This window comes from Chionomys nivalis, chromosome 18 (assembly GCF_950005125.1).
Source record: "Chionomys nivalis chromosome 18, mChiNiv1.1, whole genome shotgun sequence".
NCBI classification, from domain to species: Eukaryota; Metazoa; Chordata; class Mammalia; order Rodentia; family Cricetidae; genus Chionomys; species Chionomys nivalis.
Genome location: NC_080103.1, coordinates 42,690,613 through 42,928,861, shown reverse-complemented (window position 1 = coordinate 42,928,861; position 238,249 = coordinate 42,690,613). Strand labels below are relative to the sequence as shown.

General features: G+C 38.8%; 3 protein-coding genes and 1 pseudogene across 6 annotated transcripts; 2 read left to right on the top strand and 2 right to left on the bottom strand.

Moving 5' to 3' along the window:
- The first annotated feature begins 36,711 nt into the window (after positions 1 to 36,711).
- On the top strand, positions 36,712 to 126,896 carry Arhgef38 (Rho guanine nucleotide exchange factor 38). The gene is made up of 14 exons (XM_057793989.1): positions 36,712 to 36,977; positions 59,580 to 59,767; positions 82,990 to 83,113; positions 94,479 to 94,626; positions 100,702 to 100,719; positions 104,804 to 105,003; positions 107,077 to 107,210; positions 110,932 to 111,036; positions 112,397 to 112,513; positions 115,146 to 115,457; positions 116,786 to 116,929; positions 117,888 to 118,086; positions 118,206 to 118,465; positions 126,508 to 126,896. The coding sequence occupies exons 1-14, from the start codon at positions 36,782 to 36,784 to the stop codon at positions 126,691 to 126,693; spliced, it is 2,331 nt and encodes a 776-aa protein (XP_057649972.1). The 5' UTR covers positions 36,712 to 36,781; the 3' UTR covers positions 126,694 to 126,896.
- Positions 126,897 to 131,628: 4,732 nt separating this feature from the next.
- On the bottom strand, positions 131,629 to 149,156 carry Ints12 (integrator complex subunit 12). Its single transcript, XM_057793759.1, has 7 exons — positions 149,046 to 149,156; positions 143,278 to 143,442; positions 141,616 to 141,768; positions 140,012 to 140,196; positions 138,164 to 138,323; positions 135,242 to 135,388; positions 131,629 to 133,593 (listed from the first exon to the last, which is right to left on the bottom strand). The coding sequence occupies exons 2-7, from the start codon at positions 143,431 to 143,433 to the stop codon at positions 133,009 to 133,011; spliced, it is 1,386 nt and encodes a 461-aa protein (XP_057649742.1). The 5' UTR covers positions 143,434 to 143,442; positions 149,046 to 149,156; the 3' UTR covers positions 131,629 to 133,008.
- Positions 149,157 to 149,193: 37 nt separating this feature from the next.
- Gstcd (glutathione S-transferase C-terminal domain containing) lies at positions 149,194 to 235,074 on the top strand. Of its 4 annotated transcripts, none has more exons than XM_057793753.1 (13): positions 149,194 to 149,434; positions 150,949 to 151,006; positions 156,029 to 156,469; positions 159,950 to 160,414; positions 174,431 to 174,682; positions 180,449 to 180,542; positions 224,465 to 224,580; positions 224,732 to 224,776; positions 226,317 to 226,445; positions 227,913 to 228,046; positions 229,933 to 229,963; positions 230,903 to 230,972; positions 234,352 to 235,074. In XM_057793753.1, exons 3-13 carry the CDS (start codon positions 156,050 to 156,052, stop codon positions 234,486 to 234,488), a joined length of 1,893 nt encoding a protein of 630 aa, XP_057649736.1. In that variant the 5' UTR covers positions 149,194 to 149,434; positions 150,949 to 151,006; positions 156,029 to 156,049; the 3' UTR covers positions 234,489 to 235,074. The 4 variants fall into 4 exon arrangements, with proteins under 4 accessions (XP_057649736.1, XP_057649734.1, XP_057649737.1 ...); XM_057793751.1 differs by having other exon boundaries at positions 150,949 to 151,105; XM_057793752.1 differs by lacking the exon at positions 150,949 to 151,006 and adding an exon at positions 151,007 to 151,105 and having other exon boundaries at positions 149,423 to 149,434.
- LOC130889857 (TIP41-like protein) lies at positions 188,441 to 206,298 on the bottom strand (annotated as a pseudogene).
- Positions 235,075 to 238,249: the final 3,175 nt, after the last annotated feature.

The following is a 238,249-nucleotide window of genomic DNA, read 5'->3' as shown; positions in this document are numbered from 1 at the left end:
CTATGCAATACAAAATCAGCAGATACATTATATTAATTATGATCAACCTTGGTGAGCATATATTTTGCCTGTAAGACTTACTCCTTATTATGTATTATGGTAAAACAGTCCTCTTTTCATGGCTACATCTTCCTGTTTTCCCAATCAATGAATTAAACCCTTATTTTGAAGCAGTAGCTTGTATAGTACAGAAAATCCAGAAGGAATCTAGGCGATGTTTTGGTAGACAACTTAATGTGATTAATGTTCCTTACACTAAGCAAAAGTTGATTGACTATTCCAAAGTAATGATTCTTGGGCAATTCTGTTTGCTTAAATTTTAGGTTAAATTGATAATCATTGTCCAAATGATCAACTGTTGCAATTTGCACAAGTACAGTCCTTTATTCTTCCTAAAATTGTAATTTAAAAAATCCCTTAAAGGATGCTATGTTAATTTTTACAGATGATTTTTCTAATGGAAGAGCAGCATACGTTGTTGATGGTGAAGGATATGTTGTGCAAACAGGTCAGCCTCAGCTCCAATAGTTGAGCTGTGAACTGTTGCTGTGGCAGTCCAGCTTTTTGCGAATAATGGATTTAATTTATATACTGACAGTCGTTACATTTTTAGAGCTCTTCGGGTCTTAGAAACTGCCCCCTGCATTGGAATTAGTAATAGTCAAGTTAGAAAACTGCTCCAGAAATTCAAAATATCATTCATCAAAGAAAATTGCCATGCTTTGTGGGTCATATTATGGCACATTCGAATCTTCCTGGTCCTTTGGCTGAAGGTAGTGATTTAACTGATAAATTTAGTCAATTGATTGCTTTATCTCAGGTTGAGCTTGCTCAGTGATCACATGCTTTACATCATCAAAATAGTAAAAGTTTAAGAAGACAATTGAATTCAACAAGAGAAACTGATCATCAGATCAGTTAAACAATGTGATAAATGCACACAGAATTTGCCTGTAAATCTGGGAGTAAATCACTGAGTCCTGTTTCCTAATCATTTATGGCAAATGTATGTTAATCACATTGCAGAATCTGGTAAATTAAGATATGTGCATGTGGCAATCAATACATATTCAGGTTTCTTAATGGCCATTGCACAAACTGGAGAAGCCAATAAGCATGTGGTGACTCGTTGTTTAAACTGCTTTTCATATATGGGAATCAATAAAATTATAAAAATGGATAATGGATCCAGACATATCAGTAGAATATTGAACATAAAACAGGCATTTCTTATAATCCTCAAGGACAAGAAATTGTGGTTCAGATGAAAAGGAAAATTCCAGTGGGTTTGAGGCTTCTAACTTTCTAACTACCTGAAAGACAAAAGAATAAACAATGTGATGATATTCCATTTATAATGCCGACAAAAATCACAGGAATCACTGATACTGCAATAGACTTGGTTGCCTCCTTTTGTAAATGCTACATTTTCATAAAAACTAATGAAAATAATTTTTCATATAATGAAAATATGGATTCTTTTTCAAATCTAAGTTCAATGTCCAGCCCCCTAGAATTGAAAACACCAGTAACTGGAATGGGGCATTGACTCCTCCTCCACATCCAAAGTACTTTGGTAAGAGTGGTCAAGAACTCAGTAGAGAATAATCAAAAAATAAAAGCAAACCTATTGATATTTTGATTTCTTTAAAAATGTCATGATGTAATATCAAATGCTATTTGCTTTGGTTATCTTTTATAAATGTCTTCCCTTTTGCTAAGTAGGATTTTGATCTAACTTTCCTGAGAAAATTGATCCAAGAAGCAGACTGATTCAGCAAATAGAAACAGGTTGAAGGATGAGAGATTAGTTTTAATTTCATTCTTTCTGTCTAAGGAAAGAAAAGGAATTGTTAGCATGTTGAAATTCTTGCTAGAATGATTTCAGCAGGATAAAAACAAGTCTATATCCTGAGGCTCTTAAAATCTGAGGAGAACAGATAGGTTACTTTTACACACATCTCAGTGATTTGCAGAATGTACTTGGTATTAAACACTCAGCCTTTCTGACTCCTCAATAAATTGGACATAATAACATTTATTCATCACACAAGAGTCACATATGAGCAAAGTACATACTATTAAATGGCATGAGGAAAACAGAACGTTTTCCTTGATTAAGTATTATGACTGCTTTTAGACTAAATAAGCTTGAGAAATTTCAGCCCCTATGACACATTATAAATTCCTTATAATATTATAAATACAGAAACCATAAGGATACTCTAATCCAATTCAAGGGTTGAGCCAGTAGATTGATAATAGTAGGTCCTGAACAAAATTTAATGAGACAACCCATCTTCTCTGCTCACTTGGGAATTTTTCTTTTTTTGGCCTTGAGCAATGGGAATTAACTTTGTTTTTTAAGTGAATTAACTATAGAACTATTTTTTCCTTATACATATTCTCATTACATGGGTTTCAAATTGGTGCACACCTTTAATCTTAGCAATAGTGGGCAGATCTCAGTGAGTTCAAGACCATGCTGGTCTGCAGAGTGATTTCCAGGATAGCCAGGGCTCTGCTCCAAAATCTACACAGACATATAAGTGTGTGTGTGTGTATACACATATATATGTATGTATATGTATGTATTATAAGACACAAATAAAAGTTGCATATATTTTGTATAACATAAAACTACATATGTTTGTATATAGTATATAAAATTTCCAAATAATAAATGCAAATATTATTAAAAGAGAAAATCTTAAAAAAATTCATAAATGCTTACAATTTCAAGTTTTCCAAGAAACTTAAAGCTTCTCAACTCCTTTATCCTTCTCATTTCCCAAGAAGCAAATTACTTTTTGATTGAAGGCACCCTGAAGGTACAGACGAATCGGCTTCAGCTGTTGTCGGCCGCCACACTGAGTACCAGTAACTGCCCCACACATGACTGCTCAGTATCGAATCCTAATGCACCTGACGGCAGTCACCCTTCATTCCAGGGTGAGCTGCTGAGTTTTGGGACTTTGTTGTCATTTATTTAGCTTCCTAAAAGCACTGGGCTCATCCCTTGTTTCCCTTTCTTCTCTCTTCTTAGATGACCTTGGCTTTGGAGAGACGTTCTTAAGGTCATAACTCTTCCACACTTTAACAACCATTTTTCAAACTAAAGACTAATGGCCAAGCATTTTATCCCCAGATACCTAAGGAATGCACACACACACACACACACACACCCCTAAGGAATGCACACACACATGCACGTGCATACACACATACCTAAATACATATGCATATATGCATTATTTTTCTGGTAAGTGAGAAGAAAATGAATAGTTAATACTCTCTCTGGAGCCCAAGTCTTTTCCGGGACAAACTGAGCAAGGATAAAGCAACTCTAAAAGGTTTCTGCCTCTGTCAAATTTAGGTTCTGAGTTCTATTAAGGGTGGATATCAAGTAACACAGGAAAATGTTCCCAAGCAATGGGAAATGACTTAAAGGTTAATTTGTGTTCAGGCTGTCTCATGAATTCTTCCCAGCCTACTGTCAAGATTCAGTTTAATTAAATATTCCTTCAATCAATTTATTGAAAAAGGAAAAGGATGCATTGTAAAAAACATCAATACTTCCTTCCCATATATTTCCATTCCTTGTCCAAATTTAGAAGATATCTGTCATATTTCTCCAAGATGTTTGGTATCAGTGAGTCTAAGAACATCTTACCATCTGACTCTGGGCATTAACATATGCTGTATTTGTTTGCTGGTTTTGCTTTTGAAGAGCAAGATAAGGTCTCTATAGCAAGCCATTTTGTAGAGGAAAATCCCTTAGAAACCCACAATACTGCCTTTCTCCTTCCTTTACTTTTTTCAATTACAGCTAATAGCCTCAATCAGCACTTTCAAACCCCTGTCTAGAGTTACGCTTGATAGTGCTGCTTCCTGGTGATTTCAAAAACCATACAAAGTTACAGGAACATAAGCTCAGGGCTAAAAGTTCATGCTATTAACTAGACACTGTCGTTTCACAAATGAAAACAGAGCAACTCTGAGAGACATAGAAATTAGTATCACATTACCAAGCCCTCCATAATTCACACAAGGTGTTTTACACTTAATCGTTTTTATGCCAAGCTCTCTCACTACTCAGTAGAGAAGGTAAAAGAATGCTTTTCAACTTACTGATAGTTTACTAAACTGGTGGTGTAGCACGATTAATAAAAACTCAGAGACAAATACTGGGGTTCAACCTGAAGACAGAAAACCAAAGCAGCCAACATCCTACATCATGGTGGTGGTAGTTTCTCTTCTGTGATCCATAATTTCACTAGTCCCGGGTAGTTGGCTAGAGTTTCAGTACCAGGCATGATTTTCATCTCATTGAACAGATCTCAAATCCAATTAGAGAAGAGTTGGTTACTGCCAAGGTATGTATGCCACTATTGCTTACATAGGATTATCGTGACATCCTGGTCACTGTTGTGGTTCTTAGGCATCATAGCTAGGCAGGCAGTTGGTTGCTTCCCTCCTGCGGAAGCTTATGTGGCATCTTCTGATACCACGAAAGCTGGGCCTCAATGAAGAGGCATTCAGGTTTCTTCCAGCTCTTCTCATGCTTGGCGTTGGGGTTTTTGTTAGACAGTCATTGCCTCTTTGAGGGAGTATCATCAGCATAGATGAGAAAATTTATTTAAGCCATATATGCACATTTATTCTCAGACTTACATGCATTTTAATTTTTTAAAAACATAGACAGTTAAAAGTACGATTCCTTATAACTTTTTCAGACATCCTTAATGTTATCTTACCCTCTAATGTTTTCTAAAACTATTCCTTGTTCTTAAAATTGTATAGTATTTTGGTTAGGGTATTATTGCTATGAAGAGACACCATGACCATGGAAACTCTTATAAAGGAAAGCATTTAATTGAGGGTGGCTTCCTTATGGTTTCAGAAGTTTAGTCCATTATCATCATGGTGGGGAACACAACACATACAAGCAAATGTGGTGCTGGAGCTGAGAATCCTACATTTTGCAGACAACAGAAAGTCAACTAGGCCTAGGAAACCTTAAATCCTGCCCTCACAGCAACACACTTCCTGCAATAAGGCCATACCCACTCCAACAAAGCCACACCTTCTCACAGTGCCACTCCCTGTGATTATGGTGGGCAATTATTCAAACTGCCACACATATATTAAAAGTTAGACCATAACTGAAGTGCATGAAGAATCATACTATAAAACTGTGACCACAAAGAGCTAAATCTTATTAGTTTAAATAAATACACACTATTAATGTATAGACATTTGTCTGTTCAAAATGTAAAGCTATAACAGAAAAACTGGTCCCCATACAAAGTGAGACATATCCATGGCTAATTGGTTTTCAACAGAGTTACAGAGGGGTCCAGTGGGGTGAACTATTGTTTTTTTTTCTTTTAAATGGCACCCATAGCCAACAGACACACAGAAAAAATAAGACCAAATTAGAGACTTCTTTCAAAAAGTAGAAACTAAGCATCAACCCAAACTTGTGAGACATGATTGAAGGATACCACAAACATGAACCATTAAAGGAAGTGATTCTCACGTGTGTATCCAGTAAAACATGAAAGTGAACAGGTAGGACAGAGACTGGAGACTATATGCACATTGCATGGGTTTGCCAAAGAATTGAATTTTAGTAGAGAAGTTTGCAAGTTATGTGTCAAGAGTGACTACTACCTCTGGAAATATTATTTAAGTGTAATGTTATTAAAACTTTAGTAAATATCAAATTAAGATGAGCAAAACAACAATAGGATAAATATTGAATGCATAAAGCAAATCTCTATTATTCATATTAAAGAACAGTAGTATCTACAGTAAGTATTATGGAATTTTTTTCTCTGGTATATTTTAACAGCTATTAAAAATGTTTAGTAACATTGTAAAATTGCAATTATTTACTTATTATTAATTTATTCACTTACTCATTTATTTACTTCGAAACAGAGACTATGTAATCCAGTCTGGCCTTGACTTAAAGAATCCATATTTCTCCTGTTTTTGCCTCCCAAGTACTGGGATTAAAGACATGAGTCACCATGCCCACCCTACTGGAATTGCCTTTATCTTTTAAAATATATTTATTTATCTATGCTTACTCCTGGTTTAAATGCATGAGTTTAGAAAGTTCAGTACATGGGTGTAAGATGATAAAATAAATCAAGATACTTTCCATTGTTTTAATTGTAGAGATACAAAGAAAGGCACTTCATATTAAAAGGCATTCTATTAACTGCAAACATGGAAGCTTAATTCATCATACGCTCAAGGCTGAATACCTAGCTTCTGGTACAGAGCAATAGGAAGTTAATAAACACTTCTCAAATGGTTGTTGCAAGGTCAGCTGTGGTAAGGAAAATGAACACAGTGTGAGGTCTACAAAGGATGACATGATTTACAAAAGTATAATTTTGAATGGCAACACAGACCCATGATGTAAAGGAAGCAAACTGAGAATGTTCATTATATATATATATGAATGTTCATTATGTATATGCACAACTAAAGCACAAAGTGGCTAGACTATATAGGACCAGCCACAAGTTAGTGCTAATAATAGTTGGTAATCTCTAATTTAGAGATAGAGAGCTGGAGAGATGGCTCAGTGGTTAAGAGCACTGGCTATTTTCCCAGAGGGCCCTGGTTCAGTTCTCAGAACTTACATGGCAGCTCACAATTGTCTGTAACTCAAAGATCTGACACCCTCACACTGGCACACATGTGAGCAAAACACCAATACACATAAAATAAAAACTAATAAGCTAGTTAAAAATATTTAGCGATGATTATTTTTCCATGGGAAACTAGATGTACGAATCCTCACACCAAATCCAACACTTGATAAGCTAAATAGAACGTGAATTTTTTTAATTGGAAAACAAAAGAGTCACCAGGATTGCTTGAAAATATATTATCTTTGAGAACACCAACAGGCTACATTTTTCCACACAGTTGTAAATTTGTTTTCTATTTTGGGCACCAGGAATAACAATGAATGAAAGTGTATTTTAAGCTGAAGATTATTTTCTTTACATGATGATAACCCGAGCACTGCATGTAGTTTTGACTTTGGAAAGTATGCAATTTTCTGAGATAGTTTTGTGGTTCAAGAAATAAAAACTGTCATAAGAAATATAGTATTTTTGCATTTTGGACAATAACACCTTGATAAATGTGTATTCACCGAAATATCAGTTACTAAGTTTAATTTTTCCCAAAAGCTTATTTCTTGAATCCAGGCCTTGAACATGGGAAGTCGTTAATGTTTATTAGTAGGGCTGAACTTTGCCTCCTTGCGAGCTGGCAAGCTCTGCTGACAGGGATGGGAGCGATAACCACAATCCAACAGTTAAGCATGCCAGATTTGTGTGTGTGCTTACTTGGGTCAATAAAAAAAACTCATTTCCGTCATTTAGTATGGCTCCAGAATTAGGTAATGTTCCTAAAGTTGCTGGAACTTCAGGTTTTGATATTTTTGTATCTTTGGCCTTTTCTCTCTTGACTTACTTAAGTGAATTTCTCTTTACCGTGGTTATTTATTTCATTTCATTTTTTTTTAGAGTTCCTCAACAGGTACTTTTAAAGAAAGATTTATACTTAAATAAGCAAATGTTTCATTAAATACAAATAGAGTTAATGAGGATAGGTTTCAGTGCAGAGGCTGCAGAGGAGGCAGCTCTGCCTGGCAGACCCAGCCTTGCCCGTCTCTCACTTTTCCCCCTCTCATATTCCCAGGCTCGTTTATTGATTCCATTTTTCTGATGATTTTATGCATTATTATTATTATTATTGTTTCTGTTTTTCAGACAGGGTCGATCTATGTCGCCCTGGCTGTCCTGGAACTCACTATGTAGAACAGGTTAACCTTGAACTCAAAGAGGTCCAACTGCCTCTGCCTCCCAAGTGCAGGGATTATGTCTGTGCCCCACCATGCCCAGTTTATTTCATTAGTTTCAGTTGTGTATGTGCGTGCAGTGAGTGTAGGTACCAGCGACATTATCCTTGCTGCTGCTTTCAGAGGACATATTGGTCGGTGTGTCAGTAGCTATCTTAGAGGCTGGTTCTAATCAGTTCAGCCAAAAATCCTGACTGGAAGACTTTTCCCCATGACACACATAATTATGGTTCCAGTCTTAAGGTCACTGACATTAATAAAGAGACACTTTTAAAAGGTGGGCACAAGGCTACAGCAAATAAACAAGAGAGAGGGAAGGATGGCACTCACAGCAAGGTGGTCAGTTCATCTCAAGACTCAAGGAAGACAATAGTTCCGTTTGCTGCCTGAAGCACTCTTGGGAGTCATGAGCTTCCAGGAGGCCATCCTGGAAAAAAAAAAATCAGTTTTCAGTAGCAGTAACTCTCCTCTTTCGTACCTGCTTTCATCCCTCCTTCTGTATCCTTTATGTGATTATAAACTGAAGAGGAAGCTGGTTTACACAATACATAAAGTCACCCTCCAGGGGCATGAGTAGTGGACAGGAGAGAGAGAGAGAGAAAGAGAGAGAGAGCAGTAGTCAATGAAAATGTCTAGTGTAAAGGGCTTTATTACCTTCTTGATTTTCATGTATACATGCATGCATGCATGCATGTGTGTATGTGTGTATGTATCTCTGTATATTTGTGTCTGAATGTGTGTGTGTATTTGTGTGTGCATCTGTGTATGTGCATGGTGAGTGCCACACGTGTGGATATGGTGAGAAGGCCAGAGGTCAGCATAGGTTGCCTTTGATCACTCTTTAGCCCATTTTCTGAGAGTAAGAGTGACTCACCGACTGTGGAACTTTCTGATTGGCAAGGCTGCCCCAGGTATCTTCCTATCTCTGACCTCTCTATTCATTTTTCCTCCCCAGTGAAAACCTCACTCACACCAAAAGGCATGGCTAAAAACCCATCTACTCCAAGGAAGCTTTCTTGTACCCCAAGACAATTTAGTCCCCCCATCTCTAAACATGTGTACTGTGTTTCCTCCCCTGAAAGGGACAGGCCATTACCAATCCCTTCAGTTCCTTCCAACCTGACATTTCGCAGTAAATGGTCACTCCATTCTGCTAACTACCCAGACCACTACTTGGGAGTCATCTTTGGTACTTTTTACTTTCCCAGATACTGCTGCTCCCTGTCCTACATCCCCGAAGGGCTTTGCATGAAATTCAGAGCCAAAGTTAAGGTCCGCATGATATCCCACCCCACCTCAAGACTTCTTATATCATTCTGTGTTGATAGAGGTTTCTGATCCACCCAGACCCACAACTGTTCAGTTCCAAAGAAACAGAGGCTTACATTAATTATAAACTGGTTGGCCTATTAGCTCAGGCTTATTATTAACTCTTACATCTTACATTAACCCATAATTCTTGTCTCTGTTAGCCATGTGGCTTCTGCATCTGTCAGACCCAAGGACTTATCACACATGCTTTGCTCTCCTCATTATTGCTATATTTGGTCTAATTATTGTACTATATACTATGTTATTTGTTTTCACTCCTCCATGAAAAGTCTCAAACTTCAGTTTCAAAGTATTTTCATTCTCATTTATATAACTTGGGCAATTATACTTAGGTATCTTGTCATAGAATGAAAATCTATCAAAAAGTGACATATAATCTCTACTATTAAATATAGAAAAAACACTAGCTTTATATTTAAGAACTGTGATCACACAGGATTGTATTTAAATTCTGACCTCATTCACATCTTATTTAAATGCATCATAATCTATTTTGTTTATTTATTTATTTGGCTTCTCAAGTTCCTTGAAGGCATGTCCCCTAATATTTATCACTAGGTTTCTAGACTTTTGAGTTCATTTAAAATGGGAAATAGAAGATTTTGGGGGTCCAACTGCTTTAGATTATCTCTTAAACCTACCATTAAACTGAAGTTTTCATTTTATACAGAAATATGGACACTGTTAGTGATTACAGGGAGTTGTAAACTCTGATTGATTCTCTCCTCTTGTACATGTTAAGCATTATCAGTCATCATCTTTGTGCCTATAAACTAACATGTGCTGTTTGAGTATAGCAAGGCTACCTAACCGTCACATACTCCAGTCATTTAGCTTCCCTAGCATATTAGTTTGTTTTCTATTGCTGCGAAACACCACGACCAAACACAACTTGGACAGGGAAGGGATTCCATGTCCACGTCCGTGTTACTGTCCATAGTCAGGCAAGTCAAGGCAGGAACTTAAGGCAGCAGAAATCTGGCGGCAGAAACGGAAACAGAGGCAAGGAAGGAATGCTGTTTTCTGGTTTGCTTTCCATGACTTGGTCATCCTGCTTTCTTATACAACCTAAGCCCTTCTGCCAAGGGTGCTACTCACTGCGAGCTGGGCCTTCCCAAATCAATCATTAGTCAAGAAAATTGCCCCACAGGCTTCCCCAAAAGGTCAATGTGATGAGGGTGATTTCTCAACCAAGGGTCCCTCTTCTCAGATGACTTGAGTTTGTGTCAACTTGATGAAAAAATACCTCCCTAAAAATCCAAAAGCGTGATACCTAATAATGACGAATCTTCCAAATGCTGCATTCGTTGCCTATTCCTTCTGTAGAAGATTCTCTAGCTGTTTAGGAATTACTAATACTCGTCGTTACTAATTATACAAAGTGAACTTTTAAATAGTTTGGGGTTACTCTGTTATCAGTCAATATAACCTCATAAGTCTTAAAGAAACACAGTGATGAGAATTATTCACTCACATTAATGAACTATGTTTGAATATGCAAAGTGATATATTTTCGGGAAATGAAAATATTCCATACTTTCTGCAAAATCTGGAGAATGAAAACAACACAGAATGTTAAGAGTAAAACATGGCACTCTTTAACATCCACACCTATAAGAGATAATCAAATCTTAACGAACAATGAATGCTCAACCCCAGAATACCTACTTTAGAGAAGCACAAAGAGTTTCTTCATCATTATTCCTGGTCAGTATGTACAGAACTACGTCACTGTTTAAATAATCACACAATACACTCCACACATAAAAAGCTCTATGCCTTTAACTAGCTCTCAGCCGATGGACAATGAAGCGGTTTCCAAATTTGTTTTTACTAGAAAAAATAAACTTGCAATAAATCCTTCTTTTTATCTCTTTCTACCTTTTGCAACTATTACTTTAGGGAAGTTCTTTAAAATGGGATTTCTGACTCTTCAAGTGCTCCAGCGTTGTATTTCCAATGTGTCATCATTTTAAACAGATATTTCAAAATTATTTTAATAAGGTGTTACCTACCTGAATAGACATCTCTTAAGTGGCCTGTTTTATTACTACACTAATCACTTATTTCAATTGTTTCCAGGGAAGCCATTTCATGGTTGGATGTCACGTGATCCTCATTGGTAGCCAGCTGTAGTATCTTTCCACACGTTGCTTGGTAACCTGAACATTCCCTGTGAAGTTGCTCTTTATAACGTCTGTCCATTTTAATTCCAAAATAACTCTTGTAATAATTCCTAGAACAGCATCAATGAATTTGTTGATCACAGGAATATCATTAAGTACAACTGTATTGTTTCTATTTCTGTCTTTATATATTTTCATGTAGTTTATTTTAATTTCTGGATCTTTGTCCTTTTCTTGAAAGTTTGTGGGGTTTTTGTCATGTATAAACAGAATTTTACCAACTAAGGTGCAAATTATTACCCTATATTTTCCCCTGTATCTTATTCTTTTATTTTGCACTTATTGTACATTTATTTTCAATTAAATATGTAATATGTCATTTTGTATGTCAGAATAGAGAAATATTTAAAAGCTATTAAAACTAATCCCGGACAATACTACTAAATTAAAAAAACAAGGTACAAATTTTAGAGCTGAATTAGTAAGTGTTTTCTGTTTTCTAGTACGCATGAAAATAAAGCTATTTTGCTCCTACCAACACTGAGCTCTTTGTATTCTGCTAAGAACACTGACTCGGGTCAGCTAAAGGTCCCCATATTGACTGCTTCTGGGAATGTTAACAGTGAAAAAGCCTTGTGAAAGGCAAGTTTTAGCGAGGCTTTTGAAGAAAGAAGTGTCCTTTTTTTACTGCCAAGAATCTTTCTCATGCCCCCTTTCTGATCCTAATAGCGAAAACACTTGAGAAATTTGTTAACCGTCTCAACACAAGGGGGCGCCAACAACAGATGGAAATTGAGCTGACCCCTCAGGGATGGCTGAACCAAGAAAGAGGATTTTGCTTTGGTTTGGGGTTTGGGGTTTTTTGTTTGTTTTTGTTTTCTTTTTGAGAGGGGAAACTTGAATGAGACACATTCTGATCTATCTACAGTTATAACAATTATTTGGATGAATAAATCTTTGAATTTGTTTTAGCAACACTAAAACACATGAGCCTACACAATGAACTTAGAGAACCGTGAGGATGGCATACTTCTTTCTATTGGATTCTTTCTCGTATATTTGAATCATTTCACTTGCCTGTGTCTTCCTTTGATGCTAGAAGAAGTTGTATCTATCTTACGTGCCAGCCTGTCTCCACCCAGTACAATGCCCTCTGGAAACCAGACATCAGAGCAATTTGCTGAATGTGTAAAAAGAAATATGATCATTGATCCTTATATTATTTGAGTTAACTTTTATTTATTGCCCATCATTCTTTATAAAACATATTCTCTTTTTATAATAAAAACATAGGAAAATATCACAATGAAGAAATGTTTACAGCACACAGCCAGTTGAAAACTCCAATTATAATGGCTTCTTTAAAAAAAAAAATCCCATCATGAATACCATTGACCTAGTAGCAGGCCAGAGTTTTATAGGAGTACTGTTTTGAGTGGATTCCAAACTGCAGCCAAAACATATTATAACACATTTTACATTTGGTAATCTACTTTATACACTCAAAAGTATTCATGACATTTATTAATTTTACCTCATATAAAATAGCAGACATTTCGCTCTCTTACAATAGTAGGATATACTAGTCCATTTTCTCTTGCTATATTAAGAGATATGAAATTGAGCATTTCATAAAGAAAAGAAGGTAACCTAGGTCAGTTTTTCAGTGTGGAAACAGCATCAGGTGACCTGTGTTTAGCCTTGGGAGAGGGGCCTCTGGCTGCATCATGATGTTGAAGATAGCATCATGGAAGGAGTGGATGTAAAATGGAGACACCACAACCAGACATCCACCGAGTGAAAGGGGGGACTCTCCCTCTAGAGAACTGCCTTACTCTGGGAGCCCCACACTAATCCCTCCTAAGCATAGCAACCCAAACACTTCTCTTAGCTCCAGTTAGGATGTTTCTTAAAGGCTCTATTACCTTTTGATGCAGTCACACTAGGAACCAAGATTTCAACAAAGGAGCTCATTAGGAGAACAGACTCGGGCCTTAGTGTAGGACTGAACAAAAGATTCACTGCCAGTTAGGATATTGCCAAGTTCCCTTCTTCCAAAAAGGGATGCAAATTTAATATTTATGTATTATGAAATTCTTTCCAGAGTTATACCAACTTTTAATTCTACCAGCAGCCCAAGGACCACTCGTTCATCTCACCTGCTTTGTGCTTCATATTAGCATTTCACACTAGCCTGCTAATTGTGAATATTGCTCATTAGTTTTAAAAGTGTCCCATGTTTGCTGGGACACTGCTATCTGTATTTGTAGTCCTTAAGCTTTCTGGATTGCCTGTTTATGTCCATTGTCATGATTATTGTAGTTGCAAGGAAGTTTTAAAAAAATTAAAACAATTTTATTACACTTTTGCTTACATGTACGTATGTATATGTGCGTGCTGTGAAGGTCAGAGGACAACTTGAGTTGGTTCTCTCCTTTAATACTAATGTGCTTGCATGTCAAGTTGGTAAATGAGTAATTGTGCTGGTTAGTTTTGTCGACTTGGCATAAACTAGAGTCACGTGAGAGGCAGGAACTCAACTGAGGAATTGCCTGTAACATATTGGCCTATGGGCTTGTCTGTGGGCTATTTTCTTAATTGCTAGTCAATATAGGCATGCATGTTCAATTGTGGGCAGAGCCATCCCTGTTCAGGTGGGTTGGGCTGTCAAGAAATGTAGTTGAACACAAGCCTGGGAATAAGCCAGGAAGCAGCATTTCTCCATGGTTTCTACCTCAATTCCTGCCTCCAGGTTAGTGCTTGAGTTCCTGCCTTGGCTTCCCTCAGTCTTAGTTAGGGTTTCTATTGCATTGAAGAAAAATCATGATCACAGCAAAGATCTTATTTCCTTACAAAGGAAATCATTTAATTGGGGTAACTTGCTTCCAGTTCAGAAATTCAGTCCATTATCCTCATGGTGGGACATAGAAGCCTGCAGGCAGACATGGTGCAAGAGAGATAACTGAGAGTTCTACATCTCCTAGGCAACAGGAAATGTCTCAGTGGACATGTACAAGACCACACTTACTTTAACAAGCCCCACTTCCTAAGAGGGCCAATTCCTTTTGGGGCCCTTTTCTTTCAAACTATCACAGATGGACTATATATTACCTACAAACTGAATTAAATCCATTCTTGTACAAGTTGATTTTGGTCAGTGTTTTATCACAATAGAAAGAAAACTGGGAAACCCTGGCTAACATGGAACTTGCTTCGTAAACCAGCTGACCCGAAACTCGAGAAATCCTCTGGCTTCTATCTTGAACTCAAACCTGGATCTGAACCACATTTTCACTATCCAGCCATCTGTTGATGGATATCTAGCCTGGTTCCAGTTTTTTTTTTATTTTAACTATTGACTTAGTCATTGGGGTACACGTCCAGGAGCAGTATAGCTAGGCTATGTATTAGTTGTACGTTTAGGTTTTGAAGGCCTTCCACACTGACTTTTTTATAATGGCTCTGCCAGTTCACATTCCAACCAGCAATGGATAAGGGTTCTTTCCTCCAAGATCCTTGCTAGCATTTGTTGCCATTTTTTCCTTGATTATCCCAACAGTTTCTCTCTTCTGTAGGCTGTTTATCACTGTGGTGATTTCCTTTGCTTTACAGAATATTTTGTTTATGTAACTCTATCAGTTCTTGAGATAATTTCCTGTGCTACTGGAGCCTTTTTCAGAAAGACCCTGCCTGTACCTCTATATTGAAGTGTTTTATCTGTTTTTGCCCCATGAAGTATTTCAGAAGTTCATGCCTTATTTCAAGGTCTCTGATCCATATTGAATTGATTTTTGTGCACCATGAGAGATATGAATCCAGTTTCATTCTACCTCAAGTGGACATCCTTTTGCAATTACAATATTGATTCAACAAATGTGAGTCTTTCCATCTCAAAGAGTCTTCTTTAATTTTTTCAGTGTTTTAATGCTTCCTTTATGGAGAGCTCTTTTTACTTCTTTTGTTAGTTTTAGTTCTTGGTAATTTAGTTAGTTTTGAAGCTTTAGAAAGTTGAAATTTTTAAAGTGATTTCCATGCAGGCCACTTCACTATTGGTAGACAGAAAGGCTATTGACTTTTTTTTCATACTGCATGAGATTGTAGATTTAACAAGAGCTGCAGTTTTGTCTAGTGAATATTATAAAGGTAGACAGTCCAGAGAGTCAATGGCACAACCAATTGTAATAGCTGACAGTGGGATTTGAGGATTGAGGTTTCTCCTGGGCATGCAGGATGTTGAGATGGTAAAAGGCTTCTGTCAGTGCTGTGAGCCTTGTACGGCTAAAGCACTGTTGGAGTCAAGTTACAAAAGGGAGTTGAGCTGGAACCTGCAGACAGACTCAGTTCATCTTAAACAGGACATTGTTTATGGCAGGTCTGGGGCATGAGTCCTGGAGATATGGAATCCCACCAAGTATTTCATTCCCTTCTGTTTCATGAGTTTTGCTCTGCTCTATCCATCCCCAGTGTTATTTCCCAAATGGGAATCAATTCTAAGCCAAAATCAGCATGGAGGCAGAAAAAGCTTCACTTTCTCAAGGTGGTGCTTTTAAAAAATATCTAATAAAGAATACAAACATCATGTACTTTAATCTGTCATCACGTTAGTTTGCTTTCCTAAGAATTAAGGACTGTTTCAGCACTACTGCAATAATAATACAACAAAAACAAAACAATTAGCAATAATTTGTAAAGATCAACAAATATTTAGTGTTCAAATTTCTCATATATGTTATAATTTTCAAAGTTAAGTGTGTGTGTGTGCCCTTGAACTTGTTCGTGTGGATGTACAAACACACATACATGCTTGTTGTTTGGGGTGTTGATCCTGACCTTTCCACCTTGTTTGAGACAGTGTCTCTTCACTACCGAGGATGGCTTGGGAGTAGTGAGCGATTTTGCCACTGAGCCATCTTCCCATCCCTTCATAGTTATTCTGGAGCAGGATGTAATAACGCTACACCACTGCCTCAGTTCATACAGCTCAGAATCTCTTTGAGTCCTAATGAGTTTCCCAGTTTTTCCCCAAACTGTGCTTTCTTCTTCTAAATAAATCAAGTACTTGAATTATTTCATGACTGGTGGTATGATGTTATATGTTTCTGTCATCTATAATTGCGCTAGAATTTTTTTCAAATATTTTGTATCTAAGAACATTTGTAACTGGTATCTCCTAGGAGAGGGAATGTAAATTCTCTCCAGTGGAGTGACACTGGGCATATCAACCACAATACAGAAAAGACGTTGTGCTGGAGTAGCTGGCCATGGTGGGGTAGCTGGTTATGGTAGAGTAGCTGGCCAAGACAAACTGGACACAAAAGGCAGACTCCATGTTTTGTTTTCTTTTTCTTTTTTTGCTTCTTTTTCTTGGTTTGGTAGTTCTTGCTTTTTATGGCTATTGGTAATGGTGGTGGTCATTTTGTGGCTATTGGTGAGGGTGGTGGCCATTTTTATTCATTTGGTTTTTAGAAAGAGAAAGAACATGAGGTTGAATGGGTAGCCTTAGAAGATCTAGGAGGAGTTACAGGAGGGGAAGACTATAATAAAAATGTGTTTACATAATTTTTAATTAAATTTTTTAAATAGTTATTTTTCTATTAAGAAGGTATAATCTTATATTTTAATATCACTAGCAGTCACCGATACTCTGTCTAAATCGATCATAGAATCTTATCATTTTTACTATATTTTATTTATTTATTTGTGTGTGATGGGCAAGATGGAGGTCAAGGGTCAACCTGCTGGCGTCAGTTCTCTCTACCATGTGGGTCCCAGGGTTGAACTCGGGTAGTCAGGTTTCATCACCGACACCTTTGCCCACTCAGCTGTCTTGCCTGACCTTAAAAAGCTTTTCTATTCGCAAGTTTGACATATATAAAGAACACATACAGACGCGAGTTACTTTACCATATTTCACCCAGGAATTCATCTCTTTTATTATCCATTACCAAAGAAAAGTTGCTGCTGTGGAATGTGTTTTAGTCCCCTGCTTCTCACAGGAAGGGCACAAAAACACCTGAGCTGTCACAGACCGCATCTTTGAGGTTTGGCAGAAAGCACCCCTGATGTCGTAATGCTTGCTGCAGTGGACCTATTAGCGCTCTGAGATCTATGCAAAATTAATAAGATAAGCACAGAAGAGCTGGGGAAATGCTGGCTGTGGAAGCATGAAGACCCAATTCTCTTCACCCAGGACTCTCATAAGAAAACCAAGCATGTCATCACACTCACACACTGGCACACTCATACACAGTGGCACACTTGCACACTGGCACACTCACACACACTGGCACACTTGCACACTGGCACACTTGCACACTGGCACACTCACACACAGTGACACATACACACTGGCACTCTCACACACTGGCATACTCACACACTGGCACACTCATACAATGGCACACTCACACACAATGGCACATACACACTGGTACACTCACACACAATGGCACATACACACTAGCACACTCACACGCTGGCACACTCACACACCAGCACACTCACACACTGGCACACTCACACACAGTCACACCCACACATGGGTACACTCACACTGGCACACTCACACACTGGCATATATACACACTGGTAAACACATACAGTGGCACACTCACTCACATGTTGGCACATTCACACACTGGCATGCACACATAATCCCAGCACCAGAACAAGATGGGCAGGAAAGCCCAGGGTCTTATCAGAAAGTCCAAGTGAATCATTGAGCTGCAGATTTAGTGAGAGACCACGTCTCAAAAACATAAGGTGGAGATCAATTGAGAAAGGCACCCAACATCAGCCTCTGGCTTACACATGTGCACATGTACCTGTACATAGATGTGCACACACAGGAACACACACAAACGTATACAACTGAAGACATATACAGAGCACTAAAAGCTTGCGGCATCTGTGAAAAAGGACCAATTTGTTTTGATTAAAGCCTGAAAAATTACATTTCAACGGAGTTTTTTATTAGCGTATGCCACAGCATTCTGAGGGTGAGCCACTTTATTTTTAAAAAAAGTTTAATTAAAGCACAATTCTTTAAAAAGAAAAATATGTAAATAGAAGAAAATGGAGGAATGAAGACATGACTCAGCAGTTAAAAGTACTTCCTTCTCTGCTAGAGGACATGAGTTGGGTTTCTAGCACCCACAATGGGACATACACAACTTCTTGCAACTCCAGATCCAAGGGATCAAGTGTCCTCTCTGGCCACCTGCATACGTGCAGCATACACACACACATGCACACACACGCACACACACACACACATACATGCACATACAGACACATGCACACAAACACATAAATTAAAAATCATTTGAATAGATAATGCATATTCTACTTTGGAGGAAATAGGGAAGGTCAAAGGAAGATACTGGCTTCCTAATGCTATGCATATATTGGAACCAAGAAACTAGTGATGGAATGTTTAATTAGAAATAAGGACCTCACAGCAGGAAGACTGACGAAAAGCTGAAAGTAGGAAGATTATGAGAGGAATGAGATAAGTAATAAGCCTAAAGTAAGAAAGATAGCAAGGTGAAAAATGATCCAACCTCCCCGAGAGCAGCTTTGTAATATTTATCAAGTAATTAAAATATTAATATCCTTTGACCCAGTTATTTTACATCTCAGAAGATAACCTAAGGGGGAAATGCTGAAATCTTAAAAATAACCATGCTTGACTCACTTGGTATGTCGTTTATAAGTAAAAAAAAAATCAGAAATGGATACCTCAGTGTATAATCTTGGGAATGATAAAATAGCAGCTTACAGGATGAAAGCTATTTGCAAAAAGCTTTTTTTAAAAAAAGATATTTTTAAAAAATATTTCTTGTAAAATATATGATGGCATGAAAATCTGGTTATGCTGTAGGGCTAGCTATCCATATATTCATGGAGAAAAATGTGTGTGATGTGGGATCAGTGGATATTCATAATGATATGCTGTGATGGGAAAATACAAAGCTAAAATTAAGAATATGCTTATGAGCAAACCTCACTCAGTTTTTACTCAGTAGAGTATGTTCTGGGGATCAAGCTGAGGGTGACTGCAAAGACAGAAGAAGACACTAGGGATATGGTCCCTTAACTAGCTTTCCTCGAACATCCTCATTAGAACCTTAGGGATAAAAGGTGGTTTTGTTTTGTTTTAAATCTGCGTATGGGTTTTGTCTAATGAGCAAGCTCCAATAAAATTCATATATGACAAAAATGAGAATTCTATTGTAGAACTATTAAAAGTTTGGGCTAAAAATGATAGAAATAGCATAAAATTTGTATAGATAAATATAACATCCAATCATATAAAAATGTGGCCCATAAGCGGTACAGGCAGAGAATTCTCTAGATCTTAGAGTGATAGATACTGCTCTTCCCCCCATTTTCCGTACACCTACCTGTAGAGTAAGATTTTTCCGTGAACCTGGAGATCATTATGTTAAATGAGATAAACGAGACACAAAAAGACAAATCTTACATGTCACAGATGTGGCCTCTTAAAGTTGATAGAGATTAAAGGTGGAATGGTAGTTACTACAGGTCAGGAGAAAATGAGGGAAATGAGCGCACGCCTTTAATCCCAGCGCTTGGAAAACAGAAGCAGGTGGATCTCTGTGAGTTCAAGGCCAGCTTGGTCTACATTGTGAGTTTCAGAATGGCCAGGTCTCTTTACCCCATCTTAAAAAGCAAAACAACAACAAAAAGCAAGCAAACAGAAAAAGAAAGGGAAGAGAAAGGTGATGGGCACAAAGTTACTGCCAGGAACAAAAAATTCCACTGTGCTGTTCCTCAGTGGGATGACTGTGTTTCTCTGATGAAAGCAGTTTGGACCGTTTGTTCGTAAGCTTTCGTACATGTAGAGACTACATGTTGAACATATTTTCCCTGACCCCTGCCACTCTTGCTTTCCTCATCCCTCCCTGCTCCTGTCAGCCTCCTTTATGATAGGTGAACTGACTAGAAAAGCCACACTCACCCTTACTTCTTAAACATTATACCAAACACATGGACCCAAGCATCACAAAACACCCCGTTAATATGCACATTTTTTCTGTCCAGAGAAATGCGTTGGTTCTTATCTTTACATTTTAAAATGTCCACAAATGTTAATTACATTGATGATCTCTCTCAAAAAAAAAAAAAATCAGGAAAATAAGAAATCAAAACGAATCTGTCCCTGGTTTGTTAGGCACATTTCCCCTTCTAGCTACTGGGAGGGCTCGCTCTCTGAACCTTCTTGACTGAACACTGCGATGTAAACATTGGTGATTTCCCAAAATGGTCTCTTATTTCCACACATCTTCAGAAAAAGCTGTTCTGTTGTCATCAATGTAGACTATGCAGTTCTGAGCCCAGCTTCCTTCTTAAATGCACAGGAACAGAGAATGACCAGAGAAGCAACACCAGGGTTCTACTTTTCTAAAATGCCTAACTATAGCAGGAAAACCACTTCCATTTTCTTTTTTATAAAATAGCTGTTCATGACTTTTGCCATGTTTTGTATTGAGCTATTCATGTTGTTCTTTTCAGCTTCCTTGTCGTTTTTCTACCAAGGCAATACCATAATTACAACTTTTCACAGCTGTGATGAACTTTCTCCGTGTACTGCTTATCGGTTTTTGTTTTCCTATCTTCCTGTCTTTTTGTTTACATTTTCTTTATGCATATTGCTCATAGAAATCTCAAAATCAGCACAGACATTCATAAAGTACAAAAATCTGATTTTAGAAGATGGGTGATTTGATTTCTAAAAAACCACTCCAAAATATAGTAATAAAATACCTCATGGTGTTAATATATGTTTTGATCTCATAAAAGTTCAGAGTAGAATGATGTCTGTCAGAAGCTGCCAGTAAAATTTGGAAGAAGGCGAGGAGCAATTGAATAGTGGGTGTAAGCTACCATTGCAAGAACCTCTGGTGTGCGATTGCCCAGTAAGCTCAGTACAGCCCAGGGTTATATATTGCACTGCCTGTGAACTGAAAGACTGAACGTTTTCTCCGTGAAGAAATAATGAATTTCAATCAGACAGATAACTCAACCTAATTTGAACATCTCTCAACCATGTGTGTATATACATATATATGGGACTTTATTAATATGTATGACTTTTTTGGTTTTTCAAGACAGGTTTCTCTGTGTAATGGCCCTGGCTGTCCTGAAACCAGTGCTTGTAGACCAGGCTGGCCTTGAACCCACAGAGATCCCCTTGCCTCTGCCTCCTGAGTGTTGGGATTAAAGGGGAGTGCCACCACCAGCCAGCTAATATGTGTGAATTCTATGTTTCTATAAAATTGCATTATTATTGATCAGAGAAGTGAAACTGGAATGCATATGTGACCATTTTTGCTTTCACTCAAAATTTCAAGTACTTTATGCCCTCAACTGTGAGTAAACATTTTTTTTTTAAGTAACACATACTGCAAATTTAAAATGTTCACTTTTGGATGAACTTTAAGAGATTGCTGTGATGGATAATTTAGATGAATTACTATTGGTTTAAGGATTACTTTTGAACTGCAGCTTAGCAGCTAGGCACAGTTAAGCATTAATCAATAAAGAAAACTTTTGCCCTGTCAATCATACTGCTTTGATACAAGTTCTTAAAATCTTTCTTTGTTAGTATTGGTGCCTCTTCTGAGTTTTGATGTTATGTTTGGGCATTTAATAATTGCTCTTTTCTTTAAGTGCCAGAAACACTCAGTGAGAACGTGACTTACTTGTCTCTGAAAAGTCACAGTAACCATACGGTATTTACTCAATGTTTACTACAGATGGCTTCACATAGTGAGAAAGATGGCACAATTATGAAGAGTTAATTAAGCCAATACAAGGAGGAAGAAAACATGTTTAGGAATGATGAAACATATATCTGGCATCACAATTTAAAATTGCACTGATGCTTAAATTCTAACTTTACTATCAAGACTTCATGATGTTTGGCAACTTTTTAAAACCTGGAACTGAAGACTAAAAATATTTTAAATAATCTCTTTCTTTCTTCTTCTTCTTCTTCTTCTTCTTCTTCTTCTTCTTCTTCTTCTTCTTCTTCTTCTTCTTTTCTTCTTTCTCTGTGTATGTGTGTGTGTATGTGTCTACACATGAGTGCAGTGCCCACAGAGGCCAGAAGAGGTCGTCTGATCCCCTGGGACTAGAGCTAAAGAAACTTGTGAACTACCCTATGTAGGTCCTGTAGACTGCATGCAGTAAGTGCCTCCGAAGGAACATATGACAAAGGAGTGGAGGCCAGTGGACAGCTTTGAGAAGATGCTTTTCTCCTTCCACCATTGTGGGGGTCCGGAGATTCAAACTCAAATCACCAAGCTTGCATTGCAAGTGCCTTTATCTATGGACCCATCGTTACAGCCCCCCCCCCTCTGTGTGTGTGTGTGTGTGTGTGTGTGTATTCCTTTGGAGGAAAAAGAAGTCTCATAAAATATGGAGTTAGAATCTAAAACATGTGTGCTGTATAAAAGGTATTTGGGGAAATAAGCCACTAAGCTAAGAATTTCTGTCTACTTTTTAAATAAGGACTTGCAAAATACAGATAATAGAAAACTTGAAATGAGATAACAATAAGTAAACTTAAAATCATTAAAACTACTTAAGAGGACTCAGAACACAGGAAAGAGACACAGTGTGTCTGCTGCTGAGATAAACACCACGACCAAAAGCTACTTGGGGAAGAAAGGGCTGTTTCAACTTAAAGCTTACATACAGTACATCACTGAAGAAATCCGAAGCACGAACTCAAGGCAAGAATGCAGAGGCAGAAGCTAAGACAGAGACCACTGCAGACTGGCTGGTTTAACCACATTTTAAATACAGCCCAGACTCACCTGCCCAGGGCTAGAACCATCTTCAATAGACTGAGCTCTCTTACATACACCAGAAATTAAGAAACTACGCCACAGGTATGCCCTCAGGCAAACCTAATGTAGGCAATTCTTCAACTGAAGGTCCCTTTTCCCAGGTCAAGTGTTCAGTGGACAAGCTCAGCCATCACACTATGTTAATTAAAGGACCGGCATATTTGAAAAGTGTCAAAATTATCTTTTTAGGAATAAAACTAGCCACTGAAAGCTCAAGGGATATACTTAATACCAAATTAGATATGTCTGAAGAACTCACGAACTGGAAACCAGGGTGGGAGAAATTAGCTGTACGACCACTCCATTAGAAATGGTGAGGAGATACTGTAGTTAGAGAAGGAGAAAGGAGAGGATGAAGCACATTCCAAGAGATGATGTTGGAGACGTTTGTACAATAGATGAAAACGGTGGCTCTTCACACTCAGGAAGCACAGGAGGGATCAAAGTTTGCCCCACTCAGGAGCTTCAGACTTAGTCTATCTGGGAAAAGGGTCCCATGCGGTTCCCTAGAGGTGTCAACAGGAGCCAGGTACCACAAAGCTGGGCTCTATCCAGGGTTTGATGCCTTTTTGGTTGCTGCTGTTGTTAATTTGAGCTTTGAGCAGGGTCTCCAGGTAGCCCTGACTTTCCTGGACTCTCTATGTAGATAAGGCTGGCAAACTGCCTAGGCCCATTTGATAGGCCAACCCTTAGGTGGGTGGAGTAAACAGAACAGAATGCTGGGAGAAAGAAACTGAGTCAGGAGTCGCCATGATTCTCCCACTCCAGACAGATGCAGGTTAAGATCTTTCCTGGTAAGCCAGCTCGTGGTACTACACAGAATATTAGAAATGGGTTAGATCAATATGTAAGAGCTAGCCAACAAGAGGCTGGAACTAATGGGCCAGGCAGTGATTAAAAAAATACAGTTTCCGTGTAATTATTTTGGGACATAAGTCATGCGGGTGGCCAGGTGCCAGGGATGCAGCCCCACTGCTCATATTACAACAGGCCTTGAACTCACAGAGATTCATTTGCCTCGTGAGTGCAGGAATTAGAACCATACTTTCCATAATTTACATTTTGGTACAGTTTTCCCTCAAATCTGGGAAAAGTGAATTGAAAAGAAACTTTTTCCTTTATGACCAATTATCTCAGGCGTTCTGTTATAGCGATGTAAAGACACCTAGTATGTTGTCTGAAGTAAATGTGAGAAATCAGTATGAAATGGATATAAAAGTAAGATTTTTTTCATTTAACAGTCAATAAGTGGGTTGGTTGCTATTGAGAAACACTAAAAAAACTGTAATCAAAATATATACCATAGCATAAGGTAGTAGACAAATGTAAGATAATATTATTAAAATTATTTACAGAAAATTTTATAGAGCAAATAGCATTTTTAGAAAACCTTGGAATTTTCCCGGGAGTAGACCAAAGGGACCCAGAATGAGAAAATTTAGTGTGGGTGCACCTTGGACTGTTCCTGAAAAACTTGGGGCTCTTTAAATGATAATGTGAAAGTCAACACCTCTTCATCAGCTCTGCTGCATTTTCATGGGAATTAATGCTAGTCAGGGGAGGAAGCACCCAATCTCCAGGAGAGCCTCTTGGTTGTCTGCCCCCTGATGCATGAAGGACAGAAAGAGATGAGAGAGGATGTTATAGTAGTAAATTGCACATTTTCAATGCACATTGTTCAGGAACGATGCTGGAATCCTCACGCGAGGCTTAATTTATGGAAAATGATGAAAAGCCCAGCCTTGTTATGGTCTGGATCCAATTTGCTTTTGACAGATTATACATTCTGCCTTGAAAAACAATGTGAACAATGCCAGTAAGGTCACAGCACTCACCGCATGTCACCAAGGTCAGCATAAATCCAGATTATTCTGCCACGTCGTCTGCTGAAGTCATTCTGCCAGCTCCTGATGAGGTCAGAATTCTGAGAAGCGATTGTTTATTCCATTCCTGGGAGAGAGCACAACTGTTCACAGAAAGCATCGGGCAGTGGATAAATATTTTAACTGATTGGTGCCGGCTCTTGTCACCTTGGTATGCCTTCTGGATGAATTACTTAAGTGACATAAGCCCCCTCCCCCCGCCACATACACACTTTGGTTTTTCAAGCTCAGAGCTCCAACTGCTTCTGCTTGAGAACTGGGATTATAAGCATGCAACTCGACTGCCCAGCAAATCTTCTCTTAAGGCTCAGGTTCAAAGGACTTTCTAGAAAAGTGATAATTCAAGTCCATAGACACATGCTGGCTAATTCACCTTGCCAGAAGTTGCATCCCATCAAGCCTCTTGGGCTGAAACTTTTGTCAGTTATAAAAACAGGGTTCTCAAACTCAAGGGGAATAAAAAAGAGTTCATGCTGGGGACAGAACATATGAGTGACCATGACCCAGGAACATATAGATTTGTTACCTTAACTCCATGTTTTCCAATGTGGAAGTAATTTCATAGAGTTTAATAATAACAGAAAAAAAGAGAATTGCAAGTCAAGTTATTTTTAAATACACTGGAAGAAACAATAAGAAGGTCAAGTTATTTTTAAATACATTGGTGGAAACAGAAGGTGGTTACAGCAAAGTGGAGGAATCTCAACTAAAGGCCCCAGAGGCTGCCTGAGAGCATTATCAGCCCTTTGATTGGTGGAGACAGTGCTCATTAGATGAGGGCCAGTCTCAATGCTTAATACTGTTGTCTGACTTGTTGACTTAAAGGGATAGTAGCATTGTCACAGGGTGACTTGAAGAGTTCAGTACTATAAAGAACGCCAAGAGTCTGGGGACACGACTTATAGATAAGATACTTAGCCACACTCATCAGAGCCTGAGGTCAGATCCTGAGCAACCACACAAAAAAATCTGGGCGTGGCCATATGCACACCTGTTACCCCAGTGCTGAGGGAGTGGAGACAGGAGGATTGTTGGGGCTCGATGGCCACTCTTTCGAAGAGAGTGTGAGTGGAAGATCCTGCCTCAAGAGAATTAAGTAGAGAGTGATGGATCAGGACCCCTGGCATTCCTCCTGGGGCCTGCACGCATGGAGAAATACTGGGGACCCCTCAGCCTTATAGCTGGCAGGAAAGCGATTGACATGGGTGAAGAATGGAACTCAGGTCAGCACTGCTTCAACAGGTGCTGCGTCAAAACTTCCAGAGTCTGATTTTGGGGCCTATTTTTCTTACACACTTAAACACAGCAAAACTTTGGGGAAAGGTTTCCATGTGACAATCATCACAACAAAGCTCTAGGCAGGGCTACGTAGCAAAGTCTGTAGCTCCCTAGCAAAGTAGCAAAGCACCTGTGATCTTTGCAGTAAGAATCAGTTCTACCGACTAACAAACGGAGCTCAGAGCTAGGGCCCAAGGAGGAAGGACAAGTTATACTCACTGAGAGACTAAGCTCAGAATAAGGACCTAAAATATGCTCAGGATACTGGGGGGATCCGGGAAGGCTGGATCCATAGAATAGCAAAAAGATCACCAGGTTATCAGACAACATCCACTCCAGCATTCTAGAGTTCAGGTGTCAGTCATTTTCCTTTCTTTGAAGAAACTAAGCCCACATGTTTAACAAGTCTGGTTCTTCCATGCAGGAGGAGGGCCCGCTTGTTTGTCCCAGCCGCCCGGCTAGCTTAGACCTAAAATAACCACAGAGAAACTGTATTAATTAAATCACTACTTGGCCCATTAGCTCTAGTTTCTTACTGGCTAACTCTTAGATCTTAATTTAACCCATTTCTATTAATCTGTATATCACCACGAGGTTGTGGCTTCCCAGCAAAGTTCCAGCATATCTAAATCTGGCAGCGGCTCCATAGCATTCCCCCCAACTCTGCCTTCTTCCTGCCAGAATTCCATTTAATTTTCCCCCACCTACCTAAGTTCTGCCCTATCAACAGGCCCAAAGCAGTTTCTTTATTCATTAATGGTAATCACAGCATACAGAAGTAAATCCCACATCGCATCCAATGCTTTCTGTATGCTATGCCTCCTACAGATAACACACACACACACATACACACACACATGCACACTCATGCATGCTCACACACAGCCATATACTCCACTTGTATACCACATGCATACACCACACACACATTCATTCACAAACACATACACACACATAAAAGAACTTAGTACTGCTTAGTTATTTATGTTATATATATAAAACACATGTTATGTATAACTTGAAATGTATATGTGAGTTATATATAAGCTATTTATAAATAACATAGAAATGATGGAATTTAAAGAGCAAATTTCCCACATCTTTTCTGTTGTTCTGCTGTTCATATTTGCTCTATGATAGTTTGATATTTGTGGGTACCGGGGTTGAGATAGGTCTCACTAAGCAGTCTTAGCAAACCTGGAACTGGCTATGTAGACCAGCATACTCTCAAATTCGTAGAAATCTGCCTGCCTCTGCCTCCCAAGTACTGGAATTAAAGGCGTACATACCACCACACCCACAATCTATGACAGTTTGTGATAACCTATGTATGTGAAGTTATATGTACATGAATATAACTGATTTTATTTAAAAAGAGGTTATGAAGCATACTCTATTAGATAAAGATATTCAGGAGAAAAGAACATGAAGAGTGTTTGGTTTTACAAGACAATGGTATCTCTGCTACGGGAAAAAGTGACTGCCACCGAAGCGGAAGGATGTCTCATCAAAACTGCTGGGTTTTTTTTTTTTTAATAGAACTCCTTGGGTTTTAATTTTATTGAGGACTAATCATAATATTTTAAAAGAAATAAACTGCACCTTCACTATTAAAAACTGTTTCTCAAATTCACCATTGGAAGTAAAACCACATATGCATTATCTAATTTGCATGAAGGTTTATGAGTGTGTGGAGCAAATGAATAAGAATACCAGTCCTCTGGCTGCTGCTGGGCCCCTTTCTTGCAAAGCCACTTTCTGCACCATAACAAGGTTTGCAGGCACAGAGGACGATTGAAAAAAAAAAAAAAAAAGGCTACAGAATCTTCAGTGTTGCTCCTCTAAGTACAAACTGACCTAGTTATGGTTGCCATGGAGACGGTAATTTTGAATTTAATAGTATTCTCTAAAGGAGTAGCAATACAGCTGCACAAAACACTGAGATCACTCTGAAGCTCAGCTTTGAAGGGTGAAGAAACTGAGTCAGAGGGGCTTCTTGTGTTTTCATCCTGCACCGACAGGGATGCTGGAAGAGTCCTAGGGAAATCTCAGAAGTAATGAAGCCTAGGTCGGTGTGTTTTTCAAAGTCACTCAAGCTGTTAAAAAAAGAAAAAAAAAAGCTTCTTAGTGTAAGTGACTTACATGGGTTCTTGCTATACTTATTAAAAGCACCCCCTTTCTCCCTGTTTTCCCTAACTATGACTTTTCACCTCCCAGCTAAAGACACACAGACATCTACTTGAAGTCACTCTACTGAGTTCCCACAATGAGCAGTTTTCTGAACTGAAGAAAGATAAAAAAAAAAAAAAAAAAAAAAAAGCAAGCCTGGGAAGTAGGAGAATGACCACTTGTTTTATTTTGAGTTCCTAGGCCATTTGGTGACTACGTTTTCAGGTCTACAGCATCCAATCTTGCATATAAGGGCTGTGCTGTGATTTGCACAGTTAACACTCAATTGTAATATTAAGATTTTCCTCTATAATAAATACTTCTGGTTTACTTATACTTGCAATAAAAAGAAGTTGGCTGTTTACAGACAGAATAAAAGTGCCTGTGTTTTTATCTCCTACCTAGAAGCCAGATACTCTAACAACTGGGCACAGAATTTAGACGAATTTAGCGGGAAAATAACAACATCTTAAATGCTCCCTGGAAATGAGACTACATCTCCCATTTCATTTCTTTTTGCTCAAGTCACTGTTCTGCTGAGCAACTTTTATTAATGAATGGATTCTGGAAATTCATCTACAACAGGAAATTGAATCCAATGATCTGTCTAAGATCCTGGCAATTCCTAACTAGTTTTCAAGATCCCTGTGGCATATTTTCTTGCTCATGTGACTGACTTGGCTCAAAGGCCATTCCTCGCTTTTGCAAAGACATTTTCCTATCCACAATAAATCTCACCCATGTCTCCTCAGCACAACCTTGAAAATCTGGAAATGGATGATTCATAACATCTGAGACAAAGGCCCGGCTCTGCTCATATGTCATTGCTGAAATGACTTCGGTCAAGAGGATCAAAACGTTAGAAGGCTTCCCTCCAACCTGTCCGCTGTTCCATCCATTGCTGCTGACAGGGTGATTATGCCGCTGCCTGGCCAGTGCATTAACAGAAGTGGTGGCTCTCAGGAAGTGTACGGGAAGATATAAAAACACAGCTAAAAGACAGTAGGGCCACTGTGAACAACTGAAAGTTGAGCAGGGAGCTCTCAGAGCTGGCTTTATGACCACCCCCACAGAGGCATTAATGACCTCATCTTTGAAGAAATAATATTCTCCAATTTTTGCTTTTGTTTCAGATCTACCCTTTTCTTTCTGGGAACGACAGAACCAACATAGAGGACAAGCAGCAAAAGCCCTTCTCCATATGTTGGTAGATGGCATGTGATCTTAAGCTATAAGACCTGATCTCCAACAATATCTATTGATCTCGTGTTGCTAAGCAGGAGGGGAGCAAAGGCAACTTGCTTTGAAAGCTCGAACCCCAACTGGAGATGGAGGGTATTAAGATAAGAGCAGCAGCCACTGAGAAGGCGGTGCTCAGGAGTGAGTTCAGAGAAAGAAGGACGTGATCATTTTCAGAGGACAGGAGGGACCATTACAGTGCAAAGCAGTTTGCAGCTGGGTTTCGAAGGATGTGTAAGACTTCATCAGAATGGGGAAGGGGATTCCTGGCCTTCTAAGAAGAGACTTGAATATAATCAATCCCCAAAGTGAGGAGAATGCGGGACACATCAGGGTATGTGGACCAGATTGTTTCTCAAAGATAGTCAAAGAAACATCTCTCCTAGACCAGGTAGGATTTGCATTAGAGGCCTTGTTGAAAGTGACGCTAGGTGACCTCCCTTGGGGATCCCAGAGCCTCTGGGTTAGTACACAGTACAGGATGCCCAGCAAACTTCAGCGTCAGAGATAAGCCCTCCTGAGGTTCCAGGCAAGGTCAAAAGAAGGGGTCTCGGCTCAACAGAGAAGGAAGCTCTAGTTGAGCCGAGGCTGCGTTGCCTACAACCATAGCCTTCTCTACAGGGTAGGAATGGATTTGAGTCTCTACCTCCGTTATTTATCAGCAGTGCGATCATTTTTCACGTTTTCTATATCTGTCCCCGTGTCTTGAAAAACATGAATATTGGGTTGTCAATCCCACAGAGAAGCCCAACAGCCTAGTGTGATCCCAGAGACCACGTGGTAAAAGAGAATGTAACTAAAAAACTAAGAGAGAATAGGTATGATTCTTTCACTTAGTCATAATCCTTACATATAATATATACTCAACAATAGGAAATCATTGAGAACTGTTTTCAGCCCACCCACGTAACCCATTGCCATGAGTAGTACATGAGCTTATATTTGCTTATTTTTTTCAAAAGTGTCATTGTCACCTTTTTCTTTCTTTTTTGTTTTTAGTTATTTATTTATTGTATTTTTGAAATAGTACCATAGAGCTCTAGCTGGCTTTGAGCTTGCTGTGTAGCCAAGGGTGGCATTGAATTTCTAACTCTTCTGACCCCACCTCTTTAGTTCTGGAGTTACAGCTCTGAGCCGTCACCCCAGCTGCAGCTCTTACATGTTGGGTTGTGAGCTTAGCAGCTGGACCATCTCCCCAGCCCTACTCCGACCTTTCTAAACGGGATCTGTTTCTGGCCTCCACATTTGCCACTTGATTCAGTTCTATCTGGAAATCTTACAGGTGCTTAAAACGATGTGAAATTAGAGGAATTGGGTGATTTCCATTTCATTTTGTCGTTGGAGGACTAAGTATTCTTGAGTTTGGAGAAAATTTGTTCCTGCACTATTCCAAAGTGACATTTTATTGCTTTTCTCTGACTTTAAGTATCTTTTCTTCCATTTGTTGGGTTTCCTTTGAAACCTCCCTCTAGACTTAGAGATACTAAGGATTTGTTTTGATCTCTATTCTGAATAGATTTTCTTTCTAACCGGTCTCCTCAATCCATGCCTTTAAATAATATGTGCATTATATTGACTCCTAATTTTTAAAATCTAAATACTGACCCCAAACTTGTCAATCCACAGCTTGTCTGTCACAGCCGTCATTTCTTCACGCAGTCTAGCCCGTGGCTGCCTTAAACAGAATTCTTGGAACACCACCAAACTTCCTTTGTTCCTCTCTCCACCAAATTATGTGGTCTTCACATGTGAACTCACCCTTCTCATGGTTTCCTCATCCATGGTAGTCGAAGAAGCTGAAAATTCTGTTATTTGAGCTTTCATAATGTACTTGACTTCCTCAGCTCTCCTCCGTGCTACCCCCACTACGCCAGCCCAAGCACGTCTTGCCTTGCTTCCTGTAATAAAGTTTCCTTTCCCCCCCCCTCTTCCCAATTATTTATAACAGTACCCAAGAGATGCTATTTTCATTTTAGAATTGGGATGCGCCACCTAATTGTACCATGGGCTAGAATCCTGAAATCCCATAGCACTTGACCTAAAAAAAAAAAAATTAAGTATCATTTGACCAATACTCTGCATTCCTAAGTATAGTCTAGGTTATGCTACAGTGATTAGAATTTTTGTTAAAGGCCCTGAAGGTGTGGTGGTGCATATCTCTAATCTAAGCATGTGGGAAACTGAGGCAGGAGAATCACAAGTTCAAGGTCTGTATGGGCTACATAATGAGTTGCAGTCCAACTTGAGATAAATAGTGAGAGTTCATCTCAAAACAGCAACACAAACCCTAAATTTTAGCAGCGCAGGCAACCGGAATTATCTCATGCTCAAATACATTACTTAGGGCTTTCTTCCCGAGTTACCTATGTTCTGGAGTCAACAGAGAGGGAGAAACCATTATCCCAAAGCAAAGCAGAATGCTTTTAACATTTACCCAGGTGTGAGACACATCTCTTTCAATCTGTTTGTTGTTGTTGTTGTTAACCAAAAACCAGATACTTTTGCAATGATAAATTCAAAGGAGACAGGGCAGTGCAATACTCCCAATGTGCCTCATGGAAGAACCAAAGCTGCTTGGTAAATAGCACTAATGACTAACTCATTTTTCCATTTTTCAAATGAAGGATTTGGGACCCATAGCAACCAGGAGAACACTGGATTCTGATGCCATGGATAGAGACTGTCTTGGGTCTACTCCCCAACGCTGCTTCTAACAGTGAACCTGGATCCATCCTGTATTAAATGAAATTACAATTAGTCGTCTCAGAGTTATCATTTTATCCAAGTGATATAAACTCCTTGTATTGAAATACCTTTGTATGTAGATAGATTAGAGAGAGGCCTTACTCTCGCCTGGTTGATGAGCCAATAAAAAGTCCACTCAAAGATTTTTCTGACCCAGTCATTTTCATTTCTGGAAAAACTAAAGCATGTTGTAGGCTGGAGATTCTAAATACACTGGCTTAGTAAATGTCCAGGAGATAAGCAAGAGAAATTCACTTTGCTTGTGTGTTATCTGCTAAAAACACTTCAAATATGCTCACAAGCACCCCAACAGTGGTCTGAAGAAAATAAGCCCATATTTTACCCGAATAGCAAAGTCTAAGGCAAGTGGATGCTAGTGCTGGTTCAATAGTGTAACAGTATAAGAATTCATCAATCTTAGGCTCTCAGATACAGGGTGGCTGTGACTGCTCACACATACAATTGAGTCTGGAGGAAGAAATTGGAGCCAGCTGCGCATGCTCCTTTTGTTAGGCGATGGAAAAGCTTCTTTAGAATCAATACCTTGCCCTTTATTCTGGATTAACCCTGAGATGCTCAGGGTTAATTAACTCAGGCTCTAAGACCGGAGCAGCGTGATCACTTTTTGTAAAAAGAAAGAAAGAAAGAAATTACAATTGATTGGTCTAGCCTGGTCCGCGTGCTACCTTGAATAAAACGATGGTTCTGGGTCTTCTAAGAATGGCAACGGGAGTGGGTATGAGAATAAAACAGTAAACCACCGGCAATGTCTGCCCCAGTCGCTGAGGGCATAAACTACGGTTAGTAGGTTTGTAACACTGTTACACAATCCTGAGAAAAGCTGACCTACGGGAGGGGTTGTTTATTTTATCTTGCCTCACAGGGGTGTCAGTCCAGGCTGGCTGCCTACAATATTCCTGGACCTGTGTGAGGCGGAGTGTCTTGGGGAAAGGAGGCGATGGAGAGGAAGTCAGCAATCAGAGAAAGAGAAGAGAGGGGAAGAAAAGACAATCCTCTCAGCGTATGCCACAGTGGCTGCTTCCTCCCACCAAGGTCCAGTTCCTTTTTCCCACCACCCCCTGGTAATACCATCGTGTTATGCATCTATCCCTGAAGGGGTCATCCATGGCCTAGTCAGAACCCACGGCATCCATTCACTTGGTAGCTAGCATTGCCCTAACCCAATATGTGGTCTGGAGAGCATCTCAGATTTAAACCACAGCAGCAGCTTTGACTGTTTCTATGCTTAATTGGAAAATGTTTAAGGGGCCAGGGAGATGGCTCAGTAGGGGAAGGTGCCTGCCACCGATCCCTAAGGCCTGACTTCATCCTTTGGTCCCATAGAGAGGAAAGAGAGAACTGAATCCCGCAAACTGTCTTCTGGCCTCCACTTGTGAGCCAACACAAAGGCAATTAATGAAATATAATTTTTAAAATTTAAGATAAAACACCATGAACAAATGAATCATACATTTGCCACAGAATCTACAGAACCTATAATATGAGTGTGTCCATCATTAAAAGTAAAATCAATAAATCTACCAGATTACTAATGCTAATGTTTGTTTTAGAAATAGAAATTTGTTCCAGAAATATTGGCAGATCAAGGAACTGTTTGAACATATTCCACATTGGCCTGTGTGAGTGGATGGGTCCATTTGAAACACTTAGGTTAATGCAAAAAAAAAAAAATCCTATTGAGATAAAATGATGACTTAGGAACCCACAAAAGTCAGCTGTATACCCTTTAAACATTACCAGCAACCTCATCCCTGACCGTGTCATGGGCCACATCTATCATCGATGTTATATATGTCTTTTGATTTCGAATGCTTCTGCCATTTTCAAATTCACGTACAGCGGTCTTTCTGAAATGCACAGCCACAAGCAAAGGGCAGAACTTTCCCGAGATAAAGGGCTATATCTACTGCAGAGATCACACATTTCTTAGATGTTTAACCTGGGTGGCACAGTGGCCCACCCTGAATCCCAGGATCCAGGAAGGTGAGACAGGAAGAGAACAAATACAGCATAGAGAGTTCTAGGTCGGTTTATATAAAAAAGCAATGCTCTTGTATCAAAAACCAAAGCTATGCCAGCTATGGTGACATGTGCCTTTAATTCCAGCACTCAAGAGGGAGAGACAGGCAGATCTCTGTGCGTTCAAGGCCTCTGTCCTCCACGTAGTGAGTGCCAGGCCCAGCAAGGCTACATAGTGAGATTATCTGAGCAAGCAAGCAAGCAAACAAATAAACCCTGAAGCAATATGGGATCTGGGGGTGACTCAATGGGCAAAGAACTTGCTGGCCAAGCAAAGGGAGCAGAGTTCTGGTCCCCAGAACTCCTGAAAATGCCAGCAAGGCATGACTGGCTAGCAGAACTAGCCACAGAAGCCTGCCCTGGGTTTGACTAAGAGGCTTGCCTCCGTGAGGAGGGGTGAGGTGAGCCAGAGTGATTTCTGACAACAGACCATCTTGTTCTTCACATGTACACAAGTGCACACACACAAATGCAAACATGCATGCACACACATATGCATATCACACACTCACAAAAATAAAAAATAAAGCAAGCATATAAAAAATCTATCCTGCAGAAACATAAAATGTTTTATCCGTTTTTACTCATTTTCTGTTCTTTTATGGACCACTGACAGGATTTCTGAGTGTTTGGTCTCTAGACCTCTTATTCTCCAAAATTCTTGCAGTTTTAATGGCATAATTTTTCAATTATCACATTGTACTGAAGAGTATAGCTCTGATAGTCACTAAGTGAACAAGTGAAATATTTTAATAAATAATAAACTTCATTTTACAGCTTTAAAAGTCACCTTAAAGGTATTTATCCAATATACTTAAGAGAGCTCGTTAAAAAAAAAAAACAAGTCTCAATTATCTTAAATAAAAGTCATTCAGTATGCCAATCTATATATGGATGTCACTATAGTGAGGATTTATCATTTCTCTTTTGAGGTAATTATGCAAATTACATTCAGCCTACATATCCTGAGTTGGGAAGATGGTTTTTGTCTTCCTCCTCATTTGCAATCATGTCAAGATGGAGTGGAGCAAGATTCAGACTGGGCAGGTGGAAGCCGGTGGTCCCTTTACAGGAGAGAAGGTAGCTGTCTCCTTAGGGTCTCTCTTTTCCTTAACAAGGCTGTGCACAATACAGTCAGCACATTCCCAGAGCTTCTGCCATCTCTCCCTTGGGAGAGCTCAACAAATACGAGGAAAAACAACTTCAAACAATGGAAAGCCTGTGCCGCTTTGTTCTAGTTCTTCTTCTTCATGCTTCCTCATTGTCAAACCTGTCTTCTCCTCCCGTGTTTCCAAAGGACACTGCCCTATCCTAGCACTTCATTGGTGACGTTACACAAGACAGATCCTGAAGACATTAATCTTGAACCCATTTATTATTTTCCTAAGGGCAAGGCTGGGGCCAGGAAAGAATGCACCCCTTTATGCAAAGGCGGCATATGGAGAAAAATACGATAGAGAAGATTCTGGGCTGGGGGCAGGGGTGGCGGATTTCATTCTTCTCCAGTTGCTGACCCTTTTGGGGGTGGGGGTAATCACTTTCAAATATCAATCTTTACTTCTTAGGAGATCTGATGAGGGTTTAGCCAGTCGGATTGTAGCAGATAATCGCTGGATGCCAGCACTTGAGGGCACATACTCCAAATAAAAAATAGCCCTGTCTCCTTTGTCGCGCAAATGCAAACTGTCATTGCAGCAGGTTGACTTCAGAGCCACAGGTGGAAGACTGGAGGAAAGCGGCCCAGGGCTCCCAGCAGCCGGTCACAACACAGTTCTCAGAGTGCACCTGCACACACCCATGGGCACGCATTCAAGCCACAAGCTATGGGTTCTGCTAGTGTCCTTCCTTGCCCTCCTCCCTGCCCCACCTCGCTCGCTTTCCCTTTCCCCACCCCCAGCCCTGGCCCCACACAATGAGATTTTTGTTTGCTTCGGTAGCATGTGACAGTAGAGTACCTGCTTTGCCTAACTCAGCGCTGCAGGTCTCTCGGGTAACAGGTGGCAACTTCCCCTGTTGGATGGTAGGTATAAAAAAAAAAAAAAAAGAATGACCTCATAGGGGTGGAGCTCGGGGACTCCAGGTAGCACTCACAGACTGGTAACCCTGAAGTGAGGCTGTGTCCTTAGAAGAGGTTCAGTTCATGCCGAGGTTCACCCTGAGGGGCTTAAGCAACCAGCCATTGCCTGCAAACCTCAGATGGAGCCCAGGGAAGCCGCTGGGAAGGAAACCATGGGAAGCAAGAGAAAGAACCTGACCTTCTTGAGACCCAGGCTGTACATGCTGGAGAGGAGGAAGACAGACACTGTGGTGGACAGCAGTGTTCCTGGGGACCACTCTGGCACCTTGAGGAGGAGCCAGTCTGACAGGACCGAATACAACCAGAAACTGCAAGGTAACCAGAGGAAAGGAAGCTGCTGCAGGTGGCTCCCCTCCAGGTCTAGGTTGGCCCGTTCCCATTTGCAGGGACACTTGAGGCAGAGTAGAAAATCAGATCCAACTTTCCCTTCTTACAAAACAAGAAAATGAAATTTAAAAAGGGACTCATGAGACATAGAGACAATTTCTATGATGAGAATCAATAGTTAAAGAGCCGCCACTGAATTTTTCTTAATACCATTCAATTTTCTCTGGTGAGAGTAATATTTTTTCTCTCTACCTTCCTTGTTCCTCCTCCTTCCCCCATCCAATGTAAAAAGGGGGAAGGACTGGTACACATGTGCTTTTAAAACCTCCAAGAGGCAGTTTATCCCGGTAGGTGGCTCTAAGATGTCACACTGTGAGCTCTAGCAAGGAAACTGTACTAAGCCATGATTGAAGTTACCTTAAACCGGGATGTGGAATTATAATGATGTCTGTGAAAACTAAGTATGTTATAGTCAGTGGGATGCTCTGAAAGAATTCCTGAAAAATCACTTCAACGAGCATGCCCTCAGAGTGGACTGAATAGCCTCCGAACGGGGCAGAGCTCTTCCGCACACTTAACGCTGAGTGGCCACGTAGGAAATAACCACTTTACTTCTGTGATGGTGGTAAGATAATTTGGCACCATTATTGTAACACGTCTTCCGTATCTGGCCCTGGAGTCCTCTCTCCTCTCGACTCCCCTCTAAAGGTCGGTAAGACTTCATTTGGTGTGACAGCAGGCCGGGATTTGTCTCAGCGGCTGCACCTGCCATGTGAGCCTCCAGATCCTGTCTCTCCTGTTCTGTGCACAAAGCGGGCATGAACTCCCCCCCCCCCCAGTCCACTGCGACTTGTCATTTTAGACCTCAAAACGGCAACAGCACTAAAGGACCATTGGGACACACTTGTTAGCGGAGCGCTTTTCTCGGAAACAAGCCTAGACTTGGTTATGCAAATTAATCAACTCAAATGCATTTAAATTAAATGTTTAAAAACTCTAACTGGGGCATAATGCTTTTTGAAAATTCTGCATGGCTCAACACTAAATTGCGGTGTCAGTCTTTATCCTTAAAGAAGCTATGTTTAATGAGGAATAGTATTTGATCCTTCCAGGCAATGTTGGGAAGAATGAAAATTTTAGTCACGCACACTTGGTTTTGCAATTATGACTTTTCAATTTACTACATACAAGATTTTGAAGAAAAATGTCTTAAAATTTCTGAGCTCCAGCTTTCTTATTTTTGAATGTGAGATTAATGATATCTGTCACATAGTGCTGAAGATTGAATTAGATAATTACACAAACCTCTAGTACCTTGACTGACAGATATTATATGCTCTGTAAATAAGAACAATAGTTATTTTCAATTTCAAGAACATTGGGTACCATGTTAAAGGCCAAGCAGGATATTTATCCAAACGTTACTATCTTATGTTTTCTAACTTCTTTTTGCTCCTTGATAAAGCTAGGCCACACAGGAATTCAGAAGTCCCCCCACATTGTTCTCAGCAATGCTTCTTCCATCACTTTCACTAATCCAGCATCTTTCTGCCTCAGACTTTCCATCAGAAAAATAAGTTAGGAATAATTTTGGAACTTACTGAGTTTTGCTATTCTCTTCCTAACTGTATTCAACAAAATAGGCTGATGGCCACAAAACCCAGTGGGTATTTGTTAGTCGCTCTGTCAAAGTCCACAGGCTGCTTACACATTTCTTTTGGTTTGTGAGTTTTGTCTGTTCTGCTCAATGTTGTCTTTGAAAACAGAAAGAAGACTCAGAGTTCACCCATGTTCCTAGAAGTACTTGTTGGGGGGGAGGGGGATCACCAGGGAGTGTAGAGGTCACATCAGAGCCATAACTTAGCTGGACTTCTGAGAAGAAACATGTTTATCTGCAATCCAGTGAAACCTAAATTCTGATGCCTAAGGGGATGTTCAGGATTCATTTACAGCAGATGCTTCGGCAGCGGTGGGAGGCATTTTCTCCGCTATGTTCAAGGCAGGCAGCTCTGTGGGTTTTCTGTCTGGTTTGTTCAATGTGGTCAGGTGACTCCTACATCTCTCCGTTATTGAAATGGCAAAGGTTTGGCCTCCATCTTTGCTGGAACTGGTAGTCCCCAGGAGGAGTTTAAAAAAGGCAACTTGGGCTGGATAGAGCCCTAGAAAGATGGTCCAAAAACGATTTTGAGGTCAGGATGCTTTCGAAGACTGGAATTTCCAGTACTTGTACAGACCTCAATTCATTCAGGCAGTTGTTTAGAGTGGTGTGTTGTTATTTGAGTAATTCTCTGTTCCAGTTCTCTGTGGAAGCCAGCTCGTTGGTTCTGAAAAAAACGGAACTTTCTCCAGTGTCTGTGAGCTCACCTTTTAATTCACATGAGCCAGTCTTCCTGTTGTTGTTGTTGTTATTAATTTTTATAATGTTTTAGCTGATTAAATTTTAAGTTGCAATAATAATTTTTAAAATGAAGCTTTTCATAAAAACTACAGGATCAGAGCCACAGAAAGCATCTCTAAAGGTGATGTTCTAATGACCGTGTAGAAGGTCGTCTTCCAAGCCATTACTTACTCCTGGTACACTTTTGGCTGTACAGGAGTAGCTGGATGCTAAACCCAGCACTGGGTTTCTTTACTCCTACACCAGACCATTCAGTGAATCAGTTGGTCATATATGTTATATGTCGGGTCTTGACTTAATGTTGAGCCAAAGCACAAGGATAATGTCATTTTTAAAAAAAAAAAAAGGACATATTTTACTCCTCAAAGCCTTGTAGTCTGCATGAGAAAGATAAGAAAGGCAAACAAACAGATGCAAAACGGCAGCTTGGTGGAAGTAGGGGCTGGATCAAAGGTTCCGAACAACCAGTGGGTGGAGGAAGTTATTAGGTCTCTAAGACGTGATAAGCTGGAGATAGGGAGAAAGTACAGATGGGAAGCAGGGGCATTTTAACTTGACTATACTTCATCTGAAATCCACTGTTCTTCCTTATTGCTTATATTGACTCTCCTTTCCCCTCCAACCTCTCCCCCTATCCATACTCCATGAGACTTGCTTTGTTAATTGTCCCATTTCTGTATATAGAGTCAGGCCTAGCACAAATAGCTCCTCGATAGTATTGACCTATTCAGACAGAACAAATGATCTGAACGCTCTGACCCATGCAGGCAAAGGACATGAGCAGACACCAAAGCCTGAATAACGCTTAGGCGTCGGTGCGCGCCTTCATTCGGGAGGGTTCATACCTCCAGCAATCAATATGATTGTTCATTCAAACAAAACACATGAATGTACAGAATTGCACACACAATGACTACATTTTGGTGGCGGTCTATCTCATGTCTCACTCTGCATCGTAGAGTGCAGTGACTATACTTTGTTCACCCTTCTCCCATTCCTTACAGTCATCCATCCCGCCTTTCAGATTAGCTAGCTTCCTTATTCCCATCCTACTGAGGGCCTTAGTAGACAAAACATCAGGGGGAGCTTAGAGGTCGAGCTGTAAAAATGTAGGATTTCATATATCATTACCCGTATTAACCCTATTTGAATTAAGCATGACTTGGTTATATACATCTGCGTATGTAGCTGTCTATATAACTAATACACTGACATGTGTGTGCACTCAAGATATTTCTGCACCGTTTAAGCTTTTTATTAAAATGTTAGTAATTGAGGTTCTGCGGTCTTGTCTGAAACTGTAACCATGGATGTTAATGATGCAGTTTCTGCCCCTCAGACCATATGTTTTTACACATAAATCCAAACTTTCTTGGTAATACTTAGTCCAAAAAATGATATTTAGAAATGAGACCTTTGGAAAGTAATCAGATGCTGGACAAGAACCCTAATAAATGGAACTGATGTCTTTGAAAGACACTCAAGAACGTTTCTTTTCTCTTTGCTGCCATTGGTATAGACAGAAAGCAGGACCTCATCAGAAATCAGGTCTGTTAGGAACTTGACCTTGGATTTCACAGCCAGTAGAATGGCGAGGAACAAAAGCTTGTCTCTTATGCCACACGGTCTATAATGCATGCTTAGAAAAGCTAGAACTGACCAACAGTGTTTTCACCCTCTGGGTAGTATTTTTGGTTGGTAAATATTTTTGCTAGTGAAGCAGTCTCTGAGAATGGGAGTGAATAGAAAAACATGCCATTATATCTGATAGGTGTCAAAACTTATTCTCTTAGCAGGGCCAATGGCATTTTATTCCCATCCTTTTTTTTATTATTATTATATTTCATTCTTTCCTCAGAAAAGAAAGATCTCTTACCACTGAGAAAGAACTGGGAGGTTTTCCTATAAAATCCTAAAATTCTGGTACTCTGATGCTAAAAAAACAAATTTCCCTAAGGCACACACTTCAGACAGATTGCATAATACAAGGACACACAGCTCAATTGAAAAGTTGAACTTGGCTAAATTGTGAGGCCACTCAATGTATCGTGTTTCTAAAGAATAATCTGGAAGTGAGTGGGAGCTACTTGCAAGGAAAGACTTGAGACTGTTTTGCTCCGGGCCTCATGGAGGAGGCCCTGAAAGGAAAGGCTGAACTACCTATGTGTTTCTAAGCCGGAGTCATCCCTGTTCCTGTCAGATTCTTCTGCTGCCTCCAAACACCATTTGCTAAAGACAATGCCTCAGAACTAGGAACCTGACACCTGCCAAAAGAGGTGTGTGATTGTTTGGAGAACAAGCCCTGAAAAGAAAGTCTAACTGCTTCTAGTAGTTTCTGTCTCATATATGCGGAGCAACCAAATGGATGTGTGTTCCAGTGCCTCCTTTTTCACTAGAGAGTCAAGGTGTCCTACAGGTGTTAGAAAATTTCTTTGGGAAATCGTGAGCCACAGAAAGCCCTAGTTTGTAGCAAAGGTGGAGAAGACACCACCATTATGAAAGTATGCAGTTAGCAGGATATGGTGGCACATCTTTAATCCCAGCCCTAGGAAGGCAGAAGCAGGCGGATCTCTGAGTTCAACACCAAACTGTTCTGCATCACTGACTAGGACATCCACGGCTTCACAGAAGTCCTGTCTCATGAAACAAAACAAAATAAAGCAAACAAACAAAACTATGGAGCTATCATTCAGAAACTAGCAGTTCTGTGTACGGGCGGGTGAGACTGTAATAGAATTCTACAAAGTCAGCCTGAATCCTGAGCTGTAAACGTGAATGCAGCAGGAAAATAGAGCCTTGTGTTTAAAAGCCTTTGTACGAGGGTATCTGGAGCAATTCCTCCCTTGATCAGTGAATCAGAAAAGAGTAATTCTGGGAAAGCTGCACTGAGGCCACGGCAAAGAATGCCTGGAACTCTCTGGCTATCTCAGGGAGCTGTGACTTCAGGAGGCTGAAAGACCATATCATCTCGCTGCCTGTCTAGGTGTCTGAGTAAGCCATTCCCTGAATGCTTCTTGATGTTAGGTCTCTAATGTCAGTACAAAAGAGAGAGAGAGCTGTCACAGATTTCTGCTTCTGTGTTGGTTATGAAATGGCTGATTGAAGGCATTGTTTACCTTCATTGCAGTCCTGATTTTACTCGGGGAAAAACAGCGAGTCCCTTGAAGAATTAGAAGGTGTCTCCTCCCACACAAGTGCCAGCAATTTTCTATGATCAGCAATCAGAAATGTAGAGTTAAACACGCACCTGCTTCCTGGCTGGGGATGAGGCCTTTGCTCATGCTGAAAGGTTCTTTCCTTAAATCCCTGGAGGTCTGGATCCTCCTCACTGAGGTCTCTGCACCCTCCACAATCCTTCCCCCTAGGTCCCTGCCTACAGTGGCATGGAAAGGAAATACCATTCCTCTACCCTCTTAGAGTCTGTGTGTGGGGATGGTGAGGTGAACTGACAAAAGGCAGATTAACTGGGAGAAAAGCGATAAATTTTAGTTGAAATCTGTTTGTTTTATTTGGCTCAAAGTACTATATAGAGAAAAGCACCAATCCCAAAGACACAGATGAACCTGGAGTTCTGTACTGTAGAAAAGCAGGATTGGAGGCTCAGCCGCCAGAAATTGAGGAAGGTTGTAGGTTTTTCAAGAAGGGGTGTTGTGCAGATTCATCAGGGTGCCCAGCTGTCTGCCTCCAGTGATAGGAGCACTACTCTTCCTGATCCAGCCAGCCCCTCTCCGCGTGGAAATTTGTGCTTTACTTTTAGAGTTAAAAAAAAAAAATGGGGAGAGACAGAGTCCTTCCCGCAGCTGCCCTTCCCAGACACCTTCAGCTCAGAATAATTTCCTGTATGGACAGGAAATCACATGTGGAGGGGTGTGTTCTGCTCCTTCAGCTGCCTTCATCTCTGAATTCACATAAGTATGCCAACCCCTCTCTTTTTCCTATTTAGATATAATTCCTTTTGGGAGAAGAAACTTAGGCCTACTTCAGTATTTAAGGGATGCCTGATATTTGGTGAGCACCCCACTGAGTTGTTGTCCATTTAATGATTTAAAAGTATTTAATGGTTAACTGCAGCTGTATTGATTCGTATGGCTGGTGTATTTCTATAATTCCAATTTTCCCAGTCTTTAATGGTAGCCAACTTTTGCAACTACGTTATTTTGTTTTCCTGTAGCAGAGGAAAGATAACAGAAATCAACAGGTTGAAGAAGAAAATACAATTTACTGCTATCATAACCTTTGCCTCAACTAAATCTCTATGACATCAGAAGCACACGAAAAGCAATGCAGAAGCTGTGATAAGAAAAAGTTTAATTGCACCTCTAAAATGTAGGTGGGATGGGTGCAGAACAAAACGGTGAAATAAGAAGCCTTTTAGGATTTTCAGAGGTGGGTCACTCAGAGTGATTAAACATGTTCTATGATTTGAAGCAAAGGATAAATACATACTGACTGTTGAAAATGGAAGGTACCCAGACACCAGCTGGACATTTGTGTTTGTCACTTAGCTGGTCACACAACTAGTAAGTGGTGAAATCAGTTCTTCTGAGTATCCTGTGTTCCAAGGTCACTGTGTGTGTGTGTGTGTGTGTGTGTGTGTGTGTGTGTAACAGACAAACTGCCTTCTTTATTGTTCTCTCCTTAGTCTTCAGTAGCCATGCCTGTTTTCTGTTTTTTTCTTAAGGGATTGACCAATCTTGACAATGTTTTGAAAAATGTCCCAAAGCCCTTAGATCTCCTGATTTACAAGGACATTCACTACCACCTTTAAGAAAACCATAAGCACGTATTTTCTAGGACTGTATCATATTACACTTGCAAGAAAACATTTTACATACATGTAAATAAGGAAGATCTGCACGCACAGGGAATAAAGTCAGTACTTCCTAGAATAACTGGAATAGCCTACTTTAAAAACCTAACATGAATTATTGGAGCTGGTCTTAGCTGCTGGTCAGCACTAACCCCACAGAACACAGCTCAATAAGAATGCTTGCTGGAAGACAGCCAGGATGTCTACTCATGGTGCTTCTATCCAAAGAGTCCATGTTGTTTTTGTTAATTAGCCCCAAAGAGGGGCAACTGCCAGGCACTGGGTTCAGTCCTCAACTCAAAAAAAATATTAAAATTAAAAAATAAACTATTCAAAACTAAGTATTTCTAAAAGTATAAGTTGACATTATGCTTTAACCTTTCGATTTATAATATTTTTTATACACATGTCAAATAAGAAGATAAATTTAGATTCTTTTTGATGAAGGAATATTTGGAGAAAAATCGATATTCTCTGAGAAAAATAAAGTTTTACTACATTACAGTTACAAGAAATAACTTTTACACACTTTACTTTTTCTGGTCTGGGGACCAAACTTAGGGCTTATGTATACTAGGCTAATGCTCTACTCTGAGCTGTATCCACATTTGCTTTTTAGTATGCAAAATATAACTTACACATCATTACATACATTTGCATTAAAATTGTATTAATGCAATTTTTGAATGAGAAAAAACTAATCACAAAATTTCAAGTCCTTACATTTTTGCCGTATGTTCTAAATTGTTTAAATTAAAAAACTAAAAATTTATTTTAAGATATTCAAACTGTAGTTTGACTTTTTTGTATTTTTGGATTGTATTAAAATCTGTATGCTAGCCAAGGACCTCATATTAGATCATGATAGGGAATATAACTCACAGTATGTACACAATTATGTATATGTGCACTATACTCACATATACTGATGTGTGGATCATTGTTTGTAGATGATGCTTAGAATCTACAATAAGTGATTAAATAGAACTTTAAAAAAAATCAATTTCAGTTAGTTGAAAGGAAAACAAATTCTGGTTTGTATTTCTCTGAAATCTATTAAAATGATAATTAAATAGATAATGAAAGGCTAGGGATGTAGCTCAGTGATAAAATGTTTGTCTAACATATGTGTAGCCCTAAGTTCAGTCCCCGGGACAACACAAAGAACAGGGAGGAGAGAGAGGGAATGGAAAGAGTGGAAAATAAATGACCTACCTCTATGTCTGATGCTTTGACAATGAGAAAGAGCAGGGCTGTGAAATGCTGGTTCTTTGGCATTACAACCACGAAAACACAGCAGCTATGGTTGCCTGCACTGGGCCAGTACAGGAAAGGATGGGTCATCAGTCAGACATGGGCTGGGGAAGGACTCACAGAGCACTGCCTCTCTGAACTGAACTTTACTCCTGGTTCTTAGGGAGGAGCAGTCATTGTCTTCAGTTGTGTAGGTCAGGTGAGCCCAGCAGGCTCCACTGGGCAGTTCCAAGCACATTGTAAGACAGATGGTCCTGGTTAAACTCGGTGGCTCACAAAATGAAACCAAAGGACATGAATACAAAAGTAGGCCTTGTGTGGAATTAAGAGTAAACAGAGGTGGGAAAGAGACATGAGAGGAAGGGGTTGAGAATAACCAGAATGCTTTGTGCACATGTATGAAGCAGCCAAAAACAAATTTAACAAAAATTAGAAGTTAAAAAACGGGGAATAAGCAATGATCCTCAAATGATTTTCTCACAGTTTATTCAAATTATTTTTGCAGTGAATTTATTCAGGTATTATAGGCAAAAGCAGAGGAAGGAGGGAAGGGAGGAGAGAAAGGAAGGAAGAAAAGGAAAAAAGGAAGGAAGGAAAGAAAAGAATAGTTGATATCAATCCTGTGACTGTTACAGAAACCCTGACTTCTCTGGAAGTCTCTACTTGAAACTGCTTCTAAGTGGCCCTCCGGTGACCTCTCTCTCTCCAGTGGGAGCTGTGACCGTGACCAGTTCCTGATCACTTTCCGTCACACCGTTCCACCTCTCACTATCTGGCATGCTGTATTTCTCACCAGTAATTGTCTCACTGTTCCTCAGTCCTAACTAGATGTTTCTAAAGACCTAGGCTTGGCTTTGTGTTTCACTGCTGTTGCCACAATCAGAACCAAGTTCTCAGCAGTGCTACAGCTAACATTTGGGGACAGAATATTCTCAGTCGTCCTGTGAGGCCCCGTGCACTGTGGGACATAAACAGCATCCTCATCTTCTGTGGACTAGCTGCTAGAAGCTCTTCTTCACACCTATCTGTTATGACAACAAAAAACAGACAGTAATTGTTCACAAATGTTTCCTAAGAGGACATGTAAAATTGTCAAGCTAAGAGCCACTCACAGGCACCGTGGGTAGTCAATAAATATTTGTCAAATAAATGAGTATTGCATAAAAATCAGTGTCCCATGCAGCCAAAACTCTATACACTCAACAATAAGACACAGACAATGGGAAAAACTGAGCATGGCAAGATTTAGCTACCTGCATTCTCACTCTGTCCAGAACTTAGAGCCCCAAATAAAGACGTTTCCAGAAAGTGCCCACCCATTTTTAGCTTCTAATTATCCTGACTGTGCTATGCTGTTCACTCGTAGGGCCTCTAAATTCAAACAATACGACTTCGGTATTTTTCAAGCCTGTAAGTGTTACTGAATTCCTTTTAGAAAGCCACATTGCTACCTTCTGCAGCAATTAGCAGTTAGAGGAAATAAATCAGAAGCCTTGTGAGTGAGGATAAAGTATTTTCCTCCCCCCAGTAGTTGAGCTTTCAAATTTCAAGCAGTGGAGGTTCATCTCCCCCATATTTTCTCTGAATACCTCCCTGGCTTCCCTCCAAAACCTGCCTGACACGCAATTATTTTCAACCTATTTCACAGAAGGCTCACTCCATTCATCTTCCTGTGGGTCAGATTTCCATTAGCTGATAAAAGAGTTTTACCGTGTGAAAATTATGTCCATAGGGTTCAACAGCATCCTGCCGAGTGCTTTTTGTTTATTTTGCTTTTGTATTTTGTGGGGTGTGGCAAGCATGGGGAAAGGTTTGAAATAAGACCTGGGTTAAAGAGCATTTATAATCATATCTGGGGAGGTGGCAAGGATCCAGTGAGAGTAAAACTCTAGATTCAATAATGAGGGGAAGTTTGCTCTGTACGGACATCGAGAATTAAACTGATGCAGATGCTGATGATGCAGTGATGCAGATGATGCTGATGCCGATGGAGAAGACGATGGTCTGACCTCTGTTTCTGCCTTTGTTGCTTACGTGGCTTACTTTGCTTTCTTTCTAAAAAAAATGTATTTATTTTTGTTTTATATGTATAAGTGAGTGTCTGCATATATGTACACCACTCGTGTTTCTGGTGTCCAAGGTGGCCAGAAGACAGCACTGGAGTCCCTGGAACTGGAACGAAACTCTGGTCCTGTATTACAACAGCAAATACCGTTAACCACTGAGCTGTCTCTCCAGCCTAGACTTAGATTTTCTAGAAATTAGTTTTTTTCTCTAAGTAAAGCATAGAATTAGGTAAAACTATCATCTTGTCTCCTCCTCATTATTTTTCTATTTTTCCTTATTTGGTTTTATGGACACACTACCTTGTCAACCAACTCAGAAATCTAAGCTTAGGCTTCACCCCTCTGTCAGCCTGCATTGATTGATAGGCCATGCTAATTTCTTTCCAAGTTTCTCTTGATTTGTTCACTTCTTATCATTGTCATGGGAATAGACTAAGCAGACTATTTAGCTGTGCAGTTAAATGTCTGCCTTTGCTTCCTTGCCTTAAGGCTTGATTGGAAACCTCTCCTCCCAAATATGGTCTTACACAGACCAAAGTGACCTTACAAAAAAAAAAAAACTTAATTGCATCACTGCTTTTTCCAATGATTTCCTATTGTCATGGTTTGGGTATAAAGTGCCTATCCCAGCTAGTAGAACCAGTCACTAAGAGGCTACTGGATCCCGGGTGCTCTGACTTCCCTGAGGAATCAGTCCATTGATTGATTCCTAATCTGATGCTATTATTAATAGGAGGTGAGGTGAGCCTGGTGGCTGGTAGGTGGGTCACAGGGCATCTTGGTCCTTGGCTTTCTCTAGTCCCTCTCTCTGCTTCCTGGCTGTCCTGGGATGAGCTTCCCTGCCCTACTATGTTCTTCTACCATTGTGCTTCATCTACAGGCCCAGAGAGGTTGGAGTCATCTAATTATGAACTGAGATAGACACATAGTCATGATAAATATTTCCACTTTAAGTTGTTTTCCTTAGGTGTTTTGGCACAGAAACCAAACACTAGTTAGCACTTGCTGTATTTAAAAGTCTGAGATTTTTTAAAGGATGCCTTTACGATCTGTACCATAACAGTCTCTGTAAACGTAGTATCTTCTCGTGCTCCTAACAACTATACTTCCCTCACGTGAAGGTGTTTTCCATCTTGATTTTTAGTCAAGCTCTGTATATCCTGCTCCTTTAGCTAATGCCATCTCTTCTCTCCTAGTTACCTCTCAAGAGCCTGATTTGGAACTGCGTTAGGCTTTTTAGCCCAGGCTATATCGAATGATAATTATTAATCTGTACGCTGTCTTTTCCCCCCAATATTGACTAATGTTTCTAAATTGCAAAGTGATTGGTTTGCAGGCTCATTCTAGAATTGTTTTCTTCTTAATCTTTTTCATTTGTCTCATCCAAACTCTAATATAGCAGTAAGAGCTTGGCAACTTGACTTCGTAAAATTGTTTCAAAGCATTAAATCAGTTTTTATAGAAACACGCATGGTCTATCACTTGCATATTTTGCCAGTTTATGTGTGTTTAGTTAAGCTAATGTAATTACAATAAAAATGCAGCCATGCAGTCAGGTTTGCTGCTGTACACAACTAATTTTTGGGAAATGCAAAAAATTGACTATTAAGGGAAGTGCATAGACATCCCCATATGTTTTAGGGAGCGGAGGGAAAATGCTGACTTACCCAGTGACTTTAATAACCCATCATTACCTCTAGTTACCCAGTCTCCTGACAGCAAGGGCTGTTGCATTATTCATTACTACATTTATAACAGAACCTACTCAAATCCAATAGATAGTTTTAAATTGATATTGAATGAGATGCAAAATTTCTTTAACTCTCCAAGTAAGTAATTTATAAAATTATTAACTTCAAATTCTGATACTTACTGATTTCATTTAACTCTGAATACATTTGTGGTTATGATAAAATTATAAATTAATTTGAGGCTAGATACTTTTGATATATTACACTTCTGTTCCGCAATCAAGTGACTGGAGAAGTTGTCTGATAAATAACTGTGAGAGGCATGCATGTACCTGCCATCTCTGGGATCAGGGTCCAGAGGCTAAGAGCTGCTGTTATTACATAGGCATCGAACAAAACCTCAAGGTCAGAATGCAAAGTTTTACTTACAGTTCTCCTTTACTAAGAGACAAGTAACACAATTATGAACATTAAAATCTATGATGGTTTGTTAGCAACCATTAACAATTTATACCAGCAAGAGTATTAATTAATCAAAATGAATTACCACCTAGATGTCCCAGAGGGTACCTTCTTCCTCCTCGTACTGTTAAGCTTTCTTGAGAAGCAGGGCATTCTCGATGAAACCTCAGAAACTTCTTAGCACTGTGACTGGGCCTTGAGATAAATGGGAGAGAACTGGGCTTTAAGAAGTCGGTCATTATTATACTATAGCAAATGGCAAGGCAAGGCAAATTCCCGCCTCATTTAGATTCCATCTGAATGATGGCACACACATTAGGCCTGCCGTGGAACTGGCTTTGTAGTAGTCCTTGATAATTCTGCTTTTCCCAGCTGACAGGGAAATGTCCTTATAGATGTACCATCTGTGCCCCTGTCCTTGGGTTATTTCCCAGGTGGAGGTAGGCAGAAGGACTCTAGGGGCCATTCAGAACCAATGGCAGGTAATTCTTGATAAGATAAAGAACAAGCGGCTCTTTATGGAGGGCCATCTCTGTGTCAGACACGGGCAATGTGACTGCCATGCTTGCTCTCACCTCCCACAAGTCCCAGGCAGTGAGTAGTGGCTAAAATGAAGGTTTTGAAGCCAGATGAAAAAATGGAGGTTCAAACACGGCCCTGCCACTGAAAGCAGTGAGATGCTTGACAAGTGATTTAACTTCCATGTGCTTCCACTTCTGTCTGTTAAAAGGTAAGGAGCAAGCACGTCCATCCTGTGCGGCAGAGCTGGTACTTAAAAATGACATCTTGTTATTATTGCCGTTGCCAGCTTTTCTTAGTTCTCTTCTAGAGATGAAACAATTTAGTGGCACCACATGGTTTGGCTGGTGTCGCTAGCAGTGAGTGGCACTGCCAGCACTGACCTATACATACCTCTGTCCAGCAAGATCCTATTGCATACGCACAGAGTACCATGATAGCAGCATTGCCAGACGGGGGTTCGAGCGAGAGAGCTCCAGCTGCAGAGCCCAGAGCATCTGGTTAGAACCCCAGCTCTTCAGTATCATCTGTGAATCATTGGAGAAATTCTACTCATATTCATATGCTGTTTCTTCACCACTAAAATTAGCATATTATTCCACTTTTAGGTTGTAAGGAAGTTTATAGATAATGAATATTGGTCCTTAACAAATACTTGAAAATTGTTGTGTGCATTACAGGCATGCACAGTATATTATGGAAATTATAAGGGAATAACAATGTACAATGATTTAATATAACAAAAGCAATTTTAGCTTGCTTTCATAAATAAAATATAGTGTGTACATGCAATGAAATATTACTAAAACTTAAAAATTAAGGCTTTTGATAAACACTATGGCATAGTTGAGCCTTCAGGGCATTAAGCTTGGTGAAATAAGCCAGGTACCAAAAAATGAATACTCTATAATTCTATTAAATTGACGTACCCAGAACATCTCAACATGTAGAGACAAAAGGCAGTATGGCAGAAAAGAGAGAAAGAGGAATTGTGAGTTTCACCTTGGGAAGATGGACATGCTCTGGACACATGCAGCAGTAATGATTGCACACAATGGAATGCATTTGCTGCTGCCAAACTGCACACTTCAAAGCAGCACAGTGCCTTTTATATTATCCACATGTTGCTGCAATGAAAGAGATGGGAGAAAGACATGTAACATTGGGAGGAGGAGAAACTGTAGGAAGTATTAAAATTACCATCACTCTCGGGCCCAAGTTATCCTCCTTTAGCAACTTATTGATGCTTTGTATTGAATCTCACCAAGAAACCACACTCATCTTAACATTTTGTGAGAACAAAATGGTCCTCTTGCCCAGGAAGCGTGTCTCTGAGTTAGCTGGTGAGTATTAATCAATGTGGCTCTCATTCTGACAGTACAGTCACAAGTCATGCTGCTGGACACCAAGAGAATGGCTTTATTATACACATTACCTTGGAATAACAGTTTTTCTAGGGAATTTGATGCAGCACACACCGCACATGATAGAAGGCAGCCAGGCTCAAGGATGTCAGTCAAGTGTGCGGCACATGTGGTACCGTGGAACAGCTGAGATACAAGAATGTAATTAACTATGAAGGTCGTTCTTCACCAAGGTGCCGTCTGGAACAAAGCTACATTCGGTTATAAGGCTTACTCTATTTATACCTCACGTCTCCACTTTTATAAGCCACGCTCTCCGTGTGGTGTTTAGAAATCCTTTAAGATGTTATTTTTAAAGATACAGTCTATTTTGTTTAAATTGCTGTGCTCCAAACTCAACCCAGCATCGTTTTGCATTTTGAAACAGTTTCTGACATTGAAACCTCTTCCTTTTCAATTACTAAAATAAATGTTTAATTGTGAGGAAATTTTAATATATCCAGAAAGCCTTGGATGCCTGTGTTTTCCTTCTGTTTTATGATCTCATTATGTAGTATTTCCCTCAATTAAAAAAATCCTAGCAATGTTTATAAAGATTAGCATCATAACCATTTTAAATATATAGTTCAATGATGTTAAATATATCCATAATATTATAATGTCACCACCACCCAGGTCCAAAACCATTTTCATCTTGTAACCCTCTGGGTAGAGTGACAGGATGACTCAGGGGTTAAGAGTACTTGCTGCCCCTTCAGAGGACCTGACTTTGGTTTCCAGTGCTCATAGCCTTAGCACAGAACCATATGTAGAGCTCCAGGGGACCCAGTGCCGTCTTCTGTCATCCACAGGCATCTGCAGATGTACCGTCACACACTTACACGAAAGATAAAAATACTTTTTTAAAAATTCAAAGAGAATGTTTCACTGATCCTGCCAACTATTCTCTTTCTAGCTCTGTGATTTCTGTTTGGTTTTGTGAGACAGAGTCTCACTGGATAGCTTGGGGTGCTCTCAAAATTCCTCCTCTGCCTCCTGAGTGGTGCCACCACACCAGCTGTCTTTGGGGTCTTTGACTGTTTTGAGAACCTCAATTAGGTGACATCATATGCATTCAACCTTTTCTCCTGGTTTGTTCCTCTCCACACAGTGTTCCTAATAGTCATGCATGTTGTAATGAATGGCAGCATTTCCTTCTATCTGAAGGCTTAATAATGTTCTGTGTAATGTGTTTGCTACAGTCTGCTTATCCATTATCCATGGCTGACCACTGACAAGGCCAGTGCTGCTATAAACACATGTACACAGACCTCTTGCACGTCGTGCTTTCCGTTAATGTAGAAACACACTCGCAAGTGCAATTGCTGCACTACATAGTAACCCATTGTTGATTGCTGGAGGAATCATCACACTGTTCACAGTGTCGGGATCATTTTTGCATTCCCACCAGTTGTGTGGAAGAGTTCTAGATTCTCCGCATCATGGCAGGAATTTCTTGTGGTTTGTCTTTATTAGCAATCCAGGACCCCATTGAGTGGTGTCTTACTGTGTTTGATTTGCATTCCCTTCTTGATTAATAATATTGGGAGTCTTTTCAGACACACACTGGCTGTGTATATTTAGGGAAATGTTTGTTCAAGTGCTTTGCCCATTTTGGATGATTATTTTTTTTTATTTTTGTTGTTCAATTTCAGAAGTTCTTCACATGGTCTAGATGTTAATTTTTAAGCTTTGTCTCCCACCTTATGGGTAAGATTTTTAGTACACTGATGTTATTCTTCACAAATTTTAAAACTTTTCCTGAAGTTCAGTTACTTAAGTTTTCTAGTTGTTGTAGTTTTACCCTTTGGTGTCAATATCCAAGTAATCACTGCCAAATGTATCATGAAAACTTTACACTATATTTTCTTCTCAGAGTTTTACAGCTAGAGGTTCAACTTAGAGGACTAAAGACTAAAATTTTATATAAATACTATCAAGTAAAGGTTTGATGTCATTTCTGCTTCTTCTAGCACCATTTCCTGAAAAATAATTCTCTACTCTTGAATAATCTTGGCTTCTATGTAGATGGAAAGTCAGTAACCACAAAGGAGATGGTGTATTTCTATCTTTATAATCTATTTTATTATCTATATGTCTGTCATTCTGGCATGGTTCCAATTAGTTTTGAAGTGCAAGAACTCCAGTTTTATTCTGATATTTTGTGAATGGCTATGTCTCCATCCCTTTCAGTCATTTATTTGGCATATTTTGAGAAAGGTTATGTTAGGCCTTTAGAAGAACCTGCATCTCTGAGTGTCTGTTGGAAATATTTTTTTTCCTGGCAGGCCCATCAGGTATTATGCTGTGTTTTCAACGCTACAGATCATGGCTGGGGTGGTTTATCTATTCCTGCACACAATTTTCCAGTGTTTTGCTTCTCGTCTTTTGATGTCATGTCGTATTTTGATTTTCTCATGGAGCTTAGATTTTTTTGTCTTCCCGATGAACAGAACACTTTAATGTTATGTAGTGACCATTCTCCTCAGACACATTGACTGTCTTCCAACCACTGTTTACATGACACTGGCAAAATAAGTTCACTCCTACTTTTCCCATGTGCTTGGTTCACATATGGACTTCTAAGCACTTGGTTGCTGGCTATTGATTTCTCATGATTCGGGTGACTGCCGTACACTTGCTCCTGTCTGTCTCTTTCATCTCTTCCTTTGAACTGTTTCCCCTCATTCCATTTTGTCTCTAAGTGTTTAGAAATGTCACATATTTAAGTGGTCCGCCATAGTGTTCTAAAGTATATGCTTCACTTCAAAACATTTGAAATGCATTAAGGCCTTTGTGTTATAGTATGAAGATGTGTACAAGCCAGCTCAGTCTCCCCCATGCTATTCTTTCCTGCAGTTCTCTTATCGCCTTTCCTGGCCACTGACCTTCCTCAACCTAAATGAAGCTTACGCCCTTGGGCCCCAGCTTTCCACTAACCGGTTTCTCCACTTACCTGTGTTTCCAGTCCTTCAGATTCTTGCTCAATATTAAACCCTTCTTGGTCTCTCATTTAAAACCATTATGCCGCCTGAGCTCTTGCTAGTCATGCTCCTTGCTTCATTTCCCCATCACTCATCACCTTGGAGGATCTTAAACAGGATATTGCAACTGTGTGTGTTCCTCCCCCACTAGAGTGAAGAGACGTGAGAAATGAGACTTGTTACTTGATGTTTTGAAGTAGATGTGTCCCCGTTCCAAGGACAGTTTTAGGGTTTAAGAATTAATTGTTAAACATTCAATAAATTCAAATCCAAAACTCATAAAAGTCAGAGTTTTATCAGAGGAAACTTCTTTTCTGCCTTCATCCAGAGCAAAGGCTGGGATAGTGAGAGTAATGTGCTTTTTTGGAAGCATTTTTGATGGTTTCGTTTCTACTTGTGCTCCCGAGTGTGTTTCCTCTTGCTGGTTTTGATTTAGAATGTGTCCTAGATGTAAGTATTTTCTTCTGGTTAGACTTTGGCGCGCGCTCTCTCTCTCTTTCTTTCTCTCTCTCTCTCTCTCTCTCTCTCTCTCTCTCTCTCTCTCTCTCTCACACACACACACACACAATAGCAATAAATATAAGTTAAAACTATTTTTAAGGAAAATTGTTTAAAAATAAAGTTCACTTTGAAAGTGCAAAACGTGGTTGCAGAAGATGCGTGTGAGCCCACTAGCGTTGAAAATAAAACAAATGAACTACTATAATCATATGTCCGTCCATGCATGAAAACAGTTTATATAGGTCATACACTAAACTATGAAACAGCTATTAATGCAGTGAAGACCAGATTACAGCCACAAAAGAGAACACAACTAACTGTAACAACCATTTACCTGACAAGTGCTGTAATATGTTATACTTTGCAAATGTTTAATAAACATCTATTCTTTTTCATTCCCAAACCTGCTTTCTAATGTTTGCTATCATTACCCTAATTTATAGATGAGGAATTTTACAAATAAATTGTTAAATGTTTGCTGAAGATAACAGCTCTAATACATGGTAGAGGCAAAGTTTGAGCCCACATTTCCTGACTCTGAAGTCTATGTACTTATCTTTGATAATAGTTATTATTTCAACTAGTTTGAAAAATCATTTCTTAATCCACTCCCAAATAGCAGTAGCAGCAGTAATAGCAGCAGCAAGCACATTGTTAGTTCTGTGTAGAACCTGACTACCAGTGAAGGAAGCCTTCTGTTCCCCACCCCACAGCCTCACCATTGAACATCTTTTCATATCCTTTGTATCCATAAAGAAACAGGGTCTTCCTTGTGCAAGTCCTACCCCAGCAAGTTCTCAGGATTCTAAAGCCCAGCTCGGTCCTCACACAGACTTCCATATTTAGTTTCCTCCTTCTCTCCCATCTGATCTGTCCACATTAGAAATAAGTAGTTCTCTTGACTGGTTGTCAATCATAAAACAATGGGACAACTATTTACCTTGGGTGGTGAAAGGCTGAACCATGTGTGTCTGGATATAGGATGGATGATGTCCCAATAAAGCCTATCACAAATTGATGATCTGTAAAAGGAGAAGTCAAGTAATTAGCAGAATGTTGCAGCTTAACCTAGGCTATTTATTAGGCATACAAAACTATTGTGTTATCTTATATTTGAGGAAAAAAACCCACTAACCAAAACTAACATGTGGCTATTTCATTCCATGTGCTGAATACGACACGGGAAATGAAACACAGGACAGACCATGTTTATGCTTTCACGTGTTCCAACACCAGTGATTTAAACGACAACCAGAACCAGTCTGAACACTGTAGAATAAAGAATCTCATGGCTTCCTTGCCTAGGGGATGTTCGTCACCTGTATTTCTTTAAGATCTCGGATCTCTGCGGCTGCCCTGCCTACAAGGAAGTTTAACATTTGTGTTCTTTAAAGGGTCCCAAGGAGCTTCCACACAAGCTGCTCACTGATTTCCCTCTTCTGTATAGCTCTCTGGCAGCTGTCATTCATTTCTGACTGGGAACGCTCACAAAATTTAACAATTAAATTTGATTAATAAAATAGTTCAAACCCATCACAAGAGCTGCAAGAAGAATGTCTGCAGGTTACAGAGGTGAAGGAAGGAAGAGAGAGTCGCAGCAATCACTCCTTTAACAGTCAGGGATATATTTTTTGGTTATAAGAATTTAAATGTTCTTTTAATCTCAGCTGCATGCTGATTGTATAACTGCCTGCTGACTGTGATGGTAGCTGCTGGTGTTGCTGTGCTACAAATACATTTCTATGTAAAACTCGCTGTAAGTCAAGTATACAAAACATTTTCAAAGGCGTGAAGGGGCTTGTTAAAACAAAGCTTGGTGTCCCCAACGCATCGTGCAGAGGTTGTTAGTTTAAGAATGCAAGCAAATGTCAAAATGTTTGGAGGTCTGACCATAAAAGGATGTGAGTTGAGTCTTTGTTCCTGTAATAAACTTGAGTCAGAAGAACAAACAAAGACATCTAGAAGGTTGCTCAACTCCGAGTTCTATGAGAAGTTTTTGCTCCTGAAAAACACCTTTGAAATTGAATATCTTGACCAACATCTTATAGCAACCGAATGGCACCCGTGGTCCACAGTTGTGGCCAAGATGATAGTAGAACTACAAAAAAAAAAAACTATGTCATTTTTAATTAAAAAAAATGGTTGTATTATGTTTTGAAGAACAGCAACGGGAACACGTGGGGAAGACGTTGACGTGGAATTGAGGACTGGAATTTAGAACTGGAAGAAATCTAGGGACATGTGGTAGGGGCATTTCCTTGACAAAGATAGATAAAGGTCCTTGTTACATTCTTAGATTAATTTTGTAAAGTATGTTTGTTTAGTTTTCAAGACAATATTAAGTAATTGGACTCAGGGTTAGGGTTAGAGTTGGTTGTGAGCTCTCTGGTATAGGCATGAATTTCTGTGCTCAACTTCATGTATCCCTGAAGTAAAGACTCCTTACACATTGTCAGTCTCTCTCTGTGCTATCTCACAGCCCCCACCAAGTCATTTCCCTATATATGTGTATACTTATGCTGTATACTTTAAATATATATACAATATTTTAAAAAACTTAAAATCTATTTCCCTGTCTTTGTTGTCATTGTTACTCCAACTGTCATTAGAATGCTTGTACAACCTCTGGGTTTGATCCCTACTGCTGCACAAATTTGAAAATTGGGCATATAATTGTAATCCCAGCACATGGGAAACAGAAGCCAGAGGATCAAAAAATCTAAAGTTGTCCTCAGCTGCCTAGAGAATTCAAGGCCAACCTAACCTCAAAGCAATACAAACCCTTGAAGGTTCTCCATAGCTGGGTGCATGGCTACTCACTGCTGTGTCTCCCCTCACAAAGGGAGCTTCATCATTTCATTTCACCCAGAAATAATAGTAATGGCGTGGTATATCACTTGTACTTTTATTTGGGGCTCTGAAATACAGGATTATGCCACTGTCTATTAAGAACCGTATACCCCAAATTCCTAAAACAGATAAAATATGAAGCCTCCAGAACTCTCACACCCAACATTCATTTTCATTATATAGATTCTATCTTCTGATACAGCCCCCGGAGATTGATTGATTGATTGATTGATTGATTGATTGATTGATTTTTAGCATGGAATGGCCTAAGCTTGTAAAATCGCATGGTTTTATGTCACTTTTCCAAGTCATGGTCTTCCCTAATGGCAGAAAAATTGATGCTCGCTCTAGTACGATCTGATGTTGGAGTTTCCTTTACAGCGTTCTCCACAAATGTTTGGTTGTGTGCTTTTCTAAATTTCTGGAGTTACTCGGGCAGGAAGAGAAGGCTCTTTGCTTTTTAAAGGCTCTTTGCTTCACCTTCTCCGGCAAGCCTCTTCAGAACAGACTATTGGTTCCTCTCCCGAGCCCTCCTCCGAGTCCATTACTTACCTTCGAGCAGCCAGGTGTAGAATTCTCTTTACCTCTTGCATATATTGTGGCTCGTACCTTTTATTTTCCATACAGAGGATTCAAGATCTTTTTGCAAAGCTTGTTTGAATCAACATTGAAGATTTCTAATGTGTCAGTTACAAGAATATTAACCTTAAATGAAATAAAATTATGTCTTCAACTGTAGAGACTAACATGAAAGTTAAGCTTTAATCTCTCTCTCTCTCTCTCTCTCTCTCTCTCTCTCTCTCTCTCTCTCGGCAGGGAGAGTGAGCCCTGATGTCTATGACTTTCCTGATTTTAGGTCCCCCGTCTGAACTTATGGTGAACAATGAGTTTGTAGCTTCCAGGGTTTTGCATTGCTATGAGAAGGTTTTCCTGATGATCTTTACTTTCTTACCTTAACATCCCATACAGATACTTGGCCGCACATGAGACCTACGATTTATTTCAACCTCTCAATACCGTGACTTAAAAACAAAGCAAAGTCAACAAAGAAAAGACAGTAAGGATGGTTCAATAATTAAGAAGTAACAAGATTTACACAATAGCAAAGATAATCCTTGAGAATTCTTAGTTGAATTTTTTTTAAATCACCGGCTGTCTCACCATTCATGGGTTCTGATGATGAACGAAATGGAAAAGCCCAATCACATTCGGTTGGTTTTCATTCCACTGATTATTACCTGCTAGGTGATTGTTTTTAGTAATAGGGACAAACAGAACTGGAAGGCAGTTTGCTTCCTAATTAAAATGTTCCTTGTTTTCAAAAGCAGGCGTGTCCGGAAGTTCCGAATTGAGATTTTATACATGCAAAGTTAACTGAGGGTCAACTTTGTAGACTGAGATTCCATCAACAGGATGTGTCAGAAGCCATGGCTTTTGAATGCCATTTCATGACACTGTAGTAGCAGTTCTCACTCGGCTTCATCTTGTTTATAGAATCCTTATCTAGTGAGGAGCTAACATAGGACTTCCCGGGACCCACCGTGAAGATCCCTACGCCTTTCACCTGGCTAACAACAACCCTGCATTGTATGTTTTGGAGGAAAAACAGACCACAGCAGAGCATCTCACCTGAACATGTTGTTGTTTCACAGAAAAGATGACTCCGCAGACTGAGCGCTCCTCCACTGAGACCTCAACCCCTGAGGAAGAGCAACAGATGAGAAAGATGATGGCAAAGCGGACCAAAATCATCAGGGAGCTGATACAGACGGAGAGGGATTACGTCACAGATCTGGAGCTGTGTGTCAGAGAAGTGGTCCAGCCACTGAGAAACAAACAGGTGAACACGAGTTTGAGATTGCTCTTCTTTTCCTAGCATTTTCTCTCAGATTTTAAATAGGTACAGCAGCACTATGAAGTCCAAGGACCCAGTATCAGTGGGGTGGCATATGTATCTTTCTCAGAGTTTCTAGTCCTGAATTCAGAGAAGAACTCATTGGGTTCTAATTGTGGTATCAAGAGGAGGGGTGCTGCCTCCCTGTTTACCAGAGGAAACAATAGTCACAAGCTCGATGAGACGGTAATTCACAGTTATTATTTCCACCATGAAACTTCTGTGTTCTTCCTTGGGTTTTCCCTGAAATAGATAACAAACTTTGGAAATAGGCCTTCAGCAGTCTTGATTACAAGTCATTTAATTCAGTGCTAATTATAGGTTCAAAAGAGAAAGTGTATGTAAGTCCCACCTCTGCCACTCTAAAGCTGAACTGAACTTATAACTACATGGCTAAGTAAAATTCAGCATAGACATTATCCTGAATGTTAGCAAAAATTTTCTCTTTGGTAGGGGTGGACCTATACAAAACTCCTGGTGTTTATAAATGAATAATTCTTCCCCCTTAAAGGAATTCTCTGGGAATTGTTTTGCAGGGTGTGCAGTTTAGAATGGCAGTTACTTCGTTTACTAATTTATCACTTGCTTATTAAATGTATGATCATTGGCATGGTTCTCAGCATGGGGTCCTTGCAAGGTTTCCTCTTTAGTGCAGGTGAGGAAGTTTTACAATAAACAAACAAATAAAATGGAAATATGATAGATGGCGTTAAGCACACCGACTAACGCAGGACTGAGGTTGGGATACGGAAAGCGAGTGGTGGTGCTTCCATTTCAAGCAGAGTGATAAGCAAAGCCCTTTCTCCTGTGTGCATCAGAGCAGGGAATAGAAGTAATGGGCTCAAGGTAGGGCAGAGACAAGAACAAGATTCTCAGCAGAGTTGTAAGTGGTCCTTATATACAATCCGAATTGCTCAACAATAAGAAGAAAGCAAATGTATAAATACATTCCTCCAGTTAAAGAAAATCACTGACTAGGTTGGGGCCTTTCAGATATTTGTAGACTTATACACACACACACACACACATACACACAAACATGCACGCATGCACGCACATGTTTTCATACAAAGGTATGCAGCCTTATAAGTATATTTTCATTCAACAATCTATTGCAAGTCTTTTCATGACTTCTAATATTTCTAAATGTTTTTCTGCTATTGCTGATCCCTAGATTGTTGTGAGGAGCTGTGGGCCACGTTCCTGCCAACCGGCTCCTGGCTGCCAGCTAGCTTATGCCCCAAAATAATTACACGGAAACTGTATTTTTTTAAACACTGCTTGGCCCATTAGCTCTAGCCTTTTACTGGCTACCTCTCACATCTAGATTAACCCATTTCTAATAATCTGTGTACCACCACAGGTGGTAGCTTCCCAGCAAGATCCTAACCTGCATCTGTGTTGGGTGGGAGAATCATGGCGACTGCCTGACTCGGCTTCTTTCTCCCAGCATTCTGTTCTGTTTACTCCGCCTACCTAATTTTCTGTCCTGTCAAAGGGCCAAGGCAGTTTCTTTATTTAACCAATGAAATCAACACAAAACAGAAGACTCTCCCCCATCATTCCCCTTTTTCTGTTTAAATAAAAAAGAAAGGCTTTCACTTTAACATAGTAAGATTACATATAACAAAACAGTTATCAAGCAAGAATTACAGTTACAATATTTGTATCTATTTTATCTTTTATCATAACTAAGGAAAACTATAGTTATCTATCCATTCTTCAACTCCATCAAAGACTCCAGAAGGATATAATATTACCTAAGCCAACAAGAAATAAGTAACTTCCAAACTCTAGAAATGACAGAGACATCTCACTGCCTGGACAGTCACCCAAAGTTCCTCTGTACCGTTGGGGCATCCATCTTTAGCCTTCAGGCCGATAGTATCCAGCAGACATTTCCATGAAGCAGGAAATTTCAAAGGCAGTTCAGTCACTTTCTGCTATGTCCTGCAGAATGTCTCACAGACTCTTTCATGAATCAGGAACCCCGAAAGACCATCTCACCTTTAGGCAAGTTTAGCAGTCCTCTCTCTGCAGGTTCTTTGTGTCCAGTTTATGCAACAGTCCAGGCAAGAGCAGTTTCTTGCCCAAATGTCTATCAAACTACATAAGGAACCTCTTCGATGCCCATCTTCCTCTTGAAGTAGATTGATGCTGTCAGGAGCAGATGTGTCTCATTGTCATAAAAAGCCTTAAATTATTAAAATATTTTAAATGTCATATAGACTTTCCCCCATCACTAGATAAATATCTTTTTTATTTGTCTGCTTACTTTCTTAGAATAGATTCTCATAAATGAAATTGTTAGAAAGCATATTATGTACAAGCATGGTGACACACACTTGTAACCCCAGCCTTCAGGAGGCAGAAGCAGCTTCACATTCTTAACTTTTTAAAATTACTTCCTCAGTATTTGTAACACCTTTTTGAATATTCTTTTTCCTCCCTACATGTTGTGAATAACTTTCACAGTTTGTCCTTTGCCTTATAACTTTGGTTAAGAATTGGAGTTTTATTGTTGTTGTTGTTGTTATTGTTTTGGTTTGGTTTCCTGTCTCTGCCCACCAAAGGTTAGCATTATCAGCCAGCTGCTACACGGACTGGCATTTTTATAAATATATGGGTGCTGATCCATCTTTCTAATCTCCTATTTCTTAATAAGGAATTCTTTACAAAAATACCAGAAAAACAACCACTTAAAAATGGAGGGGAAGATAGAGTAGGTAAAGAAATCTTGAAGCAGAAATTACCTCATGTAGTCCCATCTTTCTCTGTCCAGAAAACCATCACCAGTTTCCCCCAAGAGCCTTCTGTGTATCAAGTCCTGCACCCAGCTCTCCTCTGTGTTCTCATTTGATTCCTTAATCGTTCCCGAATAAGACGGTAACTGGAAGTCCTGATCAATTCTATAAGTAGAAATAATATTCATGGTCACAAAAATTTTCTCTATCACTCCGAAGTATATGAAAGCATTTTTGGAGGGTTTTCCTGATGTATCATATAAATTAGTGATATCTGACATTACTCCTATTCTGTGCAACTCATATATAGTAGTAGAATTTTCATTTATATGCTTATTAAAATATTGATTTTTTTTATGTGCATCCAGAGCCTACCACTTCTGGCCATGCACACAATCATGATCCAAAGCCAGCCTAATTTACTGTCTGTGTGGTGAGCTGATGTTTACTATTAAAAAGACAAAATATAAGAAGATGTCTCTTCTGGAATTCAGAGTCCGTGTTTGTAGCCAATAGAATAAGCTCACTCAGCACAAAGATGTTGGCAGTTTGAAACAACCTGCTATTGGGCTGAGATGATGCTGCAAACCGGATGCCATGACGGGGCTGAACTCGTGTGTGGTCTCTGTGTTTCATTTGTTTTACATTATTCTCCTGGTTTTCCAATTTCATTTCTGTTGCGGCAAAAAATGGCCCAACAAAAAGCAACTTACAGGAGCAAAGGTTCATTTTAGCTTACAGTTCTAGGTCACATCATTGTGAGAGAAGTATACAGACAGGAACTTGAAGAGGGTGTTCCCATCACATAGTTGGGAAAGGGCACACCTACTTTTCTGTGCTTAGCCACCTCCCTATAGTTTCACAGTCCACGACCCAAGCCCAGGGAATGGTGCTGCCCACAGTAGGCATTTCAATTAATATAATGAAGACAGTCCCTCCCAGGGATGCCCACAGGCTAAGCTGATCCACACAAACTCTCCCTGAGTTTTCCTTCCCAGGTGATTCTAGAGTGTGTGCAGTTGACAGAACTGTCCACCTCACAGTGTACTTCTGAGAGACATCTCGGGGCAGCTGGGTAAGGCATAGCATTTATGGTGCTTCTTTATGTGTGTTTAACTTCAGCTCACAACGTGTGAATTACGTCTCAGTTCTGCTCACATTTGCTACATTACTCTAATGAAGCTGATTAGCGTTTGATGGGTTTTTAAATACAATTCTCTCCTCTTAGGAGTGACAAAATTATTCACCCTCCTCACTGTGAAGTTCAGTTTTGTCCTCTAATTGAAATTCTTTTTACCCCATCCTCCACTTCCTAACATTTTAATTTTTGATTGAGTACTAAGCCCCCGAGAAGGTACATAACTCATAAAATGTCCATGAATGTAGAAGTAGCCCATAGATGCTGCCAGTTGCTTAACTGATCAACTCTTCAATTCCATTAACTCCTTCACAACTCAACTGCTGGGCTGTGAACACCATCCACCCACCGTGGATTACTGTCAAAGTATGTAAAGTAATGGTTGACTCTCGGGTCACCACGAGAGAACTGTAGTTAAGTCTGAGGCAAACCTGACACAATGCGTGTGTTAGACTGGGGTGATGTTAAAAAGTCACCTAACTTTAATCCATCCCCTTTTCTCTGTGTAAATCCAGGCCACTTCCAGGAAAAACAAAGCCTTTTGTGTAAGTGAAGATTAAAAGAAGATGGGAAGCACCAGCGTTAGCAAGTTTAACTCAGTGAGTAGTGTACAATGAATGAGGAGATCTACCTCTTGACTGACAGGTCTTCTCTGACAGGTGACAAATTTGAGACTTAACGTTAGGGTTTTCTGTCACAGGTCTTCATCGACCTGAAACCAGGCAACATTTCCCTAAGGAGCATTGGCATAGGTTGTCAAGAAGGAAAAAGTACCCATAACATTCGCTGAAGAAATGGGAAAACAGACCTGTTTATTATCTCAACAAGTGGAGAGTCTCTATGGTTCTTGGCAGCAAATCAAACTAAATCAAACCAGAGCAAGCCAAGCTAACAATGGGCTTGTGGTCTGTGTATAAGAAAAGGACAAAAGCTGGGCAAAAATTGGAGAATTTGAGTGCACATCTTTATTTTCATTTCTATTTACTTTTCAATTTCTAATACTCACATATTACAAAAATATCACAGACTTCAAGGGGCCCAATGTCAGCCTTCAGCTATTCAACGTCCTTTCCTGGAATGGCAGTTCTCCACCTGTGGGTCACAACCCCTTTGGGGTCAAATGACCCATTCGCAGGACATGCATAAGACCATCTAAAAACACAGATGTTTACATTATGATTCATAACTATCAAATTACAGTTATGAGGCAGCAATAAAAATAACTTCATGGTTAGGTGACCCTAACCATGACATAAGAAACTGTATTAAAGGGTTACAGCATCAGAAAGGTTGAGAACCACTGCTCTAGAGGAAAACCAGGTCCAGTTTATTTCTACCCTTCCAAGGCTATATGTGTTTTCCTTGTCTTTGCTTACAGATGGTCTAATTATGAAATAGCATCTTCCCTGGAAAGTGGCAAGAGAAATATCTGTAATTTCATGTTGACCCAAACTCTTCAGAGTCTTTTGTTCAGTTCTGCATACTATGTGGCAACAAGGTTGTCAATAAAATTCATTTGAAAAATATTAGGAGAGGGGGCTAAGGAGATGAATCAGTTGGTAAAGCGCTTGGCACACAAACATGAAGACTGTAGTCAAACGGACCTCCCCTCTCACCCCAGCTGTGGTGCAAGCGGCAAGGAAGGTACTTGGAGAGGTAAGTGGCCAGCCATTGTAGCCACTCTGTGGGTTCCGATGCAGTGGGAAAACCCATTTCAAAAATCACATGGCAACCAATAAAGATACCCATCAACCTCTGACCTCCACACCTGCTCACCCAGGTGACTACATGTGTACACACTCATACACATGCCCACATGAACACATACACGTGCATACACACACACAAAGTATAAAAGAAAAGAAAATGAAGAGTTTACAATAAATCATTCATATTTTTGTTGCTCAGAGAGAAATATGATGAATATTTTAATTTATTATCTAAGCACAAACATTTTCAAATGTTTTTTGAAGTTTGAATTTGTAGTGTGGATACCAGTTAGAACCTTTTCCCTGTGCAGAATATATTCATATTAGCCCTATCTTAAACAACAAATATTGAGTGGGAAAAAAATGGTTCTTTATAATTAGCAAGCAATTTTAATTTTGAAGAAATCATGTTCGTGTTTTCTAAACTCAGATCCCAATTTACGATGGTGTTGAAATGCTTAAGTTGGCGGTCGTTTTAAAAGATCCCAATGGCAGAGTCTAGGTGGGGTAGTTATTCTATGTGACATGTTGCACAATATATCAATGTCCTACCCTGCGTGTCCCCCAAGGTCCAAACTGAATGACAGCAGCCTGTGACAGGGGAACATGGAAGAGGAAGTAATATAGGCATATGGTCCTCTCGCTAAGCGCAATGGAGGGAAAGACCTATAGGACCCAGAAAAGTCGGGTTCCTGCCTCTGGCGAGTGAAGTTGTTGTTCCCTGACAGGGATGATTACATGTGAGAAGAACTCATCAACTCTGTGAAAGCCAGGTGTAGATCAAGTTATCTCTGAAAGGAGAAAAGCAGGAGGGAAATACAAATGCATGTAGTAATGAAAACGCATCTAAATACAGGAAAATGGAAGTTTGCGTATTAAAAGGATGGACACGGTCCAGCTGATTTCCTGTGAATTCTAACCTACACTTGTTATGTTTTAGCTCAGTGAAGGCTTTTATGGCCCTTTGAGATGGCTGTGGCTTTTAATGGCTTTGTCCTCACCACAGTAAACAGTTGTGGCTCCTATGAAGGATACTAAGAGCTTCAATATAGAAAATCTCCAAGCATTCCGCTCTTGCTGCCTCTTCCAAGCCTTGCCACTGGCCTGGGCATCTCTGATGCCTGTCATAATCCCTCAATCCTCGGTTGTAACTGTGTGCTTGGCTCCTGGATGTCTTTCCACATGAGTGGCCAAAGCGCTACCATGCACTGCATTCACATGGCAGAGCTGGTGAACTGCTTGCTTAGCCTGTGGTTTCAGAGTGCCTGCTTAGATGCGTATCTAAATCACCCTTAGTTCTTCCTGGTCCCTCCCCCACCTCTCTCCCTAGCCCAGCTGCTCAGCTCACTACTCATAACAAAAATCCAGAGTTTGGAACATAACTCAGTCTCGCTGCTGTTGTGGGACCAAAGACAAAATTACTATTATGACAGCTTGCTAAAACATAGGATTAAAGAACAAGCAGAAATATTTTATCTAGTAGTGACCAAACCTATTCCTCTTTCCCAATTAGCTGGGTGACACAGAAGGAAGACAGATAGTTAGGCTTCACAAAGCTGTTGGCTAAAATTTAGTCTCTGTAATCAAAAGAGAAACTATATGTGAGCAAATGTTTGGAAAAAAATTCTTGTCCAAATTGTCTTTCTTACTTGTTGCCTCTGTCAAAAGACTCTTCATTTTGTTTAAAAAGGCATCCATGAGATTTTTTTTCTCTTTTCTGATGCCCAACTACAATACATGTCACTGTTCCAAAAATTTTCAAGTTGTATTCTAGATCTTAAAGAGTCAATTTTGGCCGAATGATTAGAACTTCAGTCTTAAAGCAAGTTTTTTTCTAAAGTCCCATTTCTTCCGTGACATCACTCTGGACTAAGCGGAACGATTTGGTTGAGTATTTTAGACATGTCTTAATTGTTCAGTCATTACATTTCACTCATGACTTATCCTATCCCATCTCATAAAAATCCTTTGCTCTATAACTGTAGTTTTGCTAAGCAGTGCCATTAAGGGAAACCAAGAAAAGGCTTATGAGATCCTGCAATTATTTCTGAATGAAAAGCTTCATTAAAATCTAATGCTCTTATTTTCACTGTCTCCCTCGCTTTCATTCATCCTAAGTCATCCCTTTAAATGTGTGTATTCTTTTATATGAAAGGATAAGATTTTTTATCTTTTACCTTGTTCATTATTTCAAATTTTCTGATTATTTTTATTGTGATTTTGGTGATATTGAAATGAGTTATTAGGCATACAGATACACATTAGAAGATTATAGTGTATAATAATCTCTCATTGTATCTCTCTCAATACCCGAGAAATCCTTCTGCATCAGGAAAAGGTCAACCTCCTGTCACTTCCACCTCCTCTTCAATCTTCTTCCTTTTAAAGTTCAGTCATTCCTTAGGCCAATCTCCTCCGTCACAAAACCTCATAGACTTTAGTGAACACAGAGATCAAAGCCAGAATGGTTACACAAAAATAAATTATGCCCAGGAAGCAAGAGACCAGAAAAGATATGAATCTGGAGCGTTACATTAAATAGAAATCTGAGGAAAATAAAAATAATGTCAACTCTCTGTAACTAAGTTAATGGAGTGAGGGTTCTAAAGAAATACACTTGAGTTTCTGATTCTGTTTTATATCATATCTTTTGAGCAATTATGCTGACTTTAAATGTCATATTCTTGCTGGAAATTTCCTTTAAATATTGGTACAAATATTCCTTAATTTTTTAGAAATACTGATTTTCATGGTTAGTAATATGACATCACAATGATGAACTCTGTGATTTATATGGCCACGTTAGAGCTTCCTTTTTGTTTGGGCCATTGTTTTTTAAAGCTAAGACTTAGCCAACTCTTCTGTGTGAAATCCAATACTTATCACATAATCTAGGCAAGAACCCTCTATGATAAAGCCATATTCTTGAAGTCCTATTGTGAAAGTCAAACAATGAGGAAACCAAAACACCAGTGGGAAACCGGGTGTGGTGGCACACACCTGTTACCTTAGCACTCAAAATATAGGAACAGGTGGATCTGAAGTTTAAGGTCATCCTTGGCTACATCAGCAGACAGTTCAAAGTCAGCCTGGGATACCCAGACCCTGTCAGAAAGACACACACACACACACACACACAGAGAGAGAGAGAGAGAGAGAGAGAGAGAGAGAGAGAGAGAGAGAGAAGGAGAGAGAGAGAGAGAGAGAGAGAGAGAGAGAGAGAGAGAGAGAGATGAAGCAAACAGAGAGACAGAGAGAGAGAGAAATAGAAAGGAAGTAGAAAGACTTCATGGATTCAGGAAAGTCTTCCTTACTTTTCTAAAGCTTTATTTTATTTTTAAATTATATTATTATTTATTTTATGTGTGTGGGTTTTTTTCCTGCCTGTATGTCATGTACTATGGCAGGCCTGGTGCCCTTGGAGGCTAGAAGAAGGCACCAGATCCCTTGGGACTAGCATTACAGATAATTGTTAGTCACCACATGGATGCTGGGAATGGAACCTGAGCCCTCTGAAAGAGCAACCAGGCCTCTTAACTGCCGTGCAATCGTTTTATTCCTAAAACCTTATGGATAAGTGAAGTTCCTGTTTGTTGAAGACGAGCTATGGACTGGAAAGAAAACTGTAAGCAAAAATCACTTGTCGTGCAAGTGAGGACCTGCATTTGGAGTCACAGAACCGTGTAAAGCTGTACATAGTAGCACACCTCTGAAATCCCAGTGGCACTAAGAGAGACAGGAGGCAAGACAGGTGACTCCCTAGAAGCTCAAGCAACAGCTTTATGTATGCAACCTGCTGTATGCAACTCAAAACCCGGTGAATGGTGAGGATGAACACTCAAAGTTGTCCTCTGACCTCCACACAAGCTGAATGCACACACACACACACACATACACACACACACACACACACACACACTGACATGCTTACATACAAGTTTAAAATAAATACAAAGAGTTTTTTTTTAAAAAAAAAAAGTCACAGTTGTGTAATACAAAAATTAAAACTCCAGAATGGGAATCCACTAGTGCTTATGTCCAACCTGCCTCCCTCAAGCGATGACACTTAGCCATAGGCTTCCCGTCTTTTCCTGTTTCCCCGGGAGGGACACTTCAGTCTTGCCATCCTGGAAGACACATAGCTCGCTGTTGTATTGGATTCAGAATTTGTTGAGGATGAAAGTGATGCACCCAGTTCCAGTGGATGAAACTTCTTTTCCTGGAGGGGCCTCCCTTATCTTTGCTTCTTCAGGAACCCTCCTCGCACAAAGGAAAGGATTTTTTTTTTTAATCCCAGCATTGCTGGGTTTTGACGGAGACCTTTCTCCTGCTGTTATGTTTATAAACTTCCTCAAAGCTATGTTGAGGGTGACTATAGTTTTCTCTAATTTTTCTAATCTATAGTTCGGTCAGAAGCCGCTGGGTCAATAAAAGATAACTAAACAAATTTCCTGATTCCATGTGGATACTGGAGTGCTCAGAACTGGATATCAGAGGTGTGATATACAGATCTGCTTTGAAACCCAGGGCTATCCCATTCAGCCTGAGAAGGTGGCTGATCCTGTACTTAGTACATCACCTCCTAGGACTGAGATGCACACACACAACCATATTAATTGCTTTTATTTGTGAAGAGCAAGCAGTAAAATTCCTCCGGCCACGATTATGATAATGAGCACGTAAACATCATGAATGCAAAAGCTTGTGAACTTGTGGCCAGTTTTTCTTGGATGTAGATCAATGTAGACATGTGTATCAGTACAAGAACTGTAAATCTTAAACCCCAAAGAGTAACACTGGACTAGGAACAAGGTAACGTCTAATGTTCAGTTAAGGGTAAGAATTGTAACCTCGGCAGGGTGGCACACCTCTGTAACCTGCTAAGTCAGGAGTATTGCAAGGCTAAAACTTGCCTGGCTACATAATGAGTTCAAGTCAAACATTGGCAAAATAGTGAGATCCTGTCTCAAATTAATAATAATAATAATAGTAGTGGATGTACCTCAATGGTAGCGTATTTGCTAGGCATAAAGTCCGGAGTTGAATTTCGAGTACAAAAAAACAAGACAAACAGAAATAGCAGGGGGTCAGTAAGGAAAAAAAAGACTGGAAAAATAAGTTTTTGTGAGTAATGACTTCAGTCTGCACTTGAGGTACAAATGAGGTTGATGACTCCACAAACCAATGAGTCAGTGAATTTCAGGTCATGGAAGTATACAAAGTCATATGAAATTCAGTTCCTATTATTAAAGAGTTCCCTTAGAACCAGTCATTAGAGGTGATAGGTTTCATGCAGTTAGGAGAAGTTATAATGCAAGACAGTGATTGATAGGTGCAGCTGGAGTTCAGAGAAGGGACACATCCCTTCCAGATGGATTGACTGAGCTCTAGTTCGTGGAGAATGTGATACATACAAACAAGATGGCTAATGTTTGTCAGGACCCTAGTTCGCCCAACGCCTGCTGCTGCACTCTGCCTGGGTACCATGTGAATGCGTGCCATGATCCTGCCCTAGAAGAATGTTCAAGAGGTCAAGAAAATGCCTCCTAAGCAGATAGATGTGCAAAGAGCAATTATCAGCCTATTTCAAGATGACATTAGCAATGATGGTGACAGAAGGCAGTTCATGGTTAGCTATGCTAATTAGTTATGCAGCAAACAATGGCTTTAGACATTAGCGGAGGAAGTGCTTGCTTCCCTGACCTATCTGCTGCATTCAGCAGAAACCCCGGACTGCTGCTGCCCCCACCTCTGTGGTTTGATCTCATCTCCCAGCGCTAGTGTAGTTCAGGGCTCAGATTTGGTTTTCTTAGTCTCCCGCTGTGGAGCATCTGATCTGCATCCATGGCTATAAATCCCAGCTATGTTCTGATGGTAGGTAAACCTCAGCCCTAACGTTGACCTGCCGTCCTGTTCTATGTATCTGACCCCTACTTGGGGTAGCATAAATCCCTACTTGGTGACTAGAAAGCGTCTCAGTTTCAAAGTGCTCAGTAGTATTTTCCTTTGAACACGTCTCCCGTCTCCAGTTACATGCATCCCCTGAAGTCCATGTATCGGACTTAATTCTCAACGCAACACGTTGGGAGAAGGAATTCGTTACCAGGGGTTCTACTCTCCCGGTGGGATTAATGCTGTTATGGAAGTGGGGTTTACTTAAAAAATAATAAAAACTCCTCTTTCATGCATTTTCTTCTTCTCTTCCACTTTTTCTGCATGGAATGACAGAGCAGTGATACCATCACTAGTTTTGAGCTTCTTGAGTATGGATTTTCCACACTCTAGAACTATAGTACACATTTATCTGTTCTTTATGAATTGCCCAGTTTCCACTGGTCACTTACAGAAGCACACACTGGCCTTGCAGGCTATTTCATCTCAGCAAAATGGCAGCTCCATTCTTCCAGCCACTCAGGCAACCCCCACCCCAAGAAGATCACTGCAAGCACTTTAATTTTCCGTTATTAATCAACAATAGAGTGGGCTTCTTCACTCAGGACTCCTCAAGCCTGACAAGTCCCTGATCTGGTCTTTCGTTGCTTCTTTGGCTCCATCCTTCCTCCTTCACTGAGATCCCCCTGCCCAGAACTTCCTCTTTTCTGTGCTATGTCGGTGTGTCCAATTGTGAGCATCTGTCCCAGAGTACATCCAGTGGTCATTGGGTAATTTGGTGGCTTAGCTACAAGACCTGTTTAAAGGCTTGCTGTCTTGCTGTGATATTGACTCAGCTGATAGGATGACTTAATTAGCTGCTTAGAATCTAGTTTCTCTGCAAGAAATTTCACACATACAAATCGGCGGTTTTGAGAAACCTGATGAAATAATGACCGGTTTACCCCGAAAGGCTTTGTAATCTAGTAGCCAACTGTCTAAGTAAATGCCAGAGTAATTAGAGAATCATCCAAGCACAGCGCTTGCCAGGGCTTCATGCCAATATCCTCTTTTCCTCTCACTGTGATATCTGTTCTGTGAGCATCCCCTCCTCCATTTCTTCCTCCCAAGAGCTAGTTCTGTCAACTAGGAATGTCCCCCTGGGGCTATCCTTCGCACCTCTGTATTTCATGTATCTCCTGTTCTGTTCCTCTCCCAGTACCCTTATTTCTACTGAAACATCATGGGAATTTAAGAGTTTCTGAGGTAATCTCAGAATGTGCTAGTGCATGCGTGCATCCAGGACTCACCGTAAGTCAATACCTGGAACTTCTTTAGGAAGGGCATGGAACCAAAGATCTGTTAGGCCAAGTTAAATGGCACCCCAGTTGAATCGTAATAGTAATGGCTAGGATAAGTGGAAAAAATCCAAGTTGGACTCTACAAATTTTTTTTGCCAAACTGCTCCAAATAGAAGCACTAAAGCTCTTCTAGGATTAGATTCCAGAAGCATTCGGTTGGCGACAACTATCATGTTTTTCAAAAGCAACATGATTTCCTTTTTTTGTGTTGTACAGGTATTGTGTATACATCATGTGTATGTATCTGGGACTCTGAAGAGGCACAATTGTGGTAATAAAATTAGAAGCCTAAAGTAAAAATTGAGATCAGGGTTGTAATAATTGAACATTAAGAAACTCAATATTTATTACTCATTAAAACTTGTTTTTAAAAAGATTAATTAGTTAATGAATTTGGGTCTGCGTGTGTAAACATATGCATATGTGTGTGTGGTTATTGCACCCATATGCACGTGCTGACTGCAGAAGGGTGTTTAGTGTCTGCCTTTATCACTCTTTGCCTGTCCCTTTGAGTAAGGGTTTTTCCCCAAGCCTAGACTCACATATTTTCTGTTGTGGTTGTTCAGATAGTCCGGAAGCTAGCAAGGCCAAAACATCTTCCTGTCTCTGCCCTCATTGAAACTGAAGTTACAGGCCTTTGAGGGGCTCTCAGATTATCAAGTGTGTGCTGGGATCTGAACTCTCATTCTCATGCTTGTATAGCAAGTGCCCTTAACTGCTGAGCCATCTCTCCACTCCTCCCCCAGAACTCATCAGAATCCCTGCAAGTAACCTAAACTCAGTCATTATCATTATGAACTGTAGCAGGAGGAAACAATCACGGGAATGAACACGGACTGATCCAGGAGATCTACTTAAATAGGAAAAACGGCAAATTGACAGAGAAAACTGTAGATGGAATTTTCTTTGGTTTGCCAACCAGCTCCCAAATAAAGAAATGGAGACATTATTAACTATGAACGTTCAGCCTTAACTTAGGCTTGTCCCATTTACTCTCTTAACTTAACCTGTTTCTATTCATCTGTGTTTTGTCTCAGGGCTTTCTACCTTTCTTTCATTCTGTATGTCCAACTTTTCTGCTTCTTCCAAGTCTATCTGGCTGGCCCCTGGCATCTCCTTGGCATTTCTTTTTCTTTCTTCCCCAGCCTAAATTCCTCCTGCTTACTGTTCTTGCCTCGAAATTCTACCTATACCTTCTCCCTTACTATTGGTTGTTTAGCTTTCTATTAGACCCATCTTAGGCAGGCAAGGTAAAACAGCAACGCATCTTTACATAGTTAAGCAGCTGCAACGCATCTTTACATAATTAAACAAATTTTCTTTGCCAGAAGACCACAATGTTTCCACATAATCTTCCTATTCAACAGTGTGAATGAGGTAATTGATGGCAGGAAACAATGTTTATGTGAAGTTTGAAGGTTTTAAAAATGCTTAATTGAGCTATATACTTCTTTTGAATATACACCTGCAGCCACCCTGCCTGACACTCCCACACACAGAGTTCTGAAGAAAATACATAAAATATCAGCAGTTACTTTTGGGTGAATAATGAGATATTATATTTGCTTTCTTTTGTCTGCACATTCTCAGTTTTCTGTAAGGCATATGAACAATTTCTAGGCAAATAACAGTTTCAAGAGTCTATTTCCAGATTTTTTTTTCCTAGTCTTAAGGGAAAAAAATGCTAGTGGTTGGAGTGTATATGAAACCTGAGAATGTTTAACTGCCCTTCCTTGTGACTTGTTTGATTTTAACTGGGTCGCCCATTTTAAGTGTTTGTTATTAAACAGATACTTGCCAAGTGTAAACTAAGGAGGAGACTTGGTTCTGTCAGTAGACTGCCCACATAATACAAGCAGCCAAACTAAGCAACACAGTTTGCCCTTGTAGCCAGATCTAAGTAGGACATTATAAAATATCCACTTAATATGATATTTTGAAGAATCAAATTAAATTTTCAGTTTTTCTTGAGTTACTTTTGACATTTGCTTATTTTATTCCTCAGAGCCAAGGGAATGATAAAAATAAAATCTACAGACTTCCACAAAAGTAACTCTTAATTGTAAAAACTCAATTTAAATGATCAAATATTGATTGAACAATTGTGTGCACCCACAGCGCCGTATTAAACATAGTTGGACATTAGAATAACCCAGGACTACAAATATATTGAGAAAACTCAGTTTGGACAGCAAGACAGAAAGCTAATAATTATACCCTCTAACATTTATAATGTATGTGATGAGCTTCAATATAAATATATTATGTATATGCCTCATATGTAAGTATAAAATATATGTATCTATGCATGGACATCAATATAAACAGAGAATAATACATTCAAGAGTCATGGACAAGCAAAGGAAACGAACAAGGGAGTTAAGACAAGCCTATAAAATAAGGAAAATCACTGTAACTTACCAATCTGACAAAACATTGAGATGCAGAGTATGTAAGGAACTTTACAAATTCAATAATAAAAATATAATTTAATTCAAATTGGCCAAAGGATGGATAACTATTTTTCAAGGAAGAAATTCAGTTAGTCAACAAACTTATTCAGAAATGCCCAACTTCATTAATGAGGATAGACATGTAAGTCAAAAATACAGTTTGACAACACCTCACCTCAGTTAGAATGGTATTATCAAAAAGAAGATAAACGTCAAGTCAGCAAAGGGGTGTGTCTCATACACTGTTGGTGGCAGTGTGAATTAGGGTGGTACCAGAAGAGTGACAATGAGATTCCTCAAGAAATTAAACCGGAGCTACCATATGATGTATAATTTCTCTTCTGGGCACATGTTCAAGGGAAAGGGCACTAGTGACATTTGCGTGTCTACTTCTGTCGCTGTGTTTGCACAATAGCTAAGATTTATAATCAACCCCGATGTCCATAAATGGAGCAGCAGTGTACACGCTAACTTTTCTCAGTGCTGCAGCCAAATATTTGTCAAGAAGCAATGTAAGTGGGTTTGTTCTGGCTTATAGTTTAGGAAGGGATGGCCGTTGTGTCTGGGAAGGCATGGTGGAAAGGGTGTGGATCTGCAGTAGAGAAGCAGGTGTCCTTAAGTGGCGCCAGGCTATGGAACTTCAAAACCTGCCCCACACTAATCCATTTCCTCCAGCAAGACTCTGTTTTCTAAACAGTCCTAGCAGCTGGGGACCAAGTATGAAAGCTTAGGCACCTATGAGGGGCATTCACATTTAAACCACAGCAATAGGTCAAGAAAATGTTGTTTATACATATCCAGCCATTAAAAAATAATGCCGTCCTCTTATTTGCAAGAAAGTAGATTAGGATTGGGGACAGAATGTTGGGAGAAATCAATCAGTCACAGTGTGACCAATTCTCCATGCCCCCCCTTTTAGGTGGACATTGCACGTTCCCTCTCATAGAGGGCATTGTGTGTAGAAAAATGCTTACTAGAAGCTGGAAGATTGGGAGCAAGGCTCATAGGAGGATAGATAGTGCGCAATTAAGATTAGTAAATTCTAGTTTCAAAGGAACAGCAGTTCCTGAGCTGAGTTCACAGGAATGTATTGTATATTGTGTGCGTAACTAGAAGAGTCTAGGCTGAAGTCTCCCAATGCAAAGTTATAAAGAGATGGCAATGTTATGGTCCAATTTAATTCATATATATTCCATGCATATAATGCAGTATCATATTGTGCCCCAAAGGGTGAGGAAGTATAATCATTACCTGTTAACCCAATTTTTTAAAGTTTTAAGGATATGGAAGTGTTAACTAGTTTAATTTGACCTATACACACTGCATATGTGTATTAAATTATTGCATTATTCTATAAGGTTATGCAATTAAAATAATTTTTGAAAGACTGATAAAGTTATGAAAGAAAAAAGATTAACCCTAACAAATAAGGATGAAATCTTCCTTTGAAGATATAATTTTTGGCTGAGAATTAAAGTTATATTAGACATATTGGGTTATGTGAGAAAATAAAACCCAAACTAGATTAAGTAAACAGAGCCAGTGGGTTTGAGGGGAAGGATTTCCTACTTGGCAAGGATAGAATCAGGGGATAACACAATGTTATTAGGTATAACTTTCCTCACTACACCGCCTTCTCTACATCAATGTTCTACCAAAGTTAACTGCAGAAACAGGCGGTTACATTTTATCCCTTTATGATAGCAAAATGCCATAAACAGTGATTTAAATAAGAGAAGTTTGTTTCTCACAGTCCACAAATTTGTAAGTCCAGAATTAAGGTACCAGTAGATTCAATGCCTGGTGATGGAGCCCTTCCTAGACATTATAATGCTACATAATAAGAAAATAGGAGTTTTTATAAACTTACTATTTCATTCATGGGGTTACCACCCCAATGACAGAGCAATCTCACAAGGACCTTCTACCACTTTTTTTTTTATTGCTATGACAAAAGACCACAACCACAGGGTTGGGTGGGTATGGAAGTGGGGGAAGCTCTGGGAGGAATTGGGGGAGGGGAAAGAATGTGATCAAAATACATTGTATGAAATTCTCTAAATAAAAATAAAACATAAAAAAGAATACACTTGGGCTATAGTTTATTATGTTGAAATTTTAAAAACAAGAGCACATAATTAAAACCCCATGGCCAAAAGAAGGAAGAATTTATTTTGGCTTATGATTCCAAAAGATGACAGGGAAGACATGCCAGTGTAGGAAGCTAGGATGCTGCATCTTCCACCCACAAACAGAGAGCAGAGAGAGAACTGGAGATGAGGTGAGGCTTTAGGCACTCAAAGCTTGCTGCTCCTAGTGATGTTCTTATCAGCAAAACTTTGCTTCCTAAGGGTCCAATAGCCTCTTCTGCCAGCACCAACTGGGGACCAAATGTTCAAATACCTAAGCCTATGGGGATATTTCTTTTTTTTTTTTTTTAGCTCTAATTTTTTTTTTATTGAAAAAAAAATTTTCTGCCTCCTCCCCGCCTCCCATTTCCCTCCCCCTCCTCCTGCCCCTCTCCCCCTCCCCCCACACCTCTTCTCCTCCCTCTCCAGTCCCAGGAGCAGTCAGGGTTCCCTGCCCTGTGGAAAGTCCAAGGTCCTCCCCCCTCCATCCAGGTCTAGGAAGGTGAACATCCAAACTGTCTCGGCTCCCACAAAGCCAGAACATGAAGTAGGATCAAAACCCAGTGCCATTGTCCTTGGCCTCTCATCAGTTCTCATTGTCTGCCATGTTCAGAGAGTCCAGTTTTATCCTATGGGGATATTTCTCAGTCAAACCACCACAGAGCCCTATCTCCCAATACAATTATTTTGAATGTAAGATTTGAAGATATGAACTGGGAAGGAGGGAAATTGGAAGCATTCAGCCTGTAGCACATACACTTAGAGATACCAAATTGACTGGTCAGCTAGCTAACATGCCTATCACAGCAAAAAGAGGGACATGATTGGAGAATTCCAGAGGATCAGATAATACCAAAGACCTATGGGTCTTGCCACTCCTCTCAAATGCCAAAGAAAGGACAGAGAATTGGAGAAAATACCTAGACAAATATAATCCTTACCAAATTTGATTTAACTGGATAGCGTGTTATGTGAGGACAAGGTATTTCTGAGTACATGAAAGAGCTTGAACCATGATGAAAAAGCAGGGAAATCAAGGAATAGATTGCCAGGTTCCTGTGGGGTACAAAGTAATTATGCATTAGTTATTAAAATCTTTGAATTATTGTACTTTCATAAATCTATTTTTCTTTACTGAGAACTTTATATTTGAACATATTTACATATATATCATACACATTTGGTGCAAATTCAACATCTTGACATTTTACTTTACAATTGAAAAAAAATATCACATATATTTAGGTTTAGAAACATGATATCTTTATATACACTTACATTATGAAATGGCTACATCACCTCAGCAATATATCTTTGTGTGTGTGAGATAAAAACACCGAAAATGTACTCTCAACCATGTATCATAATATATATGATAAATAATAATCCCTTGAACTTGCTTCTTCTAAGGAAAACTTTGTGATTTTGACAAGCAACTCCCAACCCCTCCTAGCCTCTGGGATAATTTTTCTCTCTATTCTGTAAGTTTGACATTGTTATACTTTCTAAGTAAATCAAGTAGTATTCATGCTGAAAATAATTTATTTTAGTCACTATTTTATTTTATTTATTTATTAATTTGTTTTAACTAATTTATTTTAGCCCAAGTTCATCTGTATTGTCACAAAAAATTTCATTATTTTTTTTAAAGACCAATGGCATACCATTGGGTAAATGCAAAATTTATCTAATTATCCATGTAGATAGTTTGTATTTCTTAGTTATTGTGAATGATACAAGGAGCATGACATTGCAGTGCTCTGTTTGGCGTTCTGATTTCAGTTCCCTTGGATATATCTTAGAAGTGAGGTCTGGATCACATGACACCTCCACAGAGTTCTCCATGGTGAATAAATCAATTTGCATTCTCACCAAGAGTACATGGGGTTTCCCTTCCTCCACGTCTTTGCCAATGCTTCTTATTGTTTATGGTTTCAATAATAACTACCCTAACAGATGTGAACTGATAAGTCATTGGGATTTTACTCTGCATTTTTGTAGTAATTTATTATGTTGAGCATTTTGGCAAATACTTTCTGGTTACTAGTGTTTTGTCTGGAGAACTGCTTACTCTCTTGTCCATTTTAACTCTGATGGTTTTGCTTTTGAACCTTTAGTCTATTTTGAGTTGATTTTTGCAAAGTGGTTAGTCAGTTTTCCTAGCACATTACTGAGAAGGTCCTTTCTTCATTGTTTGTTAAAATCAATTGACCATAAATGTGTAGTCTGTTTCTTAGCTCCCTGCTTTGCTTAGTGGAATATGTGTCTAGATTTATGTTGGTACTATACCGCTTTGCTAACTAAAATATTATGGCATATTTAAACAATCACTGAAATTGCTAAAAATGTTAGTAAGAATTTGAAGATGACATAGATAAATGGAAAGATAGAAATATATTTCTGGACAGAAAAATATTGTTCTTAAAATGTCCCTACAACACAAAGAAATATTTATCAAAACTCCAAAGATATTTTCTCAGAAATAGAAAAAAGAATGATAAAAGTTTTATGAAACTATAAAATATCATGGATAGCCAAAGTACCTTTGAACCATAAAGAGCTAACAGAATTACTACATTACCTTGTTTTAAATCCTTGTAATGGCTTGAATGTGATGTAAACTTTCTATTTGAAATATATCCCATGATAAACACTTCTGCAAAATAACACATTAAATTTTCAGCATCAACACTCAGTTTTAATTTCTGTTACATAGATCTGAATAACTATTGATTTGTCTTAGGATAGTACTTTCTTAAACTTTTTTCAAAAGTAAATTTTAGTTCACTTAAAGTAGAATTTGATTTTAAGCTCTTAGAACATTGCCTGTTTTGAGTAAATGATTAATAAATATATGTGTATGTTTCCATGAATTTATAACAGTAATCGTAAAACCATCTATCACTTTTAAAAGCCGATTTGGACCAGATGTTTGTTTGTTCCTTGGCACAGCCGTGCCTGGATGTGAATTCATTTTATGATTCACAGAGTCCCCAAGGGCCCGTGGTGATAGGATTGAAACCAGGCCAATTGATGTTTTAATCCTTTCTGTCCTTCAGGAAGAAATGGAATTAAAAACTAAGTTTCTGTTGTTCAGAGTTTGTTGCACTGAGCTAAGATTATAGATAGAAAGTAGTATTAGATTCTTGCTAAATGGATTTAGAATCTAAATTAGATATACAGGATAGTGACCTTGGCAAATAAAAGGTAGAAGTGGCAACTTGGTGAAAAGCCAGCAGAAACTGAAGAAGTTAAGAGATGACGGCTAGCTTGTGAGTGGTGCTTGCTCATCTTTACGTGGGTGTAGGCCTGCAAGGTCACGGTGCTGGATCTGTCTTAATCTCTGTGCATAACTCCACACATGGCACCTTGCTTTACTCTGTATTTCTTCAAGATGACTCATATTTCACAGTGCACTTCAAACTGATAAATAATAAAAAGATTGCATGGTACAATAGGTCTATATGGTTTTGACCAGTTGATAGAAAATTATTAAATGATAATTTCATACATGTTAGCTAACATGAGTCAGTAATCGTTATGTGTGTCTACACATTTTGTATGATATTGAGCATGCCTTATAAGAGAGAAAACACCCGGGCAGTGGTGGCACACGCCTTTAATCCCAGCACTTGGGAGGCAGAGGCAGGCAGATCTCTGTGAGTTCGAGACCAGCCTGGTCTACAAGAGCTAGTTCCAGGACAGGCTCCAAAACCACAGAGAAACCCTGTCTCGAAAAACCAAAAAAGAAAAAAAAAAGAGAGAGAGAGAAAACAGAAGCCCCCCCAAAGTCCTAGATTCCTTATAAAAGAGCCACACATCTCCTTCCCTCCTCAGTGAATCCTTAATGAAGGGGTATTCTTGGGGACCCTGGATTAGAGACCTAAAAGCCAGTCTTGATTGTAATCACAATGTAGCAGTTAGTTGTGTAGAGATGTAGATCATTTATTTAAGCAATATATTTTTCAGTGCTAGGAGCCAGATTCAGGGCTTCATGCACTTTATGTAAGCACTTCACCGCTGAAGTACACCTACACTCGGTCCTAATAAACTCAGAATACATAAAAGTAGTTGTAAAAGCTGAACACCGTGCCACACACCTTTAAGCCCAGCACCAGGACACAGAGGCAGGAGGATCTCTGTGAGTTCAAGGCCAGTTTGGACCACACAGTGAATTCCAGGATAGCCAGGGCTATGTATAGAAAAAAGTCTGTCTCAAAGCAAAACAACAACAAAAAAGTACTTGGGAAAGGCTGCCTAAGGTTAGACTGAAATATGTAATAGAATGGATTTCATGACAAGTGAGTTTGGGGGTTATCTCAAGGACAGTGGTGATGAGATGGGAACAAGAAATTTCTCAGGGATGAATGAGATAAATGTCTGAAGTATAGCAGTGTGGCATAAGAAATAACCCATGCAGTCATGGTGTTTGACAAAGGTTCAATGTGAAGTCATCCTTTCAACTTCAGTGACAGAATGTGCTTACCAAAATAACAGGCATGTACGAGACGGAGAACACACTGACTCATGTCCCGAAGAAGACCAATATACTGCTCACTTCTCTCTGCTCTAACAGACTTTGAGGACAAAATCTTCAGCCTTCATCAGAAGAACCCCAGCAACTCCTCTCTTGCTGCTCATCCATGACCTTAGTCACAATAAACCATGGGAAATGGCACTAATTCCTGTTTTTCTGTTGTATACTAACCTCAGCTGATCCTACACCAATGCAACTGTATCCTGAATCAGCATGATTTAATTATGACAGACGAAATACTTTTTAAAATTAAGACCAAATCAGAGTGTTTGCCACCACACTAAGATTACTGAACACAGTCAACTAAGCCCTCTCTCTAGTCATCACTCCCTGTGATCAGATCTCTCGTCCACTACATGTCCTTGGCATCGTCTTAAATAGTGAAATGTGGTAATATATGCTTGCAATTTCTCCTACATGTCCTAGTACATGGAAGGTACCTAGGACATATCTGGTGAAAAACGAATAAGTAAGATTTCCTGATAAACGTATATGAGTATAAGAATGATCACACTGAGTTTTGAGAATATGCTTGAGATTATAACATATGACAAACCCTTAATTAGTATATTTATCTCAAAGGAAAATTTATTTGGCAACAGTTCTGTGGTTTAAAACCGCTTTGAAAATAGTTACTTGAAAAAAGATATAGTTTGAGTTCTGCTGTGAAAACAGTAAAATTTCCTATTTTTATTTGTGTGTGTGTGTGTGTGTTTGTGGGTTATGACATATGTATCAAGGAGACCAGAAGAAGGTATCAATCAGATCCCCTGGAACTGGAGTTACAGGAAGTTATGGGTAGTCAGGTGTGGTGCTTGGATTTGAACTTGGGTCTTCTAAAAGAGCAGCAAGTGCTCTTAACCACAAAGCCATTGTTCCATCTTGACAGTAAAATATTCTAAGTTTACTGGTTCATGCTTGCATAGAGGACAGCTAATAAAAATGCCATTCCGTCTAAATCTTCCCAATCCTATTTATATTGAGAAACAGTGCTGTACACTCAAGTCAAATATTTTTGTTGGTGGTTTTTAAGACAGAGGTATTATACATCATCATAATTTCCTTGATGAAAATCTATACATTTACATTTAGAAGTCCTAAGTGAGCATGTTCACAGAGAAAGATGAGGGCTGGTGGATAAATCCTTGCTGTTTAGCAGGAGGAAGTGTGGTGCACACAATGGCTCTCTTCCGATTGGCTAATGCTCAGAGCTTCTGCTTCTTCAGGTTGACAGGCTGGACGTGGAGGGCTTGTTTAGCAACATCGAATCCGTCCACCAGATCTCTGCCAAGCTACTGTCCTTGTTGGAAGAGGCCACAACAGACGTGGAACCGGCCATGCAAGTAATCGGTATGTTTGTTCTTTCTTGATTTCTACAGTACAACAGGAAACAGTATTTTAATAACCCCCTGGTACTTTGGTTTTATGTTTCTGACACACAAAGCTTCCCAGGAGATATATAAATGCTGAGTTTGCCTTCGGGTTCATTGTAATTACACAAACTCCACGTTTATCTCCAAATGGGTTTATAGCCATTTGCCGAGGTCCCTCAGTAGCACTGAGCAGAGAATTTGCTTTTTAGTTTTCACCCTTTCAATCTCTCTGCTTTCAAGATGGTCTTTCAATTTGTTTTATGGCTGGAACTTCCTTGGTCCTTAAAAAATTAAATATTTTAATAGCTATTCTGATTTCAATCTCAATAAATTTTTTAATCTTAAATTTTTAAATTTACTGATTTTAAAACTATAAATACTTTACATGAAAAGTATGTGATCTCCAAAGAACTTAGACACCATCTATATTTTCAATTATCCACTTTACTCTTTTTTCTCTTATTTTTAACTTTTTTCATTGATTCTTTACGGATTTCACATCATGCATCCTGATACAACTCATCTCCCTGTCCGCTCGCTTCTGTTAGCTGCCCTTACAACCTCTCCCCAAAATAAAGTTTAAAAATATAAACAAAAAAATGCCCAAATGGTCTCAGCTTGGAAGCTGTAACGTGACAGAGAGAGTCATGGTGTACCCATTTAGTCCATACATCTTTACTTGTAAGTGTTCCTTGTAAGCCATTGGTCTGGCTCCAGGCCTCTGGTTTCTTCTACATTTGGATACTGAAATTCCTCTTGGTTATCTTATTGTTGCTTTTGTCATGGAAATCCTAGAACTTTGGATCTGCAGATCTGGCCCCTTCATATGCTCCATGTGTGTATACACATAAATGTGTATATCTATACATTTATAGTTTTTATTCTGACAATGTTTTTAAAGAGGACTACAGAGAATATTAGATGACAAATATTCAGCTTAGAGTCTATTCTCTTAATGTCTTCAGCATTGCAAATAACTACTTGAAGGAGTTTTATGTATCAATACACAGTGCTGTGTAGCTTATGAATTCCTTTTTTAAATGATCATTTTGTAATTTCACATTTATTGCATGTTACAAAAGTATTAGAACAATTAAGGATCTATAGGGTAAAGATGAAGGATTGCTTGTGTGCTGTTCCAAATCCATTGTCACTCCTGCAAGTGATCATTGCTGTCAATCTTTGCAGAATGTCCCTTTAACACAGACACACACACACACACACACACACACACACTATCTTTATTGAATCCTCTTTTCTGTAGATATTAAAGTTATAGTTATAAAGGAACAAAATTATTCTCATTTAGTATCTATATGGGTCCAAAATTTAGGGAGCAAGCTGATCTTATGAAAAGGCGAATGAAAGGATTCAGGCAGGTTTAAATTCTATCCTGCCTTGTGGTTCAACATCCCCAACAAACCGTGATAATGTTTTCTTTCTCCGAGACTGTACACATCTTCCCATTAGCAGAGATTCCCTAGCCATTCATCAGTTCATCCTCTGAATAGGTCTGGGCAGCAGCATGCTTACAGAGGACGATGCTGTGTTGTACTGTTGGGCAGAGTGAAGTGGAAAAGATATCCTCTGACCCTGCTAAGCTCACAGGGAACTCTCTTCTTGAAGTGAAGGTGTGTGTCTGATCCGCATCAGAGTGCTTATGTGCTGCTACAACCTTTTAATGCTAACATTTTGAATAGGAACAAAGGAAGGACTACAAGATACTGTGTACGTGCAAAGTTATTCATTATGTTCTGAGAAGTATGGTCCACGTTGGGCAAAGATGTTCTTTGGTACTTTCTTTCCATTTAGCACTAATAGAAAGTAGCACCACATTTAGAAAATGGTAAGTGATTAAGCTAATGTAAAGGGTTATTTAGAGGAGGAGTAGGGAATACATATGGGGAGGGTACTAAAGACAAATTTGAAATTCAGGTAACTCAACTTCGGATGTCATCTCTTCCACGACCTTGACTGAGTGAAATAGTGCACTGTGGTAAACTGGAATGCAGCCTAGTTCCTTTCCTGGCACTTTGGAGTGCCACATGCAGGGCGCCGGCTAATACAGTGAGGACACATGGACCTGAGGAGCTAGAAATGGCCCCGAATTGTTCTGGTGGCCCTTAGAGGTGTATTTGAGGCTGCAAACCCTTCCATCCTCACTGGGTGCAGCAGCTAGTTGTGCCACGGCCTATGCTGAGTGGCATGCACTATGGCCCCTGAGAAGCATGAGGTTATCAGGATGGAAATCGCTAGAGTTGGTGGGACATGCAGGGATTTCCAGTTAGATGTGAATGAAATGTGTGCGGGCAACAGAGGCTGGAAGCTTTGCATGGGAGCTTCTGCCGTTCCTGCTGCAGGAGTCAGGACACTTGTTGTATGTTATGTGTCCTGTAGCAGGATTCTAATTGGTATTAATAATAAAAACTTGGAGTCAGCCATCAGAGGTTGAAAACTGAAGGATCAGAGAAGTGGACTGCCAATCCCTAGAATTCTTACCTCTGTCAATGCTCAGACCAAAGGGGGGGATCCTGTCCTAGACTGACTGCATCAAACTGAGTGCCTCATGTTGAACTGCTCCTCAGACTTCACTGAGCTCCTGTCTCCTCCCACCTTATATTCCTCTCTCAATCCATCCATATTACTCCTGTCTCCATCTCACTAGTCCTGGGATTAAAGGCGTGGGATCCTAAGTGCTGGGATGGATTCCCTTTGTGTGAACTCTGTTTCTCTTTTAGAATGGATCAAATTTGTGTAGCCCAGGGTGGCCTTGAGTTAACAGAGATCATCTGTTCCCCCAAGTCCTGGGATTAAAGATGTGTGTTACTACTGCCTGGCCTCTGGTGGTTTCACTTTGCACTCTGATCTTCAGGCAAGTTTTATTTGTTAAAACACAAACAAAATATCACTACAATATCCAACCCTCTTGTTATTATTTGGTTATGCTTATTATAATTGTGCAATAAACCCTTCAAATATAAAGACTTATTGTAGTCACATAATGTAGGTATTGCTTTTTCTGCTTCTCTAGAAAGTTGATGATGAACATATGAAAATCAGAATGCTTATCCTGTATACCATACAGACCTTAACATAGTTGTCACTAAACACAAACTAACCAGGAGACAGATATCTGCTGAAGAAACGGCAACATCACGTGAGAAAACATTAGTCATTGTTTTAAAGAGATTGATCAAGAAAGGTGATAGTATATGCAGAGCTGCTCAAAGAGAGTTTACGAACCACTCCAAAGATTGTTCACATACATCAGATAACATGTGCTCTCCATTGATTTCATGCAAACTTATTTCCAAGGTTTGATCCTATAACGCATATAAAAACAATGGCTACTAGTGAGGTGACACCATCAATAAAGGTTTTGCAGTTAAATGATGGGTATATCAGTTAATAGAGAAAGCAAATATGGAATGTCAGTTCATTCTAGTAATAAATAAATTTTTAAATAAAAATTGCAGAACCAGAAACAAATTTGGGAAAATTTATTATTTAAAAATTGATTGATCTCATTGTAAGTATTACTGTAGCCATGTCTTAAAAATCAATATTACAGGAGTTAAAGGGATGAATTAGCAGTTAAGGGCACATATTGCTTTTGCAGATGAATTACATTTCACTCATGTCATTTCACTTCACAACACTGGTAACTCCAACTTCACCATCACTACAATGGCTGTGGCTGGTTTTTGAAGAGGCCTATGGAGTAGCATTGCAGTGTTTTAATTAAGCTATTCAGCAAACAGAAAAATTGGCTTCAGATTTTTGATGTTTACATCTTGCAATTACAAAACTATATTATAAACAGAAAGGCAGTGGAATTTGTCCTTACCAAAACAAAGAATGAGCTTGAAAATTAAACAATAAGAGCGCATGTTGTATAAAATATTTTTGAAATTCTGTAAATGAACTTTCAAACACTTGACTCATGAAAAGAAGCTTTGGAAGGAACAATTCTAGTTTATTTCATTTCACTTTTTAGGTTGGGTTTTATTCCATAGCCCATGCTGGCCTAGAAATCATTATGATCCCCCTGCCTCATCCCCTGAGTGTTGAGATCACATTCATGAGCTACCATGGTTGGCTTGATGTTCTTCTTTAACATGCTAAAATTATATTTTGCACTAGATTTTACAATATCACATTTTGAAAAATCATAGATAGAAATAATTTAGTAAGTTTTTTTCACTTATAAAAAGAAAGAAAAGAATCCAAACAAAGATAAAAGACAGAAATTTCAAAAGTATTTCAGCTCAAATAAATACACCTTTAAATAAGAATATATACAATTGGAATTTTTATATCTTCCATTTATCAGAATATTCTGAGCTTATTGGATGTTTCTGTATTTACAAAATAGTTTCCAATTTAAAGTTCAGTTCACGAATTTGGCAAGTGTAGTTTGAATCAACTCCATGGGTGAGCACTTGGTGTACAGTCACAAGAATGAGGAGTAGAGTTGGAAATCCTTAATGCCTGTGAAAAAGTCAGTGCAAACCAGTGCTGTGTGGTGAACAGGAGAGCCACAAGGGCTGCTGGGACTTGCTGGCTGCCAGTCTACCTGGGAAATGGGCAGCACCAGGATCAGCGAAAGACCCTACTGCAAAAAAATAAGGAAGAGAGCAAAAGAAGGCACCTAGTGTCCTCTTCATCAGATCTCCATGCACACATGGACATGCTCACACACCTTCATGCACACTTGCAAACATGCATACACCACACACACACAGACACACATACCACAAAATAAATGCATGCAAACATAAAGTCAGTATTAAATTATAATCAATACAACTCAATGAATATCAACAAACAACAAAAATATTGATATAAATAAATGGGAATAAAAACCAGCTCTCCAGTAGATTTCAATATATAAAGACAAAAGTAAAGGAAAATACAAAAAATCCACTAGCAGGCAACCATCATCATTATAACTGTTTCATATAAAATCCACTAGTAAATATGACATATACTGGATGCAAGTTAGAAAACTGTGACATGGGAGTTTCTGTCCTGCCTGGTCCAGCAGCCATTTAGTCCCAAAGAAACACAGAGGCTTGTGTTAATGATAAATTTATAAATTGTTTGGCCCGTTAGCTCAGGCTTATTATTAACTAGCTCTTACAACTTAAATTAACCCATAATTCTTATCTATATTTAGCCATGTTGCTTGCTACCTTTTCTCAGCACAACATTTTCATCTTGCTTCCTCTGCTTCTGGGTTATGACTACAGACTGAATTCTTCTTCCCAGAATTCTCTTAGTCTGGTTGCCCCCATACTTCCTGCCTAGCTCCTGGCCAATCAGTGTTTTATTAAACCAATACAAGTGACAAATCCTTAAGTGTACAAGAGCATTATCCTACAGCAGAGAACACAGATTTCAAAGTCTCAAGGTTTTTCTACCAGTAATTTCTGACATCAGAAAGAAGCATGGTAACCTTCTAGCAAGAAATGTACTTTAACCAATTGATCAAGGCCAAGAACAGTGGGAATATCAGCCTTATATCACAAACCTTTCGTATTGTGCAGAAGAAAGCATTCAACATATCCAAAAAATATCTTGCTGATAGAAACAGATCGGTTTCCTTTTACTGATAGTTACATTGTAGTTATTTGCTACATTAACATAGGAAAACTGTGTACAGAATGTTTGGAAACTGTATTGCCTCTGCATTTACTTTATTAGTATGAAATATCAATTCAAATTTTAAAATAAAAGACAACACAGTTTACAGAGATCATTTGATTAAAGATGCTTATAGTTCCAAATTTTCTACTCATGACTGGAAAGATTGCAGAAATATTTCAGAAAATTAAAACAATAAAAGTATAATTTTAAAAGTGTCAATTGGAGCTTTGCTCTCAGGGCCCCTCACCTTTGGTGTCTGAGCTGGCCTTGTGATGCTAATAAAAGAAGCCAAAGTGATATTTCATAACTGCATGGTGAGTTCTACTCCATGATCATAAAGAGAGAAGCTCAAACTACCCAGTCATTCTGAGAAACATAGGAATGACCTTAGACAGGTGAGCACAGTCCTCCTCTGCCACTGCCGCTCAGCTGGCTGTAAAGGTGTAAGTAAGTCTGTCAGCACCACAGAGAGATGAGCCGTCTAGTGAAACTGTCCAGCCCTCATCTCAAGGATGAGAGCAATGAGTTGTTTCAACTGTTTATGTTTGGGGATGATGTTTTTGCATAACAGTAGTTCATTCCTACAGAACCCCAGAGAAAAACTATTTCAGCTCAAATGCTGAGGAAGTTTGATTTAGAATGTAGTGTTTGGACTTAGACTTGACTAATTCAGAAAGGTAGCAATTACATGAAAAAGGCCATTTTTCTTTCCTTCTTTTTTTTTTTCTTTCTTTCTTTTGATTTTTTGAGACAGGGTTTCTCTTTAGCTTTGGTGTCGGTCCTGGAACTAACTCTTGCAGACCAGGCTGGCCTCAAACTCTCAGAGATCTGCCCGCCTCTGCCTCCTGATTACTGGGATTAAAGGCCACCATGGCCCAGCTGCAAACGGCAGTCTTGATGAGAAGAGAGTAAAGGCCCTGTGTCAGGCGGGTATGGGAAGGTCTTGGGAAGTCCATCAGCATTCCAGTGTGCCTTAGATGCCGTGCCAGCGGCCTCTGTGATCCTCTATTAGGATACATATGTCAGTGCAGAGTTCAACGGCAATTCCTATCACTAACTCTTTTATTGCTTAGATTTCGTAATTTAAACTGATTGGCTGAGATGTTTCCAAAATCGTGCTACCGCAAAATGAAAAGCACAGGTGTTTCAACCCTGTGCCCTCAGACAGCAAGAATAAGAGTTTGTGACTCACAGCTGCCGTGCCAGATCCACTAGATACCGCGATAAACGAGGAGGAGAAAGTTACTCAAGAAACCTTGGTGTCTGGATGAGGCTCAAGTTCATAAATAGATACAGAAGCTTGCAGGTCTGAGAGAGCTGAGAGAACTGTTTGGATTCCAACCACAAAGTGGGCTGTAAAATCCACACTGGATCTGGATAGGAAAGTTGTTTTAAACTTTCTAGAGATGAGCTTTGGTCCTTGTTTATACTGAAATTGAAAGTATTCTATGACAATTTATGAAAATAGGAAACAAGGATGAGTAAAATAAAAGATGGTACAGAATTTAAGGGCATAATATTATATCTTTTAATATCAGGTTGAATTAGATTCCATCTCTTTCTACTGTTAGGTCTTAGGTAAGTTATGAAACCTCATTGAAGTTCAGCTTCTTATCTGGAAATTGAAGGCAGTTGTGTTTACCTCATATGAGTTTCATGAGGATTCAATAAAATCAAGTATAGAATATACCCACTGCTTATTCTTAATACTTAATACATAATGTGACTAAATTACTATATTACCCTAGTCATTCTAAATGTACACATCTATTTATAAAATTTGGTTTCTTTTATATAACAATTGAGTATAATGCAAATTCTTTTTGGAAGTTTTAGTCATGCTTTACAAAAAATTAGGATTCGGATTATGTAGTTTCTTTATGCCTCTTGGTATCTATACATCTTCATAATTCAAATACATAAGGATATATTTGACTTTAAGAAGGGAGGTTTAGCCTATATGTCACTTCTGTGTTTGGCAGAGTAAATGATAATTTCTGAAGCTGGTTTCCTAGAGTCTGAATATGCTCGCTTCTGTGATACCCAGCCCTAGTATTGCATTTTCATATGGCACGGTGAATGGGAACTGACTCTTCTCTCGTGCCCTTGCAGGCTTATATAAGTTATTTGAATGAACTGTTGGTTCTTTGTGTTTGCAAGTGATGGTTTACTTGCCTATAAAGCAAGTATTGTCTTTGATTTTTAACCTTCTGATTTGATCATATGTAATTGTCAGGCTACCACATGCTCTTTCCTTTTTTCTTAAATCTCTATTATTACCTCGTTTGTAATCAACATACATATTTGGAACTTCATCTCGTAAGGAGATGCATAGGCTCAGATGCCAGAGAGTCTCTATCCAAGCCCACCACAGTGCAAAACAGTCATCCAATAAACCGTAGTTAAATAGAGATGAGCTAAAAAGAATAATCACATTTATTTCTGTTTGAACCACAATCTTATACAAAGCCTAGGATACGTAGCTTTCTTGAATAGCACAGCTTTACCTTAAGTATTCATACTGACAGAGGAAATTCAGAATGATACAGACTCTACATCACGGGCATGGAGTTCTAAAAGAAAAGAAGAGCTTAATCAGCAGGAACATAAAAGTAGAAGAACCCAATGTACTGGCATCAATGAGGGGCAACTGGGCCACCGTTCTGACAGGGACATTGACCCTGTTGGGCAAGTTGCCTTTAACAACAATGACTAAAGAAATTTCAAACAGAATTCTTGTTTTTGTTTTTGCTTTTGTTTTCTCCTTTGCAAGATAACAGCTTTAGGGGAATATCACTGAAAAAAATTATTTTGGTCGTAGAATTTTTAAAAAGAAGATGGTGGTTTTGTTTTCTAGGATTCTGGCACCTTTGTGTCAGGCAGTTAGAGTGCAATTACCTTCCCTGCTCTCGGTTCACTCCTTTCTCCGCCCCCAATCATCCTTCCAGCACACACATTAGACTGAGCAGTTGTCCTTCACCACTGAAGAAATGCAGCCAAGGCTTACGTTACCGTGGAAACAGAATCACTTTTGGCCGGGAGATACCTCGCTTCATCAGCACTATTATGAGGCAGAATGGGTTGGGAGGGAAATCAAATATTCTGCCCACCAGTGTTATAGCTGGCCTCTGGGTGAATAAACGACTTTCAATTAGAGTACTTAAATATCTTTTAACTTCAATAATTATTATTAGAGCCCCAACAGAATTTTACTCGGGAATTATAAAAAAGATGAAGAAGCTTTCACTGTCAAGGGGAGACCTAGAAATTCCAGGACACTGGCAAGTGATGGTTTACTTGCATATAAAGCAAGTATTGTCTGATTTTTAACTTTCTGATTTGATCATATGTATTTGTCAGGCTATCCCTTGCTCTTTCCCATTTCCTTTTATCTCTATTATTACCTCATTTGTAGTTAACATTCATATTTGTAACTCCATTTCATATGGAGATGTTTAGGCTCAGATGCCAGGGAGACTCTATCCATGCCCCCTCAGATCCTGCTTCTAGAACTTAGGTCTGGCCCAAACTTCCCATTTGCTCCCTGGTTGTACTACTTGAGGTCTCTCTTTGTTTTATAGCCAACCTTAAATTCACTTGCTTTCCTGTCTTATTTTCTGTTGTTAATGGTTTCCTTTTGCATGTATTAAAGGGCAGATCTTCAAGACTTGCACTGGGAGAAAGATCTACCCAGCTAACTCCCAGAAACAGCAACAGCAAGAACGCCTCAGCCCTTCATATGAAAAGATGCTGAATTTATAGGATTAATTCCAAGCCAAATCTCTCTCTCTCTCTCTCTCTTTCTCTCTCTCTCTCTCTCTCTCTCTCTCTCTGTTTCTCTCTCTCTTTTTCTCTCTGTGTGTGTCTCTCTCTGTCTCTGTCTCTCTTTCCATACACACATGCACATGCTTGCACACACACAGCTTCATGTTACTTAAAAATCTAGCTATAAGCAAAGAAAAAAATCCATATGATAAAGAGGAAACAAAAGCCTTATCGACTGGATATAAGTTATAAATGAGTGGGACACTTCAGAAGTATCGCAAGTAATATGAGGGAACATAGTCACAAAAAAATTAGAACAAAATCATTCCCCAAATCACCATATAAGCCCTGGTGTCTGATTCTGACTTAGTGGTCTTCCCGCCTCAGCCAGTGTCCAGCAGAGCACTGGAGTGTGAGGACCAAAACTCATATCTACCCTGTTAGCCTGACTTTGTCACCTCCCAGAAGGACTTGAGACAATTATTTATCTGCTTCCAATTTAGGTTTATTCATTCCTAATGCATATAGACAAATAACCTCTTATCTTTTCATGCATGTAGAGAAGGAAGCATTTACATAACATGATTTGGCAGTTACATAAAACCTGTTTCATGTGGCAGGACTTTCTGCTTACTATATATATAGCAGGTCCACGTCAATGTTAAAAAAGCCAGCTACCACAGTCAGTTCAGCTTCCGAATTATTTCCCATCTCAACTTTACAATGCTTTTTGATAATAGATCTCGTCACATGTTTCTTGTGCATTGCCCTCAACATCTAATGCTGGAAGTGAAAGCTTATGCTCAGTTTGAGGTGCTGGGGGCAAGTAATTAAATCAGATTATCATCTGGTATCTACTAGGCCCACTAGTTATATTTCTAATTTGATCACATTATCAAAGAGGATTCATTAAATGTCTGGATACAATTGGTCCAAGCTGTTTCATATACTCCCCTAACCTTCCTTATATAGAGAGAAATGTTCTACTAGTTTAAATTCATTTTCAAAATTTATTTCTATTTATGTGTTTGTTGGTGCCAGTTCCTGGAAGGTCAGAAGAAGGCACTGGACCCCCTGACCTAGAGTGTGAAATGGTTGATAGTCACCTGACGTGGGTGTTGAGAACCAAACCCAGGTCCTCAGGAAGAGCAGCAAGCACTCTTAACTCTTGAATCTTTTCCCCACCCACTCTTTTACTTTGGTAAAGAGCAGCAAGCACTCTCAACTCTTGAATCTTTTCGCCATCCACTCTTTTACTTTGGTTATTGTTGTATCTTGTTTTTTGTTTTTGTTTTTTCTCTAAATCCTACTGTTTACCTTCCCAGGAACCTTGGGAAATATTGCTAGTAGACTAAATATCAATACAACCGCATACCTTATATCTTGTTTCATCTCCTATAATTTTAATAAGTCAACAATACCTTTTTTCCATTTGGAACATCTATTATGTGTGCACTCTACTTTGAGTTTTGTACACACTACCTCTCTTAGTTGTAATGATATCTCTATGAAATTGAATCTGTTGTAGCTAGTAATTTATACACAAGGCAACAGAGTCAGAGAATTAAAACCCTTTTCTTAAATCTCAAAGCCAATCAGTGGGATAACTTGATTTAAACACGGGCAGATCTCTCTAATCTAGTCTGTTCTCACTGTGATCCTGTGCACCAACCTGTCAAGCTCTTTATTTGTTCTATAAAAGGAAGAAAAGAAGAAAGGAGAGGGAGGAAGTCATGGAAGGAAGGAGGAGAAAGGGGGAGAAAGAAAAGGAAAGGAGAACTATCCACTCCGTGTCTTGCGTCCCTTCCAAACCATCTGGGGATCCAGCGGGATAGACCTAACTTTCCAGTAGTCAGCACTGAGTACTAGCCAATGAAATGTCACGTTGGGCTGATGAGATCATTTTGTCTTTGTTTTGCTCTGCTCAGGAGAGGTTTTCTTGCAGCTCAAAGGACCACTGGAAGATGTCTATAAAATCTACTGCTACCATCACGATGAGGCCCACAGTGTACTGGAGTCCTACGAAAAGGAAGAAGAGCTGAAGCAACATTTGAACCACTGTATCCAGTCCTTAAAGTAAGGCCTTTTCAAACGGAGATTCCCATCTACTCTGGTTGCTTAGCATGAGCCATTTACAGTGGACAGAGACTGAAGGTCACCTACAGCCAGCATTTCACAGGGCTTGCTTTGACAGCTGCTTTATAAAAAGTCAATGTGCTACAAGCCCGGAATGACTTTTGCTGCTCCCCAAGAAGATGACTAAAATCAACAAGTGAGACAAAGATTCAAGGCTTTGTAGATATAGGGGAAATGCAATATTGTCAAATAGTAATAATAAAATCAATAAGAAATGAAAGGTAGGCTCTATTTATGTGTTCTCAAAGGCCAGTGGGCAGTGAGTTGATTACATTATTCCTGAATAGTCCTTCTTGTTGCCCCAGTTCACTGGGGGGAGTGTGAGGATGATTAAGGCCGGGTGAAAGTTAGCTTCAGGACAATTAAACATTCTGCCTTCCTCACTCATAACACATGAGGGGGCGGTAGTGCTGCTACGGAAGTTTGAATAAGAGTTTTTCTTTAAAGCCCTTTCTATTCTCCAAACAATTAGTAAGCACAGATTTTACCTTATCTTTGTAAGTAGGGGGCTGTGGGGCTGTGTTTGCTCTGACCTTTCAGATGAAACTGGAGTCATATTTAAAGCTAAGCTCATTCCCCTTTTCCTCATCCTGCCAAGTTCTCCTGACTCTTCATTCTTGAGGGTGGTCTACTGCTGAATGAGCGGCACCCAGTCAGGGGTTAGCCAGCTTAAGGGAGCAGAAGTGTGAAGCCAAGATGTGTTCTATCCGGAGGGGGAGTCCTCCTTTTACAGGAGAAGTTTGTGAAGCACTGGGGTGCAGTGGGGAGACTAAATGAGGCCACACTGGAGGACGACACTCCAGGCTCCAGTTAGAACTGAAATGGGTTTAATTTGGTTTCTGTGGCTTCAAATTAAAAAAAAAAAAAAAACCTTTGATTAAATTTGATTAAATTCCACTCTATTGCCCCCTACTGGCCAAAAATTGCAGGCCTTTAACATTTTTCCATAACTAGAGAGGAAAAAAAGTGAACCATTCTGGAAGGCTTGTGCTGCCGTGTGCACACATCTTGGTGCTGACAAAGCAAAAATAAAGCTTGATACTCTCCAAGGAGACTGACCTGCTCAGATGACTCACGTGTGGGGGGTAAGCAGTTCTGCTATTTTAGTGTAGGCCAGCATCAGCAGGTCAGGAGGGAGAAAAATTAAAGTGTAAAATAATTGTATTTGCTTAAATAAGTTCATAGATGAAGAGCATGCTCTCTGCATGGACAAGCATTTTATCCTCATGTCGGATAGTAACGTCCTGCATACAAAACACCTCTCACAATCCCTGTGACTCTTCAGTCCCTTTCCTTCAGAATCTAGAAATAATGTTAATCACATGACACATGAAGAACTGGCTCCTTCTATTGCCCTGCGCATCTAACCCCAGGGCCCAAGGGACCTGGACAGGAAGCTAGTCAGTTTGGGCCCCTGGTCCTCCTGCCTGCTTCTCTAAGCTCCTTGGGTGAGGATAAACTTTAGTGTGCCCTGCAATAAATTCTGATTCCTAAGAGAACAGAGTCCCCACTACAGTAGTCTCTATGCAGCCCAGCTCAATACCATTTCCTTTCAAAGCAGCTAAAGAGTAGGGGTAATTGTGGAATCTCAAATTTACTTTCAGACCTAAATGACTTCTTTTGTTTTTTAAGCTTCAAAAATACTGTCCCATGTTGTGCCCAATTCTGTGTGTTCAGACTATTCTGACTTTTTGAAATAATCTCGCCCACCGAAAGGCACAAAATCCAAATGAAACATTATTGGCAGAACTATTTCTTTAGGGGAAGAAAATCAAAATAAAGCAGCTTAAGCCGTAGCTATTTTCCCCGAAGTTGCCTTTTCATGGAAATAAAGTTAATGATGAATTGCGAGGGCCTGCCTGGAGGCTGAGTACAGTGGCGTTATTGACATCACTGTAACACCGACCTCAGCTGAGCCAAGCTTTAAATTCTGAGAAACAGGTTTCCAAACAGGTTTATAGGCCAGAGAGAGTCCTGAATACCCTCGGGGCTTGGTTTCCCTTGCCAAGTAATCAGTCAAAGCTATTACTGTCGCCCTGCCTTTTCCTACTGGCTAAATAAAGGAGCGGCTGCCTTTCCTGATGAACGTTAGCCTGGGCCTCCATTTTCAACAGCGCAAGGGACACTGGAATGAATTGGTTTGAAGCAAAATATCCACATGAGAGGTGGCTTCATGCCTTGGAAGCTAAAGTGGATTTTAAAACGACTTAGGTTACATTTTAGCCGAAATTAAAATATGTTTATTGAGGGCCTCATAAATATTTATTGAGAGTACTAGATAATGTTGAAAATACTTTTCATATATAAGCATGGTTCTTGCCCTCCAGGAACATAAACTCTAGTCGTAGATAAAACTGTCTGGAAAGCTTGCCAGCAATACAAAGTTCATTTAACACACCAGAAGGTATCTCTGTAGGTTTAATTCAAGACTAACCTCCAACAGGAAGGCAGAGATAGTACCTCATCCTGTATGATAATCCAAGCTTAGGGACCTTGGTTATTCTTTGAAGCCCATTGTCATTCAAAAGAGAAAATTATATTTGCATCCAGACAATTCGTTTTGAAGTGTTAGGACAGTATTTCCTAGTGGGTCAGTTGTCCAGTGCCTGATATACCAGGAATGTGTGTTCAAAGTGAGGAACTTTTAACAGAGGGTGGGGAAAGATGGTTCCGTGTTTACCAATGCTGGCTGCTCTTACAGAGGACCTACTGGTGTTGCCTAGCCTTTATGTGGTGACTCCCAACCATCTGTAACTCCAGTGCCAAGGACTCCGACGCCCTCTTCTGACTTCTTTGGGCACCTGACATTCATAGTCACGTGCTACACATACATACAGGAGGCAAAATGTTCATATACATAGAATAAGTATTTTTTCAAAACTGAAACTTTCCAGAAATGCAGTGTGCACCCGTACCTGCAGCCTAGAAACTGGACATTTACAAAACTCTCTTTACTCAGCCAGGAATGTTTAGCTGAGTGGGGCAAGTGACCTCTAGGATTGCCTGCAATGTTGCCTGACAACATCTGTGTTTACTGAGGAGCTCGATGCTTAGCCTATTTGGAGTTACTTATGAGTTCCGATCTATGTGGAGAAGTAAGGGGTAGACAGGCATTCAACAAGCATAGGTCTAGTTAGAACAGCCTGTCTGCGGCCTCCTGTCTCAGTTTTTCTGGTTTAAAATATTACTAGCATCTCTTACAGGTCAGTGGCCTCAAAAGATTGGTTTATTTTGTAATAAAATAAGAACAAAAGGGCTTTTCTGAGGTTTTTGTTTGTTTGCTTGCTTGCTTTGGTGACTGGAGTCGCACTCCGAGCCCCATGCCTCATGTCTTAACGTTATAAATTAGCCTGTATTTATCTTTTTGCTAACAAAGGTCCCATCCTCAGGAGAAGGAGCATTTGCCTTTCACTCATCCAGGCAGCCTGGTCACGTGACTCCTGTGGCTTTCTCACTTGGAGAAGCAGCAAAAGGCTCATGCCGTGCACTGTCTAAGGGGCTGTTTCCTAGCACCTTGTGTTTTTGATTCTAAACAGAGAGTCCCGGATAAAAATCAAAACCACCTCTGGAAATTCCTTCAGGTCCTTGCAATTTGACATTGTTTGGAAACAGACTATAATATTTAAGGAATAGCCACATAAAGCCTTTAATTTGTGAGTCAAATTATAATGAGCCCAGCAGGAGAGGAATGTAATTATTTTATTTCATAAAAGGCTAAATGAACACTGCTTAACTTCTTCCCAGATCGTCCTCAGCTAGAATCACCTTCTGGAAAGTTTCAAAATCTATTGTGGAAAGGAGTGTTTCTTCTTTAGTGGTGAGAAAATCAGGGGATATTATAATGCAGCCCCCACCCACTTTACAGAGTATGGCTTCCTCTATTAGAAAAAAGTCAGGTTCCTTTATAGAGAGTGGTACATGACTTTAAACACATGCTTAGTTTTATTATAATTTTAGGTTCTGTTGTTGAAGTAAATAAAATAGAAAGAAAAAAAAGCTCTATTTCTTTTCCAGGGATTCAAAACAAAATTGTTTCCTTCAATCTCGTTTAGGAAGTAATGTTTCAATGGGAAATTACGGTTTTATTTTTTATATTTTACTAATGTTATAATATATGATCTTCAAAAAACACACACACCAAATCCTAGAACAAATGAGATTTCCACTAGAGAAATATATAAATGATTGGAAGAATATGAGTATAAAAGAAATGGATAGAATCCCAGGACCACAGAGAGACAATTTCTTTCACTACAGAACTTTTAAATGTCAATCCGTAATTTCCTAGACTTATAACAGGTATTGATTTTAAAGGCAGTGTAATTTTGCCTTTGATTCCCATTTGGATGTTTTGGACTCAGCAGAATCCAGTTATTCCAAGATGTCTAGAGATCCATTTACACATACAGGTCTGGGGACTGAGAAGGTAGTTGCTTTACATACATGTACCTGACTTGCACATGTATGGAAAACCAGAACATTTTTTGACTTATTCAATCCAGCTTAGCATGATCCTTTATCATTAAATTTTTTTCTCAATCACTGAATATAAAAAGTCAGGCCTGGCATACCTTTAATTCCAGAGCTCAGGAGCCAGAGGAAGGAGACTCTGTGAGTTCAAGCCCAACATGGACTAAATAGCGAGTTCCAGAAAAAACCACAATACATTGTCTCAAACTAACAAAAACATAGCCATGTGATTTTTATATTAGAAATATTTATGTCATAAATATTCATTGAATTAAAAAAGATTGAAAAGCAAAGGGAGGCAATGAGTCATATAATAAACAAAAACTATTGCGTTATTTTGTAATTGATATAAGTCACATTTAGGAGGAAACTTCCATCTCTTTTGTGTCTTAAATTTGTCCTGACTAATTTTCATTGTTTTTCATGACTAATTAGTTTGATACATGCTTTGAGCCCCTAATACTTACCAGTCCCTTTTTAGATTGGTGTCATAGAAATGAACAAATCATGTAACCTACCCTTGCCTGAGTTGGAGAGACCAGCAACACACAAAAGAAGTGAGGTATATAGTATGGAACATTAGCAACTCTTAGGAAGAGAAGGAAAAGCAGGGACTAGGAAGAACCAGGATGCTGTGAAGCAAATGGTGACATTTGCAAAGGGTGATGGGGAAGGCTTCTCAAGGAAGAAACACCTGAGCAAAGGCCTGAAAGGGAGGACGGAGTGAGATATATAGGGATCTAGAAGGAGAGCACTCTGCACAGAAAAAAAAATGGTAGGCTCAAAATCTTGGAGGCTGCTGCATGCCTGCCTGACTTTACTAGGAGCAAGAAGTCTGTGGTTGCCATAGCACCCTGGGAGAAATGAGCACTAGGAAATTGGGTAGAGAGCTATAAAAGGAGACGCAGACCATGCACTTTTCCATGAAAGCACTTGCTTTACAGAAGCAAACAGCAGCCACCAAAGCTAGCAAGGCCTGCCTGAAGGCTGTCTTTGAGAATTCTTGTTGACCTGTCAATACTATGCATAAACCAACCGCAGTGGGGGACGCTTTAATCCCAGCTCTAGCGAGGCTGATGCAGGAAGATTGTCAGTTTGAGGTCAGCCGTGTCTGTGTAGGTTTAAGGTTAGCTGAGGATACCAGGTGAGACCCTTTCTAAAAAATTATCTTCATGCAACTACATAGAGAGATTATAGAATATTTAATAACATTATTATATGAGTTAGTTTAAACATTGATTGCATTTGAAGTATTTCTTTCAAAATGTAAACTTAAATGAATTTAAGTATATTTTTAAATTGTTAAAATATATTAACTAAAGAAATCACTAGTGTGAACTTTTTATGTGGTATTAAGAACAGGAGCTATATTAAAGTGTCATTTTAGAATATATTTCTAATTAGAGACACTTGATTCCATGGGGCAATCATGAAACTCACCTACCACTTTATTTGATATAGTAAAATTTGAAAATATTTGAAATGTTACATATTATCCCATGTGTGTGAATTAGTATTGATTTACTTTTTCTCATTCTTTCACAGGAATATATATATGCAAGAGTAAGTACTTCATTTTTAAAGATTTAATTTTTAATTTTTAGTTTAATTCGTTCTTTGAAAATTTTATGCAATACATGCTGATCATATTTACCCCCTCCCCCAAATCCTCCCAATTCCACTTCCCCTCTCCACTCAACTTCCTGTCTTCTTTTTCCACCCACCAAGTACAATTTGTGCTGCCCCTGTCCTCCTGGGTGTGTGACTTTCCGGAGGCAACATTTTTAAAAGAATACCAACTCTTCCTCTCCAGTACCTATCGCTTGTCAATCTCTCCTTGGCTAAGGGTGGGACTTCCTGTCTAGTCTGTCGCGCTTGCACAGGGCTTGTACACGCTGTCGCGGTGACCACGAGCTTCATACAGACAGCTGCCCTGCTAGGTTTGTACCGCTTAACATTCATTTTATTTTCTAAACTTATTTATTTTAATGATGAAAGTAAAATATACCTAAAAGCAAAGCTTTTGTAAAAACCGTTTGTTCTTCCCTGCCTTGTATGGATTTGTTCTTCCCTATCGTGTATTGTTCCTCACACTTGACATTGGCTTTGCGCCTGGCCTTGTGTGTCCGAGCTGGGCCTCTAAAACATCCTGTTAACAACAGTTTTCTCTACGGAGATGTCCACCGAGGGCTTTGTGGTGACTGTACTTTTAATCTTTCACAATGGACTTGATCTTTGACCTCTTGGCGATTTTCTTCTTGCCTGTGGCAGCTGTTACTTTTCGGGGATAATGGTCAATTCCAGCCACCAGGGCATGGCTGTGAGGATGGTCTGAGTTGCCATTATCAATATTCTTCATGATGATGGCTTTGTGCCCAGAGTAGGTCTAGCCAAGAGCAGCGCCACTTTCTCGGGTTTCATGAACTTACCCCTATTGGCGGCAAGCAAACGGTACCCCAGCTCTTACATTTTTTATCCCCACTCCCTTAGTTGCTAAGAAGCTGTTAATGGTAAATTTTCCTGAATAATTAAGTATGGTCTTTCCATAGGTACTGCTTCTTTATTCATCTACATGAGTTATAATTCATTTTCCTCCTTTATTCTTCTAAAACTTAATAGTTGTGCATTTATTTTGAGTTCTATATTTTATAGCAAATGCTATTTGTTATGTAATAAAGACATTAGTCTTTATGTAATAAAGACATTAGTCTTTATTATTGACTTAAAACTTCCATGAAGAGATTAAATTTTTAAAAGACTACTTTATGGATACTATAAAATAAATATAAAATTTAGTATACTTATGGCCATAAAATAGAGGAAATTCAAAAAATTATAGCCAGTCATCAATTGTATTTTTCCTTCTATTCTCCCTCTGATTAGAACATGCAGGTATATTTCATATGGAATATTTTTCCTGTTTTCTACTCTAGTTTTTACATTGTCTAAATATTATTTTTCCTCCATTTTATTGAAGAAGCTTTGCAGCAAAACTAGATAGCACTAAAGCAAAGCTAACTGTGTTTCCTTAACCTGGTAAAGCCCCAGTAATAGTGTGTGATGAGATTAATGTAGCTGTGTCTGGCACTAAACACTTGCCAAAAAATTTGTGATTCAAGAGGAAGCCGAAATAGTGCTATAGGTTAGTGATGGCGTCCAGTTTCAGTACAATATTGTGGAGCACTGTTACACACTGGGTTCCTTACTATGGGCAGCAGGTGACAACTGGCTGGCATGGGGCTATCACACACAGGACTCTTCTGCCTTTGCCATTATCAAAACGTAATCTCCCTGGCAGAGATTAGACACGGCAGCGAACTTTGTGACGTCGAGTGCCTGGAGTGCTGTTATCTTACAACACATCCTCTATCTTTTCTCCCAAGGTGGAGTCTGTCTGATGCAGATACCAGGACACTATTGATCGTTGCCTGGGCAACTGAGAATAACTATATCTGAAGACAAGAGTACCTGGGAAATCTCTCCTTTTGTCAGTCATTTCTCAGATTTGCATTTATGATGGTTTTCTAAAAAACAATAATCATTTCTAATTATCACTTGAATCGTAAAACAGAGGCGCTAGAAGATTGGCGCTAAAGACTGATAGAAAAAAGAAGTAGTGATAACACCTGAACTTAATCACGGACCTGATTGGCATGTGACATATCTAGATACAGGAGGAAGAAGGGCAGCTCACAGAAACAGCTGTACCATTTAACACGTCTGTGCTTTTTGCTCTTTGTTTTTTGAGGGTTTGTTGTTGTTGTTGTTCTGGTTTTAAAAACTTGCATATATACATATACACAGAGATGACTCAAAATAAATGATCTACTAGCTTTTTTTTAAGTATTTGGCTACTTACTTCAGAAGGTATTTTCAGTAGCTTTTGAATGATTAAGTGAATTAATGTTTGGTGGTAATCAAAGAATAAACTCACTAGAAATTGTGACTATAGTCACTTAGATGTCGTTCCTGACTTCTTGCTTGTCCCATTGGGTTGTCTCCATAGGAGTATAAACTATTGTTAAGGCATAGTCCCTGCTTTGATACATTAAAAACTGCTGCCAGCTGCTGGCATCCCATCAATCAAAATGCTTTTAGTTGGGTTTTCAATATAATTGATCATTTCTCATCTGCTCCATTCAGTTCTCCTGGAACCCGACAATGTTTCCTTCCTCCCATTCCTGAGCTCTCTTTCTGTCTCTTGATCCTTCTCTCTATCACCTTCTCTCTCTTTGCCTTTATCTTTCTATTTCTTTATTGCAAACATGTAGCATTCGCTCTAGTTTTCCTTTAAGAAATGTTTCCGTTTGTTTCATTTTTGTATCTGTCAGGTTAGTGTAATGCTTTTCAAGATATAAGTAAACTCTGCCCATAGTCATTTATTTATTTATCCATTTTGAAGTTTGGGGAAAGGGAATTTTCAATAGAAAATAAAAGAACATGACAAAAAGCCTGATTTTTCAGCCTAAGTATGTGCATTGATAAAATGTAATCAGGGTAGGAGATGCAGTGGTGACAGAGAAATTGGTCACAAACTGGAAAATTGGGAAATGAATGAACACAAAATAGGGGAGATGATGAACACAAAATAGGGAGATAGATGGAATAAAGATTGGTGTGTGTGTGTGTGTGTGTGTGCACACGCGCACATGTGCACGCACATATTGTGTATGGGTGTATGTGCATGTACACATGACAATTGGTTTCTCATTTGTCAAATGAAGAATTGAAATAGATGGTTTCTAAGATGCCACTAGACCATTTTTTTTAACATTTTTACTTCTCTTTTTCAAATTATGTTAAAGTATGAGTATAAAAAAATCCATCTGTTGGGATTTAAACAATGTCATCACTTTCTGTCTATAATTAACCATTTCCTGGATTAATTTTTAGAAGCCACTGCTGGTCAGTGACAGTAGTTTGGATGGCGACTTGACAGAACTTGGGGCTTCTTTCTCCTACACAACCCAGGCCAGTGGGAAGGCTCACACTCTGTCTCAGAAGCACATATGGAAGTGCCACGCATGTGTGCTGATTGGTACAAAGAGCTGTTGGTGACGTCTCACCTGTGAGAAAGGGAAAAGGGCTGAGGAAGCCATCACGTGTGTGGCAATTAGGGAAGTTTGGGTCATTTCCTTTGTTACAAATTTCTTCTGTAGTCTGTGGCAGGACCCCAGCGTGAGCAGCTTTTCAGCCTGTTAGAAAAGAGAGGACAGTGTTGAGTTTTGACAATGTTCTTCCAGTCACACATTTGAATGTTTCAGTAATGAATTTATATTGCTCACTAGTAATAACAAAAATACCATGGGGAAATTCCATTTTATTTGGTTGTCATGAGAAGACACATTCTGAAACTGGGATTAAAGCCTTGTGCATATGCTGACCTGAAAGTAAAGCCAAACTTGGGTGCTGTTTGGTAGGTGTGTATACCTGTATGTTTTCTTTTAGGTTTTGTTTAGTTAGTGGGGTCTTTCAGTCTTGCTTCTTTTTGTCTTTTTTTTTTTCAGCTCTTGTTTCCATTTGGAAAATTTTATATAGTTCAAGGGAGCAAAACTGTTTTAGGAGCAATTATTTTTCTTTAAATCAAAACGTGAGAAACAAAGTTAGTAAATGAATGTAAAATGGGTATCAATGCTGTCTGTCGTAGAGGCAAACCAAACCTGCTGGACATGGGCTCTTTGATGATCAAACCTATTCAGCGCGTGATGAAATACCCCCTGCTACTTTGTGAACTTCGGAACTCAACACCTCCCTCCCACCCTGACTACAGAGCCCTGGAGGAAGCCTTCGCCGCTGTGAAGGACATTAACGTTAACATTAATGAGCTGAAAAGAAGGAAAGACTTAGGTAGGTAAACGCTTGACAGACTGATTTGGTCCCCAGGGATTAGAATGTTCCATCTGTGTGTGACAGTCACAATGTCCCAATTACACAGCAGTCACAGTGAACATGATGGTTTGAAATCTAGAGTCAGAGGACAGGAGGAGCGTGCGAGTTTACCTGAATAGCTAGGAGGAAAAAAACACCATAAAATATATACAAAACTAGTCATTAAAAAAAAAATAAAACAAATCCAACGGGTGCGCTCAAGTGTTCACTCGCCCCTGCCCACTGTTTTTTCGGTGGTACAGTATGGACAGACCGTCCTCTTGCCCCTCAGTGCTACTCTACTGTCTGTAGAGTAAGGAGGAAATAAAGCCTGGGATCTGCAGCGCTGGGAGGCTAGCCCAGCAATGGGCTGGTTGGGGTACAGGTCCATGTGAAGTGTTCTATCTGGGACTTTAGACTCATTTGATCCTGATACAGAGGAATGAAGACTGGGGGTCGCAGGGGCACAGAGTTATTTGTTTCTACAATTAACAAATGATTCTTAACTGTTTTAAGCTAAGATATTGCAATTAATGCCTAATGTCAAGTGTAGGTTAGACCCCATGTCCCGGGAATAACAGGCCTTCATCCTCTCACGGGATTAGAGTCACAAAGAGCTCTTATCTAAGTTTGTGTTTCTAATATGACTTGAACTCAATGCTTAAATAATGGCAGGCATTTAAAAATAAATGGTGCAAAGAGTTCGTTTTCTTTGATTGGTTTTGTTTTCCAATAAGTAAAAAGCAAAATATTTGTTTTAGCAAATTAAAACCATAAAGAACAGAATACCAAAGCAATAGAGTAAAAGATAACAAAAGCAAAATGAAAAGACCGCACACATAGCATGGCTGCCTAGAATGTATTATTGTTATAATTATTTCAGTAATAAGAATATTCTAGTAAAAAGTCAATAAAAAGAACAATTCCCAGGAAGCTTTGCTAGTAACTGGGGGAATGAAAATTAAAATCACAATGATGTGATGTGCTCAATTCGTGAGCCAGAGAACGTGTGTCACTAGCCAGTACTAGTCAAAACATTACTATACATGATCTTAGACAAAAGTAGGAAACTGATCAAAAATTGCTTTAAAGATTTACATAATGATCCAGTAATGAATAATAAACTATGTTATACTCTGTGATATGATGAGAAGATTAAAAAGCAATGACATAAAACACTGTATCAACTGGTTTAATAACAAAAATGTTTTGAAAGATGTTTTTGTTTTATTTTATGAAGCATGATTTCATGTCGCCCAGGCCAGCTTCAAACTCATTACATAGATGAGGCTGGCCTGAAATAATCCTCCTGTCTCCACATTCCAAGTGTGCTGGATTACAGGTGTGTGCCGCTACACTTGGCTCAGTCTTGAGTTTTCTATGTTTGGTATAGTACCATTCCTGACAAGCTTGAAACAGTAAATACTGCATCTTGTCTAACTCAACATGCACCGTTGTCTGAACCCTCATCAACAGTGCCTATGACTGAACTACGCCCTTCCCAACAGTGACTGTATCAAACATTTGGAATAAAACCTGGGCTAACAGTTATTTCAAAGAGAGGTAAAACTCAGAGTGATTCTCAAATGGCCCCAAATCACAGAGTGCTTGAAAAGCCTACCTAGGATTTGAGGCTTATGTGTGATGGGTTCAGCTGTCTTTTCAGTGGTTTGGACCTGAGTCCCTTTTCCAGAGACTCCCTGATAATACCCACCATCAGAGAGTGGATGCTTTCTTTTCTTCCCTCTCTTGTACAGAGGGTAAAATCCAACCTCTTTACCCATCCAGGTATTTCTTTAATGTGAGAAGTAAATTAACCTGACCTTGAATAGCCTTGAGTAGTCATGTCCTTGAATAGTTGAGTTTCTGAAAGTCATTGGGTGAGATACTTTGGACAGACTAGACAATGGGGTAATAGGGTAATGGGGTAATGGCCCCTGCAGAAAAGGGTTAAGTCCTGCCCTCAATATAAATATTGGCCTTAAAAACTCTAGGGGAGTGTGGAATCTGGCTGCACCCACTCAGATGTATCCCTGCGTTCTTCCCTTTCAGTTCTGAAATATAAGAAGAACGATGAGGAAGAATCACTCAAAGACAAACTATCTAAACTGAATATTCATTCAATCAGCAAGAAGTCAAAAAGAGTCACAAATCATCTCAGGATCCTGACCAGAGGAGAGTCACAGGTAATTTTTCTTCTTGGACCACCTATGTTTCCTCGGGGATCATTAACACTGCCACTCGTGGGGGCCTTGGCTTTGCTCTTTTTGTGACTATGTCCAGAACACAGAATCAAGGTAGTGCCCCAAGCTCTTCCTTTGGGGGAGGGGGTCTGGTGGTTTCAGCACTACCTCAGTTTCCACGGGGAAGGCAGAAAGAGATGAGAACTCAGGACAGGCGATGACAAAGCCGCAGGAGACCTGATCTCAGCTGCTCACAATCTCTCTCTCTTCAAGGCCACCTCTTCCCCCATCTCAGTTTTATTTCTGCTTTAAAGTTTTTCTGTGCCTCTGGGATTCTCTTTATTTCATCTAAAAACAAAGTGGTGTTTATATGCATAATTCATTGTGATGCTTTTGGTGTTCTTACCCTGCCCCCTTCTCCTCCTGGACACGCCTTAGATGCACATTATAATACTGGAAGACTAGTCCTTAGTGATCCTTTCTCAGCTGTGTAACAGAGCTTGCACTTAAATCCCTTAGGCAGAGACTGCTCTTTCATTTCCGGGCTACTCAGACCCAAATAATCACACAAAAACTGTATTAATTACAACACTGTTTGGTCAATGACTCAGGCATATTTCTAGCTAGCTTTTACATCTTGATTAGCCCATTTCTATTAATCTGTGTGTAGCCACGAGGCTGGGGCTTAATGGAAAGGTTCTGGTGGGGCGTCTTTCTCCTTCAGCAGCTACATGGCATCTCCTTGACCCCGCCAACTCAATACATATATATATATATATATATATATATATATATATATATGTATATGTTCAGATTTCCCTCCTATCTTTACTCTGCTAAGCCATTGGCCAAAACAGTTTTATTCATCAACCACCAATAACAACAACACATAAACAGAAGGGCACCCCACATCAAATCCCAACCTCTTATAAATAGCTGGATTTTCAAAGACTTCTAAATTTTAATCTGCTTAAGGAGAATCACATGAGATAATTTCAAAAGACAGGTCCTAGAGTTCCACCTATCTCAATGGTACAACCTAGAACCCTGTATTTATATAGACAACCCAGGAGTTTTGGGGCTAATGAATCTGAAGTAAGTGATCAGTAGAACATACATTAAGAATGAAAGAAAATTCAAGATCTGGTGAAAGGAGAAAGTTCATCCTCACTGGAAGGAGGATGGTGTAATATTGTCATCTTTTTATTCTCATTTTCTTTGTGGCTTCAGTGACTTTGCCACTTGTGGGGTACATAGTTGTTGCCATCATTGTATTTATTTCTTTATAATTTTTCAGGGATTCACCAGGTCCATCACAAAAAAAGGCTTCATATGCAGCTATATTGTGAGAAGTTTGGAGAATTAATAGCGCATGGTGACTGATCAGGAAATAGATAATTGGGTCATTTCAACTAAAGACAACAGTAATAAAATCAAATTGAAAATGAGCTTAAGGAGACAGTAGCCCCTGTAGGCATTTATAAATGTGTGCAGAAATTCTCTTCCATGCTTTGCGATTTTGCTTCTTACTCAAAACAGTTCTGTTGAATAGAGCGGGCAGCTTCTAATGTAGGGCAGACTTTTGTGGGGACCATTATATTCTTTCGCATATTTATCAGAAGCTTTTTTTTTAAACTGTGAACTAAAAGTGAATTGTAGCTAAAATAGCACGAAGGGATATTAATTAGATTTTTCCTCTTAATCTTCATAGAGGATGTCCTGTCAGCAATGAAGCATTTCACTGTTAATCAGAAAATCAGCTGCATAGGCTGAACTCGAGAAGAGATAAATCTCAAATCAATCAATTTTGTACTTGTCAGCAGCTCAGGTGAAATATTGGCCGAGTTAGGGTGTAAAGCTATTACCCAGGAGGAAGATTTTATTCAATCCATCATATATGTATTGAACTTCCGTGTACTGGGCACTGTGTGAGAGATTGGGAATACAAAGATGAACAGGTATAGGCTGCCTGGGTTTTAATCCCGATCATATCTATAAATATGTTTCTCTAGCTTACTACTTTAGGGCAAAGACAATGTATCTGTCAAAAAGAGATCCTCAAGCACAGCACAGCATAACACGGGACTGCACACATAACATAGCAAAAAAAAAAAAAAAAACAAAAAAACATACCATCGCAAATAGAACATAGGATACTAGTCATGTAGCTACTTATTCTGTCTCTGATAATAATCCTGAGATGTGGGCAAATGGGCTCTGCTTCATAAAATCTTCCAGGAAGCCAGCTTGTCAAAGTTCATATGGCGTTTTCCTTAACCATATTGTCTTCAGTTAACTGAAGCTAGATCATCACTGTGTTTCCCTCCAAGTCCCACAGACAGTGCCACAAGGCCAAGACTTAGAAATGAAACACAACACTTCCTTCACACTCTATTTGTTCAAATCCAGTTACATGGGCAGAGCTAGCTGCAAAGGAGTCTGGGAAATGGGGCACTTGGCAGGGCAGCCATATCTCCAACTTAATGGAGTATTTCTAGCTCTGCCATTGGAAGGACATAGGGAAACATTAACATTTCCAATATCTCTAAAATGGAATTAATCATAATGCTTGCCCCATAGAGTTGTGTAAGAATTAAAACAATGAAGTAAATGAAAGGTTTGGGCACAGTACCTGAATATAATTTATGCTTAATAAATGTTAGCTATTATTAAGACAAACTTCTTAATATTAAATATTTAGACTGTATCAATGGAGAGAATTGCTTTGATAATTAACTAAGGTTGTAAGAGCATGTATGAGGAAGAAATTAATTTTTTCAATGTGAAAAATAGTTTTGAAAGTAGGATTCACAGAAAGAGCAACTCTTGAGTCTCATCCCTAAAAACAAACAGAATTCTAAGGCAGAGAAAGAGAAGCAGCATATTTCATTAAAATAGCATGAGAAAGGTTTAGTATGGGGAGCAGGCTTGGGTAACACTTCTCACAGTGGAATCCTTAGTGCCTGCTTCAGAATCATCGAGGTCCTAGCTATGTACACAGAATAAAATACCAGGAGGTGGTATCTTTGGGAACTCCATTTACAACATTCTGTCCAAGTACATTGGTATATGTACATGTAGAGTTGGACCAAAGATATAAGGATACTGGGTGATGAATTCTGCCTATTTAACTGAGGTTTCCCCACACAAGTAAAACTACCTATCAGCTCCAGGTTCAGTGAGAGATTCTGTCTCAAAGAACAAAGGCGGAGAATGAGAGAGTAGGGACACCTGATGTCCTCTTCTGAAGGGATGGATATGTAACCCACCCCTAGCACATGAGTACATACAGAGAGGAGAGAGAGAGAGAGAGAGAGAGAGAGAGAGAGAGAGAGAGGAATAAGGAGGGAGGGCGGGAGGGAGGGGGAGGGAGAGGAAGAAGAAGAAGGAGGAGGAGGAAGAGGAGAAAGGAGGAAGGGGGGAGTTTGCAGTACCATGACTGCTGTGACATGGGTGAGAAGTTACAAAATAAACAACAAATCAAACTTCATGATATGACTTACAACACTGGTTGGACATTAGTTTATGCTACATGTGGATCTAGAAAGTTTTGTTATGGAAGTCAGCATATCACAGAATATTTTCATACAGCAAAGGATTTTTTTCACCATGCCTTGGATCAATGTGGTCTGTGCCATCTTTAATTTTGTATTTATTTTGTACCAGTTTAAAAATAATAAATGCATTTGAGTCATGAAACTAAGTAATCTCTCGTGTGTTTTAGGTGAAAGACAACACATTTAACAGGGAAGAAAAGCTTTTTAGGTCACTAGAGAAGACTCTGAGGCTTTGCGTGAAGCACATCTCATCCTGCCTTCAGCACATAGAGGTGGGTGAGTCGCGAATGCTGCTTCAGGAGGACACCAGTCCCATGGGTGGTGTGAGGAAATGTGACTCTTCATTTGTATGGTGAACTAAATTGTATCAAACTTGGGAGGCTGCAAAGTTCTAATATGGCAAGCCATATAAAGGCTTGGACTGTGCCCACTTCCTGCTCCAGCCTGCCCCAGTCAAAATCACTGTATTGCTGGACTTTTGTTCAGATGCATACAATATAACCCCCCATCGTTTCTTCTTTATAATAAAGATGAGTTTGTGAGCACTAGATTGTATGTGAGGCAGGCATTGTGTTGTCTGATTTTACCAATATAATTCTTTGTAGTTGATAAAATCAGAATAAAATCCCATACAAAGGAAAACAAATTGAACAAGAGAACAACACAAACCATGGTAAGTAAATGTCGTTGTGCAATTGAAGTAGGGCACAAAAACACCTTCCATGTTTCTAGCCTCTCGGGAGGTTGTCCCGACCTATTTGAGCATCTCTGCTTTTAAAAGCCCCTAAGGTGGAAAACTGAACAATTACACTTGTTGGAAAAGCTGGCCAAGGGTTTCTTGTAATGGATCTTCCAGAGGACACGGTGTCCTTGAAAACAACTTGACAGCAGCTCTGACTTGAAGGATAGGAAGTTAGCAGTTACATGGAAATCAGTTAATGAGCCCAGAAGTTCTCCTCTTGAGTATCTGGCTTTGGAGCCAAGAGCTTGCACAGTTAGATAAAACATCCTGCCGGCAGAGCATTGACGTGAACAGCACACTGCTTTGGAGACAGGGTTCCATATTCTGGAGGGATGAGGACCATCCATCCCTACAGTCACACCCAGAGTCCACTGCACAATGGGGTTAGCAAATCTCTGTGAAGTCAGCCCCCAGACACGGCTGCAGTGGACACAGCAGTGGGACATGGCAGCCCTGCAGGTATTGCTCAAGGAATGAGCACTGCTGAGGCACATGCACAGATGTTTTCACTGATTGAACCCACAAAAATGTGAGTGCCTTTTTTTCCCCTCAAAGATAAGATTAAATTTACCAATAAAAGCTGCTGATTAAATCAAAAGGGAGTTCTTTTTAAAATACAGAGTCTGAAGAATTGAAGGCTGAGGAATGGTTGAGGGAATTTAAGATGGGCTCCTCCTACTCCAAGAGAGCAGGAACCTTTCAGAAATGATGGGGGGAGGAGAAGGGAATCAAGAGCTGCAAGTAGCCTGACTGGATGGCATCCATGGTAATTATATAGAATGTTTTCTATCTCCCAGGGAAATTTAGCATCGCGATGATGAAGCTCACACCGGGGAGACGTTAATGTGCTGACTTCATTCAAAACTCACCCTTTCCATCATCTGTTTCAGCAGGCCATGCCCTTCCCTCTGCAGAGTGTGGCAGAACTTCGTGAGATCTCATACAAGGATAGAGAGATGAACTGCAGGGAACCCCAAAACCACGATTCCAATCCCTGCCAAGACTTTGTAAGTTACACACACAGACAAATACAAACTAAATGCCAGTTGTTTAAAAGCTGGGTTCTCTCTCTCTCTCTCTCTCTCTCTCTCTCTCTCTCTCTCTCTCTCTCACTCTCTCTCTCACACACACACACACACACATACACACATTGCAGTTAGGTACAAAATATTCACTAAATCAAAGCTAGTCTCAAAATTGGACCTTTTGAGACAGGAGTTTTTAAATAATTACCTATGTTTAGAATGGTACAATTAGTAAGGATTGTACTATAATGGAAATTTAACACAATCTCATACTCTGTTTCTGGGGTAGTCAGTGTCTGAAGAAACAGATATTGAACAATGTTCAGTTTGAGTTTGTGTATGAGATATTAATAATATATTAGTTTGTAAAGCTGTGGATTTTTGGTTTTTGTTTGTTTGTTTAATGTTGATTTGTTTTTGAGGCAGAGTTTCTCTGTGTAATAGCCCTGGATGTCCTGGAATTCACTCTGCTGACTAGGATAGCTTCGAACTCACAGAAACCTTCCTGCCTCTGCATTTGAGTGCTGGGAGTAAAGGTTTGCACCACCAATGCCTCATGAACATACCCAGAAGTTGGTCCCCTGGGCAATTCTAAATCCTGTCAAGTTAACAATCAAAATTTACTATTATCATGTATAAAAAAATAAAAGAAAATTAATGTACTATTTTAAAAGGCCTGGGGGGTGCTTCAATGGATAAAGGTGCTTACTAACAAGCCCAAAGCCTGGTTTGATCCTAAGGATCCACGTGGCAGAAAGAACCAACTTCTACAAGTTGTCTTCGGACCTTTAATTGCGCTCTCTAACAATAAATAATGTTCTCTAGCAGGAACACAAAATAAGTAAAAAAAAAAGTAAGAAGACTAAATATCATACTATCCAAAATAAAGTGATAGAGCATAAGTTACTCAGAAATGGACAGATGGATGTATAGGTAGATTAATAGACAAAGGTTTTTATACCCATGGGTTTATCGGGAAAACATGACTAGGTCTTGGGGTGTTTTTTTCAGGGTTCAGTTATAGGAAGGACATTCTAGAAAACACATTTAGAGTTTGCTCAATTTCAATTCACTAAGTTGATAAGCATTTATCAAAACCGTCTGAGCACATGCTCCGTAGCTTCTCCCTTAGCAAGCATGCTCCACGGTTTGACAGGAAGAAGGAAGAAATTGTTCTGTCTGCCCTGATAAAATAATATTACATCTGCTAAGTTAGAAGACTCACCAGAAAGTGTGGTGGAAAAGTGGCATTTTATTGGGTAGCATTCTGAACTCTTTGAAACAGAAATATTAACTCAAAAGTTTACCCAAAGGCAGAGAAGTTATTCCTATCCAGCCATAAATGATCCTTTTCTACAAATACTGTGTAGCACAAAATTCTAAAATACAACCTGCTTATCTGTTGCAACTACTGTCCCTCTGGCAAATAAAGTTCATATCTATGGGCATTGGACATACATTACAATCAGAATCATCAAATTAGCAAACTGTGGCTCCCAGGCAAGTAATAAACACAGTGACTTATTCCAGATACAGTAAATGCATCTGTTGCCTAGTCAGGGGCTCATTAAGTGGTGGGCTAGTATCTATTGATTACTTCATAAACTAAAAATCAAATCTAATTTGTGTTGGTTATCGCTGGTGCCACTAACAGATGAGGTTTCCTCTTTCAGATTTCCCGTGAGTTCAGAGTTAGTAGAAACATCTACATTAATTAATACAGGCTGTTGCTTCGATTTCCTGGAATATCTTTGAGGTCACAAATGATAAAACTACTTCCAGATTCCTATAACATGTGTGATAAGGTGTAAGGCAGGGTGGTCATCAGACATGGGATAAAATTGCAATTCAGAACACAGGGGAAAACATAAGAAGAGAAGAAATAAATCTAGGATTCTTGAGTGCTGACATGCGGTTGGGCACTAATGCAATAAGGTTTTTCTTTAATGTCTCAGAGCTGAAAATACAGCCATTTCAGAAACCAAGTCAGCTGCCCTCAAGCCTTAGGTGTATTTAAGTGTTTAGCTCTGGTCATTTCTGTCACAGGCATAAGATATACATTTAAAGAACCAATGCTTGCTTGGGGAATGCAATTCCATCCAAAAACAAACCTAGAGATAAAAAAAAAAAACTCAGAACTGGTGCGAAGGGGTGTAAGAGTCTCTCCTCAGAATGCTTGTGCCCATTTTGCTGACAGCAAGAGGTGAAGTGGTGAGTTGGTCAATCGTAGCCATACACTGATGTCAGCTCCTCCCAACCTTGACGCAGCTTGATAACCCTCAGCTTGGCTCTGGAGTTAGAAGGGAGCAAGAGGGAGGGTCCAGAAGGAGGCATCCGAGGCACAGCTGTAGGCAGAAGAGTTGCGATCCGTATGAGCAGACTTTCTCTTCTTGCTCATCTTCAGGTTCAATGTTGCTACTTTAAGCATGAATAAAAAAGCTTAGGCAGAGCCCCCCCCCCATGAGATTCTCTTTGCAAATGACTGGGTGTTGTCCTGTCCCTTTGAGCTTCAGAAGAGAGAAGGAGATAGGCCTACTGAGAGCATCATTGGTTATAGAGTGAGCCATTCTTCTCTTGGTAATGTGCCTGTATTTTACGTATTTTTCTTTTGCAGGTAGCTCGCTCTCAGAGACTCATCTTGAGCCCCCTGTCAGCCTTGCTGTCCTTATTCCCAGGGCCTCAGAAGCTCATCCAAAAGCGCTATGACAAGCTACTAGACTGCAATAGCTCCCTGCCGCGGTCAGCAGCGGACGAATCAGACTTGGCCAAAAGAGAGTATGAGGCCCTCAATGCCCAGCTTGTAGAAGAGCTCTATGCGTTCAACCAGGCCGCCAGGAAGATCCTGTTGAACTGCCTGTGTAGCTTCATCACCCTCCTCCGGGACTTGATGCTGGTGGCTCTGCAGGCTTATTCCACAGTCAAGCCGGTGAGCAGAGCGCTACCCCTTGGCCACCTCAATTTCACTCCTCCTTCAGAGTGTATACGTGTGGCCCTTGTGTGTTGTTGTTTAAGTATAAATTCATTTAGATGTCCTTCTGCATTTTGAATCGTATAGTTTTAAAGAGTATGTCTGTCGGCGTGTCGTCATGTCCCACCATGATGATAGCAGACTAAGCGTCTGAACTGTAAGCCAGCCCAAAACTGGTTTCCTTTCTAAGAGTTGCCATTATCACAGTGTCTCTTCACAGCAATAGAAATCCTAACTAAGACAAAAGCTAGCCATCAAGAAGAGTTTCCTTGTCAGTTCAAGATTTATGTCTTTGTGTCCTGCAACCAAAGTGCATGATACCTTGAGTAATACAGCCTTGCCATCTCCCTGTGGAGGAACACAGAAGAGTGGCAACAGCCTGTATTGTCCTGGGTGCCTCTGGGGTCTCTCTGCCCAAGAACTCAAAGGGAGGAGTCCACACCTGGCTCTGAGATTTTTATTTTGTGACTCATGTCTTCTGGGAGCAGCATCATTCACTGATATGAGAGATACTATGGTTTAAACTCATTTAAAAGAAACTGTATTTTCAATTCACTTACAAACTAGTGGGCTTAATAAGGTTTCTTCATATACCCTTAGTTTTAGTTAACACACCCTCATCCCCTACACACCTACCATCCTATTCCTGCTAAAACCTTTAGATCCCAATATTCTCCCCTGTGCCCAAATCACATATGTTCTATGTCCTATTATATTTTTATGTAGTTTGAAAGAGCATAGGCGCCAAATCGTTTCTGCATTGTGTTTAAGCCTTTTTCTGGCCTGCTCGACCTCTTCTGCCTGGGCCCCCGGGTAACTCCCTCTCTACTTTCATTTCACATATACTCTACTGTTCCCATCGGTATACGCACCTCCCAAACAACTGCCCATTCCTAGCTTCCAGCTTCCATGCTTGCTAAACATACAAGACAAACACATGTACATGCCTAAACATGCTTCTTATTGTAGCCTCATTCCCTGCATACTCCCGCTGTCCCACCTGGGAGGCTGCTAACTCCACATCTTCTGAACTCTACTCCTGGGTCTTTCTTGCCCCTTTTGTATTTTGTTCTCCTACGGAGTCTTGAAACTTAAGAAGGAAAAGTATCCATGCCGTGTTGTGTGGCTTCAGAAATACCAGATCGCCCATTTTTATAGAAGCTCTCAAGTTGCCTAGATTTTTCCTCTGTGGCACTGTCTTCCATGCCCGCTGTCACCACGACCCTGGCAGAGTCAAGGCTCAGTGTGATCGCGTGTCTGAAAACGCCGCACTGTTTCTCCTACAGGTACCCCTGCCGGTCTTGAGCATCTCTGAGATTCAAAATCGAGTGCTAGAAGAGGTTCAAAACCTGAGTTTTGTAAAGGACAACAGTGCCACCTTCATTGAGAGGAAACTTAGCTTTGAAAAGAAGAAGACTGCTCAGACTCTGGTGAGTTGAGCCTTGTCTGTGACAGTGCCGACAGCATCTCTTTGCCTCCAAATCGTAGCGGATTGCTTCCCATACCAATCGCTTCATCCAAATAATGTGTCCTTTGCTAGTTAAGTTTTATTCCCTGTTTCTATCTCTTCTATGATAAACTCCATAAGAGTGTGATGTTTGTTTCTGTTTCACTCATGATAATTCCTTAACATGCTGAAACACGTGCTGGATGCACGGTGGACACTCTATTGACCGGGATTTTAAAGAGAGAAATCACCCATTGTAGCCCCTCGTTTTTAGTTTCCAGTCCCCAGAGATATGGTTGTTTTCTCAAGCTCTCTAGTGCCAGAGTTTGGAAAGTGTCTTTTTGCAACTCCTGCCTTGTTTACCTAAGGGGAAAAAAAGATGCACATAGGCAATTTACTGAATTAAAATTAAAAAGTATTTACTATGCAAGAATGTAAATACAAAATAGCAAACTATCAACAGTCAGGAATCATTAGAACCTCTGCCTTCTTTAAACCTGTTTTATAATTTACAATTTTATTTACTTTTCCTGTGTGTGTAGTGTGTGTGTGTATGTATATTGCACAAACACAAATACACAGAGGAATACATTTGGAGGTCCCCATTATGGGAATGGGTTCTCTCCTTCCACTGTGTGGGTTCTGATAATGGAACCCAGCTCATGAGACTTCGGGAGGGCTGCTTTTATGCTCTGAGCCACCTTGCCAGCCCCAGAGCCTCTGCGTTCTTAGCCCTGGTTGTATTTTCTTTCTTTTCTACAACACTGCCCTCATGTGCCTACTTGAGATTTTTTAACCGAAAATTCAGCTGACACGAGCATCTGCCTTTTAATAAATCCAGATTGGCATATAACTTATATTGAGAAATAATCTTCCAGAAGAAAACTCAATGATGATTTCACTGTATGTTCACCTGAATCAGAACGTCTTCCTTTTCCCAGCCAGAAGTGCCACATCAAACTGACGATCACCGCTCCAAACTTCTGTCCACATATGGAGCAGAGGAACTCTATCGAGCTAAACGCAAGTGCAATGCCACCCAGGAGCACGACATCAATCTTCTAGAAGGAGAGTTGGTAGCTGTCCTGGAACAGAAGGATCCCCTGGGGAGTACAAGCAGGTGGTTTGTTGACACAGGATGTAAGTTTCTTTTCCTACAGACCTACTACTGCTCTTCAGGTTGAGATTTTCCCAGGGGTTTCTGCGTGTTCAGGGAAGGTCAACGTGTAACCCTGGTGCTTTCTTTTTCCTTCTGCCAGTTGTGAAAGGCTACGTGTATTCCTCCTTCCTAAAGCCCTACAACCCAGCAAAGGAGCAGAAGGCGGATGGTGAGAACAGATTCTGTGATGACGATTTCGAGAACCTCAGCCTCTTTGTGTCTTGCCGGCCAGCTAGTGACAGTATCACGGGTACTCCGGAAGGCAGCATAAGCGACAGCAGTTCGTCTCTTAGTGGCACTTGTGGGAAGTTTGAAACAAACGGTGCTGATGTTGATCACTTTCAAGAGGTAGATGAACAGGTAAGACTTTTAAACCTCGAGGTAAAAAATACTTGGCCACTCAAATCAAAGAATCTCTAACCACTCACGGTGATCTGAAAATCTTACTGGGAAACTACCAGCTTGGACATTGAAAACACCTACACCTATTAGCACATACCATCTGTGGATTGTTGAACAAAGAATTTAATTATCTAAACCTGTTTCCTCAAAACCGAACAAAAAACAATCCCTTTGCTGCAGAGTTGGTATTTTGAGTAGGGTTGTGACACGCATGCTCAACTCTTGACACAGACTAGAGATCCAACAAACCTTAGCAGCCACTACTCCACTGCTAAGTCTTCAGGGTGGCCAGGAATTTCTTTTCTAATGCTCCACCATTGGAGAGAGGCAGCTGAGCTGTGGTCATCAATATCAGATAGGAACTTGTCTCTGAAGCCTCTACAACAGTGGTTCTCAATGTGTGGGTTGCTACCCCTTTGGGGTTAGGGGTGATTAAGAACTTCAGAAAACACTGACATTTATATTACAAGTCATAATAGTAGCCAAATTACAGTTATAAAGTAGTATTGAACATAATTGCTTGCTTGGAGGTCACTACACCATGAGAAACTGTATTAAAGGGTCTCAGCTCCAGGAAGGTTGAGACTACTGTTCTAGAGGCAATACCTTCATTAAGATGAGTAGAACTTAGACACTTCACCTCTTTTTAATACCACCTGCTAGGCACGAAAGCTTTCTAACTTGCCTTTCTCTCGTTGCGCCAATGCAAAAACTACTGCTACAGCACCTTCAAAAATTGGTAAGCTAATTATAATGTAAGGTTCATTTTTGCTACCTCATAAAGTTTTGGTATATTCAACTATTAATCTCCAAGTAATAACCAACTAATTTTCTGCCTTTTTAACTTAGTAATTTCCATTAGCCTAAATTTCTTTTCCACAGGGGTAATACATTTCATTTTCAGAAAGTGAAACTGGAACAGTATCCATAAATTAAATGTAATGTCTTTATTCACTTCCCCCTTAGTGATACTCTCCAAAGACAGCATCCCGTGTGTGTCTTTCAGATATATTTTATGCATACATAAATGTATATACAAATAAAACATATCATATGTGTTACTTTTTTTACACTTAAACACAACTCTGCCTTTATAATGAATTTATTCCTTAAAACAATTCTCTGAAGAGTCTTTAAAAGAAATTTGTTTTTTGAGGCAGCATCTCATGATACATCCCAGGCCACCCTTTCACTTCCGTCTCCTGAGTGGTTGAACTGTGACATAGGCTCTTATTCCATTTTATAAAATAAGTCATACGTGACTACTAACCCAGTAAAAGATATCCAAAATGTTTTGTTTTTAAAAAAACATAAAGAAATAATTCCAGGAACACTCTTTGTTTCTTTCTGTATGCTTATTAATCACTCTGTTTTCTAGTCAAATATTTGCCTACTTTTTTTCTAACCTTAAAATTCCTTTATTATCCTTTCCCTGTCCGTCTCACTAACACAAACCTAAATTCTTCTGATTTCCTAATTATGAGAGAGATTTCTTTGTAAATTCTGCAAATCTCCCTTCCAAGCCATGATGGACTCTTAATTTACCTGATATTCAAGGCATGTTCTCATTACTCCATGTTGTAGCTCCAAAGCACACGATTTTAGTCATTTGCATCAGCTTACTTACAGCTTCCGAAAGACACACTATAATGTTAACTCATTTGTGGGTTTTTTTTTTAATTCAGTGAAATCTGTATACCTGATTGAATATTCCCATAGTCTACCTTACTTACCTCAACAGCTTCGACAGAATCTGAGTTTGGAATGGTATCTCTGGTGGCTTGAATAAGAATAGCTCACGCAGCTCAAACATTTGAATGCTTGTTCCCAGGTAACGAAACTATTTGAGAAGGAGGAGAAGGATTAGGAGGTGTGTCCTGTTTGGAGGAAGTCTGTTGTTGTGGAGGGCTTTGAGAGTCAAAGGCCCACACCATGCCCAGGTTTCCACACCCCCTCCCTCTCTGTCTCTCTTTCTCCCTCTCTCCTTCCTCCCCCCCCCCCCCCCCCCGCCTGCTACATGAGGATCAGGATATAAAGCTCTCAGCTACTGATCCTTCACCAGTCCTGTCTGCTGCCTGCCATGGCGATCATTGACTCACATTCTAAAACTGTAAGCAAGCACTAAATTCAATGCTTCCTTTTTTGAGTTGCTTTGGTTATGGTGTCTACTCACAGCAATAGAATAGTAATTAAGACAGCATCCTGAAGCTAGAATGATACTTATTTTAACTCTAGCCTAACTTTACTAGGATTTGGGGTTAAACATGATTTAGGTTTTTTTCAGCTGGAAGATCACAGTATAAAACTGGCTCCCACTAGCGGCTACAACAAAACAATCTTCCTCAAGTGATCCTACCAGTACAAATCAGGTAAATTAGATGCTAAATGTTTTCTTTAATGAAGGGGGAGTAGAGCAGGGAATCAAAATGGAAAATATGTTAGAGGCTCATCTTGCTTATTCTGTTTCCTTTGAGTTTGGAAACCAGTTTAACATAGATAACTGGCATTGGATAAATAGTAGCATTATTACTAATAAAATTGAACCAGAAAGCCCATCTTGGATCTGTGGTCTCCTGGGATCTGATAACTTCATTCAGATTAAGGTGATTTCATTCAAATTGAAGGTCTCTCCACTGCAAGCACAGAGTATGTCCCAGATCAACTACTGCAAAGAGAAGCGACCCCTGTGGGGAGCCCGAGCAAAAGGAAAGAGTAAAGAAGAGTCAGGAAGGAATACTTCCTTTCATTCTTTAGCTCTGACAGCAGACACATAGAGGCTGGTTGTTTTCAGACTCCTAGTGCAGCTGCTCTTCATTCCTGGGAATAAGGAGAAAGGATTACATCTTCATGCTTGCCACAGTCTGGTGTTTCCACTGCATCCGCTCTCAGGCTGCGTGTGAACACTTAGCCCCTTATATTTATAGGTGTCACAGAGAACAATGCAGCATAGAGGTCCACATAAGTGACTGAAAGTGGTAGCAAATTGGATCTTTGTCAAATCTTATATACGATAGACACCAAAAGCAATTTTCTGCGTTACTATTTAAACTTAAAAATCAGGAAAATCAACTGGAACTTGTACCACTTAACTGGGTGGTGTTTGGTGCCACTATTCCTTGCTCTGCTCTTTCCTACAGGGCGATACCTTTTATTATCCTCCAGACATGCAGAAGCATATACTACGGAGTTTTAGGCTGTACTGGAGTCTTCTTGATGATTCAAGTGATCCCTGACTAGGAGGAAGGGCTTCTACCTGACTTTAAGGGGGCATCTCTGAGGCTTTGAGAATCCTGAGATATAGACAGCTGAAGACTGGCTTACATAATGAATCTTTTCCTGTCCCACCAGCCAGCTCACAAGTAATGGCATGGAGACATTTTATTAATTATGAAAGCTCGGCCCATAGCTTGGGCTTTTTCCTAACTAGCTCTTACAACTTAAAAGGAACCCAGCTATATTAATCTATGTTCTATCACAGGGTATTACCTCTCTTCTACTTTGTATCTCCTGTTTCCTCTCCATATCTCCTGGTGATTCTGCCTTTCTTGTTCCCAGAGTCCTCTCTTCTTGCCTCGCTCTTGACCATTCAGCTGTTTATTAAACCAATCATAGTGAATACATCTTCACACACTACAAATATTCCACAAGTTCATTCTGTATCTTCTCTGTGATTTCCATAGTTGATCTAAGCCTTTAACCTGGACCTTGGGGCATAAGAAGTTGGTGAATGGCTTTCAAGGACATCTACTTTTCTATTGCTGTGATAAGACATCATGATCAAGGCAACTTATGGAAGAAAGAGTTTATTTGCAGCTTACAGTTTCAGAAGGTTAGAGTCCGTGACTATCATAACTGGCATGGGCTTTTGTGACACACCTCCTCCAACCAGGCCACATCCCTAGTCCTTCCCAAACAACTCTAAATGGGCACCTAGTATTCAAACATATGAGCTTATAGGGACCACTCACATTACTGCAAAGGACTTCCTCAATTATCTTGAAAATGTGCTTCTTGGCATGTGATCTTTTTCTATGGAGCACATTTTTAGACAAGTTTGTTGTTTTCTCATTCTTGTGAGCTGGTCTTTGACTTTGTATTTTATAACTACTTATGATAGTGATATTGAATATGCTATTTTTTTGGAAAGTTTATCAACTGTGTGGCAGATTGATCTTAAGGTATTTAAGTAATCCATTAGAATATAGATTAAGGGAATATTTAATATGGAAATGTTTTACAATATTTTGAAGACCAAAGGTTGTCAAAATATCCAATTCCACATTTATTGCCATTTCAGGAAGAGAGGGAGGGAGGACAGGATGGAGAGAGAAAGGGAATAAAGATGTTTATAGCACTTAAGTGGCTGTTTTTTCTTTGTTTACTTTTGAAACTTTTCTCCATCAGAACTATTTGTTTACACTGAAGATAACAGTACCTCCAAGCATTCCTGTGACCTACCTTTGTCCTCTCAGTTATCACCTTTTATGACAGTAGCTTCAAATTCTCCCAAGTCCTATATATGACCATTCTAATGTCCCCAAAGTGAGAATATCTTAGTGAAAGCCACACTCAGGCACTCAGGTGTGTTTTAGGCTCTAGGAAGCACTCTTTCCTGAACCCCCAGGTTTAAATCCATATTAAAATATTTTTATTAAACCCTAGATTACTTCATAAAATCCTACTTGTTAATAAAAATATATAATCATTGAATGAAGAAAATAAAAGCTGGCTTCTAGCAGGTAAGGGAAAGAATGATATGTTTCAAGCAGTATAATTATTTTGGCTTTGGAATTAATACAGGAAATGCTGCTGTAAAAGTTTTTTAGTTTGGGAAAGGAAAATTAAAATGTTATGAATTTTATTGTTTGTAATTGGAAAATTGGGATAAAATCAATAAAAACGAGATTGCACAATGCAGGGAAGTTAAGAAATAAAAATTAAATGCACAAAAATGTAGTGTAAGAGGCTGCTGAGGCGGCAATGGTGCCACAGGGAACAGTATGATGTTTATGGATAATAATCACGGTGAGAGTCTAGGTGATCTTAAATCAAATGCTGTGGAGAGCTGATCTGTATTGCCAGGTTATCATATTTAAAATGAAATGCAGCAAAGGAACAAACAGCAAAACATTTTATAAATAACAAGGAAAAAAGAAATACTTGACTATGAACCATATTAATAACATTTTAATGAATGTTTATGGGCAAAAACATATACGTATTTAAAGTTAGAGAGTGTGAACTGAGATTTGAAAATAAGAAATCACTCTGCTCTTAAATTCATGACAAGTTGACAACCTCTAATTTTTCATCTAAAACACACACACATACATACACACACACACACACAAATAATTAGAAGACCAGAGACACTCTCTCTTTCAAAGCAGACTTAGGCCCATTTTGAGCACATAAAGTAACCTTTATTTAGCATGATATGTAAGAACTAGAAACTGCCAATTTAAAATAAATTTGAACCATGATAATTTAAAAGTGTTACACAATTTTGTATTTTAAATTTCTGATTTCGTGAGAATTTATATTTGCTTAAATTATATATTTTAAGTCAGGTATGGTGGCACACACTTTTAATTCCAACACTCTAGAGGCAGAGGTAGACAGATCTCTATGAATTCAAGGTGAGTCTGATCTACATAGTGAGGTCTAGGCAAGCCGATGACTGCACAGTGAGACTCTGTCTCAAGAAAAAAAAAACACAACAAAATACATATTATAATAATAAATATATCTAATCAAATTTTATTTTCCCTTTGAGGAAATCTGTTCCAAAGTGAAAGACTACACAGTGTTGAGGAATGGGACAGTAACTAATCTATCCTTCTGAAAAATCCATGCCTGAGCTAAAGAAGCGTATTTATTATTGATTCAAATTGCAAAGATGATCACACTGCTGATTCCAGCTCCTATAGATCACTCCGGCACTATAATTTAGCACATCACACTCCTGGACGCTTTTGCAAACCAAATTAACCACACTAATCTTATGGACCTATTCAATATTGTCCTTTTCAAAACTGCAGAGCAGTAGGGACAGAGGACAGACCACAGACCCTTTCTCCAAAAAATACACTGTTCTTTTCTTTCTTAGAACTGGAGTTTGATTCCTAAAACCCTAAAAGAAATTGATCAAACACAGGACTGGGAGTTAGAAAACATGGGTCCTAGCAGCACTGGGTAGCCTTGTGAGTAAGACTGTTTCTAAGTCTTAACTGAGAGGGTTGTTGAGGATGCGGCTCATGTGACATAAACTGTTACACACTCAGTAAAAGGTATTTATCGCTGCTGAAATTTCATTAAGAATTTATAGCTCCTCTATTCTGTTTCTTCTTTACTTCCATACAGCGTTATCCATTTCCAGTGATCTATCCTCATGCACATACCACAATCTCTTTATGATATCCAGACCTTTTAGGTCAACTAAAGGTCACACAGCATATGTGACCAGTTGAGAGGCACACCTTGGGCCATTCAAATTGCGATTAACAAAATGCGTATACTGGCTTACCAACAACAAAATCCTCACGATTGTAGAGACCCGAAATCAGATATTAAGGCACTATTTTTGGTCTGATGAAATCAACTTTTTAGTTCATGGATAGTACATTTTGGCTAGATCTTCACTTAGAAGGGATGACTGTACTTTAGAATTGGTGGGGGAGCCCCTTCTGACCCTAGCAATATGGTTCCTTTCCTTGAATTCTGCCTCAGGCTCCTTGTTAAGGTAACAGTTAATGGCATCAGGATTTTATTGAGGTAAGTGATTTATTAAGACTTATGTAACCACAGTCTAATCTTGGCTCTCTCACTACACTCTCCATCTCTTTTCTAGTTCAGTGACATCAATTTTCACAGCCCTCAATTTTCCATCCTTTTTTTTCTATCACCTTTTTCCATGTATCCACCTTTGTGGGTATGACATACTAACCTCCTATATTAATGTGTCCCTTATGAAAGACCACTTGCTTCAAGATGCACCCCAGCATTTATGTGTAGTTTATCGTTGGTGACGGTGGCACTGTGGTTTTGTTGTTTTCTTTTGTAAAGATTCATTATTGCTTTAGCTGAGTTGTAAGGTTCTGACAAAAATTTTTTTACAAAGTTTGATTAAATAAATATACAAATGTGTTAGTTAATTGCTTAATTTTCTACCATAAGGAAACATTTCTATTAGCAGCCTTATGATGTTACTAGAAGATGACTTTTTTAACACTGATCAGAGGTCCAGTTTACCTAGTAACTGTGAAGTATTTTTCAGAGAAATATAATTTGAGACATACATTATTCAACTAATTTTATACATATGTGTCTCTGTGTTGGAATGCGTTATGTGTGAGAGCAACTACCCTCCAAGTTAGAAGAGGGCACTGGACACCCTCGAACTGGAATTTCGGCAACTGGTTGTGAAACTCCCAAGTGGGTGCTTCGACCTAAATTGGGTCCTCTGCAAAAGTTCATGTACTCTTAACCACCGAGTCATCTTCCAGCTGCAATTTTACATTAAAAAAAAACTTAATGTGAATACTTTCTATATTGCTGTTTTAATGACTACAGTTTTATTTCCTATGGGGGTCTATAATTTATCTTCTCTCACTCTTCAACACATTTCCACATCACTCCAATTTCTCACTCCACACACAGAAATGTTGTGCAGAAATGATCTGTCCGTGTTTTCATCTGCAGAAAGAGATTGAGCGATTGATTCAAAGAGTTAACAACGAGAAAGCATTTTATAGAAACTGCCGAATTGCCTCAATCATGCTCAGGCTAAAATCCTTCCAATTAGGAAGAGTGCCTATTTCCTTTCTTATGTGCCGCAGATTTGATAGTCATATCCTACCAAATCCATCAGGAAGTCCTGGACTGTGTGACTGTCAAAAACTAGGAGCCCCTTATCATCACTTCTGAAAGGGTAGAAACCTGGTAAGTTTCTCCGAAATTCTAGGTTCTGTTCCAACAATGTCTTTTTTTTTCTTGTCTAGATTTTCTATGCAGTCCATGCTTTCCAAGCACGAAGTGACTATGAACTCAGCCTCCAGGAGTACCAGAGAGTCCACATACTGAGGTTCTGTGACCTAAGTGGGAACAAAGAGTGGTGGTTAGCTGAAGCCCAAGGACAGAAAGGCTACGTGCCAGCTAACTACCTAGGGAAGATGACATATGCTTAAGAAAATAAGCATAAAATGACATCATTTCCTGACTACCTCATGAAACAGACACTGAAACTTCAGACCAGAAACAGTTCATCATGTTTTAAGGAAAATCTTGCTTCCTAATAAGATGTTGTTGATGTATAAAAAAAATAGTTGTTGATAGAGGGATTACCAACAGAAACATCAGAGAGTAAACAGTCTAGACTCCAACTACATATGTAAAGATCTTTCTAAAAGATATATTTTGTTTATCAACACCAAGGAGTGAAAGAATAAGGTTTTCACTTTATTGTAATATTTTCTTACTGTACTTTGCCATAAACATATTTTTTACATCTTATTTGTACATACATGCTATATACATATAATATTTATTTTGCATCTTATACATGATGAGTATAATCCAGATTATACATATCTGTATAAATCACAGCATAATTACACATAAAAATAATTAACAGCTAATTAGAAGTCTTTCCACTTTTAATGCATTTTTAATCAAAAGGGAAACAAAATATTGATAATATCCAAAACTTACTAAAAGTATACTACATGGTAGACATTGCTTTAGATTATTTATATAGAATAATTTAATGCAACGTAAAGACTCAGCATTGCTTGCAATGGTAGAGGTGCATCAAACACAGGCAGCATGGTTTCAAGGTCCATGTTCCTAATGATTACATCATACACTCTTTGAATGCAAATCAGCGCTGTAAATAATGAACCTGGAGGAAATCATTCTCAGATCCACATTTCAATATTTAACAGCTTTTCAAAATGAAGAGCTTCCAAAGACTTCCATACAAGCCTGGGAGAGAAAAATGAAGTATCCAGACTTATTATTTGTACTTTTATTGTTGTGTTTAAGCATGTTTGAAATTGTCTTAAAGCTGCTGTATATGATTACTGATGAAACTTTCATGAGGAAATGTTTTCTTGAATGATTTGGAGATGCATGGGGAATGTGCATTCCACTTCAGAGACAAAATGTAAATGCTTTAGTGGCCAGTTTGTGCTCACACAAGGCACTGAGGGTTGGACTAGCTATAACCCCTTGCTCAGGGCATTGTGCTTTAACTTGGGTACCGCTCAGAGAACTGGCCTCCAAAATTTCAGGCTTATTCATTCAGTCAAGACATATGATTGGATGAAAATAGATAAAGTGGAAGAGACACAGAGATGACATGAGCCAGGGAGAGTGTTCAGAAGTAGAGAGGAAAACAAACATAATTGGATGAAACAACTCTAGAGAGGAAGTTTTATGAAGACCCAAATGTCTGGCATGCATCTACTTGGTCAGCATTACTAAATACCTGCTGTTTCCCAGGCATTCTGGTCGATTTGAAGGTTTTAGCACAGTTCAAATCAATGCAGTGCCTTGCCATGCGAAGTTTACAGTCCAAAGAGGACAGACCTATTTCTAGAACTAACACCGTGATGAGCACTAGCAATAAACAGTGTGTTTAGAGGGTCATGTAATAGTGATCTTCGTAATTTCGATTGTAGTGGTTACTCATAATTAATGTAGATTTTAATTGCCCATAAAATTCCTAATGACACATTTTAAGATTTCTTACTTTGAGAGATTAGATCCATTCGATGTACATATATCACTTTGCATTTATTACTGCAATATCTAGGACAAAATAAAGATTTCTACTGGATCTGACTGAATGTTATACCCTCTTCCCTTATATGAAGGAAAGTTTGTACTACTACTGAATTCTTGAAAACAGATTTATAAAATTTTCCTAACATGGCTTTTGCACAAACTGCTTTCTTTAAGTAGGATAACAAAAGATTTCTAAAAGATATTAGAGACTTTAAAATTTTCTTTTAATTGCCCTTGAATTCATCTTTAAGATACAAATTCATTTGCCTAAGGTTAAAAAAAAGAAATTGGAAGTTGCTACATAAGGATATTATGGCAATGTTCAAAGAGGCATAATTTACACACTGCAGCGTGTACCTGCACACCAGTACGTAGCAGTGAGCTTCAGTGTTTCACACAAAAAATAATTATATCAATAACACAAATTATATCAATAGCACAGATTTCTGGCTGAAATAAGTGATTACATGAAGGGGCAACTTTGTCTACTGGTGTGGGCCTAGGCATGATGCATCCCGTCTGACTGTTGAAAAAAATCCACACCAGGACAATCAATACTTCAGTTAGCTCCAGAGAAAGAACCGTTATGAAGCCAGTGATTGCAACCTTCCTATCATGATGAGCACGTTACTACAAATGAGCTCTGAAAAACTACATAACACCTTCATTTTCTACTTACTTTACTTAAAATCAATAGACATGGACATAGAAGGACCTCCCACACCAATAAATTATAATTTTAAAATTATGCATTCTTCAAGTTTTCAAGATAGCTTATAGGATGTTTATATTTAAGCGGGGTAAAAGATGAAACCATTGGTTGCATCAGTATAATTGCAACTAGGCAAGCTAATGCATTTTGTTATATTACTCTTTAAATTAATATTGTACAGAAGGGGATCCTCTGAAGTGGGCGATTAATTTCGCCAAGATGAAGAGGAAGCTTTTGTAGCTATTTTTGTTTTTAAAATAAATAAAAATATATGCATCTTATTTACATTTCATTTTGAAATGCACATGTTCAAAACTACTACTATATGGAATAAAGTATAGTGAGTATAAAATACACATCTGGTAATCTAAAATTGTCATTCATGTGGAATCATGAAGAAGTCACACAGCTACTACTGGAACATTCTTTATATTTCAGAAAAATAGTTTGAATTTGAAAGGTAGGTAGAGCAATGTGTGACAGATGTTTAACATTCAATCCTTCCAAAATATAATTCAGATTTTGTGTAATTGCTTTTTAAATGCCTAATGCTATTTGGAATGAACATAGTTTGGGTGATTTACAAAAATGAGTGTTTCAACTACTGAATCATGGAATTAAAAATTCTTGGATTTTCTCGGTCACTTCTTAGATTTTTTTCTATCATGTTAACCTCACACAGCTATATGAAAAGAGAAAATCTTAAGATATGAAACCCTCTAAGTCATTTGCAGTAACTTCCTAATATATTAGGAAGTATAGCTTCCTATTCTACCCACTGCATTGCTAACTAGTGACCTCACATTCAACATTCAGACCTCACAAAACTCAGGCTGAACAAACTTAGACATTTACATCGTGGTCACGAAGATGTGACTACAGTTCACTGGCTAGACATTCTGTAGGAAAAGATCCTGTTTAAAGGATGCAACTCTAATGTCTAATTTTGTGGCTACTTCCCTCTCTATATACACACAGATATAAAAACTCATCGCTAACTTTTATGTGATCTACAACGCTACCTTTCCTCAGGGCTCCTGGAGCTCAAGCTGAGATGTCTTAGGCATTACTGTTAGAGGCAGGTAAATCTGAGTGTTTTGAAAAGTAACTCAGCACTTTAGAAAAGACTAGAATTGAGATACTCTTGCTCATAAATCCTGAGACTATAGTTTTACTAAATAAGTTTTGTTTTGCTTAAACCTCTACTATGGCATCTGAATGTATCCATCACCTTTTTAACTTCTTGTGATATTTATGATGATTGTACTGATGAAATTTCAGTTTGTTATTAAGTGATGTTTCCTGTGAAACCCGTGATCATAACAATTTATAGTTTGTAACTAATAAAACTACTACCACACCCTTGTTAAGAACTGGAACCAACTTTTAAATACAGATGTGCTTTGATTTATAGTGGAGTGACATCCTGATACACTCACCATGGGTTTAAAATACCCTGACTTACTGACAAATCATGGGAGTTCTGCAAGTCATCACCACATGGAGAGTACCAGTTGCTTGCTGGCATGATTACATGAGGTACTCCAAGCTACAATCTGCTCAGAAATGGAAGAGTATTATACAGTATATGACTAGCCCAGGAAGATAATTAGAAATGCAGATTCTAATAAATGTATATCACTTTTGCGCTACTGAAAGAAACAAAGCATTATAAACCAGGGGCCATTTGTATTAGTGTCTTCCATTTTATCTCATCTGAATTGTCTTATAAAGTAGGAAACTTGAGCAGGTTGGGTGGTGGTGGCACACGCCTTTTAATTCCAGCACTCAAGAGGCAGAGACCAGTCTGGTCTATAAAGTGAGTTTCAAGTTTCACCGAGAAACCCCGTCTCAAAAAGTAAGCCAACAAACAAAATCAGCAAAGAAATGAACACAAAAGGGTTCAAGTCATTTCATCTTATGACTATTATTCTTTTGGTGCCATTTCTTTAAGTCACTAAATTCTACAGTCAGTCTCACAAAGTACAACATGAAGAACATAAAAAGGACACTGCCCGAAAGGCAGTTTGCATCAATCCTAAAAACTTGTAAGAACATTGCTGTTGTGGTTTGAATGTGCAATGCTCCCCCATCAGCTCATGTATTTGATCATTCTATTGCTACCTGGAGATGCTTTTGGGAAAGTTATGGGATCTATAGGAAGTTGAGATTCCCAGGAGGAAACAAATCACTGGGGGAGGGGCCTTGAGGTTTTGTAGACTCACTCTACTTCCTGTTCCTGTTTCCTGTCCGCCCAGACAACCTGATCAACTGGCCTCATGCTTCTGTGCCATGCCTTCAGCATCATAATGGACTCTACCTACTGGAGACTGAGCCAAAATAAGCCCTTTCTCTCTTAAGTTGCTTCTGTCAGATACTTACCATGACAGAACACTAAGACATCTACTCACTTGTCCACTCATTCACTGAGCCAACAGACAAGAGAGCTGCCAATTTCAGGGCTAGTCAAGAGAAAACAAACTTTCCCCTCACATAACCTGAGTGCAAGAAACACTTGTTTTGTTATACATAATAAAATAAAAACACATTATTGCAACTTTCATAACTGCTTCTTGTGGCATACTTTGCCATGAGAAAAAAAAAAGGCCTAAGAGGTATTTGAGATAAAATCTAACATTAAATATATCTCTTAAAAATTATCAAAATGAGTTTGGTCCCTTACTTTACATACACACACACACATTACATATACAAAAAAATCATATTCACTGAAAGATAATTTACTTTGTAAATTCATTAAAATTTCCAAGAAATGACGCAAAAATCAAAAGTTGCTTCTCTCAACTCCAGCACACTTTCTGTGATGGGGTAAAAATTTTCACTTCAAATACCAATAAGCAAACTGTATTAAACATTATTTCCCTAATGTTTTCAAGATAGTGAGTGACTGTAATAGCTTTTGATATAAGCTTGTGTCACATCATTTTGTGAAGTCAAAATTGCACTTGAATTATAAACAACAAACAATTTTGAACTCTTTATAAAGGGGATTTGAAGTTTATACCAAAACAATTTTTATCAACAGAAAGATGTTTCTCAAAACAAAAACATTTACAGGCAGATTTCTTAAGCATGTCCAAGATATTTATTCCATCTCTAAATAATGGGTTTATTTCAGTACTGGGGTCTAACTTATGAATAAATTAATGCCAATATTTAACAGAGTAGTTTAAAAACCTTTCCACAGGAAAAAGACAAAGCTTAAGTTTTATCTTTACATATTTACCAATTTATTTTAGAATAATGATGTTAGAAAACCTAGGGATAAAGGAAAATGCTTTGAGATTAGATTTTGTAGCACACATCTAGGGTGATAAGATAATCCAATTCAGTGACTATAGGAAACTATAGGATTTGGTTTCGGGAAAGGATGAGGTGTTTGCCGATTGCAAAAGGGATGTAGCATTCTGCTGTAATACACACACTGACCTGACACTGAAAGCATTCTGTTCTTTGTTGGGATATACATGTGAACTGATGGCCAACTAACTCATTAGCTTACCAGGCAATGACTTGGACCACCTCATCCAGGATGACGTTATGGCTAGAGTTCACAGGAGAGAGGAGGGAGAGAGCTCCCCATAAGGCAGAGAACCGAATATTATAAAACACTATATTGAGTAATCCCTGTCACCCGTAAGGTACCTTATTTTAGGAGTTTTAAATCTTGGGGTATTGTGCCAGGTGAACCATTTCTTTACATCTGCATATGCCATCAATCTTATGAAGTTCTCATCATGAATCAGTCATTATAATCACTATTTTCACACATTATGGAAATTATTAAAATAAAAATGCTAAACAGACTGAAATAAATGGTTCCATGTTTGGCTAAATATTATTAGCATTTTAATGTAACAAACAATAGAGATTTGATCATCAAGATTTTTATTAATTTACAGTATATTATATCTTTTTGTCCCAATAAGGATTTTTTTTAATCTTTAGAGCAATAATTGATATAAAAACCTATCTCGCCATACTACTTCTTGAGTTTCTTTTGGGCAGCTTTCTTCTTGACCATCTGCAATCGCTTCATAGCGTTGAGTTGTGATTCCTGTGAAGTTGGGCCTTTAAGAGATGCTGAGGCACTGCTGCTGGGTTCTGACGTGGTTTTGCTTGTGGCGCTTCCGCTGGGCCCCAAAGGAGCACTATTTCCATTCCCACTCAACTGCCCACTGCCTCCAGGAACTAAACTACTGGGACTGGGAAGGCCCACTTTGCTGACATTATCACAGCTAACTGAGCGACTCAGGCCAGTCTTGCCTAAGGTTAGAGGTGGAAGTGGTTTTAATGGTACAGTGGGGGAAGAGCAGTTACCAGAGCCCATTTTGGAACCGATTCCACCTTTGGATGATGTTGCCAGACTAGTCAAACCCACAGGCTTCTGCGTAGCTGATGAGGCAGCAGGTTTTCCGCTGTTGTTTTGCGCTGTTGAATTCAATTTTGCTGTTGATGGCCCAGACGAAGATGTTTTGGCTGCAAAAGCTGCCCATCCAGTTAGGCCACTAGTTACTGAAGAGGACACGTTGTTACCAGAAGAATTTCCTGATATAACCGTGGGTGGCTTAAAAAAAAAAAAGAGGGTAAATATTACATTAGAGCCAAGTATAATCCAAACCTGTATAATATCTTTGAATGCAAACATTTAGCTGTGTATAAAAAGTGATGATGTGGCCAATCTGGACAATTCAACAAAATTAGGTTCCTATGAAGCTGGAAGAGCACATGGAAGTTTCTGTAGTCAGGGAGGACGCTACACAGCTTGCAGTTGCTGAATACCACAATGTTCCAATGACTTCAAAGAAAATACATGAAATTCTTTTGGGGAACTGCCTTTAGATTTAATCACAAACCACCAAAAGTATTATCTTGCCCATAACACATCCAAATGTAATCTACTTTTAATGGATAAAACTGTTTGCACCCAAGATATTCAGAAAAAAAAAAAAAAACTAAGTCAAAGATTCAATCCATAGCTATTTCCAGTGAATGTGCTAAAGGAAACATCTATATTCAAGTTCTGAAGCCACTTAAAATAACCAAGTTGCTACAAACATTTGTGATTGAACTACAAAGCACACACAGATGTTTAAACTCTGAGGGTACATTACAAAGAGCTCAGATGCACTTTCTCAATGTGTTTCCATGGAAACTACAGCAACAGAGCCTCACTGTCACATAGAGTGACAGCTGCCTCTTGGGCTGCACTGTGGCATTGTGGGGCCGTCTGCATGCTCTTAGCTCTTGTAAGGCTGGAACATTTCAGTCTCTGATCAACTTCACACGCTATCTACCTTCATATTGAGAGGGTCACAAAGATCACCCAGAGGTGAAGTCAGACAATGAACACCCTGTGTTAAAATGGTAATATACAATATATAAAGATGGTAATAAAATACTTAGACTACCTATTTATGTATTTAATAGCTTTGAATATCTATGAAAATGGTTAGCAAAACATTATTAGTTCTTACAAGATCGCCTTCAACGTTGTCTGGATATAAGCAGTGTTTACCACTGGAAAAGTAATAAAGTAACATGCTAGGGGCCTTTTTTTGATTAATAGAAGTTAAAATATTTGTCCATGTGTTCTGAAAAACCACATTTTTATAATGGCATCATATAATTATCTCATGATGTCCTGATTAGGAAACCATCTTATAAAATATAAATTCCTGCGATACACACTGCTGGGGACAGAAAAAGAAAGCAAAAGGATGCAATGTGGCACATTTTAAATTTTCTGATTTGAAAGATCCATTTTTTTCTCCTTCCGTTTCTATCAAACATGAAACCTCCTGCCAAAGGGCTATGTGACCCTTTTCAAATCTCACCAAAGAAAAGTTATTTGAAGCAACTAAAAAGACCAACGCTCAATGAAAGATAAACAAGAAAGAAGGCCCGTGTGTTGAGCGCCTGATTTTAATGACTGCGGTGACTTGTGTTGATACATAGAGTGACAGATGGCTTAGGACAACAAGTGTGCAAGACGTGAGACAGCACAGACTTGGGAACCTAATAATATCTCACATTTCAATGCAGACAGCCAATTTCTGATACAAAGGCTCCCTTTCTAGCCAATTCCTGGTGACAGCCTTCACTTTCAACATCAGTCGTTCAAATCATAAAGTTTCTCATCAAACTTCTACCAGGTGACCACCCTTTAGTCAGCCAGACTGAGATTAAAGTAGACAGAGAGGAACATACTTTACCTTAACTTCTGTTCTCTTGAATGCTAGGAAGGCTGTCTCTTGTTTAAGTTTGGTGTCTGCTTTCTTAACTAACGGATCCTTGACAGCTGGAGCCACAGACACAACAGTGGGAGCTGGCTTCTGTGGTGGCTTCTGAGTTTTCTGAGCCTATGAAAATCAGAGGAAAAAAATTATACAAAATCTTCACTGAGTAACAAAAACTAAAAATTTATTAAAGAACTACAGTTACTGAATGGTAGCAATATTTCTTAAAAAGGTATCACGATGATACTAGAGACTAGAAAAACAGTTATCAACGTAAAACAGTTTTACAGATCTCCTTAGTTTCTCAATAGTAATGATATTATCAATCATGCAAGAGTTAGTTAAATACTTTTTTAACAAGAGAACCCTCCTGTTTTCCATAAAGGAAAATCACAAACTAAGGTACAACTCCCCTTTGTTATCTATGCTGAGCTGGTTCCAGAACCTCTGACGAATACCAAAATCTGTGGATGTTCAAGTTCCTTAGATAAACTAAAGTTCCTTAGGCATCTGGGCCTAGCGATGCCTGTCTGTAATCTCAGTGCTCAGGATGGAGGCTGATGCAAAGACTAGGAGTTTGGGGCATCCTGGGCTATAAAACAAGTTCAAGGCCAGTCTGATTTATACATAAAGGCTTTGTCCTTAAAACTTATGGGTTGGTCAGGCGCAGTGAAACATGCCTTTAATCCTAGAACGTTGGGAGCTTGAGGCCAGCCAGAGATATACATACAGAGATCTTGTCTCAAAATTCAAGCAAGCAAACAAACAAAAACAAAACGCCCTATGGGTTGGAGGCTCATTGAATAAAGAAGCCTGGTGTCCTGAGTTCAATCCCTGAAACCCATGTAAACATCAAGGGACGAAAACCCCACCTCTACAAAGTTGTTTTCCTCTCTCACCAAAAATACCCCTCCAAAAAGTTGTTCTCTCTCTCCTCTCCTCTCTCTCCTCTCTCTCTCTCTCTCTCTCTCTCTCTCTCTCTCTCTCTCTCTCTCTCTCTCTCTCTCTCTCTCTCTCTCTCTCTCTCTCTCACACACACACACACACACACACCTACACCCCAAAACAAAATACCCCTAATGATTGGGAGATACAACTCAGCTACAAAACACACTTGTCTAGTCTAGGCAAGGCCCTGTGGTTCCACTACGAGCATTAAGGGAAAAATACTGTATTTATAGATGACCTATTGAAGACTTCAGTAGACAGTAACTCATCTCTAGGCTACAAAATGCAAATATCATGCAAACAGCTGCTATATATTGAATTGCTTTAGGAATAATAGCAGGGGAAACAAGCCTGTATATGCTTTGTACTGATGCCTTCATGTCCCTAGTTCACCAAAAAATGTTTTCAGTCCAGTGTGGGTGGAGTGCATAGATGCTAAGTTCATGGAAATTGAGGGACACTCAATGATGCATCCAACCAGCACCACTCAGTATGCAGTGCACTCTCTCTATTATTTCAGTTAACCAAAGAATTACTTTCTTTTTAGGGTTCAGGTGTAACTTTTTAAGTTACTAAAAGGGAGTTAAAAACAACTCAGGTAGTTTACACGGTTTTAAACACTGAATGAGAAGGGAAGAATTATTCATGAATAATTAATAAACCTTTGAGGTTTTTCATACTAGCGAAATTAAATCCTTGGGAATAGTGTATACATTTCCATGTTATCTAAGGAGAATTTTATTTATTTTCCTTAAGCATTTCCAGTTTTGTTTTGACTAGTAACTGACTTTAAGACAAAGCATGTTATTACATTTTCTTATACATTTTAATCATTTTTCAGATTCTTAGTGTTTAGTGTATAAACAATCCTAGCTATATAAGCAATATGGAGCAAGGATTGAAACCGTCTTTAGTATCAAAAAGAACAAGGGTTGAAGCCCTGCTCATTACCTCTCCAGCTGTGTTACTGCAAGAGGAACATAAATGCCTAAGAGCCTCATTTCTTTCACCTGCAAATGGCGGCAGCACCATCTGTTCCAAAGGTGTGTTTATGAGGATGAATTGTGAGGATGTAACAGTTTAGCCTAAGATCTCATAATGTTAAGTGCTGATAATAATAGTTACTATTAACGAGCATATGAAAGGATCTGGCTTCGATCCCCAGTGCCTCCATCAAAATAAAATAAAATGTAATTACCATGCTGGTAATTTTGACACAACCTGGAGTCACCTGGGAAAAGGGAACTTCTGAGAAATGCCCAGATCAGAATAGCCTGTGGTGGAGTCTGCTGAATCATCTTGATGAATGACTGATAGGGAAGGGAGGGCCCAGCCCTGGGCCCATCTCCAACAAGGAGGGCCTGGGTTGTATAAGAAAGTTAGTAGCTCATGAACTGGAAAGGAAGCAAGTAGGCAGCATTCCTCTGTGCATGGTGAAGCAGGAAAATATGACTTAAAAGGCAGACATGGGGTGAAAACAGAGAGACCATACACATGCTTTTATGTGACATGCACCTCATACACACACATACAGACACACACACACACACACACACACTACAACTTTATTTTAGAAGTAACTGAAGGCCACTGGGACATATAAATAAAGTGAAGTATCTATTCTATATGAATAAATCATCCAAGCACTGTAATGAACAGAACAGACTGCAGGGAAATAAGGAGGCCTCTTAGATGGCTACTGAACTAGGTAAGTAACGAGAGAATGTAGACTAGGTGATGGGAGTGAAACGAGCAGACGTGAAGGGCAGATGACATGAACACACCTAAGCTTAGCAAACAAAGGTGTAAATCCATACAAACGGTATATATGCGAACACTTGAAAGTTTATTTATTTTTTTCAGTATGCTAAATGTCCTAATTTTCATTTTACAATCATATACCGACAAAGACCATGAGATGCTGGCTGAAATGTGAAGTAGGATTCTTACCATTCTCTTCATTTGTCTGGTGCACCGGGCACAGTACCACACCAGGCGAGGGTCATTCACTTCTTTGTCTGTCACTTGGGGTTTATGGCAATCTTGGTGGTAGAGGTTATGGCACTCCTGACATTCTACTAGCTGATTTCCAGATGCCACTGTCATTTGTCTAAGAAAAACATTGCATTAAATACTTCAACATACAATTTAAAGTTATTTCCACCTTGTTCTGGTAAAGTTTGTTATGTTAAAGGAAAAGAATCCCAGAAAAATAATCATTTAAATCATTAATGAGAAAGATAACAGTAATACGAAGCTTACATAAGACCTTCATTTGTGATAAGTTATGCTTAGTCAATAATTACAGCATTTCAATTCAGCTTAGCTATATTTATAGCGACTTATCATTGCAATCTGTTTCTATTTCTCAGCAGTACTAGACTCTTCCTAGACCACTGGAGCACTTGCCTGGTATCTCTATGAAATCCCTTGGTTAATAGCTACATGTTGTTCATCTTCATCATTAATAAGTTAGGTACACTGAGTGTGAAGGCACACGCGTGGCTGAGAAAAGGGCCTCACTGTGAGTGCAAGAATAGCAAGGACTGTAGAGTGTGTTCTAGGTCAGCCTGGGCTACACTGATAGCCTGTCTCATAAAACTTGTTTGAAGAAAAACAACAGAAAATAAACGTTACCTAAAGATGAGAACCTACTCTAGTTCTGTATAATCCAGTGCACACAGGCTGTCTGGAATATATCAGATCAATGTATATAAATCTGAACGGAATGTAGTAGCAGGCGCATCAAAAAAGGATCCATCACAAAAGTATAGGAAAGCAATCACCACAGGCTTAGTGTATTTTATGAAGTGTCCTGACAAAAGATAACGCGGCTACTATGTCTCTCCCTGTTAGTACTTTCACAATATTCATTTATGGGATGCTAATTTTCATAGCAGATTAGGTGTGAAAGATTCAATATATATGGAAACAAATGAGTTTACTCATTTGTAAGGCTCACAAGAGCTTATATTTTCTTAGTTCCAATTTACTAAAAGTTAACATTTTTATTAGAACAGCCACAAAAATAATCTTGTTTACTGCTATGTAATAAAAGCAATAAGTTGAACATTAGTCCTTGACATGAATGTGAGACAGGGTTTCTCTGTTGCTTTAGAGCCTGTCTTGGAACTAGCTCTTGTAGACCAGGCTGGCCTCGAACTCACAGAGATCCACCTGCCTCTGCCTCCTGAGTGCTGGGATTAAAGGCGTGCGTCACCACTGTCTGGCAAAAATTTAGTTATTTCTGCAAAAAACAATCCAAACCAATGTATCTTCTACTAAGCAGAAAATAATTCTAATAGAAGATCTTCTATTAGTAATTATGCATCCAAGTTTAAAATGTGATTTAGGACAATCTACATTCATTTCTACTATTCTCAAGGAATGATGTAAGGGTGTTTAAAGAAACGACAGGTACCAGTTTGTTTTTTAAGTGTCATCAGCAATTCAGAAAGAAAGAAAAGGCAATGAAGATGGTTTCAAAAGAAAGATGGAGCTGAGGTTCCTGGCCGATTGTCCCTCACTTAAAAGGATACATAGTCACTTCCTCTAGAATGTAAGAATGCAGACAGGGTTCCCACAACATAACAGGCTGAAGAAGCTGTGGTCTGACAAACTTCAGTGTGTTAAAGTGCTCTTGTCTACTTACCTGTTCTTCGTCCCGAACAATAAAAACAAAGCAGAAAAGTTCTAACAAATTCTATGATTTTGGGGGCTGAAGGGCAGAATTAACAGAGTAGGAGGATATTGTTTGCCCCTTCTAAGACACGACATCCTGGGCTGGATATAACTTACCTACAAACAACACAGGCCAAGCCCATCTCCATCGCAAAATCATCAGCACTAGTCTCCTCGAAGCTGGAGAGGTCAGCCATAGCTAAATCCTTGCTGGTTTGGACAGTAATGGGAGAAGATCGGGTCTCTGGTTTCTCCAATCTAGGTTTTTTAGGAATATCAACTCCTTCACTGATATCTTTCATCTATAAAAAGAACCCGATAAATTTAGACAACAATGTGGGGACTAAAAGAGACTTACACAAATCTAATCTACATGGGAAGTTGAAAAAGACAAGATTTGCTGAGTAAATTGGGAGTGTGGGGACCTGGGAGGGGAGAGGCAGGGAGGGGAGCAGAGAAAGATGTAGAGTTTAATAAATATCCAAAAAAAAGAAGAAGAAGAAGAAGAAGAAGAAGAAGAAGAAGAAGAAGAAGAAGAAGAAGAAGAAGAACCCAATGATTAATGATCCTGAAAGTCACATGGCATAAACTCTAAGTCACAGAGAGGAAAGATGGGCAATATATGACAAAGTCTATCTTATAGACATCTGCACACAGACAGGAGAGCTATACACTTAGATCAGTTGAAAAAACTATAATTTGAGTTAGAGTTGTGGGAGGAGTAGAAGAGGAGAAAGGGAGGGGTAGAAATGATGTAAATACAGTATTCATATAAGAAATTCTCAAAAAAATAAGACTGAAAAAAGAATTAAGATTACTTTATAATTAGCATGCTACAATAAACTAGCCAGATATAAATAAATCAGAATAGTCTAATAAATATCTACATTCTGCTTTGTATTACACACACTAGAGAACTCTGGAAATTCAATGGATATACTGCCTTTTCTCTTTCATTCAAGATGTTTGGACTTGCAAAAAACAGTACTACTAATATTGCTATGTAAAAACAACAACAGCAACAACAAAATAACCAAAAACCTAAGGGTTGGAATATGTCTCACTGACTCCCTCACACATGCCTCACACTCCTGAAAATAAATGAATGTAATAAAAACTTAAAAAATGAAGCATCACTAAGTGAAGAAAAAGTAACTCAATGACAACACAAACAGTGTAACAGCATCTGTGCAAGAATAAAAGCACTGTTCACGCATATCTATTATTTAGGAATAGGATGACAATATATGGGACAATATGCCCCACCTGAGGGCAAGGGCTACCGAACATAATTTTACGCATTTTTTGTTAGCTGCCAACTTTAATGACCATTTATAAAATTACCCAACATACACAATCAAGAAATACCTGTAGCCTTCTCGAGATGCTTGCCGTCATGTCACAGAGGTCAAGGTTCATCACACCAATTCTGTCAGTTTTACTTCTAACAACTACTGTTGCCAGAGTTACGAGTAAAGTCTGCATTATTTCCCCTGAGGTGCAAAGGCTGGACGACAGCCATCTCAAGTGAATGGACAAATACATGTTCCTAGATTTTATTTATTTATTTTTTTAAAGTTCAACCTCTCCAGCCAGCAAACTGTATTTACAGAGTGATCATCATGTAACTATACCCGCTGCTACAAAAAGTAGACACTGGCGTTCTTTCTGCCTATGGAAATGGTTTGTTCTTTCATGACGAAGCCAAAACCAATCCTTACTTTATCAGCAGGTCTCTTCTCAGCATCCTTCTTTATCTTTTCAGTTGTGAGGGCTTTGCCATTACTATTGCCGGAAGGGAGACTGGATGATGTTTTGGGCTCTTGTTTGATAGAAATAGATTTTGTGCTTGAAATTTTGGGTGGTTCCACATCCTGAAGGGTAAAATAAAAAATAAGAGACCTTCATTTTATTCACAACAGAAGGGCTGGGGCTATTGTTCGGTGGTAGGGCACCTGCATAGCATGAACAAGGTCCTAGGTTCAATTCCCAGTACTAAAAGAGAAACAAACACAAAAAGTAATAATCTAAACAATTTTCAGTTAAAAATTAACTGCCACATCATAGTCAATGAAAAATTCTTCTCTACCATGGCCTTACTAAAAACTAACGGATGCACAGCCAGCACCTATCTGTTGTTTTGACAATGTGCATGTACGTTCATGAGCTAACTACTGCAGCCACACGCCATTATCCTCCAGACCCTCCTGTGGGTCTCTGTAGCCACCCTCTTGCTAGAACGCTCTGGGCAGTAAACCTGGGTTGTTGGCATAACTTACTTCAGATTCTGACTACACTCAAGCTAGTCATACAGTTCTGTCTCCCCTCTTAGTCGGGCAGCTGTATCCCCACACCTTGACTTAAGGTTTCAGAACTAGAACAGTAGAAGACTTCTTGCAGAGAGCCCGTATGTGCTAGGTGGATACTACTCAGGCTAATTTACTTATTTTTCAGTAATTTCTACAATTCTGCAAGATATGTTCTGAGTCTCCTCATTATGCCAAGCTTGGGTAAAATAAATTTATCAGGCAACTCAGTTCCCTTATTGTAAAGTGAGGAAAATAGACGATACTAATTTCAAGGAATCATTATTAGAACAAAAGTTCACAAACCACTTAGAAAAGGGCCTACTAAAGAACACTGTAAAGTTTCAAGGTAAGTAAACTGATACCAAACAACTACAAGAGGCAAACTGGATTTTCAAAAAGTCAGGCTGGCTCTAATGCATACTCTTGTCACATAGAGCTGCCATCAATAATAGCGCCACATAGTTTTAACATCTATTACCTTTATCTTTACCCTTATTATCCTGTCTATATTTATTTCACTTTGTTGAAAAATCCCTGTGTTATTTATATTTTTATCCTTAAAACATTAGAGAATGACTAGAAATAAGTTTGGACACCATTAACACATTAAGAAATAATGATGAAGAACTGGAGACTAAATTGCAAACAAGTGGTTTTTTACATACCAAGGAGCACACCTTGAAGACGAGTGGTTCTCAGCCTTCCAGCATGTTGCGGTGACCCCCAACCATAAAATTACTCTCACTGCTACTTCTTAACTACAATTTTGCTGCTGTTAAGAACAGTAATGTAAATATCTGCGATCCCCGATGGTCCTAGGCAACCCCTCTGAAAGGGTCAGTCACTCTCAAAGGGGTTGCAACTCTCAGGTACAGAAGGACTGCTCTAGTTCAAACTAACAATTCTGGCTGGCTCTTTGAAAGCTTGAGGGAAGAGAACAACATTAAGATTATAATTTCTTTGTGACTAAAGAGCAATTATTATGGTAAAAAGTCTTTCAAGAGAATATACATGCTATCACTGGACCACTATGTGCACCTCAACTCTTTCCAAGATTTGTACTCGGGTAGATACCTTTTGAGTTGGACGATAACTTGAATCAATGCCCCGAGCCAAAGACTCATCAAGCAGCGCTTTTAGTTTTTCAGCAGAATCTTTACTCTTTGAGTGTAAGAAACCTAGTGCTTTCAGAAAAATGGGATCAAGTTCCAAGTTCACAGTAGCAGCCATTGCAAACACCTGAAGAAAAAGAGGAGTAATTTAGACAGTGCACAATTATATATCCTTACTTTTACCTATTTTGTATTCTTGCTTATAATATTTTAAAACATCTGAAAGGTTATTAGAGACAAAGTAATGGCTGACATTATCTGGTTTCCCTCTCCCCTCTGGAACAACGGATGTTACCAGCTTCAATGTATCTACACTCACCACCATCATATATTTGAGACAGAGTCTCCCTATATGCTCCAGCTGGACAATTTGTGATCCTCCTACCTCCACCTCTCACAGGTGAGTTTGGAGGCCTGTGCTACCACACCTGATAATGGCAAAGGCTTTTCTGGTTTTGTTTGTTTGGTTGGTTTTTGAGACAGAGTTTCTCTATGTTAACAGTCCTAGCTGTCCTGGAACTAGCTCTGTAGACCAGGCTGGCCTCAAACTAACAGAGATCTGCCTGCCTCTGCCCCCCGAGTGCTGGGATTAAAGGAGTGTGCCACCACTGCCCGGCATGGCACAGTTTTAATACAGACAGATCTTTAATTACAGAGCATCTTCCTGGTTATCTCTAACAACATATCTATAACTTATGGCACACAAACTTCTCTGCTTTCAGGTCAAGTTGACTGCATATCAAAATGTAGCTTTTCAAGTCTTATTATTACCACAAAAGTTGAGATTTGGTGTTCATGGGCGGGGACAAGGATGTCACAGGAAGACAATGGCTAACAGTTCCATGATAGAAGTCACTGCTGTAGCTTTTAAAACTGTCTCTTGTTTTGTTTCTGTGCAGTTGTTCATTCTCCTCCGTCCTCTGCTATCTTTAATATCTCAGAAAGCACATTAGTGGCAATCCTATTATATGACATTTAGATGGTGAGATATCCTGCATTCAGCTATTTCTCAAAAGCAGGTCTCTGAGCGATGATCCTTACTACTGCGTGTGTCCCTCAGGTTTGTTAATGCTTGCTGTCCTAGGTAGCTTAAACAACAAGTAGCCGAGGCCACGCATCAAAGGTCTGCAAAATTCTCAACAGTCAAATTTTGTTTTCAGTTAATACCAATGTTATCAAGTGGCTCTACTTCTGGCTGTCATTTTCTCCAAACACCTTTCAGGCAAGGAATTATTAAAATAAAAATGTACTCTTGGTGTCCAATCCTTTGATCAATATACTAAGGTCTTAAATCCTCTTCTAGTAATGCAACACAGGTACAAGGCTTCAGTTAGAGCTCTGTCAGCAATTCCACAATAACCTCCCATTTTCAGGGGCTTAGAATACCATTAAAATTTGCTGTACGTTGAATCTTGGCATATGAAAGCACCGGTTGGAAATAGATTTCATTTATTTCTTCTCCTGTTTTTCTCTTCATACCTTGTCAAGTTTGACAGGGCACAGAGAGATGGACACACGCACGTGCACGCGCGCGCGCACACACACACACACACCAGGCTCTTTATAAGTTCCTAAAAATCTATTATCTATTTGATAATGAAAAATAAGTGCTAATTCTATGCTCAACTAAAATATCATCTGTCTGAATTACCTCGGTAATGGAGTTTGAAGGCTAGTACCAGGATGAAAAAGTAACCAGACCTCAAATAGTCATATTAGTAAGAATTTAACAAAATGGAATAGGCTCTGTTGCTGCTTTAAATTATATTACAGGTATCATCTCCCAAAAATAACAGGTTCAGGGCCGTTATTTTAAATACAACGCTGAGCATCGTATTCATTAATACTGAGGAAAATAATGTAAAAAATTTTCCATGATTAAAGAAGTAAACCCATTGTTCCAGATTTTACAAGATAAACACAGTCTAGTCTTTCTATGACCTAATTTATATAACTACAAGCATACTAGTTTATTTAACCCAGGATAGTCTGTTTTACAGGATACTGAGCAAAGATACCTAGAGAAATCCTTATACGAGAGAAGCACTACTTTCTTTTCTAAAAAATGGAAGCAAAGTATTGCTATGTGTGTCTGTCCTCACAAATGAAATGCCTATAGACTAGGTGACCTGTGGTGTAAGATTACAGAAACTGTCAATATCAATATTCTAATGGAAACCTTGTAGTCATTTCCTTTTATAACAGACCTGACATGCTCTGCACCCCTGCCATAAATCACTGATGTATCTTTCAAACTCAGTGGTGCACATGATGGAATGCGGTGTGTGTGTGTGTGTGTGTGTGTGTGTGTGTGTGTGCAGGTATGCTCAATTTTTAAGATCATGGAATAAGAAAGATTTGGAGTTCACTGCTCTAATCTAGCAACTTCCAATTCCTCTTTTCCTTTTCTCATGGCTCATTTAAAGTACAAATCATTCTGCAAATCCATCCAGGGTTTTCACTCAGCCCAGCCCTTTGCCCTTTCCAAGCTAACTTTATTATCAGCCCCCACTCATTAATAATACATCTCCCTATATTTCCACTTTTTCCTCAAGCACTTTGTCTTTACTATTCTCACTAATGACATCATCTTGTTAGAGCCTCCTACCAGGCAGTGCTCATTAACTTGTCCCATCGGAAAGGCTACAAAGGTATTTATAGGGAGCCTCTTCCGTATTGCTGATTTTAGAAAAACAAATCCATGACCCCATTTGTCAACCTCTCACTTGCATCTCCCCTCTCTAAGTGTAGACATGAGTGCACACTCTTCCTTCTCCCTCCCCAGCACTACCTTTAACACACATTTTGATCTCATAAAACATTTAGCAAACAACTTTATTTAGCTCTTTAACGGCAAGAGCTTCACCCCCGGCCAGTGAACTGTAAGGTCTTCCACAGCTACTCTTTGACTACAATCTTGGTTAATTGCCTCCCCTCCTTTCCTCATTCCCACATCACATTCTCTGAGTTTACAGTGGCTCCATTTGTTCCCTGTGCTGCTTCTTCACTGACACTCTTTTGTTCCAACTTCTTCCTCAAACCAAACAGAAACAGTTGGTGGCATAAAATAAGTTACATGCATGTAAATGCAGAACAGGAAGGCAGATGAAAGAATATGTTAGGTGTGAGTTTATTTTAAAATCCTAAGTGTTGTTTAAAACAAAGAAATGTAAGAAAATTAATATTTATTACTTCAAAACTATCAATGACCTAGTGAAGTGGTAGTGATGATGTTGGTGCGAGTGAATGGTTAGGTCACACTAGCAATTTTCTGTCGCAAATATAAGTCACACTAGACTTCCATTGCTGTTCAATGGTCTTCTCTCACCCCCATCTCTTACCTTCGCTCATGGGAAGCATGCTATTTCTTTCCTGTTCAGCTTCTACTCTAGTACAAGCCTTTCACTGACTCCCTTCTATTCCTATTGATTAGTGTTGCAATCCATACAACAGGGTCTTCTACCCATAATTCTATGAAGATAACCTTACCACAGTTAATTTAGTCATACAGAAATCTAAAGTATACTATTTTCTCTTCTACACATTTCTCAGTTCTTTGTAGATTTTTCCTGCTTGGGTTAAAGAGGAGATACTCAGGGCTATTCTGGGTGTCTTTTGAGTGCATGACACCCTCTTTCAAATCTGTCTTTGAGATCAACAGCACAGCTACACAGGCATGCTCTGCAAACATGTTAGAAATGCAAACTCTTGGCTTCCACTTCCTAACTCACAGAAGAAAAAACTCCAGGATGAAAGCCTGCTAATCTGCATCAAACCTCCTGGGCAACCCAATTTATTTCGCAATTTGAGAACCACTGTTCCAGAAAATCTGCTTTTTGCCAGAGATCATAAACTTCTCTTTCAAGTCCATGGTTCTCTAGGTCCACCTCTTTCCACAGAGTTAACAGCAAGGTTAGCCTGGCTGTCTTCCTGAGGCATCCTGCTGAGCATGACCCAGCGGAGTCACCTCCACCCTTATTTCTCCTAGTCAGTTTGAAGTGTAGCTTTCCCTTTACAAGTTACCTTCTGTCCCTGGCTACTATCACTTGATGGGAGTCATATCTGCCTTTGGTTTTTGTTTGCTTGTTTTCTTTGTTCACTTTTGTTTTGAAACAGGGTTACTCTGTATAACAGTCCTGGTTATCCTAGAACTAGTTCTGTGGACCAGCCTGGCCTCTGTCTCATAGAGATCAGCCTGCCTCTGCCTCCCGAGTGCTGGGATTAAGAGAGTGCACCACCACTGCCCAGCAACACAGCAACATTCCTTATTTTAAGATCAGGTAAATACAATAAAGGTACTTTGTATTTTATAAAATTTTCTTTGCATTGTTATATTTAACTTTTAAATCTTTTTCTCTTTCTATCCTTTCCTTGGCTCATCTCACTCCTGTTGTTCCTATTATTGCTCCAACTATCTGTCCTTGCTTCCCTGCTTTTGATTTGCTACCAATTTGTTCTTCAGCAATTATACAAATTTTGTTGTCAACTAATATCTCTAGGCAGATGATTCCATATGGGTTTTTTTTTTTCTGATTTCTTAAGCCTGGATCCCTTGTTTCCCTTATTTCTGTGTTCCTCTTTAAACAATGGCTAGACTATCATTTGGTTAACTCATCAGAGCAAAGTCTAGTGTTCTTCTCTTTAACTCTACACAATTCTAATCACTTCAGCCAACAACATTAAGGAAATCCAACTGTCTTTTCCCCCCAAGAAAACCAAACCTCAAAAAGCAAAACAATCATCTGTTTTATGAGTAGGAGTATGTAAGGGTTCTGATCTGAAACATTCACTTTCTTTCATCTGTCTTTAATTCCTCAATCTCAGCAGCACATAGCTTCTTATGCATGTGCATAGGTGGAGGCAGTGGTGGGGATGCGGTTATTTCCCCTAGCTATTAGAATTTAACGGTGCTTTTAAATATTTATTGGATGAACTAGATTTCTGCTAACAATTTTTTTCAATTTTTCAAGGTTCTGTGATGGTCCCAAATAAAATTAAACATCCCTAGCTAAATCTATGTTTTCCTTTGGGTCTCTTTCATCCTGCCTGTTAGTTTCAAAGTTCAAAGTTGATCACTTGCTAGTGCATGAGATAAAAGAAACTATCATGAGGATGCAATACTATGATTACCATCTCATTACAACACTGAAAACCCATCCACTCCTGTCTCTGAAAGATTTTGCAATTCTTTCCAGTAAACTTTTTTTTTTTTTTAAAGATGCTGCCCTTTTTCATCCTTCCCTTGAGTACCTGGCCCTAGGGTACATCTGGAAACTTAGAGTAGGAGATTAAAAACCCCAATTCCAAAACAAACCAAGCGCTAAAGAATCTGTAAAGAGACAGAAGACACTTAGAAATGAGACTCCTTTGAAGGAATCCAAACAGACGGGCGGCCTCGTATAAGGAAGAGTTCTTGACAAGGGAGCCAGAAAACGAAACGTAAAACAGGAGCTCAGAGAGGTCTCCGGAACCCTTCGACAAAGGTTTGAGAGTTCCACGGACCCAGTCCCCAGGGGCCGCGTCCTCAGTGCACAGCACTCTGAGAGGCACAGTCCTTCCAATAGGGGGAAAGGTTAGGCTGGCGCACGCAACTGCCCGCAAATTATGAGGTCTACCCCCCCAGCAGGGAGGAGCCCACACCCGACGGAGCTCCGCTGCGGGTGCCCCTCGCGGGCTCTCGAGCGTCCCCGAGGCGCCAGGACGCGGGGGGGAACTCTCGTCACAACTCACCGCTCCGCCCCGCCACTCTGTCCGTGCTCGGCAGCTCTTTTCGAACCTGTCCCCGCCCTAACCGGCATCCGAAGCGAGAAACAAAGGTTCCCGCAACCCGGTCGGGAGGGGAACGTTTCCTGGGGAGACAGCAGGAAGTGACGAGCCACCTCTTCCGGTCCGCCGGATTATGAATGGCGGTGGGCGGGGGGCTTTCCAGACACATTTGCTTCTTGGTTATTTCTAGTTTCCCCCACCCCTCGGGGCCTCACTGGAGGCGAATGCTCCTCAGGCCGCGGCTTCCAGAAGGAGCCTCGGGATCCCGGCTCGAGCTGGGCGGGAAGGCGCGGTGGCCCGCGTCGCCCACACGCTCTCGCGCCCTCCCTGCCTGGCCGCGCCTCTGCGACCAGGTAAAGAGGGCGCTCCGGCTGCGCGGCCCCTCCAGGCCCCGAGGAGCGCGCTGTCCCTCAGGGGTCGGCTGGGCTGGGGCGAGGTGGGACCCGGGAAAGTCTTCGCAGCCCCGCAGGCGCCGCAGACTGGTAGCGTAGGTGCAGGTGGAGGGCTTCGCGCCGCGCCCCCGAGTGACGCGTGGGCCACTCTGCTGCCAGCCAGCCAACCCTCCGGTCGTCCTGCGTGGGTAAAGGAACAGGGCAGCTTCGCGGTGTAGGGGTTTGGGTGGTCGTTTGCAGTTAGGTGCAGGGAAAAGACCCCTTGGAGCACACTTTAACTTTTCCCAAAGAGAAGACTTCCGTTGCAGCCCTTCCTGATTGGTCGCTGTAGTGGATACTGTTTCACAGTTACTCCAACGGATTTGCGGCATCTGGGGACGTTGGCTTATACTATCCCCATCAAAGCAAGCGTTTCTCTTCAGTTATTAACTTGAGCAGAAAATCTGAGATGAGCTTGCATGAAAATGGCTTTGGCTTAAATAATGAATACTCAAACACATACCGTCCCAACTTTGCTTGGTTGAATTACATGGTCCCCTTCTCTCCCCCCACCCCCGTTATGTCCACCCCCAGATTCCTTGTCACAAATCCTTAAGGTCAAAATGAAAGAAAGAGACTAATGTATCTCTTACCAAATTATTGCTAAAGAATGTGGCGTTTGTCAAGTTATCTTGTGCTTTTCTACAAAAAGGGTGTTTAGAGGAAAGAATACAGAAACTAGCAACAATTGTGATGATTTTAAACATGTAAATATGGTCACTGAAATGCCACGAGAATAAACTGTTATAATACAACAACTGATTTGCTGTCATATTTACTAGACCAAACATTAAGCTATATGAGGGATTTTGCTTTGTGGGAGCATACACTACGAAAGTGATTGCCTTCAGTATTCTCATTACTTGAAATTGTATTTCATTTGCACCCGAAGGCTTCATTTTAAGTAAGGCCTAACTTCAAACATAAAATTTGAAGTTTGAACACTGTTTTATGTCATTAAAAACAAAAGAAAAAAAAACCTTTAGTAAGGGACCGTGGAGAGATGGTCTTTCAGGGGAGGGGAGAAAGAATACAGTGGTGTACAGAAGGAGGGGAAAAGTAGAAAGGATACTTCTATACATTTGTTACTTTAAATAAAGCCAAAAGGAGCTTTGTGGTTGTGGCCCTATGAAGTGTGGTTTTAATCCTATTATTTCTTCTAGCTTTTGTTTCTGCAAGACACGATTTGAAATGAGCACAAACAACAATAAGCCAGCTGGTCCTACTAATAGCAATAATTGGGCAGACATTAGCACAGCTGGGACTAGCCAGGTGACAACTAGTTTTCACAGTTACCTGGTATGCGTTGCTTTCATCCTTAAATTCAAAATAACTTACTGGATTCTGCTATGGTCACTTCTTGGGTTGCAGGAGTTTAAGCTTTGTATCCTAAAATAAGTATTGTTTGCTGAGATAATTCAGTATTTTTTTTTCAGGCTTGCCGGTGCTGTCAACATGTTTACACTTCATGCTGTCAATCCGTGTTAACCACAGGTCAGATTTAGCTGCAAGCTTTATTTATGACTCCATAGCAACGGACACCTCTTTGAATCTCCAGAGAGATTATATGCTTCTTCCATAACTAAGATTTCAGTAAGCATTTCACTTCCAAACATTTTATAAAAATTTCTTGCTCTGCTAAGAAAATTGCTAATTTTAATCATGAGCTAATTGCCTCTGAACTATCATCCTACATGATGTAATGAACTCTAAAAGCTTCATCTCTTTTTCTTTTTTCTGATTTTTGATTTTTAGTTAGAGGTAGTTGGCTATTTATCTGTGAAGGGGCATTTTTTAAAAAATCTGTATTGTAATAGAGTGCTGTGGGGCTTGTAACAAATAGTGCTGCTTTGTGGGAAGTCTGAAACATGAGCTAAGTTCTTCAGTCAGGATATTGAACATTCTCTGGTGGAGAAACATTGAACAGGTATCAACATTTCAATATTTGAGAGAAATATGTAAATATTCATACTTAACTTTGTCAAGCTTTATTCCGTCTAATGCAGTCTTCTAATATGTATATCAACTTAAGAATTTTTCATTTCTATTCCACCATTTTATGACGCCTTGGGTCTAATCCTTAGTGCCAAATTTTCAATGTTTATGGAAAAACACTTTTCAGTTCAACACAGTCCACACATTTCCTGGGAAGAAATTTGAAAATAAAAAGCATCAGTTGATTTTTTTCCATTAAAATTTATGCATTTTAGTAGTGTCACTAGGTAAAGAGTTTGTGACTAAATTATTAATAAGTAGTAGGAGCTGAGGTGTGACTCGGTGTCAGAGTGCTTACCTACCACGTGTGAGGCCCCGGGTTTGATCTGTAGCAGTGCCTAAAGCAAAATAAAGTAGCTAGAATTTACTTAGGGGCTTCCTGTGTACAGGCCATTGTCCGTTACCATAGCAACACCGTAAGGAAGATGTTGCTACGGCTCTCATTTCATAACTGAGATGAAGGAAAAGTGTATAACTTCTGAGAGTCAGAGCCAGTGTTTAATCCCAGTTTATTTGTGTCTGGGCTTCTACTCATTAGATGTGTGTAGACTCCTTAGTAGTTAAACAGGTTCCTAGTTTTTCTGTCTGAATATCAGTTATTTATGTCTTTGTTTCCTTGTTCACATGTTTGGATGAACTCCGCTTACATCCATCCTGAGTCAGCTCATGTAGGTGAATGTAGTTCTTAATTTTTATTTACACTTAGCCTAGATTAAGTTAGAAGAGAAAATGGTGTCAATAAATGAGGCTAATGTTGTATCAGACTGAGGTCCTCAATAGTATTCTTGTACTTTCGTTGGCAATCATTTGTGTAAAAGAATGCTGGACAACAAGCTAAGGAGTGATGGGAGTATATTTTCAGTTCACGTGGTCAGGAAAGGCTTCTTGAGATAATATCTTCTATATAAATCAGCAACAGGAAGAAGGGAAAACAAACAGCTAAACACAAAAATTCTCAAGTAGGAGGTTCTGGCATCCCTGAAGAACAGAAGTATAGCCGGGCCGTGGTGGCGCACGCCTTTAATCTCCCAGCACTTGGGAGGCAGAGGCAGGCGGATCTCTGTGAGTTCGAGACCAGCCTGGTCTACAAGAGCTAGTTCCAGGATAGGCTCCAAAGCCACAGAGAAACCCTGTCTCGAAAAACCAAAAAAAAAAAAAAAAAAAAAAGAACAGAAGTATAGGTGAAAAGAGAAAGGATATTAAATAAAGTCAGAAAATCAAGCAGGGATCCCAATGGATCCACACTGTTTATTCTAAGTGTGCTGAGGGACTCTAGGTAACCTTGTGCGGGGCACATGTTTTTAAGGATGATTGTTGGAGAATAGACTTGTGTGGGAAGTGGGGGAAGTAAGATATATCACATCCTGCAGGAGCTGGTGGCGACCTAGGTTAAAGTGGTAGTAGGAAATGCTGAAGAGCTAATGAGAGATAGTTTAGGTGTGAGAGATAAGGGAGTTTGTGTGGGGCTTCCCTCTTTGAGGTAGGTGAATAGTGTTGCTGTTTGATCAACAATGGGGCCCTGTAAAGAAAAGGAACACACTTAGAAAAAGATCCAGTTGAAATGTCAAAAAGCCTGGAACTCAGGCAAGATGTGCCTGAAATAAATGTTGGAGTCGGATAATACTCAAAGATCACATAGAATGGTGCTATTGAAATGTGACTTCTGTACTGGTCATGGAATCAGTCAGCAGCTGTGACTTAAAGTGAAAGGGAAACACAGCATAAAATAATCCGCTTTATTCAGGGTAATAGAGTAAGTATTCACGATATTACTACAGGTGTTGCTGTTGCTCTTTCTGGCATTAGAGGTTATATGTACTAGGCCAGTGCTCTTCCACTGAACTACATATTAGCCTTATTTTTTGATTTTGACACAGGGCCTTCCTAAGTTTCTCAAGCTAGCTTTGAATTCACCATGCAGTCCAAGGTGGCTTCAAACTTGTGATCCTCCTGTGTAATTAGAATTTGAGCCATGAATTGTTGATTTTTTGAAACGGGATCTCTCTGTAGCCCGGGCTGTCCTGGGATTGACTACATAGACCAGACTGGCCTTGAACTCATAGAGATCTTTCTGCCTCTGCCTCCTGAGTGCCCGATTAAAGGTATGAACCACCATACCTAGCTAATACTTTTAATGAAAAAAATACACAAGACACTAATATCTTGCTGCGTAACATGATTTTTGGTCGGCCATACAGAGCATAATTTATTATGTAATATGGAGTTGCCAAAGATCTTGACTTGAATTTTGAACACAAAACATTCCAATTGACTTAAAATTCTGACTGATGAAGAAGTATGTTTATTTTTAATGTTTTTTTTTCTTCATTTTCTCTTTTCCCTTTTCCTCACTCCCTGATTCCTTAGACCTTTACACACGGACATAAAATGGGGTGAGGTCTTAAAAAATTTAAAACTTTTATTTTTGGTAAGATATGATTTTCTCTACATGATCCCGACTATCTTGGGTCTCAGTATGTAGACCAGGCTGGCCTTGAACTCACAGAGATCTGCTGCCTCTGTCTTAAAGGCATGCTCTACCAATTTTAGCAGCAAATTAAATATTTTGTCAATGCTAAGATATATTAAAATACAAAATGTCTAAGTCTAATATCTATGATTTAATACAACCATTTTAAAACATACCCTTGAAGATATTTCTAAGTGATGAGTTATTTATTCCTCGTGCAAATTCCCAATCGTGTTGACGTAAGAGATAGATGCATATTCTGTCGGATATGTTCAGCTCCTGAAGTTTGTTTTTGTCTATGGTCACTTCCTTTCAGTGACGCAGTATGGCATATGCTAGGATTGAGAAAGTAAATGATAGGTCTGTGCTTGACAGAAATCTAATAAGGGGCAATGCAAGCTGTGCTCTAGACACCTTGGGGACCCTGAAATTGACTCTTGAGGGTCTGTCTTAAAATTCATTATGTAGCTAGGGAGTTATCAAAGGAGAAAAAGAAGGGAAAGGGAATTTCTTTGATATTTATAAACTTTAAGCCAATACTATGCTCTGTTCCTTAAAACAGTGCAAGCCAAAACATCCACTAAATTTGTACAGGTTTGTTAAATGTTTAATATTTAACAGTTATACTAGTGAGTAATGAGGAGAAATTGCCCAGGGAGCGTAATTTTTTTGTACTCCACAATTATTAACCAACATTTTGATCTCCAAGGTAGGAGAGAACAAAAGCCACTAATTTTGTATTGAAGAAAGCACTAAGAAATCAATTTTACTTTACATTTTCTCTTGGACAGCTCATTAATTTTTCTGATTTCACCATGGGAAAGTATTTCTATTTTATTTTGTTGACATTTAATATTAGTAAGTACTCACAGTGAATCAAATTTATAGCTTATATGTAAAATGCCTTTTTCATGGTTCTTTTGTACCTTTCTACAAATGCACCCCCCCATGCACATGCACACACATTTTTTTTTCCTCTACCACACCCTCTTCTGGTTAGGTACTTCTAAATATTTTTAAAGAGTGCCATCTAGTGTCCATTTTTGAATTGTGGTTTATGAATTAGAATGTGGTTATATCTGGGCCAGGGATTCAAAAGCCAAGAGTCATGATTGACAGAAGCCTTAACGAAATTTTACCTCCATATACACATCTTTAAAACACTAGAAGTGTACAGTCGTACATGCATTCCTTCAGCAAATACTTGTTACATACAAATGTTTAGCAGGCTCTATTTTACGTATAACAGCTAACAAAGTACTCTTACAGAATATGCTAATAGTCTAATAGAAACATAACATGTTGAATAAATAGTGTCTTCTGGTGCTAAGTGCTGTGGAGGAATTAAAGCGTAGAAGGCAAAGTAAAGGCCCTAAGTCGATGGGGGGTTATAATATAAGAAGTAGCTAAAGAACATTTTAGTAAGATGCTGCCTATTATTAAATATCTGGAGCAGAGCTTTGTGTTCTGGAAACACCAAGTATAAAGATCTTGAAGTTGGAGTGTAGACAGTTTGGGAAAATCTTGATTTGCTTTAGTAAGCAATGTAAAAAAGAAATGAGTCAAACTCAAGAGACATAAAACGATCATCTCACGATCTGTGTTGGGCACTGTAGAAGGTCTGTTATTTTAGCAGGATGGAAAGATACTACAGGATTCAAACTGAGTGGCAGAACTTCATTTTTAACAGAATAAGTTGATGTGGGGGGTGGAGAGAGAGTGAGTCAGAAGCAGTGCAAAGGGTGAGAAATAGTTCTGTATTTATACCCCAGAGATGCAGAAAAGACTGGCTAGGAGAGGAGTGGTAAAAGAGTACTCAGTGCTTCCTATTACAGAGCATCTTAAAGCCATTACTAAAAATAACGTATTGAACAAATATGTCACTACAAATGCTTAATCAAACAGACTGGGGAAAAGTTTCCTTTCGAAAACCATCTTTGAAGTAAAAGTTCTTTGAAGTACAAATTCTTACTATTTTTTTGAAAAACACTAATCTTTTAGCTTCTAATTTGTTATATTTGAAGGCCTATAACTTTTGATTTTTGTTACAGGTGACCCGATGAAAACAGAAAATGAAAGGCATTAAGAAAAGTCCTACAGAAGAATCTCTGTACCTGGAGTACTCTCACCAAACAGAAGGGTGCATCTTTCCTCTGCATACCTCTGTAGCGCTCTTTCTATTATCGTACTGTGACTGCAAGGTCTTTACTATTTGCTTAGTCCTCTCTGAAGAAAATGCAGACACTTCACTCCTGAGAGAGGTGCTGTCCCAGGATCTGGACATACAGGTTATTTCAAGGCAGGCCCTCCCTCCAATAGTCCAGAATTGCTGTTTGCCTGCGGTGGTAGAACAACCAGACGTTTTCTGTAGAGCGGGACTTGCTGTTGTCCTGAGACACATAATCCAGAAATCCTATGAAGCTGAGCCATCACGAAAGGAAATTTTGGAACTTCTGGGTTTTAAAAAGACTTGTTTGAAAGCCTGTGCAGAAGTAAGTATATGGTTTCTTCTGTTATTTATAGCTATAAGTAGTAACATTCACTCCAACATGATTGTAACTTCTTGTTTTTAGTTATCGGAGAGTTAAAAGAGTTCTTTACTTATGTCATTCTTATAGGGCAATACTAAACAATAAAAATTTAGGGTGTATTTTATGAAGTTTAGATACATTGTTTTAAAATAATGTCTCCCCTGTCCTGCCCTTGTTATATTAAGAACCTTTAAAAGAAATGTTCATATGTGTGTGTGTGTTCTTTAAAAGAAATGTTCATATATCTATATGAACATGAGGTTCTCATAAATATATATTATCTCCCCCCACATATGTGTGTGTGTAAGAGCTCAGGTCATAGTGCCTTTTAAGCCCTGAAGAGTTTTAAAGGCTTTTGGGGTGTCCTTGTTTCTTTTCTGTTTTGTTAAGATGCTACGCCCAAGGCAGCTTATAGAAGAAAGAGTTTATTTGGGGATCGCAGTTTCAGGTTAGAGTTCATGACCATCACGACAGAGAGCATGACAGCAGGCAAGTGTGGTGCTGAAACAGTAGCCGAGGGCTCACATTTTCAGATACACCCTCAAGGCAGAGAACTTATGTTGGACTCTAGCGTCCAAACACCGAGGAGGAGTCGCCCCCAGAGACCGCTTCATACACCACAGCCGATGCAAAAGCATGAGGATTTTATTAATTCTGTCATGACAGGTTCCCCCAGCATTCGGGAAGCCAAGGAACCCCGAATAGATGGCATAGGCTACTTTTAAAGGGGCCACAGAAGCAAGGGGGGTTATTCTTTGACGATTTTGATTGGCTTATTCGAAAGGGCTATTACCAGTAATTGACTGGAGAGCTTTTGCCAGATCAGGTGAGGTAAGAGGTCATTTTGACCCCGTTTCCCAGGGAACCGAATCAAAACATACGTATATGGGTAATTGTTCAGGAACTGAGTACATGCGAGTGTAGCTGTTAAGTCCTCGGTTCCCAGGGGAGGAGGGGAAGCACTATGGCACAGAGGCTGAGAGGATTCAGAATTGTCAAAATGGCTTCAGAGTTGTCTTAAAGTCTTACACTTACAGGGTATGACATGAGTCTTTTGAAATCCCGAAACTGTTCTGCAAAGCCACATTTCTTCCAACAAGGCCACACCTCCTAAGCCTTCCCAGACAGTTTCACCAACTGGGGATCAAGTGTTCAAATATATGTGCCTATGTGCTTATTCTAATTTAAGTCACCACATTCTACTTCTTAGCCGCTATAGGCTTGTGGCCATATCATAAAGCAAACTGCATTTATTCCAACTTCAAGGCTCCACATTTTTCACAGTTATAATACTATTTCAAAGTCCAAAGTTTCTTCTGACACTTTAGGCAATCTTTTAATTGTAACCGCATTTAAAATCAAAAAGCAATTTACGTACTTCCAACATACAATGGCATGGAATTTATATTACTATTCCAAAAGGGAGTGAGAAAATACTGGAGCAGTGCAAGACTGGAACCTTCCAGGGCCATCCAGACACTGTAGCTCCTTGATGGCTTCACTATTTGGACCTAACTGATTGCAACACACTTCTTTCTCATGACTGGTTCCCTCTTATCTGCAGCTCTCTTTGACAGATGTCTCCTGACTCAGGGATCTCCATCATCTTGGAGTCTCCAGCACAATCCAGGCTTCACTTTCTCAGCTTTATGCACTGGTCTCTTGAGGCTTCCATACAGGGACTTTTCTGCCATACATCTGGCCTCAATAGCTCACCTTAACCATGGAGGAAGATTTTGCAATCCCTTAATCCTTGTATCCTTCATAACACTAAAGCCAAACCATATGCTGCCCACTTGGGATGGAGCTTGACTCCCTCCTTAAATTACCTTTGCAGTAACTTCCTTTGTTGTTGGTTTTTAGGAACAGAAATCCCCTCAGGCATTTTATTCTACAAGTTGGAAGCTAAACTAGGTGGGCTCTTGTCCTGAGGGCACCCTTCTTTTATTCCATTTTACCTAGGGCCTGTACTTATCTTATTGAGCTTGGCTCCAAGGTTAAATTATTAAATTTCCTGGTGCTCCCTTCTCTTTTCCAGCTGTACATTGTGTTTCTTTTTGTTTCACTTGTTTTTTTTTTCACTTTCGATCCACATAAGAATGATATTAATAATCATGGGATATAGTCAGTATTAGGCTTTCTTGAAATCTCAGCCAAGGAAATTAGTTCATTACTTTTAAATTTTGCCTCAGGCAGATTCCTTTTATTTTTTTTATTTATTGATTTTACTGAGCTATACATTCTTCTCTGCTCCCCTCCCCTTCAACCCTCTCCCATGGTCCCCATGCTCCCAATTTACTCAGTCTTGTCTTTTTCTACTTCCCATGTAGATTAGATCCATGTATGTCTCTCTGAGGGTCTGTTTTGTTGTCTAGGTTCTCTGGGATTGTTTTGCTTTATGTCTAAAAACCACTTATGAGTGAGTACATATGATATTTGTCTTCCTGGGTCTGCTTTATCTCAATATGATGTTTTCTAGATCCGTTCATTTGCCTGTAAATTTCAAGATGCCATTATTTTTTTCTGCTGTGTAAATATACCACATTTTCCTTATCCATTCTTTGATTGAAGGGCATTTAAGTTGCTTCCAGGTTCTGGCTATAACAAACAATGCTGCTCTGAACATAGTTGAGCACATGTCCTTGTGTGATTGAACATCCTTTGGGTATATACCCAAAAGTGGTATTGCTGAGTATTGAGGAAGGTGGTTTCCTAATTTTCTGAGAAATTGCCTTACTGATATCCAAAGGGGCTGTACCAGTTTGCACTCCCACCAGCAATGGTCCCTTTACCCCACATCCTCCTCAGCATAAGTTGTCATCAGTGTTTTTGATCTTGGCCTCAAGCAGATTCTTAGGACACAGGCAAAAAGCAGCCACAAGAATGGTTTCTAGCCGTGTTTTTAATATTGCTTCCCTCTGAGATCTTTTGAGCTGGGGCCTTCATAGTCTGTATTGTTCTCAGCACTATTGTCTTCCAAGCTCCTACTAGAATGGCCCGTTTAGCCTTTCTTATAGCATTTAGCTGCTTTCTTAGTACAAAGTCTTTCACAGTCTTGGAAAAAACTTCCTAATCCTTTCCAATTAGCTGTACTAAACTGTGGACCAACTATTATACATGAACCTATTCTCATTCAAACCACCATGGGAAGTAATGACTTATTTAATAAAAAGATACAGGAATACAACAGCTGAATCATTTAAAGTATCAATTTTTTAAATCATTGTAATGTTTTCTGATCTAGCATAGAAGCCAAGCCCATGAATGCTTTAAGCAATTACATAAATTATTTAAACCCTTCTTATATTTTGGTTGTGTGCCTAGCCTTGAATGGCTGAGCCATCTCTCTGGCTCCAAGCCACTTTTATTTCCCAATAACAGCTAATTTTCTTCAGGGTATGTGGAGACGAGTGAACGGCTCATGTCTTGTTTTTCTTATAGGTTAGTCAATGGACCAGGCTATGTGAACTTACCATCCCTTTGGCTGTTGAGAATTTTCTCCAACAGTCTTCTGACCAGCCCCCAGCTATCCCTGAAGAAATCCTACAGCTCGAGAGAAAACTCAGTGAGCCTGTCAGAGTACACAATGATGACAAACTCCGCAGACAGAAGCTGAAGCAACAGAAGACTGCTGGAGTCAAGCCACCATCTAGCAAGGGAAAAGCAAGGGGCAACGCTGGTGCTCAGCAACCATGCAAAGAGTTGGCTGGCTCATCCAAGAGTCTAGAAATGAAAGTGGCATTCTCGAAGCTCACAGTACAAGACACAACTGCTACCAACAGGGAGCCTTCTGACATCAGGAAAGCAAAAACCTCTGATCTTCCGCCTCTGGAGCATGTGTTTGCAGAAGGCCTGTACTTCACGTTGGCAGATATCGTGCTTTTGCCCTGTGTTCATCACTTTTTGGTAAGGATTTGTCTAGAATCTACAAGTAACTATGAGTTTTAGTTTGTTAAATTGCTTAGGTTTGAATTGGCTCCGCTTCTTACTCTGTCATAGTTCTGAGCAAATTCTTAACAGTAGAAACTGTTAATCTGTTAACTGTTCTCTAATCTGTAAGATGGTGGTCACAGGACTTTGTATTGTAAGGTCTTGTTGTCTTCCCTCCAGAGGTACACATATTAAAGGCTTGGTCCCCAGCCTGGCACATGTGAGACCTATTGCAAGGCAACTGTGGCAATGGCTATTTGCTGGTGAGCTGCATGCAGGCACTGTGTCCCCTCTGTCTCTTTCAGCTAATTTCTTTGCAGAAGGTGAATAGGTCTTCTCCACTTTATCTCCCTGCCACAGTGTTTTGTGCCAAGATAATAGGGTCAAGTGACCATGGTACTATGTGGCAAAATCAATCTTTTCCTTATAAAGTTTATGTTGTTAGTCTTTCTTTGTCCCACCAGCCAACTTTCAAATAAATGACCAGAGACTTCTTAAATTAATTTTGAAAGCTCAACAGAAAGCTTAGACTTGTTTTTAACTAGGTCTCATAGCTTAACCCATTTTTATTTACCTACGTGTTGCCACATGACTTGTGACTTAACTCTTTTCTTGCCTGCCTGTTCCCTCTGGATCTGCTGGTGACTCTGCAGCCTTCTTCTGAGCATCCTCTCTACCCCCAAAATCCTCCCTAGCTATTGGCTGTTCAGCTTTTTATTAAACAAATCTGAGTGACACATCTTCATAAGTGTGCAAAAAGATTACTCCACAGCATTTCCCCTTTATGGTCTAAATAAAAAGGAAAAGTTTTAACTCTAACATAATAAAACCATATAGTAAGAGCAACTATCAGGTATGTGTTGTCTAAATAGAAAGGAAAGGTATTAACTTTAACAAATGACATTATATACAATAAGAATAATTATCAAGTAAGAATTACATTTACAATATCCAGTCCATTCATGTTTGGCAAATTCAGAGAAAATATTCCATTATTAATCCTATCTTGGTGAGTCCAAAGTTTTGTACCTAATTAACCTTCTATCATAACTAAAGAAAACTATAATAATGTAGTCTTCAATTCCATCAAAGACCCAAGAAGGATATAATATTACCTATTGTTAACTGAAAAAATTCCACAAATATGGCAAGGGCTAGACTTTTCTATCTGAGGGGTAAATAAGGAAACATACACTTTCTGATGGAAACTTTCTCTTTTACTTGATTTTTTAAAAATCCTCTCTGAAAATCTCTGTCTCCACACTCTTTACATACGCCACATATCTCTCTTTACATATATACATCTGTCTCCTACATAGCCATATGTCTCTTTACACAATTACATCTATTTTCACATAGCTACACACCTTTCTTTTACATGCATTCCTCTTCTACATCTCTTTTCTAGACTGCTTCATCTTCCTTGCCTTTACACAGTTACAAATCTCCACACAACCACAGCTATACATCTCATTTACATAGCTCTCACTGTACAGCACTTTACACAATTCCTATGCACAGCTCCTCTGTGCAGCAGAGCTCTTTCACACGCACACACTCACACCCTTCTTCCATATCATTCACTCACTCTCTACTCTCTTACTCTCTCACACTTCTCTCATGCTTCTTCATCTCTCAGACCTCTCTCTGCCAGTTCTTTCACTTTATCCCACACTCATCTCTACATGGCTTATTCTTTTATTATCATTATTACTTTACTTTTTCTTTAAAGACCTTACTCTGTAGCATGACTAATAAAAACTCAGAAATGGATATTGGGGTTCAAGCTGAAGATAAGCAAAGCAACCAAACCACTAGAGAGTTCTTACCTCTAGTAAGGTTCAAAGGAGTGACGCTGTCATCAGCATGTCTGTAGACTGCAATGCTCTCCACCAAACCTCAGACTTCATTGAGCTGTTGTCTCCTCCTGCACTGTAGACTTCTCTCTGCCCAGCCGCATCATTCCTGTCTCTACCTCCCTAGTGCTTTGAGTGCTGGGAACACCTTTGTGTGAGTTCTGTTTCTCTTTAGATAGATTCAATCTCCTGTAGCCCAGGGTGGCCATGAATTTTGGGATTAAAGGTGTGTGCTGCCACTCCCTGGCCTCTAGTGGCTTAGCTCTGCACTCTGATCTTCAGGCAAACTTTATTTATTAAAACACAAATAAAATGTCACTCGATTACTCTATTATTTTAAACTATTTTTATGACTATTTATGCTCTTTTTTTTAAACTATGCAAATTGTTAAATGTACTGTAACCTCTCTAGGGGGTTTTTCCATATGACTCTGCTTTACTTCTTATCTGTAACCTTTTCTATCTGCATGAGCAAAACCTTAAACTGCTGAACAGCTTAACTCAAGGTGTCCTGTCAGTGCAAGCCCGCAAGCAGTGACTGAGAGAATGTCTTTGTACCACTGCCCTCAGGAGAAACTGCGGGACTGTGTTTGGAAACTTTTTGAAAGCTTTCTCAGTTCTTGTGTAGAAATACATACCCAGACGCTGTATGTCATTTTGTTACTAGTTTTTCTCTGTTCTGCCAGCCACTCCCAAATAAACGATACAATACGGAGACTTCTTATTCGTTATGAAAGCTCAGCTAATAGCTTAGACTTCTTTCTTTCTTTCTTTTTTTTTTTTTTTTTTTTTTTTGGTTTTTCGAGACAGGGTTTCTCTGTGGTTTTGGAGCCTGTCCTGGAACTAGCTCTTGTAGACCAGGCTGGCCTCGAACTCACAGAGATCCGCCTGCCTCTGCCTCCCGAGTGCTGGGATTAAAGGCGTGCGCCACCACCGCCCGGCTCTTAGACTTCTTTCTAACTAGCTCTTACAACTTAAGTTAGTCCATTTTTATTTATTCTCAAGTTGCCACACAACTCACAGCTTTTTCCTCTTTTCTTGAATTGTTCCCTCTGTGTTTGCTGGCAACTCTGTTTTCTTCTTCCCAGCATCCTTTCTACCCCAAAAATCCTGCCTAGCTATTGGCCATTCGGCTTTTTTTAAAACCAATCTAAGTGACACATCTTCACAGTGTACAAAAAAAATTCCACAATAGTTTATTATCTCAGTAATTTTTTTAAAGATTTATTTTTCAGTTATACAGTGTTTTGCATGTATGTATGCATGTATGCCAGAATAGGGCACCAGATCTCATTATAGATGGTTGTGAGCCAACATGTGGTTTCTAGAGATTGAACTCAGGACCTCTGGAAGAGAAGGCAGCACTCTTAACCCCTGAGCCATCTCTCTAGTCCTCAGAAATTTTCTTATAGTGATGAAAAGCTGATTAACATACTCTGTAATGTGATCAATGTAAGGACTGAAGAAAATTTTGGTTAATTTTGAGTTGCTTAAATGTTAGTAATTGATATTATTGTTAATTTTGCTTTGCTATTATAATTATCTTTATAACATTATAAATTCCAGTATTAAATGCCAAAAAAAAACTAAAAATTACAAACACTTCTCAGCTGTATTTTATAATAATGTTGTCATTTAAGTTACTAACCATTATACTGGGCATTATCAAATCAGAAATTTTCTTCCCTCACTTGAATATTTCTCTCTAAAATTGGTTGCTTATCAATGATGGAAAAATTCATATGTGACATTTTCTTTCCTACTAGAGTTTGTCTATGTGTGTGTATGTATGTATGCATGCATGCTTGCATCCATCCATCCATCCATCCATCCATCCATCCATCCATCTATCTATCTATCTATCTATCTATCTATCTATCTATCTATCATTTGTCATCTGTCTGTCTGTCTGTCTTGTCCTCAGTGGAAAAAAAAAAGAACCAGGTGAAAATACCAGCATGTACATGGCAGGTTAGATTTAGCAACCTTCCAGTCGGTTCTTTATAGCTGCATGTTTCCTACTTTGAAGCTTGTTTTCCTTTTCCCTAATAAGGACCCAGAAACAAGACTTTGTTCTTATTATATATCATCCTTTCTTAGGTATCTCCATTGGAAGAAGAAAAACGAATTCTAATGAAACTCTGTAAGATTGTAGTTGGTATAGTATGGAAATACTGTTATTTTTTTAAGGAACCTTTTGTTTTGTTGTCAAAAGTGAAATGAAATAAGAACAGCAACCAAAATTACTTCAGAATTAATCATCAAGGAAAGAGACAGATTTGGGAACTGTCTAGGCATTGATTGGTAATTTAAATGTCCTATGATTGCCTTTTCTTAGTCAAATGATTTCTAGTTTCATTTATCACCAACTCTTCCCTTTTATTATTATGAACGTCAGTCTTTGGGCAGTCACACATTTTGAAAGACTCGGTATTTATGATTTCTAATTTTTCAAGAGTTCATTATTTATAGACATTACTGAAAGTGTATATATTGGGAGCTGTTATAAGTACTAGGAATGCAATGCTGAGCAAAGCAGTTAAGATCCCAGAAGTCATTGGAGTTAATTTTCTAGTTAGGCGAACGAAGAAATGAACAAGTAAACAAACAAATAATATTTATATAAAGTAATGTTAAATGCTACAGAGAAAATAAGAGTATTTGATTTTTAATTCAAGAAAGCAAATCCAAATTGGATTCACCTGCATAAAGGTGACTTTAGGTCGTCCAGATGGCCCCATTCATCTCAGATGATTTGCATTTCATTTTAGATAAATTTAAATGCCATTTCCTTGATTAGGATTAATCAAAGCCAAAGTGTTTCTAATTGACAGGATTTTCCCCATCTGTAATCAGGTAGGATATCAACTTGACTATCGCTGAGTAAGTCTGATGCTACGGAGGAGCTCGGGTTTAAAGTAGAGCAAACTGGCCAGTGAGATGGCTTAGCAAATGAATGTGCTCTATGTGAGCAAGACAAACTGAGTTCTACCCATGGCACCCACAGTGGAAGGAAAGAACAGATGTCTGAAGTCCATCCTCTGACGTCCACAAACATGTCTTGGCACACTTGTACCATGTACATTCAATATTAATAACTTTAAGAAAACAATAAGATAAAAATATGTACTTATTGCTTTCTGTTGCTTGGTTTTGAGACAGAGACACACATATTCTAGGCTAGCCTCATATTTCTTATGTAGCTGAGGATGACTTTGAACTTCTGATCCTTGTGTCTCTACCTTCCAAACACTGGGATTGCCAGTATGTATCACTACATCCCGGTACATAGTGAGAGACTTAAACCTAGGGTTTCATGTATGCAAGACAGGTGTTCTGTCAACTGAGCTATGACTACAGCCCATTGTTTTAATGACATTTGATATGTAAAATAATTTTCTTCATTCCTTCGTATTTTTCCTGGATCTGTGCATTTTCTTTCAGGAATTCATCTTTCTTTGTCAAAGCCTTAATGTTGTTTCTGTTATATTTTCCTCACAAGTCATTTTGAATGATGCAGCCATTGTTTTATTTTTTTTTAGAGCAGTTACGTTACTAGACCTTTGTGCTGTAGACAGTGCAGACTATCAGACTAAGAATCAAGTTCATGATCATTAATGAAGATGCTGATTGGCATTTGAAGTGTCAATCTAAGCTGGGGCCAGAAATAAGGCCTCCAGAAATAAGGTTGGGGACATGAAAGATCAGATTATTTTGCTGAGTCAAGGTTTGGGTTACTAGAGTTCAAAATTAGAAGGGCCGGGGAAATAAGCTTTGTTTAACAGAACATGTAAAGGGTACAAGGTAGTGTATCGAGGTGTTGCCACCAACATTCTTGATGCTTTCAGTAGGTCCTATGCTAAAAAATTGATTGCCAGTGCTCTGGGACTTTCTTGTGGAAGAGGCTGGGCAACATCTTGTTTGTTTAGAAATTTAAGAGTAAACTCAAAAGTAATGAAATAAAGTTTAAAATTATTGGGTCCCGCTTTTAATTCACTTATTAGACTTCCCTCTTAGGAAATATATTATGCATTTAGAAGAAATTGGAATGAAGAGTGAATGAAGGAACCAGAAGGAAATCCTGCAGCCCTATGGCCAGACCACTGTATAGACAGTTCCTTGCTGCTAGTAAGCAGGCACCTTTGAAACAGCTGCTTAAATAATGGTTATTTTACTTCTGTGAGACAAAGATTTTGCAGTTTTATGAAATGTATGCATTGGAACAGTTTTGCTACTTTTTATTTTGGGTGCATAATTCTAACCCATTGGGGTTAACTACAAAGCCACTATCGATTCATTTCTTCTTGGTAGTATTGGTAGCAATACTTTACAAAAAATGGTTTTTGAAGTAATTTTTTATGTTTTTGTAATGAATTCTGTGGTATTTGTATGGTTTTTATCTTAAAAGCTAAACAGCTTTTACATTTTTTTGAAAGTCCTCCTTTCTTAGGAGCTAATTTTCATTTTCTACAGTTTCATTAGCCACTTTCTTGTAGAGCCTTCCTTACTCTAGTAAATGTAGTTCAGCATGTCTTGGGCTGTCAGGATATAGTAGAAAGCCCTACATGATGAAACTGACATCCTGTCATGAATCCTTCCTTTCTGCCTTTTTGTGATGGGGGTGAGAGTATTGAGGATTGAACTGAGAGCTCCATTCTTGGTGTACAAAAAGAGTTCCATAATAGCCTGGAATGTAGAAAACAAAGGATTATTTATCTGGGGATAAATTCACAGAAAGAGTATCGATCCTCTGTGTGTGTTGGGAATCCAACAGTCAAGAGGGTCGTGCATGCTTTTTTTCTGCATTTACAGTACATGAGACCATGCCCAAAGTGGGCCAGTATCTTAAAGACTATTGGCTGAAGGAGTTCCCACAGCACCTCCCCCTTTTGTATAACTAAGAGAGTTCTAAGCCTAATACAATTTTATATACAATGAGAACAAATTGTCTGGGGAAAAGAAGAGGCAAAAACATACAGAAAAATTAGAATTACAACCAGCATGAACTACATCAAACAAGAAACAAATGCTAAATGTTTCAATTGTTATACTATCTTAAGAAGTCTAAGTCTTATATTAAAAATGGCTTGACTAAGTCATGAGAGGAAAGTAACTGTGATTATCTTCAACACCATCAAAGACCTGAGAAGGCAGATAATTTACTTGAGTGAACAGTAAGTGCAACCAAGCAACTTCCAAAAGGTGCAAGAAATAAGAGACAGCAGGCTACCTGTGCAATCACCCAGTCTCATTTGCAATGTTTGAGCAACCAATAAGGCAGGGAACCCTGACTGCTCTTCGGGCTGCTGAGGGAGGGGGAGTTGATTGTGAGGGGGGCAATGGGAGGCAGTGGCGGGGAGGAGGCAGAAATCTTTAATAAATAAATAAATAAATAAATAAATAAATAAATAAATAAATAAATAAAAAAGATTACTGTCTGGTACAACTGCAGATAGTCTCTGAGTAGTTGGTAGGGTTTTTCTGAAGTTCTGGCCAGAACATTTTAGAAGGCGCACCATCACAACTTGCTAAGTTGGAATCATCTTGAGCAGTTTGTAACCCAAAACCAATCTTAAAGTGGTGCTGTCAGCATAATGATATCATATCAACCAGGTGGAATTGGGGCTGCACAACGATTCCATGAAACTTCAAAGATTACTGCAGGAAAATTTATTGTTCATTGTGGAAAACTTAAACATTATTCATATAGGCATATATTCAAAAATAGGTATGGGGAGAAGTAAAATTTTTTGAAAGCAGAGTTTTGATAATAGTAGTACCTAAATTCTTATCTTCCTTCTTTACCATACCAAGTGGCTTCTGATATGAGACAGAAACTCTGACTTTTATTTAACAACCTGTTTGGATTTAGAGAAGGATAGCCACTCTCCAACTCCAAAGTCAGCTTTGATTTTTTTTAATATTTGTATGATCTGTTTTAATAAGCTTTTCTAAAACTTGTATCTTGGCATTCATATCATCCAACATTTTTAGAGATAAACCAAGAATTATCAAACTGACAATAAGGATTATCAAAATGATAATTACTATTATGTCAATCCCAGTTTATTACATTGTCCCTTCATTTAATTGTTCCATTTTTAAACCCTCCTTTGTGCAGTCATAGAGATCTAACTCCATTGTAAATGTGCTTCCTATTTTTTTTATTATTTTTATTGAGCTATATATTTTTCTTCGCTCCCTTCCCGTTCTGCCCCCTCCTTTTCTGCCCTCTCCCATGAACCCTACATTCCCAGTTTACTCAGGAGATCCTATGTTTTTCTACTTCCCATGTAGAATAGAACTACCTTAGATTTTTAATAAATGATGACTACTATTATATATTTGTCAATAATATCTTACCCTGCACAAGATATTGGTATCATAAGTAAGATTTCTTTTTGCTTGGTGACTTTTTCTTGATAGCCATCTTTTTCTTCTTTAAGCATCTAGATGTCCAAAGTCTCTTGAGTTTTTGAAGATGGGCATTTTCCTGCAAAGACAAGAATAGAATGTTGCCCCAAACCTTATGAGGTTTCCTTACAACCTGTATGATTGTCACCTCTGTGGATGAACTGTGATTCTTCTTTTCAAGAAGTTTCTCTTTTTTAAAACTAATCTATATTAATTTTGATTGTATCCATAGCTTTTCTTTTCCTGTGGAAGCAAGAGTAAAACCCCTTCCCCAACATAGTACATCTCCTGCTTTCCATTCTGAGGTCAGCACATCCTTGAAATACACCAGCTGAGCTAATTCAGAAGATTTTTTTAATTCTCCAATATCTTTCTGCTGCTGTTGTTCCTTTGTCGTTATCATTAAGAACATTCGAGGTTAATAAAGTATGCAGTATATTTCTGGGGGTATTTTTATCCCTTTCTGTTTGTTTAACATACCCTTTATAGTTCGATTTAAACTTTCTGTAACTGCCTGACCTATAGGATTGTTTGGTATACCTACAATGTGCTTTATATTATAATAAATAAAAACTATTTCATTTTCTTAGAAACATATGCTGGAGTATTATCTATCTTTATTTGTGTAAGTATACTCATTATGGCCTACCTCCAGATATTGTTGCTTTTTCTGTTTAGAATTGCTTTGGCTATATGTGATTCTTTTGTGCTTCCATATAGATTTTAGAAATTTTTTTTGCTAGTTTTATGAAGAATATCATTGGATTTTTAAAAATGAAAGTCATATTGACTATAGATAACTTTTTATAATTGTTTCCATTGTGGGTTCTAAGTACCAGACTCAAAATCCTTTGGTTTGTATGACAAGCACTTTCACCCTTTGAGCCATCTTGCTTGCCATGTTTTCAGTGTTAATTCTGCCAGTCCAAGAGCATGGAAGGATGTCATCAGTTTCTTCTTCCATGTCTTGAAGTTTGCAATGTAGAGGTCTTTCACTGTCTTGGTGAAAGTCCTTGTTTTCTTTTATTTTTAATAAAATTTAATTTATTGGAAATGGGATATTTTCCCTAATTTCTTTTTTAAGTTTCTTATTAGTGTATAAAAAGTAACTGATTTTTGCATGTTGATTTTGTATCCTACAACATTTCCAAATATGTTTATTAGATATAAAAGTTTCCTGGAGAAGTCCATAGAATTTTTTAAATAGAGTCATGTATATAAATAGGAGTAGTTTGACTTCTTCCTTTCCTATTTATATCCTGATTATATACCTTTTTGGTCTTAGTGTTGAACTTAAGACTTCAGGTACAATACTGAATAAGAGTGGAGAAAGTTGGCACCCTTGTTTCATTCCAGATTTTATAGGAAATGCCCTCTATCTTTCCTGAATTATTGCAATGTTGCCTATGGGTTTGCCGTATATAGTAAGATGATCATATAATTTCTTTTTTAATTATATTTTAATGGCTTACTATATTTACTGCTCTGTATATGTTGAGCCAACTTTGCATTCTTGAGATGAATCCAGCATGTCATGATGTGTGGTCTTACTAAGTTCTCGAATTAACCTTGGAGGCATACTGAGGAGTTTTGCATCTATGTTTATAAGAGAAATTTTTCTATAGTTTTCTTTTTTCTGTTGTATCTTTATTCAGTTTTGATATCAGATTAAAACTGCCTTTGTAACATTCTTCCCTTTTGTACATTATGGCACAAATTGAATAATATTAGATCATCCTTTAAAATTGGGTAGACTTCATCAGTAAATCCATCTTATGTAAAGCTGTTCTTTTGGGGGATACTTTTTAGTACTGTTTGTGGTGGTTTGAATGAGGATGGCTCCCAGAGACTCATATATTTGAAATTTTGGTCTCTAGTTGTTAGAACTGTTTGGGAATGGTTAGGTGGTGTGGCCTTGTTGGAGGAGGTATGTGTCACTAGGGATGGGTTTTGAGTTTTCAAAAGACTTGCACAATTCCCAGTGCCTGCTCTCTCTCTTTTTCTCTGCCTTCTACTTGCTGGTCAAGATGTGAGCCCTCAGCTGCTGCTCCAGCTGTTCCTGCTGCTATGCCTTTGCTTTGTCATCATGGTCTCTAACCCCCAAAACCGTAAGCAAAACTAAATGTTTTCTAAGTTGCTTTGATCATGATGTTTTGTCACAGCAGTAGAAAAGTAACTAAGATACTGTTTTAACCCCATTGCTTGCTTTGATATTGTAAAATTGTGTGTATCTTTCAGATTTAATTTTGATATTCATATGAGTATAGAAAACTATTTCTTCTAGATTTCCTAGCTTTTTGGAAGATACGTTTTCATAGTATTTCCTAATAATCATCTAAGTTTGAGGATTGTTGTTTGTTTGTTTTGGTTTTGTTTTCTTCAAGACAGGGTTTCTCTGTGTAACAGTCCTAACTGTCCAGGAACTAGTTCTTGTAGAACAGGGTAGCCTCAAACTCGCAGAGATCCACCTGCCACTGCCTCCCGAGTGCTGGGATTAAAGGTGTGCGCCACCACCTGACTTTGACCCTGTTCTTCTAGCTTCCCTTTCACCTCTTATGTTATTGTGTTGGTCTCTCTTCTGGTTATTTGGCTAAGGGTTTGTTCATTTTGATAACCTTTTAAGAACCATCTGGTGCATTTTCATTTGGCTTCTTCTTTTTCTAGAATCTTGTTGGATGATTAGGGTTTCTGAGATCTCTCTAGCTAATGAGCTGTAAGCTTTCCTTTCAGGAAAATATCAGGAGATTCTGGCTGAATGGGCTGTGTGTACATTTGATCCTAGAACTTTTTAAATATATTTCCAGATTTCCTCAATGGCCATGTTCATTCAAATGTGTGTGTTTAGTGTCCATTTTCTTTGTGTACTTTCTGAGATTTCTTTTGTACTTGCTTTCCAGTTTTATTTCACTGTGGTCTTAAGATACATTTTTTTCTTTATTGTATTTGTGGAATCTTGCTTTGTGCTCTATAATGTGATCAATTTAAGAGTAGGTTACATGCACCCCTGAGAAGATGTATGATCTCTGTTTGTTAGATGTAATATTTTGTAGCTATCTATTGAAATCAGTTTATCTATGGTATAATTTAGATTTAGTGTTTCTTTGCTGATTATTAGTTTGGAATAGCTATCTAAATATGAGTGGGATATTGGAGTCTCATTATTATTATATCAGGACCTATGTGGCCATTGGTGCCCTTCATTGTTTTATGAAACTGAAAGCTCTAAGATTCAGTACCAAAAATACTTGTTCTGTCGTATTGATGGATTGTTCCCTTTATTAACCTGTAGTTGTCCTCTTTTGCTTTGAAATCTACATTATGAAAATCCTTTCACAAGCTTGCTTACTGCTTTTAATTGCTTAGTAGGTTGACGTGCATCCTTTGACTCATTTTTGGACATTTTTGCAGCTAAGTGTATTTCTTAGAAAAAAAGAAAACAGTTGGATACTGTTTTGTTTGTTTATTTTAAATCCAGTCAGTCTATATCTTTTAACTAGTGAATCCATTTGAAAATAAAGCCATTATTGAGATTTGTTACTTTCTTAAATTTATTTAACTTTATGTGCATTGGTGTGAAGGTATCAATTCTTCCGGTACTGGAGTTACAGACAATTGTGAGCTTCCATGTGGGTACTAGGAACTAAACCCAGGTCCCTAGAAGAACAGACAGTGCTTTTACCCACTGAGCTATTTTTCCAGCCCAGATTTGTTACTTTCTATGATGTGGTTTGTTGGTTCTCCTTGGTTGAATTATGAGTACTTGTTTTCTTTTCTCCTCCTTAGAATAAGAGTTTGCTATGTTCGACACAATGGGTTTCTTACAATTCTTCATTCTTCTGCTGCTTTCATGGGATGTGTTCTTCCCTGCATCTTTTATGTGAAATTGTCTTTTCTTTCTCTTCTGTTTATAGTGTTACTTAGAAAATTTTCTCCAGTGTTGGTGTGGTTGACATGAATTGCTTTAATTTGTGCTTTTTTTTGAACTGCTTATATTTCTCCCTCCATTCGAAAAGATAATCTTTTTTATTTATAGAAATTCTGGTTGATTTACTTTTGGGGCTTGAAATAGATCATTCCATGCTTTCTTGGCATTTAGAATTACTCATTTTTCTGATGTTTCTGCCTCTGTATGTGAGTTGGCATTTTTCCCTTACCGCTTTAAGCATTGATTCTTTGCTTTGCATCTTTGGACATCTTAACTATGTTATGTTATTTAGAGATTCTTCTCTGGCCATAAATATTAAGGAGTTATAAATACCTCTCAATTTGGATGTTTATCCCTTTCTTGTGTCTGTCTGTTACAATTTTATTGAATGAATTGTCTATGCATTTATATATTATGTCACTCTCTTTTTTTACCATCTTTATTCTTGGGTTTGGTCTCATGAATGTACCTTGAAAGTTTTGGTAACTTTCTGAATTTATTATTTTCATGACTTGTTCTCTGTCCCTGAAATTTGTTTTCTTACTTAGACTTGTTTCTTTTTGTTGTTGTGTGTGGCTATGATGATGGCAATGATGATATGAAGACACGGTATGTGCACACGCATGTGTGTGTGTGTGTGTGTGTGTGTGTGTGTGTGTGTATGTGTGTTTCAGTGATGCTTTCCTGTGAGCATTAGAGTATAAGTTATCATGAGTGCCAAGGATCTGCACTGGGGTCCACTTGTGTATCAAGCACTTTATCCACTAAACTAATTTATTAGCCCCCAAAGAAGAAGCTTTCTATTGTGTTTTTATTTGATAAATTGATCCTTTTATTTCAAAAATTTAGTTCTTGTTCAGAGTCTCAATTTCCTTACTTTTTTTTCCCCTCTATTGTTTTTAAATTTCTTCTCCAAGTTACTAAGCGTTTCACTTACTTTAATTACATTCTTGTCTAAATCCTGAACTGATTTTCTTGCCTTGTTCATCTGCTTATTTGAGTTCTCTGCATGGTCATTGGTTCCTTCTTAAGGTGGGACATGGAAATTTATTACATTTGAGTAATCTCACTATCTTTGGTTTTCATTAATTGGGAGTTATGAGCTTATGAAAGAGAAATAGTATTTTTTCTGTGTTTGTCCTTTGACTTCCAAATACCTGCTGTAGGTAATGATCAAGTGCCTGTACTTACACACATATATCATTAAGACATCATACAGAAACACTGAAAATAAATAAAAATAAAATAGATGTAGAGGAATGGGAATCTCCACAGTGGGGATATAAAATGGCATGTCCACCATGGAGAATAATTCAGTAGTTTCAGTCTACGAGTTCTCTTCATGATAGCGAATACCTAGAAACATGCCAGTGTCCATCAGCTACTGCGTTATCAGGTAAGTACCGTAGGCCGGCTCTTCACAATGATAACTGGTACTGCTAACAAAGAAAGCACAGTACTGCTGAACAAATATGAGTGCGTGTTGGAAACGTAATGCTAAGTGAAAAGGACAATTACTTTTTTTATTCTATTCACTTGTATGAGAGGCAGCATTATAAACATTGAAAATCAACCACTGGCTACCTGCAACTGGTTCTGAGTGCAGAAACTTACTGCAGATTGTTGAAGTGTTATGGGATCCTAGAACTGGATTGGGGTGGTAGTTTTGCCGTCGTTTGTATTTCCTGAAGTTCATTTGAATGTTACCTTTGAGATGTGTGAGTTTTATGATACTTCATTACCACTGTTATAAGCAGTCAAAAATACATATTTTAAAACATCCTTTTTCTTTTCCAGGTAATTATCTGCAAGAAGTCTTCTGAGAAGCTGGAACAGTTTCCACTGCTAGCCTCTTGGTATCAGAGGATTCAGGAAGTGCCAAAAATAAAAACAGCAGCTTCTAAGTGTGGGATCCACTTTCTGTGTTTGCCTGAATTGCTGAATTCTGCAAGTAAATTACACCTGAACTCTAATGAAGTGATAGCCATAGAAGAACAAAATGATCCTTTATTTACGGGAGGACCAAGACCAACTATGACCAAGTTAATGGTAATTAGCTTATTTATTTTTAAATCCCTTTGAGCATTCTTTCCCAATTATTAACCATTTTCTCATGTTATCTATTATACATTTTTCATATAGCTATTTGTATCTTTATTTACCAAATAATGTTTCTGCTAGGTTTTTGTTCAGATAAACCTCAATTAATTGAATAGTTTTTATGCTGTTTGTCTTTGGAACCAAGGCACAAATACATAGTTTAAAAGTAGTATTCTTGGCCAGGCGGTGGTGGCGCATTCCTTTAATCCCAGCACTTGGGAGGCAGAGGCAGGCGGATTTCTGTGAGTTCGAGGCCAACCTGGTCTACAAAGGGAGTTCCAGGACAGGCTCCAAAGCTACAGAGAAACCCTGTCTCGAAAAACCAAAAAAAAAAAAAAAAAAAAAAGTAGTATTCTTTCTTAAAGCATTTTAAAGTATTCACGTTGTAGACCAATGTAACCATATCTGGTCAACTATATCATTTTAACCTAAGCTTGCTATTTTACAGAGCTTTGATTCAGTCTTGATTTTAGTTATTTATTGAATTAATGTTTCTTGGTCTGGTTTATTTAGAATAACATGATAATCTCCATCTATTTTCCATACAAGTGTCATGATTTCAATATTTTTAACTTCAATCTTGAGGATTTTATTCATGAGTACTGTATTTATATCATTTCTGTTTTCCCTGTTTCTTCTCCAACTTTTTTGTGTCACTCCACCTCTCAAATTCATGGCCTTTTATTTAATCATTCTCATTACATACATACAGACACACACACACACACAGACAGACACACACATGCACACGCGCACACACAAATCCCAAAACAAAACAAAAACTCCACTGAATCCACTTAGTGTTGCTTGTATTTATTTGTTTTTAAGGGTGTCCACTTGGGACTGCCTTCCTGAGGCAGACTGGTTCTCTCTCAGTAGCTGTAACTGCCTATAAGTTTTCATCTAGTGATAGTGCCGTGTAGTATTTTCCTAATCTGAAGTTGGCATGATAATTTCATGGGAGCAGTTTCTTTGCTATATATTGAAGACACTATCTTGAAGAAAACGTGCTAGCCCCCTGGATGTTATAATCTGTACCTTCTTCAGTGCTCCCTGAGCCTTAGGCCTTGTGTTGTAGTTGTATCAGCTGGGCTTGGCACATAACGTACTCTTTCTTACTCTTTGCATTTTGACCATTTGTGGATTTCTGCAGTAGTTTTCATTGCTTCAAACAGAAGCATTTTTGGTTGGGGTGAGGCTACCCTTATCTGTGAGTTTAAGGTTAAGTATTTAGAATTGAGTTAGGCAGTAGTGTGTTCTCCTTAGGGTCCATAACGTCAACAGACATAGGTAGTTGGCTATGTTTACAGTACTAGGCATGAATTCTCTCCTCCAAGGCATGAATTCTCTCCTCCAGTAAGCAGGCCTTAAGTCCAATTAGATAGCTATTGGTTAACCATAGGATGAAGACGCCACTCACTATTGCACGTTTGTGGATATCATTCATACTTGTCATTTTTGTGGTTCATAGCTTGCATGGTACCTATAGATACTGTTAAAGCTTTCAGGTCATTTTAGCTCAGTTCCGCCAAATCCTGTCTCTTTAGTGTATGGTGTCTTTAACAGTTGGGTCTTGCCTTTAAGTTCTGGAAGGTAGCCAAGGCCAATGGCAATAGCCTTTATTGTTCTAGAAGATTGCAGTCTTTAAATTTAAGATGATGATTTAAAGTTAAATTTAAATAAATAGATTTAAAGAAAAAATTTAAATAAATCATTAAATTATATTTAAAGATTAAAAATATAGAAAAATGAATACCTCAATTTACTTTTCTGTTGTTGGAGAGGCTGCTTGTTCATTTCCTGGCTACCTAGACTCCCAAAATAATCACTCAGAAGCTATATTATTTGAATCACTGTTTGTCCAATAGCTTAAGCATATTTCTGGCTAACTCTTATATCTTAACCCGTTGCTATTATTTTATCTTTTACCACAAGCCTCGTGGACTACAGGTAAGATTTTGGCTGGTAGCTCTCTTCTTCTCCTCTGGCAGCTCCATGGCTTCTCACTGACTCTGCCTTCTTTCTCCCAGCATTCAGTTAGTCGCCCACCCCTGTCTGTCTCTACTCTGCCCTATCACAGGCCAAGCCAGCTTCTTTATTCATTAAAAACCAATAAAAGCAACACATATGGAGAAGGACTTCCCACACCATTTTCCCTTTTTTGTTTAAATAAAAAGGAAAGTATTAAGTTTAATGTAGTAAAATTACATATAACAAAACAGTTATCTAGCAAGAATTATAGTTACAATATTTATATCTACTTTATCTCTTACATAACTAAGGAAAACTATAACTGTCTGTTCTTCAACTCCATCAAAGACCCCAGAAGGTCATAATATTACCTAAGTAAACAGGAAACGCATTGTAATCAACATCCAAACTCTAGAATTGACAGAGATATGTCACTGCCTGGACAGTCACTCAAAGTTCTTCTGTATCTTTGGGGCATCCATCTTCGGCCTACAGGCCCTTAGTATCCAGCAGACTTTTCCATGAAGCAGGAAATTTCAAAGACACTTCCACCTACATTGGCAGTTTGTCAGTCACTTTCTTCTGTGTCCTGCAGAATGTCTGGCAGACATTTTCATGCAGCAGGATCCCTGAAGGACTGACTCACCTTCTTTAGACAACTTCAGCAGTCATTTTTCTTGGGTCCTGCATGTCCAGTTCATACAGCATAACATCAAGCAGTCCAGGAAAGGGCAGTTTCTTGCCCAAATGGCTAACAAATTCCATAAGGAACCTCTTTGATGCCTATTACCCTGTTGAAGTAGATTGGTGCTGCCAGGAGCAGATGTGTTTCATTGTCATGAAAAGCCCTAAGTTATTAAAATATTTTAAATGCCATATTCTGAAGGTCTCTGAAATATTTGAAGAATACCTATCTAACTGAAATATGTCTCTATTTATCTAGAAAACCTAACTAACATGACTACAAACTTGACTATTATATATGGTTATCTATTAATTTATATTTCTTAATTATACATTACATTTTTAAATGAGATGCACAAACACAATACCTTAATCAAGAGCAGAAATATATATACATATATATATGTATGTGTGTATGTATATATATATATATATATATAACAAGATCGATCTTAAATTTGTATCATACCAATGCAAATTTCTATAGCATATCCTCCTTTAAATATAAACAAACATTTATAAACAATCATTTAGGGAATGCAGGCATAATTCTTTCCAAAATGCTTCCTGATTTTTGTTGGGTGAAGTAATTTGGGGGGACATTTTGAGTGACCTTTTATGGGGTCTTGGTCCATCAAACCACATTAGTCTGGAAGGATTCCACAGGTTGTCATCCTCTGTGGAAACAAAAGCAGAACCTCTTTTCCAGAGTAACAAATCCTTAGACCCAAATTTTGGAATTAAGATACCTCTAAAATATATATATTGGTTTAGCTTAGCAGCCCATACAATGAAATGACTCTCTGTACTTAGCTCCTTCACAGTCAAATAATTTAAAGAAAATACTATAGTATACATAATCCAGACTCTCTGTGTATAATCCCCCTTTACATGGCTTATTTTTCTTATTTTATTACTTTTTCTACAAGTTTACTGTCTCTTTAAAGACTTTGTTTTTTTAAGATTATTTACTTCTTTTATTACTCCCTGTACTCTTTTTCTTTTCTCTCCCAAGCCTACGTACATTTATCCAACACTGCGATTCATTTAGAGGTTTTTTTAAAAAAAATCTGAATCTATCTTTATTTTGTATCTGTAATTATTTTCTGACCAGAAGCATCCTTTTTTTTAATGCTAAGTGGGTATGTCTGGGGCCAGTATAGCCCTGCCTGCTTGCTCCACCCAATCCAACATGGCAGAGGCATGTTCACTGCCTCTGCAAGCTGGCATACCATCCTAGTTCCAAGTATGCAGAGGGTCCATATTGAGCCATTAAGCAAATTGTAACACTTTGCTTAAATGCTCAGCCTCCTGAAAGATACAGAGTTTGTGCTGGCAACACGACCTAGGAAGTTGCTTTTCAGAAACTGCACTTTTTTTAATTTTTTTTTTTTTTTTTTTGCTATCACCGAATCAGGAAGACCTCTCTTAAATAAACCACGAGCAAACAAAGCAAGAAACTCTGTTAAACTCTGTTTTTTGAACTTCCTACACCATTTTCTAAAGTGTGTATACTTGAGGAAGTTACATTTTGTTGTGTACAAGTAGTATCTCAATATAGTTATAGTTTTCTTAAAAGAACCTAAAGCAGGAATAAGATTGGAAATGAGTAATAGCAAAATCAGAGTAAAGGTAATAGAAATGAGATAGGTGACTCAGAGAGATGTGTTGTTTACTCTTCTAGAAACCAGTACTCGATTTCTAGATCTATAGTTATATCTGTATCCCTAGTAAAATTAGTATTCTCTTTTTCTTTTGAGACCCAGATTCAATTTAGTTTTCATAATGGAAAGTAATCTCACGAATAACTGTTACTAGATAGTTAAAGGTGAATTATCATTAATTTTTATTGTATTTTACTTGTTATTTTATTTATTTTTTTTCTTGAGAAAGGTGAGGGTTCTTAATGTTGACTACTCTGGCCTCACTTGTGGGCTGAAGCTATTCTTCTATCTCAGACTTTTTAGTGCTGAGACTTAGAGATGAGTACCACCATCCCTGGGTCTGTGTTTTCTTTTATAGGCTTCCTAGAGATGATAATATCTGAACTGTGGTCACCTATGTTGTAGGATGTGGTACATTTTGTGACTGGAATATTATAAATCTGTATATGTGTCATGTCATTGTCTATAGAACAAATAATACATTTACAATGTTTGGTTAGTTATTGATTGGTTTGAGATGGATCTTATGTAACCCAGGCTAGCCTTCATTTCCTGATCCAAGTGCTGGGATTAAAGCAGTGTTTCACCATGCCTAGCTATAGATACATGATTTCTAATATAGGAAAAAACCCTAAAAGTCAATTTAATGAATAAAAAATACAGTTTGTCACTAAAATTTTAGAATCTATTAGAGATAATCAGATAAACTGATAAGATGACATTCTGGGTTGTGAGTTTTGTTGACAGTTTTTAAGTAGCTTACAGTTTAAATAAGTGTTTTTTCATGTGTAAAGGTAGACATTGATGGGCTATGGAATGTCGGGTTTCTTTTTATCTCTATAAATTTATTTTGTTTTCAAGTGATTTTTCCATATATGTGTATGATTTATTTATTTATGTGTATGGTGTTTTGTATATATATATATATATATATATATATATATATATATGTATATGTATATTTGTATGTGTACCATATACTTACTTGGTACCAGAGAAATTCAGAAGACATTGGCTTCCCTGTAAGTAGTGTTAAGGATAGCTATGAGCCCCCATGTGGGTGTTCGGAACCAAATTCAGGTCCTCTGCAAGAGTAACTAATGCTTTTAACTATTTCTCTATTCCTGACCTAGTATATTTGTTGACTTACTACTTTTACATGTTTTCAGCATTACTTTTTATTACTTCAAATAAAAAATAATAGCAATATACTGATTTCAAAATAATATTTTGAACAGACTTTTTTAATAACATTTTCTATTTTCTTATGGAACTAAATATTTTGGTCCACATATGATTAATTTTAATTATCTTTGTCAGTGCATGAAATAGAAATGTTGCCTTTGAAAATAGATTTTATTAAGCACTAATTTGGAAAGCTTCCTTCCTTTTTTAGGAAAAAGGCATTGAAGCGATGTTTTCTCCGCACCCTTGTCCTTCTTGGACCCTTGACTGGAACAGCCTTCCTGCTGCTGTCAGCCCAAAGGAAGGTAAGCTTTGGTTTGCTTGATGGTGAAGGTTTTATGTTCAGTATGGATACTCATTTCAGAGCCATCTTACAATACTCAAAATGTCTCTTCGGTTATATTTAACTATCCAGGGAGTTTTCGTTTATTTTTATTTTTAGAATTTTATATCACTCAGATTTAATGTTTTCCACATTTTCCCACATTGACTTCACTAATTCTTTTTTTTCCTTTGATGACACATTTTAAAACTCATTGTAAGTATTATATTTTAGAATGTACAAATGACATCATAAATAGCTACAATTCCATTTATCACACTTAATCAAAATTAAGAAAAATGATTCATCATCTAGTAATTTATAATCATTTCCTCAATTGTTTAAAAATCTTGTTTTAAATAAATACCTCTTTCATGCTTGGTATTTATCTAAAGAATTATTTATTTTATTGTCCTAAATTATGTTTGGTTTGTTTTAAATAAATCTTTCTGTGATCCTATTTCAGTTTCCTGATTTTATAATTTTTATGTTTGATACTTATTGTAATAGTTAATATTAATGGAGTTCTAATTCTGCTATTATTTCTTCTGGTGCATGTACTCTTGGTTACTTACTTCCCTGTGGTTTTGTAATGTTAGTGTGTGAATCAGTTTGGTGTCACCTTAATCTGTGGTTCTCAACAGTTTTGGGTTAAGGGTAAATCTCATAGAGGTAATATTTCCTCATTTCACACATCTCCAAATGTAGAACTTAAGACTATAACAGTTAGCCTTTTAGCTTCCAGTTCTGTCTGTCTGTCCGTCCTTCTTTGTTGCTGGGTGGTCCTGTTGTACATGTTTTCTCGGGGTTACAGCTTCCAGCGCTTTGCTTTTGGTAGTCATGGTTGCCCCAGCTCTGTCGACACCGTCGAGGACAAGCTTCTCTTCTTCATCCTGCTATTCCAATGCAAGTCCCTAATCGGTAGAAATATCCTCAGGGCAGCCTTGGTGCCAATTACACCGATTTTCAGCCCTTTGCCCTTTTAAAAGACTGGATTTTCCATGTTTTCCAACACTCCATGAAACATGTAAAGGGAGCTTGTTAATCTTTAAATACCTTCTAAAGTGCTTTTTTAACAGTAAAAAAATTTAGCATGGAACAGAGATTTATTTCTTCAATTATTCTCTTGTTCTTTAGTTTTGTTTTTGCTACAAGTAAATTTAAGAGAATATTAGTTCTTTTTTTAATCTGTTCAGTCTTTTGATCATATTCATCCCCTATCCTCCAACTATTCTCCATGTCCTACTCATTCTACTTTGTATTTTTTTTTTAAAACCTGTCAAAAATATTTTGTGCTTCTCAGATATAGTCAGAAATGTGAGCTTCCATGGTATACTTCACAGGGGCCACACTTACAGAAAACTGACTCTGCATCTCAGCAGCCAACAGTTACCAATAGTAGGCATGAGACTTCGTGTCCAGCTCCTCTCTCCATACTAAGATCTGGTCTTTCTTGGGCTTGCACAATTCTTGCACATCCCATCACAACTGTTAAGAGTTCATATGTGTAGCTGCTCTGCTCTGTCCAGAGACACTGTTTTGATAAAAATTATGTACTGGCTCTGGCTCTTCCACCCCTCTCTGCAATGATCTCAGTCTTGAGAGAAGGAGTTGAGGTATTTGTGTTCCATGGACTGAGCATTCAGGATTTCCTTGTTCTCTGCACTTTGGCCAGTTGTGGGTCATAGTTACCCACATGTAGCTAGAAGGGATGGCTGTACTGTTGTAAAGGGTCAAAAGGGAGTATTGGAATAAGAAGAGTTAAACTGGAGTGGAGGAGGGGAGAGCAGAGTACAGGAGGAAATCCTGGGAGGGATAAATAACACTAAAATCCTTTGGGAAAAGCCACTGGAAAGCAACCATTGTAAAAGCTTTTTAAAATATGTGTATAACATACATAAAAAGAGTTACAATGGAGTAGTCCAGCACTACCCCTACTGGATACCACAGATACCATCTGCAAACAGATGGCTCGGTGGTTAAGAGCTCTTACTGCTCTTACAGAGGACCTAGGTTTGGAACCCAGCACACATATGGTATCTCACGACCATGCAAGGATCTAATGTCCTCTTCTGGTCCTGTGCACACCAGGTAACCTGTGGTGCACATACATACATGCAGGCAAAATGCAAAATAAATCTGGAAATTTAAAAGAAAAGAAAAAGCCAAAGCCAGTAATATGTTAGTCCTTTTGTAGTTATTGATCAGTGAGATTCCATAAACCCAAAAGCTCACATCCTAATGCTAGTGCTATTGGTTACCCTCCAGAACTTGACAGTCTGACCCTGTTGTTGAAGACAACTCGTATTTAAGTCATAGAACGTGGAGAAATCAAGCTAGTACTGACCTGAAAACTTTATCCCTTCTTGCATCTCTTTAATTGTATCATCTGGCTTTTATATATAGTATGAAAAATAGGAAGAGGTAACAGCAAATCACCATGGTTTACTCACATATATGTCATTGGCTTTTACATAAAAAGTTTTCAGTCTTGGATAAACCAAGACAGAATTGTCTGGCATTTTAGATTTGGTGTTTCTTATGATAGTCATTTAACTATATATAAATAATTTGACACCTATTGTAAGAACCATTTTCTTAATTTTTACTAACAAAGGCAGTGTTCGTCCTCATGCTAGAGTTAGTTCTGTCTCTTCAGTCTGACACTCTTAACCTACTTCTCTTCTTATATCTTGTACAATCACCTTTCAGTTGCACTGTTAAATCTATAGTAATTATCTCTGTCCTCAATTTTTTTTTACCTGTTTAGGTAGCATAATTCCCACTATTCTTTCCTATTCAGTTATACTCATCATTTAAGAATCAGTTCAAATGCCACTTTGTTTATTTAAGCCATGTTGCATATTGTCACCTTCCTGGATTCAAAGCCTAGTTGGTTACCCACCTGTAGGGTGACCTGTGGCCAGGTCCTTCCCTCCTAGTCTATATAATAGGCAAATGTTCTTGCCTCAAGCCATATGAAACTCTTCCTTGTCACTAAATTCCTCCTTTTCATACCAAGATATTTTAGGTTCATCTGTATATATATTAATTATAGATGACTAAAATACTTAATTTGAAAGCCTTTTATAATGAGAATCACTTAAGTAAATACTAAGTTTTCCCCCACTTGTTTTCTGTAGAGTATTTAGGTTGCAAAGAAGGAATTGATATATGATATAAACTAGTTAAAATAAGCCTCAATCTAAAGTCATTGCAGCCAGTTGGAATTATTTTTTCCTCCAGTAGCATTAGGTGTACCTTCTAGCATTGTACTTCCAGGAATGCTTGCCGATATGGGTGAAGCCTCTAGTTGGGCACCAGCTCAACTTCTCCACATTCATGACATAAATGTTGTCTTGAGCAATGGGGCTTTCCTGTCTGATTGTGGAAGGTAACCCATAGGTTGGCAATAGCCTGTGATGTTTGGGGGAGGATATTATGGGTCTCCTTCAGTCAATAACTCAACAAGATGTAATCTGGAAACAGGATGGTTTTACTTAGTTGGTGTGGGAAGTCCTTCTGTATATGTGTTGCTTTTATTAGTTAATGAATAAAGCTCTTTTGGTCAGTGGCTTGGCAGAATAGAATTAGGCAGGAAAACTAAGATTAATGCTGGGAGAAAGAAGGGGGAGTCAATGAGAAGCCATGTAGCTACCACAGGAGACAGATGCCTCCACCTAAACTTTGCTGATAAGTCACAACCCTAATGGAAATGGGTTAGTTTAGGATATATAAGAGCTTGCTAGAAATATGCTTAAGTTATTAGCCAAACAGTATTGCAAATAATAGAGTTTCTGTGTGATTATTTTGGGTCTGAGAAGCCAGGAATGAACAGATAGCCTCTGTCAACACTTAATGGTATAAACTGTCTAGTTGGAGCACTTGTCTCCCCCATTATATGGTGCCTCCACTTGAATTTCTTTCATTTATGTATATAGTTTAGGAAAAATTTGTAGTACTGGGTTCTCATATATCTTTTCAAAAGGCCTTTGTGTAGTATGGTGTTGAGTCCTTTGGCTATGTGCCCACAAGTTCTATAGTTAGATCTTGTGGTAGATCAATTTTCAGCTTTCTGAGGAACATCCACATTGATTTTTCATAATGGCTTTTTAAGTTTGCACTCCCATTGGCAATGAATAAGCGTTCCCTTTTCCCTTCATCCTTGCCAGCATCTGCTGTCTTATAATTTGTTAATGTTGGCTGTTCTGACTACCGTAAGATGAACTCTCAAAGTAGTTTTAATTTGAATTTCCATGATGGCTCAGGGTTTTGAACTCTTTAAAGGTGATTTTAGCCATTTGTGTTTCATCTTTTGAGAACTCCCTATATATATCTATACTCCACTTTTTAACTGGGTAATTTTTATTTTTAATTAGGTATATTTTAGTATTTTCCTATGCCAATGAGTTCAAGCCTATTCCCCGCTTTCTTTTTACCAGATTCAGGTGTCTGGCTTAATGTTGAGGTCCTTAATCCATTTGTATTTGAGTTTTGAACAGGGTAATAGAAATGGATCTATATTCATTGTGTCCCCTTAGTTTAAGTATGTGTGTTTTAATTTTCATTCAATTCTAAAAATAATTTAATATCTTTCTTAATTTCTGTCTTAACTCAATTTTCAATCAGCTGTGAATTGTTCTGTTTCTCCAACACCCTATGTAGCTTAAAATCTTTTTTTTTTTTTTTTGCTTTTTCGAGACAGGGTTTCTCTGTGGTTTTGGAGCCTGTCCTGGAACTAGCTCTTGTAGACCAGGCTGGTCTCAAACTCACAGAGATCCGCCTGCCTCTGCCTCCCAAGTGCTGGGATTAAAGGCGTGCGCCACCACCGCCCGGCTGTGGCTTAAAATCTTAAAACCTCATAGTGTATGGTTCATTTTATTTTACTTTATTTTATTTTATTTTTCAGACAAGATCTCACTGTGTAACCCTGGCTGGCTTAGAACTTCGGTATAGCTTAGGTTTGTTTGGAATTCACAGAGATGCATTTGCCTCTGCCTCTTGAGTGCTGGGATTAAAGAAATGGGTTATACATCATTTTATATCTCTTTTTTTTCTGTTTATAAATCATGAAACCAAATTTTCCTTCTCTTCAGTTTTAAATGTGTGTTAACTGTGGTGTGTGGTCAAAGGGTAGATAGATAAAAGTGTAATTTTTCTCTACTGTAGATGGATGTATTATGATTTTTTTTACTGATTCTTTGTGGATTTCACTTTATGCATTCTGATCTCACTTATCTCCCCATTTCCTTGAATCTGCCCTCTGCCCTTGCACCCCCCCCCCATCAAAACCAAATTCAAAAGATCCTTCCCCCACCTAATCCAAACAAAATAAGAAGAAAACAAAAACAGACTGAGTCTTATCATAGAATCTGTAGTGTGGCTTTGCTTGTGACTAAGCATTCATTGCCAAGAGCTCTTGGTCTGGCTCGGCCTCTGGTCTCTGCTACACTACCAATAGTGGGCCCTCACTGGGCTGCTTTTTTTCTGTGTCATGGAGATCCTCGCTGTCTTGGATCTGTAGGTTCATCCTCTTCGCATGCTCCAGCAGTTCATAGATTCAGTGGGCTGGACAAACTCATAGCCCTAGTCTATGCCTGAGTGGTACCTGGGTTGGTCAGCTTCCTAGTGTTGTTAGATATTCTACTCTAGGGACAGTCTTCAAGAACCCTTTTATAGATCTTCACAGGTGGAGACTATGGTGTCTTATTTCTCAGAAGTTTTTTAACAGCCAGTATCTAGAGTTGATGATACTGTATATTTTAAGGGGAATTTTGAAAAATAGTGCTTGATGTGACGAAATATCTATATGATTATACACGTTTATCTGAAATTTATTTCCATTAAGACAAGTGTACAATTAAATGACAAATTGAGTACTGCTGAACAAAGAAGGTGATTTGGATCTGTTTCTAATCCCATGGAATCATTTGTTACCACACTAAGAAGATGTGAGAGTCTATACCAGTTATTTTAGGATTGTTATGAACTTGTTGATAAGGAACTTAAATTACAGATTCAAAGATAAATACTTAGTAGTATTTTATACAGGTTGTATTGCATCAGTCTCTATAAAATAGAGCGGGATTTATGTTAGCGTGGAAATTTTTGTTTCTGAAACCAGCACTAGGCTAGGTTTCTGATCTTCCTCATTTAGTGCTAAAGTGCCGTTGTGGAGGGACACTGCCCCATCCAGAGCCTTCCTGGGACAGCAGAGCATCTGTTTGTCTTACCATTAACAGTGGCATTCACGTTCTCTTAGGGCTGGGGATATGTGTGCACATCAAGAAAGTGGCTTTTAGGAATTTTTTTCTATTTTATTAGTTTTCCCATCATCACAAATAAGTGGGTACCACAGTTAATGGGCTTTGATGCTTTATAATGAAGCAGCTTTTGCTGAAATTTTATAAATATTTAAATTATTAATGGGTAAATTTTTTGTTTTAAGTAGTGTTCAAGTTACTGTGTGGCATCATAAGAAATGGAAAAAAACCTTTTGCTTTGAACCAAAGATACTTGTAATAAAGTGCTCATTTGCAGCCATCAGCGTCACTCTCATTGAAGATAAAAGATCTGGCTGCAGAAAATGCTGGCAAATGTATATATCAACTATATATGCTTTCCCAGAAAGCTCTGAAAGACAGCTTCTGTTTCTAGTTAACACTAATCCTCTTTTACACATTCACAAAGAAGTATTTTCTTACATAATTTAACTCATTTTCCTTTACATATTTTTAAACATTTCACAGGAAATAACATCATTTTTAAACTTAAAAGCTCTTAATATGGCTAAATGTACAAGAATTATTTTTTGTACCTAAGTGGTCATAATTATATTTGGGGATGATGCCATTAATAATGGGTGTCCTTACTTTTCTGCTTATAAAAACTAATGAGCATTTTCAGCTAAATTGGCATGCTCTTTGCTATTCCAGAGTGTTATAGTAAAATTAGCTCAACTACAATGAACTATTCTCTTCTGTACTTTAAACTACTTCCTCTCAGTGCCCAAACTCATTCATTATTTTATTTAATTAGGCCAGCTCCTACTGCAAAGAATCTTGAAGCAAGGAGAGACTTCCTCAAGAGCTGTGCAAGCACACTATCTCACAAGCACTGAAGCAGTGTAGTTGTCTAAGATTGATTTGTCAGAAAGAAAAATAGTATTCTTAAGCATGGGGTAAAAACAAAATGTTGTTACAATTAGAAAACTACATACACAGTACTAGTAGTGAACCACATAGTGTACATAGACATATATTTTATAGACTTGTTTGTGGAGAAATTGTTTTATATAGAAATCTGTACTCACATTTGTAATTTGACCATATTCTTTATTCATAAATATAGAAATTTGTATCTTTTCCATGCCAAAATAAACATGTTATGTATAATCACACAGATTGCACTTCATTTTTAATTCCTAGGATACTTCTTTGTGTTAAAGATAAGTTATTTTCTACTAAGACTTTGCTCTGACATATTGCCATGAAAAAATAGTATTTTGTAGCAGTATACACATTTAACAAACTAGGTATTAATAGTATTTATTGATCAGAGGTTCCATAGGGCCACATTTGTATTTTCTCATATTCTCTCCTTTCCTCCCTCTCTCCCTCCCTCCCTCCCTCCCTCCCTCCCTCCCTCCCTCCCTCCCTCCCTCTCTCTCTCTCTCTCTCACTCACACACACACACACACACACACACGTGTGCGCATGCACAGACACACTCCTCTTTGTGGACTAAATAATACCATCACTTAAAATTTTAAAAAGCTCTTAGAGGATCTCTGACAATGGGCAGAGACCGTAGCTCTTCACTGTCCAAGTGCATTTCATGCCAAAGGACAAAGAAACCTCCAGGAGTTCATGCAATAAGCCTTCAAAGCAGGGAGTAGGTGGAATTGGAGACAGCTGGCAGGGAAAATGGGAATTCAGAGCCGAGGAAGATGTTAGGCATCACCTGCAATGAGAAAGTCAAAGCTGTTGGAGAGGTTAAGTAACTGACACACATTATGTGCCACACAAAAAGACACGTGTCTGTCAAATCAGCTGAACTAAGTAAGACTCGAGGTCTCCACATACTGTGCGACATAATAGTCATCACTTAGAGCGTTCATGCAGATCTCTGCCTGTGAAGCCACATGCACAGTTAGCGCAGTACTAACTGCATCACCATGGCCCAAATAAAACTGAGTAACTTAGCCGGGCGATGGTGGCGCACGCCTTTAATCCCAGCACTTGGGAGGCAGAGGCAGGCGGATCTCTGTGAGTTCGAGACCAGCCTGGTCTACAGAGCTAGTTCCAGGACAGGCTCCAAAACCACAGAGAAACCCTGTCTCGAAAAACCAAAAAAAAAAAAAAAAAAAAAAAAAAAAAAAAAACTGAGTAACTTAGAGAAAGGAAATCTAATGACAGTATCTTAGAAGAATAGTTCATAAGTTACTTACATCCACACAGAACTTCCTCTGAAAGCTACTTTTAGCAATCATACCTGTTCTAGACAGTTGGTGCTTAAAAACAACAAAGGTGTGAGGCAGAAGGTTTGGAGGACAGCTTGTGATAACCCTCCAATTACTGATTCTTTGTTTAAACCATTGAAATTTGAAATAAATTGATTAAAATCACATAAAATGAATATATTAAGAATTTCACATTTCCTAGACAAATTTAGATTTTTTTTGTTCCTGGAATATGGTTACTTCAAATTATAGTGATATTTTATTTATGTTTTATAAATAAAGCTTTCCTGAAGACCAGAAGGTAAAATTAAGCCACTAGAGGCCAGGCAGTGGTGTCAAACACCTTTAATCCCATGTTGGGAGGCAGAAGCAAATGATCTGTGTGAGTTCAAGGCCACGCTGGGCTACACTAAATCAATGCAGAAACCAATGGAGGCGGTGGTGGCTCACAACTTTAATCCCAGCACTACAGAGACATGTAAGCTGAAATAAGACAGGAACTTGCTGCCTTTTAGTCTGAGGATTTCTTAGAGGAAAGAACTCTCTAGTGGCTTGGCTGCTTTGCTTTTCTGATCTTTAGGTTCAACCCCAATATCTCTCTTTGGGTTTTTATTATCTGTGCTACATCAAATAATTTAATCTATTTCCAGCATTGTTTCTACTATTCTGTGACTGCTAACAGATCATATTGTACCAAATTACTTCCCATTTGTTGACTGTACCTATGTTATAATTATGTTAAGGACAGGAGATTACGAAATATCTATTGATACTTCATAATTGTGGCATTATTTAATTATAATGCTTGCTTTGCAGTTAAAGATCATGATCATAAAGAGTGAGTTTTGTACTTTTTTTTTTTTCAAGAAATTGGTCTCCTTTCATTCTAGGTTTCTTCTTCCCTGTACAGTTTATATTGTTAGCAGTGATATGTAAACTAAAGCAGCTTGATTTATGTAGGTCCCATGTTGGTACTGTTGGTTGGTTGTTGGTTCATTGGTTGGTTTGGTTTTTGAGATAGAGTCTCACTGTGTAGCCCTGGCTAGCCTGAACTGAGTGTGTAGAACAGGCTGGCCTCAGATTTGTGTTGATCCTGCCTCCTGAGTGCTGGAATTGTAGGCCTGCACCACCTTACCTTTAAATGCAAGTTCTTGCTAAGCTGGTTGGTTTTGGCATGTGTGTGTGTGTGTGTGTGTGTGTGCATACCTGTATGTGAATGTGTCAAAAGAAAGGACCTCTTAAACCTTTCTGAGGATGGGAGTAGTTTCACAGCACAATCTCACATCTAAGCTGATTCCCAGGCAGGAGACAGGAGTGGGGAAGCAGGGTGTGTGGCCACCAGTACTCCCTTTAATGCAAACTCACTTCTCTAGGTAAAAATGCCTGGCCTGACACCTGTAGCTAGAGATTCAGACAGTGTCTTAGTACCTGCTGCAGTTAGAGGAGAATGTGCTATAGTCTAAGGCTTTTGAGACTGGAACAGCAGCTAGATTCTAACTTTAAATTTATACATTTATTGTATCCCTGCCAAGTCTTTTTTGTTTTGTTGTGTTTTATTGTTGTTTGTTTGTTTTGAAACAAGGTCTCTCTATGTAGCTCTGGCTATCCTGGAACTTGCTATGTAGACAAGGCTGGCCTTGAACTCACAGAGATCTACTTGGTTAGTGTGTGTGTGTGTGTGTGTGTGTGTGTGTGTGTGTGTTTGTGTGTATTTAGCAAAGTCATTAAAATACCAGTGTGTTTTTCTCAGACTTTAGGAGCCAACGAAATTTCTTTTAATTGCTGAAGGAAAATAGCACACCTATTTAAAAAGAATTGTAATTCATGTGAACCCCACTGAAAAAAATGTAGCTCATGGGGCAGGTTGGAGGCTTCTTAGCTCAGTTGTTCTTACTCCTCCATGGTTGATTGTTAGTAATTGTGTTTAAATAAAAAGGGTGATTTCTCTTCAAACTGCTTTCTCCCCAAAATAGACTGAGTTAGGAGGGGGCTCAGACCAAGATTCATGTTTGTAAATCTAATGTCTTTCAGTGTTTCCAGCATCAAGTCAGATTTAGTGACTGTCTTAGTTAACGTTTCTATTGCTGTGAAGAGACACCATGACCAAGCAACTCATATAAAGGAAAGACGTTTCATTGGGGTGGCTTACATTTTCAGACATTTATTCATAATGGTATCATCATGATGCAAGATGGTAGCCTGAAGGTAGACATGGTACTGGAAAAGTAGCCAACAGTCTACATCTTGACTCACAGGCAACAGGAAGTGGTCTGAGACACTGGGCTTAGCTTGTACATGTATGAGATCTCAAAGTTTGCCTCCACAGTGATACACTTCTTCCAACAAGGCCACAGGTACTTCAACAAAGCCACACCTCTTAACAGTGCCACTCCTTTTGGGGGCCAATTTCTTTCAAACTACCACAGTGACTAACAGAAGTAATCAACTGCTTATCGTAGGATGGGTATTGCAAGAGTACTCTGAGTACTTGGAGGAAGAAAATAGTAACAATACACAAGAGTTATCTTTGAGATGTGATGCTTAAAAATGTGGTACATCTGTCTTTTTGGACTCAACAAAAATTGTCCCTTTTTTAAATTATAGTAAAACTTACGTTTTTCTATGAAAAGCCACAAAAACAATACATGAATTACTCAAAAACCATCTTTAAACAATTCATTGTTATAAATTGTGTAGCAAAATAGTAGATAACTGAGTGCAGCAGTTGTTACACAATCTCTTGAATGAGCATCTCTTTGGATCTGAGATGCAGTACCAAAGTAGGACGCATGTGTCCTCTACCTTCATATGTGGAAGACCTGTGCTTTCTCTAATCAAGGTCTTTGGTCAATAGTTATAGATGCATTTATTGATATTTAGAGTCAGAAGGAAGGAGGCAGAAGGGGGAAATGGAGGAGAAAGACTGAGAGAAGGGGGAGCTGGAGATAGACAAGTGACAATTTCAATATAAAATTCAGTGAACTAACTCTGAGTCAGGTGGCCTGTAGTAGGGCTTCCTATTTGAGGAACCCATATGAACAGACAGCTTCAATAAGCTTACATTGCAGTGGTGTCTCTTAGAACTTTTCTTTTTAAGGAAATAGTAAAAACTGGTTTGTAATACTTTCTTTTGACTTTGATCTTACCAGCTTTTACCAGCTTTGTCCCCTTTAAGAATATACTTTCTTTGTTTCTTTAAGGATTACTGTGTCAGCCGGGCGGTGGTGGTGCACGCCTTTAATCCCAGCACTCAGGAGGCAGAGGCAGGAGGATCTCTGTGAGTTCGAGACCAGCCTGGTCTACAAGAGCTAGTTCCAGGACAGGCTCCAAAACCACAGAGAAACCTTGTCTCGAAAAACAAAAAAACAAAAAAACAAAAAAAAAAAGGATTACTGTGTCAGAAAGATAGAAGCAATAGGTGCCATGAAAGGCCATGAAGAAAAGAAACTGGTTCATGTTTTGGGACATTTCCAAGCAACTCAAGAGGGTCTTGTCTTTGGCCATAGAGCCAAGTAAGCACTGGATTATCCGTGGTTGTCATTCTGTAGGGGAAGGCTCTGAGTCAGTTTACTTTATTTACTGAGCATACAGTAGTGTTTCCTGCCTTATTCATTCTATAAACTATTATTTGACTGTGATATTTCGTCTAAAGTTTTTCTCTCTTTGTTTTTCTTACTGAGGCCATTGAACACCATTCTGTTCATAATATAAAACTGAGGCATTTCCATAAAGTTGACTGCTGACTGGCTGATTTGTCATTTTCTTCCTGGAGTGTAGCAATGTAGGAATATACTATGGAAAGAAATGTGGTCAGACGCGGTGAGACACTCGTGACTGTGTTGCTTGGTCGCTTTCTTCTTGTGCCTTAAGTTGATGTCACTTCTCTGTGTCTGTGTGGTTTGTCACCCCTATTAAATCTGTGGGAATCTGAGCATTCTAGTCCTAGCGTGGCTCTTTACTTGGGCATTAGCAACTCAAGAGCTAGGGACTGGAAGACAGTTCCCTAGAAATTGTGAGTAAGACAGCAATACATTTCTTTGCCTTGTTGTCAGGCTGCAAGTGTCTGCATCTCCATTCCCTGAGGCCAGATTCCAAGTGTTTTCCCAAGGGACTCTGTCATATGGAAAACAGTCAGTCTTCCCCTGAATAATTTTTGTCACCTAATAAATGATTCATGAAGCTGTCAGCTTGATGGTGGGCACCTGACTAAGGGGATATATGAGTGACAGATTGAAATAGTAAGTTTACCTGAAATCTTAGTTGAATGTATTCTTAAACTGAAAGATTATCCTTGATGCTTTTTAAGAATATTAGCATTCTTAATACCATGGCAAACCACAGTTTATTCAGAGTTAATTCCTTGTTTTGATCAGTTAGCATCTAGTTTAGAGGGTTATACACTGAAACACAGGAATAATGAGTCCTGGTTGGGTACGTCCCAGTGAATATAGTTCTACATCTGAGCTGCTTACTTACATGTTTACCCTATTACTTCAAAGAAAACAGAAGCAGGTGTTAACATTTTCCCAAATAATGGTTTGGTCATGTTTGAAGACCATGTTTATTGCAGCATAAAATTGACATTTCCAGCTCTGGGTTGCCATTTCCAGATATCACAGTGTCTTAGATAGTGAATTTTATTTTTATTTTGGTTTGACTCGGTTGATTTTGCTGTTGTTGTTTTGTTGGTTGATTTTTTTGATTGGTTGGCTGATTAAGACAGGGTCTCCTGTATCACAGACTCGAGCTTCTCACATAGCCTTGGATTTCTAATCTTCCTATTTCAGGTTCCCTAGTGTGAGGGTACCATCGCTCATATTGGCATAGTGTTTAATGTATATATTAAGACATCCTCAATAAACTGTGTTTAATAAAGACTTATGGCAACTCCCATGAGGAATGTTTTAATTTTCCTTTAATTTTATATATGTGATTTTTCTTTTCAATAAAAAATGGGTCTAAGAATCTATTAGCATTCTTAGTGAGTATTGTGCTACAGAATAGATTGATTAAACAAGGAATTATGAGAATTCTTCTGAATGTTGTTTTTCTTTTATAACCCTATTTGTTGGCTTCTTAAACTCTGTAATAATACAAATTTAGGCCAAACAGATATAAATCGAAGGAAACCTTTCCTCATTTGTCCTTGGGGTGTCTAAGGTGTGTGGCATTTCTGTTGCTCTCCAGCGTGCGTGGCATCTCCATTGTTCTTCAGGGTGTGTGGCATTTCTGTTGCTCTCCAGGGTGCGTGCCATATCTGCCATGATGAAAAGTTGTCTTAGCTTCACAGAACATAGGAGCTGTCGTTGCTTCAGAATGTTTTAGTTACCCCAATCACGTTTTCGTAAAAATTCAGTTTTAGGCTTTGACATTTTTATGGCAGGAGCTACTATGTTTTATGTATATGTTGTATATAAAATGTAATTACTCCAATTGGTTTAATGTCGAGTAATTCTTTTCTTTAATGTCAAAGTTTTTTTTTTTTTTTTTTTTTTTTTTTTTTTTTTGCAGCAACAGTAGAGGAGGACAGGCTCATGGGTTTGTGTAGAGCATCTCCCACACCTTTCCTTCTGGTTCTGGTGGGCAGATTGATTTTTCCCTTTTCTGTTCTGCTTCTGGAGGCATATATTTGGACTAATTTATTTGGGTATGATTGGAAGATGTATCAGAGTGAATAATACTTATTATATCTTCAGGAAATTTAATCTTCTGTTTGTCCTTTAGAATGAACAATGGTCCAAATTAGATATTTTAAAGAATTTTAGCTTTAAAATATATATATATTTCACTCTACTACCTAGAGTTGTGAATGGAGCAGTTACAAACTCAAATGTGTAAATATCTTTATGATCCATTGTCTTAGAGCCTTTGCGGTGTATTCCCAAGAGTGGTATAGGAATATCATACAGTATTTCTGTTTTTAGCATTGTGGGGATCCTCCATTTCATTCATCATGTGGAAACCCAGTTTTCCCAGTACCATTCGTTAAAGATGCTGTCATTGCCATGTGTACAATTTTGAAAGCATTATAAAAATGTGGGTACTATAACTCTGTAGATTTTCTCTTGGGGTGTTATGCTATTCCATAAAGACATTGATTTACATCTCTAGTTTGTGTCAGCACCACGATAGTGTTTGTTATTTTGAAGTTTATCTGGAAATGTCTTCATTTCTCCTCTATTTTCAATGAATATTATTAATACAATTGCTAATACAACTTTTTAAAAAGTTAAATTTTATTCTTCACGAAATCAGGAAAAAAATATCTCACCATTCAGGTGGAGCACAAAAGACCCATTTGATCCTAAGCAGAAAGAACAGTGCTAAGGGTACCACAATACCCAATTTGAAATTATATTACTGAACAATAATGATATAAACAGAATAGGAACTGGGAAGATGGTTCAGTCAGTAAGTGATTATCTAAACATATGAACCTAAGTTCAGATCAGCAGTACCCATGTACATAGCTGGGCAGAGTGGTGTATCTGTAATCCCAAGGCTGGCAAATCAGAGACAGCTGGGTCCCAGGACATGGCCACTCCCTCTGCCCTTTACTGTCTTCTGTTCTCTTTACTCATCTTTTGTCTCATAAATTTTATTCTTTTCTGTTTTTATGATTGCAACTGTCATTCCTTGACCTCTCTGTACAGTATTGCTCTAGGTATTCTCTACAGTGCCGACGTGGCAGTCATGAACTGCCTTAGTTTGTGCTTGGTTTGAAATATCCTTATATATCCATCAATTTTTAAAAGATAGCACTGCTGGAAATATCAGTTCTGATTATTTTTAATAAAAAGGGAACCAAACATTTTATATTACTTAGCCCAAATTTGCCAGCTTCTTAAAGCAGGCAAATGAGATTCTTTTTTTTTTTTTTTTTTTTTTTTTTTTGGTTTTTCGAGACAGGGTTTCTCTGTGGTTTTGGAGCCTGTCCTGGAACTAGCTCTTGTAGACCAGGCTGGTCTCGAACTCACAGAGATCCGCCTGCCTCTGCCTCCCAAGTGCTGGGATTAAAGGTGTGCGCCACCACCGCCCGGCTTGCAAATGAGATTCTTAGAACACTGCTTAGGCTTTCTGGGCATCTCTAATAACAACGCATACTTTATTATTACAAAGGGCTTTTCTAAGATTTTCTTCTTATTGCAGTGCTTCTAGTAAAGTAGACTAGGAGCTGTCTTATATCTAAAGGCAAATGTCCAAAATCTTGAATCTTATTTCAAAATAGACATACAATTGTAACCAATTTTTATTATAAGAACATGAAGTTGGAGTCCATGTTTTATCTTTCCTATCAACAAATAAAGACTCAAAAGCTCATTTAATCCAGAGTCTTTGTGGAAAAAGGGTAGAAGCCCAGACTGAACTAGGCTTCTGTTGCTGCATATAAAATACCTCAGAGTTTAGTGACATAAAAGAACTAACTTCAGCTTCTGTGGTTCAGCATTCAGCACCCTGGCATGACTGAGGTGGCCTCTTCCAGTGTTAGTGTGTTCATAGTGCTGTGGTCTCCTCACAAACCTAGATGGCTCCAAGGCCCTTTATTTATATGTCTGCTGTGAGGATCCTGATCCTCGAGAGATGTTGGAGTGAGTCTCAAATCCTCAGGGATATTTGCTGGGAACCTTGGTCCTGTGGATCTCCCATAGGACAGCTCATGCATGGCATCTAGCTTCTGTCGGTGTGCAAGGGAGCTGTACGCCAAAGAGAGACCTTCTTCTGTTTTCAAACTAAAACTGAGAAGTGGCAGAACATCTTTCTATATTCTTTTCCGTGTAAGTTAGTCATTGGCATTGGTCTACAATCAAGGGGAGGAGACTTCACGTAGGTATGACTGCAATAGAAAGGATCCTTGGGAGCCATCTTGATGCCCAAAGTCATAGTCTGTTAGTAGCAACGTAACTCTCTCAATTTCCAGTCTACTATTCTGATTTCCTCTAATAACACAACTGATGAAATGCTAACGCTTCGGAATAATCGTACAACCAAGAGGTTACTGACAGTATTTCAATTGGAGAAGAATGCAGAGAATGCAGGTTGGCATAGCAGTTGGCATAGCGTCTTGGTTGGCTTTTCTGTTGCTGTGATAAGCACCATGACCAGGACAGCATTTAGAAGCGTTTATTTGGGTTTACAGTTCTAGGGGTTAGAATTCATACTGGCATGGCAGACGGCAGGCAGGCATGGTGGCTGGAGCTGGATGCTGAGAGCTCACATCCTGAAAGCACAAAGCAGCAGAGAGAATGGTTCCTGTAGGCTGATACTTGAATGTTTGATTCCTATTTAGGAAGGTTCAGGAGCTAATTGTTAAAGGAGATATGGCCTTGTTAGAAGAGGTGTGTCACTGGGCTTTGGGGTTCAAAAAGACTGTACCAGGCCTAGACTCTCCCTCCTTCCTTTCCTCACTCCCCCACATCTTATGCTTGTGGATCAGATAGATGTAAACTCTCAGCTACTGCTCCACTGCCATGCCCAACTTGCTTCCACGCTCTCCAACATGATGTCAGGGGCTAATACTCTGAAGCTGTAAGCAAGTCCCCATTGAAATGCTTTCTCTTATAAGCTGTCTTGGTCATGATGTGTCTTCATAGCCCTAGAACAGTAAGTAAGACAAAAATGTATATTCTACTGTTAAACTTTAAACTGTCTCTTTTGTATTTTGTGTGGTATGGAGCAGATGTTGATCAAAGCTGCTTCCTGGACAAATATCAAATATCCTAAAGTATCATGGGGAATCACAGTCTGAATTCTTTAAATTCACCTCATTTTTCTGTAAAGGAAACCAAAAGCCTTAATGTCTAGGCAACAGGAAAATCAACAAGCCATGAGGTACAGAGAAATCTAGACATCAAGTTCAGATTTAATAAACCACAGTCCATGAAATCAACTATAGTCAGTAACTAAAAGATAAAAACTGGTGGCACATGCCTTTAATCCCAGCACTCGGGAGGCAGAGGCAGGCGGATCTCTGTGAGTTCGAGACCAGCCTGGTCTACAGAGCTAGTTCCAGGACAGGCTCCAAAGCCACAGAGAAACCCTGTCTCGAAAAACCAAAAAAAAAAAAAAACAAAAAAAAAAAACAAAACCAAGTTATATGCCCAACATATCAAGACCTTTAAGCTATAACAACGTAAAGGCTATATGACTTCTCAATGACTTGTTTTTAGTGCAAAACCATATTATGAAGGTACAAGTGTTATATTAAACATGGTTTCTCTGCCCTGAAAATGAGCCTGGGCTGTATGACCTATGTTATCCCCTATGGCTCTTCAGTAAAATGCTGTACATTGAAGTAGTAGTTTCTAGACTTGTGGAAAGTTAATGCTGGAAGAAAACTGAGATGTCACCTCCTTAAGTTGTGTTGACAACTATGTGCTGGCTATGTTGAAACTCGCAGAGGTAACACAACTGCTTTTAGTGAACATGAAAGCTGTGGTTTCTGTGATGTAACACCTATGACACAGTGGTAGGATCAAATCTGCATTGTTAATACTTACAGTAACAAAATTGGGATTTGGGGAAATGGGTGTACGTGCATATTTGAAAACAGAGTATAACTGATGTATTGTATATTTTGCAACATTCTGGCCTTTGTAACTGTTATCGAATTTCTTTCTTTCTTTTTTTTGGGGGGGGGGGGATTTTTGAGACAGGGTTCCTCTGTAGTTTTTGGTGCCTGTCCTGGAACTAGCTCTTGTAGACCAGGCTGGCCTCGAACTCACAGAGATCCTCCTGCCTCTGCCTCCCGAGTGCTGGGATCAAAGGCGTGCGCCACCACTGCCCGGCTGTTATCGAATTTCTAACCCTCCTCTGATTGGCCAGTTCCAATTAGTTGGATTTGAGACATCCCTAACCTAAACAATTTATAAAGGCACATACCTGCAGATTTCTGTATTTTTAACAGGTAGTCTCTGTGAGAGTTTCCTGTCTCTGGTCACACTGTTTAAAAAAAAAAATCATTGTTAATTTTGTTTGATGTGCTACCATGCTTTATGATGTTAGACAAAAGGCTTTCTACATCAGGGATACATGCTAAAATATTTACAGCTGAAGTAATGTGATTATTTGAGATTTTCTTTAAGACTAAAACGAAATTTGTTGTAACATTTTTGTATGAACTGAAATTAACTGTATTACAAATAAGTTTGACTTTGATTTTAAATTTAAATTTTTATTTCATATTTACCTTTCCTACCAACCTACTGTTCTTAACCCGTGCATAACTAAGGGGCCGCCCTTCACAGTGGCTAGTTTTTGCCTCAGCATTATCCACACCACAGAGTTTGGTGCCTTTGCCTGTCTGCTCCAGCAAAAGTCCAGCCTCTTTTTCCACAAGCCTTCAAGGGTTACTAGGTTTCTGGGTGTTTCTTTCTCTGCATACATCATGTGAGCAGAGCATGGCGCCCACCCTGACAGGGCTCTGCTGTGCTCCTTTGAAGCTGGATTAAGAACTCACTAAGCGGGGTGTGCCCATTAATTATAAGGTTTTAAAACTTGACTCCTGGAAATACATAGCTCAGATATTTTTAGTTTTAATAGGATTAGGTCTATTATGAAAGAATTTGAGAGTATATGTTATATTCCTGGAAAAGTATGTTTGTGAGTTAATTTAGTATGAAAAGAGATGAGCTGTTTTCCTTCTATGTCAGAAAAATGAAATATGTATTTGCTGATACTGTAGAGATCTTGAGAAATATGAACAAAAGTAGCATCTCATAAAGTATATAAATGCATGTTGATCTGTACAATAATTACTTTAATTTTAAACTTTTTATTCATTTTACATACTAACTTTAGTTCCTCCACCCTCCATTCCTCTCCTGCTCCCTTTCCCCACCCCTGTCCATCTCCCATCCTCTCCTCAGAAAGGGTAAAGGCAGGACCAAGCCCCTCTTCCCTGTATCAAGGCTGAGCAAGGCATCCCACGTTAGGGAATGGGCTCCAAAAGGCCAGCTCTTGCACCAGGGATAGATCCTGATCCCGCTGCCAGAGGCCTGTCAAACAGACCAAGCTACATAAGTGTCGCCCACAGAGTGACTAGTTCATCTTATGCAGGCTCCCCAGCTGTTGGTCTAGAGTCTGTGAATTCCCACAAGCTCAGGTCAGCTGTCTCTGAGTATCTCCCAGTCATGATCTTGATTCTCCTGCCCCCTTGCTCATATAATCCTTCTTCCCTCTCTTTGACTGGACTCCTGGACCTTGACCTGGTTCTTAGCTGTGGATCTTTGTATCTGCTTCTATTATTTACGGGATAAAGACTCTATGATGACAGGGTATTCACCAATCTGATTTTATGGGAAGACCAGTTCAGGTACCCTCTTCACTATTGCTAGGAGTCTTAGCTGGGGTCATCCCTGTGGATTCCTGGGAATTTCCCTAGCACCAGGTCTCTCCCTAACCCCATAATGAGTCCCTCTATCAAGATATCTCTTTCATTGCTTTCATACTCTGTCCATTCCCCAACTCCACCATCTTATTCCTTCATGTTCTCATCCCATCGCCTTCCCTCTACTGCACCCCCACCACAGTTTACCCAGGAGATCTCATCTATTTCCCCTTCCCAGGGTGATCCATGAGTCCCGCTTAAGGTCCTTCTTGTTACCTACTTTCTCTGGAGCTCTCGATTGTAGTTGTCCTTTGCTTTACATCTAGTGTCCACTTATGAGTGAGTACATACCATGTTTGATTTTCTGGGTCTGGGTTACCTCACTCTGGATGATTTTTTTCCTAATTCAATCCACTTCTCAGTACCTCAATAATAATTTCTTAGCCATCTCCTTGAAGCACCACATTTAAACAAATCTTCACTGTGTAACATTATGGAAAAGGCAAACGTCAAGAGATTGAAAAAATCGGTTGCTTCCTGGTTAATGGGGAAGTAAGAAACAAAGAATTTGGGAGATTTAAGATTGAAAAGCCCTCTGCATGATACTGTAATAGTGGGTGTATATCTTATCCAGTCCCACAGAATGCATACCACAGAGTGAACCTTATTTAAACTGGATCAGGTGATGAGGTGTGATTTCGTAGTTTGGGGTGCTGATCATGGGAGAGACAGGGACTAGAAGTTGATTGATTAAATGGTCAAGTTTTACATGTTTTTCTCCATTCTCTGAAGTTTAAATTGCTATAAACCATAAATTCTATAAACATCCACTTACACACACAATAAACATCCACTTACACACACACACAGGTTGGGGGAAGGAGAGGAAAGAGAGAGACTGATTATTGTCTTTAGAGTACTTTATCCCAAGTTACACAGATCTTTACCGACTCTGTTAAACATCAACATTTAAAAACAGACATTTACCAGCAAAGCTTACTCACGTTGATATTTACAGGAGTCTTTTGCATTTCCAAAGTTAGAGTTGAGGTTTTCTAACTATTTCTCCAGTGTTTCCCTTTTCTGTGCTTTATTTCTGCTTTTATGCTGTTTTCTTTCATATATATTATTGGTTATTTATTAGAATGAATGTTTAAATCATTTACTTTTCTGTCTTTATTGCTTCCCAATGAGTGCATTTCTAGTAAAGCTTCCAGACTTTGCAAAACATGCTTTTCTGTGTCTCATAACTTTAATGTATTACTCTTATTACTCTTCATTTCTTAAAAGTATGTCATTTGGTTTTGATTATTTTGTCCATCCAAGACTTATTTATGGACTGTTTTTAGTTCCCAAGGTTTAAATGTATTTCTCTTTCTAATAGCTTTTTAACTTTAAAAAACGTGCTGTGCACATGCTTGTGTGTGTATGTGTGTGCGCATGCTCTCATGTGTATGTGTGTGCAAATATACTTATCAATGCAGACATGTGCAAAGGCCAGAAGTTGACATTGGGTTTTCTCTTCAGTCATATTTCCTTTGTATTTACATTTGAGCTAGGTTTCTCACTTAACCTGGCAAACCCTTCGGATCCTCCTGTCTCCCCCTACTAGCACTAGGGTTACAGGCATGAGCCTCCTGGCTTTTATGTGGATACTGGGGACTTGAACTCCTGTCCTTATGCCTGAGCATCTCCCCAGTCCTATAACAGCTTTGATGAATGTAGTCAAAATCTAAAATCCTGTACATGACTGATTTCACTAATGTTGTGGACTTTTTTTATATCTTTATTCTTCTAGGTTTCGTACCATGTATTTTGACCATATTTACACCCCCTTCCTCCTCCTATATCCACCATTTCCTCTCTACCCACCCAACGTTTGAATTTTCTTTCCAGTTGTTCCAGTTTATATAGCCCAGCTACTCTTGGGAGTGGAGCGCAACTGGTATTTAACAGTGTATCTCTGTCTATGCTCAAAACAGTTTATATGTGTATACGTGAGTAAAATGTTTTATTCTTTGGGTCTTCTAGAAACATTAGTCCTATAATCCTGCTGGCAGCATCAGAATAAAACTAAATAAGAAAATTTCCCCACATACCCTAAGGAGATTGTTCCCTTTTCACCTCTGGCTAGATACTTGTATATACACATGCGTATATACACACACACACACACACACACAGTCACACACTTATGCACACAAGCATGCCTACAGCTCACTTTCACTAATTCAGGCACTTATTCTCTTTGCATTGTTGATGGAATTATAAATTTTTGATAGCTTTCTAATTTGATAACAGCTGTCAGAGTATGTTTTGCTAACATTGTTTCATATTTTGATCCTCTACTTTTCTGTGCACCAACTGTTCCATCTCTGTAGAACCAAGTTTTTATTAGTGTGTTATAAAATCACTTTACCATGGCCTTATCAGAAATTAACATTTCAACTCATTTCTTTTTGCCACTTTTTCCCTCCTGAAATGTTCTGTTTTCTGCTTTGGGATCCATATTTTCTTATTATGTAGTCTCCTCCTACAAAAGACTCTTTAGAACAAGAAAATATAAAAAAGTATATGTCATATTTAGCAGTGACCAAAGACACACTTTCTTGGTATTCTTCACAGGAATAAATTAATAAAATCTTCAGAAGCACGATCATTCCACCTATCTCCCAGTTTTTTAAAAACAACAAAAAGAGTCAGTTTTTAACAATGTATTATCTAAATAAATCTAACACTACTCAGAGACAGACATTTAAGTGTATGTGTTTTTAAAATGCATGTGTGTACAAACACACAAAATATGATGTTGCCCAGAAACTCCAACTAATGAATAATCTCTCAAGATTAACTTCCCAGGTGCCACATCACAACTCTCCAAAAGTGGAGATAAACCCCAGAAAGCCCAAATCTAAGATGCAGTATAGTGTCTCATCATGCTTAGTTGAGAATCCTATGACAGTCACAAGGCATGTGGGCTCTGTGATGGGTTTACAGTCCAGACTCTGTACAGTGTCTTCACAGCGCTTCGCTGTCGGGATGGATCGTGTCCATCTCATGAGACACCTACATGGCCCTGCTGCTGAGTCACGCCTTGTGCTAATTTACTAATTCAGATGGAACTCCAGAGCAAATGACATGGAGCACAGATCTGAAGACAGATGGTATAAATATCAGTTGATTCAACCTGCCTGGAACAATCTTTTATTTTTCTTTAAGTACAGAAAATTTGTGTATAATCAAGAAAATTAAATCTCATAATAAAAACACCCCTACAAACAGCCAGTGTGTTCAGTCAGGTTCCACATGGAGTGTATGTTGACTCACATTCTGCTCTCCTGGGGTACTTTCTTGTGAGTCTGTGAGATTAGGATCATTTCTTTCCATAAATACTAACTTATCACAAATGGCTTTCCTAATCAGTAAATGCTGATTTGGATTTACAATTGGATTGAAGAGCGTCTGGGGAAAGAAGGGTTTGTGTGCATTGTGTTGGTGAGTGCAGTAGGAGGCTAGTTTATGATAGATTCACAGACCTCAGTACTCCACAGCCCATACACACACACATATGATAAATGCTGCGTACTTTAATTAAATTCCGTGAAAAGGAAAGGTAGATTATGCATTAAATTACCATTTTTTTCTGTCAGAATGTGTGTTCTCTTAACATGTAGCTTTTGTTAGCCTCATGATAAGCACATCCCTTCTGATAAGCATACCCCATGGGTTCTCAAGAAAAACTGCAAAAGTAGAGAAGAGCTGGGATGTGTTAGGAAACTCCATGGTAATGCAGTTCATCTTCAAACAGGAGAACTTCTCTCTGGCTTTCAATTCCTATTCCTATATGATCTGCTATAGGTACAACCTTTAACTTAAGAGAGTCCCTGAGTGCTGTTTGTTTATAGTCTGTGGTGTAGGCCTATGCACCACAGAGTATGTAGGACTTCTCTTACTTTCCTGCCGCTCTTCAGCACAAGTTGCTTTACGCATTCCTGGCAGTTCTTTACACATCTTAGTACATCTGTTTCATTGAACTCAGTACAGTGGCTCAAAGCTAGTCACGCTAAGTCATTAAAGTGTTGTCTCCAAGCATCCTTTCAGGAATAGATAGCATATGCAGCTCACCACCTGACTCCCTTCACTTGTCCAGACTTCAAAGTTCGGTTCTTGCCACCGTCAACGGAGAAATGCTGATGGCTGTTCCAGAATCTGTGATCATGGCCAAAACTGAGATCACAACAGTCTTGGTTGTGGCTGCTTGACATGGCTGTTCTGTTACCATCTTTTTTTTTTTTTAGTCAGTTTCATGATCTTGCCCAGGCTGTCCTCAGACTCTCTACTTAGCCAAAGCTCATTTAGACCCCTGCTCTTCCTGCTTCTGTGTCATGCTTACATCATAACAGATATATATGTGTTCTTGCTTCTGTGTCCAGCTTACTAACTTGTTATCAGTGGTGGTGTGGTAACTTAAGCATCTAAATCTTTGAGGAGCCAGCGAGAATATTCAACATGCCTGTCTCGTTTTCATTCATTGAGTTTGTTGTTTGTTTCCCTGAGATTTGCTACATTGATTCCTTTTTTTTGCTCCCATTTCTATTTATGAGCTATGGTCTTAAGGTCACAAATTCATGGCCTTTTTGGTCAGAACCACAGATTTAGGTGGTAACCCACATATATTGATAAATATCTTTTAAAAATAATTTGGCAAACTTTTTTTAAAAATATGTGTTTATAAGTGAGTATTTTTTTTGGAACTGGCTAAGAGAATGTAGGATTAGATATACATGCAGGGTGGGCATTTTTGTGTGGTTTATAATTGTTTCTGAGCATGAAGAATTGGCTTCCAAGAAGTTTCTACACACTGTGATGACTTGTTCCTTATGGAAAGTAAGCTCTACTTCCTCGGCCTCAGAAGAACTGATTTGGATTTACAATTGGATTGAAGAGGGTCTGGGGAAAGAAGGGTTTGTATACATTGTTGGTGAGTGCAGTAGGAGGCCAGTTCATGATAGATTCACAGACCTCAGTACTCCACAGCCCTTACACACACTCACATACACACACATATAGTAAATGATTGTTATATACATATATATATATAGAGAGAGAGAGAGCAAATGATCTGTTGCTCCTGTGTTCTTACCACTACTTCAACCTTTTTTTTTTTTTAACTTTCACTTTTCACCCCTCCTATGTTTCCTCTTGGGGAATGTGTAACTAATTGAAGTAAAGTTCAGAGAGTTTTATTAGTAAAAAAAACTCTTTAAGGAATTCTAAAGAAAGTTTCTTACAATAGGATCACAGCCCAATCCCATCGCCATCCTTAGAACACGTAAACCTCTGTAGCCGGAGACTGCTTGTTCATTTTCCAGCTGCCCAGACCTGAAATAATGACACAGAAACTGTGTTATTATAGCACTGCTTGTCCTATTAGCTCACGTTTCTTATTGCTAGCTCTTATATATTAAATTAACCCATTTCTGTTAATCTGTGATTTGCTACGTGGTTGTGGCCTACTGGTAAGGTTCCGTACGGCATCTGTCTCCTGCAGTGACGGCTACATGGCTTCTCCCTGACTCTGCCTGCTCTCTCTCTATATATATATCTCTTCCAGCCTGGCTATCTTCTGTTGAGCCATTGGCTGAAAGCAGCTTCTTTATTAACCAATAGTTATAAAAACATATTCACAGCATACAGAAGAGAATCCCACATCAAACCTCTTCATTTTAAATCTGCCCTTTCTTCTCAGCTTCAAAGCTTTGTTTTTGAAAGTAGAACCCATCACTGTGTCTACCTCTACACCATCTGCTAAAACTAAGCTTACCAGGGTCCTCCCTGCCCTCCACCACCTCCTCTTCCCGGTGTACCAGTCAAGTTCTCTGGACACATTTCAGTCCTTTCCTGCCTGTTCCTCTGCAGCATATACCACTTTTCTGCAGCCTGTTTGGCCATACTCTGTCTTTATATCTGTTGGCATGCTCTCCTAGATGGTGTTGTGGTTCCTTGTGTTTCATGGGATTTGGGTTATTCTATCTAGGATGTACTGACTGCCCTTCTCTAGCTATTACTGCTTTGCTACATTTGGAGATCCTGAGGATAGTAGCTATGCCATATCATCATGACTCCGAGTCATCAGTGCCTTGCTCATAGTAGAAACTGTAAACAAGAGAAATTAGCCACTAAAATGAGACTCACTTCCAAAGTCCTTTTTTATGCCTCTACATATCAGTATGTAATTTTACTTGATGTCATTGTTTTTTAAGACTTTTTTATTTTCTTTTTTTTCCCTTTTATTGAAAATAGCTTTTGTTTTTTTTTTTTTTCCTCACATAATATATCTTGGTTATGTTTTCCCCTACCTCTATTCCCATTCCTCTCCAACTCTCCCATCTGGATCTACCCACTTTCTGTCTCTCATTCGAAAATAAACAGGCTTCTAAGGGATGATAATAATAAAATATAATACAATGTAATATAATAAGAAAATTAAAACTAATGCATCAGGATAGGACAAAACTAGCACAAGAAAAAGCTCAAGAAAAGGCACAGGAAACATGTAGATGCAGAGACCCACTCATTGACACACTCAGGCATCTCATAACAACACTATACCAGAAGCCATACTATATACACAAAGGACACTCTTTCCACCTCCTCTTCTTCAGGGTTCCAAGCCCTAAGGGGATGGATTTGATAGGGACATCGCATTTAGGGCAATAGTATCTTTTTGATCATTGTGCCTTAAAAGTATTCCCCCTCTCCCAATACAGTTCATACCCATTTCTAATCTAAGAATGTTTCCTTCCTTAGAAACTATTGATATCTTTGAATAAAGTTTTTATTCCATTTATTCTGGTTTTCCTCCAGGAATACTACTGTTCAGTAGCCAGCGTTTCATTGACTCTCTACCACAGTTCTCATATTTCACTTCTTATTTATTTTTCTTTCTTCTCCATCCTTTATGTTTCTTAATTGAATACTGAGTTTTTATACCATAGCAGTCCTATTTCATAACACTTATAAGGAAGTGTTTTCTATAATTTTGAAAGGTACAATAATATCTCAACTTTTTGAACATTACCATATGTCTACAATGATAAGAATGTATCTGTGAACTACCACAAATTATATGCCTCTGGTGTCTGAAAACAACTGGAGAATTTCCACCCTCTAGTGAGAAAGGAGTAGATATGAAAGGAACTAATGTTTACTGAAAGTTGGTGGGTTTCCAGGGACTGTGCTATGATCCTATTTATTTCTCACAATATTCCTATGGAAGGGTTTTTATTTACATTACAGAGGTAAAGCAAATACTCTGAAAATTAGTTACTTGACAAGGTCAAATAGCTAATGAATCCTTAAGCCAGGCGGTAAGCGCCAGATTTTTGTTCTTCAGTAGTAGGGTATTATTTCACATGGTCGTCCACATCTCTTCAAGAAACTCCCATTCCATCTATCAATCATAGTCTATTTTTCTTTTGCTATTACTCTCAAATTTCTTAGGCTGTTCTCCAGGCCTACAAAAAGGAAATTAAGAGTAGAGAGTTTTAGAATAAACACAAAAAGCAGGAAAAAAGCACTTGCTTTTAAGACCAGTATGAGAGTGGACACAGAAAACTGTATCAAGCAGTCTGAATATACCAAACCTCATAAAAATTAGCAGATATACCTCTGTGTCCACTTTGTTATAATATTGTTTATGAACAATATTACCATGGTTAGAGTCATTTAAGAAAGATTAAATTATGAAGTCAGGGAGAGGACTCAGACGGCAAAGACTTATAAGCATTAACATCTGAGTTTGAATCCTTATTCCCCATGTAAATACCGGGTGATGGTACCACACGCTTATGATTCCAGTGATGGGGGGTCACAGACACAGGCAGGTTCCTGGGGCTTGCTGACCAGCTGGTCTCCTTGAGCTGCAGGTTAAGTCAGAGGTCCTGCCTCAAAACAACAAAGTGGAGAAGCAAATGAGATGACAACCCACTTTCAACCTTTGGCCTCCACACATGTGCACGCAGGTAAACTGCACAAGAAAGCACAAACACACAAAGAAAGGTAAAATTGCACTCATTTTTACTCCAAGATGTCTAAAAAAATAACTGAATTTTAAATTTTCAAATTATAAAAAAATGTTTTTTGAGTTTCCAAATGATTGTCACGAAGGATGGGTAAATTATAAATCTACAATAAAACAGAGTGGTGAGAATAAAGTTTCACTTCATGTATCAACATAGATAGAACTTGTGAACATATTTGAGTGAGAAATTTGAGTTGCAAAAAGTATCCTTATAATTGTATTAATTTAAGATTTATAACCAAAACTAGATGTTAATATTATTAAAGATGCATAACTATACAGCAAAAGTTTACAGAAGTCAGTATATTGGTAAGCACAAATTCAAGATGGTGGTTCTTCAACAGCAGGGAAGTGAAGGAGAAAGACAGATAGAACTGCAAAAGGATTAATAATGTTCTGTTTTTAAACTGATTATTAGATACCTCAGTTCCACATCATCATCAGTGTGTATGATTTACACCTGCTTAAGATGTGTGTGTATGTATAAAAATGTTCAACAGCATATTTCAGTATGTTTTGGTATTATCTAGAGATACTTAGATACTTAGAAGAGCTTTCCAAAGATATTTGACAGGCGACTCATCATTGTTATTATTACCACCTAAGATATAAAAAAACAAAACAGCTACATCAGGAAACACATCTGAAACAATATGCATTTATCTAAAGAAACTTATATTAAAGTTTTTTGGTATGTACAATATTATGAACTATAAGTCTAATCTCCTAAATTATGATATGCTCTTTGTAACCATTATGTGAAATTCATGATTCTTAGGACTAGTGAAAAACATGATTTCAGTAACAACACTGTATTAAATTCTAGAGAAAACATCATCTAATTATAAGCTGTGAGAAATTTATAGAAATGTGGGGACCATTTTTGTCCTCTATTCATCATGAATGAGCATCTTTGGAGTAGAATTATTCTGTTGCAAAATGTAATTTCTTCTTTATGACTGAATAATTATATTCTTTTTTATTTACATGGATAGTAAGATAAACTAACTGAATTTCATTTCAGCATAGCTACAAAGAGTTTTACTAGTTTTTTTTCTTGTTGTTATAAAAAGAATCATAACTAGAAAGGCTGAGAAAGAATTAATTTGTACTTCTGTGAAGTTTATAAACGATTTTCCTAAAAGGTTGAGAATAGGTCAATTCTCAGCCAGGCTTGGTGGCATACGCCTTTAATCCCAGCACTAGGGAGTAAGAGGCAGGCCAGCCTGGTCTATATATAGAGTGAGTTTCAGGACAACCAGGACTATGCAGAAGAGAAACCCTGTCTCAAAAACACCAAAATAATAATAAGAATTATTATTACATAGTAATATAATACTATATAATAATTAAATGATAATTATTACATTGTTATATATTATAATATTTAGTATATAATTATTCCAACATATAATATAATTTTTTGTATGTTATTGTATGATATTATATAATATATTATTATAAGAAAAGAAAAGCAAGATTAAGTCAAACCTCTAAGAAAATTAGTGTTAAGATTTAGGAATTTCTATGTATTTTTTATTGCTTTTGCATTTTTATTGCATTATAATCCTCAATTAATGATTTAATACTGATTTATACTCAATATTATAAGGGGAATTTAATTTTCATTTCTTATATATTACATATGAATGAAAAGACTCAGCTTCCCATTGTTTAAAACTCTAAGGCATATAGATATTTCTAAAGATTTTCAAATATTTCTCACATCTAAAAGCATTTTTTTGTTACACAGTAATTCCTAATACAGAATGTTGGATTGTGAGTGGCGGGTATCTTTTGAAACAGGTGGTTTGGGAACAGAATACAATCTAATGCCTTATATCAGGGTCACTATATGGGTTTTTTTTTGTTGTTTTTTTTTTTTTACTTTTCCTGGGCTAATCTCTTTAAAAGCTAATACTCCAGCAGACAAACAATGCCCCTCTGGAGGGCTGAGTAAAAGTGGGTCAGGAGGGGATTAAAGACTGGCACTAAGTGAAGCAGTAAAAGCTTTACTCTTACACTCCTCCCGGTTATTTGAGAATCTTAAATTGCTGGCTAATTCTGACCCCTTCCTTTTGCTTCCTCTTCCTTGCCTTGGTGTGTGAGCCCTTATTGTTCATCTATGCATGCAATGTATTCTTATAAATTTCCCATTGCATTTGCTAGGGTTTGAATATCTGTCAGCATTGAGTCCATTTATACCGTCAACAGCTCAGTTTCTGCCTGTGTTCTTTCCTTCCTGTTTTATCCACTCAGTTCTCCTTTCACAGTGTCTGCTACCTGTCAGCACTGAGCCCACAGGAGCCTCCTTATTAGGCTTTCGTGTTGGAGTCAATAAATATACTGGAAATCTACTAGATACAAAGCAGTACACATTCAGTATAGCGCTGGAGAAGATCTGATTGTCAGCAGTTTCACCAAGAGTCTTTTAAAATAAGACCAACTCAGAAAACTTCAGTAACCGCCTCCTGTTTGTCCATTCATAGAAGGAACTGTGCTACTCTAAGGACAGCAAGGAGGCTTTTGAGCCTCTTCTAGATAGTGGAGGGTTCACATATATTTATGTGGTTTGTATAGAGCAAATTGTCAGTACTGAAGAAACAGTGGACAATGTACCTAACATATTACTCGGTGGGAGAATTCCAACGCACAAGTGACATTCTTAGTATTATCTTTTCACTTGGACTTTTAAACAAATTCATTATTTCCACGCATTTTTCCTCTTCTCAAATCTATCAGTTATAAAAGGAATTTATGTCTTAATTTTTGTTCACTCTAAAATAACTAATCTAACTAAACTAAGGTTTCCTCCATCTTTATCATTAAGTGGATCTTTATTTAAGGAAATGAGTCCTTAGTAATAATTGTTTTACCTAGATTGTCCCTGCAATTTATATAACTGTTTCCCACTATCTCTCTTCAGACTTTCACTATTTCCTCTCCTCTCTTGATTTAAAGAAATTGAAACCTTTCTGTTGGAAACCAACATATCTGCTTCAATCTCTACACATCCTTTCACAAATTACCTGAGTGAGGTCTTGCCCCAAGGGTACCCTTTCCTGTCTTTCCAGTGCAGAGCAAGAGCTTCTCTAGGAAAGAAATGAGTACGTTACTTTTTTTCAAAGATGTATTTTTAATTTAGGTGTATGAATGTTTTGCCTGTCTGTCTGTCTGTCTGTCTGTCTGTCTGTCTGTGTGTGTGTGTGTGTGTGTGTGAGAGAGAGAGAGAGAGAGAGAGAGAGAGAGAGAGAGAGAGAGAGAGAGAGAGAGAACCATGTGCATCCCTGGTGCCTGAGGAGGCTGGGAGAGGTCATCACATACGCTGAAGCTGGGGTGCTGGGAACCAAACCTGAGTCCTCTGCAAGAGCTGTTGGTGGTCTGAACCACCAAGTCATTTCTCCATTCCCCAGGACAGCGCTTTTTAATTTCGCCTATATAAATCCTCAAGACATGGAAGAGGTGCAGGCAAAATTCTTTGCCAAAATTACACGTGAGTGGCCTCTAGTCTGGTTACTAATAGAATCCTTTTTCTTCTCTGAAGCCTCATGAGCTGACACCTCTACTGTCTACCTTCCTCTCAGCACTGCTGTCTTCCAGGCTTCTAGTGGAAAAGCCTGTAAAACTCTGCTTTATAGCACTCGTGTCTGCTTCCCTTCTTGTCCCCTTGCGTGCTTACAGAAATCTTTTTAAGATGTCTACCAAACATAACCCCAAATGAATCTAATTAAAAATAAAATCCAAACCTTCTTTCTAGATTATGAAGCCTTAAATACTTCAGACCCCAGACACTTCTTTTTTTTTTTTTAATTTTTATTGAGCTCTACATTTTTCTCTGCTCTCCTCCCTGTCTCTCCCCTCCTCTTCAACCCTCTCCCACGGTCCCCATGCTCCCAATTTACTCAGGAAATCTTGTCTTTTTCTACTTCCCATGTAGATTAGATCCATGTATGTCTCTCTTAGGGTCCTCATTGTTGTCTAGGCTTTCTGGGATTATGATTTCTTGGCTGGTTTTCTTTGGTTTATGTTTTAAAACCACTTATGAGTGAGTACATGTGATAATTGTCTTTCTGAATCTTGGTTACCTCACTCCAAGTAATGTTTTTCTAGCTCCATCCATTTGCCTGCAAATTTCAAGCTTTCATTATTATTTTTCTGCTGTGTAGTACTTCATTGTGTAAATATACCACATTTTCCTTATCCATTCTTTGGTCGAGGGGCATTTAGGTTGTTTCCAGGTTCTGGTTATGACAAACAGTGCTGCTATGAACATAGTTGAGCACATATTCTTGTGGCACAATTGAACAGCCTTTGGATATATATCCAAAAGTGGTATTACTGGATCTTGAGGAAGGTTGTTTCCTAATTTTCTGAGAAATTGCCACACTAACATCCAACAGGGCTGTACCAGCTTGCACTCCCAACAGCAATGCAGGAGGAAATACAGAGAATCATCAGGTCATATTTTGAAAACCTGTACCCCACAAAATCGGAAAACTTAAAGGTAATGGACAACTTTCTGGATAAATATCACTTACCAAAATTAAATCAAGACCAAACAAGCAAATTAAATAGACTTATAACTGCTGAAGAAACAGAAACAGTCATCAAAAGTCTCCCAACCAAAAAAATAAAAAATTTTAAAAAAAGCCCAGGATTAGATGGTTTCAGCTCAGAATTCTACAAGATTTTTAAAGAATAAATACCAATACTCCTCAAATTATTCCACACAATAGAAACAAAAGGAACGTTGTCAAACTCTTTTTATGAGGCTACAATGACCCTGATACCCAAACCACAGAAAGACGTTACTAAGAAAATTACAGACCAGTCTCACTCATGAACATTGATGCAAAAATATTAAATAAAATACTGGCAAATTGAATCCAAGAACACATCAGAACCACCATCCACCATGATCAAGTCGGCTTCATCACAGAGATGCGGGGAAGGTTCAACATATGAAAATCTGTCAACATAATCCACCATATAAACAAACTGAAAAATAAAAACCACATGATCATCTCATTAGATGCCAAAAAAGGCTTTCAACAAAATACAGCATCCCATCATGATAAAGGGAAGAGAGTAGGGATACAAGGAACATACCAAACACTTCTTAGTCTTTATTCCTGCCAGTCTTGTCTTCACTAACTGTATTTCCCCTGGGTAGTTTATATCCTCCACTTCCTTCATTCAAATCCCAAATGTCATCCGACAGGCTCTTTCAGATCACCATAGCTACAGCACGTCTCCTTCACCTTACTCTTTGTTCTTTAATTATTCTTCCTGATGTGTATACGTATATGTTTGGTATAGTTTATCTAGTGGACTGGATGTGTGATGTCAGAAGACAGCAGGAATTACACCAGCCTTTACAATGGTCCAAGCTTAGTGTCTGTTGAATTAGCAGTTTGAGTTCCTCTTAGTCTTCTCTTAATGCTAGTGTTTTGTACTGTGAGGTGAACAGTGCGACCAAAACAACACGGGGAGGAAAGGGTTCATTTGGCTAACACTTCCAAATCACTGTTGATCTTGGAAGGAGGGCAGGACAGGAACTCAAAAAAGGTAGAACCAGGAGGCAGGAGCTGATGCAGAGGCCATGGAAAGGGCTGCTTAGTGACCTGCTCTCCATTGCTTGCTCAGCCTGCTTTCTTTTTTTTTTATTATTATTATTTTTATTCTTTTTTAATTAAAATTTCCACCTGCTCCCTGTTTCCCATTTCCCTCCCCTCCTCCCAAATATTGCCCCCTCCCCCCAGTCCCCTCCCCCTATCCCCACTCCTCTTCTCCTCCCCCCACACCATTCCCCCTCCCTCTCGATACTGAAGAGCAGTCCCAATTCTCTGCCCTGTGGGAAGACGAAGGTCTTCTATCTACGTCCAGGAAGGTGAGCGTCTAAACAGGCTAAGCTCCCACAAAGCCAGTTCATGTATTAGGATCGAAACCTAGTGCCATTGTCCTTGGCTTCTCATCAGCCTTCATTGTCCGCCATGCTCAGAGAGTCCAGTTTCAACCCATGCTTATTCAGTCCCAGACCAGCTGGCCTTGGTGGGCTCCCAATAAATCAGTTCCACTGTCACAGTGGGTGGGTGCATCCCTCGTGGTCCTGGTTTCCTTGCTCACAGCCTGCTTTCTTATAGAACCCAGAATGGGATGACTCCACTCACAGTGGGCTGCCCCACACCCCCAACATATTAAGACAGTACCCTACAGGCTTGCCTATAGCCTGATCTTCTGAATGCATTTTTTTTTCAATCAAAGTTTCTTCCTTTTTTAGCTTGTGTCAGGTTGACATAAAACAAGCCATCACAATGATGTAAAGAAACGAGGCTTTTCCTCTTGTAGTGACTTGAATGAAAATACCCTTCAGACTCATAGAGTGGCGTTAGTGGAGGTGTAGCCTTGTTGAAGGAAGTGTGTTACAGGGGTGAGCATTGCGGTTTCAGAAGCTCAGGGCAGGCCCAGTGTCACTCTCTCTTCATGCTGTCTGCAGATCCAGAAATAGAACTATCAGCTACCTCTCCAGTACCGTGTGGCCATGTTCCCTGCATGGTGATAATGGACTAAACCTCTGAACTGAAAGCCAGCCCCAAGGAGATATTTTTCTTTGTTTTGTGGTCATGGTGAATAGAAACCCTAACTAAGCCACCCCTCTCCTAACAAGTCTCTTTTTATAATTCGTGTTCTTTCCTCATGAAACATTCCCAGGAAAAATAGTGTGGTTTTCCTGATAATTTTGAAGTTAATTATGAAAATACTAAAGAATTAGACTTAATTCAACTTATCTGGTGTTAGAAATACAGATTAAACCTAGTAACAGTACATAGGGAAGGCAGTATAGAATATACAAAAGCAAAAGTTTTTAAAGAGAGTAAATGTACCATATAATGAACATTAATAGCACTGTGTATATTTGCTATTCAAAATATTTTACTGATAAGGATTTATGATTCATTATGTGGTAAATAAGAGCATAGGTCCTGAACTGTCAAGATCATAATCCTGGCCTCATTATAGTTAACTCTGAGTGATGCTAACTATTTTTCATTACACTCATTTCTAGCACAGTAAAATAGCAGAGCCAGCTTTGTGAGCTGTTGTGGAAGGACAAGGAGGTAGGCAGTACAACATGCTCAGCAGAGGATAACCATTCCTATTACCAACACCAGCAAACAAGAACATCCGCTCTGTGGCTGCATGGTGCATCCACTAGTGGTGTCTGTAATATAGGTCATTATGATGACTTTCACAACACCCCAGCTCTCATCCATCTAGATCAGTGGTCTCAACCTTCCCAACGCTGCAACCTTTTAATACAGTTCTTCATGTTATAGTCACCCCCAGCCATAAAACTACTTTCAATGTTTCTAATTAACTGCTATTTTGCTACTGTTATGAATCTGAATTGTAATATAAATATTTTTGGAGATAAAGTGGTGGGGACCCACAGGCTGAGAAACACTGATCTAAAGTCTTATATCTATTTACACCTCCCCATGTATTTACTCATCTTTGTTATTCTGTTTCTGGCTTCTTAGTATTCAGAACTCAGTTTGGTTACTTGATCTTTGAGAACCTCTCCAACTGCCTAATCTAAAATACTACATCAATCAGTTTAATTGCTTTTGTCAAAAAAAAAAAAATCACTACACTCTGATAGCACTCCCCATTTGGCATGACCAGAATACCATTTAATCTAATTATGTCTGGTTACAAGGTAGAAGCTAAGAAAGAATTATTTTATTGGCCTTAAAAAGTTAATTAAAATACCTTTCTGTTGTTAACTTGAGTTTCTAAAATGAAAAATGAGCAACTGTTTTCCAAAGTTAACTCTTTAGTTCCTAGATCTTTGATTTTAGAAAATATTGTAGTCCTTAAGAAAAGGAAAATACCACAGGTGAACGATAATTATTTTGCATGATAAAGTAGTTTTAAATGAGATGAAAATTCATGTGTTCAGTTAATGCTGCATATAATACTCTGCAATCAAAATGTTTTATTCATCTCAGATAAATAATGGCAGAAATAAGTTATAATTTTCCATTAGTCACTTTAAGCTCTTCTATAAACAAAGTGAAGCTTTGACTTGGCAGTAATGTGACTGTGCTGTGTTGAGCGTTTCTCTCTCCCACCCGGTATGCCTAAACATTCTTCTTAAAAGGCAGCCTAGAGTTGCTCTGGAAGGTGAGGGTGTGTGCTGCTTTTAGTCTGCATCTGCAGTACTGGACCATTAAGGATCTTGATCTATCTTCATTTCTTTCTTCCAAAATAATCCGATTTTTGCCACAAATTGATTGCTCAACCTCCTGTGTCATTTTTTATAAAATCCAAAGGTTGCTAATGTCCCAAGGTGGAGAAATGGCTCTTTTTGAGGGTGACACTGCAAGGTCACGTTATTAAATGGAGTGATTTATGAGACCCCTAATGCCTTATTCCAGACTGACTTTTTCAACATAAACTGAGCCTTTATACTGCTAAGCCTGCTGGATGGCTTTTATGTTGAAGGAAAACTGAAATAAAATATATTTTATGACCGATTCTGAAGAATTAAATTTCTCCCTAATATGTAATTTCTAGAGGAATTCCCTAATTTCCCTGAGAAACATCTCATTTTCTTGAGCTCTCCCACATAAGAAAAGGTAATGATGGCACTGAGATCTAACAGTCTGTCATCCATTTAAGAAATACCATGTCATGTTGGGGATAGGATTGACACTGATCTTAGAGAGCTTCATTGAGTCCCACTCCCAGCCTGTGACTTTAAGCAAGTGTTAATTGTGCTGTAGAATGTGCATTGTCCTTTTTTGTAAAACATTGAAAATGTCATCTACACCAACAACTGAGGGAGTTTTGAGGTGATGATATATTAAATGTGCAAGTGCTCCCTAGATTGCAGAGTCCTGGCAGCAGAAAGTATTATCAATCATTTTAGAAGTTTAGGAGATGCGTGCACTTTTGTTTTTGTTATATCTTCTTTAAATATATGTTAGACAACATAGTTAACAAAATACATTTCATAATCTCTTCTGGGATATCTTATAATAAGTAAACAAGTTCATTAAGGCAGAAACCATGCATTATACATGTTTGTATCTCCAGCATTTTTGAAACAGTTTTGTGCATGCTGTGCTGGTTGCCTGACTGTGTGTTGAGCAGTCTTTATGAAAGTGTCTCAGTCATTTAGAAAGTATAACGTGTCCTCTTTTGATATTATGAGTTTCCATGGACTTCTCCTGTCTTTTGTGGTAATAAATGTCAAATGTTCTAACAGTGTATGCGGTACAGTTACACCCATGAAGATACCATGACTCTGTAATGATTTCATAGTTTGGATCACAGGGTGTGTGGACAGGCATAGAGGTACGAGACAATTATAGGTACCCACTACTGGAAGAATATGCTCACTGGGTCTGTTTGGCTAGGAGGGTTAGTGATGCTAGCCTGAAAATGACTTCTTAACCAAAGAACCATTCAAAGTCTTAGCATCTCTGGCATGTTATCTCTGAAATGAAAGTGACTTCATACTGCTGCTTTCTTATTCTCTCACAAGAGTTTTCAGAAACTTTTCCTATCTAAGACACTTCCATAATTGATTTATTTTGCTGTTTCAACAAACACAATCAGAACATTGATACCTAACTTGCTTCATGCATAGAACCTGTGAAATTTAGCACACTGAATTGAAATGCAGTTTAAAGCACAATCAAGAAAAATCATTCATTTAAAAAAATTATTATCAAATATAAGAGAATCGATGTGGCTGGTGAAGTTTGATGGAGCTAGTACATGTGGATGCATCAGAAGTGTGGCTGGTTATTGAGGACCCCGTCAGTAAAGGCTTTGTTTCCCTACCAAAAAGTAAGGAATCTTATTACTTGATTTGTTTGTTTTTTTCTTAAGACAGAGAGACTTGGAGGTATTTAAACAAAGGAAAGAGGTATCTGAGTAGCTTTGAAGAGACTTAAGTAAGCACATCCAGGTGGAGCTCACTTTGATTAATTACTCTGCACAGCCAGAATGTCACACCTCAGGGAGCAACTGGGAAAGAAGGAAATGCCCCTAGGGAGTCCAGGAGATTCATGGTCTGCAGCTCCATGGTTCAAAGTGACCCAATGGGTTCCCTAGATCGAATCTGTTTTCTTAATTATATAGCTTAATGGCAATGAGTGTCATTTGAGGATGAATGCTCCAGAAAGTTGTATGAATAATCTCATACATTATCTATAATAAAAATGACCCAGGCTATCATTTTCAAAGAAAATCTTTAGTGCGTAACTCCAAGAATAATGGTACTCCTTATTCAAATAGAAATCGGCCTTAAGAAGGTCTAAGCACATTATATATTAAGTAAGGCCATGTTTTGTTTAGGATGCCAAGGTCAAAATCACCAGCAGTGTCCTTCCTCACCTGCCCCTTCTTACAATTTCAGATCTGCCTGATCTCCCCCCACCTCTCCACACATAGAGCCCTGGTTTTCAAGCACAAATGAGCTCACTGTGGTTTTCCACTGACTGAGCTGGATTGTTCTTAGCAGGTCTCCCTCAATTCATTCAGTCATAAATTTCTGTTCTAGGTCTCTATGAAGGCTTTTGATGGACCAGGTATTGTTTCATCATCAACATTCTTGCTAGATACCCTGGTAGGACCTTAAGGACAGACATTGTGACTTACATATTTTGAGAAGATCTGGCCTCAGCATAAGAGCAAATACTGGGCGTGCAATAAGTTATTGCTCCATGCAAGGTGATCATAGCTACCCTAGGAGGAAACCTGAGCTTCACTCGCTATTGCCCTATTCTACATGATAAAAGACTTTCGTTTTTCTTCCTAGCCTGAAGATACTTTTTTTCCTTTTTTATCATTTTTTCATATTTTTATTTAAAAATTTACTTTTCACTTTACATACCAACCCTACTTCCCCCTTCCTCCCCTTTTAGCTCCCCCCCACCCCCACTTCACAACCCCCATCCACTCCTCAGAGAGGGTAGCCTCCCTTAAAGTCTGGCATACCAATTTGAGGCAGAACCAAGGTCCCCCCCATATCAAGGCTAAGGCTAAGCAATGTATCCCACCATAGGGAATGGGCTCCAAAAAGCCAGTTCATGCACTTGGGATAGGTCCTGGTGCCGCTGCCCAACAGATTAAGCCACATACTGTCACCCTCATTCAGAGGGTCCCATGCAGGTTCCCCAGCTGTCAGTCCATAGTCCGTGAGCTCCAACTAGCTCGGGTCAGCTGACTGTGCTTTCCCCATCATGATCTTGACCTCCCTTATTCATATGATTTCTCCTCCCTCTCTTCAGCTGAACTCCAGGAGCTCAGCCCATGCTTGGCTGTGGGTCACTGCATCTGCTTCCATCAGTTACTGGATGTAGGTTCTATAATGACAATCAGGGTGGTCACTAGGTAAAGACTTTCTTAACACTACCTATAACCAAAGGTGCTCTGTTCTTCAGTTGTTTGACTGGCTTTCTAGAAGGGTGGTAAGCACCCATGTGATCTCTGTTGACTAAATTTTCTTTTTCTTTCTTGATTCTATAGTTTCTCAAGTAGAAGTGCTTTAGTTTTCAGTCTTTTTCTTCATATTAGTTATATTTTTTAATTCATACAATGTGACCATGCTGTAACTTAAAGAAATGCTTTAAGAACAAAACAACAAAGGATCCCTATTGAAGAACTTTAGTTTAGCCTGAGGGTTTTCTTAACATTCTTATATAAGCAAGTTATAACATGCAGGGTACATTGTTGCTTTGCACCAAGAAACAAAACATTGAGAACTGCCGGGACCCCAAAGAGTGTTCCAGGCCCAGTTAAACCTTTTGTTTCTTTTCTTGCTTTGGTTTTTTAACAAGTCTTCTCCTGGCCTAAAAACATTGTCTTCCTCACTTTGCAACAGGCAGAAAGCAGTCACATGGTTTAGATAATCTAATGCATCCTAATGTGAGTTAGACAAAGACTGCACTGCAGAAGAATCATGACATCATATATATTCAAATGTTCTCTGCTTGGATTTCTTTTTCGACTGCACTTTCATTTTTAGTTAAGCTAAAAGTAGATTGCAATTTTATATTGTAAATTGTTTTAGATACAAGGACACTGAATAAGAATACAAAGTAGGGTTTCATTTTTTAATTAGTACATACTCTAAAACACTATTTTTTACCTTGTTGAATACACTTGAGATCCTGTTTATGTTTCCAGGAACTTCATAATATTTATAAATCTGGAATGGGAAGAGAGAATGTTCTATTGGAGGCAGTTTCTCAAGTATCTAGGCATCTGGCTGCTTAACCGTGGATATTGTGTGAATCTAGCAGTCCCTCCACGTAAACACAAATCTGAGAAGCTCTCTGTCTTCACCTTTTGTTTCAGTGTAGATGTATTTACTTGCAAAGACAGTCGTAGGAAGGCAAGTCTTTTATCAGAGCTTGCTTTTGAAACAAACGTGAGGGAGTTAGACTGTTCTGAGTTTTTGATAGAACCACTTTATATGATTGCAGCTAGACACTCCATTTAATAATGTTTTTTTTTCTACAAAATAATAGAATTCCTTTGTACTTTGTCTTATGTAACTCCACAGATAGGGGAAAGACATAAGTGTGTGCTTGCTCTTTGCCTCGTTGTGGCCACTTAGCAGCAGTATTTGGGACTCTAGCCCTTAGACAGACCCTCAAAGTACATATTCTTGTGTACTATATTGTATTCTGACTTTACTGTTCTTCTCCTTTATTCTTATTTCAGTTGTGTGTGTGTGCATGCATGTATGTTTCATGGAGTGCACATGGAGAAGTCAGAGAACAGCATGTAGAACATAGTTGCTTCTTTTCACCATGTGGGTCACAAGATAAACTCAGCCTTGGAGGCAAGCATCTTTACCACCAAGCCATCTTACCTACCTTCATCTCCCATATTTTTGTTGTTGTTGTTTTGTTTTGCTTTTTTTTTTGAGACAGGATTCCACTGTAGCTTTGGAGCCTGTCCTGGAACTAGCTCTTGTAGTCCAGGCTGGCCTAGAACTTACAGAGATCTGACTGCCTCTGTCTCCCGAGTGCTGGGATTAAAGGCGTGCGCCACCACCGCCTGGCCATCTCCCATATTCTTAGTCTGTTGTTCCAAATTAAACCTTCATGCCACAGAAAGCATAAGACAAACTGGGATGGTGAGGTGGAGCAAGCAGGAGTGCGCTCCCTCACATGTTGTGAGCTGTTAATGGGAGAAGCTACAGGGTGGATGGTGTGGAGTCTGCCATGGTGTTGATGCTCTTTGTAGCAGGTGTAACTAGTGGGCGGTCAGAAGTCATTGGGGTTATTGCTCCAGATGGTATGTGCTAGTCTCCTGGTAAGTTCTAAAACAGAAAAGCTATTATAAAAGTCTGGGTCTGGGCCAGCAAGATGGTTCAGCCAGGAAAGCTGCTTGCTGCCAAGCCTGATGACCTGAGTTCTAGCCCTAACACCCACATGGTAAATAAAGTGAGAGAACTGACTCCTGAGCAAGTTGTCTTCTGACCTCTACACACATTCCATAGCATAAGCATGCAGACACATACGGTAAACCAATCAATGAGTGAATCCGTTTTGTTGCTGTAGAAGCCCACCCAACCCTAATGTCGGGAGCATCATGCCTCACCACTGAAATCTGTAATGTACTGTGGACCCTAAAAACAGCTAGTGTTGTCGTGGATGGACCTTGAGCCTCTTGTTTTCTTCATAAGTAACCTACCTGCCTTAGGTATTTTGTTGCAATAATGAAACTAATGCAGAAGTGTTCACTGATAAATTGTTTCAGTTGTGCTTTGTGCTTGCAAATTATCCTGATAAAAGCTCAGGTGGTTTTCATGAAGAGGAAACTACAGGGACTCATTTATTCCGTGTAGAAATGGTTATAATTACATTATTGGAGGGAATGAGTATTCTTTTAGAATACAAAGCCACATTAAACTCTCTTTACAAATGAGATAACTAGGCTGATTTTCAAACTCTTAATGTTTGAAATTCAGGTTAGACATGATAAATGATTGAGAATGTGTAAAAATTCAGCCATGTAATAGCAATTATATTATTGAATGCTGAATTGAACATAGGTTATTAAAACCATAGTTTATACATAACCAGTGTAATACTGTGTGCCATTAAAGTATATGCTTAGACAAATGCACTGACATAAAAAGATGTCTGTAATATAACATTTTGAATATGGGTAGAAAGTTAAGGATTAGAGATAGAGTATATGCATGTCAATGTTACTTTTGAAATTGAATATTATAGTTTTCTTCTTTCTAATAAAATATTCCTAGTTTTTAAATTTAATTTAGTATTACAAGGAGGAAGGAAAATGGGAAAGAGAAAAAAGAGAAAAATATTTTTAATCTTAAATTGGAGCAAGAAAGTCTTGCTATCTTTGCATATTTTTTATCAAACTGAAGGAATGTGTTTTATACCTAAGACAGACAATGATGCCATTCATCTTTCTAAGGATGTTTTGGGAATGCTACAAGTGGGCTTTTGAAAGGCAAATTACAATGATCTCATGCTGCTGCCCAGAGCATTTCATACGTGGAAATACCCATCTTTAGTCCCTAATTGCATTAAATTTCTATGTCTGACTCATGAGGAAAGGAAGCTTTGATGTGGGAGAAAGAAAGTCATTTTCCCTCTGAATACAGCAACCCTGATACAGTTCTGACTGTGTGACACCTGTGCTTCCTGGTTTCTCAGGGTCCCACGGAAAGAAAGGGGGTTAGAGGATATACAGAAATAACTAAACTGTTCTTATAACTCTGTAAGGAAATGGAAGCAGTGCTGAAGTTGGCAGTCTTTTACAGTTTATCTCTGGGAGCAATGGAGGACTAGAATATTTTTTTTTCTTCATGTATTCAGATTGATTTAACCTTTATGGTTCTGGATTTTATTTTTCAGATATTACTTGTACTCTTTAGGGAAAACTGTCTTCATTGAAAGAAAAGTTGCATAGTGAATGTGTTAGTTACTTTCCTGTTGCAATGATAAAATTCCAGGACTAAAAGCAAGTTATAGAAGAAACAGTTTATTTTTGCTTTTGGCTCCAGAGGGCAAGGCCGCCATGGTTGGGAGAGCAGGCAGCAGGAACAGGAAACAGATTTCTCACATTTCCATCAGCAGAGATGAAGCAGAGATGATGGCAGACGTGGAGTAAAGCTGTAAACCCTAAAAAGTCTCCCCTACCTCCCAGTGATGTACTTTAGCAAGCTCCCCGAACCCCAGATGTTCTATAACTTCTCCAAACAGCTCTACCAACTGGGGTCAGACATTCAAGTACATATTAATTAAAATAATATAATCAAAATGTAGTTGTTTGCTTTATTCTTTGGGCTCATTACTCTTTGGGGGTCCTACCACCCAGCTCCCAAATAAATACACAGAGAGATTTATTATTACTTATAAATGCCCAACCTTAGCTTGGCTTTTTGCTAGCCAGCTTTTCTTTAATCATTCCGTCTACCTTTTGCCTCTGGGCTTACTTCTGTATATCTTACTTTAACTCTTACTCCGCAGCTGGCTGTATGCCTGGGTGGCTAACCCCTGGAGTCGTCCTCCTCCTCTCGTTCCTTGATCCTTTTCTCTCTTTTTCTCCTTCTATTTATCCTCTTTGCCTGCCAGCCCCACCCGTCCTTTCTCCTGCCTTTGCTACTGGCCATTCAGTTCTTTACTAGACCAATCAGGTGTTCTAGGCAGGCAAAGTAACACAGCTTCACAGAGTTAAACAAATGCAACTTAAGAGAATGCAACACATCTTTGTATCATTAAATAAATGTTCCACAGCCTAAATAGATATGGCGCATTATAAATAATATTCTACAACATCAAAATTAGAGCTAGTCTCTGGGTTCTACTTTTCTACTCACAGTAATTACATGAAATCTGTACTTCATTCTTTGATGGGTGTATATGTATACATGTGGACATATGCACATAGAACACCCTTCTCTATATTTATCTCTATTCTGACTAATTGGTCCCTCATAATGCTGTTTTCTTCATCTCTTATCTTCCACAGGCAAAATGTCCACTGACCGAGCTTTAAGGAAGCAGCAGCAGTTAAACAACCTTGTTTACATGGTGCTAAATCAAGCCAAACCTGGTGACAGAATTGTGGATTTCTGCAGTGGCGGGGTATCATGTCTCCTTTATCCTTTAGCCTTTCCAAGATCATGAGACCTTGCTACATTACATTCAAGGTCATGATTTTATCTGGTAAGATCATTGTCTAACAATGAACAAAAGCCATGGGAACCAAAGTTATTTCTCTTGTTTTACTTCGCAGGGCCATGTTGGGATTGTTCTCGCACATATGCTGTCATCCTGCCAGGTAAGGGCGGAGAAGAGACCAAGTGGAGCAGTTCAGGGCCATGCCCGGCCTCAGCTCAGCTCTTTGCACTGCTAGTTATCTGCCATCAATATGTGGCACATACTTTGCCTGGAAGTAAACTCCTGAGATCAGAATCTTAATGGGAACAAAAGGAAAATATGACCACAGTAGAGTTAGCAATATTTTAAAGTATGTGTGTTTAGTAAAACAGATACTTTTCCATTATTGAATAAAACAAATACAATAAAGCTAATTTAATTTTCTTTTTTTTTTTTTTTTTTTTGCTTTTTTCGAGACAGGGTTTCTCTGTGGTTTTGGAGCCTGTCATAGACCAGGCTGGTCTCGAACTCACAGAGATCTGCCTGCCTCTGCCTCCCAAGTGCTGGGATTAAAGGCATGCACCACCACCGCCCGGCTCTAATTTAATTTTCAACACAAATCTGGAGCAGAGTGTACACTCTGCAGTCACTGTGACTACGATGAGAAGAAAATTTAGAGCTGGTAGAAAAATGACTGGCGCGGTGTCTGTTGTTTTCTTAGAGCAGTGCTTCTCAACCTGTGGGTCACAACCCCTTTGACAATCCTCTGTCTCCAAAAGTATTCCTGTTATAACAATAGCAAAATTACAGTTATGAAGTAGCAACAAAATAATCTTATGGTTGGGGGGTCACCACAACATGAGGAATTGTATTAATTAAAGGGTTGCAGAATTAGGAAGGTTGAGAACCACTGCCTTAGAGAATAAAAGCAAAATAAATAAAAGTTTGAGGAGAAGAGGCAATTCCTGTTGTAGTAGTGAGGAAAAGCTCACAGAGCAGGGTCCTGAGATGGCAGGATGGAGGTGGGGCATCTTTTCCTCTTTCTAATAATTCTCCAGGAAACTTGGGTAGATTGACCTGAAAATCGGCTTCTGCTGGATAAAACCAGAAGGTTTTTAATATCAACTGTACAGCAAGTGTTTTATGTAAAGTGATATAGTATTTTTGTATAAAGCATGCATAAAAAAATATAATAATAACAATATCTTAATTTTACCTCTGATTACCGGTGGAGGCTCCTTCTACCTTTGGCCTCACTGCACCAATCCAAGCTATTTACTGCAATTTTTGGAACCTTGTTTTATCCTAAGTACAGGATACGGCCTCCCATTATTTCTTCCACCTTGTCTCCAGCCTTTCCACCCTTACCCCTCTCCCACTCTCTTTGTTACCACACACTGTGCCAAACTGCTTTCTTGGCTCTTCAAATACTGACATACCGTACTCCTCAGGCCAAGCTGTTCTTTAGCTAATTTCTGTTCATCTCAGGCCTCCATTAATATCTGCCTTAGTCATCATCTTTAACTGAATATGTAAAACACTGCTATTTCTTTCTTTCACTTTTATCATTACATTGTTCATTTCTGTGTCGGGTCTGTCATACAGGATAGAGGATAGTAAATACATTCTGCATGATCAGTAAGATGTGAAATACAGTGATAATGCTCAGCACTAATGTCTGAATTGTGTTACTGAGTATACTTTTTCTGCATAAAATCTAGGTTATATTAATAGAAAACAAAGAATTATCATTGATCCGTGCTAAGAAGAGAAGTGACGAACTAGGCTTAAGCAATATATGGTTCATTCAAGCAAATATGGAGTATTTTACAGGAATGTTTAACATCGGGGTAAGTAGTCCATAATTTCAATTTCTCTTATTAGTTAAATAATAATTTTATTCTTTAGACTAACTAAAGAAAATAATTTTGTATTCTTTCCTAAACAAAGACATGTATAGCTTTTTATAATGTACCTATAGAGTAACAAGACTCCACTCACAGCCCTTTCCCGTTATCTATAATTAGTCGTTAAAATCAAAACCAGTATCAATAAAATGGTAGCTTATAATAATGAAATGCTTGTTTTGAAGGGAAAATACAAATAATTCACGACTAACAATGGTTCTGTTTATTTATTCATTCAGTTTTTGACTTTATGGTGGTGCAAAGGTAATAGACATTCAGTGAGCATCATGTCTGAAACTTGAACCTGGGCTAACAATACCAGAACCTGCTCCTTGGAGAAGACAGATTCTCCCTCCCTTAGCAGCCATGATTCCCTGTAGCTCTTCATCTAGTAGGGACATGTGAGGTTCTCCCCATCCATGTTTGTGCTCATTCCATAGATCTTGCTTAGGAGACCACGGAGTTAAGATTTCATGGGTGCAGCATGGGTATAATTAGAGCACACTGCCTCACAGCAGCCTGCCCTCCTCTGGCTCTCACAGCATTTCCACCCGTCTTCGCAGTGTTCCCAGAGCCTCAGGTAGTGTTGTAGATACATCAGTTGGATTTGGACACTCAGTTGTTCTTGACTGTTTGACTAAAGGTTACTGCCTGTAACTCCAAGATCTGACACCCTCACACAGACATACATGCAGGCAAAATACCAATGCACATAAAATAAAAATAAATTAAAAAACAAAAAAAAATTAAAAGTATCTAGACTGGAGAAGCATGATTAGATTCTGCCTCAGTTTTGAGTTAGACTACATCATAGGTGCTAGTGGTATTAGTGGTATGTTTGATTGTCTGTGCATTAACAGCATTTGTAATCACTGACCCTCCCTACCTTGTGTAATTAAAACCTACAGAATAGCATTAATCTAGTTTATCATTCTGTCTTTAATTACATTCCATTATCAACAAATGGCTACTTAGAAACATGGTGTGCTACCAAAAAAACAAAAACAAAACAAAAAAACAAAACAAAAAAAAAAAACGGTTTTTTTCCCAGTATTTTCTATTTATCTTTTTTTCATTTTGGATTTTTGAGATATTATTATTGGCTCATAAATTTGATATTTGAAATACTTTGTCCATTGCTTTTTTTTTTTTTTAAATCAATGCTCCCCGTTATTTTTTCATGAATGCTTTTTCATGTTGCTCAGTAATACCCTTTGGCTTGCCGTTGAATCCTTTGACAAACCTTTAGTAGTATTTAGGTGCATGTTGCTTTCTGCTCTAAGATGTTCCACTCATCTTGGTTATCTCTTGCTCCGTGTGTCTGTTTCTCCTGAGTTGAGCTCAGATTCCTTTTAAGTACTCAGAATTCAGCTCAGAAGCCGAGTGCTGACGTCTGGTTCTGCTCTCTAGGTGGCGCTGCATGCTTGTGGAGTGGCGACAGACATGGTGATTGAGCACTGTATCCAGACACGGGCTTCTTTCATCACCTGCCCTTGCTGTTACGGCTTCATTCAGAACACATCCAAGTTTAATTTCCCAAAAAGGTGAAGTTTAACCTTTTACCTAAGACACCGATGTGGGAGTGAGTTGTTTAGTAAAGATGCAGCAAAATCGGGCAGTGGTGATGCACGCCTTTAATTCCAGCACTCGGGAGGCAGAAGCAGGACGATCTCTTTGAGTTTGAGGCCAGCCTGGACTATAAAGCGAGTTCCAGGACAACCAGGGCTACACAGAGAAACCCTGTTTCGAAAAGACAAAATTAAATAAATAAATAAATAAATAAATAAAGTTGCAGTGAGATTTGAATTTGAGATTGTTTACCTTTTCCATATGTGGCAGGTGTTGTTTGTGATCAGGATTAGGATGAGTGGCTCTCCTCTGTCTGTCCCTGCCTTTTCTTCCAGGTCAAGTTAGAAGCAAGTCTGTTTAGGAGCCAGTTCAGTAGAAGTCTGCTGGCTTCCACACTTCCCTGTGTTCTTCTAAGTGAAATCAGAATCACCCTTGTAGGAGACAGTGGAGTGTAATGGCCAAGTGTTTAGAGTCTAGAAACATACTGACCTGTTACAGTATGCTTATCACTCTATAAGGTATTTAACTTCAGAGAAGTTACTTTGCTGTTTTCCTGTGTTTTCTCATAGACAAAGTGAGGTTGTAATAGGACCTACTGCAAGGGCTTTGGTGAGCCCTTAATAACAGTACTGAGAAGTGGCCAAGAGGCCAAATGCATGCCTATAATTCTGATACTTTGGAAACTAAAGTAGGAGGATTGCCTCAGGTTCAAAACCAGCCTAGGCACAGATTAAGACTCTCTCTCTATAAATCAAACAATGGAAAGAATAAGAGAGCATAGGGTAAGTCCTCCATAAATGTGAACTGTTGCTAATACTTACATGACATCCATAGTGTCTCCAGGATGGCTCAGAGGATGAAAGCACCTGCCAACTAAATCAGACAACCTGAGCTTGATCCCCCCTAGACCCCCTGACCTCCACACATGCCATGACATTTGTACCCACCCACCTACACACACACGTGCACAAAAAGTAAATAAACAAAAATATAGGGTATTATTTTAAAGTAATAATAAATAGTATTCATGGGTGTTAATTAGATTTAATAGCCATCTTTATGATTCTTCTTATCCCACATAGAAGAGGCGGAAATTTTAATTCTCACCACTTATATTGGAAGACAACCGTGTATGGCATTTTACTCTCTGGTTCATAGTTATTGATACTCAGAAGCTAAATATATCAGTGTGGTAACTTCTGCCCTATGTCCAAAAAAAAAAAAAAAAAAAACCCAAAAACTTCTCAGGACACAAAATCAGCCACACACTGCTTCTAGAAACCTCAGAAATTTTTCATTAGAATTTACTTAGACTTTAACAGTATGAAACAAATCTTTTTTTTTCTTATTTTGCTCTTGCCACAATTCACAAATAAACTAAAGGAAGCACTGAATGATAGAGAGACAGAGGATATTTATGTATGTAAATTTATTTACATGTCTATAATTTGAGGCCTATTGAACAGTTAAAACCTGATAAAATGTGTTATTTTTACAGTGCATGTAAGAAATATGTAAGTCTAAGAGGTATGTAAGAATATTAATTTGACCTGATCAGATTTATATCCTAGTTTTACTGATTTAAAAATCTCAATTCCGTGTCACCCTTTTTATAGCCTTGTGGCTTTACTTTCATTTTGCTCTGTGTCCTTGGAGCTATTTAGAACATTCATTTCTTTGTGGATGAGAACTAATCCACCAAAGGTAGAGGTATAAACTTATAGTCTGTTGTTTCTAAATTATGTAAAAGCACAAATTATTTTTACTTGATACTAATGAAGTTAATATATTACAGGCCTAATCTTAATGAGTTATTTGACCTTTAAAGTGGTAACTAACTCCTTTTTGTTTCCTATTCTAGTGAAAAATTCAAGAAAACTTTATCATACAAGGTAACCTCATTAAAAACATCTAGATATCCTGTGAATATACTTTGTTTGTGCGATTAGGGTTTTGTTGTTTTATCTGAGACAGGCTCTCACCCTGTGTCCTGGAACTCATTATTTGCCCAAGCTGGCCTTAAATTCATGGCAGCCCTCTTGCCTCCGTCTCCTGAGTGCTGGGATTATATACATGAACCAGTGTATACAACTTTTCATCCTTCATATTTTTTCCATCCCAAATTTTGTCTTATATAATCAGATATATTGAATTACTTTAAACTATCTAGTATGGCTTGGGGAGCAGAGAAAATGTAGAGCTCAATAAAAATCAATAAAAAAAAGTTTCAGATCCACATTAATTCTCTGAGTAGAGAATTACTTTTGGAAAGAATCTGAGATTCCCCCGCCCTTACATACAAGTTAACAAGTTAGCTGGCGTGGTAAATGCTGACAGAGTTAAGAGATTCCTGTCAGGGACCAAAGACAGCTGTTGCTTGTAACTGTAGCAGCAGCCAGAGTCCCATCATCCTCATGCTGACTTCCCAGGAAGTGGACCACTCTTGCTTTTAGAGGGAAACTATTTTCAAGGCTGTTCCCTCTAATGGCATGCTGGAAAGATAATCCGGAATGGAGGGAAACTTTTCTATAAAATGTCAGGTATTGTTGGCTCTGCTGGCCACATCCAGATCCCACATATTCCCCATTGCCCCTGCCATTTATATTATTTTTTTTGTTGTTGTTCTTAGGTTCTTGCTTACAGAAACCCAAGAAACGTGTGGAGACATCTCCCAAAAGTCGTGATTGTTTTGAGTCACTAATCTGAGTAGAGCAGTTCCATCTTTCTGAATATCACCATTAATGACTGTTCAGTAACATGACATATATAGTCTAAGAAGTAATATTTGAGCTAACTGGAATAAACCTACATTCTTTTCATGCTCCTTTTAGGAACACATGATTCTGTGCAGATTTGCAGATCAGACAGCTGTCCAGCTTCCACCCCAGAGAAGACTCATAGGTATGTGTTCTCACCAAACAGCTGCTGGGGAGAGTGTGCTCAGCATGCCTGGTCTATTTGGGGAAAATCTGTCCACTTGTCATTCAGAAAGCTTGTTCTTCCAGGAACTATAATGCGCACTAACAGGACTTGATAACAGCGTGACACATCTTGGTTGGCATCCATCTTTTACCCCATTTCTGTGACGTACACTGAATAGATTTCATAGGAAATCTTTCTTACTGTTTAGAACTTCAGAATCTACCCAAAGTCACAAAGAAAATGATGAAACTGTAAATGTCCACTTCATATGCCAAAGCTGATTCAGTAAGAATGTATAAAGAAAGAAACTGTCTTTCCTAAAGAAACATTTTTTTACACATATATATTCAGCATTTACAGCATTGAACATTACTCAGGTTAAAGGACCACAGAACCATTCCAAGTAATAGTGTTTAGAAGAATTATATCAATTGTTATCACACACTAATCACTGGAAATAAGTGAGATAGACACAATGATTTACATTTTACTATGACAGGAATAAGACTCTTCATCTGACAGATGCTAGAGTTGCACCACAACCTCAGATTGTTTGCTTCTAGACACAGAGCTCTTGTTCACTTCTGCAATACAGCTTCCTTAAAACAGAAATTAAGATAAACTGGTGGGGATTAAATCACATCTTATTTTTTTTTTCTTAGAAATCCCACATTGGCCACTATCATACACTCTAAAATTCCAACATAACCTACATTTTACGTGTGTACATGAATAGATTGTTGTTTCTTTGAGCCCAACTGAAGTAGTTAGTTTATACTCGGGAAGATATTATATGGTAAATACTTTTAAGTTCTAAAGTCGGTGCTCACACTAGGAAAGGCACTGAGACCTGCAGCTAAGGGACCTCCCTTCCCGTTCTCACTGTGCCCAGAACTTCTGTCTCTTGCCGAGAGCCTTTCATTTTCTTTCCTCTTTTCCTATTCTTCCTTCTGATTTTTAAATCAGTATAATGTATACTTATTATAACTACACCAGATGTGTTTCTTAGTTTTGCAGTCTTAGTCTTTACAATCAATGGAAATTGATTTGGTCCACAGTTCTAGAGATCAGGGGGTTAAATCTGATGGGTGTCTTCTTGAGCAGAATCATAACATTTGTAGAAGGTATCAAATGCCAAAGGAAAAAAACAGACCAGCAGTGAGTGAGTGAGCACAAGGGAGAGCACCAGCAATGGAAGGGAAGGCTTCCCTGAGACTGGACCGCACTTGTCCCTTTGGAAGGAACTCACACTCACAATAATGAGCCCACCCTGCAGTAACAGCCTGCATCCACTCATACGGATGGCCAGTTGTGGCTCCATGAGACTCACATCCTAGCACAGTTGCAGTGAGGAGTAAGCTTCCAGAGTGTGCTTTTTGGGGAACACATTCAAACCATAGAGATCAATAGTGTCATGATTGGTACAGTGGGCAGATGTGTCCATGGGCAGTGTGAGGTTTTTTTTTTATTTTTTTTTTTTTTTTTTTTTTTTTTTGGTTTTTTGAGACAGGGTTTCCCTGTGGTTTTGGAGCCTGTCCTGGAACTAGCTCTGTAGACCAGGCTGGTCTCGAACTCACAGAGATCCGCCTGCCTCTGCCTCCCAAGTGCTGGGATTAAAGGCGTGCGCCACCTCCGCCCGGCGGGCAGTGTGAGTTTTAAGTGTCAAGCGAGAGCAATGCTAGGATTGGGGCAGAAGCATACCTGGCAAGATTACTGAAGGAAGGGCAGGGGTTCAGACCGAGTCGGTCTGTCACAGATCTTGCCACTTCCACTTAATGAACATTTTTGGAAACTTGTCAACCGCCAAAAGGTAGGTTGCCAACAACTGAATTTCAGTTGTATTGACACTTAACATGGGAAAATATGAGATTCTTCTACAAGATGAAAAAGGGGAAATTAACTGTACTGGGATTGAAGCCAAGAGTCAGTGAGCTGCCTTGTAAACCCAGGGTGGGTCCTGAAGGAATGCAGAGCATCCCGTTCTGATGGGGAATGTTTCATTTTAACTGAGAAGTCGCTGAGGAAGCATTCGCACACATCTTTAAGGAAGAAAATATCTTAAGAGAAGAAAGAACCCAGCCATCTACCTGCTGGGGCGGAGGAATGGAACTCTAGATCCCTCTTTGTATGGGTTTCTCGCCCACTTAATCTTCACACTCTGACTCCTTTTAAGGACGTGTGTAGTACCAACCTCGTGACTCTGAGACTCTCGTTCATTCTTCCTTGCTAATTTCATCTTTTGTTTTGTCTGTGAGAGTATCACTTTTTCCACGAGCGGTTTTCTGTGTCAGTGATGTGTGCTCACTGCTGATGTGACATCAGTTACTCCGGCTAAGCTACCGTATCGTGAAAGCATGTCTGAGCACTACTGTAATTACTGGAGGAGGTGGAAGGACTGAGACTCCGCAGTCAGTAACCTCCTTCAGGAAAATGAGAACTTTAGATGCTGAATGTAGAACAGTTCGGATTAGAAAAGCAAGTAGTGGTTTAGTACAGAAAGCCTCAAGTCATGTTTTTCTAATCTATTTTTGGAATTTTAAATTTGTACTCCAAAGGAAAACAGATAAGCTGCTTGCTTGCCAGTGAGGTTTCCTCTTTTGCTTCTCAAACTTTGCAAAGGAAATAGAAAACCAGTACCTTAATGAGGTGAGGTCTGAAAATGAGGATAATTACACTCAGCACTGATTTCTGCCTGAAATATCTAGCACACGGTTAAGACATTCTCAGAACTTCACACTTCTTATTTCTTCATAGCCCTGTAAAACTCCTGGCAGAAACATGACACGTGTTTCAGATGGGCCTTTGTCAGTATATTACTTTAGGTAATATACTGAATTATATTTAATATAATATATTATTCTGCATTTATAGCATTTATATGCATTCTGCATTTTGATCCTATAAAATGGATTTTGACCAAAGTATAAAGTAGAATGGATAGTTGCAATTTGAGATATACTTATCAATACATTTTTAAAAGTTAGCCTTCTGGCCAGCAGTCATGGTGCATACCTTTAATCCCAGCACTTGGGAGATAGAGGCAGGTGGATCTCTGAGTTCAGGATCTCTGAGTTCTACAGAGCAAGTACTGGGACAGTCAGAACTGTTACACAGAGAAACCCTATCTTGAAAAAACAAAATAATAATAATAATAATAATAAAAGGAAAATATTCATCAAGCTTGATCTGTGAAGTGTGTCTTCACACTGGTCAGAAGCTAAGCCTAAAGTAAACTGTACTTAGGGAACACAGCCTTTTCCACAGTACTGATGGATGTTGTCATTAAAGATTCCTGTGTGTGCACGGGAATACATTGCTAGTAAAGGTGTCTCAAGATGCATTTTTTTTTTTGTTTCAGGGAAGCAGTGCATGTGCCTGGTGGATATGGACCGTGCAACCGCAGCAGAAGAACACAGCTACTCTGTTCAAGTGATATCTATGGAGCCAGAGAGCTGCTCTCCCAAAAATAACATGATCGTGGGTGTCCCCACTTAGAATGAGGCTCTCAGTTTTGATGTTTTGCCACTGGCTTCCTGATGAAAGCCCAGGGCATGCAGGGAGTTCTTGGTGTCTTAGTGGAAGCAGCATTGACCATCTTGAGCCTGTCCAAACTTGCAGGGAATCTTGGAAGAAGGACACTTACTGTGTGTGCAGGAGGGTGACAGGTTGCCTGGAGGAAATGCCCTGAAGCCTCAGCTGCCAGAAGAATCACTCTCACTGGCCAAGTTTCCATCAGCAGAACCATTTCCTTACACTTTTTCTTGATTGTGTCAGTGGGGTATTCAAACTAAGTTATGTCCTTGAAGCCTTCATTTTATAATCTTCACACTTGGCAATCAAAACTAAACTGAAAGGTGGTTGTGGTTTTTATAGTTTTAAAAAACAGTGTACCTTTTTATAATTTTTTAAAATCTAGAATGGTTAATATGGTATGGTGTGACATCTTTAATCTGAGGTTGGTTGAATTTGTATATCATGAAGTATACTTTTAAATGTATGTCCCATAAATTATCAGATGAGATTATTACTGGTTCAGACACTTCATGTGAAAATTATAAGTCAGTTGCACTAAATTATATATTATGAGTAAAATTTAGATATTTTTTGGTTTTTTTTTTTGGTTTGGTGTTTTTTTTTGAGACAGGGTTTTTCTCTGAATGTAGCTTTGGAGCCTGTCCTGGAACTAGCTCTTGTAGACCTGGCTGGCCTCGAACTCATAGACATCTTCCTGCCTCTGCTTCCTGAGTGCTGGGATTTTAAAGGCGTGCACCACTGCCACCCAGCTAGATATAAATTTTTATTTTATTATTTATTTTGGTTTTTTTTTTTTTTTTTTTTTTTTTTTTTTTTTTTTTTTTGGTTTTTCGAGACAGGGTTTCTCTGTGGTTTTGGAGGCTGTCCTGGAACTAGCTCTGTAGACCAGGCTGGTCTCGAACTCACAGAGATCCGCCTGTCTCTGCCTCCCAAGTGCTGGGATTAAAGGCGTGCACCAACTCCGCCCGGCTTATAAATTTTAACTAAATAGTAAATCTATTCATTATCTAATTCAAGCATATAATTAACAAATGCTGAAATCTATGGTTTTCAAGACACTGCCCTAGGTTTTTTCTGAAAATACAAGAATGAATTACATGAGGTACCTTGCTTTGCCTACCAAAGGAGATCTTCTAGATCTAGAAGAAAAATACCGAAAAATAATTAGTTAAGTTCTATATATCATATCATAATGTGTGGCCTTATATTTGGGTGTGAGGTGTGCAGACTCTGAATACTCATTTAACGGTACTGTCTGCCTGCATTCTTTTTGCAGCAGCCAGCGTTTGTAAAGACAGACACAGACAGCCGCTCCTGTGCCACCATAACCAGCCAAGAGTGTTAGAGTCGGCTATTTATCTTATATTGGTGTTTTTATATCTGAAGAAGAAGAAGAAGAAGACCTTAAGGACTTTATTTGGCTACCACTGTGCTTTAAATACAGGAATAACTTTTATAAGACAATATGGATGGGGAGGAAGCTTTGCAGTTGTATGAGGTATAAGTTAAGATGAGAAATAACCATCAGGCCTAGATATTTTATATATTGGTACCTGTAACTACGACTTATTCCACTTCTTTAAATTGAGATATAATTTACATATGATAAAATACATGCATTTTTATCATTATTTTATTTAATTGAAAGAAATTTTCATACATATATTCTGATTACGGTTCCCTCCCTTGACTTCTCCGAGATCCTTCCCACCCCATCCACCCATCTCCACCCTTTTCCCTCTCTCTTTAGAAAGCAAACAATCAAAAAATTAGAATATAAAAGAAAGAGAGGAAATATATCACAAAATTAGAATAAAAAAGAAACAGAGAGAGAAAATATGACACAAAAATATCAAACTATAATATTCAAGCAGATTGCCAATAAAACAAAAAAGCCTAGTTTTAAAAAGGACATAAATTTGAAGGATAGCAGAGAGACGTATATGGAAGGGTTTGTTTGGAGGGAGGGAAGGTAAGGAGAATTGTTATAATCAAATTATAATCTCAAAAAATTATAAAAACAAAAATGCTCAAACAAAGCAACATGAGACAAAAAGTCTACAGAAACACCGTTGAGTTGTGTTGGCCATCTACTACTGGGCATGGGGTCTGTCTCAGTGGGGGTTTCTCTTGCTATCAAGAGACACTGTAACCACAGCAGCTCTTATGAAGGAAAACATTTTCTAAGGGCTGGCATACAGTTTCAGAGGTTTAGTCCATTATCAGCGTGTCAGGAGGCATGGCGGCACACAGGCAGACATGGTGCTGGAGAGGAGCTGAGAGCTGTGCATCCTGAGGTGCAGGCAGCAGAAGAGAAGGCCACACTAGGCCTAACGTGAGCTAGTTCTGAAACTGCAAAGCCTGCCCCCACAGTGACACACTTCCTCCAACAAGACCTCCTGACAGTGCCATGCCCTGTGGACCAAGCATTCAAACACATGAGTCTATAGGGCTCCTTCCTATTCAAACCACCACAGGGCCTATTCTTAAGTGTAGCTTATATACCCAGTGAAACTCCACTGGAGAAAAGAAATTTTTCCTTTGCAAGTCGGTCTCAATTGCAGACAGCTTCATCATCAGGGGTGAGAGCCCTTGTCCACTTCCCTCCATCCGTTTTGGGATCCCCATCTGGCTGGAATCTGCGCATACTACTAGCCTCTCTGAGTGCACATACGCATCAGTCCTGTTGTGTCTGGAAGACATTGTTTTGTTGGTTGTCCATCCTCTCTGGCTCATAGAACCTTTCCATTTCTTCTTCATAGCTCCCTGTACCCTGGAAAGGGAGAGTTTGATGATGACTTCCGATTAACACCAAGTGTTCCAAAATCCCTTAGTCTCTGCATGTTGTCCAGTTGTGGGACTCTGTGTTGGTTTCCATCCACCACAATAGGAGGCGTCTCTGATAGTGGCTGAGCAAAGCACTGCTCTGTGGGTATAGCAGAGTGTCATTAGAAGTCATTTTATCACCATGTTCTCTTAGCAGAACAATAGTATTTGGGTTTTCCCTAGACCTGTGGTCTACACAGTTCATGGCCACCCAAGCAGTATCAGGCAAGGGTTCATCCAATCGGAGAGTAGTTAGTTGATCCCATAATGTTTGTGCACCAGCATATCTTGCAGGCAGGTCACCACTATAGATTGCAGACTTGTAGATTTGGTTGTCAATTTTTATCTGGGTCGGTGTTTAGCTTTCTCCTCTGCTAATGAACCAAGTACCTTCCAGCATCATGAACACTGCAGTAGAGGTGAAGGCTCTAGTAAGGCACCAGCTTGGACTTCTCCGTGTGATATGTCAAATCATTATTTCTGTGTAGAAATGGGTGTATTTGGCAGTTTATCATTTGTTCTGTTTTTAGATAGAATCACATGTAACCTTGACTGGCCTGAAATTTGCTGTATGGTTGAAGATGACCTTGAACTTCTACTCCCCTGTATTTCTACTTCCCAAGTGTTGGGACTACAGGTGTGTGCCAGCCATATCAAGATGGACCTGAGTATGGAACTCAAGGGTTTTGCACACTAAGTAAACACTCTGCCAACTCAGCCATGTGCTAGTGCCTCACCGCCATTTTTGAAACCTTTTCCTCATTGAATTGGCCCTGTACCTTTGCTGAAAAGTAGTGCATGTGGATGTGTGGGTCTAATTTTGAATCCACTGGGCTGATGGTTATTTTGTTTATCTTAACTGTCAAAACTTTATAGAAAAATCTGAAAATCAGGTA

Excerpts from the sequence above, each read along its gene's own strand:
- Arhgef38 (XM_057793989.1), top strand. The coding sequence starts at position 36,782 with ATGGAGCCCAGGGAAGCCGCTGGGAAGGAAACCATGGGAAGCAAGAGA. Across the intron at positions 116,930-117,887 it reads AGAAGACTGCTCAGACTCTG|CCAGAAGTGCCACATCAAAC; the intron begins GTGAGTTGAGCC and ends TCCTTTTCCCAG. Across the intron at positions 118,087-118,205 it reads GTGGTTTGTTGACACAGGAT|TTGTGAAAGGCTACGTGTAT; the intron begins GTAAGTTTCTTT and ends TCCTTCTGCCAG.
- Ints12 (XM_057793759.1), bottom strand. The coding sequence starts at position 143,433 with ATGGCTGCTACTGTGAACTTGGAACTTGATCCCATTTTTCTGAAAGCA. Across the intron at positions 141,769-143,277 it reads GTTATCGTCCAACTCAAAAG|GATGTGGAACCACCCAAAAT; the intron begins GTATCTACCCGA and ends TTTACCCTTCAG. Across the intron at positions 135,389-138,163 it reads CCAGACAAATGAAGAGAATG|GCTCAGAAAACTCAGAAGCC; the intron begins GTAAGAATCCTA and ends TGATTTTCATAG.
- Gstcd (XM_057793754.1), top strand. The coding sequence starts at position 156,050 with ATGAAAGGCATTAAGAAAAGTCCTACAGAAGAATCTCTGTACCTGGAG. Across the intron at positions 160,415-174,430 it reads CCTGTGTTCATCACTTTTTG|GTAATTATCTGCAAGAAGTC; the intron begins GTAAGGATTTGT and ends TTTCTTTTCCAG. Across the intron at positions 180,543-224,464 it reads TGCTGTCAGCCCAAAGGAAG|GCAAAATGTCCACTGACCGA; the intron begins GTAAGCTTTGGT and ends TATCTTCCACAG.